This window comes from Simochromis diagramma, unplaced genomic scaffold (assembly GCF_900408965.1).
Source record: "Simochromis diagramma unplaced genomic scaffold, fSimDia1.1 OVJJ01000304.1, whole genome shotgun sequence".
NCBI lineage: Eukaryota > Metazoa > Chordata > Actinopteri > Cichliformes > Cichlidae > Simochromis > Simochromis diagramma.
In genome coordinates, this window is record NW_024387030.1 from 16,444,851 (window position 1) to 16,691,603 (window position 246,753).

The 246,753-nt window shown below is 40.7% G+C and overlaps 19 protein-coding genes and 3 long non-coding RNA genes across 30 annotated transcripts in view; 9 read left to right on the top strand and 13 right to left on the bottom strand.

Moving 5' to 3' along the window:
• The window catches only part of LOC120739799, a 2,530-nt gene extending 1,869 nt beyond the window's left edge, over positions 1-661 (bottom strand). Inside the window, exon 1 of the mRNA XM_040041690.1 lies at positions 502-661. Coding sequence (XP_039897624.1) covers positions 502-576 — 75 coding nt within the window. The 5' untranslated portion in view covers positions 577-661. The remainder of the gene's footprint in view (positions 1-501) is intronic.
• A 465-nt stretch (positions 662-1,126) lies between these two features.
• On the top strand, positions 1,127-3,252 carry LOC120739800 (cytosolic 5'-nucleotidase 1A-like). Its single transcript, XM_040041691.1, has 5 exons — positions 1,127-1,132; positions 1,255-1,378; positions 2,225-2,356; positions 2,460-2,632; positions 2,836-3,252. The coding sequence occupies exons 1-5, from the start codon at positions 1,127-1,129 to the stop codon at positions 3,148-3,150; spliced, it is 750 nt and encodes a 249-aa protein (XP_039897625.1). The 3' UTR covers positions 3,151-3,252.
• A 9,524-nt stretch (positions 3,253-12,776) lies between these two features.
• On the top strand, positions 12,777-19,773 carry LOC120740141 (cytosolic 5'-nucleotidase 1A-like). Of its 2 annotated transcripts, none has more exons than XM_040042280.1 (6): positions 12,777-12,908; positions 17,844-17,939; positions 18,118-18,241; positions 18,684-18,815; positions 18,919-19,100; positions 19,344-19,773. In XM_040042280.1, exons 2-6 carry the CDS (start codon positions 17,874-17,876, stop codon positions 19,665-19,667), a joined length of 828 nt encoding a protein of 275 aa, XP_039898214.1. In that variant the 5' UTR covers positions 12,777-12,908; positions 17,844-17,873; the 3' UTR covers positions 19,668-19,773. The 2 variants fall into 2 exon arrangements, with proteins under 2 accessions (XP_039898214.1, XP_039898213.1); XM_040042279.1 differs by having other exon boundaries at positions 12,777-12,904.
• On the bottom strand, positions 13,631-15,481 carry LOC120740142. The gene is made up of 2 exons (XR_005697324.1): positions 15,313-15,481; positions 13,631-15,048 (listed from the first exon to the last, which is right to left on the bottom strand). It is a non-coding gene; the product is annotated as an uncharacterized LOC120740142 (long non-coding RNA).
• Positions 19,774-28,571: 8,798 nt separating the features above from the next.
• Positions 28,572-29,699, top strand: LOC120739520 (interferon alpha-inducible protein 27-like protein 2A). The gene is made up of 4 exons (XM_040041294.1): positions 28,572-28,682; positions 28,793-28,816; positions 28,894-29,061; positions 29,384-29,699. Exons 1-4 carry the CDS (start codon positions 28,664-28,666, stop codon positions 29,497-29,499), a joined length of 327 nt encoding a protein of 108 aa, XP_039897228.1. The 5' UTR covers positions 28,572-28,663; the 3' UTR covers positions 29,500-29,699.
• Positions 29,700-45,011: 15,312 nt separating this feature from the next.
• Positions 45,012-46,253, bottom strand: LOC120740281 (interferon alpha-inducible protein 27-like protein 2A). Its single transcript, XM_040042527.1, has 4 exons — positions 46,129-46,253; positions 45,964-45,993; positions 45,676-45,837; positions 45,012-45,497 (listed from the first exon to the last, which is right to left on the bottom strand). The coding sequence occupies exons 1-4, from the start codon at positions 46,136-46,138 to the stop codon at positions 45,415-45,417; spliced, it is 285 nt and encodes a 94-aa protein (XP_039898461.1). The 5' UTR covers positions 46,139-46,253; the 3' UTR covers positions 45,012-45,414.
• A 3,688-nt stretch (positions 46,254-49,941) lies between these two features.
• On the top strand, positions 49,942-51,936 carry LOC120740279 (interferon alpha-inducible protein 27-like protein 2A). Its single transcript, XM_040042525.1, has 4 exons — positions 49,942-50,415; positions 50,524-50,542; positions 50,812-50,978; positions 51,174-51,936. Exons 1-4 carry the CDS (start codon positions 50,397-50,399, stop codon positions 51,275-51,277), a joined length of 309 nt encoding a protein of 102 aa, XP_039898459.1. The 5' UTR covers positions 49,942-50,396; the 3' UTR covers positions 51,278-51,936.
• A 381-nt stretch (positions 51,937-52,317) lies between these two features.
• LOC120740280 (interferon alpha-inducible protein 27-like protein 2A) lies at positions 52,318-55,664 on the bottom strand. Its single transcript, XM_040042526.1, has 4 exons — positions 55,533-55,664; positions 55,384-55,413; positions 53,946-54,107; positions 52,318-52,731 (listed from the first exon to the last, which is right to left on the bottom strand). Exons 1-4 carry the CDS (start codon positions 55,540-55,542, stop codon positions 52,631-52,633), a joined length of 303 nt encoding a protein of 100 aa, XP_039898460.1. The 5' UTR covers positions 55,543-55,664; the 3' UTR covers positions 52,318-52,630.
• A 515-nt stretch (positions 55,665-56,179) lies between these two features.
• On the bottom strand, positions 56,180-60,661 carry LOC120740278 (interferon alpha-inducible protein 27-like protein 2A). Of its 2 annotated transcripts, none has more exons than XM_040042523.1 (5): positions 60,547-60,661; positions 60,398-60,427; positions 58,914-59,075; positions 57,997-58,132; positions 56,180-57,874 (listed from the first exon to the last, which is right to left on the bottom strand). In XM_040042523.1, exons 1-5 carry the CDS (start codon positions 60,602-60,604, stop codon positions 57,793-57,795), a joined length of 468 nt encoding a protein of 155 aa, XP_039898457.1. In that variant the 5' UTR covers positions 60,605-60,661; the 3' UTR covers positions 56,180-57,792. The 2 variants fall into 2 exon arrangements, with proteins under 2 accessions (XP_039898457.1, XP_039898458.1); XM_040042524.1 differs by having other exon boundaries at positions 56,181-57,853; positions 60,547-60,653.
• A 5,859-nt stretch (positions 60,662-66,520) lies between these two features.
• LOC120740509 lies at positions 66,521-67,719 on the bottom strand. The gene is made up of 2 exons (XR_005697391.1): positions 67,584-67,719; positions 66,521-67,112 (listed from the first exon to the last, which is right to left on the bottom strand). It is a non-coding gene; the product is annotated as an uncharacterized LOC120740509 (long non-coding RNA).
• A 3,132-nt stretch (positions 67,720-70,851) lies between these two features.
• Positions 70,852-82,612, top strand: iars2 (isoleucyl-tRNA synthetase 2, mitochondrial). Its single transcript, XM_040042014.1, has 23 exons — positions 70,852-71,286; positions 71,774-71,896; positions 72,591-72,744; positions 72,837-72,985; positions 73,236-73,285; positions 73,364-73,473; positions 73,552-73,639; positions 73,915-74,030; positions 74,242-74,411; positions 74,844-74,934; positions 75,095-75,246; positions 75,379-75,539; positions 75,705-75,807; positions 76,549-76,642; positions 78,398-78,509; positions 78,599-78,701; positions 78,972-79,094; positions 79,177-79,308; positions 79,386-79,492; positions 79,569-79,714; positions 79,804-79,994; positions 81,147-81,291; positions 81,536-82,612. The coding sequence occupies exons 1-23, from the start codon at positions 71,008-71,010 to the stop codon at positions 81,679-81,681; spliced, it is 3,045 nt and encodes a 1,014-aa protein (XP_039897948.1). The 5' UTR covers positions 70,852-71,007; the 3' UTR covers positions 81,682-82,612.
• Positions 82,613-82,799: 187 nt separating this feature from the next.
• rab3gap2 (RAB3 GTPase activating protein subunit 2 (non-catalytic)) lies at positions 82,800-102,567 on the bottom strand. Of its 4 annotated transcripts, none has more exons than XM_040042011.1 (35): positions 102,199-102,567; positions 99,941-100,029; positions 99,127-99,244; positions 97,701-97,782; positions 97,192-97,239; positions 97,034-97,109; positions 96,649-96,750; positions 96,374-96,473; positions 94,961-95,059; positions 94,454-94,602; positions 94,272-94,351; positions 93,520-93,612; positions 93,274-93,413; positions 92,180-92,375; positions 91,937-92,080; positions 90,690-90,772; positions 90,532-90,596; positions 90,010-90,100; positions 89,776-89,897; positions 89,463-89,673; positions 89,277-89,374; positions 88,732-88,840; positions 88,315-88,475; positions 88,046-88,220; positions 87,536-87,712; positions 86,927-87,033; positions 86,473-86,539; positions 86,296-86,366; positions 86,162-86,197; positions 85,953-86,042; positions 85,209-85,424; positions 84,821-84,910; positions 84,519-84,725; positions 84,184-84,348; positions 82,800-83,351 (listed from the first exon to the last, which is right to left on the bottom strand). In XM_040042011.1, exons 1-35 carry the CDS (start codon positions 102,305-102,307, stop codon positions 83,199-83,201), a joined length of 4,119 nt encoding a protein of 1,372 aa, XP_039897945.1. In that variant the 5' UTR covers positions 102,308-102,567; the 3' UTR covers positions 82,800-83,198. The 4 variants fall into 4 exon arrangements, with proteins under 4 accessions (XP_039897945.1, XP_039897946.1, XP_039897944.1 ...); XM_040042012.1 differs by having other exon boundaries at positions 85,968-86,042; positions 99,941-100,032; positions 102,199-102,566; XM_040042010.1 differs by having other exon boundaries at positions 99,941-100,032; positions 102,199-102,566.
• A 1,881-nt stretch (positions 102,568-104,448) lies between these two features.
• On the top strand, positions 104,449-114,345 carry LOC120740158. The gene is made up of 18 exons (XM_040042302.1): positions 104,449-104,597; positions 104,858-104,910; positions 106,133-106,208; positions 107,726-107,865; positions 108,144-108,227; positions 108,321-108,377; positions 108,495-108,695; positions 108,894-109,088; positions 110,084-110,138; positions 110,235-110,325; positions 110,415-110,556; positions 110,971-111,075; positions 111,272-111,380; positions 111,646-111,874; positions 112,196-112,270; positions 112,450-112,552; positions 113,193-113,299; positions 113,576-114,345. The coding sequence occupies exons 1-18, from the start codon at positions 104,576-104,578 to the stop codon at positions 113,718-113,720; spliced, it is 1,989 nt and encodes a 662-aa protein (XP_039898236.1). The 5' UTR covers positions 104,449-104,575; the 3' UTR covers positions 113,721-114,345.
• A 24,192-nt stretch (positions 114,346-138,537) lies between these two features.
• LOC120740183 (nanos homolog 1-like) lies at positions 138,538-139,652 on the top strand. The gene has a single exon (XM_040042362.1). It carries the CDS (start codon positions 138,693-138,695, stop codon positions 139,377-139,379), a length of 687 nt encoding a protein of 228 aa, XP_039898296.1. The 5' UTR covers positions 138,538-138,692; the 3' UTR covers positions 139,380-139,652.
• A 3,673-nt stretch (positions 139,653-143,325) lies between these two features.
• si:dkey-33c12.3 (uncharacterized protein LOC335380 homolog) lies at positions 143,326-145,763 on the top strand. The gene is made up of 3 exons (XM_040042348.1): positions 143,326-144,493; positions 144,950-145,074; positions 145,230-145,763. Exons 1-3 carry the CDS (start codon positions 143,486-143,488, stop codon positions 145,288-145,290), a joined length of 1,194 nt encoding a protein of 397 aa, XP_039898282.1. The 5' UTR covers positions 143,326-143,485; the 3' UTR covers positions 145,291-145,763.
• Positions 145,764-145,928: 165 nt separating this feature from the next.
• On the bottom strand, positions 145,929-147,840 carry LOC120740194. The gene is made up of 2 exons (XR_005697334.1): positions 147,411-147,840; positions 145,929-146,980 (listed from the first exon to the last, which is right to left on the bottom strand). It is a non-coding gene; the product is annotated as an uncharacterized LOC120740194 (long non-coding RNA).
• Positions 147,841-147,895: 55 nt separating this feature from the next.
• mrps26 (mitochondrial ribosomal protein S26) lies at positions 147,896-149,892 on the top strand. Its single transcript, XM_040042363.1, has 4 exons — positions 147,896-148,257; positions 148,530-148,676; positions 148,789-148,912; positions 148,998-149,892. Exons 1-4 carry the CDS (start codon positions 148,037-148,039, stop codon positions 149,127-149,129), a joined length of 624 nt encoding a protein of 207 aa, XP_039898297.1. The 5' UTR covers positions 147,896-148,036; the 3' UTR covers positions 149,130-149,892.
• Positions 149,893-152,228: 2,336 nt separating this feature from the next.
• Positions 152,229-185,236, bottom strand: loxl3b (lysyl oxidase-like 3b). Of its 4 annotated transcripts, none has more exons than XM_040042338.1 (16): positions 184,936-185,236; positions 178,499-178,855; positions 177,392-177,555; positions 176,001-176,218; positions 166,709-166,774; positions 164,162-164,218; positions 163,041-163,248; positions 162,781-162,961; positions 159,778-159,932; positions 157,464-157,619; positions 156,345-156,504; positions 155,858-156,101; positions 154,703-154,818; positions 154,429-154,565; positions 153,107-153,218; positions 152,229-153,000 (listed from the first exon to the last, which is right to left on the bottom strand). In XM_040042338.1, the coding sequence occupies exons 2-16, from the start codon at positions 178,845-178,847 to the stop codon at positions 152,927-152,929; spliced, it is 2,397 nt and encodes a 798-aa protein (XP_039898272.1). In that variant the 5' UTR covers positions 178,848-178,855; positions 184,936-185,236; the 3' UTR covers positions 152,229-152,926. The 4 variants fall into 4 exon arrangements, with proteins under 4 accessions (XP_039898272.1, XP_039898270.1, XP_039898273.1 ...); XM_040042336.1 differs by lacking the exon at positions 157,464-157,619 and adding an exon at positions 158,865-159,035 and having other exon boundaries at positions 184,936-185,234; XM_040042339.1 differs by lacking the exons at positions 157,464-157,619; positions 164,162-164,218 and adding an exon at positions 158,865-159,035 and having other exon boundaries at positions 184,936-185,233.
• On the bottom strand, positions 169,359-175,992 carry LOC120740181. The gene is made up of 3 exons (XM_040042359.1): positions 174,675-175,992; positions 172,518-173,864; positions 169,359-169,672 (listed from the first exon to the last, which is right to left on the bottom strand). Exon 2 carries the CDS (start codon positions 173,497-173,499, stop codon positions 172,708-172,710), a length of 792 nt encoding a protein of 263 aa, XP_039898293.1. The 5' UTR covers positions 173,500-173,864; positions 174,675-175,992; the 3' UTR covers positions 169,359-169,672; positions 172,518-172,707.
• A 1,468-nt stretch (positions 185,237-186,704) lies between the features above and the next one.
• On the bottom strand, positions 186,705-192,846 carry pank2 (pantothenate kinase 2). The gene is made up of 7 exons (XM_040042347.1): positions 192,458-192,846; positions 191,577-191,929; positions 190,783-191,036; positions 189,816-189,992; positions 189,337-189,460; positions 188,638-188,763; positions 186,705-188,542 (listed from the first exon to the last, which is right to left on the bottom strand). The coding sequence occupies exons 1-7, from the start codon at positions 192,672-192,674 to the stop codon at positions 188,492-188,494; spliced, it is 1,302 nt and encodes a 433-aa protein (XP_039898281.1). The 5' UTR covers positions 192,675-192,846; the 3' UTR covers positions 186,705-188,491.
• A 2,322-nt stretch (positions 192,847-195,168) lies between these two features.
• Positions 195,169-202,769, bottom strand: mavs (mitochondrial antiviral signaling protein). Its single transcript, XM_040042343.1, has 5 exons — positions 202,661-202,769; positions 199,915-200,037; positions 199,212-199,392; positions 197,414-198,138; positions 195,169-196,423 (listed from the first exon to the last, which is right to left on the bottom strand). The coding sequence occupies exons 2-5, from the start codon at positions 200,035-200,037 to the stop codon at positions 195,803-195,805; spliced, it is 1,650 nt and encodes a 549-aa protein (XP_039898277.1). The 5' UTR covers positions 202,661-202,769; the 3' UTR covers positions 195,169-195,802.
• Positions 202,770-218,431: 15,662 nt separating this feature from the next.
• On the bottom strand, positions 218,432-219,478 carry LOC120739806 (G-protein coupled receptor 151). Its single transcript, XM_040041698.1, has one exon. It carries the CDS (start codon positions 219,476-219,478, stop codon positions 218,432-218,434), a length of 1,047 nt encoding a protein of 348 aa, XP_039897632.1.
• Between the last annotated feature and the right edge of the window lie 27,275 nt (positions 219,479-246,753).

Sequence of the window (246,753 nt, forward strand, 5' to 3'; positions counted from 1 at the left end):
AGTTACATGCACTACATTAGTTTGTGTTAGCTAACATGTTGTGAAGGGATCGTCAGTCGGCCACCGTCAGAACAACAACCGGGGCTGTGTCGGTGGCTGTGTATGAACGCCACCCATTTTTCTGAGTGAAATATCCGCATTAACATTCCTTACAGTTTCTCTCCTCCGCTGTACTAAGTGTAACTTACTTGTACACATCAAATATATCAGTGATATTGGCAGGCGGCTAGCATCTGTAACACAGCTCCGCTTAACTGCCTTGAAAAACTCTGAAATAGTAGAACAATAAAATAAAATGCAACGAACCCATCTGGGATGATCCTGCGATCAACAACAGTTAAAACGTCAATTCACCTAGTATACTGTAACATCGTGAAACACGTTCATTCCTATATAACATTATAAGCTAACAAGCATGCTAACAGCTAACCGTAACTGTACCGTAACTGTTTTCCTGTAAAAATAGGAGACACCAAACTATTTCTCTTTTTTGTTACTCACCTTCTGCTCTTCCATTAATAAAATAGCATCTTCGGGGACCCCTCGGCCACGCAAAAAGTCACTTATATCCACCATATTTAGTGAATTAGTTCTCCACCTGCCAAACTGGACACATCGCTGTCACCGAAGCTGGAAGCCTGCAGGTGCCCACCTCAAAATTCTGAGATTAAAGTCAGAATTCTGAGATTAAAGTCAGACTTCTGAGATTAAAGTCAGAATTCTGAGATTAAAGTCAGACTTCTGAGATTAAAGTCAGAATTCTGAGAAAAAAGTCAGAATTCTGAGATTAAAGTCAGAATTTTTTTTTGTTTTTTTTTCCAGTGGCCCTAATCCTCTTCCGTACCTTTAAACCTTCATTCACAACACTTGAGTCATAACATTTTTCAAAAGACTCTTGGATATAAACAAAGAAACAACAATGGAAAACAATGAGATGTTTCCAAGCTGGAGGTGAGATGTGGAGCTAACCAGCTGGTTTGAGTTGCAATAAAAATCAGCGTCGTCATGGTAAATCAGCCTGGATGCAAAGGCTCAGAAACAGAAACATATGAATTTTTCCATATTTAATTAGATTAATTTAACACTGATAAATTTTGAAACATTTGCATGCAGTGGTTAGATGTTAATGACTGTGGAAGATTATAATATACCACATAAGAAAAAGCACCACAGAAACCAGCACACAAATACTGCACTTACACAGTTACTCAACCTTAACTCAATTTTCATTTCGCTTCCTTGTCCTGCTCTCAGGCTCTGAAGGCAGTCAATGCTGAACTCAGAAACGATTACTCTGAGAATGAGGAGCTCTTTAAGGTCATACTAATCGATGACAGCTCATCATCAGACTTTCTCATGAATCAGATCCGTGAACATGGTGAGTTAATGATACCTCCAAACACACTTACTATTAATTCAAATACATGTGTCTTATGAGGAAACTTTTAAATTTTGAGAAAATGAATAAATGGAAACAATTAGACTGAGAAAATTTTTTCCTCTTCGAAGTGATTCTGATTAACTCTTGTTTACTCCACCACTCTTTCTAAATCATTCAGGCTTCATTTGTACAGCACCTTTCATGCACTTCAAAGTTTTGCATAGATTAATGACAGGCTTACAATAAGAAAACGAAACAACTAAAAACACAATCTAATAAAGGAGAATACTTTATTAGGGCAGCACGGTGGCACGGTGGTTAGCACTGTTGCCGCACAGCAAGAAGGTCCTGAGTTCAATTCCACCATCAGGCCGGGGTCTTTCTGTGTGGAGTTTGCATGTTCTCCCCGTGTCTGCGTGGGTTCCCTCCGGGTACTCCGGCTTCCTCCCACCGTCCAAAGACATGCAGCTTGTGGGGATAGGTTAATTGGATAATCCAAATTGCCACTAGGTGTGAATGCACGAGTGAATGTGAGTGCGAATGGTTGTCTGTCCCTGTGTGTTGGCCCTGCGACAGACTGGCGACCTGTCCAGGGTGTACCCCGCCTCTCGCCCTATGACAGCTGGGATAGGCTCCAGCGCCCCCCGCGACCCTGAAAAGGATAAGTGGAAGCGAATGGATGGATGGATGGACTTTATTAGTGTAAGGACTCTAAAAGCAAGTTATTAAAAAATAATAGATATAAGTAAGTAATAGTAACACTATTGCACTAATCCTGATAAGTCTAAACAGTTTTGGTAAATCCGATTGTCCAGCAGCCTTTTCATTCATTCTTGTTTGCAGGGCTGGATAGACTTATCACTCTGTTACCAGTGACTGAAGATCAGCTTGTGAGTGAGTTAAAAAGAAACAACACCCACCTGTACCTGTCTGATGAACCAAACAGGTTGAAGGTTCAGGAAGCTTTGAATGAAGGTAAAAGTGTTAAATGTGGTGCTAATTTTAAGACAAAGTGCAGTTTCTGCTGTTGTACTTTAATGACTCTGTGTGTTACTGTGAATTAATCTCCCTGTATCAGGTGTAGCAGCTGCTATCATGTTCACCCCAAAGACAGACATGCCAGTTTTTGAGGATCAGCTGCGTGTTGCCTTTGATGGTGACGCTGTCCTCTTCTCTAATGAGTTCCAGGGGGTTGGACTAAAAGCATTCTTGAAGAATGAGAAGCAAAATGTTGAAAAGCCAATGAAGAAGGTATGATTTGCCTTTTTTTTTTTTAAAACATTTTAAAACACCACATGCCATAAACAATATATATATTTAATCAAAGAAAAGAAAATCTTTGCTAATTACATTAAAATAAACTGATATCAGCTAAATTATCCAAATGCACTTTCCTGCTTTGACCAGATGGTCATGTGTTGAGTCTCTGCTCTTCTTCTCTTTTCTTTATTCAGGGACCATTCAAAGGATTCTTGGAGGTTTTAATAAAACTGCAGAAAAAGTTGCATAATAGAGGCCTGTACAAGAAGTGTCCCATTCATACCTACCTGGTGACATCTCGAGGGGCAGGCTGTGACGGCTACAGAGCTTTAAACACTCTGCGCACCTGGGGTCTGGAGCTTGATGAAGCTGTGTTTGTGGGAGGGGCTAACAAAGGTCCTACACTGCAGAGGATCAAGCCTCACATCTTCTTTGATGACCAGCAGTGTCACGTTGGTGCTGCATTGGAGGTTGGCACAGTGGCATGTCTAGTGCTCTCACCAAACTAACAATAAATAGCAATCTGTTGATTGGATTTTATAACTGCTGGAAATATGTGAACTTGAAAAGTATGTTTCCATAATGCTTCATAAATGCAAATAAATTAACAAACAAACATCTTTATCTCATCTGTGGTCTGTTGTGTTTTTTTCTGCAGTATCACTGTTTTTGTAAATTTTGAATTCTATCAAATGCTTCTTAGTAAATCAGCTGTTTGTGAAAATCAGCTGATGGTTTTCTTTTCACTGTTGAGTGAAAAACAAACCACTTCAACAACTGAATCAACAGATCAGAAGGGATGGCAGAAGTGATGAAAGCATTTTTTGTGGCATTATGTTCATAAAAAATATTTTATGTAAAAAAAAAAGTCTGTACTATGTGATAGAGCTGCAATAGCAGACTTGGATGTAAATGTAAATTAAAGTTTAAGATTTTTTTAAAAGTCCATCTATGAGCCCGTCTATTACAGTGGCTGTGATCAGAGTTACGTTACATCAAGTGAAATAGAGGTGAATTTGAAGTTAAGCTGATGATGCTTAGATTCCTTCACTGAATTCCACCTTCACACCAACTTTATAGTGTCTAGTATAAAGACATAAACAGGCATTAAAAGATACAAAGGCATTAACAGTATACTGAGTATAGAGGATGGAAATCGGCAATGACAACTCGTGAAAAATACAGAATGTCTGTACCTTTGCAACCTCTGAAGGTTTCTTGCTTTGATAAGACAGGCTGGATTGTTGATCTGCAGGACGGACACCTCTATACAGGAAGTCTGGTTCAGCTTTTTTATTGAAGTCCAAGTGTATCCCCTGCTTTCCCTCATATGATAAACCCTGAGAAGCACTATAGGTCAGATCTTATCAGTCACACCAGTTAGCAGCAGCTCCCCTCTTGATCATTGCACTTGTTCACCTGGGATGATTTAAGAGGCCTGGAAAGAAGGCACCAAGGGACTGTAACATTAGAAGGTGGAGTAGCCTGTATGAGCTTTTTAAACTAAAACTACTTAATACTCACATTTATCCCTTTACTCTTTCACAAAGGATTAAGTGTATTGAACACAGTTAGCTGTACTAATGATCAGAGATGGGCAGCGTTACTGTAATCTGATTACTTTTTTCATTGGAGGTCGGCACAGTAGCATGCCTGGTGCCTTACCAAACTAAAAATAAATAGCAATCTGTTGATTGGATATTATCACTGTTGGAAATATGTGAACTTGAAAAGTATGTTTCCATAATGCTTCAAAGATGCAAATAAATAAAGAAACAAACATCTTCATCTAGGGCATTATTGTATTTTTTTCTGAAGTATCAATGTTTTTGTAATTTTTTTTTTTTCTATCAAATGCTTTTTAGTAAATCAGCTTACTCCAACTCTGACATAGCATGTAATATATCACATTTTATCCTCAGTCAAAGGTCTTTGAGTTGTATTTCACAGGGAGAGAACAGAATGAGAGCTAACTTCACTCAGAGATGGGAAAAAAATATAAGAAAGGAGAGGAAGAGGATAAGGCAAAGACTGCTGAGTGGCAGTTGATGAACTGGAAATTTAAAGCTTACATGAAAGTCATTTTTATACTTTTTATTTAAGAACATTTTTATACAGCAAAAGGGAAAAAAGGGGAAACAAAAAACCCCAAAATATTATGAGGTCATGGGAAGACAAATATATGCACGCATATACATCTGCACATACATACATATACACATAAATACTATAGTATTGCAAGTTCTATGCATTAAATAATGCTGCCACAGTTTGTAAAGCCCAGCCATTTTCTCCAACGTCTCCTTCCCAAGTCCCTCTGAAATCGCAGGGTGAAAGCCATACATTCCACCAATCTGATGTTTTTCACTATAGAAATAAAAAGACTTACAGTGGGAGGATAGCCTTTTTCGCAGATGCCAAAAGAATTCTCAGGAGATAAACTTCATCTGTAACTAAATCTTCTGCAAAACATCCCAGATACATTGATGCGAATGTACAGCTCACATTGAATCCCGGTGCTTTTGGAATTTTTTTTAAAACTTCCAACCAGAAGGGTCGTATGGACCGGCAGGACCAGAATATGTGTCCATGGTCTGCCATGACTTCCCCACAGTTTCTCCAGCACAGTGCAGGTGTAGCACTGAATTTAGACTTTTGTTTAGGTAATATGGAAAAATGTATAATGTTCTTCCAACAAAAGTCCTGCCACGTGTTGGAGTTAGTTGTGGTGAACTGTGTTTCCCAAGTCCTTGTCCACTCGTCTTCTGTAATCTCAATGTCCATTTCTCTTTCCAATTTCTGTTTTATGTAAATTGTTGAGTCCTTTTTAGCTTAATCATACATTTGTACAGTTTACTTATCAGGGCTTTGTTGCTCCCGGAGTCATAAGCATCAATGAAGATGTTAACAATCGAGAAGTCTCCAAGGACACAGCTGTTTATTCTTTTACCAATATAGTCCCGAAATTGCAAGTATCAGAAGAAGTCTTGTTTCTCGAGGTCGTAAGTCTTACATAAGGTATCAAAAGCCATCATTTTTGATTTTGAGATAACTGTACAGCAGTAATACCATGCCATGCCGATTGTCTAAATTTGCTGTCATGGCAGGTAAAAATTCAGGGTCGTATGCTGGCCACCTCAGATGTTTTATCTCCTCTTCAAGTTGTGCCTGCTTGACCACTCCCCTCCATATTTTTAATGTCAAATTGACCCATTGGCTGGTTGTCAAAATATTGTCCAACTCAGAGGCTGCGTGGCCAAGCCTAGACTGGATCGGGGTGCCCGAGAGAGACATCTCAATCGCCTTCCACCTTGCACAATAAGATGGGTTACACCAACACACCAAAAATCTCAACTGAGCAGACAAGTAGTAATCCCTTAAAGAAGGTAGAGCCAAGCCGCCTTTTTCCCTCGGCAACTGCAAAGTAGAGAAGTTCACCCTTGCTCTTTTGTTGAGCCAAATTAATCTTGAAATGTGTTTATTCCATTCCTTGAATTGCTTCTCAGGAATCGGTATGGGTAAAGCAAGAAAGAGATACAGTAATTTAGGAAGAATGCTCAATTTAATTATTTGTATCCTGTTGCCGAAGTCAAGAGGGAGCAGGCTCCAAATGTTAAGGTGACTGTATATTTCTCTATTAGTATGACTGTAATTAACATCGCACAGTTGTGACAGCAAATCCAGCATGTCCAAATTAACACTGTCGGATTTGATTTCAACACTATTAAAGTGTCTATATGGGTCCACACCAGAGAGTGTTAATTTAACTCTTTTTGGAGAGTTGGTACGTTAACTCTGATTTAGTGTTAAACACCAAATCTGTCTGGAGTTGATAATTTAACACTTGGTGTTAAGAGTTTATATATTAACTCTCAAAGAGTATTTTAGTTTTACTACGTAAGAGTTATCTTCTAATTCATTCTAAAAAGCGGGAATTTTACTGTTCTGAACTTCTAGAAATTTCTTTTGGAAATAAACATTTACTAAAAAGACGCAATGGTTTTTGAAAAACATTTATTCTGAACTGTGCACCACAATTTCAAAACATTTTCTGAAAGATGTAACAGTATACATGTTCTCACTTTCATTAGAATTTTGTTTATCAAAAGGTCTGACATGGTAAATGCAAATAACAGCATTCTCATCACTTATTTCTTCAATACAATATGCATGTCCTTCATTCATCCCTTTGTGGAACTTCAACGCACTTCTGCTCTTCCCCATATTCTTCACAAGCATATCCTGTGCGGAGATTGAATAAAAATTAGTTGACACTAATTAATGGCACAAATAATCCAGTAAACAATTGCAGCACAGTAAAAAGAAAAAGAAAAAGAAGGAATCCTCTTTGAGCCATTACTTGTGTAAAGTATTTTCCCAAAAGACAAAGACACAGGCAACAGGTAATACTGAACTAAATGTAAAACCTCAACCTTTTTAATTTTTACCTAAACCGTGTCCACAAAACTCTGGAGGGATCTATGCTAACGTAGAACCCAGTCAGGACGCTACTGCTGTTTGCTCGTTTTTTTATGGGCGATCGTTTTCAGGCTTCAAGTAGCACCATTATACCAACATTTCACATTCTAGACATTGTTTTAGGTGTATTTGACCAAAGGTTTGACTGAAAATTCACATGCAAGCTTTTTTTCAAGGCTGTGGTACTTGCCCGCAAACAATACCTTTCAGAATATTATGAATATTATGCTATCAGCGAGCAACATGGCTAATGCCTTTCACACAGCTTTGTCTCAACTCCAAAGAGCCACAGAAGTAAAAGCTAATAATAATAATTGAAACAATCTTTGAAAAGATGACTTACCAAGCATGGCAAACAACTCAAATATGTAGAGCAAAATGTTCTGAAACGGCTTCACTTCAGCTTCGATTGGAGCCGTGCTGGGGGCGGAGTCTGTGAATTTACTCTATTGGTGTCATAGCCCCTGTAGGAGTTCAGAGTTAAGAGGTCAAGAGTTAATGTTTCCATTGTAACACCTCCAGATTTGACAGAGAAACACTCATTTTTAACACTCGATTTTAACTACTATCATTTTACACCTCAGAGTTACATTAAAAGAATGTGACTCTGCTTAGAGTAAAATTAACTCTACTTTTGCAAGGAGACTATTAACACCAAAAAATGTAACACTTTTGAATTTGCTGTGTAGAAACACTCCTATGTATTTAATAGTAGTTGCCTTCCATTTAAACTTGAATTTTGACAATAGTGTCTGATCTGGAGAAAAATTAAATGCCAGAACATGTGTTTTATTGACGTTAAGAACATAACCTAAATATAAGCCATATGTTTCTAACATCCTCATTAATACTGGTACACCTGAGCTGAGATCTGTGATTGTTACTAAGACATCGTCTGCGTATAGACGTACCTTATACTACTCCCCTCCTATTACAATCCCTTTTAATGATGTTTCCTGACCTATGGCCTGGGCTAAGGGTTCGATAAACAAATTAAAGAGATAAGGGCTTGCCGGGCACCCCTGCCTACATCCACATTCTAAAAATATGACATTGGAGAGACTATCGTTAATTTTAATTCTGGCAGTAGGAAAGTAATAGAGGGCTTGGAAACATTTTATAAATTCACTACGGAAACCAAATCTTTTCATTACTAGAAAGAGAAAGTCCCAATTCACCGAATCATAAGCTTTTTCAGCATCTAGGCTAAGAATAACTGATAGCTATTTTTCCTTTTATTAATGTGTTCAATGATATGTAAAGCTCTCCTAATATTATCCTAATATTATCGTGAGTTTGTCTATTTTTCAAAAAATTGTTTGGTCTTCATCGATTAATAAAGGCATTACAGCATCCATTCTTTTTACCAAAATAGTTGTGTATAGTTTGTAATCCGACCTGCTCCCCTCAGGCAGGAGGCTCCGGTCCATTCGCACCAGAACCTCTCGCCATAAGAACAGTTTCTTCCCCTCTGCTGTTGGACACATGAACAACAACCGTATGACTGTTCCCACCACTAACACATGACCCTACGCTGTGTTCACTGCATCATTCCATGTTTTGGCACTGATCACCACCTGCACTCATGTATATATCTTTCTACGTAGCACTTTTAATTCTTATTCTCATGTATATATCTCATGTATATCTCATACATATATCTTTCTACGTAGCACTTTTAATTCTTATTCTCATGTATATCTCATGTATATCTCATACATATATCTTTCTACGTAGCACTTTTAATTCTTATTCTCATGTATATATCTCATGTATATCTCATGCATATATCTTTCTACGTAGCACTTTTAATTCTTATTCTCATGTATATATCTCATGTATATCTCATGCATATATCTTTCTACGTAGCACTTTTAATTCTTATTCTTACTTTTATTTTTTCATGTCTATTTAACCGCAATTTATAACAGTATGTTTGCACTGAAGCACCGCAGCAATTTCCTAATGTTGTAAACCTGCTCAACATTTGGCAATAAAACCCCTTTCTGATTCTGATTTCTATTTCATGTCTTTGTTAAGAGCCTTGCAGCAGTTTTTCTAGACTGACTGGAGATGGTTAAGATTATTTTTGCTTAAACAAAGAAAAAGGCTGATACAACAGGTATAACAGTAGTGTAACAGGTCTGTATCAGGAAGAATCTTTTAGAGACCTGTTACACTAGTTTATTCCTGACTCCTCTAAACTGCTTGCAAAACATAGATCAGGAACTAATCCCAGTTACAGTCATAAGAAACAGGGTAGAGTAAAAAAAACGAGAACCCCCCACCCCCATACCTTTTATCCTATCAGCCACAAAAGGCTGAAGGGTATTGTCATCCCCCGGGTGTTGATGTGATAACTCGAGAATGAGGTGATGTTTGATACAATTGGTGTATCTACTTGGATGCTGAGGGGAAGCATTGGCAGCATATTTTTTTTCATTACCTTGGTCTCCCAGTAATTATGGAATATCATGATGATAATCTGTTAGGTGACATTAAAATGGCCAGTCTTCTTTTTAAATGTAAACCAAAACAGAGAAAAACTAAAGAGATGCCAGTTATGCTCAGTCCTGACTGCACCCTTAAACCTGACTATCAGTCATCCATCTTTAAGAACTTGTACACAAAATCATATCCTGTCCTTATAACTGTGTATTGATGGTTAAGAAGACAGTTATCATTTCTGCTTTTGCAACTCTTTAAATGTTTAACACCTTTTTTGTGAAAATGAAAAATGTCAAGAATTGTCCTAATTGATCTGATTAATTTTTGTTTTACTTTCAGTTCATAAGAAATGACTCTTGTTGTTATTCAGACACAATGTACTTGTCACACCACCATCAAACAATCAAAACAAATGGCATGGCAACAGGTTCCACAGGCTCCACAGGTTCTGCATTATGACGTAGCTTTTCTAGTCAAAATAAAAAGGAAGAACAGCAGTTTTGCAGTCAGCAAACAGAGGAAATTTAAACACTCCTATGTATTTAATAGTAGTTGCCTTCCATTTAAACTTGAATTTTGACAATAGTGTCTGATCTGGAGAAAAATTAAATGCCAGAACATGTGTTTTATTGACGTTAAGAACATAACCTAAATATAAGCCATATGTTTCTAACATCCTCATTAATACTGGTACACCTGAGCTGAGATCTGTGATTGTTACTAAGACATCGTCTGCGTATAGACGTACCTTATACTACTCCCCTCCTATTACAATCCCTTTTAATGATGTTTCCTGACCTATGGCCTGGGCTAAGGGTTCGATAAACAAATTAAAGAGATATGGGCTTGCCGGGCACCCCTGCCTACATCCACATTCTAAAAATATGACATTGGAGAGACTATCGTTAATTTTAATTCTGGCAGTAGGAAAGTAATAGAGGGCTTGGAAACATTTTATAAATTCACTACGGAAACCAAATCTTTTCATTACTAGAAAGAGAAAGTCCCAATTCACCGAATCATAAGCTTTTTCAGCATCTAGGCTAAGAATAACTGATAGCTATTTTTCCTTTTATTAATGTGTTCAATGATATGTAAAGCTCTCCTAATATTATCCTAATATTATCGTGAGTTTGTCTATTTTTCAAAAAATTGTTTGGTCTTCATCGATTAATAAAGGCATTACAGCATCCATTCTTTTTACCAAAATAGTTGTGTATAGTTTGTAATCCGACCTGCTCCCCTCAGGCAGGAGGCTCCGGTCCATTCGCACCAGAACCTCTCGCCATAAGAACAGTTTCTTCCCCTCTGCTGTTGGACACATGAACAATAACCGTATGACTGTTCCCACCACTAACACATGACCCTACGCTGTGTTCACTGCATCATTCCATGTTTTGGCACTGATCACCACCTGCACTCATGTATATATCTTTCTACGTAGCACTTTTAATTCTTATTCTCATGTATATATCTCATGTATATCTCATGCATATATCTTTCTACGTAGCACTTTTAATTCTTATTCTCATGTATATATCTCATGTATATCTCATACATATATCTTTCTACGTAGCACTTTTAATTCTTATTCTCATGTATATATCTCATGTATATCTCATGCATATATCTTTCTACGTAGCACTTTTAATTCTTATTCTCATGTATATATCTCATGTATATCTCATGCATATATCTTTCTACGTAGCACTTTTAATTCTTATTCTCATGTATATATCTCATGTATATCTCATGCATATATCTTTCTACGTAGCACTTTTAATTCTTATTCTCATGTATAATATCTCCTGTATATCTCATGCATATATCTTTCTACGTAGCACTTTTAATTCTTATTCTCATGTATATATCTCATGTATATCTCATGCATATATCTTTCTACGTAGCACTTTTAATTCTTATTCTCATGTATATATCTCATGTATATCTCATACATATATCTTTCTACGTAGCACTTTTAATTCTTATTCTCATGTATATATCTCATGTATATCTCATACATATATCTTTCTACGTAGCACTTTTAATTCTTATTCTCATGTATATATCTCATGTATATCTCATACATATATCTTTCTACGTAGCACTTTTAATTCTTATTCTCATGTATATATCTCATGTATATCTCATGCATATATCTTTCTACGTAGCACTTTTAATTCTTATTCTTACTTTTATTTTTTCATGTCTATTTAACCGCAATTTATAACAGTATGTTTGCACTGAAGCACCGCAGCAATTTCCTAATGTTGTAAACCTGCTCAACATTTGGCAATAAAACCCCTTTCTGATTCTGATTTCTATTTCATGTCTTTGTTAAGAGCCTTGCAGCAGTTTTTCTAGACTGACTGGAGATGGTTAAGATTATTTTTGCTTAAACAAAGAAAAAGGCTGATACAACAGGTATAACAGTAGTGTAACAGGTCTGTATCAGGAAGAATCTTTTAGAGACCTGTTACACTAGTTTATTCCTGACTCCTCTAAACTGCTTGCAAAACATAGATCAGGAACTAATCCCAGTTACAGTCATAAGAAACAGGGTAGAGTAAAAAAAACGAGAACCCCCCACCCCCATACCTTTTATCCTATCAGCCACAAAAGGCTGAAGGGTATTGTCATCCCCCGGGTGTTGATGTGATAACTCGAGAATGAGGTGATGTTTGATACAATTGGTGTATCTACTTGGATGCTGAGGGGAAGCATTGGCAGCATATTTTTTTTCATTACCTTGGTCTCCCAGTAATTATGGAATATCATGATGATAATCTGTTAGGTGACATTAAAATGGCCAGTCTTCTTTTTAAATGTAAACCAAAACAGAGAAAAACTAAAGAGATGCCAGTTATGCTCAGTCCTGACTGCACCCTTAAACCTGACTATCAGTCATCCATCTTTAAGAACTTGTACACAAAATCATATCCTGTCCTTATAACTGTGTATTGATGGTTAAGAAGACAGTTATCATTTCTGCTTTTGCAACTCTTTAAATGTTTAACACCTTTTTTGTGAAAATGAAAAATGTCAAGAATTGTCCTAATTGATCTGATTAATTTTTGTTTTACTTTCAGTTCATAAGAAATGACTCTTGTTGTTATTCAGACACAATGTACTTGTCACACCACCATCAAACAATCAAAACAAATGGCATGGCAACAGGTTCCACAGGCTCCACAGGTTCTGCATTATGACGTAGCTTTTCTAGTCAAAATAAAAAGGAAGAACAGCAGTTCTGCAGTCAGCAAACAGAGGAAATTCAAGTTTATTTCTATCTGTGTTCCTACTTTAAGAAGCACGATGAGTGAGGGCAGAACTACAGTAAGTCAGTTTTTAATGTATTAATATATGCTGGTGTGTGGCAATTAAGTAGTAGTTTTAACAACTTAGTGAAAGATATGCTCTGCTGGTGGATAATGGTGTGCCATCCTTTGTGATTTTCTTTTCACTATGCCAGAAAGCTGTGCACTATTAACAGTGTTGGGAAGGTTACTTTTAAAATGTATTCCATTACAAAATACAGAATACATGCCCCAAAATGTATTCTGTAACGTATTCCGTTACGTTACTCAATGACAGTAACATATTCTGAATACTTTGGATTACTTAATATATTATCATGCTTTTTACAACAACGTGAATGTACTATTGCTGTGTGATTTATTACTATTACTGAAGGTCCACGACTCCGAACTGTAGTAAAGGGACCTCTGACTAATACGGCGGGGTCCCTGTCGGCTCGTAGCCGAAAAATAGCTTTACTTTGTTGTGTGGGTCAATTTTTCTTGCGAGAGACAGAGAGAGGCGTTGAAAGGCTGCTCGAATGGAACTTATTGTTTCCGAGTTTGTGTGTTTTCCCGTCCGACCGGATGCAGCTTATTGCAGCATCTTTTAAACATGCTTATACTCTGTGGCGGGACGTGGCCTTTGATGTATGGCCGGCCCAAGCATGTCCCAATGCCAAAATCCTAAAATCAACACTGCAAAATTTGTTACACATCCCAATAAAAAAAATTTAAAAAAATTAGTACCAGTCAAAATTCATACTTTTTTTTTTTTCACAAAAAGGGATAGACTGAGTCATTTCCTAGATTTCTGGTTCCATACTACGCATATTGTTTTATTTGTGCCTCTGGACTAGCACTGCTATAAGTTTCCATACTATTCTTTACTTTATGACCAGCAAAGCTAGCTAGAATATGAATGCACATCATTCCTAAATTTGTATTCAGAGTAGCCTCACTTAGACTGTGTTTTTACTTCAGATGAGGTGTGCAACACTTAAGAACCCCCTTTAAAAACAAAGCATTGTCTGTTTGTGGTATGTCTTTGCACACCTCAGTCTATGTGACACTACACTGAAATTAAAACCTTAAGGGCGTCTGTGAAATACATAGCATGGAAATGGCTTCCATAATACATTCAACTATGTAACACATGTCAGTAAGTCTTTTTATTTACTGAACTTCCCTATTGATAAAATATTTGTGTGGGCAGAAGGGAATACATCATCACATTCACTTAGTAAGGGGTTTGGAGCAGGGTTTGTGAGATGTATTTGAGCTGGGGGCCTGTGCACACCTTCCCCGAAGCTTTCTTATTGTGTGCCTGCAAACATTCACGACCACAAAGCTAAGAACCCTAAACCAACTCATAACGTCTCCCCTGGGGGGAAAAAGGTGGAATAAAAACATCTATTCTTATATATATTTCAGTTGTATATGTATACAGCATTTTGTTATCATAACAAAGAACAGAAAGTAAATAATTCATGATTTTACTTTTTTCTCAGTTGTTGTTTCACTAAACGTTTTAATTGGTACAAAGAACCTTCATATACAAGCAATCTATCGAGAGGAAAAAGAACAAAACGTCAATTAGTTTTGAGAATACCATCAGAAACTGCATGAATGACACTTTGCATGATGGGGAAACAAAAGCATAGTGTCTAGTAAGCGGGTTTATTGATGGCTGCTCAAAAATAATAAAATTTAATATGATTCGCCTTTCCAAAAAAAAAAAAAAAAAAAAAAAAAAAAATGTCCGGAAAAAAAAAGTTATACATCTTGATCTGAGATAGCTGTATGATAATTACAGATAAATCTGCAGAATCACATTTTCCATTATGCAAACTGGCAAATACATCACCTTTTAAAAAGAAACATGATCAAAAAGAGCACTTTAGTACAATAGTAGCAGTAGTAGAAGTAGTAGCATTACTTAAGGATTGTTTTGAACAAACCAGTAAATGGAGTTTGGATGTATGCAAATGATTTTAACAATAGCATCATGTTGGTCAGTAGTATGCTCCCCTTGGTTGCCATCCTCTTATCAGACTCTACAGCACCCCATGTAGGCTCTGGTTAGATTTGCATCTGCTCTAGGTATTTGTAGGTGGGGTTTTCATAGCCGTGGTTCTGCATCTTGTTCAGGTGTCGTTCCTCTGGTGTCAGCATGGGGTCAACCTGCAAGATAGAGAGATAGATAGACAGATGCACTTTTTAAAAAAATAAGACCACTACAAAGGCCTACATATGACAACTCTTCATGCTGTGGCATACATAAATGCTGCAGGGGGACAATAATCTAATTTGCATTTCCATATCCAGCTCTATTCATATACATCCTGATAATTTAATAGCTAGCTGATATTTGGAATAAGAAGAGCCACAGTTCATTAGAGAGCTCTGCTGTGTGGTTATGCGCCCTCCAAAAAACAGGTGGCTTACCTCCACAATGCCGTGACTGATTGTGCCATATTGCCTTTTCCTCAAAAGCACCAGGCTGGTCACAATCACAGTTGCTATGGCCACCGCGATCACCAGCAAGCCAATCAGTGCACTGCTACCGAAGCTGAAGTCTTCTCCCAGAGGGTGGTAGGACTCCTAACAGGGAGAATGAGTCAGGGAAAGACAGGGAGACGAGTCAGGAGACAACAAATGCAAACACAGCAGACCACTGAAGCAATGAAAAGAAACAGCGAAGTTGTTTTTCTGCAATAATGAAGACACTGCATGTACGTACCAGCTACCTCATCCTACCTCGTTCTATTTAGTCATTCTGAACACAAGATTCCCCTGGACCTTTTTATGTTTAGGGTACAGAGGAATCTTGTAGTAGCTGCCACTTCTGTGATATGCATATAATGAGTGGAAACATGAATATGAACGTATCATTTGAAAGTAGATCTGCTATGCTGTGCAGTTTGCCTCCAAAGCTGCACAGATTCCCAAGGCACTACTGCCTTTGCTTACTCTCTGTCCCTTTAAAGAGAACTGTTGGCAGTGATCGTTTTTTGGGTAAGTTTTGTAGGTGGTTCACTGCTAAATCAATAAAATCAGATCAATTGCAACTGTGACATGAGGTGTAATTTGTTATCACGATCAATAGTCATAATGTAATTCATGTAAGAATTTCCCTTAAAAACCCAAGACAGTAAATTATTAAAAAGAGTGAACTGAAATGAGATTTCAGCCATTCTTTCAAAGTTGCTTTAAAATTAGAAAATAAATTAAGTGGAAAAGAGCCGACTCTTTAAGCTACGAAGAGAAAAAGAAAAAAGAGAAAAAAGAAAAAAAAAAGAAAAAAAAAGGAAAATATTAAAGCGACCGCACCACATTTTCTTGTTAGTAACTGTAACTAACAGAAGGTTGAATGCTAAATGAACAGTATAGAAACTTATACAAACTTGCAAACACTGGTATCAGAGCTCAAATAGAATTCACCTATGAACTTTGGGGCCTTTTATACACTGCAGCACACCTCCCCTGCAGCTGAGCCAGGAACCACACCTCCGCCACACACTCATCCGAGTTTGTGTGTTTTCCCGTCCGACCGGATGCAGCTTTTTGCAGCATCTTTTAAACATGCTTATACTCTGTGGTCTGTGGTGGTCTGTGGTGCCACTACAGGGGCGGCATACATCTGAGCGCCATCACAATCACACCTCGCCGACTTAAAAGCTGAACTAGGTCCTGCAGTGTTGTTGTTGTTGGTAATGTGTGTTTGTGAACGGCAAACGAGTGTTAACAACAAGATGCTGGAAGCACGAGCATGAAAGTATGCAGTGTGATGTTTACTTACTCATCACCACAATATATTTATGTGTTGAACAGAAATCATATCCTTCCTTGTCACTAAAAAACAATTCTGTAGGATGATTTTCACTAACTAACTCAGATTGATTGCTAGGAAAAATTGTGGGAAACAGAAGGTGGGAGAGTATAAAGAGTTATCACACCAGACCCAAGAGCAGAAGACAAAATTGAATGGCAGTAGTGGCAACTCGCTGCTCAGTGAATAAAAAGATCTGTCATGGTCCTGGGTCGTGCGACCCAGTGTTTTGTGTTTAGTCTATTTTGATGTTTATTGTTTGTTTAGGTTCATTAAGTTATTCCAGCTCATTTGTAATTATATTACCCTTGTATTAAGCCTCCCTTGCCCTTCATGTGTTTATGTCTGTGTGTCTTGTGTTGTCAAGTTCTTGTCTGTCGCTTCTGTCATCGTCCCCTGTACTCCGTCTCCCTGGTTTGTGCGTCTACCTGTCATGAGTCATGTCTGCATGGTTATGTTTAGTTCATGTCATGTCTAATCTCCATGTTTCCTGTTTTACTTTGAAAGTCTGTATTCAATGTCAGTGTATTCAGTTTCACCTCTCCTGTTCTGTCGTTAGGTTCATGTGTGTCAGCTGTGCTCCCATGTGTGGCCACTTCCCCTGATCATCCCTCATGTGTATTTAGTCTCTGTGTTTCATGTAGTCTGTGTAGCGTCGTCTGTGTTCTCACCTCCATGGTTCCCTGGTCAGTCTTTGCAGTGATCATCATAGTCTCTGAGTCTTCTTAGTTTGTCACAGTACTCGTTTTCCCAGTTTAGTTATAGTCTAGTTTAGTCACGCTATCCCTGCTTTGCTTGTACACTTTGTCTTCAGCCATAATAAAGGCTCGCTTTCTGTTAAGTTCACTCCCGTCTACTCACTTGTGTACGCACCTGGGTCCATTACACACACCACCGCACGGCCTGTCTCTGCAGACCGTGACAAGATCTTCTAGACAGAGAAAGATTTAAGGTTGAAAACTGATTCATAACAAGTTCCTACAAAAGTACAGATAAAGCATTAAATCAGCAAGCAAGAAGTGCAAATAGTGAGATAACATACTGTATGAGTGCAGAGGTCAAATAAGAAAATTGTTGACAATTTATTTTTAAACTATGCAAAAGAATGTCTTTATTGAATTGTGGGAAACATTTTTTTCTCCTTCAGTCTGAACCAGAGATCCCCGTCACCATTGCCATGTCTTCAGGACTCCTCTTCAAGCAAGAACAGCAGGGCTATGGCCCTGCCTTCAAATTTGTTGAGGTCATATATTATGAGGGGAAAACACACACACACACTCAATTGCATGCAGTGGTTATGTGAAAGATAAGAATATACCACATAAGAAAAAGCACCACAGAAACCAGCACACAAATACTGCACTCACACAGTTACTTAACATTCACTCAAATTTAATTTCTCTTCCTTGTCCTGCTCTCAGGCTCTGAAGGCAGTCAATGCTGAACTCACAAAGCATTACCCTGACAGTGAGGAGCTCTTTAAAGTCAAACTCATCGATGACAGCTCATCATCAGACTTTCTCAAGGATCGGATCTCTGAACATGGTGAGTTAATGATACCTCCAAACACACTTACTATTATTTCAAATACATGTGTCTTATGAGGAAACTTCTAAATTTTGAGAAAATGGATAAATGGAAACAATTAGACTGAGACTGAGACAATCTTTCCACTTCTAAGTGATTCTGATCAACTCTTGTTTACCCCAATACCCTTTCTAAATCATTCAGGCTTCATTTGTACAGCACTTTTCATGCCCTTCAAATTTTTACATAGATTAATGACAGGCTTACAATAAGACAACAAAAACACTAAAACAGAATCTTATAAAGTAGAATACACTTGAAAGTGTAAGTACTCTAAAATACAAAAATAATAGATATAAGTAAGTAATAGTAACACTATTGCTAACACTACTCTGATGAATCTAAACAGTTTTGGTAAAACAGATTGTCCAGCAGCCTTTTCATCCCTTCTTGTTTGCAGGGCTGGGAGAACTTATCACTCTGTTACCAGTGACTGAAGATCAACTTGTGAATGAGTTAAAAAGAAACAAAACCCACCTGTACCTGTCTGATGAACCAAACAGGTTGAAGGTTCAGGAAGCTTTGAATAAAGGTAAAAGTGTTAAATGTGGTGCTAATTTTAAGACAAAGTGCAGTTTCTGCTGTTGTACTTTAATGACTCTGTGTGTTACTGTGAATGAATGTCCCTGCATCAGGTGTAGCAGCTGCTATCATGTTCACCCCAACAAACATCATCACAGAGTCTGAGAATCAGCTGCGTGTTGCCTTTGATGGCGACGCTGTCCTCTTCTCTAATGAGTCAGAGCTCGTGTTCCAGAGTGGACTACATAATTACTTGAAGCATGAGGAGCAAAATGTCAAAATTCCAATGAAAGAGGTATAATAGAAACACATTTTAACTTCTTTAATGTTTAAAAAACACCTTATTTAACTCCGTGGTTATAGTTATGTTGGCCTTCTGCACTGTTATAAGCAATATATATTTAATAATAGAAAAGAAAATCTTTGCTAATTACATTCAAATAAACTGATATCAGCTAAATTATCCAAATGCACTTTCCTGCCTTGACCAGATTGTCATGTGTTGAGTCTCTGCTCTTCTTCTCTTTTCTTTATTCAGGGACCATTCAAAGGATTCTTGGAGGTTTTAATAAAACTGCAGAAAAAGTTGCATAATAGAGGCCTGTACAAGAAGTGTCCCATTCGTACCTACCTGGTGACATCTCGAGGGGCAGGCTGTGACGGCTACAGAGCTTTAAACACTCTGCGCACCTGGGGTCTGGAGATTGATGAAGCTGTGTTTGTGGGAGGGGCTAACAAAGGTCCTACACTGCAGAGGATCAAGCCTCACATCTTCTTTGATGACCAGCAGTGTCACGTTGGTGCTGCATTGGAGGTCGGCACAGTGGCATGCCTGGTGCCTTACCAAACTAACAATAAATAGCAATCTGTTGATTGGATTTTATAACTGCTGGAAATATGTGAACTTGAAAAGTATGTTTCCATAATGCTTCATAAATGCAAATAAATTAACCAACAAACATCTTTATCTCATCTGTGGTCTGTTGTGTTTTTTTCTACAGTATCACTGTTTTATAAATTTTGAATTCTATCAAATGCTTCTTAGTAAATCAGCTGTTTGTGAAAATCAGCTGATGGTTTTCTTTTCACTGTTGAGTGAAAAACAAACCACTTCAACAACTGAATCAACAGATCAGAAGGGATGGCAGAAGTGATGAAAGCATTTTTTGTGGCATTATGTTCATAAAAAATATTTTATGTAAAAAAAAAAAAGTCTGTACTATGTGATAGAGCTGCAATAGCAGACTTGGATTTCCTCACACAGAAACAATATTTCAGGATGAAGATGCAAAGTATTATTATTGAAATATGTGCTGTTAATCAAAAGAGAGTAAGTAAGGTTTATTTATTAAGCACTTTTCATAGACAAGCAGTCACAAAGCACTGTACAGAAAGGGCTTAAATAAACAGAACTTCAGGTACTCAGATAGACAATAAAGACAATACAAAAGGTCAAATGTAAATTAAAGTTTAAGATTTTTTTAAAAGTCCATCTATGAGCCCGTCTATTACAGTGGCTGTGATCAGAGTTACGTTACATCAAGTGAAATAGAGGTGAATTTGAAGTTAAGCTGATGATGCTTAGATTCCTTCACTGAATTCCACCTTCACACCAACTTTATAGTGTCTAGTATAAAGACATAAACAGGCATTAAAAGATACAAAGGCATTAACAGTATACTGAGTATAGAGGATGGAAATCGGCAATGACAACTCGTGAAAAATACAGAATGTCTGTACCTTTGCAACCTCTGAAGGTTTCTTGCTTTGATAAGACAGGCTGGATTGTTGATCTGCAGGACGGACACCTCTATACAGGAAGTCTGGTTCAGCTTTTTTATTGAAGTCCAAGTGTATCCCCTGCTTTCCCTCATATGATAAACCCTGAGAAGCACTATAGGTCAGATCTTATCAGTCACACCAGTTAGCAGCAGCTCCCCTCTTGATCATTGCACTTGTTCACCTGGGATGATTTAAGAGGCCTGGAAAGAAGGCACCAAGGGACTGTAACATTAGAAGGTGGAGTAGCCTGTATGAGCTTTTTAAACTAAAACTACTTAATACTCACATTTATCCCTTTACTCTTTCACAAAGGATTAAGTGTATTGAACACAGTTAGCTGTACTAATGATCAGAGATGGGCAGCGTTACTGTAATCTGATTACTTTTTTCAAGTAACGAGTAAAGTAAGGGATTACTATTGCAAAAACGGTAATTAGATTAATGTTACTTTCCCGTAGGAACGCTGCGTTACTGCGTTACTAAAACCGTGATTTTTTGCGAGAATGTCTCAGGACAGTGACGTAAGCGAGTGCGCCGTTAGTGACAACAGCTGTGTGCAGATCAACAATGGATCACATATCGATTGTGGGAGAGAGTATGAGCGTGCAGCGTTTAAAGCGTGGAAGTACTGACCTTACTTTGAGTTTGATTCCATAAAAAGTGACAAAAACATTAGTGTCCATTGTGCGTGGGAAGAAAACTTATTTTTACAGCGAAAAAAAAACCCTAAACTTCCAAGCAGGCACCGAGTGCGCAACGACGTAATGGGAAACTCACAGAGAAACTCGAGGATTCTTCAACTGACCGCGGCACACCTGCACCAGGGTAAACCTCCGCCTACCCCCAGTCCTGCTTTACAGGTGAAAATAGAGCAACAGGACCGCTAGTCTTTGACTTTATTTATTTTCTGCTGTGTTTTACTTGCATCTATTTGAAAGAGTGTAAACACAAAAAATATTTTATTTTATGTGCTGGAATGTGCAGAAAATAGGTTTAAATGTTAAACTAATTTATTCAAGTCAGAGAATGTTGCATATAATTAAATTTTTGCTTGATGCATAAAGTTAAAAGATTAAAACTAATAAAACAAGTTAAAAAAAGAGACTTTTCCATTTGATTACATTTTGTATGATGGATTATGTAGAAAAAGTAGAATTGGGCTGAAAGATCTATCGCTTTATCACCTCTTCAGGTTGTAAATCGTGTTTTTAAAAAGTAACTAAGTAACTAAGTAATTAATTACTTTTGAAAATAAGTAATCAGTAACTAATTACTGTTTACTTTTTTGGGGAAGTAATCAGTAATTAGTTACTGATTAGTTTTTTCAAGTAACTTGACCAACACTGCTAATGATACACACAAGCTTTGCACCATAATAGTTAATTTTAATATAAATGTATAAAAATTATCATCATGAAAACACAACACAATGATTAAAAACAATCTTGACAGAATAACAAGACTTCCAGTTTTGGCATAAAGCAAATATATGAGTTCTTCATGATTTTCAGCTGATGAAACTCACCAACCATCCCACTGCTGCTCCAGCACCAGCCACAGCAGCACCAGCAGTAGCTGACAGACCAGCTCCACCTGCAGCACCATGACACAAAGAAGCTGTCAAAAGCATACAACAGAGGCAATTATCTAATCTAAAATTATGATATTTTGATGAACTTTTTCTTTTTGCATGTTGTTGCAAGTTAAAATCCTAATGAAACATCTATTTATTAATTTACCTGCTGACTGTAAAGCACACTTCCAGCTGCCACTCCTCCTCCATTAGCAACTGCAGCAGACGACATCATGCCTGCAGCGTAGGAGCCTGCAGCTATTCCTGCTGAGGTGAAACCAGCAGCTCCCAGAAGGGATCAAAACAAGACATGACTCACCGGGGTCCATGTCTTTATCTGCCCTGTGTCTGCTCTGAAATGGCCTGATTTTTATAGCAAGCAAGGTTTCATTTCCTCGGAAACAAAACTTTATGTTCAGAGCTGAACAACAGAGGGCGACAGAGAGCAACACAAACTGGAGAGTGATTTCTGTTTTTTGTGTTTCTTATCTTTGCTTATATTGGTAAATGCGGTGGTGTTAGTAGTATTTACGAAAGGGTCACATGTATAAAATAAAGAAACCAGTATCTTTGTGGCTGTAGCTTCATGAGAGATTTGCGTCAGATTAAATGCCAGTTCGTCATTAACAACAGTTTTAATGTCGGAAATATTTATAACCAGATGGCAAGATATCACTTTCTTATCAGTAGATAAAATGCAGTGAAAAAAAATCTAAATAATTTATGCTTACAAGTAGAATTTGTATCATGTGCGACACTCAGTGTGTATGACTTTGTGTTTTCACTTCAAGCTTTGATGATCGCCTTATTTCTGCCAGTTATAAAAAGCAAGTATGTCAGCCTTGGTACTCAATTACATAAAAATAATGATCAATGTATTATTATTTTCAAATAACAGATAAATAAATAGAATAATAAAATATAAACAAAATAATAAAAATAACCAGAACACAACTTTAAAATGCTTTTCATTATTAGGGCTTTATTCAAAGTTGCACAATTTGACAGTGTTCATGTGTTTTCTAAAAAAAAAAACACAACAGCATTACCAGCACTCAGATTTCAGCCAAGCTTTACCCTGAGAACAGGAAGAAACACCTGGTTACTGATCATCAGGATGCTTCACAATGAATACATGTCTTGATATGTACGACTTCACCTATGAGTTTTAGAGATAAAAATAAATAAATAAGCAAATAGGTTTGTTACCTGCCCTGGCTGCGATGGCTAAGGCTGTCACTGAAACACAAGAAAGAAAACAAAGCATCTTATTACACCTCAGCTGAAAATATTTAGACATTTTCTGTACCATACCATACCAGCTTTATTTATAAAGCACTTTAACATAAAACCAGGGTTTACAAAGTACTGTACATATGCAAATAGCATAAGAAAAGTAAAATAAAATAAAAATAAATAAAATAAAATAAAACATGTTAAAACAACCTGAGTCAACTCCCTTAAACAGTGCCAAAGGCTTCAGCAAATAAATATGTTTTGAAATTAAAAGGGGGGTAATGTGCTTAGACTTTTTTGTTCCAGTTAAAAGACCTTCAAAACCTGCAGACACCTAATGGATGCATCACTAACCCCACAAGGCTAATTGCCTCAAATGAAAAAAGCTAGATCTTACAACATCTCTGACCTGGCTTTCAAGTTTAAGATGCCTCCATTTTAACTCCCAGATTAGTAATGACTGGTTTAACATACTGTGCCAGCTAACCAAGATCTATAGTAGTGGTCTCAGAAGTGCCACCAAAAACCATCACGTCTGTTTTCTGCTCATTAAAAGTTCAAAGCCATCCAGGCCCTTATTTCATCAAGGCATCTGAGCAGAGGGTCTTCTGAGAAGCCATTTATCTTTTTAAGAGGAAAATAAATCTGGATGTCATCAGCATAACAGTGGAAAGAAATCCCATGTTTCCTGAAAATAGAGCCAAGGGGTAGGAGATATAGGGAGAAAAGAAGCGGGCCTAAAACGGTACTCCTAACACCCACCAACTGCTCTAAACGGGAAATTAAAATGTTATGATCCACTGTATCAAAGGCAGCAGTTAAATCTAAAAGCATGATAATAACACGGTCACATGAGTCAGCTGCTAAAAACACATCGTTAAAAACTCTTAAAAGGGCAGATTTGGTACTATGTAAAGCTTTAAAAGCAGATTGGAAAACTTATAAAATACCATGTTCTTCTAAAAAGTACATTTATTGCTTGTAAACAACCTTTTCAAAAATGCTTGAGATAAAAGGCAGTTTGGAAATAGACCTGTAATATGCAAAAATATGAGGATCAAGAGCAGGTTTCTTGAGTAGAGGCTGAATCACTGCATGTTTAAGATTCACAGGTACAACACCAGAAGACAAACTACTATTTACAATGGATTGTACAAATGGTGCTATAGTGAGGAAAACCTTTTTGAAAAATCGAGGAGGGAGAGCGTCATAAGAGGAACCTTAGTGAAACTGAGACACAGCTCCTAAACTTTGAAGACAAACAGAAAAATTAGACAGCTTCTGAAAATGTTTAAAGTTGCTTCGGCCTGCTGAGCTGCAAATACAATAACAAACATGAAAAATTTGTGATTGAGTTAATTTTGGGATCTGGAAGTTTTGTTGTTTTTTTTCTAATACAGTGTTAAAATGGGTCAAAGTAAAGGATTTTTAAAATTATTTATCAGAAAAAATTGGCTTTTAGATATGAAAATTCTTTCATGAGTGAAGCTGATCAAAAGCTGATGGCACACCCAAATGTTCACATCACTGTTAAAACGTTATGAGCTGTCTTGCTGCAGAGAAAGTGGAGTCTGTCATCCTTGAAATGCTACCAAGACAGGCAGCTGGCAGGATTGAATGATGCTCTGCCTCTGTGGTCAAGTACAGACATGAGCTTTAAGCAACCATGAGCCACAGATAAGTGTGACAGATCAGTATTAATAAGAATGCAAAAGTTGATTTGTTAAACAGCTATGAGCCACTAATAAGAAAAAACAATGAGCATGCAATAAAGTGGACTTGTTAGGGAGAGATTTTCATCGGAGTTGAAATAGTTTGGCTCAATTTTTGTTAAAATACAGAGCTAAAAAGTTGTCTTTGTTTCAAAACCTTGATCAGCTACAGTTAGATACAAACATGCAATATACACTACTGCTCAAAAGTTTGTTTTCAGTTTGAAGAGTCCTTGTTTTTCATGATTAAAGTACATTCATTTGAATGTAATATTCCATGAAGCTTGTGCAAAATGTTTCCACAGATGTTTTTGAAACTAAATCAGTCCTCATAAATCACTTATAATGTTTAAGGAAATATCTACACAACCATACAAAGAACATTTTTAGTAACAATTACTCCTGCTGTAATTCTTTATTATCAGGATGTCCTAAAAACTCTATGAAAAGCCTTCAGTTCCTACAAAATATTGTAGGAAGAGTATTGACAGGCCAATGAAGGCTTCCCTTCCTTGGCTTCCTCTTAATACCAGAATTGAATCCAAACACCTCTTAATGACCTTATAGTACCATATCACCCTATTAGAGCACTTCGCTCTCACACTGCAGGCCTACTTGTTGTTCCCAGAGTATTTAAAAGTAGAATGGGAGGCAGAGCCTTCAGTTTTCAGGCCCCTCTACTGTGGAACCAGCTTCCAGTTTGGATTTAGGAGACAGACACTATCTCTACTTTTAAGATTAGGCTTCAAACTTTCCTTTTTGCGAAAGCATATAGTTAGGGCTGGATCAGGTGATCCTGAATACTCCCTTAGTTATGCTGCAATAGGTGTAGGCTGCTGGGGGATTCCCATGATGCATTGAGTTTTTCCTTTTCAGTTACTTTTCTCACTCAGCATGTGTTAATAGACCTCTGTGCTGAATCACACTTGTTATTAATCTCTGTCTCTCTTCCACACCATGTCTTATCCTGTTTTCCTTCTCTCACCCCAACCGGTCACAGCAGATGGCCCCGCCCCTCCCTGAGCCTGGCTCTGCCGGAGGTTTCTTCCTGTTAAAAGGGAGTTTTTCCTTCCCACCGTCGCCAAAGTGCTTGCTCATAGGGGGTCATATGATTGTTGGGTATTTCTCTCTATGTATTATTGTAGGATCGATTCTACAATATAAAGCGCCACGAGGCGACTGTTGTTGTGATTTGGCAGTATATAAATAAAATTGAATTGAATTGAATAGATGACCTAGGGTTTAACCTTTGCATTGTTTTAAATAATTTAAAATAAGACAATGAAGTAATGAACATTTTAAATGCATTTTTATTGAAGCTGGTATTATTTTTGTCGAAACAAACCACAAAACTTCTGGAACAATGTTGTTTGGACAGGCAAGACCAAAGTGTTTTTTTCTGTCATGGAACAGTTCATGGAGGTCTGAGCAGAAACTTCACTATTGCCTTACAAATTGCTTCCTAATACTTTTTTTTAAATATTAAAGCTTTTATGAATGTTTGACATGTAGCTATGTTTGTTATTGCTCTTGCTTATTTATTATTTATCCTACTTATTCTATTTACATTTGCACTTTTTAACTTCTGGTAGTTGTTCAGACATAATTGCGACATCACACGACTGCAGTGACAACAGCAATGGAATGTGATGAAGCCTCACTCATGAACAGTCCTCCTTTACATTCAGGAATCAGATGAATAAAGGATCAGGGCCTTTTCTTTCTTACTTCAAAACAAGTTCTGTACATTTAATTTGTCAGGGCAGGTTAGTTTGAATGACCTGTTTTTCCTTTTGTTGTATGTTCTGTTTGCTTAGGAGGAAACCTCTCCTTGCATTATTGTGAATCAGCACAGTGCTGTGTGCTGCAAGCTGTGGTGCTCTAACGTCCTCATCTGCAGACTTATATTAAACACAGTATGATTAAAATTAAAAACAAGATTAAAAATCCCACTAAAGGTCACTTTACTGTGCGTTCATTGTGATTTCACGTGTACTCCGGGGTCTTTCACCTGAAGTTGACTGCTGTGCCACAGTTCAGCTAAGAAAAAAACATCTTGTGTTGATGTTTACTGAGGATGTTTAGTTTCCCTACAAAACTTTGTACAATGTTTCACAGTTTTGCAAGCAGGGATGGAAGAATACTGTACTCTGAGGAGCTCGAGTTATTGCATGCTAAGCTACATCAGGTATGAAACACCTGTGAAGCACAAAATAAAGAAATGATAGATTGCTTGATAATAACAAACTGTCACTTTATTTTAGGCTGCTTAAAAGAGTCACTATCTGTAAATCTATAACTTTATCTATTTTCAAAAAATCCTTAAAAACAAACAATTATAATGTAATCTTAATTGTTCAAGTCTTTGGGGTGTGGGATGTAATACAGGAAAGACAGATGGTACCAACTAGTGTAAAATTTCTTCACATGCTTGAGTCATACCTTGATTCTGGTTTTAAGCCTGTTATGAATAATAGTGAGAAACAGAAACAGAAATAAAATGGGAGAGTATAAAAGGCTTATCACAACAAACATTAGAGCAGAAGGTGAAATGAGTTATAAGAACAACCATTGATTGAGGAGACAGGACAGGAGATCCTACGAAATGGCAGCACTGGAGATCATGACAGGACACAGTTTCATGAAAGTGTTATTATACTGCATTTAATCCTAATCATTTTCACCTAATCTGGAGTGATGAACTACAAGGATACTTGAGCATGAGAAGCAAAATGTTGAAAATCCAATGAAGGAGAAATGATAGGAGCACATTTCAACTTCTCATGTTTTAAAACTATCTAAAACTAAGCCTTTTTTTTAACATCTCTGAGATGCTCGATCATCACCGCAAATGACTTCATGTGGAACATTGTAAAGGGATATGTTTTTGTTTTTTTTATGTGGCAAAGACGTTTGTGCTTCCACAGCTATGAACCATACTTGATAACCATAATTATTTTATTTCTTTAAAAACTACATCCCTGTGCTGCTCCTCCTTTATCTGGTTTGTATTGTTCCTTTAGAAACGGGAGTGGCAGTTCTTGGATAAAAAGCAAAAGACATACATCAGGTATGTCTTTATATATGTGCAGCTGAGCTCTTGATTGTTATCTTTGAAAGCATGGACATGCAAGACATATGTGTGTATATATATATATATATATATATATATATATATATATATATATACACACACACACACACACATACTTCTCACGTGTACAGCACTTTGTGTTGGTCTTTCACTTGGAATTCCAGTAAAACTGATTCATGTTTGTGGATGTAATGTGACAAAATGTGGAAAAGTTCAAGGGAGCTGAATACTTTTGCAAGCCACTGTATATATACAGATAATAGTGTTCATGCTATTTTTAAAAAACAGCATCCTTATGCTGCTCCTCCTCTGTTCATATTTGCTGTCAGGGTGTGTTGTTTTCTAAGAAATGGGAGTGGCCATGCTTGGAAAAAGTAAAAAATCTGCATCAGGTTGAAACATATTTTAGTATCTGCAGTTGAGCTCTCTGTGTCATCTAAGTTATCTTTGAAAGCATAGACATGGACTGGGAAGAGACATGTGAGTCTATATTTTTAGTAATAGTTTTATTCCGTTATACAGTGTTTATGAATTGTTATTATTCACTTATTGCAAATTTTTCTTGATATCTTTTTGTATTTCATTGACAGGTAAGGCAATCGTTACGATTGCAGGTATGCCATCACATTAACCACATTAACCACAGCGTAATTTTGATATGAAAATCTTTAATCTAAACTTTTTTATCTAGGAGCTACTGGAGCTGTGATTCTGACTCCTGCCATTCTGACTACACTGGGGTTCACTTCAGCTGGAATAGCAGCAGGCTCCATCGCTGCCAAACTGATGTCATACTTGGCAATCACTGGTGGAGGTGGAGTTGCAGCAGGAGGTCTCGTAGCAATCTTGCAGTCATGGGGTAAACTGAATAATTTGTAATATATTTTCTCTCTCTCTCTCTCTCTCACTAGCTCCCTCTAAGTGCGTGTCAAACAAAACAAACAATAGACATATTTTATTATATTTTCCTAATAGTACCTAAGAGTACTGTTTTAGTCCACTTTGGCTGTTGATGTTTATCAAAGATATGAAACACTATTTGTGCATGCATCTGTATAAATAAAGGGTCATGAGTAAAATAGTGTATGTAAATCAGGGTGTGACAATGAAGAATAAAAGCTTTTCTCATGTTGCACAAGTATAACAAACAGCTAATAGTGTCTAATGTGATTTCACTGCAGGTGCAGCAGGTCTGTCATGGGTTGCCACTGCATTGTTTGGAAGTGTTGGTGGAGCAGCGGGTTGGATGATCTCAACTGTGTGTAACCTCAACGTGACTGTGAAATATGAAAATTAACACACTGAATAAACACAAACTGGCCTTCAAATGTTTCCTATTGTGCCAAATTAGACTGACTCAATAGCCTGAATTAAAATTTATTTTTTTATGTGTAAAGGACAGACACTCCGATTAAAGCATGATTTGAGGACCAAGTTACAAAAATGAGTGATAAAGCTTGCTGATGACTTTTACTCATCATTTTTTAAATAAAATATCATTGTAGAGGATGAAGATGGAAGATGTTTTATCTCACCCAAAGACTGATATGATGCATATATATATATATATATAAAACACCCAGCACGCCCCTGCGGGCGGTTTATCCTTCAAGCTCGGGTCCTCTACCAGAGGCCTGGGAGCTTGAGGGTCCTGCGCAGTATCTTAGCTGTTCCCAGGACTGCGCTCTTCTGGACAGAGATCTCCGATGTTGTTCCCGGGATCTGCTGGAGCCACTCGCCTAGCTTGGGAGTCACCGCACCTAGTGCTCCGATTACCACGGGGACCACCGTTACCTTCACCCTCCACATCCTCTCGAGCTCTTCTCTAAGCCCTTGGTATTTCTCCAGCTTCTCGTGTTCCTTCTTTCTGATGTTGCTGTCACATCGATCACTACGGCCGTCTTCTTCTGTTTGTCTACCACCACTATGTCCGGTTGGTTAGCCACCACCATTTTGTCTGTCTGTATCTGGAAGTCCCACAGGATCTTAGCTCGGTCATTCTCCACCACCCTTGGGGGCATCTCCCATTTTGACCTCGGAACTTCCAGGCCATATTCGGCACAGATGTTTCTGTATTCTATGCCGGCCACTTGGTTATGGCGTTCCATGTATGCCTTGCCTGCTAGCATCTTGCACCCTGCTGTTATGTGCTGAATTGTCTCAGGGGCATCTTTACACAGCCTGCACCTGGGGTCTTGCCTGGTGTGATAGACCCCAGCCTCTATGGATCTTGTACTCAGAGCTTGTTCTTGTGCTGCCATGATTAGTGCCTCTGTTCTGTCTTTCAGTCCAGCTTTGTCCAGCCACTGGTAGGATTTCTGGATATCAGCCACCTCCTCTATCTGCCGGTGGTACATACCGTGCAGGGGCCTGTCCTTCCATGATGGTTCCTCGTCTCCCTCCTCTTTCTTGGGTTTCTGCTGCCTGAGGTATTCACTGAGCACTCGGTCAGTTGGGGCCATCTTCCCAATGTATTCTTGGATGTTCGTTGTCTCATCCTGGACTGTGGTGCTGACACTCACCAGTCCCCGGCCCCCTTCCTTCCGCTTAGCGTACAGCCTCAGGGTGCTGGACTTGGGGTGAAACCCTACATGCATGGTAAGGAGCTTTCTTGTCTTTATGTCAGTGGCTTCTATCTCCTCCTTTGGCAAACTTATTATACCAGCTGGGTACCTGATCACGGGCAGGGCGTAGGTGTTGATAGCCCAGATCTTGTTCTTACCGTTCAGCTGACTCCTCAGGACTTGCCTGACCCTCTGCAGGTACTTGGTGGTTGCAGCTAGCGGCCTCTTCATGGTTCCCATTCGCCTGCGGGATCCCCAGGTACTTGTAACTGTCCTCTATGTCTGCAATGTTGCCTTCTGGTAGTTCAATCCCCTCAGTTCTGACTACCTTCCCTCTCTTTGTTATCATCCGACTACACTTCTCCAGCCCAAATGACATCCCGATGTCATAACTGTATATCCTGGTAGTGTGGATCAGTGAATCGATGTCTCGTTCACTCTTGGCATACAGCTTGATGTCATCCATGTACAGGAGGTGGCTGACAACTGCTCTATTCCGTAGTCGGTATCCGTAGCCAGTCTTGTTAATGATCTCACTGAGGGGGTTCAGGCCTATGCAGAACAGCAGTGGGGACAGAGCATCTCCTTGGTAGATCCCGCACTTGATGGTGACTTGTGCTATGGGCATGAGGTTGGCCTCCAGTGTTGTCCGCCACATCCCCATTGAGTTCCTGATGAAGGCTCTCAGGGTCTTGTTGATCTTATATAGTTCTAGGCATTCCAGGATCCAGGTGTGGGGCATTGAGTCATAGGCCTTCTTGTAATCAATCCAGGCAGTGCACAGGTTGGTCAGTCTGGTCCTGCAGTCTCGGCTGACTGCTTGGTCTGCCAGTAGCTGGTGTTTTGCTCTCATGTATTGACCCATGTGCCTGTTCATCTTAGCCGCTATGATGCCTGACAGGAGCTTCCACGTGGTGCTGAGGCAGGTTATTGGTCGGTAGTTGGATGGACCGGTCCTTTCTGGGGGTCCTTGAGGAACAGGACTGTCCGGCCTTCGGTTAGCCATTCTGGATGTCTCTCGTCAACTAGCAGCTGGTTCATTTGTGCTGCCAGACGCTCGTGGAGTGCAGTCAGCTTCTTCAGCCAGTAAGCGTGAACCATGTCAGGGCCTGGTTCTGTTCATCTCTTCATACTGGAGCCCCTTCTTGGATATCTGCCACTGTGATGGTTACTGGACCCTGTTCGGGGAGGTCGCTGTGGTCTGCCCTCAGATCCACTAGCCACTGAGCATTGCTGTTATGGGTTGCGTCCTTCTTTTCCTTCTCTTCCAGTATTACTCCGTCTCCAGCCTTGGTGGTGCTGTTCTCTTACTGTTCCCTTGCCACTGAGAGTACACCTTGGCTGGTTCTGTGGAGAACAGCTGGTTTATTCTCCTGCCTTTTATCTCTCTGGTGTACCGCCAAGACTGTGAGTCATTGCTTGGCAGTTTCCAAGGCCTCATGTATGGACAGCTTCCTGTACTTCTTAGGCACCTTCCTCAAAGGCGGAGTTGCGCCTTTCTGCAACTCCGATAGTTGGCTAACCTCCCTCCGTGCTACCTTGATCTTGCCCTCTAGCCTCCTTCTCCATGGAGGGTACTGCCCCTTGTGGCTGTTCAACTTGTAGCCAAGCATCTCACTGATCTGCCGTATTGTAGATCAGCTTGTTAGTGTCGGTAATCGTGGCTGTAGGTATCGTCCGTAGTGCTGCATTAACATCATCTTGTTTCATCTTGTTCTCTCTATAAACTCCACAAGATGCTCGGTTGAACTTTCCCTCCTCCGCGGTAAACTTTTATTAAACTCTTAGTAACCAGTCATGAGTCTCTACTTCTCACCTTCCGGTGTTACACTCTCTAGACTCCGGGTGGAACACACAGGTAAATGCAATTCCCATTGCTACATCCCTTTTCTTTTACAAAGACAATGAACTATTCATAAATTGAGAACTCAGTTTGCAACTGGAACAAAACTTAGACATGACATTTCTTTGTTGGACACAATTTTCTTCAAAAATAAAAAATTCTTTCTTCCACTTACTTTTTTAGCTTTCTTTCTATTTTCCTTTAGTATTACTTTTATTCTTTTTTTCCGTTTTGTTTCTCATTTCCTTATTTTTTTTTCCTTTTATTTATTTATTTTTTCCTTCCAAACAAGTAAACAAATCACAAAGCCATAACTCAAAATATTATCACAGATGTTTTGCTCTGTTCTCAAACCAGTAAACAAATCACAACATATAACTCAAAATGTCGTCACAGGTGTTTGTTTTTTTTCTTTTGTTTTTCCTCTGACAAGTAAACAAATCACAGTGTATAACTCACAGATTACCCCTTAATTGCATACATAGTCCTTCAGATATCCAGGTTGTTGTACTACCCGTCCTGACCTGGTAGTGCTGTTTTGTGTGTTCTCTTTGCTCTTTGTCGGCACAGTAATGTTCTGCCCCTCAGGCTGGAGATGTGCTGACATGTCTTTTTTGACCTCAACAGCTCGCCTCAGATGGCGACGATTCCTTCTGAGGACTCTGCCGTTGTCCAACTCCACATCATAGGATCTGTTTCGCAGAGTGTTACACACTCTACCCTTGGTCCATAAGTTGTGTGGTTCAAAAGGTTGGACTCGCACCAAGTCCCCTGGGTTTAATGTGTCCATGTCCTTCGCTGTCTTGTTGTAGTACTTTGTTTGTCTCTCTCTGTTTTTCATCAGTGCTAACTTGTTGTCAGTCACTTTGGGTTGCAACAATCTGTCTCCTATTGGGAGGAGTGTCCTCGTCCTCCTGCTTAACAGTCTCTGTGCAGGGCTGGTAGTTAAACCTTGTGTTGGGGTGTTTCTGTGGTCCAATAAGGCCAAATATGGATCCTGTCCAGCCAATTTCGCCTTTTTCATGAGTCGTTTGGCAGTTTTAACGGCAGACTCAGCTTTGCCGTTGCTCTGCGGATAGCCAGGTGATGAGGTAGGTGTCGAAATTCCCATTTCTGGCTGAAGTTGGCAAACTCTGTTGAGCTGTACTGGGGCCCATTGTCAGAAAAAACAATATTTGGGATTCCCTGACGTGTGAAATGAGTCTTTAGTTTCCTAATCACAGTACTCGACTTGGTATCAGGTACATAATCTATCTCCCAAAAGTTGGAGTAATAATCAACAGTTATTAGGTAGTCCCTACCCTCAAAGTTGAATAAATCTGTCCCAACTTTGGTCCATGGTCTAGTGGTCGGCTCAGAATCAGAATCAGAATCAGAATCAGAATCAGAAAGGGTTTTATTGCCAGATGTTGAGCAGGTTTACAACATTAGGAAATTGCTGCGGTGCTTCAGTGCAAACATACTGTCATAAAAATATAAAAATAAGAATAAGAATTAAAAGTGCTAAGTGGATAGATATATACATGATATATACATGAGTGCAGGTGGTGATCAGTGCCAAACATGGAATGATGCAGTGAACACAGCGTAGGGTCATGTGTTAGTGGTGGGAACAATCATATGGTTATTGTTCATGTGTCCGACAGCAGAGGGGAAGAAACTGTTCTTATGGCGAGAGGTTCTGGTGCGGATGGACCGGAGCCTCCTGCCTGAGGGGAGCAGGTCAAACAGACTGTGTCCAGGGTGAGAAGGGTCAGCTGAGATCCGAGCTGCACGCCGCAGTGTCCTGGAGGTGTACAGGTCCTGCAGAGATGGGAGTCTGCAGCCAATCACCTTCTCAGCAGAGCGCACAACACGCTGCAGTCTCTGTTTGTCCCTGATAGTGGCTCCAGCGTACCACACAGTGATGGAGGAGGTGAGGATGGACTCGATGATTGCAGTGTAGAATTGCATCATCGTCCATGTTGGCAGGTTGAATTTCTTCAGCTGCCTCAGGAAGTACATCCTCTGCTGGGCTTTCTTAATGACGGAAGTGATGGTGGGCTCCCACTTCAGGTCCTGGGTGATGGTGGTACCCAGGAAGCGGAACGAGTCCACAGAGGTGATGGGGGTGTCAGTCAGGATGATGGGGGGGAGTGGAGCTGTGTGCTTCCTGAAGTCCACAATAATCTCCACTGTCTTCTGGGCATTCAGCACCACGTTGTTGTGGCTGCACCAGGACACCAGACGTTCAACCTCCCTCCTGTAGGCAGACTCATCCCCGTCCGAGATGAGTCCGATAACGGTGGTGTCATCTGCAAACTTGATTAGCTTGACAGACTGGTGGGTGGAGGTGCAGCAGTTGGTGTACAGGGAGAAGAGCAGAGGAGAAAGAACACAGCCCTGAGGGGAGCCGGTGCTGATGGTCCGGGAGTCCGAGACATTCTTTCCCAGCCTCACATGCTGCTTCCTGTCCGTCAGGAAGTCAGTGATCCACCGGCAGATGGGATCAGGCACATTCATCTGGGAAAGCTTGTCTCGGAGATGGTCTGGAAGGATGGTGTTGAAGGCAGAGCTGAAGTCCACAAACAGGATCCTGGCGTAGGTTCCTGGGGAGTCCAGATGCTGCAGGATGAAGTGTAGGGCCATGTTGATGGCGTCATCTACAGACCTGTTGGCTCTGTATGCAAACTGCAGGGGGTCCAGGAGGGGGGCCGTGAGGGTCTTGAGATGGGAGAGAACTAGGCGCTCAAATGACTTCATGACCACAGATGTCAGAGCCACGGGTCTGTAGTCATTTAGTCCAGTGATCCTAGGTTTCTTGGGGACAGGGATTATGGTGGAGGACTTGAAGCAGGCAGGCACATGGCATGCCTGCAGTGAGGAGTTGAAAATGCCAGAAAACACTGGGGCCAGCTCGTTTGCACAGTGTCTGAGGGTGGCAGGAGACACACCGTCTGGGCCGGGAGCTTTTCGAGCATTCAGACTCTTAAACTGCTTCCTCACATCTGCTTCATGAATATGAAGAGTTGTGGTGGGAGGAGGTGGTGTGAAATCCTCTTTTGTGTGGGGTGAGGAGGGGGGTGTTGCAGGTGAAGTGATTGAAGGTGGTGATGGCTCTGTGGAGGGGGGAGAGGTGGGGGAATGAGTGTCCAAAGTGTCTCTATTGTTGGGGCCGTTGGAGGTGTGAAGGCTGCCTGATGGCTCGTCAAAACGGCAGTAGAAGTCGTTGAGGGTGTTGGCCAAGAGCAAGTCGTCAGTGGAGTGGGGGGTTTTAGGCTTGTAGTTGGTGATATTCCTAAAACCTTTCCACACAGAGGCCGAGTCATTCTCTGAGATCTGCTGCTGCATCTTCTCAGAGTGCTGATGTTTAGCAATGTCCACTTCTTTAGTGAACCTGTACTTGGCCTCTCTGTAGCAGTCCCTGTCTCCGCTTCTGAACGCCTTTCTCTTTTCCAGCCACAGCTTTTTGAGTTTAGGAGTAAACCAGGGTTTGTCATTGTTATAACTCACCCTGGTGCGTGATGGCACAATGCTGTCCTCACAGAAGTGGATATAGGAGGTGACAGTGTCCGTAAACTCGTCCAAGCTGTTAGAAGCAGCCTTCATTGTGTCCCAGTCTGTAGACTCCAAACACGTGCGAAGCTCCTCCACAGCCTCGTTGCTCCACAGTTTTTTAGTCCTCACGACAGGTTTGGAGAGCTTCAGCCTCTGTCTGTACGCGGGGATTAGGTGGATCATGACGTGGTCAGAAAGTCCGAGTGAAGCGCGCGGCACCGCACGATAGGCCCCGCTGATCGTACTGTAACAGTGGTCTAATGTCCTCTCCTCTCTGGTCGGGCATTTAATATACTGCTTGTATTTGGGAAGCTCATGGCTCAGATTGGCTTTGTTAAAGTCCCCAAGAGCAATGATGAGAGAGTCTGGGAATGTCCGCTCCATGTGCAGTATCTGCTCCGCGAGTGCGCACTGAGCTGCCTGCGCATCCGCATCTGGCGGGATGTAAACAGCGGCCAGGATGAATGAAGCAAACTCCCGCGGAGAATAAAACGGTTTGCAGTGAATGAAAAGGTATTCCAGAGAGGAAGAGCAGTGCTGAGCAATCACTGTTACATCTGTGCACCAGCCACTATTGATGTAGAAGCAGACACCTCCACCTTTGGTCTTACCAGAGAGAGAGGCCTGCCGGTCAGCGCGCAGCAGATGAAAGCCCTCCAGCTTGAGCGCGCTGTCCGGGATGTCCTCACAGAGGCACGTCTCCGTAAAACATAACACACAGGAGGAGGCAAAGTCTCTGTTCATGCTTCTCATCAGGGCCAGTTCGTCTGTCTTATTCCTGAGTGATCGTACATTGGAAAGGAAGATCCCAGGAAGAGCGGTTCGCAGTCCGCGTCTCCTCAAACGCACGAGTGCGCCGGCTCGCTTCCCTCTCTTTCGGCGTCTCGCTTTCCTGGTCAGAGTCAGCAGTAAATCTGCCGCAGATGCGACAAATATTGGAAATAAATCCACAGGCGTTGTAGTCCTGTAGTTAAGGAGCTCTTCTCTGGTGAACGAATATCCAGAGGAGTGCCCAGACACAGAAGAAATGCACAAAAACAAAACAAAAGTAACGCACTGAAGCACCAGGGCGACCATCCGCGGCGCCATCTTGGTGAGTATGTGGTTTTAGTGTCTCTTTCTGTTGTTTTGCATCCACAGACCGACATATGTCACATGTAGCGATGTACTTTTTGATGTGGTCGTTCATACCGTGCCAGTAGACGCAGTCTCTAGCTCTCCTGAGGCACCCTTCTGTGCCAATGTGTGTTGAGTGAATTCGCTGGGTTATATCTGCCTGCAGTGCTTCTGGAATCACCACTCTCTCCCTTGAAGACCAATCCATCCTGTGTGCTCAGTTCATCCTGCAAAGATTGGAACTGGGTTATTTCAACAGGTACATCTTTCTTACAGGCTGGCCACCCCTTTTGTATTGTTTTTATCAGCATTTGTAGTGTGTGGTCGGTTCTTGTCCCTGCTCGTATTCTGTGCATGCTTTCTCTTGAAACAGGTACATAGTCCACCATGTTGACACATTCTGTCTCCAACTCCGTCTGGCTTTTGATGCCATCCTGCAGGTAGGCCCTACTCAGCGTATCAGCAAGTAGCATGTCGCGGCCTGGAACATATGTTATGGTTATATCATATTTTTGCAGCCTTAATAACATCCTTTGCAGTCTCTTAGGTGCATGTAACAGTGGCTTTTTAATAATGTTCTCGAGTGGCTTGTGGTCTGATTGCACTCTCACTAGACGACCATATGTATATTGGTGGAATTTCTCCATCCCAAACACAATAGCTAAGCATTCCTTTTCAATTTGTGCATAACCTCTTTCAGTGAGCGTCAGTGCACGACTTGCAAATGCCACTGGTTTTCCATGTTGAGTCAGAGCTGCTCCCAGTCCTGTCTCGCTGGCATCACACTGCAGCGTCAGCTCTTCTTCAGGGCTGTAATATTTCAAAACTGGGACTTGTGTTAGTTTTTCTTTCAGTCTTTTAAATGCATCTTCCTGCACGTCTGTCCACTCCCATAGGCTGTCTCTGTGCGTCAGTTGTCTGAGAGGCTCACAGTCGTCTGACAGATGCTTGTAAAACTTTGATAAATAGTTGACCATTCCAACTAGTCTCTGCACCCCTTTTATGTCAGTTGGTGCTGGCATCTCTGTGATGGCCCGTACCTTCTCTGGGTCAGCTCTCAGCCCCTCTGCTGTGAGTAGATGTCCGATGTATGGTACTTCCTGTCTTCTAAGCTTGAGTTTTTCCACATTTAATTTGATGTTTCTCTCTCTGCAGCGTTCCAGGAAAAGTCTCAGGTTTCTGTCATGATCCATTTCTGGCAACTCAGTCGTCTCTCCTTTTCCAGTGATCAGGATGTCATCAGCAATGATGTATGTGCCTGGCAGGTTCTCTAACGCTTGCATCAGTTTGCGCTGAAAGACCTCTGGCGCTGGGCTGATCCCCATCGGCATTCTCAGCCAACGAAAGCGACCAAATGGTGTTGCGAATGTCGTGAGATGGCTTGACTCTTCTGTAAGCTTCACATGCCAAAAGCCATGTTTCACGTCACAAACTGTGAAAACTTTCGCTTTTGACACATCTGGCAAGATGTCATCTATTGTTGGTAACAGGAAGTGACTACGCTTCAAAGCTTTGTTGAGCGGTCTTGGGTCAATACATATCCTGGGTTTGCCATTTGGCTTCTGCACTGTCACCATCCCACTGATCCAATCAGTACTACCTTCCACTTGTGCTATTATTTGTCTGTCTGCAAGGCTCATCAGTTCCTCTTTCAGTGGTTTCATCATCGACACTGGGACTCTGCGTTTTGGCAGTTTGACGGGCTGCACTGTTGTGTCGATTTCCAGCTCATATTCACCTTGCAAACATCCATCTCCTGTAAACACATCCTGAAACTCTGTCTTTATCTCTTGCATCAACCATGCGTTTTTCTCTGATGGAGCTGTTGTCACTGAGCTGTCCAAAGCACAGATGTTATCATATTTAACTTGTATTAGCTTCATCGCTTCACTAGCTGTTCTCCCAAGTAGAGGTGTTTTACAGTCCTCCTCTACCACTTGGAACTCGACTCTGTACTTTTTGTTGTTTCTTGAGTTTGTCAGCTTGACCTTACACTTTCCTAATGGACACAGCCTTGATTTATTGTACATCACAAGAACCTTGTCTGTGTGCTCCATTTTGATGTTAGGGTTCAACAAGTTGATGGGAATAACGTTGCAGGTTGCACCACAGTCAACTTGAAACTTGACCAGGCTGTTGCCAATCATCATGCCTGCAAACAGCTGCTCTCGTTTTTTCATGTCCGATTCTTTGATCTGGTTCACTTCTACTGCAGTCTGTGTCATAGCTGTGACAGTCATTATGTCCTCACAGGAATCCGAGTCCTGCTCCGTCACTGTGTGGACCTTTTTTCCATTTTCACTCTGTCTGCTTTTACTCCTGCATGCTATAGCAAAATGATTTTCTTTGCCACATTTTTTGCATTTTTTTCCATATGCTGGGCATTTTGATCTGAGTCTTTCATGTGCTCTTCCACAAAATCTGCATGATATCTCTTTATCCAGTCTTTTTCTCTCTTTTTGTTTTACTGCATGCAGTTCCTCCACAGCCTGTCCCGCTATTGTTTTGTTGTATTCTCTTGAAATCTCCATTGCTCTACAAATATCTAGACATCTGTCTAATTTGAGGTTCTCTTCTCTGAGCAACCTTTCCCTCCAACTGGAGCTGTTCGTGCCACAGACTATCCTGTCTCTGATCAGTGAGTCTTTTAATTGTCCAAAGTTGCAGGTGCTCGCCAGCATTCTCAGGTCCGTAACATATTTATCAATATTTTCTCCAGGAGCCTGATTGCGTGCAAAAAATCTGTATCTCTCGACAGTCTCATTAACTTTGGGATTACAGTGTTCATCGATTTTTCTCATCAGCTCACTTACTGTTACTCTTGCCTCAGCTCCGATCAGCGTTCCACAGAGCTCCCTGCCCCGTTCCCCGATCAGATAGTAAAACAGCTTCACTCTCGCCTTTTCCTCAGCATCCGGCAGAGCTAGTTCTGTGTAGAGTGTAAACTCTTCTTTCCATGTTTTGCACGCTTTAGACAGGTTCACTGAATCCATACTCCACTGTGCGGGTGGCTTCAATCCATCCATCGTAGACGCCGCTGCGCTCTTCTCGTCAGCGTCTCACCTGCTGTCCTGAGCCGTTAGCACCTCCGAGGCTAACTAGCCTAGCTGGACGCGTCAATACCGTCCACTCAATCTGTTGTCTTCAAAGCGCGGTGTGGATCACTCTAGACCCCGCTGCCACCATGCTTCATCTTGTTCTCTCTATAAACTCCACAAGATGCTCGGTTGAACTTTCCCTCCTCCGAGGTAAACTTTTATTAAACTCTTAGTAACCAGTCATGAGCCTCTACTTCTCACCTTCCGGTGTTACACTCTCTAGACTCCGGGTGGAACACACAGGTAAATGCAATTCCCATTGCTACAATCTAGCAGACCTTCTGTGGGTACTTCACGTAATCTTGGTAACCGGCTACGGGGGATCCAGGTTTCAAGCTTGGCCATGATCCTATCTTTCAGGTCAGTTCCTCTTGCACTCAACGATCCTTCTCCTATCGCACTTGGGGCTTGGTACCCAATCTCGGGTGGGGGTGATGATATCTCCCCCCTGACCTGGCTCCCCCTTGCTGTAGCATTTATGTTGTACCTCGTCAATCTCTAGCTGTGAGAGCAGTCCCTTCTTTCGAATGTTGGAACACTGAGCTACTAGTTGTTTCGCCGTCATTGTGGATGTTGGGTATCGAAGAATCCATAGGTCCCTCATCCTATTCATGTAACCCTTACTTCCAGACACATACACACATAGACATTTGCGTACTAATTTGTCACGAAGTATTTTACGGCTACCTCTAAAACCAGTCTAAACACAGTTCCTTTTGGCGAACTGGTGGTTCGGATCGTCAGACTGAATCCCACCACCGTGGACCAGACCGCCCGGACTCAAGTCCACCTTCCGGGACTTTCCTCCTCGTCTAAGAGGGCTGTGCACAGACTTCGGTGCTGGCTCCCCACGGCGTCAGGAATCAGTCCGCCAGATCTTGGAACAGAGTCACGGATAACAGTTCTGATGTTTCTGCTCCGGCTACGAAGGACCAAAACAAATGTCAAAAGATGTATTCTAAGACACTTCTTCAGCTGAGAATCAGAGAGGAGAAACACACAGTTTTACTTGCATGCAAGGGCAGTACAGAGCACTTGCACTGAGAGTGAGAGCTCTGAGACTCGCGCTCTGCCACTGCCCTGGTCTTTATTTATACATCAGTGGGTGCGTTTGATCATTACATTGGAATATGGATGTTTAGGTGTGTGTGTGTGTGTGTGTGTGTGTGTGTGTGTGTGTGAGAGAGAGAGAGAGAGAGAGAGAGAGAGAGAGAGGTTAAGCTGTGACCCCGTGAAGACTTCCGTAAACCTGCTGGTCTGGAAATCCAGCAGTTCATTTAAATAAAAAGGGACTTAGACTAGCTACGTTTATCCTACCGTAAAATTGGAAAAGAAGGTATGACCTCTCCCAGTTCCCCAGGATGTGGGTGTGAATGCCAGTGCACTCTTGAATGCACACAAAGTTGTTACAGACCTCCTAGGATGAGACATTCTTTCAATATGCCACCAACTACAGTGGGGCAAAAAAGTATTTAGTCAGCCACCGATTGTGCAAGTTCCCCCACTTAAAATGATGACAGAGGTCAGTAATTTGCACCAGAGGTACACTTCAACTGTGAGAGACAGAATGTGAAAAAAAAATCCATGAATCCACATGGTAGGATTTGTAAAGAATTTATTCGTAAATTAGGGTGGAAAATAAGTATTTGGTCACCTCAAACAAGGAAAATCTCTGGCTCTCACAGACCTGTAACGTCTTCTGTAAGAAGCTTTTCTGTCCCCCACTCGTTACCTGTATGAATGGCACCTGTTTGAACTCATCATCTGTATAAAAGACACCTGTCCACAGCCTCAAACAGTCAGACTCCAAACTCCGCCATGGCCAAGACCAAAGAGCTTTCGAAGGACACCAGGAAAAGTATTGTAGACCTGCACCAGACTGGGAAGAGTGAATCTACAATAGGCAAGCAGCTTGGTGTGAAAAAATCAACTGTGGGAGCAATCATCAGAAAATGGAAGACATACAAGACCACTGATAATCTCCCTCGATCTGGGGCTCCACGCAAGATCTCATCCCGTGGGGTCAGAATGATCATGAGAACGGTGAGCAAAGATCCCAGAACCACACGGGGGGACCTGGTGAATGACCTGCAGAGAGCTGGGACCAAAGTAACAAAGGTCACCATCAGTAACACACTACAACGGCAGGGAATCAAATCCCGCAGTGCCAGACGTGTTCCGCTGCTGAAGCCAGTGCATGTCCAGGCCCGTCTGAAGTTTGCCAGAGAGCACATGGATGATACAGCAGAGGATTGGGAGAATGTCATGTGGTCAGATGAAACCAAAGTAGAACTTTTTGGTATAAACTCAACTCGTCGTGTTTGGAGGAAGAAGAATACTGAGTTGCATCCCAAGAACACCATACCTACTGTGAAGCATGGGGGTGGAAACATCATGCTATGGGGCTGTTTTTCTGCCAAGGGGACAGGACGACTGATCCGTGTTAAGGACAGAATGAATGGGGCCATGTATCGTGAGATTTTGAGCCAAAACCTCCTTCCATCAGTGAGAACTTTGAAGATGAAACGAGGCTGGGTCTTCCAACACGACAATGATCCAAAACACACCGCCCGGGCAACAAAGGAGTGGCTCCGTAAGAAGCATTTGAAAGTCCTGGAGTGGCCTAGCCAGTCTCCAGACCTCAACCCCATAGAAAATCTGTGGCGGGAGTTGAAAGTCCGTGTTGCTCGGCGACAGCCCCAAAACATCACTGCTCTCGAGAAGATCTGCATGGAGGAATGGGCCAAAATACCAGCTACTGTGTGTGCAAACCTGGTAAAGACCTATATTAAACGTTTGACCTCTGTTATTGCCAACAAAGGTTATGTTACAAAGTATTGAGTTGTATTTTTGTTATTGACCAAATACTTATTTTCCACCCTGATTTACGAATAAATTCTTTACAAATCCTACCATGTGGATTCATGGATTTTTTTTTTCACATTCTGTCTCTCACAGTTGAAGTGTACCTCTGGTGCAAATTACTGACCTCTGTCATCATTTTAGGTGGGGGAACTTGCACAATCGGTGGCTGACTAAATACTTTTTTGCCCCACTGTATATACTTCTAAACACAAATGATTACATGCAGTATTCTACCATAAAGAAACTTATATTATTAAAAGATTATACTGACTACTAAATATAATTTTATTGGCAGGTATAAAAAATGAAAGGTGGTGGATTAGCTGGCAGATGCTGGCAGATGTGTAAAAATAACTCTGATGTTTGGTGGTGGCTATGGCGGAGCTTCCACAGAGGCCAGCAGGTGGATGAGGGAAAGGGCAGGAAGGAGGAGGAGAGACCTGAGGCAGCCGCATTTCGTATTGAACTGAAAAGGAACGCAGTTTGTCCCGTACTTCAGCTAGAATGAAAAAAGACAAAAAGCTGGAGTTATTCTATGTCTTTACCCGCTGATGCCTCTTCTCTCATTCTCTCTCCCTCCTTCTCCTGTTGCTACCTCAATCATGAAACTGATCAATGATCAGCTGATCGGTTTTTCTGACGCAAGTCCCGTCTCTCTTGTTTGTTTATCTCCCGCTTTGCGCCAGAAAGAGGAAACCAGCGGATGTCGCGCTAAACAACAGCAGCACGTTTAAGCTTGATCAGCTGTTGTTAGAATTTATTTAATATTACTTGTATCAGCTGATTTTTTCTGCAGCCACGACCGTAAAGCTGCTGGTCATTACCTTTTAGGTGACATGAATAAGTTGAAGGGAAGTTATGAACCGTTTCTGAGAGACAAATAACACCAGGATCCTTTTTTTACGTAGCTGACAGCTGGTAACTGTGCAGAGGCGGATCTAGCACAGCTTTGCCAGGGGGTCAGGTAGGGCATTAATAGGGAAAGGGGGGCACAAAGAAATACTTTTCTTTCTTATTCTCATTTAAAATGTCTGGCTTTTAATAAATAATTATCTGGATCTTACAACTAAAGTTTTTATCTGATGTAAAATGTATAGAAATCATACATATACCATCAAGACAGACATCACGACAGACATCACTGTCACGACAGCGTTTGTTTTCATTCAAAGACTTTATGGCGTTTCCTATAATACCTGGTGGGCCGGTCTCTAGTCAAAATGCCCAGGCCAACTTTTGTCCCAGTCCAGCCCTGTATATATTTAAAAAAACAACTATATGTAAAATAATTAAAGATGTTTTTCTGTTATTTAAAAGAGGTAGTGGTTTATTGTATTGCAACCTGTAACCTATTGCAGATAACTTTTATTTGTTCAATTGCTTACAAAAGGTTTGAGGTGTGGAATAAATTGCAAAGGAGTATGAAAACTGGTTTTAGGATGTGTTTATGCGGGGGGACGATTTTCTTGTAAAACAAAGCGAGGTCCTAGCAAAACAAAATTGGTAACCACTGCTGTAACACAACATAAGAACACTGGGCCATAGCTCAACTGGTTTCTATCAAAGACGAATGGCTCACCGGGGTCCATGTCTTTATCTGCTCTGCGTCTGCTCTGAAACGGGCTGGTTTTTATAGCAAGCAAGGTTTCATTTCCTGAGAAACAAAACTTTATGTTCACAGCTGAACAACAGAGGGCGACAGAGAGCAACACAAACTGGAGCGTGGTTTTGACTGGAATGTTCTTTCTGGCACAAAACTGCTCAGATGTCATTAATGAGAGACATGTTTCAGATGTGTTTGACAGATTAAATGTCAGCATTTTATTTCCAACAGTTTATATAGCAGAAATCATTTTGGGCAGACCATCAACGTTTTTAACATGTCTGAGATGATAAGATATCACTTTGTTATCAGTGCATAATTATCCTGTGGAAAAGTAAAAAATAATTTGTATCATGTGTGAACACAACTTTAAAATGCTTTTCATTATTAGGGCTTTATTCTAAGTTGCACAATTTGACCGTGTTCATGTGTTTCGTAATAAAACACCACAGCATTACCAGCACTCACATTTCAGTCAAGCTTTACTGAAGCATGACGCTGATACTTTTGGCAACTGTTTCTAACAACAGTAATTATATTCTTTGTTATTATTATTTTTCTTTCTGATTATCATAATTTCCTGGTCTCAGATGAGAGTAGCCAAAAATCCCACAGCCCCTCCAACAGAGCCCACGGCTGCGGTGGCGGCCCCAGACAGACCTGCCATACCTGCAGAGAGAAAACAGGCTTCAGAACACCAGACAGCTGATCGAGCAGTTAGATGAAGTAACTGAGCTGCAGAGAAGAGAGGGAGGCTTTATCCTCACTGCAACACAGCGACATGTTATTGTTTATAAGGCCTGTCCGGTATATCATACTAAGGGTTTTTTTGTTTTTGTTTTTTTACCTGCTGACTGTAAAACAGCCACCACACTTCCTGCTGCCACTCCTCCTCCATTGGCCACAGCAGCTGCAGACATCATGCTTGCAGCATAGGAGCCTGCAGCTATTCCAGCTGAAGTGAAACCTACAGCCCCCAGGACAATAGGAGCAGACACCACTGCTCCACCTGACAACAGGAAGAAAAACCTGGTTACTGATCATCAGGATGCTTCGAAATGAATACGTGTATGATACGTGCAACTTCTACCAGCCTGTGATAATAAATAAATAAAAAAACAAACAGCTGTATTACCTGCCCCGGCTGCGATTGCTATAGCTGTTACTGGAACACAAAAAAAGAAAGAAAAAAACATCTTACCTCAGCTCAGCTGTAAATATTTTGACATTTTCTGTGATGCTACTATCACAAGCCTATATGATGTAGTTATAGATAATATAAAAAGGCAGCTGTACTCACATAGACCCATTATTCCACTCAGGATGAGGAGCCTAAGACTGGATTGTGCCTTATAAACAAGTGGGAGGGTCAGTTGTTATTCCTAGGAAACGAAATTCTTAGAGTGGGCGTCACTGGGTCTGTGAAGTAAACAACGCTTCCTCAGTCATTTTGGAACAAGTGATTCTGAGGTTGGATCTCAGAGGGTTTGACATATTTATTTTTATTTTACTTTTGTTATGCTTTTCATGTACAGTGAAGTATTTCAGGGAATTTGCAAGAGAGGAAGTTGCTTAGTCACCCTGCCTAAAATTAAAAAAACAAAAACAAGTCATTATGGAGAGCTTGTATGGACTTCACTTGGGTCATTGCAAATGTATTTCTGTGCTATTATGTATGGTAAGAAAAAATAAATACAAATAAATTGACAGTAATTACAGGGAGTGCAGAATTATTAGGCAAGTTGTATTTTTGAGGAATAATTTTATTATTGAACAACAACCATGTTCTCAATGAACCCAAAAAAACTCATTAATATCAAAGCTGAATGTTTTTGGAAGTAGTTTTTAGTTTGTTTTTAGTTTTAGCTATTTTAGGGGGATATCTGTGTGCGCAGGTGACTATTACTGTGCATAATTATTAGGCAACTTAACAAAAAACAAATATATACCCATTTCAATTATTTATTTTTACCAGTGAAACCAATATAACATCTCCACATTCACTAATATACATTTCTGACATTCAAAAACAAAACAAAAACAAATCAGCGACCAATATAGCCACCTTTCTCTGCAAGGACACTCAAAAGCCTGCCATCCATGGATTCTGTCAGTGTTTTGATCTGTTCACCATCAACATTGCGTGCAGCAGCAACCACAGCCTCCCAGACACTGTTCAGAGAGGTGTACTGTTTTCCCTCCTTGTAAATCTCACATTTGATGATGGACCACAGGTTCTCAATGGGGTTCAGATCAGGTGAACAAGGAGGCCATGTCATTAGTTTTTCTTCTTTTATACCCTTTCTTGCCAGCCACGCTGTGGAGTACTTGGACGCGTGTGATGGAGCATTGTCCTGCATGAAAATCATGTTTTTCTTGAAGGATGCAGACTTCTTCCTGTACCACTGCTTGAAGAAGGTGTCTTCCAGAAACTGGCAGTGGGACTGGGAGTTGAGCTTGACTCCATCCTCAACCCGAAAAGGCCCCACAAGCTCATCTTTGATGATACCAGCCCAAACCAGTACTCCACCTCCACCTTGCTGGCGTCTGAGTCGGACTGGAGCTCTCTGCCCTTTACCAATCCAGCCACGGTCCCATCCATCTGGCCCATCAAGACTCACTCTCATTTCATCAGTCCATAAAACCTTAGAAAAACCAGTCTTGAGATATTTCTTGGCCCAGTCTTGACGTTTCAGCTTGTGTGTCTTGTTCAGTGGTGGTCGTCTTTCAGCCTTTCTTACCTTGGCCATGTCTCTGAGTATTGCACACCTTGTGCTCTTGGGCACTCCAGTGATGTTGCAGCTCTGAAATATGGCCAAACTGGTGGCAAGTGGCATCTTGGCAGCTGCACGCTTGACTTTTCTCAGTTCATGGGCAGTTATTTTGCGCCTTGGTTTTTCCACACGCTTCTTGCGACCCTGTTGACTATTTTGAATGAAACGCTTGATTGTTCGATGATCACGCTTCAGAAGCTTTGCAATTTTGAGACTGTTGCATCCCTCTGCAAGATATCTCACTATTTTTGACTTTTCTGAGCCTGTCAAGTCCTTCTTTTGACCCATTTTGCCAAAGGAAAGGACGTTGCCTAATAATTATGCACACCTGATATAGGGTGTTGATGTCATTAGACCACACCCCTTCTCATTACAGAGATGCACATCACCTAATATGCTTAATTGGTAGTAGGCTTTCGAGCCTATACGGCTTGTAGTAAGACAACATGCATGAAGAGGATGATGTGGACAAAATACTCATTTGCCTAATAATTCTGCACTCCCAGTATACCCAAAATTACCACATTGCAGTATTGTATAAATACAATACTGCATGGGGTGGCTGTAGCTCAGGTGGCAGAGCAGGTCAGCCAATAATCAGGAGGTCGGTGGTTCGATCCCAGGCTGCCTCCTGGCTGCATGCCAAAATGTCCTTGGGCAAGATACTAACCCCGCGTTTGCCTACTGGTGGTGGTCAGAGGGTCCGGTGGCGCCAGTGTCCGGCAGCCTCGCCTCTGTCAGTGTGCCAGTGTGTGAATGTATGGGTGAATGACTGTAAAATGCTTTGGGATCCTTAGGGACTGAGTAAAGCGCTATACAAATGCAGGCCATTTACCATTTACCTAGGAGGTCACATGACATTATTAACCACATGATTCATTCATTTCATGTTTTTATGTCTCTTTGACCTCCGCGGGGACTGCAGATGGAAACTAGCTCTGACTCCTGTTGTGGCTGAACTGAGGTTCTTTTCAAGTGGAATAGCAGCAGGATCCAGTACTTCCAATACAGGAAGTCTGGATCAGCTCTTAGTTTAAATGTCTAGTCATTCATCCTTCGGGCCTTACCCAATACGCAGTGTAGAGCCTAGATGGAGCCGATGATGAAGGTAACTCACCCTGTTCTAACTGCCTCAAAAGCCCTCTAGTTGTCTACTCCATCCTGATTAAAAAACAACAACAAACAAATGGGTCCTGAGTAGCCTTCTGGACCAGTTTTACCAGTTATGGTCTGTTACTTTTAAATGACTTGAGTAACTTGTAAAAGTTATTTACACAAAGATTTCTACCTTTACTGTTTCACAAAGAATTAAAAGGGGGACATCCACAATTTAGACTTTGTGAATAAAGGATATTTTATCAAAGCAATTTAGCAGTGATGTATGATATCTACTATGACTTCTCCTATGAGCTTGAGTGATTAAAAAAACAAAAACAAAGTAAGGTTAAGTGTCTTACCTGCCCCAGCTGTGATCGCTAAAGCTGTCACTGAAACACAGGAAAGAAAGAAAAAAACATCTTACCTCAGCCCAGCTGGAATAATTTAGCCATTTTCTGTGACGCTATAATCATGAGCTTATATGATGTAGCTATAGACGATGTGAAAAAGGTAGCTGTACTCACTTAAATCCATTATCTCACACAGGATGAGGAGCCTAAGACTTGACTGTGCCTCATATACAAGTGTGAGGGTCAGCTGTTGTTTCTTGGGAAATGAAAGTGATTCTGAGGTTGGATCTCAGGGGGTTGACATCCATCCATCCATTTATTATGCTTTCACATATTAAGTGGTGTATTTCTGTGATTTTGCCTGAACTATAAATGAACAAAAGACAGGTTATTATGCAGAGCTTGTATGGACTTTATGGGCTATTCAAATGTATGTCTCTACTATTGTGTATGGTAGGAAAATACAAGTAACTAAATACTAATACAATGATAATATTTTTACCCAGAAGCAGCATAGTTGTTGTGGATTTTTTGAATGACGTGTATACTGCATATCTGCAATAAACATCATCAGATATTTGTTCGCATGTAGCAAAATCAACACCTGTCTGCAGTCAGAAGTAATGTCATAAGATTATGCTACTTGCTGATGTATGTTAATGTGTGACTTTTGACCATGATGTGACCAATTGTGATAAGGCAAAGCAAAGGGTTAATCAAAGGGTGCCCCTCTGCAGACGGCCCTTAGCCAGAATCCTGACTGGCCCCTGCCTGTATCTTGGTCGGTACCTGACCCTGCTCTGCTGTTTTTGGCTGGAGGACAAGTGTAAAGTTACCCAGCAGCAGGAGGTGGGGTTACTGGCCCATAAGAAGGGGACAGAAGAGTCATCAGGGCTTTTCCCTGCTGTCTGTCCATTGGGGTTGGTCCCAACCTGCATGCGCCTACGGCAAACACCCTAGGGGAGCTTTTGCTTTTCCTTCTTTTTGCTGAACTTCACTGTTGAATAAAACAGCTGGCATAGACCTCTGCTCTTCTCCTGTGATTTTTGTGGTTTTTGACTTTAATTGGAATTTGGGAGCTGAAATCAACCTTCTTCTAATCTGAGGAATTGCTCACACAACCTCTTGAAATTGCAACCCCACACAGTGCAGTGGTGTATTTTGTCCGGTGCTGCTGTTCACGTGTGGGCAGTTAGTATCATTTACTGAGAAATGAAAGTGAAACTTCTATCAATAATTATAAAAAAGGCAGGGGGGGATGCACTGGACAAAATATACCACTGCACTGTGGATATCTGGGCATAAATACGGATACACTCTCTGTATCATCTGAATGTGGACATATCATGGACTGGGAAGAAATATGTAAATCCTTCATATTTTACTGTTTATGTTATTAATTATTTTTCATGCAGTGTAATTTAATGAATTTCTTACTCCATGCGCGATTTTGTTCACTCTTTGTCTTTCAAGGGAGTCGTTATAGTCGGAGGTAAGCTGTCAGATGACGTGATTCACCGCTTTCACGCAACCCACAATGCAATGCAAGTCTTATGAACATAAACTTTATTTACAGTTGAACAACTAAAACATTTTACTATTTCAAGAAATGACATTAGCTCATTTTAAATTTCATGGCAGGACCACATCACTGTCTTCTGTTTTTATTTACATTTCACAATAAACTTTTTGTAACTAAGGTTGGTTCTTGTTACTTCTTATTTGAAAATCTTTCCAATATATATGTAAAATAATATTCAGGAGGTGCTGGCACTGTGGCTCTGGCTCCAGCCATTCTGGCTGCACTGGGTTCACTCCAGCTGGAATAGCAGCAGGCTCCATTGCTGCCAAACTGATGTCATATTTTGCAGTTTCTAATGGAGGAGGAGTTGCAGCAGGAGGTCTCATAGCAACCCTGCAATCCTGGGGTAAACCAGATATTTTGATTTAATTAGTAAATTATTTAAACAATATTATTTAGATGTTGCAAAGAAAATTGCTTACATATTTAAATATATAAAACAGATATAATGCAAATCATACAGAGAAGCATCAAAAAGAATAGCATAAAAGCTTTACACATGAATAACAAACAGTTGATGGCGTCTATAATCTCACTGTAGGTATGGGAGGTCTGACAGGAGCTGGCATTGGAGGTGTTGCTGGTGCTGGAGGAACAGTGGGTTGGATGCTCTCAACCATTTGTAACCAGACTGGAACACGTTAAGATTTACACTATGAACAAATACCAGATGTTCAGTCATGTGACAGATCTCAAATGAAGCATCATTTTAGAAACGTCAGACACTCAGCTTAAAGCAAAATTTGAAAATTAAGTTAAATATATGGTGGATTAAGATCACTGCTATTTTGAATGCATCATTTTTAGGTATCATTGTAGAGCATGAAGCTGTTTGATCTGAACCCAAGACTGATACGAAGAAATTTTCTGAATTTAATGTGAAAATAAAAATCCATGCAAAATAAAAGCATAATTGTTTTTATTTTAAACATCATAATGTAATGCAGAAATATCAACCACTCCATAAAAGTCCAGAAAATGTGCCAAAATTCTGACTGGGTTGTAGGGGATCAAATACCAGCTTCACCCAGTGCTATGCAAAAACGCAAAATACAAAACAGAGAAAGCAAAGAAAGTAGAATGAGTTATAGAGCCCACGAATGCCTCAGTTTCCAGAAAGTTTACAATAATCTCCACAGAAAGACTCCTCATAATACATGCACTGAGCTCATCTGCTGGTAAGATTATGGAAACGGGTGCAAGGCTTTAAGAAATCAAAACACGAGCACCTGAAAGCTAAAAAATAAATAAATCAGACTCACCTTAGTGAAGACAAAGGCATTAACACCATTCTGAAATTTAGAACTACAATTTCCTACAATAAAGTAATCAATTGATATGAAAATTTTAGTGTAGAACATTAAAAAAACATCTGCACATCCTTAAAAAAGGGGGGGGGGGGGAGATTGTGTTATTACAGTTTATTGTGTGAGGGTTAAATCTTTAAATAATCTTTTGTACCATTACAAATTTTAAAAACACTGGAGCCAGCAGAAACTTTGAAATGCATTTTAATTAAGTTAATTTCAGTTACTCTTATTTAGATCTTTCAACAAAGTAAAATATTGCTTAGAGAAGGAAGGAAAGGGTTTAGTGAGTTTCCATTCCTACACCTGAAATGATCAGTGGCAAAGCTGTAAGAACGACAAATGTACAGCACATCTTCAAAAATGACAACTCTTCACTCTGGTTTAATATCTTCCTTTATTTTGAACCTTGAATGAATAAACACTAGAACACTCTTTAGTTTAAACACTTCAGTAACGTGGTATGACCAAAAAATTTCGTTAAATCCTGAAATTTTTACAACACTCTGAATTTGTGGAATTACTCTTTGATGCACAGAAACACTGACTGCAGAAACACTTTCACTCATTCACTGAAACAGTTAAAAAATGTATCACTCATATTTATGACATCACAACAATGCTCATTAGTAGGAAGAGCAGTGGCAACAAAATATCATTAGAATTTGCCATGTGAGATTATTTACATTTTTTATTTCCGTATGACACCTGCCAGCAATTTCAGTCCTGCTCCTGCAGCAGCTCCAACACCGCCCACAGCTGCAGTGGCAGCCCCCGACAGCCCAGCTGCACCTTCAAGAGGGAGGAGGGAAAATATTCACAGCTTCAATATGTTGCATCAAGTCAAGCAGCTGAGTTTGCTTCTAACTTTATCAGGAATCAAAACAACTGACTGCCACCTAATAGTGGCATCACTGCCCCCTAGTGGTGTCAGATTTCATAAACTAAAAAAAAATGCCCTATGGCTTATACACCAATACCTCACTCATGTTGTAGGCACTAAAGTCATTTTAAGGGTCTGTTAAATGGCCTGCATTTGTATAGTGCTTTAGTTAGTCCCTATGGACCCCAAAGCACTTTACACTACATTCAGTCATCCACCCATTCACACACTGGTGATGGCAAGCTACATTGTAGCCACACATAGACACTGGCGCAACCGGGCCCTCTGACCACCAGTAGGCAATGGGTGAAGTGTCTTGCCCAAGGACACAACGACCAAGACTGTTGGAGCCGGGGCTCGAACTGGCAACCTTCTGATTACAAGACAAACTGCCAACTCTTGAGGCACGATCGCCCCACACCACAAGCTTAGTCCTGTAACACAACACAGGACACTAAGGCTGTGTGCTGTAACACAACACAGGTGTCCTGTAACACAACACAGGACACTAAGGCCATCCCCATTTAAGTCTGTAAATAGACTTTAAGTTGAATCAGTGTGTACATTTGTAAATGTGTTATCAGTCATTTGTATTGAATTATTCAGTCCCTGAGTATACATATACTGGTCACCACCAACAGGAGCAAGGGTCACCTTTGCTTTGGTTCCTACGGTGGCCCTGAGAGGCCAAACGGACTGCAACTTAAGAAAACACTAGCAATAAGAAAAACGCTACAAAAGCACACAAAACTAATACTGATGACGGATTTTTAGGCTAATAGTTAGGCTAACACACTTACCTCTAATCTTTTCTTTCCTTACAAAACTGAGAGATCCTCCACTTCTTTTAAGTGTCTCCCAGCCCAATTCTTAGTATATTTTTGGTTCCTGCAACTCGTCCGTCGGGTTATTGTCTCCTCAGAAACACTTCCCTTGTGCTTTCGGAAATCTGTTTTTTCCTATTTCCGTTGTGTTTTGTGTGCTTTTGCAGCGTTTTTCTTATTGCTGCTGTTTTCTTAAGTTGAGGTCCGTTTGGCCTCTCAGGGCCACTGTAGGTTCCTAATAAAGTGAATGTATACAGCACTATTGATGAAACCACAGTAAAGTCAGACAACAAGCCTACCTGCTGACTGTAAAACAGCCACCATGCCTCCAGCTAGCACTCCGCCTCCATTAGCCACCGCAGCAGCAGACATCATGCTTGCAGCGTAGGAGCCTGCAGCTATTCCAGCTGAGGTGAAACCTACGGCCCCCAGAGCAACAGGAGCCAAGGCCACTGCACCTACTGCACATGGACGAGAACACCAGCATCAGTGTGACTGTTACAAATGATATGCCATGTAAAAAGTTTTTATATAAGCAGAGGCCTGAGGTACGAGGCAGGATTACATCTTATCCTGGGCTCGCTTTACATGTTAAAGCAAGTTTAGCACATCCAGGGTATCTTTCAGTTATCTGGATTCACTTACCCAAACACTGGCAATCTGGATAAGTGGTCACATGAAGCTGTTATGAAACAAATTAAGTTAATCCAGGGTTCACCCTTCTCGCTCACGTAAAAGGGCTGGTGCTGTTGTGAAGTGTAAGTGTGAGAGGAAAAAGTACTTTACAGTAGTTTAGTATTAAAAGTGCTGTATGAATGTTTGTGCCTTCAAAGGACTTTGGACAGCATGACTGGAAAATACACATTATAGGAATAAACGTCTGGCCTATTTGAAGCCAGGAAAGCTGTGTAAGTTTATAGATTCAATATCACAGTTCTGTGTTTGAGGCACTGGAGAATGTGATGATTATAATTAAGGTCAGCAAGTACAAGTTTGTGTCCTGTTTCACAATCATGTATTATTGCTGGAGAACAAAGAAAATCTTGTAAAACATTTGCTTCCAACAGGAAAACGTAAAGTAATAAGGTTGTATCTAAAGATCTACATTTATCAATGACATCAGGGAAAAACGAAGACTTTACACAAAACATTAGATCCTCCTACTGTCCACACACAGAGGTCTGAGGGACTTTCTATGAACAGTGACCCTATTGTCTGGATGATGTATTGGTCAGTAGGTGGTGATTTCATGCATAATCTTTATATTTCATTTGAGAGCATTAGTTACAATGTAATGCATTCCACAGGGTTCAAGTTATGACTAATGAAACAACGCCTGCTGACTAATCGGTTTTCTGAAAATAACGTCACTATTCATAGAAGATCCCTCAGACCTCGGAGTGTACAGACAGTAGGACGGACTAAAGTTTTTCAAAAGACTCTAAAGTTTTGGTGCGTTCCCTGATGAGCATCAGTAATAAATCTATATTCTTACACTTCACTTTATTCCTTAACATTTTTCTTTTCCCTGTAGGTGTCAAATTGTTTACATGCTGCCAAAAACAATCCCTGTCAAGTGTCAGCCCCAATCAAGCCCTGGGTTAGCTTATCAAGCCGACACCCAGCTTTGTGTGACCGCTTCTCCTGACTGCGGTAAAGGGTAGTGGATCAACATAACAGAGAGATACCGTGGATAGGTTGAACCCCGGTGACCACACAGACCGTCCAAAGCCTTACCTGCTCCCCCTGCAACAGCAGCGATCGTCCCTGAAACACAACATCAAAGCTCACATCAGCACCGACATTAGCTATCATCATGGCGCCGTCACACCATTAAACACATGAATATAGTTATTTTAAAGTAATACGTGTATTAAAACACTCACCAACACGCATGTTTACGGAGTTCCACTTTCTATGTTTGCGTATCGTATAGATGCAGAACTGTCTCAACAATAGACTCTGCCACGGAGACACTTCCGGTATTTCTATGGTAACATGAAAATACAAACTTAACTCATTCACTGCCAATGTATTACCTGTAATACTCGTTATTAATTCGCGTTATTAATTCGCGTAATTCGCCGTTAATCAGGGAGTTACCTGATTTGAAAATGGCTGGCAGTGAATGAGTTAACATTTCCGTTTATGTATATTGCATGATTGTTCAGATGTTTTGCAATTCAGATTTGTTTTTAAATCACATATAAAAGATAAATTATTTAAAGATTTTCCCAGTGATTTTTGACATTTAAACAAAGCACAACAGATAATGGAAAATAAATATCATAGTCATTTCATTATAGTCATAATCTCATTTGAGAGCAGTGTTAATCAGAAACCTTACCTGAGTCAGGTGCTGTGATAAAGTGATAAAGCAGTTGTTTGTTTTTTTGGTACATTTGTTCGTCATTGGAAAATACTGAATAGAGCTGTGCTTTTGTTTCTAGTTTTATCAGCATGATTAGAATAATCTTATTGAGGAAGAATAAACCTTCCTGTCGAAAGCTAACACTAGCTTTGTGTGTACCTCTTCTTTGCCAAATGCCACTAAATATCTATTCAGATAAATTTTAATTATCTTAAGAGTGGGAAACGTTGTTTGTTGGAGAATTTGCAGAAGATTGGTAAATAAAATGCTTTGTGAAGAGAGTCTCGTGGTATTCTGTCAGGCCAAGCAAGGCAAACAATGTTTGTCCAGTTAAATGTAAAAAAAAACCAGACATCAGTTAAAGTATACCAAAGTAAAGCAATCACTCTTGTTTCAGCGCAAACAGCATTCTGTCATAAAGCTGTACTCATGACTGTCTGCGTCCATCCTTTACATCACTGCCATCCTATGGCCACAGTTGGCTATTGTCTCTGAAAGTAGACTTGACACTGCTTGATTATAGAGCTGCTGAAATCAATATATGGTAGGTGTCCTAATCAACATCTGTGCCCAGTTAATCGTGGCTGCATCTTGTCAAGCTAAGAGGACAGCAGCTTGTAGCTGATTGTTTGTGCATAAATCCATGTTGTGGAAATCCCTGAGATCAGTTACAAGTTGTGTATTGCGTGGAAACAAAGCTAGCATTAGCAAGTAAACAAGTAGGCTACCCTCATTTATCATCATAATTAGTTTTCTCTTCGTAAAGACCTGGACCAACACATGTGATATATGAACCTTTTTTTTAAACTTATTTAGCACATTAGTAATAAAAGCTGTGATGATGGAGAGGGGAACCCCTGTCATATATGACTTCATAAGGCAGGCAAGTTGAACAGCTGTAGCCTCCATCAGCACTTTCAGACCAACATCTCTGAGAAATCACTTGTACAAAATTTAACCAGCTTTTTGCTTAATTTTTCATTAATTTTTAATCTCATTGTAGACACTGATAGTTAACAATATCACCTGCAGCAGTAATACTGATCCATGTAACACCGATTACTGCAGAATAAATACTTTTATTTTTGATATATTACATAGAATTTGCCAAAAAATAAATGCAGTTTTATGTTTAATGAAGTGTTCGCAAAGTATTTTAAACATAAAACAATGATTCTAAAAAAAAAAAAAACTAAAAAAAACAAACCTCAACCACTTGTCATTTTGAGCTAATAATAAATAGTTAGCTAACTGTAGTGAGTAATAACATTTAACAATTCTACTGCCAGAAAGAAGTGCAGAGAGATGAAGATGTTTGAAACTGGTCAAAATTCTCTTGTTAAAAACTAAAGTAAATAAATGAAGAGTTTCTAGACAGTTTACAATATTTTCCAAAGACAGTTTTCTCATAGTTGATGCACTGAGCTGATCTGCAGGCAGGATTATGGAAATGGGTAGAAGGTTTTAGGAAATCCAAATAACTGAATGTTAAAAGAATTTAACCAGACTTTCTTACCAAAGTTTAGCTTCATCTTAGTGAGGACAGTGGCAACAACACCATTCAGAATTTTAGATGTAGGATTTCCTGCAAGTAGATCATTGATTGAGACACAAATTTTAGAAAATGTAGGAGAAAAAAAAATCCACACTTGCTTAAAAACAGTCATGCTTTTCAGTCATATGTAGTTCACTAATATTATACCAGCGTGCACAGAAAAAGTCACCCAGAGGCACAAAAGGAATGATCAGAATGACACCATCAGAATCCACAGCCTTCAGGCAAAGTGTGAGGACAGTTCAGGGAGCCTCGGGTATGGCGAGTTTCCATTCCTACACCTGAAATGATCAGTGGCAAAGCTGTAAGAGCGACAAATGTACAGCACATCTTTAAAAATGACAACTCTTCACTCTTGTTTAATATCTTGTGCCAACAAATATCATTAAAATTTTCCACGTGAGATCATTTAAATTTACTTTACTTCTTTTTGTCTTCATCGTCTTCATCGTCTTCTTCGTCCTTGAAAATGAGACCTCCTAGCCATTTCAGTCCTGCTCCTGCAGCAGCTCCAACACCGCCCACAGCCGCAGTGGCAGCTCCCGACAGCCCGGCTGCACCTTTGGGAGGAATGAGGAAAAATATTCCAAGTCAAGCAGCTGAGATTGCCTATAACTTTATCAGGAATCAAACTAACTGTACTGACTGCTACCTAATTGTGGCATCACTGCCCCCTCAGTGGTGTCAGATTTCATAAACTAAACAATGTCCTATGGCTTGTACACTAATACACAGTTCTTGATTCTCAAAACAGCCCCAGTTCTTTGCGGCATGGATTCAAAACTATTGGCAAACTTATCAGAACTGGGTCAGTGTTGACATAACTGCAACATGTCCTTTCTGTGGCTCTGCCAGCTGCACACTCATGTTCAAGTCCCTTTTAACCTCCTAAGACCCGAACTCTTTCATGGCATGCATTTTTCATTTTTCTTTGCTATTTGGGTTGATTGGGACCTGATGAATTTAAAAACAAAGAATTACCAGATTTTTTTTTTTTAAAACTACACTTTATAATAAAAGAGTTCAAAGTGTGGCAGGATTATAGTCCTTAGTCTAATCGCACCACAAGCTTAGTCCTGTAACACAACACAGGCTGGAACAATTAACTGATCTTATTGACACTAAGGCCATCTCCATTTAAGTCTGTAAATAGACTTTAAGCTGAATCATTTGTAAATATGTTATCAGTCATTTGTATTTCAGTCCCTGAGTAGCCAGAGTTTTACGAGCCATATACTGGTCAGCACCAACAGGAGCAAAGGTCACCTTTGCTTTGGTTCCTAATAAAGTGAATGTGTACAGCACTATTAATGAGACTACAGTAAAGTCAGACAAGCCTACCTGCTGACTGTAAAACAGCCACCATGCCTCCAGCTAGCACTCCGCCTCCATTAGCCACCGCAGCAGCAGACATCATGCTTGCAGCGTAGGAGCCTGCAGCTATTCCAGCTGAGGTGAAACCTACGGCCCCCAGAGCAACAGGAGCCAAGGCCACTGCACCTACTGCACATGGACGAGAACACCAGCATCAGTGTGACTGTTACAAATGATATGCCATGTAAAAGGTTTTTATATAAGCAGAGGCCTGAGGTACGAGGCAGGATTACATCTTATCCTGGGCTCACTTTACATGTTAAAATAAGGTTGCTGGTATCTTTCAGTTATCTGGATTTGATCCAGATAAGTGGTCACATGAAGCTGTTATCAACGAAACTGAGTGTATCCAGGGTTCACCCTGCTCGCTCACGTAAAAGGGCTGGTGCTGTTGGGAAGTGTAAGCGTGCTGGCAGCTCAAGGGCTGATTTTACAAAGAAAGAGAAAACTATACAAAAAATATGAAGAGGTTAAAAACATTATACAGATACTGAACACAGCAGAGTGTGAGAGTGTGTGAGAGGGGAAAAAGTACTTTACAGTAGTTTAGTATTAAAAGTGCTGTATGAATGTTTGTGCCCTCTAAGCTCTTTGGACAGCATGACTGGAAAATACACATTATATGAATAAAGTCTGGCCTATTTGAAGCCAGGAAAAGTTAAAAGATTCAATATCACAGTTCTGTCTGTGAGGCACAGGAGAACCTGATGATTATAATCAAGGTCAGCAAGTACAAGTTTCTGTCCTGTTTCACAATCATGTATTATTGCAACAATAATAATGTAATTTTTCCTGTTGGAAGCAATAAGGTTGTATCTAAAGATCTACATTTATTAATGACATCAGGGAAAAACGAACACAAAAACATTAGATCCTCCTACTGTCCACACACAGAGGTCTGAGGGACTTCCTATGAACAGTGACCCTATTGTCTGGATGATGTATTGGTCAGTAGGTGGTGATTTCATGCATACCGATCTCTACATTTCATTTGAGAGCATAAGTTATAATGGCGCACACAGGGTTCAAGTTATGATTAACGATCAGCAGGTATGAAACAACGCCTGCTAACTACTCAGTTTTCTGAAAATAGCGTCACTATTCATAGAAGATCCCCCAGACCTCGCAGTGCAGACAGTAGGACGGACTAAAGTTTTTCAAAACTCTAAAGTTTTGGTGCTTTCCCTGAGGAGCATCAGTAATAAATCTATATTCTTGCAGTTCACTTTATTCCTTAACATTTTTCTTTTCCCTGTTGGTGGCAAATTGTTTACATGCTGCCAAAATCCATCCTTGCGTCAGCCCCAATCAAGCCCTGGGTTAGCTTATCAAGCCGACAGCCAGCTTTGTGTGACCGCTTCTCCTGACTGCAGGGTAGTGGATCAACATAACAGAGAGATACCGTGGGTAGGTTGAACCCCGGTGACCACACAGACTGTCCAAAGCCTTACCTGCTCCCCCTGCAACAGCAACGATCGTCCCTGAAACACAACATCAAAGCTCACATCAGCACCAACATTTGCTATCATCATGGCACCGTCACACCATTAAACACATGAATATAGTTATTTTAAAGTAATACGTGTATTAAAATACTCACCGACATGCCTATTTACGGAGTTCCGCTTTCTCCGTTGCTCTTGTGGTACTGCTTCCATGACCCTAACACTGACACGGTCAGAGCGGCACACTTACTGTATTTATAGGTCACGAATGAAAAACGAAACTTAACATTTCCATTTCATCAAAGGACAAAACGAAAAGAAATCGACTAAAACATGGTGCAGTTTCCTCAAAATTAATATTTGAATATTATCCGTTTTGGATCATGATTGTTCAGATGTTTTACAATTTCAGATAAAACATCACAGCGATTTTAGCCCATTTTGGGGCTAAAATGAATCAAAGCACCCCCAAATATTTCTTACTTTTTTGACAATATTTGCTGTTTGTGTGACACACTACTAAAAATAAAAAAAAGCATACAGTACTTGGTTGAGACATAACATTTTAACAACAAAAGTATAGATAACCCCCCCTCCCAAAATGGTTTGTTCCAGCTCGCCTCTCCCCTACTCTGGCTCTAGCGCTCTTGCTGCCAGAGCGATGGTGGCTGAGACACAGCGGAGCGGAGGTGTTAGTGCCTGGCTTAAAACAGGATATATTAGCTGCATTTAACCTTCAGTTACTCTTTATATAGTTGGTAGGAGTCAGACCATGTTTCTTTTTAGCTGATTCACCCAGGTAACCTGCAGTGTTGGAAACGTGTTTTCCACGATGTTTTCTACCCTACAATCCGTCCTGCTCTGTAGTAAAATCAGCGACATTTGACCGCCCTGTTGCTCCCATTGAAATGTATACAGCCTATTTAAAATCTAAAACTTAAAATTGTCCGTAGCCTAAAGTTGTTACCACTGTCCTGTTTTAAATGAAATGAGAGAAGCTGGTTATTTTGTCATATGTGCCGACATTAAACCCAGGAGCCACATTCAGGTAAAAGTGTAAGAACAAATGATCCGTCAATAAAGGATAATGTTGGATCAGTGTTTCAATATTTATATCTTTTATTAGATGTACATGTGGTTTGGTTATTTGCCTTTTGGTTGAAAGTACACTGAGAGAGGATTTTTTTTATTAGTGATCTTAATAGTATTTTTTTTTTCATATTAATGTAATTTTTTCATCTAATTGAATACAATCTATTTGTGTATGATTGTCAGTCCAAAGAGGGAGAGAGGAAAGAGGGGAACGTGAGGAGAAAGGGCAAGGTCAGGAAGAACCAGGTAGGAAAACAGACAGGGAACAGTGATAGGCAAAACGAACTGTTAAACCGCTTGAGAGAGTTGACCACCAAAAACTGATAGACAGATTTGCCAACTTCAAGGTGAGGCAACATAGGTTAAAATAAAAGAAATAAATCTGCAGAGCCATAGTAGTATCTGCAGTAAAGATATTTTCATACATTGTACCATAGGCAAAGTTGCCTCCATTTTTATATTTTTTTAATCAATATTTTGTGCATTTCAATGACTCTATTTTTGGAGTGTATTTTTATATATCTGTATTGTATTATACATACACATTAAAAGTGAATCTCTGTCCAAAAAATGCACTCAGTTTACTTCTTACTCACTATTAAAATGTACAAAACAATGATGTCATGTTTTGTGACGAGGACCCAGGCACAGAGAGACTTGATGAATTCAAGAATCTTATGATTTAATAAAGAAATTTGCAGACTTGCATAGAGATGGTAAAATTATGATGACTGATAACGGAGATGAAGACAACAGACGATGAGGACAGGGAGGAACAGGGGTTTAAATGCACCAAGGAGACAGTCAGAGGGAACTTGGGGACAACTGGAGACATTTAAGGATGCAGGGACTGACAGAGACAGGGAAGAAGTCTCATTGTGACGAGTAAAGTTTATCTTGCCTGGCTGGGCAGTTCTCTGGGTGCTCAGCACCCCCAAAATCTCTGATCCTAGAATCACCCCTGCATCACAGCACGTCAGATAATGGGAAATAGAAAATAAATATTATAATCATTTCAATCTCATTTAAGTGCGGGGCTAAGACTAATTTAATAATTTCTTCAGTTTCTTCTGGCGAGACTTAACTTTGAGCAAACTGAGAACACGTGACTGTGTTGGTTAGTGTTGTTATCACGTGGTAGGATTTTGTACATTCACAGGAGAGTCACAAACAGGACCTCTTTCTTTGCACCTTATATATCACATTTATTATTATGATGATTAGACTTCAAAAATATGTGTAATCACAGTATAAGATAAGTTTCTACATCCTTTAATGAGGCAGAACTGGACATGGGATAGTGGAGATCAATATTAAACTTTAAATGATACTATAAACTGGAACTTCAAGTTTTCATTTCTGCTAATGTTTTACACTCTTAATTTGACCTGTCAGATTGTTTAGATGAGGTTCATGTATCCTAAAATGAAAATGTGAATAACAACACAAATAATGAAAACAATAGACTTAAAATAAGATCTTTAATCAACTTCAGGAATAAATTAGGAAATAGGGTTAGGGTTAGGGTTATTAAAAAAAATATACAAACAGGCACCCCTAAAGTTTGTATTGTGGGTATACTGCAGCGTAATCTCTTGCATCGTGTGAAAGCGATATTAAAAGGCATGCTGTATTTTGTTTAGTTTTGTTTTATAAAGCTCGCCACCACTAGAGGGCACGATGACACCATTAGTTGTTTTTAATCAGAAACCTTACCTGAGTCAAATGGTAAAGGCAAACCATTTTTGTGGTGTCATTGGAAAATACTGAATGGAGCTGTACTTTTGTTTCTAGTTTTATCCGTAAGATTAGAATGAGAATAATCGAATTAATTAAGTTAAATATTAAACCAAAGTTGACTTTTTTTTAAAAAAACAATTTTTTAACTATCATAAATTCTGGTCATTATACAGCAGTATTCCACATCCAGACACTAGAGGGTGTTTATAATGCTGCTGGGGGCTCAGAGGAAGAATAAATATAGCTTCATATGTGTACCTCTTCTGTTCTTTACCAAATGTCACTAATTATGCATAAAAATATATTTTAACCTTCTAAAGCGCGACAGAAAGCTTTTTTTTTAAAGTCTCATGCCCATTACGTGTGAAGTTCAATAGTCCAATAAGATGTGGCAGTCACTATTATGAATGAGTTGAAAGGGTGGTATCTTATTCTTACACATGGTCACAGGACCGCATTGTGTGTGAAGAAGGTAAGAATGTTTGGCCTAGTGTTTGCATAGTGTTTTATTGCTAAAGCAGTGGTTCTAAAAAAAATTATCCACCACTCGGCATTGTCTACTAATATAGGAAATATCTAACCAATTTTTCTTTTTAAAGACTGGAGAATATAAGGAACAGTTTATTTCATTTTATTATTTATTTACTTATTTGGTTGTGAGAGGAGGAAGCACTTGCTTGCCTGTCTGTAAATATCATCGCACACCGCTGTTAAATGGTGGTTTAAGGTTTTATGGCTACGGTTTTCGTGTAGTATGTTATTTTCTGGTTAATATTTGTAGTGAGGGGACATTTTTATAGGTCAATATCAAATTCAGAAATACAATATTGTAAGGTGGCTTGGTGAGTCACCAACAGACTGTATATAAAACATTGATTTAGCCACTGGGACGCCATCAATTGTTTTGTGGACTCACATTTTGAAGTCTCAATTTGCTGGGCTGCTGCCACGATTATTTCTTTCTTTATTAAGAGAGACGTGACCACATTTAGTATAATGAGTGGAAATCTAAGTTAACAGCTAGCACTATCTATTTTTTAAGTAAACTACATTTTTACACAATATGGGTGCATCACACAACCACTACATAATTTCCTCGGGGATTAATAAAGTATTCTTATTCTGAATTATTGCTATGTAACATCCAAATAAAATACTAGAATTTTATTTAGCAAAAAAAAACTTCTTGGTTTTGGATTAGTGCAATTAACTGCATAGCAAATCATACCATTATCCCTCTCCTGGTTTCTTTTTCAGGTGAAGAGCTGGGCCGGCTGTGTGGTTGCTCAAACTGTGGGTGAAGCCCTTCTGTTCCTGGGCTCTAGCTTTCATATCTGTTGCCACTTTTAAGGCCCAGCTTGAGGGGCTTTTCTCTGCCAGAATGCAGTTGTATCATGGTGTGAAATGCCTTGTTTAAAAGATGGTTGGAAAACCTACTTCCACAAGGAAGACTTTCACTCATTTTAACTACTTACCAGGCTGGTCACTTCTCAGAGTCCACCCAGAACAGAGTATGTGTATTTTTTAACATAATCACATTAACATTCCAGTTTTTAAAATGTGTTGCACAAAATTAAAAAAGTTTTGTGCAAAACCTATCTCATAGTGCTTCGTGGGGCAAAAGGATAATGACCCAAATCCTGCTGCAAAAGCAACCCAAGAGTTTCTCGGTACAAAGAAATGGGATATTCTTCAATGGCCAAGTCAGAAACCTGACATCCAACCAGTAGAGCGGGCTTTTGGTGAAACTGTGAATGTATGTGTGCTATCTTATATGACGTGTTTCCCCTCTTTGTCCAAGATAAATTTCTCCCAAGCGAGACAATAACTGCTGATCTGATCTGATCTTTTCAGTTACTCAATCACCTATTGCATGATTTTAAATCCAATGTGGAGGTATAAATGGGAAAAATGACAAAAATCGAGTCAATGTCCAAGTACTTACAGCCCTACATGTATCAATTTCACTTACTTTTAACAGTAAATCCATGCTTCAGAGAGCAGCCATCACACTGATGATATCATCTGCACTGTTTCACTTCCTGCTTTTCTTTGTCAGCCTGATGGTAACTCTTTTCCAGACCTTACCAACAATTGGTATTCAACACACAGCGTTAAACAAAAGATGCTTAAAGATACGTTACAAATTAATAATGTTAACATCATATATAACAAGCCAAAGACCAAAACCTTGTTTTTGTTCCAGGCTGTAAACATGTTTAATTCTGCTCTAAAATTGGACATTTAAACATGGGGGTTTATGGGAAAAGACTCACATTTGGAGCCGGTTGTTGAAGGAACAGCAGTACTTTGAGTCCTGACGCGTTTTTGTCATTTTTCAGCCTCAAAGGTTTCCATTTGTTTCATCATTCAAGTTTTGAGTGCATATTGCTGCTCAGAAAGAGCCTGGGAACAGGAGAAGTGGCTCAACTCTGAAACTTGTCCTTCACCTTTCCCCCCTCTCCCTTCTTTCATGTACCCTCACCCACCTTTCCCACAAGTGACCAAACACTTTACCTGAACTCAGGTTTCTGCTTTTGTTCCAGATGGTAAGAAATGGGAGGATGAGAGACTTAAGGGGTCACACCTCGGTGGCTAATGTGGCCTCTTTGGGTTTCGGATTATCAAGCAGGAAGATGAGAAAATGTGAAGATCAAGGAAAAATGCTTATGCAGTTGAAGCTGCAGCACCTGAAGTAGGTCCTGATCTGAGTTTAGCAGAGAATGAGCTGGACAATGCGGCCTTTGTCTCGTGATCAAAGGGGGAAATTCCCACACAAATCGGGGGGGGGGGGGGTCTCAGGTGAATTCCATCCAGCCACCGACCTTCACAGATAAGCAGGCGGCTCTTTTATGGCTAAGCCCCTGCAATAGGTGGAGGAAGGCCTTGGCAGCCCTTCATTTACTTGCTCTTGGTCAGTTATTAAAATGCCACCAATGTCTTGCTTTGTGAGACTGTTGCCAGATTGTGGTGGATGAAGAAAACCACTTCTGAAATGTCAGTACCCCACACACTCCAGATGTAATGTGTGCTTTAACCAAACCGAAATAAACTCGCAGCTAAAGCCAGTTGAGAATTAGGCCACACCCCTTCAGCGTATTCTTTCCCCTTCATCCAAAACCAAGTAAGAGCCTTGGAGTTTGAAGCAGAGCCAGAGCTGCATCAGTTGTGGACCCTTGATCTGATTCTCTTCATTCTCAGCCTCGCCAGCTTTATTCAGTTTTAATTTGATGGCTCTACAGTCTACCCTGAAAACTTTAAACACTCAAAGCAGGAAAGAGATGGTCAGTCATGTGGTCTCACAATTTAAAGCTTTATTTAATCTACATAAAAATAAACAGTTCAAGTCACACCCTGAAAGTACAGTGGTCACAATTTAGCTCATTTACAAATCACGTTCAGGCGAATGAAACCAGAATCAAAGACGGTCACTACACGAGTCTGAGGTGTTCTCCCACTGCACGCAGGAGTAAAAGGGCCGGTGTGGTGCCAAAGTAGTTTTCAGAGTCCTTGCAGAGCCAGTACAGAGGAGAGAAAGAGCAGAATGCTTGAAAGTGAGCGTCGCCTTTTAAGACAAGTTTTCCCACCCAGCACTTGAAATGTAATTCCAAAACGTGTTTTTGGCTGTTTTTGAGTGGGTGGGTGTGTGGATTGAGAGATTAGTGTATTTAGACTAAGCCAGCACTGGATCCACAGTGTAACCTGTGCTGGTTTTTGTGTCCAGCGCGGTCAGTCCACTCAATCAGGACCGGTGGAGGAGAAGAGCGGTCAGAGCCAGCGGGGGGAGCAGCACCATGAAGGCGGCGGTAGTCCCACAACAAGCCCCCGTGGAGCTCGGGGTGGTGATGTTTGTGTTGTCCGGATTCGTGGCGTTATTCGCCAGGGCCACCTGAAACACATTTGTATTTAATTAAGATGATTCACTCCGGGTGATTTCATTTTTAAACTAGGATTTAACGTGCGAGGGAGAAAGTTAATCAAAATTCAGACATTTCGTTTCCATTTTAATTTTGAAAAAAAAAAAAAAAAAAAAAATGATAAGCGCTTTAAAGCCTCTGTTCAAGACCTAGCCCGAAACTTCTAGAAGTTTGCCATTGTATCCTTATTGCCGCCGTCTGTTCTGCAGGGGACAAACTGATTTTTATATTCATGACTTTTCCCCCTAAAATGACGAGATCGTAGATTCACTCCCAGCATAACGTTTTAACCTCCCTAATTGAACATTTAGCTCATCTGCGCCATTACAGCGTTTCATGCGTAAACAAATTCCGTTGGCCACAGTTGATTCCCACCTTAACCTAAAAGGTTGGTGAAAGTATGAAGAAACAAAACAAAAAAAGGAGGTACGGATCAAACTGACCTGTGATGTGAGATGGAAAGCCAGCAGCAAAACTCCGACGACTGCGACGCACAGTTTCTTCATGATGGAGGGGATTCTGTTCTTCTTGGTAGAGAAAACGTGAATGGAACAGGAGACCAAGCCTTTGCTTTTTTTATACCTCCCAGTGACGTCATCAACCACGCCAAAACACCTGCCTTTATGTATCATTCTGCAACAAATGTTATTTACTTTTACTTAGCTACGAATTATGCATTTTGCGTTATAGTAAACCGGATAAGAAATAAAAACAAATGAATAGCAAAATTACTTAATGCATATTTAATAAATTAGAGATATAGCTGCCATGCTAATACTGCACTATTCCCTGTTTCCTATGTGGTCTTTGATGCATTGATCGTGATTTTACAGTGTTCTCGTTTTGAGTGGAGAGCGTTAGATGAAATAGCTCAGTAAAGCTTTCTCAATAGAGTGATTAAAACAAGGCTGTCCAGGCTCCCCATTTCTATCTTTGCAGGTCAAATTAAATTCCGTTTGAAGATGAATGACAAGAACCAATTTTTTTTGTCTCACTTCCAGACTCTAATTTATCCCTCACACATTATTTAGAGGTTATACCATTGTGTAAAGATGAAACATAAACACAAGATTATTATTTGAGCCAATCATTAACCAGATTATTAAAAGGTTCAGTGTGTTCAGCACCCGTGGAGATTCAGAATGAGAAAGAAAAACTTCCTTGTACTGCAGTAAAAGGAAGTTTTTCCTTCTCATTCTGAATCTTTAAGTTATGTGTCATAATTGTATCACTTATTGAATTTAATCTGGTAGAACAAACCTCATGTGGCCCAAGAAATCACAGCCAGTTGGCACCAGCAGGTCGTGCAGAGCTCCAACATAAATGCTTTGTACTTCAGAGCTGTTTAAATCTCTTCTGTGTGCTGTAGCTAAGGCACACTTTAGAAAAGGCAACAGGCAACACTCTGTGTTTTGCACATTCAGTTCATTTGCCAGTCAAGCTGTTGATGATGCATTGAGTCCTGCCAGGTTATAGTCTCACTGTGAAACATAAGCAAAAAATGAAGCCAGTTTGATGAAAACAAGTTTCTAAGGCCCTGACAGTAACATCAGGGAGTAATACAGTATGCAGACTGTCACTGAGGCTGAATCGTAATTCTGACAAAAAGTAACTTTCCTGTTTCTGGAGTCATTAGACTTGGTCATGTGTGTTTATTATAATTTATTTTGAAGAGATTCCCAGTTTCATAATTACTTTAGGTTCTTTAGGTTTTCAACCTGCCAACACGGACGATGATGCAATTCTACACTGCAATCATCGAGTACATCCTCACCTCCTCCATCACCGTGTGGTACGCTGGAGCCACTATCAGGGACAAACAGAGACTGCAGCGTGTTGTGCGCTCTGCTGAGAAGGTGACTGGCTGCAGACTCCCATCTCTGCAGGACCTGTACACCTCCAGGACATTGCGGCGTGCAGCTCGGATCTCAGCTGACCCTTCTCACCCTGGACACAGTCTGTTTGACCTGCTCCCCTCAGGCAGGAGGCTCCGGTCCATTCGCACCAGAACCTCTCGCCATAAGAACAGTTTCTTCCCCTCTGCTGTTGGACACATGAACAATAACCATATGACTGTCCCCGCCACTAACACATGACCCTACGCTGTGTTCACTGCATCATTCCATGTTTGGCACTGATCACCACCTGCACTCATGTATATATCTTTCAACGTAGCACTCTTAATTCTTATTCTCATGTATATATCTCATGTATATCTCATGCACATATCTTTCTACGTAGCACTTTTAATTCTTATCCCTACTTTTATTTTTTCATGTCTATTTAAGTGCTATTTATGACACTATGTTTGCACTGAAGCACCGCAGCAATTTCCTAATGTTGTAAACCTGCTCAACATTTGGCAATAAAACCCTTTCTGATTCTGATTCTGATTCTGATTGTAGGTAAAGTTTTCCCAAATTCTACTTGAATTTTTGAATGAGCAAATCCGAGGACCGCAAGTCTGAGAACTTTTGTATTCTTGCATGAAAAACACTTCACTCATCATGTCACACAAGCGCACACAAGGTACATTGTAAAGGTCAGTTTCTGCTTGGTTCCTTTTAAAGGGGGACTTTTGTTGTGTTTCCTTGTTTTCTCTCATGTACATAAATATATAATACTGCAATAATCAAAGCTCCTGTGAGAGGAAACAGCCCTAATATAGTCATCCCAGTCATCTAGCCTGATGTTCAAACCTTCTGTTTGCAAGGGGGAGTCAATCAATAGAAAGCTGGCGTAAAGGAAGTGTAGCTTTTAAAAGAGGAGTTAAAACGTCTTGGTTCAGCAGTGGATTTGCTGAGAGGCCACCCTCTAAAAAAAAAGACATTTTATGTAACGGAAAACAGACTATTTTTTAATCATAGTACTAAACTCAACTGGAAAAGGTGAATACGACACACAAATTATAATTACATCTATCTATCTATAAACAGATAGATCTATCCGGAGCCTATTCCAGCTGTCATAGGACGAGAGACAGAGTACACTCCGGACGGGTCGCCAGTTTTTCACAATGACTAACTTCTGGTCGACCATTGACATTTACACCTATAATCAATCTTAGAATCACCAATGAACCTAACCCCTTTAACTATATGTCTTTGCACTGTGAGAGGAAGCTGGATTACCACAAGAGAACCAGACATGGGGAGAACATGCAAACTCAACACAGAAAAGCCCCAGACTGAATTCAGTTCAATTCAATTTATATAGCACTAAATCACACCAACAGTTGCCTCAAGCTTTAATGTAAGTACCCTACAAAATACGAAAAAACAAACAAAGAAAAAACAACAATCAGATTACCCCTATAAACAAGCACTTTTGTGACAGTGGGAAGGAAAACACAAAGACTGCTGTGGAAACACTCAATGGATCATGGGAGTCCCCCATGATCTCTGCCTCTGCCTCCCATTCTACGTCTAAATATGCTATGGACCACAAGTAAACCAGCAGTCTGAGAGCAAAGTGCTTTGTTGGAGTAAAAAGTTACTATAAGGTCTTTAAGGGGCCTAAATATCGAGATTTGAACCCCAGTGAGGCATAAGTGATGAGCACCACTCCATATTCTATATACATGAAAAGTAATTTACGCGTAATAATTTATAGCAATGTCTTTCTTTCTGCTGTCATGGTTCAAAATAAACAGCGCCCCCGGCGGCATCTCGCTGTCACAAATGCGAAAGCTTCACCCATGACCCCGCTGGGTTTCCGTAGCTGTCCTCTCCTGTATTTCTTCCGAAGGAAACAGAGCACGCTAATACAGAAGGGCGGACTAAAACAACACGGAAACTTCACGCAGAAACAACAAAGCTGTCTGTTTTTGCGAGTTAGCAGCTCGGCCGCAGAGCTATTCGTCTGTCCATGCTGCGGCTGCTGTGCCGGAGTTCGGCGGGGAGCCAGACGCTAGTGCGATGGGCACGGAGGTCACAGCGGGGAGGCGGTCTCCTCCTGCACGGCGCTCGGTCTTGCACCTCCAGCCGCCGCTGTCACGGTACCGGTTCGGGTGAAGTTAATGGTCAGCCCGCAGAGAACGGCTCCGGTAACGCACTGTACCAGGATTCAGTGCTTTTGCCCAAGACCGAGTTCCCGATGAAACCGACCGGACAGAAGCTTCTGGACCGAGAACTCCAAATACAACAGGTACAGCAGGCTAACGAAATCTCATTCAAAAATGGTCAAATTCTATTTTTTTTTTTATGACGCTTACTAAGTGGTTTCGATAAAGTACAACACACGAATAGTTTACACTTTTGTTTAGCATTTAGTCTTTAATTCGGCATGACTGTTCAGGCTCACAGCTATATCATTGTTACTTTTAACTAGTCCTGATTTCAATTTTGAGCTGAAACATGCAGATCATTGCAACGACAAGGCAGTTTAAAGTGCTATTCATGAAATATTAAAAGGATTACTGTAACGTGATTAGCACAAGACAGTATAAGAAATTTTACAAAGAAAATAAAACTATTTTGACTTGAGAAAATTATAAATTAACACACGAGTAAAAGTTACAGGAATGGGATTACTAAGCCTGGTCACACGTGATAAAATACTTATATCATGCCTTCATACATATTGGAAATAGCTCACTCAAGATTTAATAGATATTAATTTTTGTTTTTTGCAGGAGTGTGGTTTTGCAGATTTGTACTCATGGCAGCGGGAGAGGAAGGCCAAGAATAAGTTCTGCCTTCATGATGGACCTCCGTATGCTAATGGAGACCCTCATGTTGGACACGCTCTCAATAAGGTAAAAGTGAAACCTTTCAGCTTTCTATCATCAAGTCCTCCTCCAATGAAAATTGGTTTGCAAATATAATGTTATACCACAAAACACGTGTAGAATAATGAGTGCATTTTACGAGGAAAACAAAAGCATCTTTGTACATAAGGTCACATCCATCCATTCATTTTCTTTCACTTATCCAATTCAGCATTGCAGTTGAGCTGGAGCCTACCCCAGCTGTCACACCCTGACAGATCACCTACCTGTTGCAGGGCTAACACCATCTGCCAACCAACCCTGACCCACCTTTAGCCTTTTTAAATCCAAAAATTGGGTCACTGTTCATTATAAAAGTTATACTAGTCCTTTAAACATCAACTGTTAAAGATAACATTTTGTACTCCAAGGTTTCTCCTGGATGTCTCTGCATAGTAAGAATCCTTTTTGATAATTGGTTTACAACAAAATACATCAAATTTATTCTGTTAAAGGAACTCTGTCTGAGCCCAGTTAAAAGGAAATGCATTCCAAAGGAATTTGAGACTGGGAAGGTTAGAGTAACATGGAAGTAGTATATTTCACCTACTCTTCCTCCTATAGTGAAAGTTTCCCCAAGTAACAAATAAGACGGAGCTTTTGGATGCGAACAACGGCGTATTTATTCCTGCCCTCATGATTTGTAAATATTTACTAGCTTCTCAATTATTATTCCATTCAGATCCTGAAGGACATCTGTAACCGTTTTGAGATGCTAAGAGGGCGGCAGGTGCACTACATCCCAGGGTGGGACTGCCACGGCCTCCCCATTGAGCTGAAGGCTCTGGGAGACCTGGGGACGAGCGGCCTTAGTCCTCTGCAGATCAGACAGAAAGGTGAGAAGAAGAAGGAGGAAGTAGAAAGAAGGCTTTTTCTGGTGACTTTTATTCAGATTTTATGCAGCTGCTGTTTGGTTTGTCTCATCCAGCGCGGGAGTTTGCAGAGGGAGCAATAGCCCGCCAGAAAGCTGCATTCCAGCGCTGGGGGGTGATGGCTGATTGGGATCAGTGCTACTACACTTTTGATGGCACCTACGAGGCTGCTCAGCTGAAAGTCTTCCAAGAGATGCACAGTAAGGTGGGTCTGATCTGATCTAAGCATCAGGCAGTGTCACAGTAGAGTGATGTATCTACAAAGCAGGTTCAGCATGACCAGGCTTTCTTTGTGTCAGCTGGATTAACAGACCCCCAAACTCCAGTCAGAGAACATTTTTTTAATTTATTTATTTATTTATTTATTTTTAATTTAAACATCAAAATGGGACTCACTGAGATATCTTTAGCTTCCAGTGTATGGTCTAATGTGGTTGTCCCTCTTTGTTCTTCAGGGGCTCATTTACCAGGACTACAAGCCTGTCTTCTGGTCTCCTTCATCCGGGTAATGCAGTTTATTGCAGTTATTACATCTTTGTAATAATTTCTTCCAATCTTGAATCTATTGCTGCAAATCTTACAGAACAGCTCTGGCAGAGGCGGAGCTGGAGTACAACCCCGAGCATGTGAGCAGAGCCATCTATGCCACATTCCCCCTCGTCACGCTTCCACCAAAGATCGCTTCACAAGAAGGTGAAGCACACATGTGGATAAAGCTTTTAGTCATTTTTCACCTGGTATGAAATCTCCTGACTGTGTGTGTCTGTGCAGGGATGGAAAGTGTCTCCGTGTTGGTGTGGACCACCCAGCCTTGGACCATTCCTGCTAACCAGGCTGTCTGCTACATGCCAAATGCCCAGTAAGGAACAGCACCACACACTGGAGACTCGTCCAGCTCGGTCTCATTGCAAAATGTGACAGCCGTGAAAAAAGCAAACGATTTGTTTCTGTTTATAAGATGTCATCATGACTTTATTATCTAAACCTAAGAGATGCGTTTCCATTTCATAACTATAGAGGGTATTTGTTTGTTTTAAACCAAACATTGTCTAACCCAGGCACTATTATTATGATGTCAGTAACGTGGATAGCGTGGTGGGGTTTTGAGTGAGTTGTTTTCTGTCTTGCTTGCAGGTATTCTGTGGTGAAGAGAGCGGACAACTCGGAGAAGTTTCTAGTAGCAACTGAGCGGACGGCCAGCATAGCAGCACTGCTGGGCACAGACCTGCAGACTGTAGGCACCTTCACAGGTAACACACAGTGTCTGAAGCATCACGTTACCAGGTGCAGACGTGATACTTCCTGCAGTAGAAATGAGCTTTTAACAAAAATAATCCAGGTTGAATTTTGGGGAAATGAAATTCTTCTCTGTATTTTTCCTTCTGTGTCCCATCAGTGGACCCTGCCCCAAAGTTTGAGAACATGACCAGAGTTGTTTCTCCATCTTTTTTCCTCTCCTAGGCTCCCTGCTTGAAGGTGGGATCTGCAAACATCCCACGATTCCTGACAAACAAGTGCCATTGCTGCCAGCTAATCACGTGACCATGGTGAAGGGAACTGGATTGGTTCACACGGCACCGGCGCATGGGATGGAGGACTACAGTGTGGCCTCGCAGTTTAAACTGCCTGTGGTGTGTTCTGTGTGTAAAAACTAAAAATCCCAACAGTCAAGAAAAAACTTGTGGGTATATGGAGGCCCCAATGAGCCAAAAGTAGGAAGAAATACAGAAAAAAAACATATTTCTGGGGAAATAACGAAGGTGAAAATACAGAAATATATAAAAAATCCAATTGGAAATGTATTTATTTTTTTAATAATTCTTTTTGTACACACAAACACACACAGACATAATTTCTTAGGTTTTGACTTTTGAAAGCTTTGTGAGTTGGCTGAAATCTGTGAAAAGCAAATAAAATACAAAAAGGGATTTTCATTAATCAGTATGGCCAATATGCATGCAAGGAGATTTTTATTTAACAGTGTGGACCATGTTTGATGAATAATGTGGCTACAGTATATGATAAAACCTGATGTATTTGTGCACATTATTCTTCTACCAAAGGAATGTATGGTGGATGAAGATGGGACATTCAATGAATTAGCTGGACCTGAACTACAGAAGCTTTCTGTAATGACAGAAGGAAACGATAAAGGTATAAAAACATGGAAAAGAGGGAAGAGCACGGGGTTTCTACAGGCTGCTAAAAAGAAATAATTTTTTAATAATATTGTTAATCAAGATAAAAAAAATGTTTTGAAAATGAGTTTGTTTCTTGTTTGATGATGGATGTATCTGATGCTTGCTTCACTCAGTGATTTCAATGCTGAAGCAGTGCAATGCTCTGCTGAAGGAGGAGCAGTGCGTCCATAGTTACCCGTATGACTGGAGGACAAAGCAACCTGTAGTCATCAGACCCAGCAAACAGTGGTTCATCAACACAGAGTCACTCAAAGACAAAGCAAAGGTAAAAGACATTCAGATGATTTGGACCAGATTAGTTTTTTCGTCTGTACCTGACACTTCATTTCTTCCAGTGAGCGGGAGTGCTTCACATTTCCAGTTTTGTCTAAAGAAGTATGTGCGTGGGATTTTGCAGGAGGCCCTGCAGAAGGTGCGTGTTTTGCCCGAGTCGGCCAGGAGCAGCCTGCTCACCATGCTGGACAGACGGACATACTGGTGCATCTCCAGGCAGCGCAGCTGGGGCGTCCCCATCCCCGTCTTCTACCATAAAGAAAGCGGAGAGGCTCTCATCAACAAGTAAAGCCAACAAACGCATTCATAATAAAACACACACACCAACAGCTGCGTGCACATATTTACTGTATGCTTGAAATTTCTCTTTTTGTTCTTTTTTTTTTTTTTTTTTTTTTTTAAACAGTATTTACAAACTGGCAAACATCTGTGATTCTTTGACCTTTACAGATACACTGTGTCCCACATCGCACAGCTCTTCAAAGAAAAGGGCAGCGACTGTTGGTGGGAGCTTCCCATTGAGACTCTGCTGCCTCCCGAGGTGCTCAAGAAGGTGCGTAAACTAATGTGTGGAAACCGCTAACAATCAGATATTACTGATAACAGGGTTCTCACTGTCATCCATCATTGATGTCATTGCCAGAGGCATCCCTTCCCATCCTCAAGCATTTTTAACTTTGCCGTCCCACTTTTTAGGCAACGGCATTTTGTAAAAACTACAACAACTGTAGGAAAAATGTGCAACAATGTTACAGCCCTTCTGGGTTCTATTTCTAAACCAGTGTACAAGCTTAGGAGCAAACCTACTGGTGCGTCAAACCCAGTGTGTGTCCACACAGGGGGCCGTAAATCAGATTTTTCTTGGATTAACAGGCCTCCGTGTCGGGACCCGTTTTTATTAATGACATTTGCAAGGACATCTAAGCAAAAATACACCTCTGTGCTGATGATGGTGTCATTCGTGCATATGCTTCTTATCTATATCTATAAACCAATATTGGGTAAATTTCCACTTTACCTCTACACCCTTCTGTCTCTACTCCGGTAAGTTACCAGCTACACTTCAAATGCTTTTCCCAGACTTCGATAAGTCTGGGAAAAGCATTTTCTTACGTGCTGTGGACAAGGAAAAACTGAAACTATATCAATTAATGATTTTAAAGGCATCATAGGGAGTCAAGGGCACATGGCTTTACATGTTTAGGGCAATGCTTTTTACATTTTTTTTCTCTAGAGAATATTTGAGATGTTTTTCTCTTATCACAGTTTTTCTGTAAATATACTTTTGTCTCAGAGTAAAGCAGGTGCAGCGAGTGATTACGTTCGTGGAGAAGACGTTCTGGACATTTGGTTTGACAGTGGAGCGTCGTGGGCAGCAGTGCTCGAAGGTACATTTGAAGTTTCTTCAGTTTGTCCTGTTATGCAGATCATGTAAAAGTATTAATGGATTTTGTTAATTTTGTAAAAACCTCTCCGAGGACATTGAAAATGATCGTCTCAGAGCAGCAGAACACGCCTGTGACTGAAGGTTTCAAAGTGCCTCTAATCAAACCTCCTGTTATTAGTTTTATTAGCGACAAAGCTACTTGAAGCTACTTTATGTAGTCCCACATGCCAGGTAAGCTGCTTTGCAAAGCATCATTAGTGAGAGTGGGCTAGTCGGAGTCCTGGATTAGCAAACGTCAGCACATCACAGATACCGGACAAGGTGATTGGATTTATTTATCTGTTTTTAGAACTGGAAGAAATTCCTGCTCACTGTCAGGGTCAGAAGTAGGAAAAAATGAAAACCGGTTAATAAGTATGACTAAAGGTTAAAACTGGTAATAGTATGGAAACAGTTAACTAGGTGTATATATGTTTGGATAAAGAAGTGAAATCGTTCACTAAACACACTGGGTTAAAAGTTGAAATAGCAGAAATTACACACTTTATTAGGTATACCTGTTAAACACAAATATCTGGGATAGGATCAGAATTTGATGAAATCAGGGGTCCATCCTGCCTCATGTCAATGGTTCAGGCTGCAGGTGGCGTAATGGGGTGGGGGATTATTATTCAGCACATTTTGGGTCAAAATTTGCCGAGGGGTGTGAGTGGAGTTAATGTTTTTTAATAGCAATTCAACCAATATTAGAGTTGAATCCTGCTCACTTTGAACTGTCTGCATTTTGAAGGTATTTTTGAACTACTACCACATGGCGCAGTAGCTTTGTTTTGCTCCAGGAGATTCAAATAGACACTTATTTGCTGAAGTATGAGAGTTTTTCCATCATCTGTGTGGTTGTGTTGTCATTTGTAGAGGAAATGGAGGAAAACTCTGAGCCTGAGTCACGTCTCAGATGGCTCCCAGCTGGGCTCCAGAAATCTCTGGTTACAGGTTGTTCGATCATTCAGCTACAGGGACAGGCACTCTAGTCTTTGTATTATAGTCATTTATTTTCTTTTTTGTCTCTTTCCATCTTCTCTTGTACTTTTTACCTCTTTTTACCTTTAAAATATTTTGGGATATTTGGTAAAGATGTGTTATCACTTACCAGCCAACCTATTTCTTCCTTCCACTCCATCGCAGTGCCTCAGTACTGCCAGTACTCAGTGATGTCTTTTGATGAACATGTTGTTCAGTTGGAAGATTGTAACTGATTAGCACAGCATGAATCTCAGCACCCTGCCTTTTATGACTCCCTTTCAAAAACATTCAGGACACTGAGAGTGTTGAAAGGTTCATTTGCTACATAACTGGATAAACAGTTGAAATAGTGCGAGAAGCTGTAAAAACTTGAAAATTTCCAGCTGTTATCTAAAAGTAGGGATAAAGAAATGAAATTATTAGCAAATAAATTGTTAACTAAACATGCTTCAGTCATTTAAAATGCGTAGTTAAAATTATCAATAAAGTCTGAAGTTATTAGCTTAAGTTTTTGTAGGAGTTGAAATTGCTAGCTAAACATACTAGATGACAATGTATTAGTCATTAAAAAATTCCATAATCATCTCATTGACCCATGGGAGATTAATTTGTAAAGGCTTTAAAGATGTATTAAGAATGTGTTATTGTTGTTAGCTTAAAATAGCTTGCAAATCATTAAATGCTGAACTCAGATTTTAAACAGTTTAGCTCAGAGCTCAGCTTTTTCTTGCAGCGGAGTCGGACTCTCGGGCTGACGTTTATGTGGAGGGAAAGGACCAGATTGGAGGCTGGTTTCAGTCATCGCTGCTCACCAGTGTGGCTGTCAGGAACAAGGCACCTTACAAGTGAGCGTGCCTTCCACTTGCTACACAGATGATAATGATACACGGAAAGAAAATTGATGAAAGTGTCTGAAAAATGAATATTGTTGCAGGTCTCTTGTGGTCCACGGCTTTGCAGTCAGTGAGAAAGGAGAGAAGATGTCCAAGTCGGTGGGCAACGTTGTGGATCCTGATGTGGTCATTAATGGAGGGAAGGTAAAACGGATGAAGACTTTTCAACCTGTTCTAGATTTAAAATTAAGATAAAGTTAAATTGTTCACTACAATCTACATGTTGTGTCAGAGCTACACTCTGCAAATATAGGACTTCACACATCAAAGATTTCCAATTGTGATTCTTTGATTTTACCATTTCCTTGTTTGCCACTTTAAAAAACACACAAAAAAGATTTTAAATGAAGCTGAAACTGAGAAGATAAATTTGCATTTCTGTGTAGAAACTTTCTAACCTGTCATCTTTGCCAGGGCCCCACTGAGCCGGCCTACGGGGCAGACGTGCTCCGCTGGTGGGTGGCAGAGTCGAACGTCTTCTCTGAGGTCCAGATTGGCCCCTCTGCGCTCAGCTCAGCCCGGGACAGTATCAGTAAGGTACTTTAAGGTGCAGTTTATCTGCTCGCCACGTTCATCTCACCTGCTGCACCTCCTCTCATGGCTGTTGTTTGCCTTCCAGCTGAGGAACACTCTGAAATTCCTGCTCGGAAACCTGCAGGGCTTCGACCCACGACTGCAGGCTGTGGATCCCAAACAGATGCACTACATCGACCAGTACATGCTGCACCTGCTGCGCGAGTACAGCATCAAGGTGTGTTTAAGGTGTAGTCCATCCAACTAATGAAACGAGCACATTTGTGCCCCCTGCTGACGTCTCTTTGTTCCCAGGTTACGGACGCCTACAGTGAGTTTGATGCTGGAAGGGTCATCCGTGTGCTGCAGGCCTTCATAACCAGAGAACTCTCCAGCTTCTACTTCAGTATCATCAAGGACAGGTAACATGTCAGAACATGTTAAAGATTCCTTTGCCTCCAGTAGCTTTGTTCATGTCTTTGTCTCTCCGTCGGTCAGACTGTACTGCGATGCAGAGGACTCGTTGGGTCGAAGATCCTGCCAGACGGTTTTAGAGGAAATTCTTGATGGCGTGACGAGATCCATCGCTCCGATCTTGCCACATATGGCTGAAGAGGTGTACCTGCACGCACCGGGACATGACAGTACGCGTCTTTCGATTTTCTGTGGTTACTCTTTTACTGTCGCATGCATTCTCCACCACAGCCTTTCTATGTTTTCTGTGTTTCAATAGAAGAGGAGACATTATTTAAAAGTGGCTGGATTAAAAGCAGCTCTGTGTGGCGGCGACCAGGATTAGAGGAGGCTGTGGAAGGAGCGTGTGCCATCAGGGACTCCTTCCTGTCTTCCATTCCTGGCAAAAACGCCGCCAGGTACGACCTCACTGTCGCCATCGAGCCAGGTCTCCTGTTCGAACTCATGGAGGTAAGCTGGCTCTTCATATAAACTGAACGGAAGTGTGTGCGACAGTGCAGAAGGATTGTGTGACAAACTCCCATGGGTTTGTTTTTGTGTTGGTTTTGTTAACATCAAAGAAATAGATATAGACTTTAAACTGACCTAGAGATGCTGTATTTGGGTCATCTGTTGTAGTGTACTGCACTAGTACTAGCCCTCTGGTGTAGGATAGTAGGTGTTAGTGAACAACCTGCTGAGCTCAGCAAGCTGTGAAAGAAGCCGGCTGCCGGAGTGAAGGGACGTCCATGATTACTCATTTCTTAATCAATTAAATTTAGACTAGTAAACTTGTTTTAAAGGAAGAAGACCCCCCCAGGTGAACATCCACACGCGCTGTAACTTTGTAAAATGTTACAAATAAATGCATCCATAAATTTAAGTTTATAAATATATACATCATAAATTAGTTAATCAGCTAATTTAGTTGCTTTAGTCTGATTACAGCTTAGTGTGAGAGTCTGCCAACGTCAAAACATTATTTATGATGATGCTAGTTTCTCCTCGTCTCATTCATATTCTCACCTTGCAGCAGAGAGAAGAGAAATAGTAATGAATTTGATAGGAAGATGTTGCATCACTCTAAGCATGATAAACGCTTCCCAATATACCCGTCTCAAGCACAACAGTGAGAAAATAAATTGTCTGAGTTTCTCACTCATCTTCATTCATTCTGAGCAGAGTTTGAAGTACTCACGAAACAACTTAGAATGGGAGAGCAAAGATTGGCCCATCATCACCAAAACCCCATCCAGCTTTTTTTTTTTTTTAAAGTCATAAACGGACTGAAATCCAATTTAAATATCAATTAATATCTGGCTGATTTTACAAGCTACCGTGCCACTTTGCTTAATTACAATTACAGACATTACCTTTACCGGGACAGCTGCTGTTGTGCACTGAAATTGAAAAACTTGTATTTCTGGTGCCTCATATTAGCACTCGTGCATTTTTTGATTTGTGAAACACTGTGCACTACTTTGTACTTGAAGTTTTTAACCCCTGGAGGGTCTTAAGGACATTTATTGTCGTTAAGCACAAAGGTGGATGCATTTTTAAGACGCCTCCAGGTGTTAATATATATAATATATATACTCCTGCCATCATCCACTTTACTTCCAGTCTCTCCAGGAGGAGCCCACCTCCACCACCTCCCAGCTGGCTGAGCTGATGATGGCAGCTCGGGTCAACCTGGCCACAAAGATGCCTCGAGACCTGGATCCGGAGGCTCTGCTGAACCATGGCACCTTCCTCATCAACCTGGAGGGTGAGGACCTTCAGCCTAAAACTCCCAGATAAGAGTAACAGCAGCTGATAGCTGTCACAGCAATGCCTTACCTTTTTTTTTTTAGTATGCAACCATAGTAATCTATACTTTGTCACATAAAGTAAGATTTTGGTGTTGAAATTACTTTTATTCAAACTGCTTTGACAGGTTTTTTGCATTTCTATACATTCACAGACCTGCAAATCTTCAAGTTTCACACCAGAATCTGTCTGTGTTTTATCAGGTGGTGTAATCCGCGAGGAGAGCGCCTACAGTATCGCAGTGACGCCCACCTCTGCTGCCTGTTGCCCACGGTGTCGCCGCTACACCGCCAACTCAGCGGATTGCCTCTGCCCGCGCTGCCAGAGCGTCGTCTCCCAGGCTCACTGATGACCTCTGGCTCGGTTTGAAGGGCTGACCAGAGACCAGGTTTTGCACGCCCATCGGAGGCTGTAAAAAGGACTAGAAACATCTGCTGTCGTGCTGTAGTTCTCTCTCAGAGGATGCTTATTGGAAGAAAAACGAAGCCTCAGCTCAGCACAGGAAGGCAACAAAGCATCTGGTCTCTGAAATGTGTTTTAACAAATGTAAAAAGATGGTCTATAGGTGGGGTTTCCATTCAGAGAGCTTACGTGTGTCTGTGTTCTTTTAAAAAAAATGTGCTACAGCCACATTTGACCCCAAAGGCAAATGTACACTCGTCACCTCTGGTTTGTAGCGTTTATTTCTCATTTTCTCCCCTAATCTAAACTATTTTTGGTATCAGTTGGCAAGTTTTGGAGCTTTAGAGATGTTTGTTGTCTCGTCTATTAATGAAACCTCGTAATTGTGTTAGAGACAAGTTTGGGTTGTGTGGTTTGCCTGAGTCTCCAGTTACACCTTAAAACAATCACTTTATCAGCACCTACAGGCTAATTTGTCAGAAGTGCATTTGGATGTAGCGCCCTCAGTTCTCCCTCCCTTGTGTAAAGCACCAAATAAAATGTGCCTCGGATACGTTGACAGTTCTGGTGTCAGCAAAGCCGTACAATCTTGAATGCACTTTGTCATTTAAAAATTTTGAATTTAGTAGATGGTGCTCCTGATATGAACGTCTTGGCCACCATATTTTTGAGATTTTAAAAGGTCCTAAAATGCACTGAATTATTCTAAATTGTAAGCTTGCAATGTTGCTGTAAATGTTGTTGTCTAGCTGCAAGCTTTTGTTGGTGATCATAAGGATTGTGGATATTTTCTTTTTCAAACATGTATTTCCCTGTTTAGATCTGTCATATTCTGGGGGAGGCAGATGATAAATCCAGGTGATTAAACAGCTCTACAAGCCAGAGGAGAAATGAGTATTTGATTTAGTTGCTCCTCTTTTACTTAGTTGCTCCTCTTTTACTTTATGGGAAAAGAATGCACTACAGAGTCACTGTGACAGCAAACTGATGCTGGTGGGTACTTCTTTGTATAATAGCTTGTGTTCCTTGTAAACATAAAGAACGGGTCTTCAGACTACTGTTCTCTAAGCTTTAAGAAGCATCTTTATTCTGCATGGGAGCAGCTGGTGTACAGGCACAGCTATTAAAGTTCAGTCTGCATATATAAATAAAAAAATCAGGTCCATTTTTCTTGCTAATACATTTCTGATCTGTGAAGAAGAGGAGTCGTCGTCTGACACGGCACACAGGGTGTCTGACTTTAACGTGAGTACTAACACAAATATTTAATCTCATTTGTTGTCACATGCAGGGAAATAAGATGGATTAAAAAAAAACAATTAAAAGCCTCTGAATCCATCGTGTTTAACACCACCTATGATTACTGAGCAGAACAACAAAACCTCCAAACGGGGGTGAGAAAGTTCTTTATCCTCTTCCTCTCTGACAGTCTCTCACATTCCAACTATCTGCAGCATCCTCCCCTCAGTCCTCCGTGGTGAGGACCTCTACGGCCTCCAGCAGGTGGAGGGCCAGACTGTACTGAGCGTGGTTCTCCGGCAGTATCTCGATCAGACGACCGACCAGCCGGCTGGTCTGGGGCAGCGGGATCAGGGGACACCGCAGCTCACGTGGGTCCTGCAAAATAAACCACACTTCCAGTTAAAAATGACCAGATGATTTATTTAAACTACATTACAGGTCCTGGCTGAGGGGCAGCACTTGCAGCAACCAGTTCCCCCCCCCCCTTCTAATTTATTACAGTCTCACCCATGATTTCAGTCAGTTTTTATATCTGTAAGTAATAATAAATCAGCCCATTCTCACTCCCAGGATTTTAATTTGTGCTGCTTTTATCTAATTCTAAATTCAGACAAAACTGACATCATTGCACCAGTTTCAGAAAGAGCAGCTCACAGGGCACGGTCTGCTCATTGGATGTCTCCAATCTTCTAGCGTCATTGTGAACTGACTCACTCTCAAACCACCAGTTCTTGCTCCCTAAACCAAACCAGCAGGAACTGGATATAACTGAACTGAAGTGTAACGTTTTTGAGATTTAAATTCTATTAAAAAGTTTTTTAATACGCCTTAAATTTAACCTATTGTGATTTTAATGGCTAATTATTCATATTGGACACTCATGACTGTACCAACTTGAGCAAAAGTTAAACAATTTCATGATATAACAGAGAATCTGTCACTGTGAACAGAACTCAGCAATAACTACATTTTAAAGAAACAAGAAGGAGAAACTGCGGTGCCAGATTCAGTTGAGCAATAGAAAAAATAAACAACACATTGGCTCTTTGGGGACACCAAAGGTTCCTATTTGTTTCTGAAAACACATAAATGTAGAGTTCAAAGACTCTTACCCTGTATGTACACTCAACTATGCACTTTAGTTCTCCAAGCACTACTTGCAAATAACCCTTTAGGAAAAGAGCAGGCTGTAGTGTTGGGATCTCACCATCGCCTTCAGCCACGTGCAGAGGGTGGGGGGCAGGCGGGCCAGCAGCTCCATGGCAGCCTGCGTCTGGTTCTGGCTGTGGAGAAGCGAGTAGCTCAGCCTCTGACCTGTCAGCACCAACAACTGGGAGCCCAAAACATCCTTATCTTCCACCTCCAACATCACCTGAGGACGGGGAGATTAATTGCTTTAAGATTTAAGTTTTTGTGATCTACGGTTTGTGGCTACAAATCTCTTCAGATAACCACACCTAACCAATACCTAAACCAAGTAGTCTTAGTGCCTAAAGTGAGTTTAAGCAAGTTTTCGTGATCTACAAGGAAACAGTTTCCAACCTCTTCTGCCCGAAGATCCAGTCCTTGGCTGTAGAGCTCGCAGACGAGATGCCGCCGCAGGATGTCTGGGTTGACCTGCAGCAGAGAGCCGAGCTCTAAACACAGCGAGGGCCACCACTCGGCTTTGGGTCCGCTTGAAGGAAGTGGAGCGGAGCTAGAGGGATCATCTATAGCCTGAACCCAACCGGTCAGCACCCGCAGGAGGAACTGAAACAGAGGACAAAGTGGAACAGCAGGAGATCAAGCGATGGGTGTGGAACATCATTGTCCGATTACTGTCTGCATTTTGTTCCACCTCTTACCTCCTGTCGCACAGAGACCAAACCTGGGTCCATGTCTCCGCTGGGCATCAGCTGGATGGTCGTCAGGTCTCTGAAGAAAGCATTCTTACCCTGCAAACACACATGTGACACAAATAGATAAAGATTAGAAATGTCGGCTGGTTTCATTTGTGATCTGTATCTGCCAGCACCGGAGTACCATCAACTGCATTTTTCCTAATGGCAATTTAAGACTGGCTACAAAACATGAATCGACCCTTACAGCCTGGATTTGGATTTACAGCAAGGTTATTTGTTTATATAACTCTGGTTTACATTGTATTAATGCTTAAACGTTTGCATCATTAAGGATGAGGCCGTTGGAACCACGTTTTTGTTCTAAACTTTGGCAGAGTGTCGATCTCCTCACCTTGCTATCAAAAAGGCTGAATGGTTTGACCTTGACACTGAAGGTCATAGCAGCATGTAGCAGGGATGCTAACAGGCAGTGGTGCTGGACCAGCGGGTAGTGAACACCTCTTTGCTCCAGGGCAAGTTCAGCAATGGAAGCTGGGCCCTCGGCTCCAGACCACGCCTCCTCGATGGACAACTCTGGGGCAGAAACCTCCTCCACCGCCGAGTCCGCCTGCACGGAAAAGGAAAATACGGCTAATGAGAGGATTCATTTTCCAATTTATGTTAAACACTATTATACATATTCATTAAGAAAAAAGAGATCTTGTAGAAAAACCAATGATATGATTTTATTTTATTCCTAATGCTTACTTTTCAAGCCATTTATTTGATATTTTCAGCAAGAGTGTTCTTCACTACTGCAAGAGTACAGCAGTCATGCAGCTTTTATGTGAATGGCAAGAACAGGAAGAAGTCCTTTTCACACATGCACAGAATAAATCAGGTCTCTGGTGCAGTGTGGGCAGTGAGGGTGGTATTAGTAGCTCTTTTGATCAGGCAGCAGGTGGGAAAAAAACTAACAACTAGAAATGCTTTCCCATTATATTAGACTAAAATCCCACTTCTATAAGCCTAAACAACTTCCTACTGTTGTCGTTCAGTGTTTCACTGCCATGCTAACCACTCTCCATGCTATCACTCTGCTGTCTCCTTTACTTACATAAAACTTCATAAAAGAAAAAAGGCACTGATTCCTAACCAACACTCCAGTCACCTCCATGAGGATATTCAGCAGCTGGACGCAGCAGCCCAGGAAGGACGTCATCGCTTTGTCTCCCATCCCGACATCCTGCACAAAAATTCACAGATCTTTAGTACATGCTTTAAATCTGAATGTTTGTATGGACTAATATATTTACAGGAAAATAAACATTTTGAATAGAATTGGTGCTGAAATGTAACTCTTACCCGTCGACACAAGCGATCTTTGGGTGCTTTCCCCACCTGTTTCAAAATAAATCAATAAAATAAGAGATTTAATTCTGTACAAAGTCCCGACACAGTGACAGAGCTCAGCTCGACTCGTTATGACCAGAACTTACTTTCTCCATGAGAAAGGTTGCTGCTGAGAGACGCTTGGCAATGAATGTGCTCCACATCATTGTACAAACACCTGTGAGGAGTTAAGACATGCTGACTACCGGGGAGGTACTGTCTTCTAAAGCATGCGTTGTATTATTGGATCAATAAAACAGACCGAAAGCCAGTGTGGTACTCACCTTGCTGAATATGAGGACTGGAGACCATCTTCAAATGTTCCACAGACCAGCAGAGATATCGACCCTCCTATGAAGAGAAGCAGGTGTGAGATCAGACTGCAGAACTCTTCAGGTCTTTATGAAAATCTGAAAGTTTCTACTATTAAATACAGTATGTGTTAGTTTGCGCACAGATAGAAGATTTACAATGTACCCATAAAAAAGTCAAAAACCTCAAGTAAATTTAGCTAATCTTCCCTTCAAGTCTGTCTGCTGCTGCTACATTTTCACCAGTGTTGGCTGTGAGTGATCTAAGCATAGCAGCAGGTTTTGAAATGGTGTAGAAGAGCACAAGGAGACGACCTTGGAAGAAACGTATGCTAATGCTAAATCTGGGAAAGCTTTTTCCTTCTTATGGGTGGAGACGTGTGACTTTTTGATAACGCGTTGTGTGCGTGCTTGTGTATTTGCACACCTCTGGGTCTTTGTTCCACTGCACCACATACTCCCAGCAGCAGTGGGCGAAGAGAAAATCAGGTGAGAGAGAGTGTGGGAACCGCTGGCATACCGCTAACAGCAACTCTGAAAAACACGGAAGAAAACAGAGGCTGATTTGGATTCAGGCTCCATGAAACAATGTGTACTGCAGAACAGGAAATATGACTAATTTGCCTGTCTTCAGCTTACTGTGATTATTTGATCATTCTGAATAAATACCATACAATGCTATTGTCTTCTGTTAGCCAAAGAGAACTGTCACACATAATTGGTTTGACTGTGGTCTATAGGTTGGATGCTTTTAGGTGACCAGACTAGCATTGAGAACAAGCTTACGTTTAATAAGAAAGTTCATAGAGTCATCTGCATAAAAACATATATTACTGATACAGAGGTCCAAAAATAGGCTAAGTAATCGATTTCCATTATTTTACTTTTTGTCTTTTTAAATTTGATTTTTTTTAAATCACCACAAACAACAACACAGCTGAAGCCACATTATTCTAGGATTTTCAAGTTAAACTATATCTCAAAATTGCCCAGAAAGACTAACATACCGAACGTGTGTTAATGTCTCAGTCCTCACCTGCTGTCCTGTCTGTGTCCTCTTGGCTTTTCTCCTTCTCATGTCTTTCTTCTTCGTCTCTCTGCTCCACATTGTCATCTGCTTCTTTATTTCCCCTTTTCTGGAGGATTTCCTTGAGCCGCTCTGGGGAAATGTCTTGTCTAAACACCCACTTAGAGACACTGTCGGCAATACCGCCTGAAACAGACAAAAGCAAACGGTGAATGTATTTGAAATTACTAACTAGGCTTTGGCCAGGCAGTGTATTTGAATGGGTTGTGGCAGTTGTTCCAGATTCCCACACTCCAAAGAAGAATGCAGCCATCAGGGGAAAACTATGGTCAATATCATCAAAACACTGAATTCATGGAGAGAAGTAAAAAAAAAAAAACAAGGAGTAACTGAGGAGAGAACAGCGATACAGTGCATTTGAATACATTTATGAAGTGAGGAAAAACCAAGAAAAGAAACATGACAAGTAAAAAATGAACTCATACAGCTTGAAGTCTCCCTGAACTTATTTTTCTCTACCTGTGCCTCCCTCCAACAATGTTTTAATAGAGCACTGAACTGTAGCGCCCCCCGTTGCTCCTGGTGGAGGAGGCACCAACAGCAGAGTCTGCAGCACCAGCACGTCTTCCAGCTGGCGAACACACACCACCCACTGCTCCAACTCCAGTGACACTGCCTCCCACTCTGACTGAAACTGACACACACACATTAGTGTTGGTTGATTTTAAAGGGGGTTATGTTCCTATTTTTTGCTTAAGACAGTCCTCAAATGCATGACGCTTCTCTACCTTGCTATCAGCTCGGCTTGTGATGCTAGCTTTAGCAGCACGGTGAGCAACCAGTGCAGCCAGCAGGGCAGCGGCAGCGTTGTGGGACTGAACACATGTAGTGCGGACTTGCTGCCACCAGGGGGAGATTGACTGTGTGTCCCATGACTCCTCGACTGCACCTAAACGGAGGGAGAGAAAAAGAAGAGGCCACTCTTATTCTACTTATTCTTCTTTTCCAGTCTGACGGTTACTTCTTGAGGTTCACATTTCTTTCGATTTCTTGTTGTCCAACTGAAGAAAACCACCAGAGCACCAACCAACATCAGCACATCTAACATCAGAAACATCAGATGAATTAGCCCTTCAACCATTAACATATAGAGTTGTATTATTTAGCCTCGCGAACTACACAGACACGACAAGCCTTACAGGTACCTTTCATATCGCTGAGGGCGACAAGTAGTCTGTGGAGGTTTCGAACATTTTCCTCTGGTTTCTGTAGCAACTCCTTCTCCCGATGCAACCACACACTCAACAGCAAAGACTGACAGAAACAGGAAGTATGAACTGAATTAATTACTGGTATTTGTTCAAAGACCTTTTTGGAGTATATTATACACCCTAATTTCATGTGAGAACATATCAGGCTCCAGACACGCTGGGTAGACTTACGCAGGCAGATAATGAAGTCTGTGTTCTTTCACTCATTAACAGTAAATACTGAATACTGACATCACAATATAAAGTGACCATTACTGAATAAATTACACACCAGTGGGTTGTGGTTCATCTCTGGCAAAGATTTAAAAAGCCTCATATCAGTATTATGTATGTATCATACAGTCAAAAATTAAAAAGCTATGCAATTCTACATAAAATTGTATGCACTATATAACATTTGTAAGATTTCTCTCAACAGCAGCTACACATCCTGTCACATCCTGATCCCAGCTTTCACCCATTCTTTCCCCCCAGCTTACCAGAAGCTGCTGTGGGCTGATGCCGGCCTGCTGTAGCGTGTAACAGACTTTATGGAGTGGACTTTTTCCACACAGACAACTCCAGAACAAGAAGTTTCCTGCAAATGACAAACAGGAAAAGTACTCAGTCTGAGTTTTGATTGAGTGTAACAGCATTAATGTGCTCACTTATGTTGCCTGCCTTACCCAACTGGTTCCATTCAGTTTCAGACCTACGGATCACCTTAACCTCCTCATCCTCTGTGCACTCCAACTGGGAGAGAAAAGCCTGAGCAGGCAGGGGGGAGTCAGGCGAATCCTGGGCAAACGAAACACTGGGTCTTGGTGTGAACTGGGCATAGCGCTGCAAGGTCGGTGCAACACGGGACAATTCCTCCTCTATGCCTTCAAGGGAGTCCTGCAAGGATGGAAGAAAGAAATACTGGAATAGCACCGAGGCTTTAGCTCACCACCTCTAAAGAAGCTCTTAATTTCTTTAAATCTGTGTGTGTGTTCTCACATTTTCAGCGGTTTCCTCGACATCTGCGGCAGAATGCAGTTGCTGGATGTCTGTGTAGAGCTGCAGTAGTTTGAGCTGTGATGAGCAGAGCTGAAGTAACTCAGCATCCACTTCCTCAGGCTCTGAAGTGCAGAAACAAAAGGAGAAACAAGCTCAGGGTAATTATGAGATACAAGTTCCTGACACTTTTTTCTTTCATATTACATTTCTTTCATCAGTAAACGTATACTTTACCTTGCCGTTTCAAAGTGTCATCTAAGGCACGTGTGATGTTAACAAGACAAGAGACAGGAGTGTTTTTATTTGACAGAAGAGACTCCAGTGCCTGAAAGAAAACGGAGACACTGAAATTACAACATCATATTCAACTGACAAGAAGAGTTTTAAGTGAATAATGGCAGCAGTGGTGTTCAGTTCGGTTGCAACCACAATTTAAAATCACCTGGAAAATAAAGGATATTTACATATAGGGTCAGTGTGCCCAAGGAGACTTGAACAGGGGCCCAGGATTGAGCTGCTGGACCAATCAGGGCTGTTCAAGTATTTGAAAAGATAAATTACTTGGGTTTCTGTCCCATGTGAAAGAAAAAGTAAAAGTTGCTTCATCATTCTTAGACTTAACGGACTTTTAATTTTAATCTCTTTTTCCATTTATATTTAGTTTTCAGTTGCAGGTTGGTTAGATTTAGGAGAAGTCTGTAATTAGAGTAAAACAGGGCCATTTAAAACAATAACCACATCAGATTTTGGTCGTACCTGCTTCTTAACTGCAGGGTGTTTGATATCTAGTACGATGCTTCTGGCTTCACTCTCCAATATATCTAAAAGAACACAGAGTCATTAATAATATAATACTGTATAACACATGAAATATATTTGAACATGAAACCTGACGTCTCTCGTCATGCACTTACCAAGCTCAATGTCTCGGCTCCTTAGTAGGGTAGTGAGTTTCTTTACCAGGTGCATATCTTTGGCTCGCTCGCTCTTCTTATCACTGAAGTGAAAAAGACAGAAAGATGGAGTTAGAGGGGACTTTTGCTGCCGTCGTGCAGTAGGTTTTTTGTTTGTGCCTTTTGGAGATTTTTTAAGGCAATTATCTGACAATAATAATAATAATAATAATAACTTTATAAACCTCCACAGAGCATGCCTGCCTAATATCTTGAGGGAGGTTGTTCCACAGAAACGGGGCAGGGAAAGAAAAGGCACGCTCTCCAATTGTCTTTTTTCTGGCTCTAGGAACCTTTAGAAGGCCAGAGTCCTGAGATCGTAGCGCACAGGATGGAACATAAAGGTGTAAAAGGTCAGAGAGGTATGAAGGTGCCGTTTAAAGCCTTGTAGGTGAGCAGCAGGACCTTAAAATCTGCTCGAACCTGACAAGGTAGCCAATGAAGAGATCTTAGTACAGGGGTGATGTGCTCAAATTTCCCAGATCTTGTTAAAATGCGAGCAGCTGCATTTTGCAGCTGTAGACCTCTAAAACTTTTCTTTGGTAGCCCAGAAAGAAGAGCATTACAATAATCAATACGTGAAGACACAAATGCACGGACAAGAACGTCTGCAGTGTTTCTTAACAAAACTTGTCTGATTCTGCTATGTTCCTCAAATGATAAAGGCGGTCTTTGTTATCTCTTTTACACGCGACTCGAAGGAGAGCACCATGTCGGACCACACGCCCATATTTCTCACCGTTTGGTTATGTGTACCAATAACCTGTCAAAGGAGTTTTTGCTGTGAGTAAAATTCACAGATTTTACCTGGATGTTACTTAACAATAATTAGCACGTATCCAAAGCCAGTCATTTACATAGCAAACATAGCCACACAACATATTCTGGGGTACCAAAACAAAACCAGCGCTCAGTTCAGAAAGTCCGTCTTTACAGCTGAAGCGTAAAGAATGATCATTCAACCTGTGGGAATCCTATGACAAGAACGGATTTTTTTTAACCTCACAGAACCAGGAAGTTGCAGCTCTTCAGATCCAACCTAATGTCAAATATTCATGACTCTTTGTGTCACATTTAAGAGTTTTTAAAGGTGGGGAAAATCTGACCTAAGAAAGTGGGCAAGACTCTGCAAAATTGATTTTTTCACTGCACCTGCATTCATTTTAAACACCTACATGACAGCCTGTCCTTTTAGTCTGCGTACAAACCTGAGAGCCAGGTGGAAGGGAATGTTCACGGTCCTCAGAACTCCTGTGATTGGATCAAGCAGACACACCTGCTGTGTGTGGAGCTGCCAACCCTGACTGGTCACACTGTTCACCCCCATCAGACGGTAACCAGCATACAGCAACCTGCAACACCGTACAAGCATATATTTTGTTATATTCCAACTTCAGGATCAAATGAGATTCTTCTTCAGTAAGAAAATGTGGGAGCTTCACGGTGTGTACCTGCAATGTTTGCCTACAGTGAAAGCTCCGACCCGAGGCCCCTGTTGCATTGCCCAAACCTCCAGGATCCCCCTACGAGGGGCGTAGATGACGAGGAACAGAGCGTGGCGTCTGGGGAGGGACGCCGAGGGGGATAAATCCCGCTCGCTACGCTCCTCTGGAACCTGCAGCCAACCCAACTGGGCATCTCTGTAACCTGGAGATAAATGTATGATTGGGACATTGTTAGGATTTTATTAATAATGACACAGGCCGAAGAAGGAATCATAGTAAAAATAAACATTACAGTGTTTAGGGCAACTCCTGCTACATTGGGAAGCTCTTTAATTAATTATTTTTAAAGTGGCCCCAGCTAGAAAAGCAGCATAAGATTAAAAATAAATCTATGAAAACAAAAAGGAAACACCTTCATCTGATCACCTGTACAAAGATTAGATTATCAGATTTTAAATTGGGCTGTGACATTTTTAATGTATAAAATACCTGATCTACAGACCTATTTTAATATCATACTGAAATTATAAATGCAATGAGATAGAGCTGCATTTCTAGCCCATCTAATGATGCTCAATTTCTCTGGCAACATTCAGATAGTAGGTTAAGAATTAGGTGTTGACAACATGAATGCATCGATCCATCCTGCCTTTTATCAAAGGTTCAGGCTGCTGGGGCTGGTGTATTGCTGTAGGGATGGTTTTTTGGCATAATTTGGGCTCCTTAGTACCAACTGGTCATCAACTGATTATTGTTGATGACCGTGTCCATTACATCCTTTATGACCACAGTGTACCCATCTTCTAATGGCTGCTGCAGCAGGAAGTGTCAAAGCTCAAATCATCATTTTAAACTGATTGCTTGAGCATGACAGTGAGTTCACTGTACTCAAATAGCCTCCACAGTGACCACATCTCAGTCCAAAAGAGCAACTTGGGCATGTGGTGGAACAAGAGGTTTGCATCATGGGTGCACAGGCCACACATCTGCAGTAAATGTGCGACACTATCCTGCGATTATGGAACAAATTTATGTATGTGTTTCTATTACATATGTGTGTCACTCACAACTAGTTGTTCTTCCACGTGTTTACACCTCACCTTTCCACATGCGAATGGCGATGCCCCTGGCCAAGTCCAGCAGTGTGACTCGGCCAAAGTCATCAGTCACTCCAGCCAGCGTGTTGCACGGGGACAGACATATCGACTCGCCATGCCGCCGAGAGTCTGGGAGACCAAATCTGCAAAGGAGAGCAGCAAGTGTGGTGAGGTCAGATTAGGTTTTCAGTCTCAACAGCACACAGTCGACGACGACTGGATTTGTGTTTTAGATGTCCCAGTTCGTACCTGATACTTAAAGGGGTGGCAGGCTCCACCTTGGGCTTCTGTTTCTGGGGAGCCTCCTCTTCGTTCTTGTTTTTGTTCCATCCCAACCACCCGCTGACAGGGAAATGACAAGTGACGACAGAAAAAACAGAAAGAGGAAAAAGAAAAAGTGAGTGAGAAACAGTAAGGAGGAAACTTCAAACACAGATCTTCCGTCTCCAGATGCTTTCCAGCACACTGACCCCTGACTTTGGCTTGGAAACAACTTCTCCACTGGATGAGGCATTTGTCTTTGCCGCCTGTGTGCTTATGCCCTGTGCTTTGATACAAGCCTCCAAAAACTATCCATTTGTCGGATCATTTTATTGGAGCCCAAAGACTCTGGACCGTTTTTGACTTAGTTGTGTCTAAGTATTTGTTTGCTTTTGGAACTTGAAGATAATTTGGTGCCCAAAACAGTGAATGACCACAGACTTTAAAAACAGATTTATTGAAACCACTTTGAAAGCCAGAGAAAAATTACAAGATTAATGAACTTGGATTTAAAGTTAATGAGCACAATGAAGAGTTTAAATTATATTTATGTCACAGCTTAAACATATAGCTGCATAGCAAATGTATAGCAGTGGAAATCATCACTGTATGATCTAGGAAAATAAAAATGTAAAAAAAAAAAATTAAAATAGGACAGAGAACCTAAGCCTGGGGAACACCATGTGATTGGGCTTCACACACACACACACACACACACACACACACACACACACACACACCTGGCAGCACTGAAGAGGGCTGAGGTGAGTTTACTGGCCACTGCCATAGCCACGTGGGACAGCAGAGGCTGAGAACTCCCCTATAAACAGTTAGGGACACAAGAAAAAGGCGATTTTTTGTTAATTTTTGAACTGCAGGCGATTATAGTCATGATACATACCCATTTTGAAAATATAATTACCTCTATAGCATAGTAAAAGCCCGTGTATGGCCCAGATCCTACAGTGACATACTGGCTCATGGCGGGGGGGCTGCCTTTGACTGAGGCGTTGAATCCTCCCAGGATAGATGCGTTCTTCATTTGATCAAAGACACACAGTGTCATGATGCCTAAAAGCAGAAGAGTTACTTACTGTCATCTGGATCAATCATAAAGATAAATCTTTAGACTCTCCATCTGAATTTATCACTTTAAGAGTAAATGTCTCAGTTGAAATATGTAAAGGTGAATAATATATCCGTCAGATGGATAGAGTCTTTTTTGACTAACACTGGTTAGTGTTATCTCTCCAGTTCTATTTGCTCTATTAAAATGAATGAAGGGCTAATTCATCTGATGTTGTAAATGTGAATGACACAGTCGCATCTGCAGATCCAAAACATTATGTTGTTTAATATCATAATATCCATTATTATGCAGCCAACCACCAGCATGAATTATCAGTGGAAAGCTCTCAAACACTCTTACCCACGCTGCTGTGGTCCACAATGGTGTCCATTTCCTGCAGACCCCACTTCTTATAGGCCAGAGGAGGAGGCTGGATCACATCATTACCTGCTGCTGCAGCTGATCACAAGGAGGCTAAGTTAGTAAGAAGCAACAACTTTAATAAAACAGTATTTTTTTTTAATTATCTATTAGTCAACTTTAACTCTACTAAGGTCTAAACAGGGTTTGTCTTGGGTCACACAGAGTATTCAGGGTTATTATAGGAACAGACAACAAACACACAGAGCACTAGATCAAATGCTGCTGAAGCTTGGCTCCCCAGATAGCAAACACATCTGGACCTGACCTGGGGCCACTTTTGGTTCTAGCAAATGTAGGCCCAGGCTTCACTGAAACGTCACCTGATATTTGGCCCATGAGAGGCAGACCTGTGGGTGTGTTTAAGCAGCCAAACAGACACTAAATCAAGGCCAAAAACGGCCCAAAGAAAACTGCAGATGTGGGCCACGTTTGGGCCAAACACTCATTGTTATCTGGGTACTACGCTCCAAACTGTTTATACTTCAGGTGATTGTGTTTGTGGGGTGTGTGGGGTTTGTGGGGTTGGGGTTCTGTATAAGTAGGTTGGTTTCACCTTAGTACCTGAATGCTTTGTGGCAAACACTTTCCAGCCAGCAAGCAAGTGAAAAACATCTTCTGTTAACACACTGCAAACAGTACTGAGAGATTATGCATGTTTTTTGTTTTTTCCAGCTCAGTTTTGGCTTTTGAGGGGTTAACTACAATTGTAAGCACGCTAATCCACATACAGTCAGGCTGACAAGTCTGTTGCCTCCCTGTTCAGGAAGGGAGAAAGTTTTCCTCATATGTGTTGCAACTTCTCATCAAAGTGTCTGACTTACTTAGGAGAGCCACTTTATATATTATATATTTGATACTGACTATATTAACAGTGGCCATATACATTTGGGGACTCACTGTGGCATGTAATTTTTTTATTTTTAAATCTATTTGCAAGTACGTTCAGTTTACTTGCTGAGCAATTTTGAAAGTTCAGGCACTGCTAACCAGCTAGCTCTGGTCCATCCTTTGATATCATTTTGTGGATCCCTCATCCTGTGATTGCCAATCTTTCTTCATCTCTGGTGGATCACTAACCAGAACCTGGAGAACCACCTTGTAGAAAGTGCAGAGCAGAAAAAGGACTACCAGCTGCAGTCCAAGATGATAAAGTTGGAAGATATCTGACTTTAGATGAGAGTATCTCCAAAGGGGCAGCTGAATATAATGTTCAGGGGGGCATGCTATATACCCTATTATAAATGCAAATAGATGTGGCCACTTTTTTGTGCACACACACTGCTGCCACAAACACAAACTAAATGTCTGACTGAACTTTCTTCCTACAAAGACATAGAGAAGCAGCCGTACCTCTTGCCGCCTGATTCCTGCAGGCCCGCAGAGACTGAAAGAGGCTGAATCCATCTATGGTGACCATTGCAGCAGAGTAGAGGATGCTCAGCTCCTCGTGCTGCAGACGGAAAAAAAAAAATCAACAATCAACATTAGCTCACAGATCAGGATTATAATCTTCATGCTCAATGATAATCACACAATTGAAACAGACTGTCACTTTGATTTTGAATATGAATATAATCCTCACACACACCTCTCTGAATTTGAAGAGTGCTTCAGGTGTGTGTTACCTGCTCAGTTACTCCAGGGTGGCGAGGGATCTCGTAAGTGCGACACTTGAGCCTCAGTACCGGGTCCTCATGTAGCAGCTGGGCAAGGAGCAGAACGCCGCTCTGACGGGACACAATTGATAGTCAGGGCTGGGTGAAAACACATCAACATTTAAAAAATATATCAATGTCATTCTAGCAGAAAATTAAACCATGCATGATTTTTTAAATCAATACAGATTGATTCTGCTTTACCTAAAACGTTTTAGTAAAGTAGTGCCAATGTTTGCAACTTTGCACTCTGATTTGAGCAAAACTGCTCTGCATGAAGGGAGAGACAGTCACATCACACTTTCTTGTCTATAATTCAAAGAATTATTGAAGACGTTATAGATTAAAAAGGTACCTCAGTGTAGAAACGGACATAACCAGATGTAAAACCCACGACTACACATGTCCAGTCAGGCCGCCCAGTGGAGCTCCTGAAAAATGTATTGAGACATGAAGTGAAGATACACACACAAGCACTTCCCCTCATTTAGTTCACAGATAAATAAATCTCACCTCTTCTGACTTGCCAAGGGAATACAAATGGTGCTGCTCACACACTCTCTATGAGGAAACAGAAATCAGACTTAGTCATATTTTGTCACATATATTTGATGTATTTACATTCTAGCTAAGGTTTTTAATTATCATAATTTTTAATGTATTAATTGTGTTTTGCCTTCTGATAAACTGTCAACTTCTTATTTAATTTCTTCTTGTAAAACAGCAACGTAGCCGGTCTGAAAAATTAGGTCAAAAACTGCAGTTCCTCTAACGGCCACTTGAGACTTTCATGTTTCAACCCAGTACAAAAAACTGTTTTGGTTTCTATAGCTGAATTTCTACATTCATCAAAACTGTAGGGGTGTTATTTTAGTAAAGGTCCACTTTTTAAACTGAACTAAGGATAACTGATCTGTCTCACTTCCATCCTCCAATTCAATCACCTGGATAATTCGTCAACAGGAGCCATTATCAACCTTTTCCACAATGACTGTGTGTAAGTTAACATATTGTTTTCTCACCCTTCCTCAGTGCTAAGAGTTCCAGTCCAAGATACTCCCAGAGTCATCTCTTCTCTGCCGCTGTCATCTGTGCGCCATTTAGCTGTAAGAATAAAGAAAGATGAGGCATACTTTATTTACTCAAAAGTTGGGAAGCTCCTTAATTTCACTGACAAAAATAAAATACGACAAGCAAGAAGAAAAAAGGTACATAAAGCAATCAGAACCACAAACAAAGCAACTGGTTACTAAATCTAAAACCCTTAGTTCTGTCCAGGTAAACCTGGATTTGCATAAATTGGACACAAAGTAAGCAGCTACTGCTGTTGCTCAGAGGTGAAAGGTGGCACATAGCCTTTGTGACAAAGTTTGGGTTAAGCCATATATTGACCTTTATATTATTACATTGCATTCATATTATTGTTATTATATTCAGGATCAACTACATGCTTAGCCCTATTGTTGGGTTGGCTAAAGCAAACAATAGGGGTGTCTTCAAGGACAACCTTAGACTAACTCAACCTATTCTAGCGGTTCAAAGAGGGAACAGGTAAAGCCAGTCAATACTGTGGCAAGATCCCACAATGGAGTGGCCTAGACGTGGGTAATTATACTGCACAGCCTTCGTGAAGCAGCACACCAGGGAATGCTGGCCTTAAACCAAAAAACCCCCAAAAACAAACGGCAGGCTGAAATGCCAAATACAACTTGATCGTTGAGAAGGCCTTCCCCTTTTCAATCAGGGCCAGAAGAAATCAAAGTCAGTGTTGCAAATCACTAAAGTATGATGGCACCTTTTTTCAAACAAATGCCACTTGTGCTGATATAGCATGCTGGTAGAGGATGCTCCAGCACACTGGACAGTGTCAATAACACTAAGAGGGAGTTCAGCTGTGCTCAGGTTGAACCACTCAGGGGCTAAGCAAACAGAGCTAGCCTTTCTTGGTGAGGGGTGCAACAGCTCCCCCTGTGCCTGAGACAGAAGGTCTCTGTGTAATGGAAGAGTCTCTGCATAGTGACAGAGACCTGATGAGAAACTAACAAGCGTATCAGTGGTAATGGGTAGCGCATCCTGATAGTTGTTCTACCGACACCTCATTAGCAATTTGTTTCTACTTTGCTTCGGGAAACACTTCTACTTCCAAGGGTAAAAGTATTACTACACCACACCACGACTAGCTAGAGGAAATTATTGGTGCTGCTCATGAGCTGCTCCTGCTTGAATTTGTGGACACTTTAGTGCCCAATAGTCTATTTGTCAACAGGCTTCTGTGAAAAAGGTATTAAATAGAAGGGTCCTAGGCCCTCCTGACATGAGGGTTAGTGGTGTCGTATGAGAGCATCTGATGAGGACACGGGATGCTTTTCCATAGTGAGACACAAAACGAACAGTATGAAAGAAAACTCCAGAGTCACAGATCAGGGTGTGCGTGTCTGAGAATCTGACCTGAGAGAAAGGCCGCCTTCTGTTCACGGGCCACCACCAGCAGGTCAGCGCAGGGCGACAGGGACACGACACAGTCCTGCAGCCACGGTTCACCCTGCCCGCCAGCATCATCCGCGACCTGCAGAGCAAAGGAGATTTTTAGACCTATGCCACCTTTAGAAGTGCACATTGAGCGCTTATATTCTAATATTATATGACATTGTAACAATAAAATGAGTGTTTGTCCTATGTCACAGCCAATGACAATATTATCAGTAGTTGATTCAAATGTAAAATAGGTCCTACTTTTGAATTGCTAAAGGCTTTTTTAACTGACAATGTCTGACCACACCAACCCAACACAGAAGTCCAACACAAACCCCACACATGGACTAAAAGAAAACTAACGCTGATGTGGCTTCAGACAGGATTTTGCAGCATCCATGCAGCATAGATGCATTACAGGTAGCAGGCTGACTGGATCTTGCTTGCTAACATTACTGCTAGCAAAATCACATCTGAGTGAAAATGCTTATTAGCTTCGCTGTCAAAGACTACTAATTTTAGCCATCAGTAAATTGTGTAATGGCACAAAACATTAATGTCTGTAATAGCAAAAGTGGTGGTGGTTATCCAGCTAGCTGTAACTTCATTAACGATATTATTATATGTCATTATACGACATGCATGACACATAGCGCAGGACACTGCGCAGGTCTCATCACTGCACACAGACAACTTTAAGAAAAATGACAGAATGACACATTCTTTCCTTGTAAATAAATAGACATCAACTTAAAACACCAATAATGTCACATTCCACAATGAGACAAACCTTTTTATCAGAGGTGGATTCCTCCTCTTTATTATCACCACCTTCCCATGCCGACTCCCAGTCAGAGGTGTCCCAAGACAGCTCATTATCTTCTGAGTAAGAGGCAGGAAACAAATAAATAAATAAATAAAATAAATTTTAAAAATGGGTCAAGTTTGTGATGCTTGTACGGTGGCTAAAACAGAGTGTAGAGAAGAGATGAATGCAGTGACTAAGATAAACTCAAAAGACTCGAAATGTGTGTTGGTTTTTTGAAGCCACATGATGGAACTCCAAGTTATCAGCTAGCTAAGCTAGCAAGCTGCATTCATAGGTACCAGCTATTTAATAGCAAGTGCCAAACAAAGTATTCGAGTATGAGCTGGAGCGCAGATTTTTTTGACAGTCTGTTTGCACAATTAACTGCACAGCAAGCAAAATAATTTCTCAGGTAATTGGGCACCAAACGGACAAACATACTAAAGAGGTCCAGTCTAGGGAGTCCAATTAGCTGAGGTGAACCCTGGCAGACAGTTAGTAGCTACAGCCGCCTGAGTTAGCTTCTTTGACATGTCAAAAAAGCAAACTTTAAGCATTAATCAGAATCAGAATACTTTAATAATCCCTAAGAAATTTTTAACAAAATTTAAACATGTGAGTTATATAAATATTTATCCCTTGTATCAATGTTATGAAAGAGAAAATTAGCTATAAAAAAATCAAACCTGTTATATGCAGCAGGATGTTAACATGTTAAGTTCTGCTATACAGTTGAAAGAACTGTAAAGAAGGGGTGCGGAAGTCATATAACTACATAACTGTGGCAGCTAAAGTTGAGCAGTCAGAAGCTCTGTGCCAAAGGGAAATGAACTAATAATATAGCAACAGCGTAAAGCTCAGAAATCAGGAGGAAATCCTGCTGCTTTACGCCTTGGCACTTCAGTGTCCCCATGACGACAGTGCGTGTGTGTCTGCAGGCATCAGTATGAAATGACGCATGAATGCAACACATCCAAGCACCCTTTCTATCTGTCCTTTCTGCTGAGCATCCTGCAGTGACACCCTCAGGGACCTCATGTGCAATGACTCACACTTAAAAAGACCTGCAGATTTCTCCTCCTCCGACTGATGGATGCAAACAACAACCTAATACCAGCAATATTTGGTGGATTAGTGAACTTGGGATAGTTGACATATAACTGTTTGCTACCTGGCGTCTAGCTACAGATTTATTGTTTGGCCAAAATAAACACATTAATCACACCGAAGATTTAGAATGATGTGATCGGCCAAAAGAACATCTCAGATGAGGCCATCCGTGCTATGAGGAAGTCTTGATACTGAGCTTAATGACCATGCTGTAATCGGCCCATGGTTCTTTTCTCAAACGCTGAAATATTCTGTGTCAAAGTTATGTGTCTTGCAAATTGGTGCACAACATTTCAAATTCACTTAAACTTCACATGGTTGATAAAACACCTCCCCCAAAGTCATGACAGGAAACGAGATGTTCTATACTGTGACATACTCCTAACACTTTCACCACATCCATCTTCAGTATGGTCAGAAAGTCCTTCAGTTAAGGGACCCTCACACTTGACAATCGTGAGGTAGGCCCACCCCAAATCATGTCCTGTTTTTCCTTCTAGTAGTACTAAAATGTACTAACCAGACATAAAACTAACGACTGAGCCTATAAACATATCGGTAAAGTGCTTACTGAGGTCACAGATCAAATGAGCAATAGGCTCATTTTCTCATGGACATCTATACGATCAGACTTCTTTTAAAATAGAAGAGTCGCCCCCTGCTGACCATGTGGAAATAATGCAGGTTTAAGACGTTTCCTTTTCAAATTTGGAAGCTACATTCATCTTTCATATACACCCCATATGTTTGACATCAACAGGTTGTAATATAGTAGCATTTCTGTATTGACTTCCACATAGCGGAAAAACGAAATGATGCATATAACATTGCGTGCAAAACGAGTCCAGGCCTGAATACAACCATACAAGGATTCACCTGCAAACAGCTGCAAGCTGCTTTTGATTCTGGACTCACAAAAGGCACATTAAGGCGGTGAACATTTCATTTATTCCGTTGTAACATGATAAAACTAATCAACTAACCAAAACTAGTTATGCACACTTTATCCGCATTTTCAAACCACTTTACAGCACCGAGGTCACTTTTCTAATGCTGCGAGCTGCTATCTGAGCTACTGTCACTTCAGTTTGAAGCTGCAGAAGACCCCTATCCTCCTCCTGTATCGTTACCTGTTTGACTCTTCTCTTCGACTGGCTCGCTTTTCTCGTTCCGAAACAAGAAGTGCCGGACCGTTTTGAACTCTTGAAGCCGACAGAACTCAAATAAGCTGCAGGACATCCCTCTTCCGTCCCGTCCGGACCCAAGAAGACGAGAAACAGCCTGTTAGCTTTGCTGCTAACAGTCCAGTTATGGAAGAAATGCGCCCAGTATTACACTCCTGCTATCGCGACAACTTTATGACAGCGCTGTCACAAAGAAAGGATTTTCTAAATGTCCTATACTACCCCCTAGACAAGTACAAACCACTGCCCGCCGCTCTTATTTTTCCCTAAACTTCCCACCCTCAGTCCTGATGACACATCATTAGCATAATAACACTCCACTGCTTCCGGGTTAAAGTTCCGTCACCGATTTCAGGATAAAAACAAAATAACAAAAGCTCATTTAACAAATGAGAACTCAAATATCATCACTAAAAACTCTATAATCATTAAAAGCACAAAATATTACCACAAAAATACAATAATATCATTTTTTTAAAAAAATTTTGTATTTGTATTTTAAAAATACAAACTAAATTATTTACAGTACTGCTCAAAAGTCTTGAACCCCCATTTTGTTTCAGAATAGCACGTTATTATTATACTTGACCATTTTCTGAGAAAAAGTTTGTTGTTTATTTGTTTATTAAGCCACTTAACAGTGCCCTGTGAATCATTCAAGGCACCTAACTCAAGAGATGAACTCAAGAGATGAACCAGTGTTGTGTCTACACATAACAGAACTAATTTTATATCATATCTTTATCTCTATCATTTGCTACCAGGATCATGTCACAAAAACACAACATTTGTTCCTATTTCTTTAATCAAGTATACAAAATCTGACTAGAAAGCTTATCTAAGAGTTCAGGTTGCATTGAAGAATAAAGGCGGTCATCCAAGAGACTGACTTTCAAGCTCATTAGAATTGGCCTGGCTTTGCACAGAAATACAATGATTTACATTTTCAGTAAATCACTGTATTTCCCATTTTCCTAGCAAAATATGAAGAAATCAGGGGTAGCTCAAGAATTTTGCACAGCACTGAATATAGTGCTGTGAAAACGTAGTTCCTCCTTAATTGTTTCTTATTTTGTTGCATATTTGTCATATTTCACAGGATCAAACAAATGTTCATATAAGGCAAATGATAACCTATTATTAAATAATGATTTCATTTATTAAGGGAAATAAATTATTGAAACCAGTATGAAAAAGTCATTTAAAAACTGACTGTACTATAAAGAATTTTGCCACAAGTGGCAATGAATCTCTCACATTACTGTGGAGGAATTTTGGCTCACTCTTCTTTGCAAAAATATTTTTGATTCAACTTTTCAGTTTGAACGGTCTGTTTAAGGTCACGCCAAAGCATTTCAATTGCATTTGAGTCCTAAATGTGATTAGGCACTCAAAAGCCTTTATTCTGTTTTTGTTTTGCCCTAGTTTGAGTTCATCAGAGGTGGAATTGTCCTGCTGCATAACACATGTGTTCTTGGAGTTCAAGACATGGAGTGATGGCCAGACATTCTTCCTCAGGATTTTCTGGTAGAGAGCAGACTTCATGGTTTCATCAATTATAGCAAGTAACCTTGAAGCAGCAAATCAGCTCCAAGGTCATTACACTATCATTACCAAGTTTGGTAGGTAGATTTTTATAATGGTTTTTTTTTTTAACTGAATAAATGATATCCACATTTACAAATTACCTTTTGTGTTTATTCAGGTAATCTATACCCTGAAGCTGGTTATACAGCGAGACAATGATCCAAAAACACACCAGCAACTCCACATCATAGAAATTAATAGATAAATAATACATGAAAAAGAAAAGCATGTTTCCCATGGAGACAACAAAGAACAACAATAAACATTGCAAGTGATGCATTTTTCTTACAAATCCTTATAAAGGTTGAAATAAACTACTAAATGAACACACATCTCACCTGAAGAAGAATATCCTGAATCATGAGTTTGTGTTTGCGTCTTTCGAGGCTTGTGACGTCGTGAGCTCTCTAATATTATTTAGTGTCACAGTTAAACAGCACACACACACACACACACACACACACACACACACACACACACACACACACACACACACACACACACACACACACACAAATCCACTACCACAAGATGGCAGTAATACAACATTAATGATTAAAGCTTTCCGCAAAACGTCAAAGAAGAAGCGCAGGTGGCTAAATGAGCAGCAGAAGAAGAAATCCGACGCCACAAGCAGAAAGCAGGAAGCAGGGATCACTGTACTGTAGAATTTGCTTATCCAACGATATATATATATAAACACAGCTTCTGGACGACACTTCACAGAAATAATAACATGCCTAGAAAGATTGTGAAAGGTAAGAATAAAGCAGTGATAGTTATTTCTTATTAGGGAGGCCTGACCATCAGTTTCATTTACCAAGAAATTGACTTGTTTGAGCTTATGTCGCTGTTTAGCTTACCAGCTAACGACGTATTATTGTGGCTTTCAGAGAGCGCGAAGGTGACGCTGCTGTGTTTTTACCACCTTTAATGTTAACGCTCCGACGTTACATGCTAGTCCTTGAGTATTTAAATATATGTTTGAAGTTTATTTTTCCATTTCTCTACCTGCCAGGTGGGACAGCCATGCCCAGAATTCGAGAAAACTCGAGACTAATGCACACACACGTGAGTATGACTAAAGCCATAAAACTGCTGTGTTGTTATTACAGTGTTATCACAGATGTAGAAAAACAGGTTATTATGATGTTAGGTGTGGTCATGGTGGCTCGTCAGCGTGTAATAAAGCAGACGTCTTGCTTGCAGTCTTACAGCGAACGCTGTTTATTCGGAGTTACTTTATTTCTTTAACAAGCTGCTTTTTGTTCCATTCTTTGTCACAATGATCCCACACTGCTCCATAAATGTTGAGGTCCAGACTGTGGACTGATAGTGTTTGTTTGAAACACACTGGCAATGTCATCCTTACGACGTTGCTAGTGAGACTCTTTCCAGAAGGTATTTGCATGGTAGAGCAAAATGTGAGGGTAGTTTTCTGTCTTCATAATTCCATCAATTTTGACATAATCCCAGCGCCGTTCTCTGAAATTTAGCCCCAAAACAAATAGAGGCACTGCTGAAGAAACTCCTGTTATACTTTTTATGATTTTTCTGTCCCGTTTCATGTAATTTGGTATACTTCAGCCACAGCTCGTTTCTGGTTAGTTGAGTTAGGTGTCTCTTTTTTATATTTTTATGTAAACGAACAAAAATATTGGTACAAGAGGGGAAAAGAGTGGTAAATAAGCCAATGTTTTAAAAAAAAAAAGACCCTTCAGAAAGCCTGAAGAACTGATATAAAGAAAGGAAGGGTGGCTTAAGACTTTTGTATTGTGCTTTGTGTCCCAGGCTGGTGAAGATAAGATGTGCTAATGAAAAAGAAGCTGGGGTAGTAAACTCATAATGACATAAAACAAAGGAACGCTGGAAGTCATCATATTTGAGACATGACTTGTTTAATCATTATCAATTAGTCAGTCAACAGGAGAATGAATATCCTAATTCTAGAGACAAATTAGTATCAAAGGAAATTATTCATATAATGTCACAGTAATTTAATAACTCTCTACTCACAATTCCACCTGTTAGCATTTTCTGAACTTCTGACCCCCTTCATGTATAAAAGGATGAAAGATATTCATGTGATAACAACAGAGGAATCCAAGCAGCAAACATTTGATTGCAAGAAGCAAGAACCTGTGAAATGCAGGCTGCAGTTCTGCTTTAAAAATACTGAAACTATTAATTACAAACCAAACCAGTTGTAGTTTATTTTACAGCAGATTCATTCTTTAAACATGTAAATATGTTGGATGCTAACTATTTGTTTCTTTGTTTTCTTTCTTTATAGGAATCAATGGTAGATTACCTGAGTGGACGAGATCCTTCTGGCAATTTCCTGAATGCTATCCGGCCTGGCTTTTTTGGTAAGGCATTCTCTGAAACTGCTGTTACAAGTTATGTTAAAGAGGAAATCAAGCTTGAAATCAAGCTTTAGTATAGGCTTGTAGTTTTAAGCATTGCTGCTCAGCTGTTGTTGTTTTTTTCCTTTTTATATAAACTGAGATTGGTCTGCTTTGATGCAAGCGCAGTGTTGAATAATCTAAGGTTAAATAGAGGAGGGAGGAAACACTGAGCATACATTTGGAAGAGTAAGGAAACAGAAGGAATGGGAAGGGATATCAGACATACATCTTCTTGAGCCATTTGCCTACCATAATACCAGTATAAATTTTTACGTGATATAAAATTGTCATATCACAAATTTGTTGATATAGCAACGCCATCTGTTTAGTGGACAACAATGAGACGAGCACGGTTATGCCTGAGAGGCAGAGCTGTGGATCAGACTCCTACGAGGATTTAGCAGCTTAAAAGGGAGCTACTTCAGTGTGCTCCATTAAAGCACAAGACTTAATATACAGAAAAAATGCTCCTGCTAAAGGTGGAAACAACAAACTTGTTTCACCACTTCAGTCAAACTCCCAACATTGATAACCAGGTTATGAAGGAGGAGGTGCTGGCAGTGATGTGTGGCCCAAATGTAAGAAAATGAGCCCACCAAGCTTGGTTGGAGCAATTGCTAGTTGTGCTCCATGTGACAGGAAGAGCAATTGTTGGATGGAAATTGCTGACATGGCTACATGGTGGTAAAGCAGGGTTTTAAGCAGCTGTTTACATCCCAGGTAGGAATTGTTTTTGAGTTTGTTTGGTTTTTTTAACTTGTGTTCTGTGCAATTGTGCAGGCTGCTCAAGAGCTGAAAGTGTTGAGCAGTTATTTTATACTTAATTTGTAGGGAAATTAAGTATAAGGCTACATTTGCACTTGCATCAGAATTATGCTGTGTCACTGTTATTGCATCATAATGCTGCTGGCACCCGTGGGACCTTATTTCAGTAGATTCGGTTCAAATTAGGATGCATGTCATCAGTGACAGTTGCTCATTAGAAAAGACTGATGGAAATTTACCTATATTTACACTTATTGTGTCCAAGCTGCAAGCATCAGCAAAACGGTGTTAACAGATAACAGATATTTCCCACAACAGCCAAAATCTAATTATTGCAAATGTTCTTGAAATGTTGTTATTTAATTCTAAAGCTGCTGTATATCCCCCACCTCTGTTATAGCCACAAGAAATCCAACTAAACTGATAACACTTATTTCATGTATGTATTGAGTGTAACAAGTAGATGCTTATGACACTTTTGTAACAGTGAGGAGGAACTTTCTTTAAAAAGCTGTAGTAGTTGATTTGATTTAGTTCATTTACTTAAAAATGTTGTTATTTACTTGTTCCCAGGTGGTGTGTTTTTTTTTTTTTTTTTTGTGGTTCTTTTCACCACTTTTGTGATTAAACAGCAGGGAATTTGGTGTGATCTTTGCATTGTGTTATCGTGGAGTGACGATCACGTGTTTGTATTTGTCTTTTATAACTTGCAGGTTTAAATTTTTTAAATCCTTTGGAGGAAGATATCGTTTATTCAGATGATGACGACGACGACGACGATCGTTATTATCAACGCAGGGCCGCTAACAGGACTTTAGAACCACATCCGCAAATAAAACAGCTCACTGATGAGGTATTGCCCTTTTATTGCACTTGTTGGGAAATGAAACAAGGAACGATCTCTTTAATATTTGTGTCTGGTTTGTAATAGGACATATCTTTCTCTCTGACTCACGTACTCTGTGGGGAATAAACCAAAGCATTGAAAAAACTTTAAGCAGTATTATATTTATCTTTTAAAATGGTAATTTTATCCAAAGCAATTTATCTTGTTTGCACTCTGTCAGATTTTAATCTTTTTTGGGAATTTATTGGAACGTTAGTTGACACTACCTTTTTTTTTTTCACCAGGAAGCTGATAGAATTGCAAAGGAGTTAATAGAAGAAGAGGAAAGGCGTAAGGAGAAAACTAAGAAGAACAAGCGTAAAAAAATGGTCTGCATATGCATACTTATTAGGATTTAACGTTCTAGCAATGCTGGCGTTTTGCTTTTTTTTTTGACCAGAATTTTCTGTCTTTTGTTGCAGCGTAAAAAAGAAAAGAAGCGGCTAGAAAAGGAGAGTGCAGTTAAAGACGGTTCACCTGTGAGTCTATTTTTATCCTTGTTGTGTGTACATGCAAGTGTCAGAGTGGAAAATCCAGACAGAAAGGTATTTTTAAAGCTGCTCTGATTGTTTGTAATGCTGTTTATGTTATTTCAGGAGGAAGAACAAGGCAAGTCAGATTCCTCTGAAAAAGAAGATGATGAGACTATAATTGAAAGTAATGCAGAAACAACTGGATCCTCACGAAGCGATAAAACTCAAAAGGCAACTGAGGCAGCCAGATGTGATAAGACTGGTGCTGATACTGCAGAAAAAAATCTTGTGAAGATGAATGAGAACGAGGAAGAGGAGCAAAAGGTCTGTCAGAGTTGTAAATTTCAGTTTTTTGGAACAGAAAGGCAACCTTTTCTTTTAAGTGGTAGAGCTTTAACAGTATCAGATTATATGTAAATATGCAACACTATTTTTCGTGCGTATTTTAAATGACAGTCTTTTCACAAGAGCACCTTTCGGATGATTATCCCCAAAACAACCACCTTGTTTTATCCTCCGTAGGATTTGGATTTCAATAATTCATATGCTGCTTCTGCTGAATCGGCGCCTGAGGAGACGTGGATTCAGAAACAGAAAAAAGGAGGAAAAAAGGCGGAAAGTAAATTATCTGCAGTTCAACAGCCTGAAGTGGAAAATCCAAATATCACTGAGGAACCTGAAGTTAGAAAGAAAGAGAAAGCTGAAACCAGTAAAGAGGTGGGAATCTTGAAAACATATTCTTATAGGTCAAGACTAAAGTCTGTTGCTCCCAAATTGCTGAATGTTTTGACACTTTACCTGGAGACTGGTTGGTGCCCCCTGGCAACATAAATGTATATTCCCCAACTGGTTGACAAATGTTTGCTTGTATGCAAACAAGTCAGCATCTCACATGCAAACATGAGGTTATTAATGTCATAACCTCTGTTCTCCGATAACTCAAGTATGTCACTATGGGTAACATTTCCTCTGTGTTGTCCTCAGAAGCTTCTGTTGTTACTCTGTTGTTAGCCAGTATTGGCTGGCAGTTGTAATGCTTGTGTCAAACAGTGGCCGTTGACATAGCTCCAAGCTCATGTGGAAAAACTGTCTCAGTTCCCGTATATTTTAAGTACAGGGGAGGAGAAAGTTGGGGGAGTGGAAAGAGAGCATTGGAAAGTTTGTTTGCTTCATTGGCTTGCCTGTGCACACGGTTGCACTTCTCCATAACTACTTGACAGTCACCAAGGGGTCACTGACCGGTCTCTAGGCCTGCTTGAGTGGGACTTTAGCAGTCAATCTTAGGACTGCCAGTAGTGTTGTGTTCAAAGTTTTTTTTAGAAGGAAAGTACAGGAGAAATATCTGTCGTTTTAAAGGATTTAATTTGCTTTGGCTCCTTTTTCCTGGAATCACAAAGACAGACACAAAAACACCCCCTGCCTAGCCTTGATCATTTTAATATTACTGATTGTAGTTTGGGACATTCTGTTCGGACTCCGTTTGACCCAGAGAATATCCCTCTAACCATTATCTAATGTGATGTGTAAGCATGCTGCAAAACCCTCTGCGCTCCTACCTCAACCCTCAGTATTTCAGCTCAGTCATACTGCTGGATGAGGCTTTTGTTAGATTTTACTAGCAACCACAACGCAAATGTGTTTTTCAATTCAAAGTACGACTTTGAAAATATTATTCATCAACCAGACTTTTTTGGGGGGGGGTTTCTATACAGAAATCAATGGATCCCATATTAGAGGAGTATGCAAAGAAAAGCATTGAGTTTGCCAGTAAGTGACATTTTCCATCCATCATCATTGAGAGCCTTATGTTAAAAAAAAGTCAAAATACAAACAGGACACAACAGTTTTTTTTCTCTTTTCCAGACATGGGGAATCGTTTGGCTGCCTCTGGGCAGTACGAGAAGGCAGTAAAATGTTTTACTGAGGCTATTAAATTCAACCCAAAGGAATTTAAGTAAGAACATTGACTTAAATTGACATCATTAGAACTACCAGGAGCTGTTAACTGCTAATGGCCATAAATGTTTGTTCGCTGTGTTTCAGGTTATTTGGAAATCGGTCCCTCTGTTTTGAAAGACTACAGCAGTATGAAAGTGCTCTCACGGATGCTGACGTTGCACTCTCCATGGAACCAAACTGGATAAAAGGTTTATTTAGGAAAGGGAAAGCTCTCTGTGGTCTTAAGGTAAGGTATCCAGTTGACACAGCTTATATTTTGCTGGGGTTTTTTTGCTGTAGCTGTAAATATGATTTAGATGGGCATTTTGACACTGAGATCTCTGGGGATTAACATACTTCTGTGGAACAATAGAGGAACTGCAGATACTTGCTTGTGCTGCATTGCATCATACTCGGGTGTTTTCTGTTATTTAGCATTCCCTCATTACCAGCATAACAGGAGTCCCTGTGTGAAGAGCCCGGTGCTATTAGACAGTAACAGACTGCATCCTCCAAAATGCCGTGTGGCGCAATCAGAACCTCTTTAAGCATGCTCGTTTAAAAACAGAAGACTTGGCGGTTTTGTATGTGTAATAACGCAATCCTACAACTTGTTGTAAATTCCCCAACTAATTTCAAATCCTAACATTGATTCTCCCAGAGATACTACGAAGCCTCACTGATTTACAAAGAGGTCCTGAGGCTGGAAAGTACAAGTGCTGAAGCCGCACAGGAGCTGAAACGAGCACAGACGCTGCACCTCATGGTAGGAGACGCTTTGCAAAAATGGAAATGAGACAAAACAAAAGTCTGATTCATTGGTTTCCCTCCCACAGATTCATATGAAAAGCTCTTTTTGGGATACGTGTGTGTGTGTGTGTGTGTGTGTGTGTGTGTGTGTGTGTTGGGCTAATAAAGTAATCATTTGTGGCTTTAATGTCTGTATGTTTGTATGATTTCAGGAAATGGGCTTCAGCTGGGCAGTGAGCTCTGAAGCCCTGAAAACTCACGGTGCACTAGAGGAAGCTGTGGAAGCTCTGTTTGCCAGTGAGAGTAACACAGGTCCTGGAGGTAAATAAAATGTTGTAACAACAACAGCGTCCTGGTATATAAAGACTGCACTACAACAGTCGGCACTGTTAAGACTACATTCTTTGCCATGATTGAGTAGGGTTAGTCGATTTGTGAAAATTGCTTTTGTGTTAAAAAAAAAAAAAAAGAGCAAATCTACACCTCATCTAAAAGAACAGTGTTGTCACCACTTGTGATTTTGTGTTAAATCATAAAAATATATAAATTCCAGTCAAGTGTGAACATGACTGTACTGTTTGTTCAGTCTGCACAGCTCCTGCCACCAGCAAAGAGACAGCAGACCCACCAGCAGGGCTGAAAGATGATGACAGTGATAATGACGATGATGATGATGATGATGACGATGTGGGAGAGTGGACTGTCCTACAACCAAGCCGCCCACGAATGCAGCAGATGAGAGAGTCTGACGCGTTTGGCCAAAACAGATCAAAGTCTCAGTCGCCGACCCCTCGCTCCAGGAATGGTCCAAAACCGTAAGTCCTCATTAATATGTACGCGAAAATTCAAACAAAGGGGTGTTTATGAAATTATAGTTTTCTTTTTGCAATATTTTAAGGGCTTTTTTGGGGGGGGGGTTGATAATCACTCTGCAGGTCTCCGACTGATTTGTCTCACCTTGGATGTGCTGTGTATAAGTTTGTGTATGTAGTTGGAGTATTTTAATGTGACTGTAAGTTTGATGTTGAGAGGAAGTGGGCTCAGATTTCCTTTCAAGCTTTTAACGTTATTTGCTTAATCATAGAGCATATCAATTTAAAACTGAATGTTTTTATTCTTGCCGTTTTGTTTTAAAGAGAACTTTTCCCTGTTTGGACTGGATTATTGGCGCCTACTGTCACCTATGTAAAACTCCACGAGCTCTTTAGCAGGTGAGCTATGGCAATGCTATTGTTGTGTGAGGATCTTCCTCAGCACTCTCATGTTGTAGGCTTGAAATTAGAAAAGAAAAACCAAAATATGATCTGAGCAGTTGCTGGGTCTTTTTTTTTTGTCAGTTAAGTAGTGAGTTCATCGATCATTTCAACACTCGCTCCTTTCTCCCTCTCAGAGCTGGGGCCATCTACAGCATCAAGATGCTCCTGGAGCAACAGTGTGCCTTTGTGAATTACACCAGAAAGGAAGATTGTGATAAAGCCATCCAGTGTATTAATGTATGTATCCATTTGCCATTTGCAGTGAGTTATATCTAGTTACATTCAGGGACAAAACCCGTGTGTCAAACGTAGCCATGGGTGCAGCACATGTGTAGTGTAGAGCAGCATGAGTCACAGGCAAGACAAGACAGTGAACTTTAGTCTTTGGATTGTGATGCACATTTAGATTTTTTTTCCTTCGACTCAGCACTGTGATATGAAACCTAAGGTTTGTATAGTGTGAGTAAAGTCTGACTGTAAGTCCAGTGTTGTAGGTTTTTGAGTCTGTGGGTTTCCAAGAGTCTGCTTATGCTCTTTGTTACACTGCAGTGCAGCTGGCCAGTAAATGCAGAGGCAGCAGACATCTCTGGTAAACTGGTATTTAATGGAAGACAAATATAAGCACATAAAGTAATAAGACTAACCCGTTCTGTCTCCACGGCAGCTACCTGCCATCTACACACTGCACTCACGCCTGTTGGTGTAGTCTTCTTTATTTATTGTTACAGTAGTGGCCCCACTAACGGTGATCATAGGTCACGTAAACTCTTAGTGCATCTGTGTTGCACCAACCCGAATGATAAATCATTGATAAATTACACTCAAGAAAACCACGGTCACAGTAATCGATGATTAACAAGGTCTGTTCACTCTCCAGGGAATGATTTTCGAGGGGGCTCCGCTGACGGTGCGATACCCCTACAAAGTCCACCCTGAACTCGGTGGGTCCAAATTAGCTGCTACTGACCGCTGCCCTCGCCCAAGGTAAGGACATTCTTCCTTTTATTGAGAAAAGCACTGATTCACTTTGTCACAAGATTAGATTTTATTCTCCTTTGATGAATTGAGACAAATAAGACCTGATAACGTTATATTGTATTACATCAGGGCCTGTAGTTCCAGATTTGTGATGAGATTATTTCTGTGATTTTTGGCCTTTTTAAAGAACAATGAATGTATTTTCTTTTTAACTTAAATTTTATCATTCATCACCAGAACTGAATTTTTAAAATGATTTATCACTTGTTTTTCATATTGTAGCACATACAAGAAGGAGTGCTTTTTCTGGAGGACGACAGGATGCACGAGGGACGACTGCACCTTCAGACACGTCCCGGAGCACAAGAACATCGATAGGGAAAAATTCACCAGCAGGCTGGGATTGCATGCAGCAATTCAAAAATGATCACGCCAATGAGAAGATATGAGAAGCACGTGGCGTTTCCTTTGAGTTGACGCCGTGATCATGGCACCCTGTTTTTTTTTGTTTTTTTGTTTTTTGTTTTTTTTTTGTCATTGTTCTGGTTCACAACACAAAAAGTTTCTTTGAATTGTTTATTATTAGATTTTGGTAAATCTGTGCATCGCCATCACTGTATGTGTGCAAAGAAGACCTGGATCGACATAGTACTACATTAATATTATAATTATTCATGTGCCTTCTTAGAGTGGCATATATATGCTGTAAGTGCTAAGCAATCTTTGGCAATGGTTGGCTTTCAGGAATTCCTGATTCCATTTTGTTATAGATTCGATTTTAGTTTTATTATTTAAATTAGATTTAACAGATTTTTTTCTGTTGATTTGAACACTAGGTGGCAGCATTATATCTAGCCTTGAACTTCAGGGCTGCAAAGTCTTTGCTTTCGTTTTAAAGGCTGTGATTCCTGTTTGGGTATTTTATTTGCACATTTATTGTGCAGTGTTTCATTTTGTGTCATCTTGATGCTGGGCAGCGGTTTGTTAATGTGTGAAAAGCTCAACGGTTGGATTCTGTTGGTATGAACATTAAAGGTTTCTAATGCCCCATCTGTTGTCTGTGTGTTTCAGTGTGGTTATGTTTGTATAGGAGCTTTTTGCAAAAACTGAACATAAAAACAATATATACAAAAAGATAAAGAACTATACAAAATGATAAAGGAGAAAAATGATAAAGGAGTACACTGAATAGAAACCAAAAAGCTTTTATAAGATTTGGCTTATTTTAGCTTAGAGTTCCAGTTTTGTCACCAAATGAAACAACAAAAACAATGATGATCATTCCTCAGTTTGGGGTGTGTTTACTAACTTATTTCTGATTATTGATTGGGTTTTATTCTCTTTTTGAACTTTCCTTGAACAAATTATACAGCCTCATTACTATTCCACAAGTCTTCCCCTTTTCCAGATTTTTTTTTTAATATTGGCCCTGCCTCTTATTTCCTCTGAGTTCATTCTGTAACTGAAACTTCAAACAACCATTTAATTTGTTTTGAAAGTAAAACATATTTACATTTTTATACATTATCAGTGTAATGTATGGCTATCTATATCTATATAGATATATAGATATAGATATAGATAGATATCTATATAGATATATGTGTTGCCGTGTTCCCTAATCTATGTGTTGCCGTGTTCCTGGGTACGCTAATGCACCAAAATTGTACCAAATGCACCCCTCGATGTTTGTGGGATAGTCAGAAGGATCTTAAATGACACAGAATAAAACACTGTATGAATAAACAAAAGTGTCTTTAACTCTTTGTGCTCATGTTCAGTAGAAAAGCTATGTGTAAGTACTAGTCTATTTGGATGGAATGATATAGACACATTATATGAGACCTACCATACCAAAATTGAATAAACTTGGTGAAGCTGAGCATGGGTAAAAGGAAGAACTTGTTACATTTTGGTCCAGATTACTTTTTTTTTTAACTGTGGCATGGAGCCGTGGTTTGACTACTAGTTTTGGAAATGAGAAAGGAAAAAATCCATGAGTAGAAGATCAGAATCTGCTAAAGAATCATGCATTTCAATTCCAGCCACAGCAGCTGTGCATCCTGTTGCATTTTTATTGAGTTAGAAGTCCTTCTCAGTCACCTTAGGCCAGAGCCGAAGTTGCCGAGTTTCAGTGAAATGATAAGTAACAATTGCCCTTGAGATTTTATCAAAAGCAAGATTCCTCTAAGCTTAAAATACCTCACTTCAATCTGCCTGAGCTGTTAATGTGGGTGGGATTTGTGTAGATCCCCGCTTTGCTAAGACCCAGTATGTTTGTTATTTGACTCAAGGTCATTTTAGTGATGCCTGTTACACAATGTTTGGGGTGTGAATTACAAAACCTTCCCAATGTTCTCAAAGACCTGAGGAGTTGCCTAAAGACTCTAAAAGTTCGGGGAAAATAGTTATTTCACTGTTTTAAAAAAACACAAGTGCTTGATCTGGACCTTGCAGGCAGAACAGCTGTACTCGTGGGCATTAATTGGCTGATGGTGGCATACCTCATGAAGCCCCTTTGATCTGTGTGAGATTTGAGAGCATGAAAGGCCTGAAATACTAATAACATGAACTCTGGTTGAACCCATAAACAGCTCTCTGACATGCGGTTGATACATTAACAACTTGCAAAATGGGTCTATATTTAATCTTACTGGTCCGCTTGCCTTTGGGCCCGTGAGAAATCTGTTTAAATGGTGATAAAGTCTGATAAGAGGTTAGGGTTCACAAACCGGCTGGAATCAACATCCCGCCACTCTGAGTCCGGACAAAGCCAATCCCTTACTTAACTAAAGCAAACACCAGGAAGATTAAGTGCATCTTGTTAAGCTAGCGTGGTTTGTAGAGCTTTTAACAGAAATTCCCCCTCCCATCCAATAGGAGGAAAAGGGAACAAAAAAACACGGTAACAGACGGAACCAGCAGACACGACACGCTGCTCTCCCTCTACTCTACTTTTTGATATATGGCTATGCAGTAAAAATTCTTCCTCACTCCCCCTCAGGAGAGGTTTCAGTTGCACTAATTGAATGCATTGCTTTTAGCATAGGGACACAAAATCTATTTTTTATTCTAATTCTGTGGTTTCTTGCTGCTTGTAAATAAACTATTGATGTGACATGCAGAAGGAGATGACTCATCTTTTGTATCAACGGTGTGATTTGCTTCACAGGCACCCAGAATAAATGCTCCAATGCAGCATTGCAGCCAGCCGGTTTACCAACCTCTGCTTGAACCTTGTAACCTTCCCAGCAGGGCTGCTGCTGCTGTGTGCTTGTCCTCTTTAAAGGAGCGAAACTACAAACACATCAGTGTGTGGACTTTGGAGCAACCCACCAAAGTCCAAATCCTACTTTTCCTCACTGCATTTTTCACATCAAATTCTTGCAGTTACCTCAGTCAGCCTCTTACTGCACAGTCAATAAGAAGCTACAGTGCCACAAAATATAGATTTTTATGTTTTCGCATAAGTTTCTTGATTTACTTCTTTCTTTATGCTCCTTTCACTGGCTTAAGGCTCTGTTGGAAATGCCTTGCATGTCTGTGCAACAACCAAGACTTTGCAACAATATGAATTAAACTCTGACAGTTGAAGGGGTTAAACTACATGCTGCCAAGTGTTAACACAATACGCCCACACAGTCCTAAAAAAGATTACGAACTGTTCCTTTTTATTGGTTCAGCAAGATATACACTATGTTACACCTGTTCAGCTGCTCATTAAAGCAAATAGCTAATCAGCTAATCACATGGCAGCAACTCAGGTATTCAGACATAGTCAAGATGACCTGCTGAAGTTTAAACCGAGCATTGGAACAGGAAGAAAGTTCACATAAGTGACTCTGAACGTGGCGTGGTTGTTGGTGCCAGACAGGCTGGTCTGTGCATTTCAAAAACTGCTGATCTGCAGGGATTTTTGCACACAACAGAGAATGGACAAAAAAGAGAAAGTATCCAGTGAGCAGCAGTTCTCTATGTAAAGATGTCTACAGGAGAGTGGTCAGACCTCTTTGAGCCTGATAGGAAGACGATGGTAACTCAAATAACCACTTATTACAACCAAGGTATGTAGATGAATGCACAACACATTAAACTTTGAAGTAGATGGGCTCCAGAAAAACACTACGCAAGAACAGGAAACACTTACATGGTTCCACCAAAACTGGTGAAATAAAATATTGGAAAGAAGTTTTTCCAGCAACATTTAGATGGTGGGGTCAGAATTTCAGATAGAGAAGAAGAAGGTATGGATCCATCGTGCCTTGCATCAACGTTTCAGCCTGCAGGCGCCTTACTGCCACCAGAGCATCGTTCAAATGCTGCAGCATACCTGAGAGTTGCTTTCGACCATCCCCCCACAGTTTAACAGTCTTCTGATGGCTTCTGATAATGGACAATGTCACAAAACTGTCTGTCTTTTCTCAAATCATCTCAAATAATTAGTGCAATACTTATTTACTTGGTATCAATCTGATACCAAGTAAATACAGTGATGCTGATACCATTACTTTTACAGATAGTTTTAACTTATAAAAGCAGCATATGTCGGGAAGAGCACTGTGTTGTGATTTATGAGTTGAATCATCATCAATTGGCAACTTCCTTACACATTTTAATGACCTCTACATCACTGTGATTTTTACTTTCCACAATATTACCGGTAAGTGAATCCAAGTGGAGAAAAGAGCAGAATAAAGACAGTATTCATCTTCTGAGGTAAGTCATTAGGATATCCTCAATCTTTCAGCTTTTCATGTACTTTGAAACTGAGTTTTATGGAGACCTGAAATGGAAATGTTCCTGCCTCTAAAGCACTTTAGAGGCAGCCTTAAGGTGACAAAGACTAGAAATAAAATTGACTTCACAGTCAACATAAAGAGGTTCAGGCATTTTTGTCATTTCCAAAATAATTTATTTAACTCAACTGAGTGGGCTACATACTGGACTAGAGGACAGAAACAAAGTATCAATCGTATTGTTCTAGCATTGAACCAATACCAGCTTTAATACCGAACACCACAGATGTGGTGGAAAGGGAGAGTTACATTACTGATGTGCAGCTAACAAATCTGCAGCAATAGAATGATGCTATCATGTCAAAATCTGAGGCATGCTTCCAGCACCTTCTTGAATCTATGCTACAAAGAATTAAGGTTCTGAAGTCAAAAGGAGGCTAGCAAGGCTAAAAACGTGTCCGGTGAGTGCATACTGTTATAGAGACAGACGTTTTTGTCTTACCTCTACCTTTATGTCATAGTAAGACATTTCAAAACACTGAAAAGCATTTTAAGAAAATACTAAAATGACTTGTTATTTTAAAAAAGAAGACGCTTAACATGCTTTAATCAAAACAATGACAACACGGGCATTTGGACAAAGCCATTGTTTCACTCCTTAATAAACATGATTCCTGAGATCAACATAATGTTGTGATGGTAGCTGCACACCGTGGAGAGCCATCTGGTTGAGTGCAGTCTTTTTCCAACCCTTGGTGGATTCCTGTGAAATGAATACAGTAACTGCCACAATGAGAAATTGACCTTCCCTTTAATCTAGACAGAGGCCCCCTTAACAAGTTGAAATAGTGCAAACCCAATTAGGGAATTGATTGCTTGCTTTCATTTCCCTCATTTGCATCAGGGTCATATAGGGAAGATAAATTAATGCCTGGTCTTTTGTCCACACTGTCGTTGCTGCTTGAGAACTATTTATTGCTAAGAAATGAGCAGGGGGGAAAGTCTTTTGTCTCCCCTTGACAAACTCATCGGTGATAATCTTCAGTTAAACACCAAAAGAAGGAAAGACCTGCTGAAGCCTGAAGGTCCTCACAAGTTTTAATGTTGGGACTATTTGATGGATCATTTAAAGGACAATATGAGCCTTTGTGATTGTTTTAAAAGCTTATCCACAACCATTAATCACAAGACTATTCAAAAGAGGTTTATAGGTAGCAGAGGCTTAAAGAGAACTCTTTCTTTCTGCCACAAAAACAACACATTCGTCCATTTTTTCCACTCTCTTCTACTTCTTTTGTCTGTCTTTTGCACTCGGCTTCTAGCCCATTAGCTCCCATAAATTATGTAAACCTTTGGATAAGGCTTTAATTTAAAAAAGGCAGCTATTTCCTAAAGCAGCAGGGCCACTGTAGATTTTACACTTGCACACACAAAAGTAAAGAATGCATTTGTTTGTTTTGCTGTGGCTCAATGCACATTGAGTACCCTGTTAGTATTAATAGCTACAGCAGGTAAGTCTATGTTGGACTGAATCAAAATAAACTATAGAGCTTTGCCCTGTGGTAGGTTACTGTTGTAGTAAAGGTGGCTGACTCTTTAGGTTTTGGACACCAGTGGAGCTGAATGTTATAGAGACAACTGTTGCTTTTTGGCTTTTTCATGGGAACTCTTCACCATAAGAGAAATGTAAACCCTATCTGACATCATGTGCATATTATCTGTAGGCTTATTTGTGGTTCTCACAGGTTCAAAAAGTTGAATAGGAGACAGACCCTTTAGCACCTTCTTTACTTTTAAAGTGAGACTTCAAACCTTTTTGATACAGTTAGAGCAGAATCGGGGAATTGTAACAATCCCTCAGTTATGCTATGACACACTCAGGATCCTGGGAGTCTCCCCATGATACACTGACGACTTCCCCTCTTCCTCTTTTCACTCTCAATGTGTTTATATCTTACTAACCTTTGTCTTCTCTCCCTCCCATACTTTGTTTTGTCCATCTTTGGTTTCCTTTTTTCTCTTCTTTTTCCCCTCACCACCCCACCCAAGTCTGGTGCTACCGGAGGGCTCTTGATAGAGGGGTGCCAAGCGCTCACTTATGGGGGGGAACATGTGATTCTGGAGGTTTTCTCTCTAATACTGTAGTCTTTACCTTCCAATGTAAAACACCTTGATGTGACTGTCGTTGTGAGCCCTTCTTGCTGTGAGGCAGCAGTGCTAAGCACGTTGTAATGACTTTGTTCTATCTGAATAAAAACTAATTGGAATTCCTTTTTTTTTTTTCAGGAATTGCCTGGATTGTTAGAAAAAGCCTCTAACAGTGTCTCTAAATGATATCCAGTAATATAGAGCTTCTAACGCATGCTGATAATGGGTAATATAAAAAAAAAACTGTGACATGGCTTTTATAGCACCCAAGTTTTTATGTTTCTGCATTCACATCTGTAATGCCCACTCCTGTTTTATTCATCTAAATAAATTATTCAAGTGTGCAGGCTTCTTTGTGTATATGTGCATAATCTGTATGTTTACACACACACACACACATGCAGACTACAGGCTGCCAGGGAGGATAATGCCACTGACTTCCTTTGTTGTCCCCTGCTGATAAATGACAGTTTAAAGGTTGAATCTCACATCTCTCTCATCCCTTCCAGACGTGCGCAGGCACAAATTCTGAGCTCGTCACTGTGTTTTGGTCTTTGTCGATGTGATCGATTGAGAGATGGCAGGTATGGGGAGCGGGGCGGCATTAATACGATTAGAGGCTTGTAAACAAAGAAGGCCGCCGGGTTTTTCAAGGCCCCGCCGCTCACAGCGTGATGTAAAGCTGGGCATGCCTTCACCTGCGTTCCCTTCAAGTATTTACGTGACTTAACAGGAGCAGAAATATGTGGCTTCTGTGGAATCATTCAAACATGCAGTCGGGTTGTATTTCATCCAGCAATCGACCTGCATATCCGGAGGTAGCATGTTCAAGGCCATGAAAAATGTCACGGCCTGTAAATCCTCCCATTGTGGCCTGAAGGAGTTTGACTGCCAATAATTGATGCCCACTTCCATACATCACCAGTTCTCAGACCTGTAAAACACGAACGCTTCAAGTCTCACACGGACCTCGTCCAGTGGCTGTCTCCTGTTTTTTGTCAAAGACCAGAGATTAACGTGTACAACGGCGAGCAAAATAACGTCACCATTCATTTGCGGGTTATTCCTTGGACAGTGATTTATAACAGGAGACACTTGTAATAAAATGTAGCCCTCCAGGTTCCTATTTTTTCTTTTTTTTAACCAAACTGCATGCATCCTGTGCAAATGAAACCTGTTTCCTTTGATATAGATAATCCTGAGTGGCATGTCAGATCAGTTAAAGGCTTTCATTAACGAGAGCTGGTGTTTATAAAACCTGCACAGAACAGTAATTTCCTTCTGATGTTTTTCTCACTCATTCCTCTAAGACATCAATCTAGCCAAACCTATCCCGCCACCACACTAAGCTTTATTGTTTAAACACCTTGTGCGAGCAAGAAAAGTCAAACAAGGCAATTTGCTGTGTAATGTTTACCGCCCAGTTAAGAAGCACTGAGGAGGCTTGTTTATCTCTCTTTTGGTTGTAGAGCCTGTGTAGCAACCAGGATGTCTGGGACGATTTAAGACTTCCTCCTGCCCGCCTGCTCGCTTTGCCTGGTTGAAAATGCTGCAGAGGTTCCATCTATTTCTCCCGTTGTAATGAACCTCCCTGGGGGCCCCGGGCGCACCATGTGAAGACGCCTTAGTACCAGAGCGATTCATTACCTTGGAAATGTGAGCTTTTGTTCCGTTTTCAGCAGAGCCCCATTAATCTTGGGCTGCCTCCTGGCATGCAGGCCAGGTACTGCTTAGGTAATTACAGTTAATCATCATTCAGACGTGCACATGGACCATGGGATCCTCAGCGGACTCAGCGAAGGAGCACGTGTCACCCTCCCCCTCGCTCCGTTGTTTACCTCTAACTGTAACCCTACATCTCAGCTCCTTCTGTAACCAAATTGCCAGAGTTTTGATAATTGTGTCCAGTAAGATTTGGCTTTGCGCAACACTAAACATCCCAATCTCCGCTTTCCCACCCCCCACCTCAAACATATACGCTACCCAGCTGTCACTGCTGCACAGTTACCGAAGCCTACTGTTCACCTGCCGTTTGTGATTGTGATTAATGGACAGATTACAAGAAGGATGATTTTTCAGGAGCAACAAGCAGAAAGAGGCCATCTGTATTTTGGCTTCCTGCAGCCGAAGGACGTGCAGACGACTTCATCACTCAACATTATCGCTGTCTCTGAAAACTGCAAGAACCGTGGTAGATAAAATGTGCTTTTATGTAGGGTGGGAGGCTGATATGTATATTACTCAAAAAGCTGATTTGCACATAATCCAGCTGGCCATTGGATTCAAACCCAGGATATGTTATCAGTTTCTCTGATGATCATCACATCAAAATTTGTCCAACACTTTGGTATTTGATCATACACTTGGCCATTATTAGAAACATCTTTGGGTCATGGTCTAATTGTTTGGTTGCTTAAATGTTTTCACTTCCAACCTGAAATATCGTGGTTGAAATTTTAATCATTAATCCTGTTTATGCGACTTGATCTTGATGATGAAAGATTCATTCATCACATCACAAAACAACATAATAGGTTTCCTGTGCTGCTGTGAGTCATTTTCTACAAATAAGTGTTGCATTTTTACAAAAGGTTACTATTTTATTATTTTACAACAACAAAAAAACACTTTATATGGTGCTCATTCCCAAAAGAATATCCATTCAAAGGCTTAAAAAAAACCCTCTGAAGAATCTTTATCAGCTCACTGTCACATATTCCTCTAAAGAGCAGCCACAAACTCTCAGGGTATTGATTAACATTTTAGATGTGAGCTAAGAAGAGAAGCAGTGTGTGCTGTTCTGCCAGTAAAACATGCCCCAAATGGTTTGTTGTTTGAAATTTGAATGAAGATAAACTTGGCGATTAAAAGGCTTCAGCAGCAGAATGAGATTGTTCTATAGACTGGCTGACCTCCTTCAAGGGAACAAAAACAAGCCTAGACTAATTCAAAGAAGACGGTGATGTTGTTTGCTTTGCTTGATTGAAAATGTTTTTAAAAAGTAAACAAACATATGAGCAAAAAATAAAACCCCAAAGAAACAACAAGCAAAAATACCAACCCCACCCGTTCAAGATTACAATGATCACAAAGTAGGCTGAGGACATTCAGGTCCCGTCTGCTGGAAATGAGAAATGAAAGAGGGCAGGGCCCCGTTATAAGATGTCAAAGGAGACGGGGGAAAAAAGCTTTTGTCAGGGTTGTTTCACACCTGTTGGGTTCTGTGTAGCGTATGCAAAGGAGGAAGACGCTGAAGATTTCCTAACAGTGTGTGTCTCTCCCATAGAGCCACAAACCTTGTTGGATCCGGGTCAGATCAGATAGCGCAGAAGGAAAACAATTTGGCAGACGATGCCATTGAAAGGTAAGTATTCTAAACATCTTTTTTGTCTAGGTGCTGAGTCCAAACTCTGTTTGATATCAGCCACTGTCCCTTTAAACCTTCTTGTTCATAACAGTAAAAAGCCAAAGAAATGGCTCTTAGCCAGGTACAAAGATACTGATACTCGAGATGCACCGATTATATCAGAATAACAATTTGGCTTAAACATTTCCCCCCTTGTGCTTGCAAACAAAAGTCTTTATGAAGTCTTTCAGCTATTCAGCATTTAGTCATAGCCAGATTAATGTGTCAGACTATGAATGCTAGCGGTATCCAACTACCCACTGCACTAAATGACATGCTCTTTCATTTCCTCTCCACCAGGGATGTCAAACCCATTTTTGATCTAAAGTGTGCCGGACCAGTGAAACTACATGATATCCATCCATGATAACCATTCACACTCTTCTTCACAAATGAGAATTACTGTGTGTCTGCGTAGTGAACTCACTGCAAAATCTAATTTCTATAGGTCGATAGTGTCATTTAATTGTTTAACTATTACTTAATTACTGTTGTAATTAGTGGTATGTCTTTATCAATAGGAAAACATGCAACACTTTTGAAAATAAAATGAGAAGTTTAAAATCTATGCACTCCAGATCTGTCTATGTGAGCAGGATTGGAGTCTTTGCTGGGCTAATTCCAGCCCCCGGGCCTTTTGTTTGACACCCTGCTCTACACCCTTATGAGCTTACTAAATTCATTATAAGTCACTATTCCAGAGTTTCAAAATGTTCCCAATAAAGTGTTTAATTCTGCATGAGCAACACAGTAAATAACTGGACACCATATTTGTGCCCCATTCCTAAACTTGGTTTAAAAAACTCTTAAGGGGCTTCCTGCTTTTGGATGTTTTGTGGGATTTATTCAGCGGGAATGATAAGGAATAACACGAGCCCAGATCAGTAAAAATGTAAAGTATATAGAATAAGAATAACATAGAATAAAGACATTATCTTTGGTATTAGTTAGAGCGATGATTATGTAACGCTGTTTCAGCTTCTTTGACAGATTTCAGGGTTGAACGTTACAGGAAGGACAAGTTAAGATAACACCTTTCTCAGTGAGGCCTCGCCGGCTGTTTACCTTTGTGTCCTCGCCCCTGCCGCCTACAACCGCGAGACACCTGTCCCTTTGTGTGGCACTTTACACACACACACGGTGTGCACACATATCCACTGAAACCTATGGGGGTTTCTGCCCAGTCATTTGGCACATTTTTGATGTTGAATCAAAAAAAAAAAAAAAAAGGCAAAATGAGCGAACGAGTAGGGAGAGGAGGGAGAGGGAGCAATCTAGGCTTTCCACTCCAGTGAAAGGCACTCTTTGTTGAGCACCCCCACGCACACACACACTCACACAACCATCCCTCCATTTCCACCTTTCAACCCCTCCCCTCTCTCCCCTCCAAAGCCTGGGTGGATTTTTCATTAAATGCTATCAGAAATGTGACTGGTCCTATTCATGGGCAGATGGAGGGCTGGCTGTGCGGCTGGAGACCAATGCCTTCACTGGAGAATGACAGGAATCTGGCCTGTAGGTGAAGATCCGGGCAGACTTTAAAGGACCCGATAAAGGAAGAATAAACAGCAGGAAGCTGCTCTTGTTTGCTTTTTATTTCCTCCTCACATTGCTATTTCCACTGTTATTTTTCTCTGTGTACGCAAGAGGTCCTTTTCCCAGTGCTTAATATGTTTGAAATATTCCTTCAGACTGACGTGTTCTCTCTCCGATTTTCTCCACTAAGTCCTCTTTTGTTTGCAGAGACAAGACAAACAACCTCACCTCTTTTACATTAAGTGGCAGGTCAGTGTTTTACTTGGCTCCTCCAAGTAAGACCTCCTCGTCCTCGCTTTCTTTTTTTCTCCTTTTAACGCTACTTAAGATTTAAGAGCACTCTCCCTAAACAAAACAACATATTGTCCCACTGTCGGCTCAGACAAACAAGGTGACTCGATCCATCCGCTGTTCATTTCTCACCAGAGGAAGCAGATGAACCTCTCATTATTGTTAGAGAGCGCTCGATTATGTCACATGACAATGGGAGGCAGCGGGTTGGAAGAAAACACAAACAATGATTTCCGCAACAGCAATTTAATCCTCCGCCGTTAAAACCTGACACAAAGTGGACAAAGGCGAAGAGGCTGGCACGAATAAACCCCAAATCTGAAGATTAAGAGGGGAAAAAAGGGGGGAATCTTTTGTGTAAAAAGGCCCTTTATCTGCTTTTGAAGTCGGTGAGACCTGCCAGCCCGTCCTCAGCTCCTCTTTGTAACCGGCCCCCATGTCCCACAGCAAACCACCGCCTCGCTTTCATCTGCCCGTCATCTTAGGGGGCAATTAATGCCATTCAGGTCTACACGCAGAGGGGAGAGAGAGAGAGCGAGGAAGAGGGTGGGAAAGATCATCTACTTGTTGAAGCAGGAACTTGACAACAGTTTAGTCTAGCCTAATTCGCTGCATATGAAGGAAGGCAAGGGAAGTTTCATGATCTGATCGAATTGCGCTCCCCTCTCCTCTCTCCTGTTTTTATCTATATTTGATTGGGGCTTCTGTTTACAGTGAAGCAGCGTGGAAGTCAGCCAGGCTGTTGCTTAATGAATATTTCACTGCCTCCACACAATAAGCCTCCCATGATAGCCCCGTGAATAAGGTCCCGCTCGGCTCTGCAATTCTGCCATGCAGTGTGCAATAACTCCGACTCGCGCTTGATGAAGCTGCGCGTGAGGAGAAGCCTCGGGTTTTACTGTTGACCTTTCTCGCTCTCTGCTGTAGTTCCTTTACTCTGGGGACTCCCACTGTTTCTCCTTTTGCTGCTCTAATGCAGTGGCCTGGGCCCCGGCGTCTCCGAGAGGCAGGGGAAATAAAGCCTCCATTTGCATTACGTAATTTCATGCATTATTCAGAGCTTCAGAGAATCATTTCACCTAGACAACTCCTCAGAGGGCAGTGAGGAGATAACTGTTAGTGACAGGACTGGCTCATGAAATGCAGTGGCTTAACCATGCAATCTGCAGATATTACCCTGCCCTCGATTGGAAATAGACACCGACACGCTTGCACAGATGCGCTCTTAGAGAAATACACACTGGCTCAGTTTCTCTTTCTTTCTTTGTTTTTTTTTAATCGCCGAGGAGGAACAAGTGATATCAGATGCACATTTTCCTGCTATAGCTGTTTTATGGTGTTGTTGATGTTTCAAGGGGATTTCAAAAACCATGGAAAACTACAAAAGAGATAAGCAGTGCTATCTTTTTCTTCTTCTTCATGAAAAGAAAGCACAAAAGAGGGAAGGATTTTGAATACTGTTAGATAATGATGTTCTATTTCTGCTCGGTGCAGCTCTTCTGCAGCCTATTATGCGGTAGCCTTGTCAAAACGGGGTGCATGTAAAGATTTTATTGTCGTAATCTGTCTTTTTTTAATAGGCCGCATTAGTTTGAAAGTGAAGCTCACAGCAGCAGTGAGTCCATCACGAGGCAAAAAAAGAGTGGAGACAAGCCAATTAGTGCAATCAAACAGCCACTGGAGCTCGCAGAGCAGGCTGGATAGCGGGGCTGCTCAGAGAAACTGGACATTGTTTCTTTATTGTGCGACGCTCACAACAGCACTGAACAGAGCCGCAGAAAGAGCTCGTAGCTCTGCAGTTATCACAGGCAGAAAACACTGCAGCACAACGCTGCTGAGACATAAAGCCTTCCCCTTCTAATCATAGACAATAGAGTGTATTTCATTAAGCCAGATAATGGTGTGTGCATTTCATTACCATAGATAACTAGGAATATTTAGATGAGGGATGAGGTGCTCATAAAGCGCCAGTTGGTAGCCATGGTAACCTGGATCTTGGCAAACAAAAGAGTCGGGTAGAAATGTTTGCTAGGGGAAGGAAAGAAAAGGGGAGAAAAGAGGGAAGGAGGCAGACAGCGAGGAACCTCGGAGCTAAACACGGTCCCAGGCCAAAGCAACCAAGCCGAACGCTTCCATGTTGTTTTTCCTTCCTCCTCTCTGAAAGAGACTCAGGTGACCGCCGTGATCCTCCCTTTGTTCTCAAAAGTTAAATATTCTTCTCTCTGTAGGATACCCTGGATAATTACATGCTAATGTAGCCGCGGGCCAAATAATAAACTTAATCACCCAAATGTGGAAATCAATGTGCGGTAAGAAAACCTACCCATCCATCGAGCTCCGCTTCTGTGGTTATTACAACCCCCACGTGCCCCGTTCGCACTGACAGTCAAACCTGACTTTATTTCGAGTGAATTTCAAATGGAGATGCTTTCAGACAATAAGAAGGGCCTTGGAGCCTAAATCAGTCCAAACCATGACCTTGACCTTGGGAGATGGTTTTTCATTCATCCTGTTTCAGGGCTGTCAGCTTGAGAACAAAAACCAGGATGGTTTATATTACTGTGGATGATGCTAAGGCAATAGAAATTCATTTCTTTTTGGCAGCGTGCAACATTAAGCTCTGCTCCACAGATGCGAGTCTATCATTGTTAATGTAGAAACATCATTTGGCAGCTCGAAAATTAAAGGTTGGAGTAAATGACAGCTCAATGCAGCTGATTTGGCACCGGCAAAATAAAACATTGATTACAGCCGCTCACATTTTTCATCATAAATTGCCCAGTCGAGCTTCTATACACTATAATTACAAGCTAAGTCACCACTGTTTCGAATAATTGAACAGATTAAAACATTCATTTTACGCCATCCTCTCACATATTCCTAAATGAACTTTTTTTTAAAATGTGGCATCAGAAAACACGTACAGGAAAACTGCTTTAGTTCTAGTTGTTTTGCCATTTTTAGTTACTGCTTTCATTTACAGTACTGTGCAAAAGTCTTGAGCCAAATCTCATTTCAATATTTCTTCCAATTAAATGTAAAAACAAACAATCTTGAGCAGTAGTTCTCCAGGTTCTCTGCACAAACAAAAGAAGTCGTCTCAGCTCCAAAAAGCAATCTACAGCAGATGAACAGCATCTGAAAGTCATGCACTTAAGAAACAGGAAAACATCCAGCAAAAACCAAGAGATTCATCTGAACTGCCTTCTACATCAAAGCCACATTGCAAATTGTCATACCACAGGACTTACACTGATACACTGTGATATTTTAGCACTTCTTCTCCACTCACCACTTTTCACTCCCCATGTATTTATACAGCATGTTGTATGGGACTAAAGTCACTAAAAGTCCAGGTCTAAGAAATACTGACTGTATATCAGTCTGAACCTGACACTCCTGTGACCAGAAACACTACAACAGATGATGCAGAAAAGAGAAAATAACTACACACCAGCTACACATGGAATTCAGCCATTAGGTGAAAGCAGATAGGACTCCATATGGTGGGCGATCATTTTCTTGTTACCCCAGCACTCCACATTGGCAGGAATGTAGCACCGCTGTCAGACCTAAAAAAAAAATCAGCTTTTTAAACATTTATTTATCCTGGGAGATCTTTTGGAGAGCATACTGAGTATGATTTCTCTAACACCCTGCCTCACATTCAGCTGCACTCATCCATATTTGGGGAGCCTGACTGCAACCTTGATCTGAAAAGCTTGAAGAGCAAATTCAGTTTTTGAGCTGCTATCTCTATTAACATTTTAAGATCTCATAAAAAAAAAGGATTTGCATTCTAAGTAGCCTCATCAGGATTATGCATGATTTTAAATTGTATTTAATATAAGACTGGAAATTAGTTTAGACTGAATATGAGTTTCCAGATATGACGCTATGTCATCAAAACTCACTTTATAAATAATATTCACTACTAGCCTTGAAAAACCCATCTGAAAATATGGGCTGTATGATGCACCAGCTTGCACAAGGAGTATTCCCCCATTGTGAAAAAGCAGGGAGGAACCATTGTGCTGAGATGAGAAAACGATTTTCTCAGATAAACATGGGAAACCAACATGAAGTCTGATATTTCCAGTTAAAACAGGAATGAAACCACAGGTGAAAACACACACACAAACCAAAATGAAGCCAGCCTGTGATAGTCAGTCATGATAATGTCGATTCCCCTGATGAAGTATGTGTGGGTGTGTTTGTAGCACCACACTCCAGTCTTGGCCCAGAGTAATAAGATCAGCCTGTTTGGGCCTGACAGGCTGAGCCTCTCTCAGGGTGGCCCATCTGGCCAGCGCCCAAGCCTCGGCGCCAGCCACCGGCTCTACTGTGCAGGGACCCATCTGTGGTCCTGTGTGGTATCGACCACAACACCACCAGGCCTGTTCTCATCTGCACATGGGTCCACCAGTCTGCATATACATGTGAGCTGCAGATGGGATCGTAGGTAAACTAACAGCAGCAAATTGCTCTTAGTGATTGTTTTAACCTGAGGTTTGATAAGTACAGCAGAAGAAGAAGAGGAAAAGAACAGTGAAAGGAAATTGGTAAATTTGAACCTCGAACTAGCATTAAGGTCACTAAAACATTTAAAGGTACATGCAGAAAGTCCAGCCTGCCATAGGTTTGAAGAACATGAGAAAGTATTCAAGATTACAAATTACAAGCTCCCACAACCCAAAGAACCCTAAAATGTCTGTGTACCTGACACCACAACAACACCACGCCCAGATGGATGATTCTGTAGATGTACCTACAGACAGGTGGATTTAATGTTGTGGTATATTTCCATACCATGAATAACTGTTTTCACATTTTATTTGAGTTGAGTTAAACAAGGGGTTTGTACCTCTTTAACTACTGAGATAAGCAAACTTTAGTAAAGTTAGTAGATAGAACTATTTTTGTTAAACAGCTGCTGACTGTGGCTTTATGTTCAACAGACAAAAAAAGAAGTTCTCTTTTGATCTTAGTTAAAGCAAGTAACTAAAAACGGTGTATTTGATGGTGTATTTTTTATTATTGGTGTCAAAACAACCAACCTGTTGGCATATCTGTACCACCTATAATGAAATCTGACATCAGGAAAAATCAGGTATTGATGTCAACTCCAAAACAACTTATTTTTGGATACATAATTTCACTCTTTGATATGTACAAAGGACCACTATTATGAACACAAAGACTAAATAAAAAAAAAAATACAAAGCTTCATCGAATTATATTCCCCTGCTTATGAATAGACAGCAAGAGAATAAACATGACTGGAGGTGTAGACAGACTGCATTCACAAACAATAAAAAAATATGTTAAAAACAAAACAACATCCTACTTTCTGTCTTTTTTATTTCATCAGACCACCTCCATCAGGTCCCAAACCTCCACCTCAATATAAAAGCTAGATCAAATGTGACTATGAAGTATCACATGATAGATGTACAAACCGAGAATGACTTTCCCATTCAGCTATTTAAGCCACAAACCCAAATGAACCCAAAGCTGTTCCCTTTAAGTTTACAGTTTCTTTGTAATTCAGTTTCAGGAAACCAAATGCAAGATGAGAGAGAGAGAGAGCCCTGACATGACAGCAGCTGCATAGCTGAAAGATCACAAGAGACAGCCGAGCGTGTGCTGATACGGCCAAGACACATCTGCCTCAGAGATCTAATGGTCTGGAGGTAGGAGGGTTTGAGTTCACTGCATTTTAGAGCTAAGCTAAAGGGTTTAAGCACGGAGCAAACAAAGGACAACACTTAACTTGCAATAAGCAGATAATCTCACAACTTCATACACAGTGCACTGAACTCACTTTTACTTTAACACTGTAGATGCATGCATATGGCATTGTTAGCGGTGTAACCAAATTTATGGATGTAATGGGAATATCACCAAAATACTGGACTAGCTAAACAGAATGATAGCGCTAAATGCCTGAAATAGTTTTGTATATCACCCCCCAGCTGTCAGTTCACTACACTGAGTGGGCAGCTTGAAACAGTCTGTGTTCACCATATGTCAAGATTTTGAAACTGGTAAAGGAAAACTCTGACCTGCTAGTTGTCCTAGGTAGGGAAATTTCTAGCATATTAATAGCAATACGCTGCAGACTATGATGGAAGTTTGTATGAAATTTCACAAAAAGCTATGCAAAAGCTCCTGAGGGTTTCTAGCCTGAACCAAAATGATAGACTTGGCTAACCAACTGCTTTTGCCACTGGCCAGTACACCAATTCAATTCAATTTTTCAGTTTAATTTATATAACACCACCCACAACATGAGTTACCTCAAGTGCTTTGTACTGTAAGGTAAAGACCCTTGAAAACCTCAACAATCAGACCACCCCTTGTGACCAAGCACTTGGCGACAGTGGGGAAAAAACAGGGGGCAGTTATCTGTTATCTCTGTGACCGGTTGGGGGTGAGGTGAGGGAAACAGGGCAAAACACATGCCATGGAAGAGAGACAGAGATTAATAATAATTAATGATTAAATGCAGATTGGTGTATAAACACTTAGGTGTCAACCATCATCAGCAAGGAAAGTGCAACACAGACAAGACTTATTATTGACTCTAGTTCAACTCTTTCTGAGGCATCAGTTATTCATTTTTTTTATTATCATGACTGTTTTAAAAGCTTTTTCTGAAAATTAATCTATGAGAAAAGTGTGAAACCAATATCTGTGCAGCTACTTTTTAAGTTTTAGGTCAATTGCGCTGACAATTTCTCTGCAGATCACCTCTGCAACTGAGGAATTCATTACTAAGACTTCAATCTCCACAGCACTGGAACCACAGGATATTAAACCTTTTACCTTTACAGTCTCACCATCTTATAGTGCTTTGTTACAAACCATTAAACTCAAGACGACTGCATTTATTTAAAGCATCGGTGGCCACAATGGCAATTAAAGCCCAGGCATTATGCTCCAACCATAAAATAGATGTAGATATCAGCATTGTTTTAGCGGAGGCTCTTTCTAGCCTGGCTAAAACGCTACAAACGGACTTCAATCACCACGCAGCCCACTCGCCTGGCTGCACAGTTTAAAAGCTTGACATGATGTGTGGGACAATGGTGGCTCTCGAATGCATTGTGAAAATCAGGGCCAATGGAATTTTCCCTGCATCATTAAAAAGGGATTGGCCTGCTCACTGCGTCCATGGAAGTGCCGTTAGTTAACCCAACAAAGGTGCTCTGGCTGGACCCTCAGAGATGAAGGGCATCGCAGGGGCTCAGTGAATCCACTTCTAATCCCCTCTGCCCCATTGTACCGATACACTCTAAGCCCTTTGACCACTTCCCGCTCTAATCTGCAGATTTGGGTGAGTTAAACAAGTTTCTGATCCATGCCCCACAACGTCCCTTCTTCTCTTCCTCTGCTCTCCTTGTGGTGACATGTTTCGTTACAGCCAGTGACCTCAGCAATGGTCCCTTATTTATATTTATATATATATATATATATATATATATATATATATATATATATATATTTAGGCAACTTTAAAATGGTAAATGGCCTCTATTTGTATAGCACTTTACTTAGTCCCTATGGACCCCAAAGCACTTTACACTACATTCACACACAGGTGATGGCAAACACAGCTGCCCTGGGGCACACCAACAGAGGCTGCCGGACACTGGCGCCACCTTGCCCTCTGACCACCAGTAGGCAACGGGTGAAGCGTCTTGCCCAAGGACACAACAACCGAGACTGTCCAAGCCAGGGCTCGAACTGGCAACCTTCCGATTACAAGACAAACTGCCAACTCTTGAGCCACCATCGCCCCATCATGGAAGGTACTTTGCAAAGCAGGCACAAAATGAAAAAGCTTCATCTGCCATTTTATATCATATTGTTGTTTTTACTTCATCTGCCTTTGTTTTTTATGTGGTGACATAGTAACACACTTTTGGCTTTTGGTCAGACAAAATTAGCCAACTGTAGGCTACACAATAGGGTTAAGCAAGCTATGATATGTTGCCAAACAAACCCTTAATTTCAATTCAATTTCAATTCAGTTTCATTTATACACCGTCAAATCCCAACAACAAGGTGCTTTATATTGTAAGGTAGACCCAACAATGATACATACAGAGAAAAACCTAACAATCATATGACCCCCCCCAATGAGCAAGCACTTTGGCGTCAGTGGGAAGGAAAAAGTCCCCTTTAATAGGAAGAAAACTCCAGCAGAACCAGGCTCAGAAAGAGGCGGCCATCTACAGAAATGACCTGGAATTAGCAATAATCCCAGCCTTTCTTTGAAGATGTGTAAAGTAAAAGAAGAAGAAAATTTGCTGATCTGCTGACTGTTTTATAATTTATCAATGAATCATTTTGCAATATCTGTATATAAAACAAAGAAACTGCCAAACTCCATTGGGATAAGGTGGAACCGTTGTAGGTTTGAGGTGTATGCCAGAGATATCGTTAATTTTAAAACACAATACATGGAACTGCTGATTAATTAGTCCAGCTCTCAATTTTAAGGAATGGATTTTAAAAAGTGTATCATGGACTCAGCTTTAAATAAAAAAAATGTCCACCAATCTCAAGGTGTACATGCAGATGAACAGTGCTTTCAGTCATACCACTTCAGCCATGTTGAGAGGGTATTAAGTACATGTGTGTGAATACGTGAATGCGTGCTGTTGAGGGGAATGGGTGGAGTCTTGGGGTAAGTAATAGCAGGCGGCATTCAGCGAGTTGGTGGTCGTGACAAAGCACTTGACAGGGCGAAAGACACCCCCTAATTTCAGGTTGACCTTGGCTTGTTTAGCGCTCCCTATTGCTGCTGGCGACATTGACACGTGTCTGGGGTTGGGCTGAATCTAGGAGCTGGGGGTCTTGGGGGTGTGTGCAGATGGATGACCATTAGGGGCGCAGGCTTATATTCCCACGAGAGGAGGCAGAGGTCAGGGATCAAAGCCCCAACTGATTCCCTACCCTAGTCTGTGTCTGGGGACAGACAGAGATTGGGAATGAAATGAAGCTCAGGCTGGCCACATTATGCAGTTTATGTAATTAATGCAGCGGCAGGAATGGCAGGGGTCGGCAGGAGCGGTGGGTGTTTGTGTGCATGTGTATGTTAGCATTGAAGGGAGTGTTGTGTGTGTCTCTTGTGCCAGGCTGCTGTAGCTTGCACAATGAAGCAGTGCAGCTGGCACGAGTTACACACACACCACCACACACATTCACACACACACAAACACACTAGAGTCTAGAGAGGTCTTTTAATTAACGGATTTGTTAATTTTCTATTCAACTTGACAGTGATGAATGGGGATGGAGCGGCTGCCCATCTCTACCTCGGCTGTAGAGCAGACAGAGCTGCCTGGGAGGCCTCTGGGTACCGTCATCTCACTCTGGAGCCGTATTTATGCATGAAGATTTTTTTTAACCCATTGCAAGCCAGAGTCCCTGCATTTATTGTAGCTTTATCTGTGTAAAACAAAGAAAAAAAAAACACTAGCTGTGGCTCGCACTCCGCAATGAGCCTGTGTGGAGGCCAAACAGGGCTGTGAAGTAAACACAGTTAAACAATGGCCACGTTTTATGTGAACAAAGCAACATTTGTTACTGCTGGTTGGCTACAATGGAAGTAGTGATTACTTATTGTTATCTTGGCCAGTTACCAGTTTAAGCTTATCATTCATTGTTTTCAAGTGACTCTTATTGCTTAAAATGTAAATGACACATTGAAACCTAGTAATTTACCACAGCATATTTCTTATCAATGACGTCCATTTAAACGCAAAATATAGCAGTAACAAAGGCAACGCCCCTTTGTGTTTTCCTTAGGAGCATATTGCATGTAAGAAAATCACATGTGCACAATGTTCGTTAATACGATAGGATATATCAGAGGTGACGATAACGTTTGATCGTATTACTTCTGCTCTGAAGTTGCACTTTACACTCACGTTCAAAGGTTTTTACTCCAAAAAACATAAATCAAGTACCGTAGGTTTATTCCATCTTTCAGAGAGCAGACCAGCACTGGGCTGCAACTATATTAAAGCTGCAGTAGATGACTACCAGTGATTTAAAATATGTTAGCTTCTCCTAAAGACGTAACATTTAAATCAACAATAAGAGCCACCTTGTTTTCTTTTGTCTTTGTGTGTGGGGTTTGCATGGCTTCACTGTGCCTGCTAGTGAAGCTGCTTCCTCCCACAGTAAAAGACATGCTCTGTGGTTAATTGGTGATTTCAAACTGGCTGTAGGTTTGGATGTGAGTGTGTGTGCTTGTCTCACTTTCTGTGTTGGCCCCATGACAGCTGGGATAGATTCTGGCAGCCCCGTAAGCTTAAGCTAAGAAAATGGATGCAGTTAACTGCACCATGACTTACTAACTAATCAAACATTTCTCTTCTTTACTGCTTTACTGTGTAAAGCACCTGTGAGCTGACCTGTCTTTTAAAAGGCTTTTTATAAATGAACTTGCCTATTCTCCTCTCATGCCAGAAACCTTTCTGCTGTTGCCATGCTTTCGAGTAGTGTGAGTCTGAAATGAAATCTTCTAATGTAAAAATAAATACATTTCATATTCATTATCAATACTTCCTTTGTTGCTGCCAAACACGTTTTGCATTAAGAATAATAAAGGGTAGGCCCAAAGCAGCAGAGCCACATGTCATATTGGCCCCCGTGCAATTTATCCATTGTGATATGGCAGCCATTCATCTTTTAAATGCTCTCTCATGATTTCCTTTGTGCATGCAGAGCTGGAGGTGACCTTGAAAAGAGACCATGTGGTGTATTCTGATGATAATTTATTCTCACATACAAGAAACTGTCTCGCTAACATGATTTTCTTCATGCTTTTGCGCCGTCTTACACTCACTGGAAACTTTTGCAGCAGCAGCGAATGTAATCGCTTTTAAAAGAAGCCTTCCCAGGATTTATAGGCCCGTGCAAATTTTGGATGCACGCATATTTTCTTGAAGATTTTGGCATGATTTAGAATGAAACTCACCCCCCCCCCCTTTTGTGACCCAAATACAGGTCTTATTCCACAATATATATTCCCAGCGGCTGAACATGAACCTATAAACAAGCACATTTATAAGGCGCACCAAAGTGGCTTACAAAACGACGCCGTTTCTGTTTTCCTGTAAACGAATCGCAGAATCATATCCACAGACTAAGTCTTAATCTGCAGCAGACCGTTACGGGTTTTATTTCATCAATGAAAACCACAGTCAGAAAATTAATCTGAGCTCCAATTTGAAAATATAAGACATGCAAATGACTTCTGTCTCAATTTTCACTGTCCTTAATATTTCACTTGAGGGTGTGACAAAAATAGTAACACTGTCATTGTCCCAGCAGTCGGGCCAGTTATCAAGCTCTTTTTTTGGGCGCCCTCCTTACAGGGCTTTGACTGACACACACACACACGCGCGCACACACACACACACAGATGTGGCACACTCCTTTTTAATGCATATTAATGAAGTTAAACGGCCTGCTACAGGGACGAGACAATGGAGCAGAGGAGGACTGGTTGTGAGCACCAAGCCGTGGGCTCAGGGGAAGCAGAACATGTGCAGCTTCATGCAGAAGTGACAGGTTCATCATCGGTGAAGGATGGAATCTGCTACAGTCGTCAAGCACAAGATGTTTTTTGTGTGTGCGCGCTTAAAGGTCACTGCTTCTTGAGGCGTTACATGACTATGTCCTACACTTTTTGAATTTTCCTAGTTCCACTATGTGGCACTCTTTTATTTTTTGTCTCTTCAGCTACTGATGTATCCCCAACTCATTCAAACTAGAAAGTTATTGTCATTAAAGTTGTATAAGGCACTGCAAAAAACAAACTTTTGGGACTTTTAGTCTAAGGAACAAGCATTAAATCAATTCCCATATGCCCATATGCACAAAAGAGGTTTTGGTTGCTGTAGCGATTCCTCTATCCATATTGGTTATAAGACTCATTCATAATGTGATTCCAGTATGAGATATGGTAGGACAAAGTCTAATATGACCTATTCTTTAAGACACATCATAATCTATTGTTCAGGGCTTGTGACCTCCCTCCCTCCCTAAATCAAAGAGTTCCTACTTGTGACACCTTGTGACAGTTTTGGCATCTTTGTGACTTTTGCTTTTCAGGCTACGTTATATTGATATTAACAAGCCTCGATTCACAAGATGAAGATTAAAAAAGAAGCTAAACAAATATCTTATTTAATGTAATCAAAAGTGCAATAGAGCGCAGATGGAAAATTCAACCCTCCTGCCACGGTTCTGTGGCTGTGGAGACAAATCTGAGAAAATAAGTCAAGTCTGCTGTGCTGAATTGAGTCTTTAAGAATGAAAATATAAGCATGTATCATTCAAATGTAAGGCGGTTTGTCGATTGGTGTGACACAAACAAGGCAAGATTATTCTTATGACTCTTGTGTTGTCCTCGGGATTCCCATATACTTGTTTGCCATTCACCCAGGGGTCATTTTTTGACCCGAGGACAACACAAGGGTTAAATATGATGCTGGTCTGAGCAGCACTGTTATTAAAAACCAACCAACTACACAAATCCAGTTTGACAAATATCACAATATCTGCATGGATAACAACTTCACCAGGCTGCACTGTAAATCTTTGATCAGAAAGACCATTCACACTGTTTAGAACCACAATCTGTACTCTCGGTGTGAACTGCTACCATCGGGAGGATGATACAGAATTCTGCAGAGCAGAATGATTTTTTAAGAACTCCTTTGACCCTCTATCACGTAAAATTTTAAAAAGCAGCTTAGAAAAAGTTGAGGAAACAAAAAATACACTGGAAGACAGGTCAAATCCACTCTGATCTATCTATCTATCTATCTATCTATACTAAAAAGCGAAGGGGGGAAAGTAAATTGACAATATGTCATAAAACCAGTCACATCTTGAGTTCAACAGAGTAACAGCTGATTTCTTTCAAACCCAACCAACAGGGTAGCTTACTTTCTTTTAACACAAAGAGATTTCGGTGCTAATCGTCATATTATGGGAGGGGAAATGAGTTCCTAGCTCAGTCACTCCCTGCTCTGTAGACCCTCCTATGGGGCCACAGAGAAAATCAACTTGAACCAAACCACGCCCCCGTGTTTTATTCTGGGCAACTTAACAGCGCCTGCATGCTCAATGTTCTGCAAAGTAGACCCAGCAGGAGCAGAGAGAGGAACCCTCCACTGGATCCTCATGCTGACAGCCATCCAATCCAAAACGCCTATTCACTAGTGTGGACGTTAAACTGTGCGGCTCTGACAGGATGGATTTCTTAGACCGCGGTTACCTGGACGCGCGGTCTCCTTATGATTACACCTTTAATTTTTGGAACGACTACCTCGGGCTGTCGACACTTGTCGCCAAAAATAAGATCAACAGTCCGCCCTTCAGCCCTAACTCTATAACCGAGTCTCTTAAAGCGACTTTGGGACTGGAGGACGATTCCCCGGTTTGCTCCTGCGTAATTGGGCACGGCAGGGACACCAACGACGGACCCTTGGACTGCTACTGCGCGGCCCCGAGCTCCCCGCCAATCTCCATCTATGATCTCAAAGAGCGCATCTCGCTTCTCAGGCCATACGAACACCTCGCTAGTGATTCGCAGCTGGGGGACAGAGATTCCCCCTCGTACAAGGGAAGCTTCTCTGGCTTCGACCTGCTCGCCATGGACCGAAGACGCAAACAGGCTCAGAGGGGCAAACCGGAGCCCAAAGTGTGCGTCTTCTGTCGGAATAACGGCGCACCAGAGGAAGTTTACGGCACCCATATCCTGAAGACAGTGGACGGCAGAGTGCTTTGCCCCATCCTCCGGGCGTACACCTGCCCCCTCTGCAGTGCCAACGGTGACAATGCGCACACCATCAAGTACTGCCCGCTTTCTAAAGACCAACCGAGCCAGAGAGTGGCAAAGGGGGGCAGAGCGATTGGCAAACGGCTGAAAATCTTCTGAGCGAGCAGATGAAGTTAATGACGTTTGAGTGGCACTGGCTGAAATTACTAATGTCTGTGGCAGTAAAATCGCTCCATTTGACGCACAAGACAAGTCTGGAAAAAGAAAGAAACGATCTGAAGAAATAAGATTTCTATTCTTTTTTTTCTTTTTGTACATGTAACAGCTTCATTTCCAATGTTTCTGTCTATACTGTAACTGTGGGCACATAGTTTACACTTGGACGCACTGCGCGTAATATAACCCCCAGCACTCTTTAAAGACTTGGTGATTTAAAAAAATGAACCAAAGTACTGTACAGATCGACCTGTGAATGATCGCCTTCATGCTATAATCAGAAGTTGCTGTGTTTCAAGTAACGCAGTGCCAGTGCAAACAGCCCAGCAGTCAGCGGGCTGCTCTTGCCAACATAAATGAATATGCAGCACTCCTGATATGAGGTGAATGTTTAGTCCCACAGCCCATTGGCCCCATGGATGTAAGAAGTGTGTCAGGCCGTGCAAGAGATGCAAGAGCTACTTCTTTATGTCCTGCACATGTTTTTTCTCCCTTCCTTGAGATCTATGTTTTCTACCAAAGGAATACACTTTTTGTATTGCAACTTAGCCTAAAGGTAAATTTCTGTAGTTTATACGTCGCTCATGTCTGATATTCTTTATGTGATTTCGTGTAAATAGGTATCTTACACATTTCAAGTGAATGTAAAACACTGGAGGTGAGATCTGACTTTCATTTCTGTCATATAGTTCAAGTACACACACTGACTTGTTTTTGTTTTGTTTCTTTAAACGTGGAAATGTGCACCTGCAATTCTTGTAAACGTACAAACGATTTTAGCAATGAAAAGCCTGACATTCCAAAGTCTATCTGTCAACTAAAATGTTTTATGTACTTATTTTTACCTTATGTACCACTGGGAAATATATTCGCTGTAAATGACCTCTGAATAAACATGGGATTTGCAGATTTCTTTGACTGTACGAGACTCGCTGACACGATCATGATTATGGTAGCTGTAGGCAGAGCCTGCAGCAGGTGATGACAGCATCTTAAGTTGAGCGTATGCTGTCAAAGGTAAGTGGGGAAATACATTTATTCACAAAACTATTTCATCTGGAACCATCTACAGCTGCCACACTGGCATGCAGTGCAACTGCGCCACCTAGTGCTCAAAGCCTTGAACGCTTGAATGCAGATATCACTAAAAACGTCTTTAGACAAAACTTTAAGTCATTCTTTCTCTTTTTATTTTTTGAATTTAGGGTCTATGTGTCTCTTTTAAAGTCCGCTCTGGTTGATAACATTTTTTTAAGCGCTGATCTTATTACAGAAACCCCCTAAAATCTTCATTCAGATGAGTATGTTATTGTTTTCACATCCGCCAAGTAGGTCATGTGACCGGCTCAGTTTTCTGCCTGAGCATCTTTTTATTCATAGAAATTGTAAAAAAACAAAACAAAAAACAAAATAATAAAATAAAAAATAAAATCGGAGTTTCAAGTTTTGATCCAGGAATTTTTTAAGGGATTTATTATCGTCATGAGATGAGGTAAAATTATATATTATCTTATATGTACATGTAATATCGTCACAAATACATTAAATTAAAAAAAAACCCCAAAAAACTGAAAGACGTTGTCTTGATGTTCTCAAGAAAATATTCCCAGCTCATCTGGATCCAGATATCCTACTGAATAAGGACTGGATCTAAGTTCATGTGTGGTGTGGAGGAATGCACTCTAGGACTGGTCTTTATTGCTTAAGTGATAACTTTAGTTCAGGTGTGGAAGGGTGAATTCCATATTTAAAGTGATAACTTTAAATATGGAATTCACCCTTCCACACCTGGGGGCGCATGTGATATCATGTCATGGTTGAGGAAGCAGATAATATCACTTCACCCTCCACTGGTCACGGCAGATGGTTGGACGTCCCTGAGCCTGGTTCTGCTTGAGGTGTCTTCCTGTTAAATAAGAGATTTTCCTTCCCACTGTTGCCAAGTGTTTGCTCGTTTGATTATTATGTTTTCTTCTTTCTAGCTCTTTACCTTACAAAAACACTTAGAGGCGACTGTTGTTGTGACAACTGAATTATATAATATCCTTAATGGCTGTGTTCAAACATCTCAGTGAGACATGACAGGACACAGAAACAAAAGCAGCATAAGGAGTCTGTTATTAAATGGTTTACATTTTAAAGCCTTATGTTTTCTTCTAAATCAAGACTATATTTTGTTCAGGATTATTCACAGACCCTTTTAGCCGAGAGCATTTTCATTGCAAAGAATTACAGCTGGTATTTGGCAGAAACTCCTAAATAAAACTTGTGCAGTAAAAGTCTATAGATTTCTGTAATAACTGTCACATATTTTATGAAAGATATTGGCAGTAACATTTTTGATATATAATGTTGTTTTTACGAATCAATTTGAATTGAGCTAACGCACTGACCACAGCAGAGACTTAGAAATTTAACACATTTTGCTTCTCTCTAATATAATAACACTTATGCATTTCACACAGAAATATGTAAAACAACAATCCAATAGCCTCTATTAGGGACTACAGTAAACTACAACGTTACCAATAATGTTACTTCCATGCGGTCTAAAGGCCGAATGCTGCCACCTAGTGGCACCGTGTAGCTTATCAGTGTTTTTTAAGGTTTAAGTTAAAATGTGATGTTTAAAATACTCATAAAAGCACCAAAAAAAAAAAATAGTTTTTCTGCCTAATAAAAAAAAAAACCTTTAATATAAGCAATAAAGTATGGCACTTCATTCTCAAAATGTTTTGTGAGTATCTTGCCTTTCACAGGACGCTGGATGGATTCTCAAAGTTGTAACAGAGTTGTCTTTTTTTTTAAATGTTTTGCAGACCTTGCTGACATCTGTAGAAACATTTGCTGTGAAAAACAGAGTAAAGTGTTTTCTTTAATGGCCAATAAACATGAGCAGGAATTGTAACCATTCGCTAGATCAGCCTGATGCCTCTTTTTAAGTAAATACTAGGGCTGATTAGGCATAAACTCTGACTCATCTCTGAGTGTTAAACAGCCGGAGGGTTTCTGTGTGTCAGCACATACAGATACTGTAGCACTTTCTTCTTCAGTGGTGTCTCCCACACACACTGTCAGAGTCAGGACAGCTGAAGAACATCCCTGACTCATCAGTTTGCATTAATTAGATCAAACAGATATGTCTAAAGACACTCTGGAAATAAAAGCAGTATAAGGGTAATTGTAGGAGGGTGTATATCTACCAAAGAGCTTTCACAGCAACAGCACAGATGGCAGTTAAGAAAGACGACAATCTAGAGGAAACGTGAATAAGTAATTGTTTGTTAAATATCTCAAAAAGCAATAAACCAACAATGAACCATGTGTTCAGTTCCTATTATTATTATTTTTTTAAATGTAGTACACGTCGACCACAAATCCATCTGATGTCATCTATGTATTCATCTCTGTAGTAATGATTAAATATTGTTCCCTGGAGCATTAAATGCTTTAAATGCCTGTCTGTTCCTTATGGTATATGCCCTTATTCTGTCTATTACTAGTACTATTGATTTTCTCTGACTGGGTTGGGGAGAAGTCTTTGTTTCAAGTCATTTTCATATGTTCTATCCCAGGTTTCTTTTATATTTAATCTAAGCAAGTACCCTGCTTGATAATGCAATTGAGCCTGTGCTGAGTGTATAAAGTAAAATACCACCTTTGGGAATTTATAGAGGGATAACAATGATTGATTTCAATGCTATTTTGGAGCACATTAAATAAAAATCTGCCCTACTGCACATTCACTGCCTGCTGTGGCTGAAAGTGAATCTCCAAACCAAGCTGCTCTCGCTTCACTGCAGCAGCCTGCTATTGGCCTGGTGAATGCTGACAGCGCTGATGTTTCTCTGTGTTGGAGGGGGGGAGCAACGTGACTCTATAAAAGCTCAGGATCTGCAGCATCACTGAACTGGTGCAGTGCAAAAGCGCTCACTCATCCACACCGATGGTGTGCAGAACAAGGGGGACATAAAAAAAAAAACCTTCTGAAACATACATTTCCTTTTCTTAAACAAACAAACAAAAAAAATCCACAACAAAACTTCATCATGAGCTACGATTCCTTCTTCTCCACCCGCCGCCCTTGGGACAGCTACAAAGGCTCCCGAACCACCACCAAATCCTCCGTGTCTTCATCTCTCTACCCTTCTTCACGAGCTCCTCCATCTGGTAAGAGAATCCTAAGGACCTCCTCCTCTTCCTTTCCAGATGGATCTCAGAGGATGAACCTGGCTCAAGCCAGCTCTCTAAACACAGAGCTGCTGGGCCTGCGCTCCCAGGAGAGGGCACAGCTTGTGGACCTGAATGATCGATTCGCCACCTACATTGAGAAGGTGAGGCACCTCGAGCTGCAGAACCGAGCCCTACTGGCTGAACTAGATGCGCTGAGGAGGCGGCAGAACGATCCGTCCCGTCTGCAGGCGCTCTATGAAGGTGAGGCACGGAGTTTGAGGGCCATGATTGACTCAGAGAATGGGGAGAAGATGAGGATGGAGGCAGAGAAGGACTACCTGCGCGATGTGTATGAGCAGATGAAGGAGCGCTATGAGGAGGAGGCACAGCGGCGCATGGATGCCGAGGAGGCCCTGCAGAGGGCCAAAGAGGAGGCGAGCAGGGCCGTTGTCTACAACTGTGATGCAGAAGCCACTGTGGCCTCCCTGTGCGATGAGATGGTGTTCCTGAAGAAAGTCTTTGCAGAGGAGCAAGCAGAGCTGCAGGCCCAGCTGCAGGTGGCCAACATCAGCATAGACATGGAGGTGTCCCGGCCTGATCTGTCCACCGCGCTGCGAGACATCAGGGCTCAGTACGAGCGGCTGGCGCACAAGAACATGCAGGCCGCCGAGGAGTGGTACCAGAGCAAGTTTGCAAGCGTGGCAGAGATGGCCAGCAAAAACAACGAGGCCGTGCACGCCATCCGGGAGGAGACCATGGAGTACCGGAGACTGCTCCAGTCCCGCTCCTCGGAGATCGAGGCACTCCGGAATGTCATCGACTCCCTGAATAAGCAACTGGAAGATCTGGAAGAAACACAGGCGAAGGAGGTGGAAAAGTACCAGGTGAGGCAAAGAACCAGGGAAATTAGAGCCTGCATAGGGAGAATGGAGCTCAGCCTTATTCTCCAACATGCATTTTAGTTTCAGACTTACAGCCTTCTTCCTTTGGCTATTTTTAGAGTCTTTCTTCTGAAATAGTGCTGCAGAGAACTGAAAAGATGGTGTTTACATGGTTAACCAGCACAGCTCAGAAAGCAGCAAGAAGAAATAAAGTTTCTTTCATCTACAGGATGACATGTAGATATATTCTCTGCAGCAGCTAACCCTCCCCGTGCTCTACTGCACAGCAGGAAATAATGACAGGCTCACAGTGCAGGTGAACGTCTGCAAAGTTAAAGTCGAAACAAACTGGGAGAGCACACCAAAGCAGCTACTCTTGCTTACCATTGCCCTGCTTGAAGCAGACTGTTGCTAACTGTGACACTTAAACTGAGCTGAAGTGGTTTTTTACTTTTACAGATGAGGATAAGTGAGCTGGAGCGCAATATTGCTGAAGCTAAGCAGGAGATGGCGCGCTACCTGAGAGAGTACCAAGACCTTCTCAATGTGAAGATGGCCCTTGACATTGAAATAGCAGCATACAGGTGACACACACCCTTCTTCCTGCTCATCTACACCAACAGTGTTTGTTTTCAGTAAATTTTCATGATCTTTTTTCTTACTTTATCTTAATTTGTCTTACTTCAGCTATATATGAAGACATAAACAGTAAACAATCTGTTTTCCTTTACTTTCACAGGAAACTCCTGGAGGGGGAGGAGATTCGTCTGGCGTACCCTTCCCTTCCTGCTCTAAATTAAAACCCTAAATGCCACCGACCCTGGCATAAATCGAGTATATCTTCTTACCCGTTCATCTTTAAGCTGAACATCCTGAGAATTCCTCCCTAACATGACCTCTCTCCCTCTTTCATGCTCTTCCCTTCGCTTTCCCCGCAAAATTTATTTCATCTTTACCCAAAAAATCCCAAACTACAAATCAAAGCTCACCTTTCTCAAGACCGCTGTGCCCTTGTGCTAAACAAGAGGTCCACCAGAAGTCCCCCTTCTTCTACACACATTCTGACACTACACATCAAGTAGAAGGCAAACTGCGAAGGGCAGAGTGGCTGCACTGCATTAGTTACACGTCTGCGTTGGACAGCAGCGTTGTTTTGGTGGAGTTCCTCTCAGTCAGACACGTATGACATTCAAGACAACAGTAGAGTAAACCATCTGACCTTTCCGAACCCTCGTTGTGCAAACACCTGACCAATTGTTTGTTAACGAGGATGTAAAAAACCCAACCTATAACTCTCAGTGCTTGGATTTTATATGTGTTTGAGCTGATTTTCCTCAAGGAACTCTTCCAATCAATGAATGTCCTGCATCCCTGGTTTTGTAGTAGTAGTAGTTGTATTAGTAGTCAGTGAACCAGTAACCTTAAAATTTTCTTTTCATTATGTTATCGACTCATTTGTGTCCTTTTTAGTTTGTCTTCCTCTGCATTGACGTCTACACAAAAGCTGTAAGCAACAAATCAGAGTGAATTTGGGCCTTCCTACTTTTCAGCAAAAACCAATCTGGACATTTAAATGCTGCAGAAGACTAATTGTTACTGGTTCCACCTTATGATCATGTACTGTGTCTTTGAGTCTAACTACACTAGATTTGTTTTGTCCTGTAAGTTCATTCCCAGCTAACCAGTGAAGCCGAAAGATAACTGCAGGAGCTCCTTGTTGTTCGTCTGCTGATCGTAGATCTATGTGGTGCTTTACATCTGTGAAAGTAATACAAAGTCTGCACCTGTAACTGGTGTACCTGTAACAGCCGGCAACAAGCTGAATAAACATATAACTCACCTGCAGCACGTGTCATATTTTTTAGTTTCATTTCACACCTTTAAAGATGTTTAGGAGACAAAAAGCTAAAGCACACACCCTGACATCAATGCAGCCTAATTTTAGCTTCAGATGCAAGTTAATAAACTTACCTGTTAGCAGTTGAATGACACCTTCTAATGTCCAAAATACATATTAAAGGTAAAAAACTTTTAATCACCAATTTACAAAGCTCAACATCATGCCTTAGTAACACAAATGTGTCCAAAATAATGTCTCATTCAATCATATTTGGGGTTTTGTCAAATATTAAAGACATTCTGGGAAATTAGAAAATAAAATGTGCAGGAATGATAAAATAATTGCAACTACCATTTGATACCTGAGACCAGGTTTGTTTTTTTTATTTGTGTTTAAGGCTGCTGTAAATATCCTACTTGAAAATCCCATATAACAGTAACAATGGTGCCATTTTGCTGTTTAAGATTGCATTCCCACACAGTTTCTTTTTACTTACAGCGCTCAATGTCACCGACCGACACACAGCGGCACTGCACCATTTCCCATCATTCCATGCTGCTGGTAAGGCGTCTCTACCTGTAATGTGTTGATATATTGCCTCAGCAGGATCATCAGTCACCGGTCTGACATCAGGCGTCAAGCTGCTCAACCTTGAAAGAAAGAAGAAGAATCACGAAGACAACAAATGTATACATACAGCTATATTTCCTCTTAAGTGGGCTGAACTAATGAAGCTATTGCCTAAAAAGCTTTCAAAATACACATCAAAATTTGTTTCTTTCAATGTAAAGAAGCTTAACTACACATTTAATCTCTCAGATCTTTTTAAAGGTGTAAATTCAATAATACTTCCTGCAGTAAATTAAAGAAACATGTCAGCTGGGCTTACACTTTAAAGGAAATAAAGAAATGTAGGACAATTATTTGTGAATTCACAGAAACAATTCCATTACTTTTTAACAACTAGGAATTTCCATTGTAAATAGTGAACAGGAAGGAACGTTTCTGTTATTAAAATGAATACCACGAACAGAAAAACTAATTTTCCTGTAATTAACCTTTATCCAGTAGTCTACTTACTCTGGTGTATGACAGGTCATAAGTTATCTCTTCTTCAGTAAAAACACTAAAACCAAAAATTTAAAATACAGTTTAAAGTTCACCATAAATGGCCTCCTCCTCTGAAAGTTCCACATTTTCCACAGAGCTATCCACGGGCCGGACTGGACCCTTTTTGTCCATTTGACACCCCCTCTGATTTATAATTATTCACAATTCTTAATTGAAATACTCCACAAACGTGAAATTATTATCCCACTGAAAATGTCAATCCGACAGATATCAATAAAATAATATAAAATATTTTTCGTAGAAATGGCTTTACTCTTGTGTCTCACGTTTAATATATTTAGAAAACAGCGTGTATTAAGCTGTTTAACCTAGTTTGTTATCTTGATAACTATTGATAGCTTATTCTGTATCTAACTAACCTTTGCTAACCTCCAGGAGGCAGTCAAGCATGCGCAGCTCGTTCTTTGCTAATCACTTCCGCTGGTCAGAGGGCAGCAAAATGGCTGCCGTGTTAGGTCGATAACATTTGTACCCTAATGTTAACCTAGACCGCAGATTTCAAACTCAAATGCTCTCATTAAGCGTTACATTTAGCATCTAGGAATCGGCACCTGTTACCACATTTAGACGCTGACATGTTCCAGGTAATCGGCGGGAGGAGCGTGCAGGCGGCGCGGCTCTTAGCGCCCAGGAGTGCCGTGCTCGTGGAAGCTGTCCGGGGCCGAAAGTCTCGCACCGACCCGGTAGCCAAGTCCAAAGAAGGGCGAATTAAAGTGCCTCCCCCCGTCGATCCGGTGGAGATGGTAGTTCTCAAAGAGAGATACACGGAATACAAGCTGATCATGAGGGCGCTCCGGTACGTTTAAATGACAGTATGTCAAAATCAGTTTCCCGTGACAAATAGTCACTCCAACTTAGTGAGCTCCCCGTCAGTCTTAAAGATATTCTGTGTTGCTTTAAAAAAGCTGAACTCGAACACGACTTCGTAAACAATTTCTCGAACCTCTTACACACAAATCTGTGACTAAGAGTGTCTCAGAAACATGAAACGATACATGCTTGGTGTACTTTAAGATTTGGAGTAAAGACAGTGTGATTGGAGTATTTAGTTTTCTTCATGTGTGTCAGTTTGGAGTTTAAGGAGGAGGTGCTACGAAAGAAGTACGAGGAGGAGACGGGCTCCCAGGCGGAGGAGAGGGCGAGGCAGGAGGCGGAGGAGCACCGAGCCCTGATGGGCTGGAACAACGAGGAGAACCTGCGCATGCTGAAAGCCAGGTGAACAGAAAAGATGATGACATGAATACACTCTTTGTGTCTTTCTTCCACTTCCAGAATGGAAACTGTCTCATTCTAAAAGTGATGTTTTTTGGGGGGGAAATCATTTCAGAATTCTGAGGGTCCAGAAAGAAGCAGAGGAAGCTGAGCGCAAGAAGATTGAAGCTGCCATTCAGCGGGAACAGGAACAGCAAGAATTCATCAAAGAAAAAGAGAGGGAGATTTTGCAGCTGCAGGTAGGGGTTGTTTCTGCATCCAAACTATGCAAGTAGAGCAAAGGGAACATAGTGATAAACTGACAAAACTTTCATTTTCTTTCAGGAGGAAGTAAAGAACTTCATCACCACGGAGAACTTGGATCAACGAATCGAGGAGGCACTGGACAATCCAAAGAATTACAACTTTGCCGTTAACAAAGAAGGGAAAGTCATCAAACAGACAGTCCTGCAGTGAAACGACTGGATGCACAGACATGACTCTGTTGTGGTCCGGACTAATCCGGCAGTTCAGTGATCCAACTCCCTCTGGAGGAGCATTTCAAAACCTTTAAGCTGGAAAAAAAATCTTCTTTTAAAAAACATTTCCGACGTGGCATCATCCGCTCACAGCTGGACCTAGTAGTTTCACCTCAAGGTCACACAGCCTTTATTTTCCCCATGTGTCTGCTTTATATAGTCCCTTATTTAAGTCATGCGTCACCACAACATGTAATCATTGCTGGCATTTGTCATGAGTTTTAGGGTAAATTAATGTAAACAGCATTGAAACGGCTGCTGAAGAACGGGACTTCATTTTTCTGCTTCATTTTGGAGGCTAAGGACCATTACACACCTACGTGGTCAGGATCTGTTTATATTGACTTCATGATGATAACTGGTCTTTATGTCTAACCATGGTATTAAAATGCATTTTCTTACCTTGATTGCACATGAAATTTAATCTGATTTCAATATGCACAAAACTTAGGCGGGTCTCTCCCTAAAGGTTCAAAACCCCGATCTGTGCAAGTACAATCTGAGGTTCAATGTTAGCTCTACATTTCCTGTGTCAGGGATTATAGTCCAGTGAAATAATTAGCACGACTCAACAATGGTGCATTCTGCATGCTGAGTAGGATATTGAGTCGTATTATATACATGCATGCATCCTCTGGTAACACTGAGCAAGAGGTCTCATCCCATGTACCGCCATTCTGAGACAATGTTACCTGAGAGAACTTAGATTAAATCGGCTCAAAAGTAAAGCTCAGTCGCACAAGTAAAAATAGGACAGCAGCTTCCATGTAGCTACACAAACTATAAATGAATACATTAGTGGCTTGCGGTGACTAAATGTTTGTTCACGATCCGACTGAGCAAACATTCGGATCTGTCAGTGACAGCAACTCCAGGGGTTTCGACTCAACTGGCTACCAGCTGATTGTATTCTGGTTATGTTCCTATACAAGAGGAAGGTTGCTGAGTGGAAAAGTAATCGTTACATGTGAATTTCTGTCTATACAGACATCAAAAATATTGGATTTTCGATAATTTTTCAGTTATTTGCTTTACTATCACAAACAGATTGCATGTAATTGCCAAATTGTTTGCCAATAAAAGCCTGATTCCATCTTACAACAACATTCATGGCAGTTTTGGTGACAATCTTATTTGCCATCCAAAATAAACCCCCCCAAAACTGAAGTGAGATAACGTTATGTCACTGGATAAAACAGATTCTGACTAAATTTAACCGAGGACATAATTTAAAGTTGAAATAAGGTGATAAATCATAATATATTTATTGCAATACTCAGCACATTGCAAAATGTTGAAATTTGCAAAAATATATTGTGAGGTATCTGGTGAGTCCCACCTCTAAATGTTAAATCTGAACAAATTTTCAGATGGGGAGGTGTGTAAAAGTATCCCCAGTGACGCTCAGGCTTCAGGCTGCTTTTTAAAGGCTCACTTTCAGCTTTTCAGCTTCCTTTTTCCTGCTTTTGGCTCCTTGTGATGTCAGTGAGAGTCCATATCCTCTCTTCTCAAACACAGCAGCCTCACCTACCTGCTGTTTACCCTTAAAGAGAGCGATGAGCTAGTATGGCTTGTTTCAGATAGACGACAGACCGAGGGGCTGCTCCAATAAGGATTAGTTTGAACTGTGAATCATGTAGAGCTACCCTAGTAAACCTTAGAGGGGGGAAAGAGATTGAGGCATCCACTTGGAGTGGATCCACTTCTAGCTGCAGCCCTCTGGGTGGCGCCCATCTCTCTGCATGGGCCTGTCTGATTACTCAGTAGAACATTAGCCAGCTTATGTGTGTGACACCGCTCTGCTGAAGCGGCGTAATCCTCTTCTGTTAGGCCAGGTGTGCAGGCTGATGAGATGATGATGACAGGCAAAAACCTCAAGAGAAACCCAAGCAGCCAGCAGCAGCTGAAGCAAGAAAAGGCCACCAATAACATTACATATAAACACAGAGTGTTCCTTTATTGTTTAGTAAACCTGGAGGATTTTCCTTGTTATTTCTTTTCATTTTTGGTCCTCATGCTGCATTGATAGAGTGCACAAAATGATTAGGAAATTCTGCATTTATCCTGTTATTCCCAAATAGCTTCATTTTCAAACCACGTTTCCATGATATCATACATATTAACCTGCTCTAATATGTAAGCAGAAACTTTCTATGGTTCCACATTCTTCAGTGGATCCCGTACATTTGTGTTTCATATATTATGTATCACTGTACATTAAACATTTCTGTTATTAAGCAATTTCAAAGTGTTAGGAAGCTGCGATGGCCTTTTTTGTGTGTGTTTTCTTAGACTATAGACACAATTAAGTGATTAATAATCACATTCAGACTTCTTACAAACAGGTGCATACCAGCTCTGCTGCTGAGCCGCTGCAATGATGCGCACACGGTTGATGTGATTAGTAAAGGAGGTTAACAGGATTGTTCCACCGCGGGCAGTGAAGACTGAGATTAACAGTGGATTGATTTGAACTCTGGGCTTAGAAGCACACAGCTGACAACTGGTTTGAGAGCTCTGTCTTAGTCAGCCCACCTGATTTTCTTTTAATTTAACTGAGCAATCAGCCCTGCAGACCTCTTTGTTTGTCTGCCAGATGGGTTGGAGGATTCCTGCCTGTCTTTATAAAATAGGCTTAGGTTAACAGATCATCTTTTGAAAAACTCATATATCTATCATACTTTAAATCAAAATAATCTTTGACCATAATCTGACTCTTTACTGCTGCAGTAGGTCATTGTTGGATTTGTGCAGTCAGCTGCTGGCTCGGTGCGAGGAACCAAAACAAAAGTGCTATTGTTCTGTAGGAGCATACCGTTGGAGCAGTGGTCCACATGACCACAAAATAATTGTGGGAAAAGTAAAATACCAGCATGATACAATACCAGAGACCAGGTTTTTTTGTAACACCAAAGTATGCTGCTTTTTTTCCACCGGTGTGGCTGGTATATCTGTAGCAGACTGTGTTTACAGGCACTGAAAACAGCTGCTTTACAGCTTCAGTATTGTTGCAGTGAATCATTCCCGGTCAAACGAGTCTCAGGAGGTTTTTCTCTGTTTTATTTGGTGCAGCAGGTGTGATTACATCAGAGTAAATACAACAAATCTAACTGTAACTGTAGCTTTCTTTGGCCTTTGCCCATTAATCTCTCAAAGATTATTAAAGTACGTGTGTGCACTAAAGCTAACGATGGCTTCAAACTGGTCCAAATACTGCTGTTGACCCAGAATGATTCTTTAGTGCCTCCATGTTGGCAATAAATACATTCACAAAATACTGTAAACACGAAGGCAGATGTTATTACTTAAACAAGCGGTTTAAAAGCATCTCTGTATATATATATATATATATATCTGCAAAACATTGAAGCTTTTCTCTTTATGGTGATTAAAAAAATGTAAAAAACCCAGTCATAACTCATAAACAGAACAGAATATAAAAGGTCGATCATACACAGGAGACTGTCTCACTGACTTTATAAAATTTTAATTTGCAGTAAAAATATAGCACGCACTCACCTCAGACTACACGAAAAATTACCACTTGAATATTCAAGTAAAATAATTCACACGTAGAGCACACGCTCGCTGCTTCAGTGACTACAAATCTAGAGATATGTGGCGGGGATCCGTTTTAGCACCTGAAGACAAAAGGTTTGTGTCTTTCTTTCTGAGTTAGTGAGGTGTATCTTTATTCCCGCTTTGGTTTCTAAGTTGCTGGGAAGTTACTGGCGATTAAGAAATCTTGTTATTCAGCTGTCCGGGATATTTCTCAAATCTCCTCTCTGCCTCCTCGCTCAATGCATCCCCTGCAGGGAGATCAAATAATCAGTAAAGGTGGTCAGAGATGCCAATAAGAGTACATTTTATTATCATTATCATTATCTGGTAGTCTTACTGCTTTCCAGTGCTTACCAATGTGGCAGTTGTGGAACCAGATCCGATGTCCGTCGTACTTGCAGTTGCACTTCATGGCGTTGTTGGTGAAGTCGCTCTCAGCCACTTCATAGTTTGGATTGATTACAACCTGAACAGAGGAGAAGTATTAAATAAACTATTCTTACTCTGTTGGTTTTATGATCAGACAAGCTGTATGACCCAAACTAAGTATACTAAGCACACGAAAATGCAGAATATATGCAGAATTGAGTATAAGAGAAGTTAAAGAGAAGAGTTCCCCATAGAAAAAGAGCGATGAAGCTGTTCACACTAAACTAAACTAAGATAAACTAAACTAAAATTCACACTAAACACTGCTGTATCCACCTTATCACAGTGAAGATGAGTGATGATGTACTTTATTCCCTGGACCTGAAAACAGGACTTTCAAAGAAATAAAAAAAGAAAACTATGGAGATCAACTTTCTTAATCTGCCCTGTAGGTGTTATTATGTGTGGAGCTCTTTAAAAAATTAAGTACTTTTTTATTTCCTGCAGAGAAACACTGAGATTCAGTCCTGCGAAAAACAAAGGTAAGAAGCTAAGTATACCCCATGATTCAGTAGCTTGTAGAAACCATTTAGCAACAATAACATGAAGCAATAATCTGTGACTTTATCAGCCTCTCACGTCGTCGTGGAGGCATTTTGGCCCACTCTTCTCTGCAGCATTGTTTCGGTTTATTGAATCGCATGCACAGCACTCTTAAGGTGACACCACAGCATCTCAGTCAGGTTGAAGTGTTCACTTCTTTTCTTTGTCAACCATTCTGCTGTAGATTTGCTGCTGTGCTTGCGATCATTGTTCCATGACTCAGTTTTGGCCAAGTGTTAAGTTGTTGAACAGATGGCCTCACATTTGGCTCAAGATAGGCAAAGAGTCAAAACATCTCCATTTATAGAGATTGTCACACTTTGTTCAATCAACTCTTTGTACTACAATTAAATTCTGAAGAAGACATAGCCGTGTTGCCATGGCAATGTTTTGTTGTTGATTATGGCAATTTGTTTCTAACAGGTGTAAGTGCAGTGGTAATAGATCTGCTGGCTTACTGAAGCTCCAGCATTAGCACGATAAACTGAAAGACAGCAGCTGAAGTACAATCAATCAAAGCATCATCTATCCTTGTTTGCCTTTACTAGCACTGAAATATATATATGAATCTGCCAAAGAGCTCTGAAACTGGCCTCATGTGGGTAAAACCAATCTGAACGTCACCATTTTTGGGGTTCTGTGCTTTGAATTTCCACTATAACTCTCTCAAATAGGTTTCTACACACTGAGTCCCACAGTCTCACCTGCATAATGTAATTTCCAGGTTTGATGTCTGTGATGTCAATCCACTGGCAGTCAATGTCATGACGGTACAAATCCCAGCAGCCCACGGTGATGCCCTGATCGCCAAAATTGGCACACTCGTATCGTTTAGAAATGCCTTAATGTCCCAGAAGAAGAGACAGATTCAGTGAGATATGTTTGAAAGACTAGCAGCAATGCAAAAAGGTCATTAGGGAATTTTCTGGTCATGTTTATTTGATAATAAATTCATTAAAAGGAAATCATCATTCTGACCTTCTTGACAGTCTGTGTCCTCCAGACAGAAACTGGCTTTGTGTCCCTCTGCCACTTTGGTACCGTTGGCATTCAGCAAATCATAGTGGGTAAATATATCCATACTGTGGTAGTGGCTGTATTTAATATAAAAAGAAGTAAATGTTATCTTTTATATCCTGTATTTCTCTTTTGATGACTGACCACACACTGATGTCCGTGATGGTATTTGCTTATATCTGGAATCTACATGGTGATAACAGGATGACTTTACAGGAATTTCTGACATGTTGTATATTTGACAAAATGATAAAAACCAAAGATAACACAGGAAGTGCATTAGGTTGATGCTCATTCTAACAATGCAATACTAGGAGATGTTTTTAATAGATATACTAACGCCTCAAATATATGACCTGTGAACACTTATCCCCAAAGTCTAAACACTCAGTCAGTTCATACCAGTCATGTTACTGGATAAACACAATTGGTCCTCTGCTGTTATCTGAATAGCAGACATAAGCAGCCCTTCCTACTTTCTTTCCGCCAGTCTGAGCACATTTTTTGTTTCTCACAGACTAAACAAAAACACACATAGACTGGAGTTATACTAGACTCTAGTCCTTTTTAAATGAAATAATAATAAACATAGTTATCTCCTATGTTCATTTGGTCATTTTATTCATACCTACTTTTCTGCTTCAATGGTGAATTTTGTTTTAACACGATTTTGGGAACAGGAAGATACTCCCAAAACTGATTTACCAGTATGTGTGGATCACCTACCGTGTTATAAATATTTTTTCTTTTCTTTTTTCAAATAAATCCAGATCAACTTAAGCAATTTGATTTTAATCCCAGACCTTAAAATAAGTAGGGAAAAGCCCAACAACACATGATCTCATATGAGTGAGAAATTGGCGACTGTGAGGAGGAAGAACTCCCTTTTAACAGGATGAGACCTTAACAACGTGAACCTAAACAAAAGTTTCTTCCTTTGTCTTTCCACTGAGACTTTGAGAGTCAGAGACCTTCTGAAATTTTTGCTATAATAAAAAAAATTAAACTTCCACAAACTTATTTTGATTGAAATGCAAATCACTATTCTGGGTTTAACCTTTAATTCTTTAATCACATATTGAGGTTATTGTTTTCATAATAGACCTGGTTTCTTACCCGTGACAGGCGTGCCACACCCACGAGTGCCGTCCAGCTTTTGGCTTGAAGTCAGCGCGGCCGATGTTGTGGATCTGAGAGGAGAAGCGGAGCAAGCGGCGGTGTCCGTATGGCCAGTTGGCCTTCGCAGCTGATTTAGACAGGCAGTCCTCCTCTGCAGCGCAGTAGAGCATGTGCAGAGGGCGATCCTCGATATAAACTGTCTGCTCAACCAGAGAGGCATTCAGGACGAGGTCAGAGGCCGCTGGATAGAGAAGGAGGGTTAGGATTGAGATATGGTCCTCATTCTTTTTGTGGTAATACACGTGGTCTTTAAAGCACATCAAAGTCTTTCTCTTAATTTGAAAGTGTTATTCTTTCTTTTCTCTGCAGTTTGATGATTGCATTAAGGCTACTGAGTTTCATGAGGTCAGCAGAAGTTTAATCTTGCTGCAGATTTACATAAATATGAACAATCAAAGCTTTTGTTTGTCTCCGTGTCACTCACTCTCTGAGCAGATTACTCCCGCTGCAAACTTTGCTGCCGCTCTCTGGCAGCTGACAGTTTTGTGGTACTGGCACTGACTCAGAGCCATCTCATTTCCCATGCACTTCACACCGCTCATCACCATGTCTGTCACATTACTGCTGTCCCAGTACCAGGTTTCCTTAAAGAGATATAACAAAACAGGCACACGTGCAAAGACAAAAAAAACAAAAAACACGGTGCGTCGATCAGGACAAAATCATTCACAGACTGCCGCAGAGAGTTCAGTGCGCTATTACGTTCTGAAAAACAGATGTTCATGACTCATTTTTGGCTCCTGAATGAGGACACAGTGTAATGCTGACTTTATGACCACTTTGTTCAGATGCTAAGAGACTCGATAGTCTTTCTGCAAGGCTTCTCAACCTCACGCAACAATAGCCTAATCGAACCCTTAAATATAACGTGCAACAGTCACTCTCTAGTGATCAAAGTAGAAATCTGCCTCATTAGCTGTAGTGGAAAATTCAATAGCACATCCTTGTAATTGTGCACATCCTTATCCGCTCTAGCCATTTTTTATACTTTAGCCAGTGAAGTTGCACATCTGCACATTTTGCTTGGTTTTCTGCTTGGCTTCAAAATATCAGCAATGAACTGGGATTCAAATTCTGTTGCACCAATAACTATGATCTACCTAGAATAACATTTTTAAGCAATATTGTTTACAAAAATTGGATTCTGCAAAGTTCAATTTTGAACTTCTACGTATTTCTTACAAATAGTTTTTTGTATGTTTGAAATGTTCACTTTATATCAGTCACTGTGACAAATATGAGGGTCTGAAAAGCTTCACTAGCTTTTAGAATTTTCTAAATGCTGTCAGTTAAATTCAGCAATTTGGGTTTTTTTTGGTCAGTTTTCCTGTGAGCTTTCCTCAGTTTTTACAGAAAAAAAGACAAAAGTTTATAGTAAGAAATCTAAAACACAACATACTTGTAATTCAAATCTATGTTTCTTCAACTTAATAGTGCTTCTACTGCAATCCTGAATATCACATCAGCGATATCACAGTCTGTGCTATCATTACTTCTGTGCATGTTTTGTTCATGTGTGATTTAAGTCTTCATTCCTACTTACAGTGATGGCATGCATGGAGTAGCCGAGCCCTAGCTGCCTGCAAACCACCATGGCTTCCTTTGTGGTCCAGCCTGTGCTGCACACTGTGCCCCACTTGGACCCAACCTGAACCTCCACCCGGCCCTCATAACTGCTCCGGCCGCCCACTATCCGGATCTGCAGAGTTTTCCTGCTGGGAGTCAGTGAGGGGACACACTTCCTGTCCTGTCTCTGAACTGTCTAAGCTAAACCTGTCAATGTTCATATCCAGTCCTCCCGCAGTAGAAAGTGTGTTGTCGAAGCAGCAGTTTGGTTAGTCTTTTCTAGGCGACGAAAACATCGACATGGTTTCCACATGAGGTCACCACATCACTTTGGTGGCGAGCGGTTTTGGGTCAGATTAGAAGCTTCACTTGCACGAAAGTGGGTTGTTTTTTTTCCCCCCAGACAGAGAAAGAAACATCTACCCATATGTAAATTATAATATGCTGTCACATGTTCATGAATGCATGCTCAAATATAATCTTAAAACATATACTGCAACAATTTAAGTCTACGTTAGTCATTACTAAAAACGTTATATATTTGAGCATTTATGCACCAAAAGAAAAAAAGCTGCACACTCAGTGGCCGTTTCATTTATTGCACTCTGTGGTGCGTGTGCCTGTGATGAGCTGAGTGCTTCATGATTACGTGCCGGTAAACATGCCCCTGCAGCTACTGCCAGAGAAGCTGGATTCAGCATCTCAGAAACAGAAAAACAGCTGCAACTTTTTTGAGGATGTCGGCATCTGGAGTTTACTACACTACTGTCTTTAAGGCGACAGAGTATTGGTGCCCGGAAGAAAATGGAAAGTCTCCTGTCCTCTTAGGCAACATGACCTACACAGCTAAAACTTAGAGTTTCATCAGAACGTAAGAAGGCAATGGAAAACTACCACATGATTTTTTCTATGTATCCATCCTGACTGATTCAAGCAGTTAAGGATGATTTTGGTGATACAATTACAAAAATAATGGACTAGTACTTAAATGACAGCAACCATAGATCAGGAGTCCATTAGAAGACTGATTGTATGATTTCAAATCTAAATCTGCTACCACAGAATCCACCATTGCAGACCACATTTTAAATGCACCAGGCTCATGTGAGGCAAAATCTATGGCGTGAACACTACCCAGTCTTAGATTCTGTCTATTTGAGTACACTGTTGCCTTGAATACAGTCAACTGCAGATACAGTCGTCTAAACAAGGAGTTTCTTCACTTTTAACAACACTGAAGCCTTAAAAACAAACTAAAATGAAAGGCCATTGGGTGTACATGACAGTATATTATATTTCCATATGATATATATGTACCAAAAAAGACAACGGTTTACTCTGTTGCAGAATGTTGTCCTTGGTGGTGTTAATAACCTACTTGCAGGCCCTGGTTAGCGTAGCCCAAGCCCAGTTGCCTACAGGCCACCATGGCCTCCTTGGTGCTCCAGTTTTCACCACAGATCAGACCCCAGCTCTGTGTCCCATTAGGGTCCGAGGTCAGCACCTCGACACGGCCCTCATAGCGGGTTCGTCCTCCTGTGATTCGGATCTGTGCGGGACCAAGGGGTTAGGAACCACAAAGCAAAGTGTAGATGCACAAAGAGACGGGTTTTCTCTTGTGAACAACCTCTAATTATGTCAAAAATATTACAGGCTACTTCATGAAAAATCGATACATGTTTTACTACAGATGATAATTAATGAGATTACATTTTCTGAAGGTTTATTTTGATGATAGTGTCTAATTTCAGGAGGTTTTAGCCCGCCGTCTGTGTGTATCTACACAAGGAGAAGTGTAACCAGAAATACTCGGGTTTCAGAAGAGGTCACTGCTGTCAGAAAAAGCTTTAGATTTTTTTAAAACATTTTGATTTGCTTTTTCAGCAACTCAACAAGGAAACTCATTCAAAGCAGACAAATGTGAAACTCAAACTGAGGATTTGGCCAATGAGCTTTTTTGTGACAACAGTACCGAAGGATTATTGGTTGAGAACAGATGTGAGATTGTTCTTACTGTTAGCTCTAAATCTCACATTTTTGTGCACAAAGACGACTAAAGCAGCTTCTACTGAAGGCCAGAAAAGATACTAAAATAAACAGTGTGAAATAAGACAATATTTAACTTCTTTCCTATCCCCCCTGTAGAAGATAGAAACAATCTAAACATTCGAATCATTCAGCCTGTTTAGAAAAGTAAGTCTATTTGCTATGAATTCCATATAAAACAACAAGAATTTCTCAAATGAACAACTTTTAAATGAAACATTTTAGTGAGAAAGTTCAGGTCTGACCGAGGTCTCGAGGCCCATGTAAGGCACGTTGCAGCGAACAGCCGCGTCCTCCGAGTGCTGGCAGTTCTCTGATGTGATGTTTTTAACGGGGCAGTCCCAGATGGACCTCTCCTGCCCGAGGCACTTCACCTCATTCATGTAGATCGGACCCATTCCTGGACAAGCAGACAGACAGATGCACTGACAACTTTGAAGTTACTTTTGATAGTCTTTCAAGGCAAAATGATGAGACACATCCTACAGTATTTAAGAGCTTGGAAACACAACACATTTAGAGCTTCTGACGTAATAGATTTCAGTTATGGATGTTGTAGTTAATTATGGGGAAACCTTATCTGAAAACATTTTTTGACAAAAACTGAGGGTTTCACAAAAGTTTTAAATGGTACAAGATCTTTAAGCTGTATGTGGCAGCAACTGCAGCAATCACTGAGCCCCAAGGCAGTTAATTAGGAGTTTAAACCGATTTAGTACAATCCAGGTCACGACTGCTTTTTGGACCTTTCAAAAGGCTCAATCTGGTTTTGAGAAGCTCAGCCAATAAAGATGAAGAAGCACCCCAAACTAGCAGTACTGAAATTGTAGTCTTTGGATTTTATGGTGGTTATTATAATATACTTGATATGCTACAATATGCAGAATTAAAAGGTCTCTTTTTGCATGGCTTCCAAACTGTTTGCAGTACTGAAACAAATACCGAGCTCACTTTTTAACATCGGTCAGCACCACCCTGCTTCATATTTACTCTCTAAACTCTCAGTCTGTCTCTGCAAGTCATGGCACCATGAGGTGATTGTGATGCGTAATTTCTGTGAAAGGAATTCCTTCGGCCGCACTCGTTTCCGACTTCAGTGACGTTCAGGAATGTTTCTTGGACTCGCTGAGCCAGGTGGTGGTCGGACAGGAGTCTGAACACACAGCAGAGGTCTGTTCCAGGAAGCATGACTGACAATCTCCGAGTGTAACCCCGCTCTGGATCCACAGCAGCTGATCGGAATGAATTTAATGAAAGAAGTGGCATAAAATATATTTGGAAGGTGCTTATCCCACAGCAGTTTTGCCATTTGAAGCCTCTATATAGACCCCAAGTAGGCCAGCCTGTGTTTGGCCCATCACAATTTTGCCTTTTTGCTAAGAGGGAACCTTACTGTGGATGTAAGAGCCAAATTATGTGGATATTTGGTATCCACTTTATTGTGTAATATTTTATTTGATTGTATTTGATGGTTTGGGCCCCATGAAGACTAGCAACCACTGTTGTGGAAGCTAATGTGGTTCCTTATAAATAAACAAATAAACATTAATCATGTAAAGGACACCCTGTGTCTTAAAAGCTGAAAACTAAACTCAAGGCATGTTAAGGAACACGTGCCAGTGAGAAGAGCAAGATTTCAGAAATGAACCCAGAGTTTGTGTTGCTTTTCTGTCTGGAGTGGAAAATCCAGAGTTTATCGCATCTCAGGGTTAATGAATTCAAGGTTTTGACTAAACCTGCTTTCTGGAAGACAGCCCAGGTACAAAAAAACTATCTGACGAGCCTCCTTCGCCAACTTCTTCTGTGGTAGATGTCATAATGTACACAAACTACAGCAGACATCCCCACCCAGCATTTCTGAGAGTGGGTGTGACGGGTGTGTTCTTTATGAAGCTGCAAGAAACTAATTGTATTATCTATGTGCAGCTGTGGTGTGTGTGTGGATTGGTTTTAGAAAATTATTCGAAATTCAGCACCTTAAACGACCTAACAAAGGCGCAATTTGTTCACAAGGACATGCATTTCCTCACACACATACACAAAAAACTGCTTCATTCAGGATTCCCAACCTGCCTGCTCTAAGCCTTCAGTGAGGCTTTTGGAAGCAGATCAGCTTTTCAGCCACATTTCAACAACTTTAATATTTTTCCTACAAGCCAAGGAAATGGACAAAGTGCAGACCAGGGAGTTTAGCTAAAAAATGATTACAATTGTTATTTAACAACACAACTCACCATAATCTATGCATATATTGTCATAGATTACATTTCCATATGTCTTCAGTGTACACACATCTTTGACTTATGCAATGTCTTCTACACCTTGGCAGAAAAAGTCATTCTTGTTGCTCATGTGGAGCCCAGGTGGCTCAGACTCATGCTGGCCTTATAAAACTGACTGCCTCGTCGTCACATGAAATGATCCATAGCCCAGCTGGAAAAAAAATACTTTTCTACTCTAAAAGTGCCTGACCACCACTTAGGAATCACAAACACATAAAAAAAAAAGCTATTTAATGAATGGGGCACTCAGTAGGAGAATTAATGGATAAAACACACTATGAAAGGCCCATTATTGTAATGACTTCATCAGAAAATGCACAATACATTTACAGCTCTGTCTCTCATGTCCTCCATTCCTTCAGTTTTATCTTTCTACAAGTGTAGCATTCCTTTACTTTTTCAAAAAGCTTCAAATGAGGAATCCTTGTAGAAATGTTAAAGGCAGATTATCAGTTCTGCAGGTTGAAGCGATGACCTGAGAGATTAGAAGGCCAGAGACGGACAGCTGGTGACTGAAGTCCTCTCTAAAGACAGTTATAAACACATCCTGGCTTCAAAGAGATTTAATGCAAAAAAAAACCCTCAAACAGAATCCACTCAATGATCAAAGTCTTATAAAATAATTTTTTGAATCTGTACAAACATTTCTCTATAAATAACCTCTTCAGTTGAGTTAGATATCTATATGTGGAACCAGATCAGTTAACTTTTAGATATGCACTGGTACTTTTCTATTAAATTTGAGCCCTCTAAAGCACTTTCTTACTACAAGCCTCATTCACCCAGTCACACACACAGGCACTTTTTACTATGCCAAAGTACTTGAAACCTAACATTCACACACTCACACTCTGATGAATGCATAGGGGGCAGCTTGGGTCTCAGTATCCCACTCAAGGATACTCTGATATGCAGATTGGAGGAGCCAAAGATCACCATTGTACAAACTTTTTAATTATTCCTGACCTTGACCCATGCGGGCACCGGTGAGAGCCTCCTTGGCGCTGCCAAAGCCGAGCTCCCTGCAGACAACGCTGGCCGACAGCAGATTCCAGCGATCGTCGCACACAGTCCCCCACGCGTTGTCTTTCAGCACCTCGACCCGACCCTCGCCTACCTTGGCACCTCCCTTCAGCCTCACATTGGTCTAAACAACAAAGAGACACTTCACGTTATTCAACTATGCCAGCACATATCTGTGACCACTTCACAAAAAAGTACTTTACCGAAATTTTCAGTTTCTTTTTCAAACCGCTGTTTTGCATGAACAGCGGCCCCGGCATGCAGCTAATGACAGCCGGCATGCCCCCTGCGCAGGAGGATGTGGCGTTTGGCTTGTTGAATTCCAGCGGACAGGCGGCCAGATGGACCTCTGTACCCGTACATGCCACAGAGTGAAGATGGAAGTTGTTCTTCTGACGTTCCAAATACAACCTGGAGGGAGCAGAAGCACGGGCAGGGACTGTGGTGAGTGAAATACTGAGCGAATCAATACCCTGATTGTATTTATGGTACACAGAAAAATATATATATGATATATATATATATATCTCACACACACACACACACACACACACACGCAATAATAAGAAATGTTGGTGTGGTTTGTTTTAAACACACAAATAAAGATTATGATTATCACTTGGGTTAACAAAGATGTCACATTTTGGAAAATATTCATTACTCTGTCCTGCTGAACATTTTACAAGAGGATGTATAATCCATATACAATATATAGCTGTAGTTGGTTAGTGTAGCAACAAAGACCACCAACAGGAAACTTAACCGTGCACAAACTTAAATAAAATCTTGGCAAAGGTCTCTGCTTGGCTGAGAAAAAAAGTCAGGTAACCTTTTATAAAATAGCAAATGGTTTTTACATTTGCATTTTTCTACTGATTCACTCGATTCAGAGCACAGAGAACAGATCAGAGCCTGCTATTTTTTAGTCTTTGTGCTAAGCTACGCAGACTACATGACTCTATGTGACAAAAGCTATTTCATCAGTTTTTCAACACCAAAATGCTCTTTATAAAAACAAATCTTTGGACATTCAACAACACAATCACATATATGGTACGCACACACATCTATGACAATTTCAATATTCAAAATTTTGTTGATTCTACTTCATTTTAGAGTTATTCTCTATAAGTATTCACATGCATGGGACAGGTTGTCATACTGGAGAGAATGAATCTGGTTTAGACAGTTTTTCTATTTTTGAAGAGGGGAAAATTCAATATTTTGGCTGCTTTTAGGCTAATCTGGCTGACTTCATTAGCATGTGTGTTGGTCTTTGCAGACAGGTTGAATTTCCCCACTTCGTTGTTCATTCTCAGATTACCTTTTGCCAGGGCTGCTCTGTTTAGACTTATTGATAGCTTTAGCTTTGGGTGTCTGCCTGCAAGGTAAAGATGGGTTAGAGTGCACAGTTTGGTGAAGAAAGTGATGTGACAAAGTGAAAAATCATCGTAACAAAGACTGCGTAGTGCATTATAGGGTGTTAGTACAGATACACTCTTCAAAAGGATGTGCCATATTCAACATAGAGGCTAAGCAACTGTCGTTACACAGTTATAAAACACTGTTTTACTGATGTAATGCAGAGTAAAAATGCACAAAAAGCCCACAGGCTAGTTGAACCAAGCACATCCTTCTTAGGTGAATTACAACAAAATTTCAACAAAAATAGACTGAAAACAAAACACAACAACATACAATGTTGGCCATTAGGGCAGAGACCCGACAGGTTTAATTAGCATTGACATAAGTAGATACACTTTATGGACAAAAGCATACTCAGATTTCTCCTTTCCTTTGTATACAGTTGGTGTGACGATGGTGGCCAGGAACAGAATAAATAGTGATACAGTTGGTATGTCCATATGCTTTGGGCCATAAAGTGTATCACATGTTTAACACGATCACTGACACATTGTTAGTACAAACTAAGCTACTGTGATTGATGTACTTTTATGTCAGTGTGAACTTTAAGGGGTTTTTTTTTATATATGGTATGGCATTGCTTTATGTGGGGATGGGCTGCAAACAAAAAGCAGATGTGTCAGTTTCCTGCAGGTCTAATGGTTAAAGGTCACATGACAGTCCATACAGGGTCTGTGGGTAAGGGTGATCTGTGCTTTGTGTTGATGGATTTTTCTTTTAAATGTCAAAGAGTTTCTTACTTATCCCCAAAACTTCAAATGTCAAGAACTGAATCAAATAGAATCTGCAAATTGTAAATGTATTGCTTTAACCAGAAAAAAAGAGTATTTCAATGTTGCTCGATTGCCAAACTAATAAGAGCACCCTCACTGCTTCAATGTGAAATAAGAGTACGCAGCTTCCAGGTGGTGCTAATCAAAGGTACTTGATTAACTGATAGTCAGCGAGTATAAAAGTCTCTATAAAAGCAGAAGCTGGGGCAGGTTGCTAGTCCTTTGGACAGATCAGACCACAGTGGAAATGTCTGGCCACGATGCGCCATGTTTGGCAAAAACCAACCACAGCATATCAGCACAAGCGTCTCATACCTACTGTCAAGCACAGTGGTGAAGGTGATGATTTGGACTTTTTTGCAGCCACAGGACCCGAGCAGTCATTAGGTTCATGAGATCCTCTGTATACCAACGTATTATAAAGTCAGTTAAAGGTTGGCCAAAACGGGGTCATGTGTTGGGACAACAATCCCAAAAAATCTACAACACAATGACTGGAAAAAAAAAAATCTATTTCAAGCTTTGGCATTGAAAACCACAAACTGGAAAAGGACAAATTTATTTATTCTGATCGTTTTGAGGGATTAGCTGACTTGAAGAAAAAAACCAGCATGGTCATTTAAGGTCCCCAACGCCCGGGCCACGGAGTCGTTTGGTTCCGGGCCACGAGAGTTGAGGCTCGGGTGTGAAATTTATGGTTTTGAGGGTTTTTAATCAGTTTTTCGTGTTATTTTTTTTATCGTTTTTATCATTAACTCAGTTTCCCTGGGTCTTTTCCCGTGTGTTATGAGTAAATCTTCTTTTTTTTGGTACCGGTACCGGTTTTATTTTGTTGTATTTATCCACGACACCTTAAAGGTTGGGGACTGCTGATTTAAGGTATATTCCTTCACACCACATTTATCTGTTAAGCTTAGCTATTCACTGTAATAATTCATTTTCCTCAGGAGCAAAAATTTAACCTCAGGACACCAAAAAGTATCATGTAACACATCCAAAAACATCTGTGGTGCGACTTCCTAATACTCACATACCAGGATGAACTGGATAAAACAAACACTGTAAATTATTTGCAGATTCTACCAGATGCAGGTCACTTTCGGTTATATGAACTCTGCAGTCAAATGTCTGCGACTGCTTCAGTGTAAGAACCCAGGATGAAAAGTTGCTGACCTCCTCCAAAAAGCATGCCATAATGAAGAATGGGATTTCCAGCTGTTGCATTAGATTAGAAGGACTAATGCATTAAAACAAACAGGCCTCTGACACTGCACAGATTAACAACATCTGTATCATCAAAAGATTCATTATGTGTTTTGTTATTAATACTGTGGAATGCTAAGAATTTTAGTAAGACTGGGTTTGTGCTGATGATATAAATATATAAAATTTAAGTAATATGCTTTGACTTAGGTATCATTCTCAATCTGTGCTGTCAGCAGTCATGTTAAAAGACAGAAATGGGAAGAAAAGTACCTTAGCACAATGTACCACAACCCCTTCATATGCTCCACACAACATAATAATATGAGATTAGAGAGGGGAAGGGACAACTAGCTAAAAAGCAGGCACTGAGTGGTTATTTTCTACTCCAACTGGAAACCCACTACCAAAACTACAGTAAACAAGAGTGCAGACAGACATGGACAGTGGATTTTCCCATGACAGTGTACCTTCCACCGGCTGAAACATTAACCTTTGGCCTGGAGACCTTCTCAGCTGCTCGCTTTTTCAGACGTCTGTAACAGTGAGACAGCCAAATTCCATCACATGCAGGAGAGAAACGACATCCAAGCACACAATTCAACTGGCCGCACACATTCACACTAACGCATACACAGGCTGTCTTTGGTCAATACACACATTTAGTTAAGCTAGTGAAGAGACAGTGGTGAGTAACAGTTCTAGCATTCTGTAAGTACACATACATACACAATAGGCACATGTGTGATAACAGCTGAGAGCAACTCTAACCGTTGAGAATTCATTAGTGCAATGGACATCCTCAGTAAGCATTTATCAACACAGTATTGGTTATTGACTAATATAGCGCAGTTATATTTCATAGTTTGAGTGATAAAACAGCCTTGGCCTGTCACAGATGTGTTACTCTACATGTGACCGTACGAAAAGATAATGCAGGGGGAAAAAGCTCGAGGTTGTGGTTATTTAGCTTGTCCAGCAGAGCGTTGCTGACTGCACTTTTTGCAATACTTAGCACCATGTGCAGCACGTGTGGCAGAGCATGCATGCCAGCTGTGTGGCTGCTGTAACGCAGAGGCTTTACAATAAGTAATAAAATGAGTTTGTGAATTGCATAATGTAATTTATGTTTGTTTCTTTAGGTTTTTTTACTCCCTATAAATCAAAATCAGCGCCGGCTCCAAAAATCCATTTTAGTAAGGATTACCACTGAGAAAGGAATTTATTAGTTACTAGTGATTGCAGTTATTTATATTTGATGGTAATCTCCTGTATTTTGACTTCCACATGCTTCCACACTCATGGCCAGGAACCAACCAGTGCAGAGGCTTTGGAGATGTCCTTGCATGCAGGGCCTCAAAACAGCGCGTAGCCTGATGTGGCAAGTCTAATACTAATCAGTTTAAAATTTGGCTTAAACAGGAAATGGAGTCACAGCAAAGTTCACCACAAGGGGAAGAGCAGGGTTTGTTTTTTTTACAGTTACAGCTGCAACATATAGAGACTGGTTTGCAAAGCTCTGCACAGCATATAAAGACTACTGGGTACTTGAATAGCTTGCAGACTGCCTGAGCAAAACAGATCAGGTATCAGTGACATCACACGTAGCACTGATTAGGTCAGCATGAAAGGAGGAGTTTGAGATTTTCCAATTGGAAATGTAGAAAGGTGGTAGCTAAGCCAACAGTTAATGTGAGTTGGACCAGCTGTTATTAGTTTGGACCGGAGGCTGAGTTTTACTTTGCTGATCTAATCTAACGCTCACTTATCGCCTCAGCTTTGTTGCCACATTGTTTATGACTACACACAACTCAAGGTATTTTTAAGTAGTGAAGTATGACTACTGGAAGCTCTTTGTTCTATAAAATATCACCAAAAAGATGAACATTGTGACTCATTTCATGTCCTGGTAGTCTGTTCATTATCTTACCCAGACCCCCTTTCTATGACTCCAAACCTCCCCCCAAAGCCTCAGCCTTCACACGTGTCTGAGAGAAAACACACATTTCCCCTCGTACTACTGTGAACCGTCTGCAGGGGACGAATAAAACGTCCTTGAATGGAGTGGAGCCAGGAATGTCTGCAGTCGCTCTGGAGGGAATCACTGTTCTCATATAACACAGCAGGGTCTGCTCTATCCAGTCTACATAGTTTTAAAACAAAAAGAAAGGCCTGAAATTTGGCTTGATATATGACGTTGGAAGCAAAACATAAAAATCATAAGATGGGTTATGTTTTTTATTGCAATCATAAGACATCAACACTCCAGGTGAAATCTTAACTGGTAATTGTTGTGATAACACAAATCGGACTGTGGTTTCCCGTCATGCACACAGTTAACAGTCACGTCAACTTCCTTTGCAAAGTACTGAGTACAGCCCAAGAGGTTTTTCAGCTTTGCAGTCTATCCAAAGAACAACAAAAACATCCTCTGAATGAAGAAATAGGAACCAGAAGAGAACAATCAGACGCTCGTACAAAATGCTGAAGCTTTCCTCACACGAGCTGTGCTGCAGACAGCACATGCAGCGTTGGCAGGCGAAGTCTACACGCATTCCCTGTCACAGCCACAGTAAACAGCAGTCACTATAATGTCTGCTCTTTACTGTACACAGATTAAGATCTCGCTTGAGGTTTGGTCAAACTGTTGCCACTTTGGTTTACACACTAAAAGTGTGGGAATAATGTCAGAGAGGCTGCAGCAAATATCCCAAGTGAATGAGGGAAAGAGCAAGTTAGAGCCGCTGTTTACAAGCAGCCGGATTCCCACTGCTGGCACTGAGAAATAAACTTGGAAAAAGAAAGTCCGCTATAACTGAATACATTTTTATAGGCTGTGCAATTGGTTTCTCTTTCCTATAAATTTAAAAGAAGAGTTTGGTATTTTAAGAAGTATACGTCTTCTTATTTTAGGGGGTTTGAAATTCATACAGTGGGGGAAATAATTATTTGATCCCCTGTTGAATTTGTGACATTGTTCACTTGAAAATGAGCAATCTCTCATTTTTATGGTAGTTTCCTTTTAATGGAGAGAGGCAGAATATCAACCAAAAGTCCAGAAAAAACACATTAAATAAAGGTCGTAATGTGGAGGTATGTAATAACGACAGGAGAGGCCTCTGTGTCTCACTCCAACTTTATTAACTGACTCTCAGAACTTCACATATATTGAGCGCCAAAATCTCCACCCCAACACTTCCCTTCAACTTGGGTGTGAGTGGAGCCACCTGGTGGTCCGCCACACATACCCCCCCCCCTGAACACACAGTTAGGTCTCTATTCAGTCCAGGACCCTGGGTCTAAGCAAACGACCCGAACAACTGAACCTGGGAGGGAGAGAACAGGCAGAGGAAGGTCCATCCCGTGAACGAGGCTGGTGAAGGCGAGCAGGAAAGGCAGGAGGAGGCTCAAACGCCGGTGGTCCGGGGGTAGTCCTGGGGGGAAAACCAGAATCTGTCAACCCCATTGAAGGAGGGCAGCCACGGCGAGGGGCCTGGGCCGGCACTACATTACTGTCCGGAAGAACATGTGCAGGTTTAAGTCTGTCAACACACACAGTCTCCCTTCGACCCCCAAAATCCAAAACAAAATGTTTCTGGCCCGGTTCAATAACCCTGAATGGGCCGTCATACAGCGGCCGCAGCGGTGTCTTGTGGGCATCGTGCCTGACAAAAACAAACTTAGCAGTCTCTAAAGTCTTTGGAACAAAGGTGTCAGGCACGCAATGGTGCACCGGACCAGGAACCCGAAGCGAGTGCAAAAGCGGGTTGAGAGATAGCACCGATGGATCGAAGCAGGGAGGAGGATTTTCGGGCAAGAATTCTCCAGGCACGCGGAGGGGCTGACCAAACACTAGCTCAGCTGGGGAAGCGCTGAGATCCTCCTTAACCGCAGAGCGCAGCCCAAGCAAAACCCACGGGAGGCGGTCAACCCAATTGCCATCCTTTAAGGAGGCGCGAAAAGCAGCCTTAAGCTACCGGTGGAACCGTTCACACATCCCATTAGCTTGCGGGTTGTATGCGGTTGTGCGGTGGACTTTAGCCCCCAGTCCATCAGCCATGGCCGACCAAAGCTCGGAAATGAACTGGGGGCCTCTGTCTGACGTAATGTCCGCGGGTGGGCCGAAACGCGAGACCCAGGTTGACAAAAACGCCTTGGCCACCACTGCTGCGGTAGTGGACGCCAGGGGGACCGCCTCCGGCCACCTGGTGGTCCGGTCAACAACAGTCAAAAGGTGCGTAAAACCTTGTGACTGTGGCAGAGGACCCACCAGATCGACATGCACATGATCGAAACGTTTGCCGGGTATGAAGAACGGCTCCAGGGGCGCCTTGGTGTGTTTATGAACCTTCGCACGCTGGCAGGGAATGCACGCCGACGCCCATTCCTTAACAGATTTGCGAAGGCCTGGCCAAACAAATTTAGAGCTGACCAGTTTAACAGAGGCCCGGACCCCTGGATGAGAGAGAGCATGTACCGAGTCAAAAACTTGACGACGCCAGGAAGCGGGAACCACTGGGCGAGGGCGGCCGGTGGAAACGTCACAGACGAGGAGGGGACCACCGTCCTGCACGGGTCTGTCCTCTAGTATGAGGCCCGTCTGGGTGGATTTAAGCGCGAGGATGTCCGGGTCACCGCTCTGATCGGCAGCCATGGCGGAGTAGTCTATGCCGAGAAAGACGGGAGAAACCAGCGCACGGGACAAACAGTCAGCCACATGATTGGATTTACCAGCCACGTGCCGAATGTCCGTGGTAAACTCAGAAATGGCTGCCAACTGGCGCTGCTGGCGTGCACTCCATGGATCAGAAACCTTGGACATGGCAAACGTCAAGGGTTTGTGGTCCACGTATGCGGTAAAGTGACGACCCTCAAGAAAAAACCGGAAATGACGAGTCGCCAGGTGGAGCGCCAGTAGCTCCCTGTCAAAAACGCTGTAATTGCGTTCGCTGTCACGTAGCGTACGGCTGAAAAAGGCAAGCGGTTGCCAGACACCCGAGATTCGCTGTTCCAGCACCGCACCCACCGCTATGTCCGACGCATCGGTGGTCAACGCAATCGGCGCTGAGGGGGATGGGTGGGCCAGAAGGGCAGCATTAGCTAACGCTGACTTAGCATCAGAAAACGCTTGGATGCTTTCCGGAAACCAGTCAACGGAGTCATTAGCTTTCTTACCTTTTAACGCCCCATAAAGGGGCTTCAGCAGATGTGCCGCTCTGGGGAGAAAACGGTTGTAAAAATTCACCATCCCCAAAAATTCCTGCAGTGCCTTAACATTCGTGGGACGCGGAAATTCCGAAACAGCTCGGACTTTGTCAGGCAACGGAACCGCGCCCTCGGCGGAAATACGGTGCCCAAGAAAATCGAGAACGGGCAACCCAAACTGGCATTTAGACGGATTAATAATCAGTCCATGCTCCGCCAAACGCTGAAAAACCTGCCGCAGATGGAACATGTGCTGCTCCTTCGAGCTGCTGGCCACCAGTATATCATCAAGATATACAAAAACAAAGGGCAGCCCGCGCAAGACCGAGTCCATCAACCGCTGGAAGGTTTGGGCGGCACCTTTCAGGCCAAATGGCATGCGCAGAAACTCGAAAAGGCCGAAAGGTGTAATTATGGCGGTTTTGGGGACATCCTCCGCGCGCACGGGAACCTGGTGATATCCCCGTACCAAATCGATCTTCGAAAAAACCGAGGTCCCCGCAAGATGGGCGGAAAAATCTTGGATGTGGGGAATGGGATAACGATCGTTCTCTGTGACATTATTAAGACGGCGGAAATCCCCACAAGGTCGCCACCGACCATCAGATTTAGGCACCATGTGTAACGGAGAAGCCCAGGCACTGTTCGAACGCTGCACGATGCCCAGACGCTCCATGGTGGCAAATTCTTCCCGAGCGACAGCCAGTTTGGCAGGGTCGAGGCGGCGCGCGCGCGCGCGCGAACACCAGGGGCCCTACTGTAGTTATGTAATGCTCCACCCCATGCTTCGTCACAGTGCTCGAGAAAGTGGGGACAGAGAGTGAGGGAAACTCAGAAAGCAAACCCTGAAAAACGTCACGCGAATCTACTGAGTTAGCATGCACCACGGGCTGAGCACCCCGAGTCAAACAGGGTAATGAGGAAAATGACACAGCATCAATTAAACGTCTGTTAGCAACATCAACCAGCAGTCCGTGAGCACAAAGAAAATCAGCGTCAATTATAGGCACAGAGCTAGCAGCAACAACAAAGTTCCACTGAAAGTCACGGTCATGAAAGCAAACAGTCACCAACCTTTCACCGAAGGTTTTGATGGGAGAGCCATTAGCCGCTGTTAGCAATGGCCCGCAGCCCTCAGCTAGCCTGTCCGAGCCAGCCGGGGGAAGAAGGCTCTTCTGTGAGCCGGAGTCCACCAGGAAACGCCTCCCCGAGCGTGAGTCCTCTAAGAAAAGCAGCCTTTCCTTGTTGCCAGCGGTCGCGGCTGCTACAGAGCGCTGACATGCCCGTTTCCCTGGGTCTGGAAACTGCAAGGCGGGAGACAGCGCCGTGCCTTCGCTCCAAAACGCTGGTGATAAAAACAAAGCCCCTTTCCGCGGTGCCGCCGTGCAGCGATTCCGGCCACCGTGGACGAGTCGGAGGGCCCCTGGAGCATCGGTGAGGGGGCGGGGGAAAACGCTGGTGAGTCCTGAACAATCGCCTGGACGCCGAAAGTCCTGGTAGCCAGGAGGATGCGATCCGCCTCTTCCGCAAGGGAGCGGTAATCCTTCGTGGCCAATAGCGGGGAGTTGGCAAGGCCAGCGCGCACTGGAGCCGGCAGCTGTCGAAGAAAGAGGTGGGTGAAGAGAAATCCTCTGTCATCCGCGCCCAGCAAGGACAGCATGCTCTCCATGAGCTCGAGAGCGGTGCCGTCGCCCAGGCCTGCGAGGGAAAAGAGTTTCTCGGCCCGCTCAGCATCAGAGAGGGAGTAACGCCGCAGCAGCAGCGCCTTGAGGGCGGTGTACTTGCCTTGGGCTGGGGGGTCCCGGTGGAGAGTCATCACGCGGCGGGTTGACAGCGGGTCAAGTGAGGCCACCACATGGTGGTATTTAGTATCGTCGGCTGAAACTCCACGAAGAGCAAACTGAGCTTCTACGTGCACGAACCATGAAGGAGGATCGTGAAGCCAAAAATCCAGCAATTTAAGCGCCACAGCAAACGCAGCCATCGGCGGAGGTGAAAGTCCGGCGGCAGCCGATGCTTCCAGGCCGGAGCTGGCTTCGTCGTCGAGCCTTAGCATGTTCGCTACAGGGGTCACCAATGTGGAGGTATGTAATAACGACAGGAGAGGTCTCTGTGTCTCACTCCAACTTTATTAACTGACTCTCAGAACTTCACATATATTGAGCGCCAAAATCTCCACCCCAACACTTCCCTTCAACTTGGGTGTGAGTGGAGCCACCTGGTGGTCCACCACAGTAAAATGATTTGAAACAAGAATTTGATTCCCAAGCAAAACATCACTTAGTACATGGTCGGGTAGCCTTTGTTGGTAAGAACAGCAATCTCATGAGGGATTTTGTCCCAGTCCTTTTCACAGAAACTCTCTAAATCCTTTAGGTTTCAGATTTTCTATAGGACTGAGGTCTTGAGACATTCTATGACCTTGTGAAGTAGTCAGACTCGAACGTCAAGGAAGGTGGTAGGGAAGCAGACTATGCAGACATTTTAGGTTTCCAAGGTGAGCAATTTATTTACAGTGAACTTAATTTAATGTATAACTTAACAAAACTCAACATAACATGGCTCTGGTGACACAGCTCACCTCTCCTCTCTCCTGCATCTGGTAGAGACTGGCTTTAAATAGGGCCATCAATTTCCCTCCAATTGCCCAGCCAGTACCACTCACTCAACTGAGGGATCTAAAACTCTACACAGATTATCTAAAAACACAAAACCTCTACACACTTCTAATATGCACATTTACACAACTAAATGGCAGTATTAACAAAAGGAAAAACATTCAACAAATCCCTTTAAACATTAACACAGACAAAAGGAAGCATCTCTCTGGAAAAAGAAACCCCTCCACATGGTTTGACCTGATGATGTCATGTGTGACATGATCAGGTCTTTAAAATGAGGAAATGCCAGGCGGGCGTTTCCCCACACCTGACACTCATGATGACTGAAAAGACAAACAGAGTAAGTATGAACAAATGACTTAATCTGTAACATAATAAAGTATAAAGAAACATAACTTAGTATTTGTCTTAATTTGCAGAATGTTTGATTTGCCGGCAACAAAACGCTTACACAAACAAACCCGGGATAGTGAGTGAAGCAATGTTACTTGACAAATAGCAAATCATAGCAAATACCTAGAAACAGAATGTGTACAATGTGCAAAAAAAAGGTAAACACATATGGGACAAATGGAGAGAATTGCAACTGCTTCTCCACTTTGTCACAGACCTCAATGTGGTTCTTCTTTATTTTGGGTCACTGTCATGCTGGAAAACCCATCCACTACCTATCTTTAGGGTTCTGGCTGAGGGAAGGAGGTTCTCATCCAAGATATTACAGTACATATCTCCATCCACTGATCCCTCAATGCACTGAAGTCATCCTGAATCAACCCCAAAAGCATGTTTGCACCTCCATGCTTGACTGTGAGGATGGTGTTCTTTGGGTTATACTCGGCATTTCTCTTCCTCCAAACATGGAAGGCTGAGTTGTTGCCCAAGGGATCAGTTTTGTTTTCTTCTGTTAGCAGCACTTTCTCCCAAGCCTTGTCTGAATCATTTAGATGTTCTCTGGCAAGCTTAAGATAGGCCTCTGCATGTGCCTTCTTGAGCAGGTGAACCTTGCGGTCAGGCCAAGATTTCAATTATTACAACACAGCGTGTTACCAATGGTGTTCTCAGTGACTGTGAGAACACCAATGCCTCCTCTCTTGGTGGTGAAGAGGGTGGAATTGAAGGAACTGGTGGACAGGTGCTTCATACATATGCCAAGTTCAGATCTGTAATTCAATGATTGATTGATTGAAATCTATGTGCTGCATGGGCACAAAGACAATCTATGAGAGAAAGAATTTTGGCTGCTTGAAGAGGATCAAATACTTATTTCACTCAATAACCTAAACATGTATGACTTTTATGTAATGTATTTTTTCTGGATTTGTGGTTGATATCCTGCCTCTCTCTGTTAAAATGAAAATACCGTCAAAATAGAGCCTGTTCATTTCATTGGTAGTGAGCAAACTTACAAATTCAGCAGAAAATCAAACGATTATTTCCCCTACTCTGTCTTGGTCTTAAACATGAAGCTACTGCCAGCAGCCTTTAACATAAAGACCGAAAGTAGATGAAAGTAACAAAGGTGGAAGAACTGAAACAAGCGTCTAGGTCAAGCTTCACATTTACTATACAGACATGTGATCGTCTCATCTGAGTCTTGGCAACAAAACAAATGTCTTTCTCGAGATTAGTTGAAGATTATTATCAATAAATGGGGGATTTGCTTGTGTTTTCGCTGGTTTTTCTCAGGATCTTGGGTTTCTCCCACTATTAAAAAAACATGCTAGTTTAAAATGGCCTATCTTGGCCTAAGACTCTCTCTCTCAAAAGACACCCTTTGTCTCCAGAGTTTCACTTTCTTGCTAAATAAAGGTTCCAAAAGCAACCAAAAGAAAAACACAAACTTGAGATACATGCTTTCCCTTTTAAAGTAGTGTGGGGTCTCTCTTGCTGAAATGATATACACAAACAGCCTCATAACCTGATGCAATTCACTTACCTGTAGAAGTTTTTGTTGACCTTCCTCTCATGAGGGAACCCCAGCATGCCACAGACCACGCGGGTGTTTTTGGCTGTCCAGCCTACATCGCAGATCTGTGCCCAGCCATCTTTGTATTTCACCTCTACCACACCTTCCGTGATGGGCAGCTTCTTTTTGGCCACGCCAACCACTGGCCTGAGTCGCACCTCCTCGACTTTGTTCTCATCAACTTGTGCCTTGCAGAACAGGAATAAATAACAAATATATTTATTTATACAGGATCACAAGTTGCTCTTGGAGCTAAATTATATGGATGAAAGCTAAACTATTTATGAAACTTGTCCTGCATGAGAGGACCAGACTACACACTGACTCACGTCTGTACTGGACAGTATTTTTCAGGTCTCGTGCTCTCACTAACAGCTCACGAGTGGTAAACGTGACTCCGATTGCCAGCGATGCACTGACTCACTTCCGCTGCTGTTTATTTGGAAAAGAAAAATCTGGCTCTGGTCGTAGATTAAAGTCTGGATGCCACATTTAAGCAACCCTCACTCACAGCAACAAAGAAAAAGAGGGAAGATGGTCATGTATCTGAAAATCCACTCACTTATTCCTATGAAGCTTTTTGTATTTAATGCAATCTTCCTGTGTCATCTGCTCATTCAGTCTGTGAAGACGAGTCACCAGAATAACCTTGTTCACCTGGGACCATTCAGTTATGCAAACAACATCAAAGACAGAGACCGACTGGAAAAAAATCTCAGCCAGCAACCCACCTATGTGTGTGTCCTGAGAGGCTCTGAGTTGCACATCTTTATTTATTAAATGAGGGCATGGTTTAACTTTGAGCTTGACATTCATGTATTCTGCATAACGTAAGCCGAGGTGTTAGACGCAGAAGTCCTGCCTCAAGTACAGAAACTCATAAATGAACTGGTGACATCCATTTTTTCAAAATGCACATGAGTTTCACTGGCAATTGGTACAAAACACTTTTAAAACTACAAAACTACAGAGACCTAGATGAATGGTCAAATTAAACTACTTTACCTTCAAGCCTACGAAAGCATCATAGCCAGGAATTTACTGGATCAACAACAAAACAAGTGTTTTGCCCGGCTATAACTGACTGTAGCTGCTAAGTTTATTACAATTTTACCTCAGGAGTTTACACTTGGAGAAGCTTTTGCTTTCAGCAGGTTAGACACGTTATAGAAAAAGAGCTAATCAGCACCATGTGCACTAGCCACAGGTGGAGCTGCACAGAGGCGTTAGATTTCTTCCATGTGTGTAGTCCTTATATATCAAGTCTATAAACTGTGAAGAAAAAAGATTGTTTATGAACAAGCGACGGCTTCTTAATCGACTCTAACTTAATCTCTCTTAAATATGTTTCGGCAACTTACATCAATAACATTCGAGTCCACGAAGCCGGGTATCCTCTCATCTTTGCAGACAACTCCGGCATCTTCATCGTGAGTGCAGTCGCTGTTGCCCCAGCCACGGGACTTGCAGAATTCGATGCTCTTCTCACCTCCGTGACACTGCACGTTGTCCAGCCAGATTTTTCCTACGCAGGCGACAGACTGTTAGGGAAACTCCACCACACTCCCAGGAGGGAGAAAGCAATAAACCCAAACCTGGAAGTAGCACTTGTTTGCAACACTGGTGGTCTAGGAAAAAACGTTTGCAGCTGCACTTACGATTTCGGTGGTTATAGTTTTATTAAAATCACTACAAGACTCTACAAGACTTTTTAAGGCTAGACACGGCGGCTTTCTAAGGTCGATCTAAATGCTAACATTGACATCATTACTTACACACAAAGGCAATGCTAACATGTTCATGGAATGTTAGCATGGCAACTTAATTAGTTCCAAAAACAGCTAGAGGTGATGGGAATGTTATTATTTTACAAATATTTATTCATAAATATCTGGAAACATACTGTTTTTTTATTGTGTAGGACCACAAAAAATTGTCCTAATGCACTTCCTAAAAAGTAAAGGCGTTTCACAGTTACTACAATTTAGGTAGTAGTCACTGAGGTGAACAAAAATACAACCCCAATTCAAAAAAAGTTGGGAAGCCGTGCAAATGGTAATAAAAACGATTCTACTCAATCATTTTCAACACATTACACAAAAAGCTAAAGACATCAATCTCATGCTTAATAGTCTGGATCACCAGTCAGTACGGGTAACGTGGAGGACGATGACCCAGTCCAACCCTGTGGTTCCTGAGATACTTTCTGCTTGAGCAAGAATTATTTCACTAAATATTAATAGCATAATACTGGGTTTAACCTTATATGTAAGTATTATCTTCAAGTGCTTCACACTGGGGAGTCTAGACAAACTAAATTTTATGTTGGCACATAATGTTGTTGGAAACAACTACTTTTCTGAACACCCTTATGTCTGTTACATCATGTAAAACACAAATGGATGATCACACAGTATATTTAACTGAATTCTGAAATTCGACACACTCATGGCTGAAGCCACCCTTACCTTGGCCTTTGCCATATTTAGCACTGTGGGTCCATCCTGTGGCTGAGACGAAGCCCAGATGGTGGCAAAGTACGTGGGCGTTAGCTATCGTGAAGTCGTCATCACAGATGGTTCCCCACTCTCCCTTGTAGAACAGCTCTATCCGTCCCTCGTTGTGTTTTCGAGGATATCCAGACAGTCTGACCTTTAGTCTTTCGGGCTGGGGGGATGGGGATGGGGATGGTGTCGGTGTCGTTGTGGGCTTTGACGTGGCGGTGTTTGACGGTGTAGTTTGAGTTAAACAGTAAGGCAACCACAACCCAAGCAGGAGGCTGAACGCTAACTGCTGCTTGCATCTTGATTTATCCATTATTTCAGCTGCATATAAAGGAAGGTGCAAGAAAGTTATTATATACTTCACATTTAAGAAAACACAGAGAGAAAACACAACACAGATATCAGAGTTGTACTGATTTCTACAACTCGTTTTTCACTGGGAAAAAAGTCTGTTTGTGCTGTAATTACCAAATATTCCTTTACGTCAATTCAGACAGAGATTTAACTCTTTGAAGTATTTTTTTGAAAAAGTCGACCCCTCTTTCTTAGTTAGATCAGCTCCCACTCTAATATGGTTTCATTGACTGGTATAAAAAGGTGACCCCAGAATTTTAACCCTGATTCCTTGAAGAGTCTCTGGGTGCCCCAATGCAGTGTAATGAAAAAGTACTACCCCTCTCCAGGATTTCTTAGTTCTTTTTCCATATTTCTCACATTTTCACCCCTTTTTAAATCATGATTTAACTGAGAGTAACCACTATCCTCACACTGGTCTCTTTATACCAGACCTGATGAATCCAAAACTCCCTGAAAAGAACTTGTCTGACAAAGTGATGTAGCTTAAAAGATCTCAAAAAAAGCAAAACATTATGCCACGAACTGAAGAAACAGCTGAGAAACCGAGTCATTGACATCTGTTAATCAGTGGAAAGGGTTACAAAACAATTTCAAATCTTTTGAGAAACCACAATGAGAGTCCTTATTTACAAATTGAGAAAACTTGGAAAAGTGGTGAACCTCCCCAGGAGTGGCTGGCCTTACAACTTTACTCCAAAAGCACATCAACGACTCTTTCAGGAGAAGTTCACAAAAGAACCCAGAACGACATCTAAAGAACTGCAGGCCTTTACTCTGTTAAGATCAGTGCTCATGGTTCAACAATATGAAAGAAACTGGGCGAAAATGGCGTCCAATACAAAAACCACTGCTGACCAAAAAGAACACAAAGGCTCGTCTCACATTTCCCCAAAAAACATCTTGATGATCTCAAAGACTTTTGGGGAGGTATTCTGTGGACTGATGAAAAAGAAGTTGATCATTTTGGAAGGTTTGAGTCCTGCTACATCTGACATAAAACGAACGCAGTATTTCATAAAAACAGCCAAACATGGTGGTGGTAGTGTGATGGTCTGGGGCTGCTTTGCTGCTCTGTAGCTTCAGGACGTGGACTTGCTGTAATTGATGGGACAATGAATTCTACTGTCAAACAGAAAATAATGAAGGAGAATTTTTGGCAGTGACTTCCTGCCCTGAAGCTCAAGCACACTTGATACCAGCAAGTCCACCTCTGATTGGCTCAAAAAACAAAACAAAATGAAGGTTTTGGAAAAGTCCAGATTAAACCAGATTGAGATTCTCTAGCTTGTGTGACCTTACACGTTCATGCTCGAAAACCAAATAGTCCCCCATAGCAACTTAAAAGATCGTGACTAGACATAAGAAATGCATGATTGCACTTCTTGCTGGAAAAAGTGACACAACGAGCTATTATGGTTAATGGTCATTTACCCTTTTTGCATAGGGCCACATAGGTCATATATATAACTTTTAAATAACTTTAAAATAAATGAAATCCTGATTTTTACAACTATATTCTGTATTTACTCAGGTTATTTCTGTCTAACATTAAATTTGTTTGATGAGCTGAAACGCACAAGTTTGACAAACATGCAAAAAAATTAGGAAATCAGAAGGGGCGCAAATACAGTAATTGCAACAGTATTTTCAGCACATCGCGCACAACACACAAACTGCTCGCCCTCAGTGTATTTTCTAAATAGCTGCAACTGCTGCTGAAAAAAGCGCCTCAAATATGCTCAACACATGGAAGGATTGATGTTAAGGGTGTAGAGTTGCTCCAGCAGTCTGATTCAAACCAGCTGGTTAATACTTGATTCTGATGTGTGTGGGGGTGGGAGGAGATCTTTTAAAAAGCACAGGCTTTAATGACCCCATGATCTGGCTGAATTTAAAGGCCACATGAATGTTTATATCTATTAAATTAATTAAAGTGTCCTTGTAGCTTTCTGTTCAACCTTTTTCAATTTGTGCGTGCTAATGTTTCACAATGCCGAACAGACAGTACTCTGGGTTAATAATTAATAAATTATTAATAAATGTTTTTTTCTATGAAATACCAAAAGTCTGATTTTTCTCAGAAAACCTCATTCTGCTCTTTTCGGCATAGGCCTGCTATTGATAACCTGACAGCCACGCTCCTTTTGAGCTTTTAGCGAGTGGACGTCTGTCCCTCCAGAGACACAAATGCAGCAGTGTGGTGTGTTTGTACAGAAACCACAAACTTAAGTTAACCTTTCCAAAACATGATCTAAGGCTGAGTACATCATCTGAGTCCAATTTCACGCCGAATGGAAGGACACACACATTCACAGTTGGTCAGAAGAGGCTTTTAACGGCATAGCCAGCACGTCTGAAGCTGCTTATTTGTGTGTTCTGTGTCTTGAATCGTTCTCAAAAATATTTTTTAAGAAGAAAATCAAATGAAAACACTGTTTCCTTACATTCGGGTAGTTAGCAGAGCATATCGCTGCAAATGTTTCCCTTACAGAATAATAAACTGACGTTTACACACTTCCTTGCAGACATTTGTTGTTTTAGAATTTGTCTTCTTATTCTGTCAGACACACAACTTGAAAGTTGTTTCGCTTCTTGACTATGGTCTGTGAGACCCAGTGAGGCTTGTAAGGATGTGTGTGATGAGCAGATGGAAGCTGGAAACTAAGAAGGACTGAACGAGTTTGATTCATGAGTTTGGCTACAATGAATGAGTTTGATGAGACACACCAAAGCCAGAAGAGTTACTGACTCTCTGCATATTTTCATTAAATATTTTTAGTGGGTGACAAACTTGGACTACATAATTGTCTCCTTTACTGCAGAATGATGCTGTTATAATATGTGCATATAGGTTGAGCATGGCCTTCCTTGGAATGGATGCTATTTAGGTGGAAGTATTTGTTTATATTATATGTCCTTTAGCATTAATGATGTCTTTACAGGTGCACAAGTTATTCACGCCTTGTGAGGTAATGAACTGTTAAAGGTTCATGGATGCTGGCTTTTGAAATATGAGGTGCTAACAAGCCAGATGCTCTTCAGCACCAGAGGATGTGGTATCAACTATTTACAGATTTTCATTTTCTTATCATAGAGCAGACATGAGAGCTGAGAATCTTTTGCCCATGTCAGTTGTACACAGGAAGCCCTAAATTCTCTGTAATTTCAAGCTAAGAAATATTTTTGTTCAGAACCATTTTCCCATCCTGACTATGACTTTGGAGAACTCAGGATCTCTGGAATGCTTCCCCCCCTCTCCCCAACCATTTTACTGGCCTGATTCTAATCAACTTCATTGTTAGCGTGTTAGTTTCTTTAGTTAGCATCACACAGTTTCACATAGTTTCAACATAGGATACATTTTTGACTTTACTTTTTGCATTTTGCATTAAATGATTTGCTTCATTGTATTTTGTTCCCCGTTTTTTTTGGGTTTCTTTTGTAGATTATTATAGAGTAAAGGTTGTAAACAAGGTAAGTTTTGCTAAAATATGTGGCAGACCAACACTAACATTTTAACTCTGTTGTAAACATCCATCAGAGTTTACAGACAGCTTCCTGTTTTTAGACATACACATAATTTTTGTGTGTAAAGACCTATTATTATCACCATTTCAAATGTGCTAACTTTTGTCAGTAGTTTAAACCATTTACAACCCGCTGTGTGTCTTTGCCTTTACTATTGCAAAAATCACCATGTTTTCAGATGTCAGGCAGTACTTTGGTCAGTATAGAGTTATCATAGTTGACAGACATGACACCCAACAAAAATAATGACCTCCAGGTTACGTGACATAGAATCATCCCATATGGAAGCAAGGATACAGAACCATGCAAAGGTATTAGGCCACCCTTAATTTCTTTATGTCTTTGAAGGAAAATGAGAACTAGGTGCTGGGACTTATTAAAAGCTGTGTAAAGATAAATACAAACATAATATATAAGGCAAACAAAGACTTTGTACAATTATAACAAGCCTGAAAAGCAATATTTGACTGTCTACAACTTAGCCTGAACTCTCTTAGACAAGCTTTCCTTAAGTAGTCTCCAGGAATAGTTCTCCGGGCTTCTCAAAGGCCATTCAAAGCACTTTGGATGTTGGCTGCCTTTTGTTGTGTTCCCTGTCAAAGATGATCCCACACTGCTTCAATAACACTGAGGTCTGCACTCGGGGGAAGCCAATCTTTTTCTATTCAGGTATGTTTTAGTGGGCTGACAGTGTCTTTGGGATCATTGTCATGGAGATAAATTAAGCAGTTGCCAATCAGATGCTTTCCAGATTTTACCACATGGAAGATCAGATCTGATGATGTTTTTCTGTTTATAATTCCATCAGTTTCGATGAGACCTCCAACTCCACAGGTTGAATTCCAGCCCCAAACCATGACAGAGCCTCCACTGTGTTTTACAGATGGCTGTAAAACACTGTTGTACTTTTTTCCTGATCACCTCTGTACATGTTGACAATGGTTTGAACCAAACATTTCCAACTTGGATTCCTGACTTCATATTACTGATTTGTCTCTGATTTTCAGTGTAGTTTTCATATAATTTGGTATACCTTAACCTTTTCTGTTATTGATTAAGGATGCAAAACGTAGCTACTGGTCATCTACTTTAGATAGCTTTATTTTAGGCCACTTTTGCATTTGTCCTCCACTTTCCTCAATTTTTTAAAGAACACACTGCATATCATGCCACGTTTTCAGCCAACAGCTATTTGGGAAGATACTATTTTATGCCAGCCAAACTGTGTTGTCTTTGAGAAATAAACAAATTATGTGTTTTTGCAACAGCAAGAAAATATCTAAAGATACCATTTAAAACCAGTTATTTGGTAAACTGTCTGTCATGTATAGACACAAAATAGATTCATCCATTGAGCTGGGTGGAAGACCTCCAGAAAGCCTGAAGAACTAGTGGAGTACAAACAATAACTAGTTATTTTCTGGTTTCTGTAGCCTTTGTTAAAAAAAAGAACCTCGATACAAAGTCTGAATCTGATGTTTCTGATCCAATCACCCATTTTCTCATCCTAATGTTTCTATTTCTATCATCAAAGCAGCCACTCTCCATACCAATGTGCTCATGGATCATGTCTTGTGAAAGGCTCAAATCAACCGGGCAGCAGTTCACCAAATCAGCACAGCTCTGACTCACCCACATACACAACACTCTTGGCCATTATAAAGTCTTACCCTGCACAACATCATGCCCACATTCCCACCAAAAGCCACACATATCTCATTCTTAATCTCTAAATACTTGCAGAAATCTGTACTGTGCTGTACTTTCACAGACTGAAAATAAACTAGCAGTTTGAGCTCTATGGGCTAAAAAAAAGATTTCCCTGCCTTTTTGCAACATGCTATTGACTTTTGGGGTACTTTGTGAAACTTTATACTAAGAATAGTCCAGATGAGCCACAAGGAGTTGGATGGATGGAGGACAAAACTGACCCATAAGCCCGTTTCAATAAAGCAGCACAACATGGAAATCTGTGGTGGCTAAACATTTCCTGGACATTTTGACACAGTGCAGTTTAAGTATGTTGGCATTCTGGTTCATCTAAGTGCTAAGCAAGGAGTTGGACTATTTAATCTGGATGATTAACTGGCTGTTAAAAGCATCTGAGCACAAATCAATTTACCAATATCTTAATATAAAAAGGATTTACAGTATTATTATTATTTTTATTTTTATTTTTTTAAATCTCAGTAAATGTTCTTCAAATCCAGATCCACATCAGCACCTCACACCACGCAGGAAGTTTCTTGTGAATGGACAGACGGATTTTTCCGAAGTCACTGTTTGTCTTTCCTGTCGCAACATTCCTCACATGTTTGATTCTGCATCCCAAAAAACTGCTCAGAGAAACAGCCTGTTTTACCACTCTGCGTACTGGGAGACCATACCTACGGCGCAGACGGTAAGGCAGCTTCACGGCTTTCAAATAATACAGTATAGTTTTTGTTTTAAATCCAGACTATGACTTGTGTAAAAAATTGCATCAAATAATCTGACTAATCATGAAGTAGTCTTACCTTATAATGCCACGGCGGAAAGGTTACAGCGGGTCTAATGGAGAGAGGGAGATGTGTCCTGAAGTTTATTAACTGAACCCAAAGTCAGAGGAAGCATAAAATCCCAGTTCTTGTGCTAAATCGCCCCCTCCATCAGACACAGGTTTCATTTGTAGGGCAGTGGTCCACCTTCTTCAAACGTTGTTGTCCGTAAATTGGCAGCTGCCCTCACCCGAGGAGGAGGAGGAGGAGGGTACGGGACTGAAGGGGGCTGGATTTTTTTTTCCCCCTGGAAAGACACAGACTCTTTCATGGATGGTTCTGTAACAGACTGTCTTGCCTTTCGTAACTTCAAAAAAAAAAAAAAAGAAAAGAAAAAAATCACTTCGCCAATTTCACTCAGAGCCTACGTGTCTGTTAAAGCGCACAACGTGTCAGCGGCAGATTTACAACCGGGGTTAAAAATGTGCGACCACATCGACAGTTCCAGCTGTAATGCCTCTGCTAATGGTTTTTGCAATCCACTTGATGTTACCAGTAGTGCTGGCCAAGTAATACTTGGTACATTAAATCCTCCTCCGATTATATCTTGAAAAGAAACTGACCAAACTGCATACACTGTCTGTGCCAAATGGAATAAAGATACACTTTAAGATTTTATATCAACCAAGATGAGACAGACATTTCTGTCAAGTTAAAGGAGGCGGATGCGTTTTGGTAGGTTTAAACCAGCAAAGACAAAAATAAATAAATAAACAAAATAAAAGCGGGAATTATGTAATAAATATTTTCAGTGGTAAATCACTAAAATACTGGAATTTGTTCCGTTGGAAATTTTGGTCTCGATCCCCAGTATTGCTGATACCAACACTGACAGTTTTAACCTTTAAAAACAGCGTATGTAGTAGAGATTAGTAAGTCATGATTTATATGGTGAATCAGCATAAATTCACACATTTTGGACACATTTTAATGACCACAAAATTATCAGTGTGATTCTTTTTATTTTTACACAGCTTTCAGCTTTTCATGTATTTTGAACCTGGCATTTTTGGAGACCTGGAAAGTTGGTTAAATGTGCTATAAGATATACATAAAATAGCCGTGACAGTCAAGACAACAAATGTTCAGACATTTTTCAAAGTGCTTGTTTGAGGTGCATTTTTATTAGCAATCCCATACCAATGCGATCACTGGTATCGATTCTATCAATATTTTGATCGATCTGCCCAGCTCCATAAAACATGCATTCACTTACCTGAGGCGAAGTTGTTCCTTAGTGCCACGCCAGTGACTCTTTAAAATTTTCTACACTTATTGTATCCCACTATTTGGCACTTGTCAGGTTAAGTAATAGAAAAACAAAACATCCCACAAACGCAACTTATGCAAAGTCCCAGAAACAGCTAGAAGACCAACTAGCTTATAGAGCAACTAGATGTAGCTTATTGTTAGCTTAGCATGAACAGTAGAAAGCAAAAACCTGGCTATGGCCAAGCATGAAATTTACCCACAACCTCATTAGTTTTTAAGCTGTGCAACACACTATAGCATAATATACTGCAGTATAACAAGTGCCATTTTAAAGAGTAGCTGTTTAGTAGCCGAGCTAATCTGTAAGCACATAATTTCCTTAAAGTAACCTGATTTTCATTATTCTGAAGTGGCTGGTTGAACCTTTTAGCTTAGCTACAAACTCAGCCATCTCCAAGTAAAAATAAATTTTAAAAACGAACAACTTGTCATTTAAACATCCCCAAATGATATGTCCACGTGTAGTTAGAAACATGAAGAGTTTGCCAAGTTGGTATTTAATAGGGAAATTCAATAAGAAACGTGACATTATTCTATTACAAAAAAAGTACAAAGTTTTCTTTGTATAAGCAAAAGGAGAGAGAGCTTGAAAAACACAAGTTTTAATTTTAAAAATCGCATGGCTGAATACTATACTGTATTTGGTACAAAAACATGTGAGGCACTTCATTTAAAATCAGCTTAGTGTATCTACAACTTGCTCATAGATCTCTAATAACTGACACCTGAAAAACCATGTCTGCAGCTATTTACCAAGTTGTCTCTTCACTGCTTAGATTAACTTTATAGACCCATAATCGATGGATGGACTCGTTACTAAACAGAAAACAATAAAACCGGACAGATAATGAAATTCTAACAGTGTTTCAGTTTTCTCAGTTCAACATTGATATAACCTTAATAATGAACGATCGTCACAGCAAGTAGTAAATTCACTCAATATCTGAGTGCTTACTGAATAAGAAAAACCTAAACTGGGATCACAGCGTTTAAACACCTCTGTTGTTGGGAATCAATCAAGTTTTTGCTTTAAAATGCCCGTTTTATTTATGTGGGGAAATACAGGAGAATGATGCCACGACTATTACCTGTACTTCACATGCTCATTCATCAATATTTGTCTAATCAATTGCTCTGATTTCTCTGTAGGAATAGACTGGTTCAAGAACAGTTGACACCCAGCAGTGCAGATATCCTAATACACAACACAGTTTTTACTGTGTTACCAGCACTGAAATCTCAACTGGGAAGAGCATTTTAAGAGTGCTATATCACTCTTCACTGAGGCAGAAATCATATAGAAATGTTATATAATCTATAACAGTAACAGATCTGCTTAAAATAGTGGCCTGAAATGTATTTTTCTTTTCTGTTAAATATTTTCATTTCAAATCCAACAGTGACATTGAAATGTTACATAATAAAACAGACAGAAAAGAAAAAACAAAAACAAACAGTAAATGGTTGTAATTTTTTTGCAGTGTTAAAGCTTATCAAGGCCACCAGGTGGATGGGAGTTCCATCAGGTTAATAACAGAAACACTAAACTCAATTCATTATGAATTCATCATTTATTACATTACAGTTTTAGAGAGCAGTTACTAACTCCTAAGGTAAAGCTGATACTTTCTTTTTCCAAGAATAACCAGCAGTTGTTTCCATTCAAAACTGTAAAAAAGCTCAATTTTTCTAATGCCAGAGAAAGCATTTAAAATACATTGTTTGTGTCTGAAATTAAGTTGGTGATTTTATAGTCATTTTCTAAAATTTAAGCCACATCACACTGACGAATTATACTTTCATTACTTCTTCCATCCACCTGGTCCCACCTTGGGTAACATACAGTTAAAAATGATAGCAAATATTTGGACAAGAACCTGATACCCACTGAGGGGTAAAGAAAGTCAACATGACAGGACTGCCTGCGGAAAAGTACTTTTTAAATGAAGTGTTTCAGGCAACCCCGGTGAATTTCTTTGAGGTGCTTCAGACTGAACGTGGCTCATTTCTGCAGAGTCCTGCATACAATAACTGTCAGCTTTGCTGTGTACAACTTCATGGCAGGAAGTTGTATTTCATCTACTGACCAAAATAGCAGATGTGTAGAAAAACCTAGAAGTGAATTTCACCACTTAACAAACTTTACAAGATTTACCAGCAACTGGTTGGTGGCTGGAATAACATCTCACACTGGAACTAATTGGTAACAGTCTAAAGTGCTAATGGTCTTTGCAGCAGATTGACAGGTACTTCTTTGGGTGGATTAGGACGGATGCAGAAGCTCTAACAGGGCTCCAACTGCACCAAAGTAACCCTAAAAACAGCAACAAATGGCACAAGGTGGCAGTTAGAAGTTAGAAGATACTATACATGTGGTCTTTGATGGGAGTAAGGGGTAAACTTACTAACCTCATGGCGAAGGAAGAGTGCCTTGAGCTGACCTTTAGACCAGTAGTCCATGGCATAAGCCAACAGCTTCATAGAGAGGGTGTTCACTCTTAGGAAGTTCCCAACAAACAACACAGTCTCGATGTTCTTTACAAAAAAAAAAACAAAACAAGAATAGGGATGGAAACTATTAGTGCCTAAACAACTGATGAGAGACACCAGAGTTTTAGAATAACTGATATCACACTAGAAAAACAAGGGAAATAATGTAACTCATTCATAGCTCAAGGAAAGAAGATCCACAATGCAGTTTACCTCCTCTACGCCTTCATAGCCCTGTACAATGCTGCTTGATCAAGACGGCACAAGGCAGCACCGTAAAGAGGCTGAACGCAAAGAGGAAACAGACAGTAGGAACTGCAGGGGGCAGACTGTTCAACAGAGGAAGACAAAAAAACCTCCTCAAACCTTTTTATAGTTGTGCAACTGGGAACACAAATCCTAATTCCTTGCAGTCTCTGAATGAACAATGAGGTAGATGGTAGCATATATACTCTGTAAGTGTAGCTGATTTGATCATTTAGAGGCTACACAGCATCCTCCATCTAGGTGGCTCACCTCACAGCTTTACATCATATATATCTGCAATCGCGGCATTAGACTCACAGTGCAACAAATGCACACTTAAGGTGTGGCTGTTACATTGTCATCACTACTAACCTCATTCAGAGCACACATTCTGGTGATGGAGCCGATGTTATTGGTGATGGTGACCAGTGTTGCCCTGGCCAGGTCCTCTTTAGAAACAGACTCCCTCTTTTCTTTAGACATCATGTTGCCGAAACTGCCAAAGCAAGACAAGATTTATGTTTGGAAGGTTGCTCAATTTTAGAAGCTGAGCAATTATAATTCTGCCTTTGACGTACAGCAATACTGAACATCTTATAAACAACACCAAAGCGGACAGAATACGTCAAAGTACATTCGTTTTTAAGACAGATATAGCTAAACATTGAAAGCTGCAGTGATGGATCTGTAATTTAGAGCTTACTTTTTTTTACTAAATTTCAATTGTGAGATTCAAAATTAAGTAAACTTAGCACAGTCCTGGTTCCTTGAATCATCTACTTATGCTGGAACATATCACAAACAGGGTTGTGATATAAAGAATGAACAAAGGCAGCAGCTTTAAAACGCACCTTGAGGCCACAGCCCAGCCTGGCAGCCCAAACCTCTCATAGTCCCCTCCATAGATGTCTCGCACCAGCTTGTCCACACGCGTGCTCTCCCCCTGAGAAGCCATTTCTAAGGCTTCCTCAAATGTAGAGCAGCCGGTCAGCAGGCAACACAGGCCAAGGAAGGTCCCACCACCAAGGCTGTGAACACATGCAAAGTGACATGTAAGGCGTACGTAAATCAAGACATCTTAGAGTAAAATAAAGTGTTTAGGTTCTGAAATTACAGGGGAAAGACACGTCTATGCATTAAAGACTGCTCATTCAAATACATGAGTTCTTTCCCAGTACAGAGGACAGAGGGCCATTATGTGGAGAAAGAAACAAGCATTCATGAGTCCCTTTCAAAGCCAGCAGACAGAAAAACCACACGTGAAAACAAACTAGAGGGCAGACTACAAAGGATTTTTTTTCTCCCTCTACCTAAAGAAAAAAAAATGACTATAATTGACCATTTTAAATGTACGGACTAAATCCAAAACAAATGAATTATTTTTTGTCAAGAAAGCAGTTTGTAATGAAAGTGAAAGGTAACGGGAACGTCACACAAAGGCACCGACTCGACTCGACTGCACCTTCCTGAATCACATTAATCTGGTGTCACGTAGTTTACCCTTTGCTAGTGTCACAATGCTCTTCTCTAATTCATCTTCCTCTCTTAGGACCAAGGGCTGAAACTAAAAAAAGGATGAAAGGTAGGAAAACCCAGCCGGTGCCCATGCTAGTCATGGCCTTTTAGACCTCAAAAGTTGCACTTCACCTAACCTGTAATATCCAAACGTAACCCAAGATTATCAAATTACATTTAATACACAAGTTCGCTTTAAGGTTACTAAATGTAGGCGAATGCTATTTTCCACTTCACTCCTACTCACTTCCCAATAGCACAGAACCTGTTAAGCATCTCATCTGCCATCCAGCTCATCATTACCTGGTCCCAGTGACTCGTTTGTAGTTGTTCTCAGAGTAGACTGCCAGGATACTGACCCCAGACCCTATATTGACCAGCAGCAGAGGATAAGGATTCTCCAGTGTACATGGCTTCTGGACACAGTGGTCTGGGTCTGCAGGATTTTCAAAGTAGTAACACTCTGAGGGACCGCTAGACATCACCGAGTCGAGGTACAGCACCCCCCGAATCAAACAGTCCAGCTCATCCAGCTTGTGAAGCTCCAGGTCAGCCATCTTTGTTTTTCCCCCGAAAGGAGAGAGGGAAAAAAAAGAAGTGTGAGAAGGAGCAGAGATAACATCAGAAAAGTGATGTGGTCTGGAGAATACAGAAGCAGGAAAGTGGATGATGGGGAGGGGATAGGGACAAAGATCAGTGAGCAGGCATTTTTATTATAATATAATAAAAATAATTTAATTTGTCCAATTAAATCAGTTCATTGGAAAGTGAGTATATGTGTGTACATGTTTGCTCAACTTCCAACACATTTGTGCTTAGATGAAGCCAAAAACAGTGCTACAATTCATGGCTCATCTCATGATCTTTACTGACCCTAGATGGCCAGCCCCACCCAGCAGAAGTAGCATGTTCTTGGTCTCACTAATCTCTCCAGTGTTTCCAATGGATATTGTTTGCTCCGTCTCTATGCTCATCTCATTTGCCTGCCCCCCACCCCTCCTGATCGACCAAGGCAAATAGCTTTTATTCCAATCTATACCCAACGCCCTACAAGATAACCCCCCACCCCCCAAAACAGAGCACAACAGCAGACCCACCATACGGAAATCAGACTCAAACTTGTACGCCCCCCCTCCGGTGGCGCACAGGGTGGTGTGAAGGCTGGAGAAGTGCTTGTCGCGGCCCATCTGCAGGAAGGCTGGGAGGTCGTGCGTGGGAAAGCGAATAAAGTGCAGGTTGCCCTTCCTGCCGCACAGCGTCAGGTCCTGCAGCTCCAGGTGAACGTCCCTGATGCCAGTCTTGCCATAGGCGGTGTTGGAGGTCAGGTAGCGCCGGATGCTCTTCAGATTCTCCACCTCTTCTTGCTCCTCTTCCGCTGTGATGTCTTTGGGCTCAAAGTAAACGAGCTTCACCAGAGTGCCTCCGATGTCCATCCCAAACCAGGGGAATGCTACATTATGTGAGATAACACATGCAAAACTGATGTTCACCCTCGTTTTTGTAAATAAAAATATTTTGCACAGTGATGAAAAATACATCTACAAATATAAAATATTTATGGTAAATGGCACATATAAAGCTGAGTTTTCAGCGTTCACCCAGATGATGGCAAAGCTGCTTCATCCATAGATGCAACAGTACAGTGTGTACCGCTAACGCCATCTTGTTGCAAAAAGGAAAAAAAAAAAAGATTCTGGCTATGTGCTGCCACTACAGCCCACCAATAATAAATACATCGGATGCCAAATTAGTCACACATTTGCTATAAACCAAGTACAGTGGAAGGCCAGTGCAAATATACATTTTTTTTAATTTATGTGACCAACTGCGGGGTTTTCTTGCCAAACCTATATTATCAACAGCGACTGTCTTTAATGGGGAACGCCTCTGATTTTTTTTTATTTTTTATTGTAGACATACAGCAGCCCCCTTTTCCCAGTAAATACACCAAGCCCACGCTGCCAACATTAACACATACGCGGCCTCGTTTTCTTCACAGAGTCGTGTCGATGCCTCGTCGCCGACTGGGAAGTCCGCCGGTCGGATGTGGCCCTTCCTGCGGTAGTGGCACTCTCACTGTTGGGCTCGTTTCTGAAATGAACGGGCATCTCCTTGTCGGACCGCGGCTGCTTCGAGGGCGTTTCGTTTTCGTCAATAATATCATCGTCGTCTCGCTGGTGGCCATTGAACGCCATTGAAATGACTAATTAGCTACATATAGGCTGACTGCTCGGTCAAATGAAACCAAATGATTTATGAGGACAATGAATTTTGAAGCTCAACGAGGTAGCTAATTAGGTAGCTAAGTAGCTAACAGTCCTTTGAAAAGGCTGGGCTACATGTCCTTTTTGTGTTCGCTGTCAAGACAGAGGTGGGCGGGGCTAACGTGTTAGTGAAGGACGCAACGACCAATCAAACGGCGACATTGACAGTCGGGAAAACGGTTTATAAAAAGAGGCTGATGTCACTTTTTTTCTTCATAGTATGAAAAACGTGATGTCTGGGAGTAGAAAATAGGTTAAATATACACAAGTCAAACTTTGTATTGTTATGTTGTCTCTTATTCAAAACTCTTATTTAAATAGCGCAAATAAAAAAAATAGGAAAAAATAAACTTGAACTTTGAAAACTAAAGTAATATATAGAACAAATAACCGTAGTTTTAGTATTCAGTTATATTATAAAACTAAGACGAAACTAATAAAAAAAATAAACTAAAACATTTAAACAACAGACTGAAAAAAGCAAACCAACTGAAACTAAGATGAAATAAAAACAAAGTCAAAACGAAAGGGAAAAAATTACAAATTACATAACTATCTTATATTACAGACACATTGACAGATAGACAGAAGCATAGTTTTAGAGGCATTACTAGTAACACAATTTCATGAAATACAGTAAATATAATGAGAATCTGAATTTTATTTCATGGCCTATTATGCCTGATTATATGCAACTATTTCCTAAAGAAATTCAGTGGTTACAGTTTAAAAAAAAAAAAAAAAAAAAAAAAAAAAAACCATACATCTTTTCAGAAATTCAAGTTTATTGATGTGAATGATGAAGTGCAAAGCCAAATCAGTGCATATAAATTTTAGGAACTTTTACATTTTTACAGATTACATAACCACATGAACTGTAATTATGTCATCACCTCAGCAGCTCAAAAAGGCTCTTAAAAAGTGCAAAAGATTTTCCTTAAAATTTCATTATTGACATAACTATGTACAATAAAACCTCTCAACTTACAGAACAAACCTAAACAGGTTTTTATTTAAAGGAGAAAAATCATCTATTGACGACTTAAATGTTGAATCAAACATTTGCACCATATAAGACAACCTTAGGCTTAAATTGTGCCAATTGTTGCAAAAGTAGGTGCCAGTTGCAAAATATAGTTATTGACATTTTCTAACCGTAAAATAACATTGATTAAATTTAAACACGCATTTAGATACATGAAAGTAGAAGAGGACACGTGTCAAACGCCATAGACAAACACCCAGGTTATGATACAATGATCACTGCCATGATGAGAAAACACTTACCTGCTGTTTAAAATAAAAAAAATAAAAAAAAAAAAAAATTATGCAGGGATTAGCTGACTGACTGCTTGATTGCTGAGTGTTTGTTTTTTTATGTTAACAGCACATCAATCTTTCTGAAAATAAGTAATTAGGTATCTATATAGGACTTCAACCGTGTCCCTCGGGGTGTCCTGTGGGAGGTGCTGCGGGAGTATGGGGTGTCTGGCCCATTGCTACGGGCCATTCGATCCCTGTACAACCGTTGCAGGAGCTTGGTTCGCAATGCCAGCAGTAAGTCTGACTCGTTCCCGGTGGGTGATGGGCTCCGCCAGGGCTGCCCTTTGTCACCGATTCTGTTCATAATTTTTATGGACAGGATTTCTAGGCGCAGCCAAGTGGCGGAGGGCTTTCACTTTGGTGGCCTCAGAATCTCATCTCTGCTTTTCACGGATGATGTGGTTCTGTTGGCTTCATCGGGTGAAGGCCTACAGCTCGAACTGGAATGAGGATCAGCACCTCCAAATCTGAGGCCATGGTTCTCAGCCGGAAAAGGGTGGAGTGCCCACTCCAGGTCGGGGACGAGTTCCTGCCCCAAGTGGAGGAGTTCAAGTATCTCGGGGTCTTGTTCGCGAGTGATGGGAGAAGGGAGCCGGAGATCGACAGACGGATTGGTGCTGCGGCTGCAGTGATGCGGGCGCTGCACCGGTCCGTCGTGGTGAAGAGGGAGCTGAGTGTAAAAGCGAAGCTCTCAATTTACCGGTCGATCTACGTCCCTACCCTCACTTATGGCCACGAGCTGTGGGTAGTGACCGAAAGAACGAGATCGCGGATACAAGCGGCAGAAATGAGCTTCCTCCGAAGGGTGGCAGGCCTCTCCCTTAGAGATAGGGTGAGAAGTTCGGCCATCCGGGAGGGGCTCAGAGTAGAGCAGCTGCTGCTCCACATCGAAAGGAGCCAGCTGAGGTGGTTCGGGCATCTGACAAGGATGCCTCCTGGGTGAGGTGTTCCGGGCGTGTCCCACCGGGAGGAGGCCCCGGGGCAGACCCAGGACACACTGGAGAGATATCTCTCGGCTGGCCTGGGAACGCCTTGGTGTTCCCCCGGATAAACTGGAGGAGGTGGCTGGGGAGAGGGAGGTCTGGGCCTCTCTGCTTAGGCTGCTGCCCCCACGACCCGGCCTCGGATAAAGCGGATGAAGATGGATGGTATCTATATAGCACATATATATATATATATATATAAATATTTACAAATAAATACATTTAAAGCCATATTTCCCCACTATGAATAGGGGAAAACAAAGAATTTACACTGTGGTGAACTACTGGTACTCCTGCCTCCACAGTCCCCAACAAGCCAAACTCAGGTCCTTGATTCATTAACTCATGCTGGATGACAGCCAACAGTCTTATCTAGCTTGTCAGAGAACATGCAAACAATGATTAATACACGCCTTTAAAAAACACACATTTGCATCGCACAAGTGCATAAATAACCTGAGATTGTAACCCAGTTCTTTGAAGTGACCCAACTAGAATAGTAAGGGTAGACTTGGTTTTTGTTCCCTATAGTCAACCTCACTCAATAATAAAGACATAAAATGTCAAACTTAAGAGCAGAATGGTCATTAGTGACGTGATCAAAGGTCTGCAGAGCCAGCTGTAATTACTGTAGGTAATTATTAAACTGCTGCCTCATGCCAACCCATGGCAGTGATTTCATTAAGGCACCTAAAATCCTTTTCAAAAGCCTCAAAGTCTAATCTTCTCTTTCATTCCAGGTATTATATCCCCTTATTTGTTAAACCTCCACACCATCAGCATTGCACAGGCACCCACTCCTGCAGCGGCCAGAATGTACTTTGCGTTAGGTGATTGGCTGAGATGGGTCCACGGAGCTGAAGTATCTGCTGGCTCTTCTCCTGCTTTGAAGGTGGTGTTTAAACTCCCAGAATCAGCAGCAGCATGTGGGAATGACGGTGGTGCCGAGGAGATTTCTTTGGCCGTTTCACCATTGACGTCTAGGTTAGGGATAGATGGCTCACCGGACGCATGTATCACCAGCTCCTGTGTTTCAAAGCTTTGACACGGCGACTCAAACTGGTTCTCCTCAGGTTCGTTATGGTTGAGATTAGCGAAGCCTGTCTCCTGGCATGGCAGTGGCGTGACTGTAGTAACTGCGGAGTCGAAAGAGGACACGTCATCCGGTGGAGCTTCACTTATTTCCAGACGCTCAGTGTTGCCCGAGTAGGGCTGCGGCTCTGAGCTGGACGCGAGGATAGTAGGACTGGGTTGATTTTGCGGTTGGATGCTGACGAGTTGCCCTGGCTTGCTCAGACAAACATCATCATTAAGAGAGGCCTCCATCACCGGAGTACCAGGCCTGGGGGAGGCTTCAGCTGCAGTTTCAACAATCTGTGGGGGAAATTCATAACAGAGGTCAATTTTATTGCCAAACTGCAATTTTTCAATGTCCTAACTTTCAGGTATGTGTAAAAGCTTATAGGTTCGTTAAAAGCACCTATATGGAGGTCTGGTAATAACACTAATACATACTACTGTCAAAAATGCTAACTTAAGTTTCCATTAAATATATTACATGTCATACAGGAGAACTTTTATACCGGATTTTCTCACTTGTACACGTTTAATTGTATTCTAGAGTATTTTCCTCTCTGACATTTTGAATGAAATCATCATTACCAAAAGTTTACAAATAAATGTGCAGGATGGGTTTTATGAAAAGATGCCTTGTGAAAGACTAGGCCTATAAGACTGCTAGAAATTGTTTTTGTGTGTGTGCCTTCCAGTTTTTTTGTATACCCTGCAGTAATGTGAGCATGTGGCTTAATGGCACACGTCCAGTGGTGTTATGCCCTTCCAGTGACTGTCAGCTGGAGACTTTTACTCGCCAGAAAATACAGTAATGTCCCAACAAAGGTCGAACTAGCAAGGCCCTTTAAAAAATTACACATTTTTCAACATACTTTTTAGGGTTCAAGGATATACACAATATAGTTGGATCATTAAAAAAAAGTTACTTAAAAAAAGAAGAAGAAGAAAAGGCTACAATCGTACTGCAATACTATTAGCAAAGGTTATTTTTGTATGTATTTGGAAACAATTGTAGCAACCCTTTGCATGTTCTCTGTCCACAGATTACTGTTCTTAGTATAAATAATTTAATGTAACTTTATATTTATAGAAATGAAATTTCTCTAGAAAAGAGAAAAAAAAATGCCGAGTATACCACCCAAAGAAACCACAGAGGTAAAGCTTCTCATTTTGAACGAAATGCTGCCTAAGGTGGTTTAAGCACCAAGCTAAGTTAAGTGAATATCAGACAGCACTGTTGCAGGAGGTGCCATTATTCAAGTCTTAAAATGATCATATTTTAGTATTCACCTGTGTAGAAGGAGGCCCAGAAATCTCTTCAGGCTGTGAGACAGCATCAGGATTTTTGTTCAATGGAGGAGTGCTGTCCTGGACCGGAGGCTTCTCTGGGGTCCTTGTGTAGAAAGAGGGTCCATCAGTCACATCAGAGTTGATCTGGGCTTCAGGTGGACTCTCTGGCTCCTTGTTCTTTTTGGTAATCCTGCTTCTGAGAGGATCGGCTTCATGGTGTTCAGTTGGATGTGGTGGTGGAGGAGTGGTTTCCCTGTTGACAGAAATGGCACCATCTCCAGAGCCCACCTGAGCTCCAGCAGCAATATTTTGGATATCTGATTCAGAGTTTTCCTCTGGCTCCTTGCGAAAATTAATCTCTCTCTCTGTGGATGTCACCCGAATGTGTGTGGTCTTGGGGGAAGCAGGAGGTGTTGATGGAGGATGTGCCACTTCAATCTGTGTTGACTTTGGAGGCTCAGGGACAGGCTCAGGTGGGGAAACAACTTTGGGACCTGGGTCTGCAGCACTCTGGGGGGTTTGTGGCAGTGTTGGAATTTTCGGAGAGGGTGGGGCCTGGATAGCTGGCTCTGGGGGAGCTGGAGGAGCTGAAGGAGCTACAGCTGGCAGAGCTAGAGCATCCCGACTGTTATCACCACTCTCTGGAATGGGCAGATGACCGGCAGATGGTGCCGGGTGGACGTGTGCCGTGACAACAGACGTTGGAGAGGAGCTGGGGTTGGAATCTAGGGCAAAGGAAACAGTTCTGCTATTTAAATCTCTCATGACATCCTATCAGTAAATCTCTGTGAAATCCTGAAGGACTACCTAAATGTGAAACTATACAGAAATGAATTTGTCATGAACTCTGCGATGCTGCATATACACATATATATACATTTTCATTTTAAAAATGAAAATGTATATATTTATTCTATATGCAACACGCTCTGCATAGTGTTCTTCAAAAAGGAATCCATTTAAATTGTAACAGTTTTCCAAGCAGTGTTTACAAATGATGAATCCAATATACTTTAGTCTTGGATCTAAACAAACAGAGTAATGTTTGTTGTATAATAATGTATATATAATCACTTTTCTGAGCGACTGTAAACACGTTTGGGTTGAAACATATTTGCATTATCTGCACAAGCTGTTTATGTTTCGGAGAAGGTTGAGTTCAAACTGTCATTTCCAGCACGCTGAGTAATCCAACAAACCAGGACATAAAAAAATAATAATAATCTGGTCTAGATTAGCAAAAACACAGGATGTATTACAGCATGTCATTACTTATTTGATAAAAATGGTGCCAACAATGGAGAAATTGCTTGTGAAAACATTTTGCAGAAATAACTTCTATTATTTTCTGTATGACTATCAGTCTCTCACATCGTTCTTCCACCCTTCTTCACAGCGTCACTTCAGTTTACTGCGGTTTGCAGGCATTCAACTTTTCAGTTTTCTACTTGTCAATAGGTGTTTTCACTGAAGAACTTCAGAAATGACTTTGAACCGTTCCCATACTGTTGGACAGGAACAGGATCATTGCTGATGTCTTTCCTCTGGGGAACTGGTTACATACCTGAATGCTTCAGATTTAAAAATGGACTTTATCAACTGCTTTTGTAGAGGTTTTCACACTTGCTACTTAGTAATTCACACATTACTTCTGCTCTATAGCTTAGTTTTTGTTATATAAATAATGACAAGTGTGCTTTGTCATGTCAAAAGTGTGTACCAAGACTGTATCCGTTACTGCTTGCATAAACTTCAACACTATCATGTACGGTGCTGGGTAAATTATTTGGCAACTTACTGTTAACATCTGTTAGAGCGTTGTATTCTGCTCTGATGTCCGCTGCAATGGTTCTCTTCTCACATGCCTCAAGTGCCTCAATGAACTGCTCGGGCCAGTTTTCTCTTCTTTTCAGGCAGTCCAAAAGAAGCATCATGCCTTGATAATTCCCACTTGTCTCAGTTTTTGCCTCAATGACGTCCTAAGATTTGTTAAAAAATAGATCAAGTGAGAAAACAAACTCAGTTTAATAGATAACAGACAAATCATCAGTAGTTTAGTCTTTAAAATATGCCTTTACCAGTGCTAATGCCCTTTACTGTTCGGTTATCAATAAACAACCAACCAATCAACCACAAAAGCTAATTTAATCAGTGACACTAGTGTGTTTACCAAAACAACAAATGTAATTTTTACAGTGAGAGTCGTGCAAGGAATAGCAAAATAGTTTGAGGCCTTTTTTGGGGTTGCCTAACTAACAAAGCTTGTACTGCTCAATGTGTTTCCATAGGAGCATTAAATAGTCATTAAAGACAGCAAATAATTGGTTGGTTTAAATGAACACTTTCTGATTTAAATAAAGAAATGCAGGCTACTGTATTTAAACACAGTTCACATGTGGCTATACAACATGGTAATATACAGAAAAGAAGGACTGAGTATACTTGGGGTGCATCAAAACAGAACAACAAAATTCTTAGTCTGAGAGCTTTCTGAAACATACCCTGTCGTAAGCAGTCAGGCAAGGCAGATGCATCATTATTTCTCTCGGTTTCACCTTGGAAACGATGATTGCCATATTCCGCCGTATGTATCCATTGTACAGTTTGTCACCGGCGAACGACATCTGGAAAAGTCAAAGGGCAAAAATATTACAAATGTTTACTTTTGTTATCAACTCTCAGATTCTACAGCTATTTACAGCTGCACACCCAGATAAACACTTTACTACATTTCAAAATGTCAGATAACACCATTTTATATTTTATTTTTTTAGCCTCACTACAAATGATGTGTGAAAGTACCCTAAAAGTGAAACCATGAAACCGGATTGAAAAGCACAGTGAGGGGATTCTTTTCCAATGAAAGTGAAAGTGAAAGAGAAAATGCAAGCAAAGGGCAGCAAAGGAGGGAAAGTGCTTTTCTTTCATTTAGAAACCTCTTTTTTTCCTTTTAGTCTTGACAAAGCCAAAAATCCCCTCCCAAAGGGAATAATACACTCGTTGTATCAAGGTTGCAGCCGCCTGGAGTAAGAAGAAAGAAAGCAGGCTCCACTAATCACTGATTAATCATCTCCAGGATTTAATACCTGACTTTCCAATGTGCAGTATTAAGCCGCTGTTCTAAAACACGGTTGCATATTTTTAGGGTCAAATGAAGGCTTGGGATCACTTATTTGTGTTGAATACACTTTAAGCCCTTTCATTTGTTTTTACCTAAACAGCTAGATTAGCATTTGCTATGAGGGGGGAATCATTTTCACAGAATATCAGTGTCACTGCCAGAGATGGGCAGTAACGCGTTACTTGTAACGCGTTACTGCCGTTTTTTCAAGTAACGAGTAAAGTAAGGGATTACTATTGCAAAAACAGTAATTAGATTACCGTTACTTTCCCGTAGGAACGCTGCGTTACTGCGTTACTAAAACCCTGATTTTTTGCAAGAATGTCTCACGACAGTGACATAAGCGAGTGCTCAGTTAGTGACAACAGCTGTGTGCAGATCAACAATGGATCATATATCGATTGTGGGAGAGAGTATGAGCGTGCAGCGTTTAAAGCGTGGAAGTACTGACCTTACTTTGAGTTTGATTCCATAAAAAGTGACAAAAACATTAGTGTCCATCGTGCGTAGGAAGAAAACTTCTTTTTACAGCGAAAAAAAAACCCCTAAACTTCCAAGCTAGCACCGAGTGTGCTACCACGTAATGGCAAACTCACAGAGAAACTCGCGGATTCTTCAACTGACCGCGGCACACCTGCACCAGGGTAAACCTCCGCCTACCGCAGTCCTGCTTTACAGGTGAAAATAGAGCAACAGGACCGCTAGTCTTTGACTTTATTTATTTTCTGCTGTTTTACTTGCATCTATTTGAAAGAGTGAGTGTAAACACAAAAAATATTTTATTTTATGTGCTGGAATGTGTAGAAAATAGGTTTAAATGTTAAACTAATTTATTCAACTCAGAGAATGTTGCATATAATTAAATTTTTGCTTGATCCATAAAGTTAAAAGATTAAAACTGATAAAACAAGTTAAAAAAGAGACTTTTCCATTTGATTACATTCTGTATGATGGATTATGCAGAAAAAGTAGAATTGGGCTGAAAGATCTATCGCTTTATCACCTATTCAGGTTGTAAATCGTGTTTTTAAAAAGTAACTAAGTAACTAAGTAATTAATTACTTTTGAAAATAAGTAATCAGTAAAGTAACGGGATTACTTTTTGTGGTTTTTTTCAAGTAACTTGACCAACACTGGTCACTGCTAGCTTTAAAAAAAAAAAAAAAAAAAAAAAAAAAGAAAAGATATGGGACTCTAAAGTTCTGAATAAATGTGGGACATCAGCAAAAGCAGTCTGCCTGTGACTCAAAACGGAAGTGATGTCAGGGGGAGCAAACAAAGAGCAAAGTCTTCCTGGCTGTCTTAATAGCCCACAGAGGACATAGTTTACCTGACAGGTAGACAAAGTGTTGAACCTTAAGATTAACAGGAAGAAGTTTTGAGAGTGTGCATTATTTCCAAGCTGGCGTCTAAGTATAAAGCGAGGAAAGATTGTAGATTAACAAGACAAGGAAGGACACAAAAATGCACCTTGACACAAGGACAGTTTCTGAACAGCTGAGCCCAATGAATGACCTCTAATGTGGCAGGTCATTTCTTGCCAATATCCTTGGCTTTCCAAGTCTCAGGATCAAGTTTCATAGAGACGTCTGGTCCAGTAAGATAATACCACCGCAGCTATTTTAGTCCAATAAAAACTCTCAAGACAAAAAGAGGTCACAAGAAAGAAAGAAAGACACTGAGACGTTTGTTGGGTAATAACTGCTCCAACCCGTTTTGGAGGAAAACACCCAAAGAAGGTCAGGAAGGAGGAAATAGGGTGCACACAAACTACACGTACGACCGCGTGTCAGTTACTGCAATATCACGTTAAACTTTCAAATCTACTTTGGGGGTCAAACAATTCGCGACACGAAGTTTGCAAATAAATTTAAAAAGGCTACACAGCCACATCACACAGAAAAGGACTGACACCTGCCTGTAAATGATCGAAACCTGTCTGAAATAACCGAGTATGTGCTAACTAAATGGAAATAACAGTCAACTGCTGCCAACAAGAAATTAGATAGACACGACACTCTCCAGCTAAAATGAATTGCTAACATTAGAGCTAAAACATCGATTCTGTTGAGCAGCACGGTTAATTTAGCTTCATAAATCGTAATGTTACATAATGTAGTGCTCACCTTTACTTTTTCGTGTCCCTGCAGCTCGTCACTCCCTTTCTACAGCGATTCCTGCACTCAGTAAAAACCTGCGTCCTCTTCGTCTTCTCACACACACATCTGCTCAGCGGTTCCCCCCCACGAGGGCTCCCTCCTGCTCTCCTATTGGAAAACAGCGCCATCAATCAAATATTGGGCCAATAGAAACTGCAATGAAGACGTAATGAAGGCGTGGCTTGTTTATACTTGACCCTAACTCTGACCTTTCTTCTGCTGTGATGGACGGCAGCCGTATTACATTGGATCTCGATTTCTGGTTTACATCTGTCCCTAATCCCTGATCCTAATCTGTGCACTCACTCACACACACACGCGCGCGCGCGCACACACGCTGCTGTTTTCAATAGCATTTTAAAGCTGCTGCTGAATAGGGTCCAGCGTGTGGCAAGAAGAAAGCCATTGTTAACAGAAAACCATAAGAAGCCCCGTTTGCAGTTTGCCACAAGCCATGTGGAAGAAGCTGCTCTGGTCAGATGAGACCAAAATGGAACTTTTTGGCCATAATGCAAACGCTATGTGTGGCAGAAAACTAACACTGCACATCACTCTGAACACACCATCCTCACTGTCAAATATGGTGGTGGCAGCATCATGCTCTGGGGGTGCTTCTCTTCAGCAGGGACAGGGAAGCTGGTCAGAGTTGATGGGAAGATGGATGGAGCCAAATACAGGGCAATCTTGGAAGAAAACCTCTTGGAGTCTGCAAAAGACTTGAGACTGGGGCGGAGGTTCACCTTCCAGCAGGACAACGACCCTAAACATAAAGCCAGGGCAACAATGGGATGGTTTAAAACAAAACATATCCATGTGTTAGAACGGCCCAGTCAAAGTCCAGATCTAAATCCAATCGAGAATCTGTGGCAAGATCTGAAAACTGCTGTTCACAAACGCTGTCCATCTAATCTGACTGAGCTGGAGCTGTTTTGCAAAGAAGAATGAGCAAAGATTTCAGTCTGTAGATGTGCAAAGCTGGTAGAGACAGACCCTAAAAGACTGGCAGCTGGAATTACAGCAAAAGGTGGTTCTACAAAGTATTGACTCAGGGGGCTGAATAATTACGCACACCCCACTTTTCAGTTATTTATTTGTAAAAAATGTTTGGAATCATGTATGATTTTGGTTCCACTTCTCACGTGTACACCACTTTGTGTTGGTCTTTCACGTGGAATTCCAATAAAATGGATTCATGTTTGTGGCTGTAATGTGACAAAATGTGGAAAAGCTCAAGGGGGCCGAATACTTTTGCAAGCCACTGTACATATCAGAAATGGTCTCAGTGGAAGGGTGGCCTTCAAAAAGCCATTTTTAAGGTAAGAAAACAGGGAGAGGCAGAGTTATTACAAATTACACAAGAACTGGACTGAAATTCAGTGGCAACAGATTTATGGAATGAATCAATATTGGATTTTTTAAAATTCAAATCATTGTCAGTGTGTATGCAGGAGGTTGGAGAGTGGTACAACAGCCAGCATTGTACCATGTAAAACATGCTGGCGACTCTGTTATAGTTTGGGGCGGTATTTTAGTCAGTGGTGTTGGGGATCTTGCCAAAATTAATGGCATTTAATTACCACTGGATTTGGATCCACATACAATACTATCTTGAAAACATCCAACTGGCAACAGTTTAATAAAAGCATACGATACAATAAAAACACAAGAGCATGAACCTCAGCATTACTGAAGCAGTGTGGGATCCTCTTGACAGAGAACAGAACAAAAGCAGCCAAAATCCAATGAAGAGCTTTGAATGCCCTTTAAGAAGCCCAGAGAACCATTTCTAAACACTCAAGCTCGTTAGAATTGCACAAACTCTGCTTTTGTCCTATTTTTCTAGAGGCTAAAGCTAAAGCTGATAGAAAGCTTTCACTTGTTTTGCTACATGCAGGGCAATGAACTGCTGAAAGAGCTGCAGTTGCAATAATCCATTTTCTTGAGTGAGTTTGAAGTCCATTGTTGCACCTATACCTGCAGTTGTATAGTTATATCTCAGCTAAATAAACTGTAGTTCTCACACTATTTTCACACCAAACTTAAGTTTGTCAAAGGGTAATAAGAAAGTGAAAGCAGCAAACAGGTTTGTTAGAGTCATAAAAAATAAAACAGTTTTATAGCACAGAAGAAGCAAAATCAAAGCAAGTCAAACTTAAAGCTTGGCATATGCTTATTTTAAACCAGAAGGTGGAGCTAGTTGCTCACTCTCAGAGGCTTACTGCTTATTTAAGGGATGTCTTTAAAGATAAGGTCGCCCTTAGCGTGACAGTATCGTGTCATGAACATGTTTCTCTGTGTTAAAAACATTAAAAGTGGTACAAATTACCAGAGGGATTTGAACATTTGTAACATTAACTAGTTTATAAGACACTTACTGCACTACAACAAAGGTTTTATAGTATAAATGTTTTAAAACTGCAGTAAGTGAAAGTACATTCCACAGATGATGCTTCATTGTAACTGCGCTCGCAGCTTTGAGTTGATATCTCTCAAAGTACGTGAGGAAAAAAAAACGTTTCGTTGTCTTGGCCCATTCATTTCCTGCAAACATATATTAACTTTTTTTCAATTTTCCTTATTAAACTGCAACTACAGGAACTCCAGCTTTCTAATTTCACACATTACGATTAGTTTTCTCTCCACAGGGGGAATCATTACTCTGCCTGTGAAACACTATTCTATTGTCTTCCACTACTCTCAGGGGAACTTTGTCAAGTCTGGAGTCACAAATGTAATTTTTCTCAGCATGGGGTCGGAGGTCACACATTTATTTTAAAACCTGGAATAACAGTTTTTTGTTGTTCTTTTTGTATCCACTCGGGGGCAGTCGAAATAAACTGTGAACACGAGACAAGAAAAAGACTGAAAATATCTGCTTGTTACAATCAGAAGAATGAGAAATGTGTGTATAAAGAACCTTGAAGCTGCAATGACACATTTCACATTATCATTAGAAAATGGATTTCCTTCTGTTGTTTCTTCCGCCTCATTTACACTATATATAACCCAGGGTTATGGGTGGAAATATTCAATAAGTCAAATTCAAGTCAAATGTACAGATCATTCATTTCAGGAAAAAAGGCACTCCAAGCAGAAAAATATAAAATTACAGTTTTGGAAAGTCCAGCTGACAAAGCAATTACTTTTTTCTTTTGCAGAAACATTTGCAGATGTTCGTGGGTTCACTGTCCTGTTGCATGGCCTCACATTTGACTCTAGAAGATGAGATTCTTGTTTTGTACTAATCACTGTATGATTTGTGTAGCATCAGTGGGTGGAGCCAGCCTGTGATGTCTTTCAGTACATTCCTTTTAGATGTTTCTGCAAATGTGGTGGCGCTCTTTGTCTGCTCATCGCTATTTAAAGTGTTCGTTTTGAACTACTGGACTGTGAATGAAAAAACAGGTCACAGCCAGGCAATCCCAGGAGAGACAAGGAGAGGCTGAAACACAGTTGTGTTCAATCAGCTGGAGCATGAAGAAATCCAGATGTGTTGTATGAAATTGAGACAGGTTATTATTATAATTAGACAATACTCCTCACATTACTCACTTTGGGCCTAGAGAGCATGGTTTAGCATGAAAAATATCTATGAAAGCAAATTGGATGTTTCATTCCTTTGTAATCCTTTTAATCCTCTGTTAATGACTCAAAAATAATCTAAAGTGGTGAAAATCACCTCCTTAAAAGCCTAACTGTTTGGTAACATGTAGGATTATAATTGTGAAAAATCTGGTATTTACTGTAAGAAATTTACTGTTTTATTGGACAAACCCTCCGTAGCAGGAGGAGGACACAGAAAGGCAAATAAAGCCACAGTATGAGCCCAAGGCAACATCACCAGCCCATCACAGTTGAATAGGGGGGCAGCATGTACATCTAAATAAAAGAGAAGGACTGTACTCTTGTCACAGCCCCTTGGCTGTTAAAAAAACCCCCACAAAGTACAGCATCTTGCATGACAGGCATGTTGAAAAGAATGGCTATGTCAGACTTCAGTCATTGAGACTGAAAAATGAAGCTAAAGCGAATGAAGCTGCAAATGACAACTTACTGCTCCAGCATGTTAACAATGAAGGTTCAAAATGTGTCATCAGAGACCAGTGGGTGAAATCACAGTGGCTCTGTCCATTAGACATGAAATATATGATTCCATGTAAAAAAAAAAAAAATAAATAAAAAATGGGGGCAATATACCCCCCACAAAAAAGCCCAAGAAGACAAAAATTCAGTCATAAGGTTAAAGGTTTCACAGAATTAACCTTTAAGGACCATTCCTGACTTCCTAAGCCTTGGAGATGATGAACCTGGGGTGAACCCTTGTGGCTCTGTGGAGCCATAATTAGACAACTGAAGGATTAGCCCCACATGGAAAAGAGCCAAGAAATCTGTGAACCAGGTTAATGACTACAGTTTCTTTTTTGTTCAAATACAGCTGCATCCTTCAGAGGGGACAAGGAAACAGGAAGGAGGCAGACGTGGCTTTTTGCTGAGAACTCCAACCTGATTATCCACTAAGTGGTTAGAGATTATGAATGCCTTAACCGTATGTGCTTCTGATCTGCATCCTGAAAAGCTCAGACATGCACTTACATCACCAGGGTCATAAGTTGGATCTCTGCTATAAAAGAGAGACATAAAGGCAAATTGTTACATAAACAAAAATGGTTATGCAGTTAGTTGGGGCAGAAAATGCCCCGGTGAAAAACTGATCCCCCCTTAATAAAGCCACATGGACATTAAATCCTAGCCAAATCAACAATAGGAAAAAAAAGAAGCATAATGCGATCAGCAGATTTGTTAGCATTAGATAAATGTAATGTTGTAAAGGCCAAACTGTAGCCCTGCATGAAATGATTGGCTATGAGTCAGCGGACTAAAATCGTCATTACCTGGATCGTTAGGTTGAGTTCTGCTGACTGTAGGGAGCGCTGCAATCGCAACTGAAATGTTTAATCAAACAAGCATGAAGGAATATAAAAGTAACTTAAAATGTAAAAACTGTCAAATAAACTCTAATTTTTATGTTCTTTTTTTGTCCCTTTACAAACTGTTTTCTAAATGACTCCTGTTGGCCCAAATAATGAGCCATAAATCGTAGCTGTAATGAAAAAAAAAATGTTTGGTTTTTTTCCATTTCTTAGGGTCTGGGGAGCATTACAGTGAACTTTACCACCCTGCTGCTTGTTTACTAAAATATAAATGTCCTGGGCAGTGTTTTTATTCTAGGATTAAATGAAAATCTGCTATTACCCTCAGAGATGTTGGAACTGCCTGCCAGATGTGATGCAACACTAGCCTCTTTTTAAAAGAGTTCTGTAAAGCCACTGATAAGGCTGATAAGGCTCTCTCTCCTTCTCTTTTTCAGATCGATAGATAGATCAAGGGTGTCAAACCTAAGGCCCGGGGGCCAGAACTGGTTCGGCAAAGACTCCAATCCAGCCCAACTGGTTCAAAATATGATAGGGGGACTTTGGACTTTCAACTGTATTTTCATAGGTTTTGCAGCTTTTCCTACTAAAAAAGACCTGTCCAATCATATTCATATTACACCAAATTAATTTAGTAATAAATAATTGGTTAAATGATAAAAAACATAGGTAAAAAAAAGGTAAAAGAAAAGAAGGAAAGCAAGCAAGAAACTTTCTGTGAATTAGAAAAGAAGTTTCTGGCCAGTAAGCCATCACATGTTTTTCTGTAATCATACACATTTATTCAATTCTTTATCATGTAGGAAAACTGTAATGAACAGTGCATCCTGTAACTATTCACAGCATTGTACTTGTTCCATATTTTGTCATGTCACAGCCTTTTTGGATTAAATTCATTTTTCACCTAAACATTCTATACACAGTACCCCATAATAACAAAGTGCAAAACGTTTACTTGAAATTCTCAAAAATGTATTAAAATTAAACTGACTAGAGTGATTGGACATGATTTGCAAAAGCACTCACATGTCTATATAAGGCACCATAGTTGACAATGCGTGTTAGAGCACAAACCCAGCCATGAGGTCCAAGGAATGCTCTTTAGACCTCAGAGACAGGAATGCACTGAGAAACAGATCTGGGGGAAAACTTCTGCTGCACTGAAGATCCAATAATGACCTCGTTGGCCTCCATGATCTGCAAATGGAAGACATTTACAACCACCTGGACTCTTACTTGGCAGCCTGAGCAACCTGGGGAATCAGGGTAGAATCAGGCTTCAATCAGTCCACCAATCAGGCTTGTTTGGTAATACAATGCCCTTTGTATGGATTGATAACATCCGAAGCGGGTGGGCAAAGGACACCTGAAAGCCTCTGAGACCACGGGAAACAAAATTCTCTGGGGTGATGAAACAAAGATTTACGTTTTTTTGCTTGAATGCCAAGTGTCACGTCTGGAGTAAACCAGCCAGTTCTCATAACCTGTAACCGGTCTGTTATTTGGTTTAGTATCCTAGGATGTTGAAAACCCCTAAAAATAAAGTGAATATAAAACCAAATGACCCAGGGGCAGACATTAGGAGACATGGTCTACTGCCAATGAATAAATTATGTGCAAGAGCACAATCATACTGAAGAGCTTTAGAGGCTCATTTTTTTTCCTCTTCAACCTGTAACCTTTCTTTTCACTCAGGCAGACTAAAATGTCAAATTTGCCGGGGCGTTGGAGCCACAGGCGGCCTCTGCTTTACTGGTAAACACACAGATGACTAAAAGCAGGTTTCTTTTCACAACCACTCAAAGGTTAGACTGTTGACGCAACTGATGTGGGTTAATGGTGGTGCTGGTGACCACCTGACTATCTACATCCATCTCTACTAAGCTGTAATAATCTGTCAAGAAATTATAATTGTTATTTAAATATAAAAAGCATATATATACATCCTTGCATTTGAGTTTTGAAACTGTTTTTATTGTGCCACATTTTTATTTATTTGTTCTTTATCTTTTGCAATTCTCTATTTAGTCTTATTTAGTTTTGGCACAAGGGTTTAAATTTTTGTGTTGGACAGCTGCAAGGCCAGACTGTCTTCTTTCCCTTCAGATGCTCATATGGCTCAGCATCAGTGGCAGATGGTAGGATGGTAGCAAAATGGGGAGAGAGAGGGAGCTCTGGCATCAGGCAGTACCAACTCTTGGTCTAAGAGCTTGAACTGATACAGCTCAGGTCCATGATACTCCTCCGCTACCATAATTACTGCTTCAGGGGATACTACAGGAGAAGAGCAGAGACCTCAAAAGATGTGACAGAAGTTCCGTCTGATTATTTCTCTGGCCTGAGGATTGCTGAGCAATTTGTGCCTCTACATTTAGATCTCTTCTCATACCCCCTAAAAGTCACCATTTCATTGAATAACCAGAAACTACTTTGTAGCCAAAAGGATTTACACCCTAATGAACTTGACCGACCCTCCGTTTTTAATCCATAGGGTTTAATGTGATGTTGGTCAAACATTTGCAGCTATAAAGGCTTCAACTCTTTTGGAAAGGCTTTCCACAAGGTTAAGGAGCGTTTATGGTATTTTTTGACCATTCTTCCAGAAATGCATTTGTGAGGACAGAGACTGATATTGGATGAGAAGATGTGATTCACAGTCTCCACTATAATCCATTCTAAATGTGTTCTACAGCTCTCTCCACAACAGCACAGATACAGGTCGGTTCTTTGAAGCAGGTGTTTATTGCTCGAGTCTTTCTCTGATACTTCTGTACTACAAAACACATTAGGAACATCACACAGTTCTTAGCACGTATGCACATGAAATAAAGCACAAGACAGTTGTACCCAAAAAATAGCAAAATGCTTCATTCCCGCTTGATTTGCAAAGAGGCCATTAAACTTTGTCTGACTGAAAATGTAAACCTTTAATACAACGTAGCAGAGCCGACCTGCAGTCCATGAGGAGTGTCACGGTCCGCGGAGACCGAGTGAAGGTGTGTGTGGACCCAGGCGTGGACACAGGCAAGGAGACGGAAATAACTTTAAACAAGGGCGAGCCTTTTATTATGGCTGAATAACAGAAAAGAAAGCAAGGCAGTAAGGACAGGGGAGAAACTTAAACTGGAACCTAAACTGGGGAAACTAAAAACTGTGACGACTGTGAACAAGACTGTGCATGAACATGAAAGAACTATGAAACACATAGAAGAACAAGCAACATGACCATGACCTGCATAGTCTTGAAACCTGACATTACATGAGGGGTGGAACACAGACGACGCAACACTGACAAAGAGAAACACGGGACTTAAATACACTGAGGGATAACGGGGGGAATGAGACACAGAAGGAAAGCACACCTGAGAGTAATCTGACAAGACCAAGAGGAAGCAAAACTTACAATATTTTACTACTGACATAGGACACAGACTTTCAAAGTAAAACAGGAAACAGAACAGAGGCAGACTTGACTAGGGGATACAGCTGACAGGGGAGACAGCGACCATGGAACAGAAAACAGAAACCAAAAGACTAGAAAAGATAAACTATGACAAAATCAAATTCAATAATGATACAAAACTCAAAACACTGGGTCACCCAGGACCGTGACAGGGGAGGTCTCCTACTTCCACTAACTGCCAGTTCATTCTTGTGAGAAATATTAACCTACTTCTTAAAGTTCCTTAATGGTGACAGAACTGTAACACATGAATTTACAGTATATTCGTACAGCTTTTTGGGATGAGAGAAGAAAATGTCATTCCTGCATTGCTGTTCGCTGCATCGTTGTTTACAGATGCTTTGCCTAAGACTTTCTGCATGATCCTGATATGACAGTATTAGGTAAGGACATGGTTTGCTGTTTTTTAAGACATAATGTAGTATTTGATGATGAGTCTAAATCTGACGTCGGTCATATGGTCTAGATGTCATGGTGCCTGGGTCATTAACCCAGTGTATTGAGTTTGTATGGGTTTACGATGTATTTCTGACATTTTAACTTGGTATTATTTCCCTGTGCGCCTTAGTTTAGTTATCCATGTTTCTAGCTCTTAGTTCCTTGTCTGATTTAGTTAGTTCCCTTTCATGTCCAGTCTGTCTCATCTGTGTCTATGTGTGTATGTTGTAGTGTTCGTCTCTGTCGCTTCTGTTTTGTTAGTCTCAGGCTCGTCTGCATTAAGCTCAATTTTGCTTCGTCTTTCTTGTCAAGCCTAATTTGTTCCTTCTGTGTTCCCCAGCTGTTTCCACTCTTACCACCCTACAGTGTATATATGTCTCAGTCTCCCATTGTCCATTGTCGTGATCTCCCTCTGTGTCTCCTGTTGGTTTGGAAGTTTCTGCTTTATTTTCTTGGTTAGTGTTTCCAACAATCTTCTCAGTACAGTCTTTGTATTTCAGTTCTTTGTGCTCTAAGGTTAGTCTTTTCTCAGAGTCCTGCACCTTGGGTCCTCACTCTGTTTGACTCACACAACTTACTATGACACTAGAATTAATTTCCATCAAGAACAATTAAGCTATCTATAAATAAATCAGTGGCCTGTAACACTTAGCCCCATTTTGAGACGTGGTTTCACCCTTTGGTTTACTTCACCATTTAAAAGCTGATTACTCATAATGCATCTTCAATGAAGAAGGTAAGAAAAGTGTTGTCATGACCACTGGTGGTTGACCAGGTTTTGTAAAGAAAATAAAAAGATCCATTAGCTGTTCGCCCACCTGCTCCTAAACAAGACAAACCTGTGGTTTGTCATCTATGCCAAACAGTTCCAGAGGAAACCATTTAGGACGAGTAAAATGGAAATTTTTGGTTAATGCACTTTAGAAGAAGTGGCAAATGCTAAGAAATAGCTGCTCTAACCAACTTATTTTTTTATAGAGGGGCTTTTTATCTTCAGTTTATACTCAAAAGATAAGAGAGGAAGCTCAATACAAGTGTCTTCTTCAGGAGGTGTCCTTTATGTTCCCAGCTGGAGGGCTGGAACCATGCCTTTTCTGTGCTGGAGGATTTAATCTGTATCTTCACCTTACTCAAGGCTTTCATTTACGAAATACCAAAGCCTGGTATCCAAGGTTGGCAGACCTGTACAGCCATTTCCAAGACTTCCATTTTTTTTTTTAAATGCACAAAATATGATGGCATGTTATTGTGTCTGCAGCGTTTCTCTGATTGAACTCATTTAGAAGCAGCTGTTGGATAAAAATGGGACACTTTCAGAGAAAAATGTCTAACATTCTGCTTATGCTGTGAGTCTGCAGCAGGAAGCGGCAGATGAGTGGGAAACAAGAGGAGGAAGGCTTTGCCCTTTAAAGAAATAAACAGGACAAACAGAACTTAATGATAGATCTATGGTCGCCATGGTGTCGTGGCGCTCATAGCAGGTAGTTAATTGGTGGCTGTTCTGTGTTGGCTGGGAGCTCGTGTCTTGGCTGTGGAAGCAGAGTTGGACAAAGCTCAGAAGGACACTGCACAGCTGGAAGACAGGAATATCCATCTGCTTTCTGATCTCAAGCAGAAAGTGAAAATCAGCTTGTGGACTCTTTAATGCATTTATCTCATTAAAATGTGTTCAGACAGCAAATTAAAAATACAATCATATCATTATACAAGGCTGTACACATATTTTTCTCCCAACAATAAGGATAGAGGAGAAATGCAAACAAAGTATATTCTAGCCCGGAACAAACCATCAAAGGTATGTAAAGAAATGCTTCAAACTGATTCCTAAACCCACCTAAACTGAGAATGAGTGGGTTTTACTTCAAAGGTAAAACTTCCCAGTTAACCTTGATGTTACATCAGGTATATAGAAGCTACTTCCAGATCCTCCTTTACTCACAAAGGGTTGCCATTGCTGGTAGCGCTGCATATTTGATTTGGCAGATTATCTTGACCTTCCTGATACAACCACACAGGGATTTATATCTCCTCCTGATCTCTATCCAGGGACCTTTTGCAAACCACTACAATATGGAGCCAAATGTTCAAGTCAATTGACTATGGAGCCACTGCAGTAGTGACAGAAACCAAAGCCTGCGAAGAATCGCTATGAGACACGCTCAAAAGAAGCGAAGGATTCATCTAAGAGAAAAAAAGATGCAAGGTAATGTGTGTTTTAATCCAATGACTCTTATAAAACTGTAGATTTGTGCTAGCTATTAGCCATTTACAGTTAGCTTGTTGCTTTGCTGGTGGTTCGTCATGTTATTGTGTTTTATGAGGCATTTTTTGAGCTTTTGCAGTTTTTTTATTTTTCTGTTCTATTGTTATTAAACTTCCACTGTGTTTTGTGTGCTGTTGAAGCATTTGTCTATTTGCTAGCATTTCCAAAGTTGCAGTGCACCTCATGTCTCAGGGTCACCTGTTATGAATGGAGACTTTTCACCCAGGAAGCCATTCCCTGGGCATAACAGCAAAGGGAAATCTACACCTTGTTGTGTGTCTTTCCAGAGTGGAAATGCTCCATCAGAAACAAAGATGTTAAGCTAGGTTCCTTGGTAGTTAGCTCATGGTAGCGGAAGATGAGCAAGCAATTGTATTGAGGTTGACTGAACGGCTAAAAGCTGAATTGCTATTCTGGATTTGACCATCATTAGCAGGAGAACTAAAGTGAAAAAGTCCTTGTTAATGTAGAATCACTATGGAAACCAGAGTATAGGAGCTTTGAGAACAATATGTGTACTATCCATGGACTATCCTACAGTCGCCTTGAGAGGTCAAAACACCAGTCATTAGGAAATTTGTATTGTGTACTTTCTACATCCTTTGTGTTTTATTCAACTTCTCTTGTGTTTTGTGTGCTTTTGCACTGTTTTTTTCTTTTTTATTTGCTGGTGTTTTCTTAGGTGGCAGAGCATTTGAGCTCTCAGATAATGAAAAAAAAGTAAAGCAAAAAGCATAAATACAATAAAATGACACTTTTTTAAATAATTAAATATGACAAATTTTCTTTGAGACACATAACATTGTTGAACATTTAATCATCTTGTTACCAAGAGGATTTTTACGGGTGTGTCTGTTTGTGACAGGCACCCTAATCAGACTTGACACAACAATTATGAAACTGACACTTGCCAGAGACAGATGGACAGGTGCTCTGCAGCTGAGACTGTAGTTGCTGTCTAACTGTGAAATTCTGCCACAGATCTTAGCCAACAGGTCATCAGAGCGGGGCCTCAAGTAACGCTCTCTCATGACAGTCATGTCGACACAGTTGCTGCAGAAACATCCTGTGCCTCTGGATGATACTATAAAGCCACACACAGCAGTGCTTCCAGCATAACTGGAACTTTCACAACAGGTGCCAGGCAGCAACTCCGTAAACAAATTTCTGGACATGATCCTGTACAAAAGGAAAATTAGACTTCAGTCATTTAGATGCATTTTGCCAAGATGCTGCTAAACAGTGTTCACATTCAAAACACATCACACAGGTCTAGTTTGGTATTTTTGGAATTAATGTACATTTCAAATGTCACTAAAGCTACATTACCTTAAGAATATTTAGCAAAGTAGCAAGCAACACTTTATTATTACTTTATTATTATGTCAATTAATCCTTCTTTTATAAAACTCATTCAGTCTCTTATATACAAATTCTTATTTTTTACTTTTTGTAATTTGTCAGAAGTTTCAATAAATACTACACTTTAAAACAAATGTATTTCAATTATTTCATAGTTCAGGCTTTAAAGCAGGGGTGGGCAACTCCAGGCCTCGAGAGCCGGTGTCCCTGCAGGTTTTAGATGTGTCCTTGAACCAACACAGCTGATTTAAATGGCTAAATTAGCTCCTCAACATGTCCTGAAGTTCTCCAGAGGCCTGGTAATGAACGAATCATGTGATTCAGGTGTGTTGACCCAAGGTGAGATCTAAAACCTGCAGGACAAGACCTGGAGTTGCCCACCCCTGCTTTAAAGGGATATTCCAACTTGTTAGACTAAGAAAATAGTCTGTTTTGTGTCAGACTGCTCCCTCCTACTATTGCTTTTCTGTGCAGTGTTCACCTGCTGCATCACTGAGTGTGCTTGGTCCTCTGTATCAGCCCATCATAGCAGCTGTGCCATCAGTTGCAAGCCAATAGCACAAAAACAATAACATTTTTTTCCTGAGATGTCCTGCATAACCATGCTTTCTCACAGCATCACAACTCTGAAGCATGATGCTAAAAAAACATTTAGTGGAGCGAATAATTTTCCCCCCACTGGGGATATAAAAATAATTCAGCAGAGGCAAAGATATCTAGATCAGAGGGCGGGAAAAAGGTTTGATGTTGGTTTGTTTAGTCTCATCTTGAGTGGGCACTCCACTCAGGTTATCCTGTTCTAGGTGTTCAAACAAGCAGCAACTGATGGTGTCTGCAGTTAAGACCTAGCAGAGCATCTCAAGATACTGTGTTACTTTGTCCAGTTATTTTTTAACATCTGAAAATGGGGCACTATGTATCGATTCCAAATGCAATACTGTGGTTAAACCCCTTAAATAAAAGCACAAAGTCTGCACTTCAATCCCATCTTGAATAATATAAAATCATTGAAGATGGGATTGAAGTGCAGAGAAAATGACAAATAATGCACCTAACTGTATTTTAAACTGGGTTGAAAATAATTGTTAATGACACTAATGACACTGTCTGTGTCATTGTTGTTTACTCCCAGTTGTTTGCTGTTCAAGCCTATAATTTTCAACCAAATAGAATTCGACACATGAATAGCGTATCAGGCACGGGTGCTGACATCCATGCTTTCCTGTGACAGATTGGCTAGTTCACTGAGCCACAGGGAAAAAATAAAACATGCACAATGGCCCCGGAGCTGCAGGTGAATTATTCATCCTATGCATGTGTCACACTTGTCAGTACTTTTACAATATTTTCAGGCCACTTATGCAAAAGGTTGCAAATTAGAACAAAAGAATTAAATAGGTCCATAGTGACCGATGTCAGGAATCGTATTTCAGAGGTTAAAAAATCTGGTAATAATCAACCTACCAATATTTATTTAGTCACCTTTTAGATGTAAACACATAACCTGTAAATGACTTATTAAAGCAGGCTTCAAGAAGTGTAATGACTATGTGTGGTAGTTTCTTTGTGATAACCAAGAATCAGAGCTGCAAAAATGGAGTAGAAATCAGTGTGAAAAAGTGTTTCTGATTTCCTGTTTTTTTTTTTGTATGTTTGTCACACTAGAATGTTTCAAATGATCAAACAAATTTAAATAACACAAGTAAACATAAAATGCAGTTTCTACATGTAGATGTTTATTATCAAGGGGGAAAATACATGGCCCTGTGTGAAAAAGTGATTGTCCCTAAACCTAATAACATGTTGGTCCACGCTTAGCTGCAACAACTGCAATCAAGCTTTTGTGATAACTGGCAATGAGGTTTTTTCAACTGTGTGGAGGAATTTTGTCACCCTCATCTTTGCATAATTGTTGTAATTCATCCACATTGGAGAGTACTGCTGTATTGAGGTCATGCCACAGCATCTCAATCAGATTCAGGTCAGGAGCCTTTGACTAAGCCACTCCAAAGTCTTCATTTTGTTTTTCTTAAGCCATTCAGAGGTGGACTTGCTTGTATGTTTTGGATCATTGTCCTGCTGCAGAACCCAAGTGTGCTTTAGCTTGAGGCCACGCAAATTCTCCTTCATGTTTTAGTAGATGCAGAATTCATGGTTCCATGTGCCACAGCAAGTCTATCAGGTCCTGAGGCAGTAAAACAAACAAAGAGTATCACACTACCACCATCATATTTTACTGTTAGTATGATGTTCCTTTCCTAAAATGCTGTGTTACTTTCAAACACACCTTACAAAAAGTTCAACTTTAACAGGCTCATCAAAACACAAAATGAGGGAACATATTTTGAATGGTGCTTCATTCCCACTGTAGAGATCCAGAGACTTGGAGTATCACTACCAAAGTACACTGAACCTGTTCTGGTGGCATGTAGTGCCAGAAGACCTTACAGAGATGCTTCATGTTGGCTTTCCTTTCATTTAAAATGTGCTTGTTTGTCTTTTTTTTCCTTTTAGAAATAAATGTAAAAAAAAAGAGTTGGGTATAATTTTGACATATATTTATTTATGTGATCAGCCATTTTTAGCTACTTTACACTCAAACGGGGGATTATTGCATTTTTTCTTTATCACTTTGTTGATTCATAAAGGTGAAAAAAGGGTCATTGAGTGTCCAGCTTATGCACTACTACTTTCTAAAAGTGAATGCTGCTTTCAGTGAAATATCATTATTCACTTGACCCAAATTATGCAGCTGGATTAGTTGTGAATTTAATATGGAGGAATGATCTATTTGTACAGAGCATGGCATGTCAAAACCTTTTGAATTAAATGGAGCGATTTGATGGTCGAATTGTATTTTTATCAGTGATTAAGGTCGGGTGGGTGTTTCAGGGGGAAAAACGAAACAGAGCGATTCGTATTTGAGAAGGTTTTAATATCGATGATATGCATCACATGTACACAATCACAATTTGAATGTTCTGAGTATTTACACCGGCTTCTTATCTGTACAAATCTCCTCTGCTACATATTAAACATGTCCTAAGTGACGGCGTATCAAAACTGCGGGCAAATAAAAGAAATATTCAGATCAAAAGAACAGAAATATGCGCAACACCGAAACATACTGTTTGAGTTTATTTTACATCTAGTCAAGCTTAAGATAGCAAACAGGCCACTACAGACTTTCAGCCAGGGTCTGCGTTGTGGGTCAAAAAACTAGCAACCAGTCCAGAACAAGCAGAAATATTCTGCTAAAAGGGAAAAAAAAAATACTCTGATTACAACATTTTCTCTTCTCTCTCCCATGGAACCGGGTCCTGGTCCTCTTCCACGTGTGTGTTTCTGCGCCCTGTCCAAAAGTGCTCCACATCTGGGAACGTCTTCTCGTTCCCTGGCGAGATCGCGTTGGTGACGGCGTTTGCCCCGACCTCTGCTCCGTTCCCCTCCGTTTTTGGACATTTTTTTCGGGGAACGCGCTTCTTGCTTCTGCAGGTCCCGATGAACCAGATGCTGATCAGTCCCTGACGCACATCGTCGTACATGGTCATCAAGATGACCGGGGACAAAGAGCTGCATGCGTAAAGGAGGACTTGCGCGAACATCATTAAACCCACGGGAGGCCTGGAGTAGCCGAGTCTGATCCAGGTGAATGTCCCCCACTCCGGCAGTAGCATGAGCCCGAGGGCGCCGCTCAGACACAACAAAACCAGGATAACTTTGCTCTGGTGCTGCGGTCTCGGTGCGTGGTTCACCGCAGTGTGGAGCGTTTTAGTGTAGTAGGCCACTGTGTAGATGACTGGCACAAGAAAGGTTGCAGTCGGATAAATTTTGTAGAACAAACTCATGAAGTCAGACGCGCACGCTGGCATTTCGGAGACGCAAATATTGTCGCGGCCATACGGCAGCATGGAAGCAAACAGCATCTGAGGGATGGGAAACATCATGGACACTATCCAAATGAACGCCAGGGCTCCGTGAATCCACGTCGGGTTGTGCAGACCCCCCGTGGCGTTGCTGGGAATCAAAGTGTGTTTGGCTCTGGTGGTGAATGCGAGGATTAAAGTTTTTGCAACCACACACGAGTGCTGGAACCAGTCTGTGGTGCTGCACACAAAACTCCCCAAGGTCCAGGTCTGCTTATAGTAGGTGATGGCGCGCACGGGCGCGCACAATAACAGGATCACCAAATCCGTAGAAGCTAAAGAAGCGAGAAGTGCTTTTACCTCAGAGCCCTTTCCGTTCCTGAAGTCACGGATGAAAATTAGCAAAACGAGCAAATTCCCAACCGCTCCGGACACGCAGACACCGATCAAGAGGACAGGCATGGCTGTCCGGGTGTTCTCCCCTTGAAGAAGTTGAACTCCTCCAATGAAATCAAAAAAGGAGACATTTGATGGTCTTTCAGTATTCATCTCTCCCACCGTGACTTGAAAGTTTGCCTTCGTTAAAGTAACAAAACGTATTCAGCAAACTGTCCCGCAGACTCAAATCCTGGAAGCAGAGCAGTCGGAGGAGCTGTCCGGGGCAACGCAGTGCTGAAGCGCTTCTGACGGGGTCGTGAGCGCATCAGCGAGTGGGTGAGCGGGCAGGCAGGTAGGCTATTTCAAATGCTTCCATTTGGTATCGTCAAGCACTCACGTCACTTTAACAGTGTCGCTCCGGGCTGCAGCCAACCCAAAATGTGAGCGCAGCGGGACATGGTTTACATCCACAACCTCACAAACGTAGTCATGCAAGAGTAATCGTGCCATAATAAGCCTGCGCTACCGTAAACCCACCAATATATGCCTCAAATTTTCGAATTTTGCCAAGTGATATAAATATAGTTCAGTTTTAGGGGAGGGAAACTTGGGTCAACGTGGGGACCAAATTCGCAATTTTAAGACTTTAAAATTATATATAGTTTCACATTTTAATGTTATAGTTTATTTAGTGTAAAGGTAAGATTACAATAATAATAAAAATAAGTAAAAGCAAGATTGTGTGACTTTTGACATCAAATCACATAGTGAAGGCAGGCTAAGGCATCTGTGAACTGTTGGCCAAAAATGCCAACTTTAAAATTGTAAATTCTTCTTTTCTTCTTCCACTAATGCATTTATAATGTATGAACCCTATCTATCTATCTATCTATCTATCTATCTATCTATCTATCTATCTATCTATCTATCTATCTATCTATCTATCTATCTATCTATCTATCTATCTATCTATCTATCTATCTATCTATCTATCTATCTATCTATCTATCTATCTATCTATGAAAAACAGCATGAAACCAAAGAAAGAAAGTTTTTACATTCTGACATCCCATCACAACGGCTTGGAAGCAAACAGCATCTGAGAGATGGGAAACATCATGGACACTATCCAAATGAACGCCAGGGCTCCGTGAATCCACCAACCCGTCTTGGTTCATGGTGATTCATGATGGTAGCAGAGTTCACTGTCTAACATAACAGCCCAAAAGCTCTTGTGCGGATCCAACTGAGTTTTGGCTCATATTGTTTTCATACCCATCAAATACCCACTTCACTGTCGTCCCTCACAGCATAATAAATCCACCTTTAGGTAAAAGATTTTTTGGCTAGTTTTATTGTCATCACACTGTTCAAACTTTAAAATATCAATAATTGTCTAAATCTCTGTGGTGTAGCTGGCACATCATGGAAAGTCCATCTGCAGTATTGTCACTTTAGATCTGTTTAGTTCACATAAACGCAGCGTTCTCCAATCAGCTGTTTCTATATGCAAAGTCCATAACATCAACTTTTAACACAGTAGAGTTTGAACATTTGTACATTTGCTTGGTGAATCATTTGAAAGTAACAATCCAGTAAGAATCTCTTATTTAATTAGCATGTTCCTGAAACTAATCAGATGTCACTCTTTCTAACTAAAATCCCTCCTTATAACTGAGCAGTTTTATTGATGTCCTTAGTTATGCTAAAAACTCCTATCAGTGACTGTGTGACATTTCCTGTATTTAATGATCACATCATGGCCCATACACTTGCCTAACTCATTAGATAAGGCTAGTGTCAGGCCCACTTATAGTCTAGCCTGTAATATTTAAGCATCCCTAAAAGAAAGGGTAAACATCACACCTGATTTATTTTTTTGTAACCCATTCAAGTGTTAATAAATCATTCAAGAAGTATTAATAAGTTATTAAGTAGCAGTCTACTGTATATATAGATAAAAACACAACCGCCTTTAAAGCAAATAGAGTCAAATATATTATGTCCTGTTTAACCAGAGGCACCCATGTGGTGGTTCAATGATCCAACTATGAATGGAAGTGTAGCATTGAACTCATTATTCAGTGATGTTATCATTCTAATACGGTGAACTTCATGCACAAGTGCACTCGGCACACTGCGCCACAGAGTGAGGTCTGTTTACTTGACTTGAAGAGCATCCGGTTGGTGGAGAGAAGGGAGAGGGTGTTGGAGGTGTTGGAGGGGAGGAGCGGGGGGTGAATGTGTAGAGGTGAGGGTGCCCACTCAAATGCTGTCACCTCCTCTGAGAGGACCGGTTGCTAGGAGACCGGCACCACCATCACAGTATGGGGTTAGGAAGATGTAAGGCATCACGAAGTAGTGCGAGATGGATAGAGAGGCTTTAAAGCCACTCTGGAGCTTCAGATCTAATGAATGAATAGTTACAGCGGTGTAATTGCAGTGGGGGAAAAGGCTCCTGTGGTATTTAAAGGGATTATATAATAGCATGAGCAGGGGTGCAGCCCTCAAGGTGTGCAGTAATCAGGGATAATTGATATGTTATGGTGTGTGCAAGGCTGTGAATGCAAACAGATTTCAGCGCCCACTTGTTTCACCTCTGACAAACTGGAGCGGAACCACAGATAGTAGCACTGAGCAAAATAAATAAATAAAAATGGGAAAATAATACAGGTAGCACGCCAATGTTTGCAGTGGATATGACCTCAATTTTATTTCATATGCATGCTAAAATGAGCAACTTTGCACAAGTTTGTCAGAGGTTGACGGGAAAGTCAGCAGTTTTGAAGTTTCATTGTATTTGTCCATAAAGTGAGGAAGTACAGAATGTATTCAAAGGCAGAGAAAAAGTGGAATAAGTAGAAAGATAACAAAAGCAGACAAGAGTACTTTGAGGCTTGGTGCACGAGAGAGGTGGAAAAGGGAACGGTAAAGACATGAAGCTGGACACTAAGTTAAAAAGACTTGTTCTGATCGGCTGAAGAGAGATTGAGCTGGAGATGTGCAGCAGGTTAGGGTGATTAAGAACAGAGCCTGTAATTTACCAGCAAGTGAAGAGAGTGCAGGGAATATAGATGGAGTATTTTGAGGAGCTGATGAATGAAGAAAGTAAGAGGATGAATGGAGGACAGTTAGTGAACCATGAAGGTCAGGAGGATGTGAGAGCGTCTACAAAGAGTGGAAAGACAGCTGGTCAGGATACCATAGGGAGATGTCCATGAGAGAGGGCAGTAAACTTTTTGACCAGATTGTTTAACAGGATACCTGAGGAATGGAGACGAAGTGTACTGTTACTGATTTTCAACAAAGCTGATGTGCAGAGTTGTAGTACAGAGTGATAAAGTTTGATGAGCCATGCAATGAAGATATGGCAGGATTGACGCTGGCTTCATGCTGAGAAAGAGCACTTGAGATGGGATGCTTGCTTTGAAAGAGTTGATGGAGGAGTAAGTAGAAAGAATATATGGAACGAGTTGCACTGTGTCTTTGTGTATCTATAAAAAATATATGATAGTGGTGCTGTATGAGGAAGTCAGGAGAGGCAGAGAAGCATGTGAGGTTGTTGCAGGAGGACAGTGGTTGACTCACATCAGGGTTGAACTTATGACCTTCTTTCTGTGAGGCAACAGTACTACCAACTGCACCACCGTACATAGCAAACAACTGCATTTACTTACATGGAAGTCAGACCAAGTGTTATTATCAGCTGGATTATTGTCTGACTATCTCCAGACCTGAGGCACTCACTTCTTTCATGGGTCTGCCATCAAAGGCACAAAGCCTGTCCCACGGTACACTTTGAATACATCTGTTTACATGATAAAGAAGTGAATGCAGAAATACTAAGTAAAGAAGAAGAAAAGAAGTAAATCCATTTATAAATTATGAAATCATAATTCATCATCTTAATGAAACTAAAAATTAAATAGCAAAGTCTGAAGTAGTAATCTGTGTCCTACTTTTATAATGAATTAAGGCCCTTTCTCTTATTATTTTTGATGCATTTAGTCCCATAGTCATTTATGTCGTTTATTTTGGCAGCGTTGGTCCTCCAAAATTAAAAAAGGTGATGAATGTAAACATTGTAGCCTCTGGACCTTGGGCTCTAATTATGATCACTTTGAGCCAATAGTATTACTCTGACTGACTATAGACTCAGAAAACGGCAAAAATAAGTCATCATTGCTGTTGTTCGTTTAGAATATTAATTTCATTTTTTCTTTCTTTCTGTTTTTCTGCTGAGGTCATAAAATAGGATACAATTTTATCCTATTTTATGGACAGTCAAGTAAACCTTTCTTTTATTTCTTTTTTTTGGGGAAGGGTGGAAACCAGCTGAAGCTGAGATGCAAACAGAAAATTCCCAGTTTGCACCCACGACTCAGCCTAAATAGAATGTATTGTGTGAGGCTCAGATCTCTCAGCGTCCCCATGGATGAGCCGGAGACGGGCAGAATAAGAGTAAAAGGGAAGAGGAAAGAGAGGAGGGGGTGTACCTGAACAAAAACCCAGAGCCTAAATGAGCTCCAGTAATGTTCCCTTTGGAGATATTCCCGAGAAAAAACAAACGTGAAGTACTTTTTTGACCGCAGGGATAATCTTTTCTAAAAAGCAAACCTTTCAATGACAACTGTCGGTTTGCAGATCCCTTGATGCAGAAAAGCTTTTACAGTATAAAAGAGAGCAAGTGCAGGTTTTTGTTATTGGTGTCATTCAGAAAGATCAAGGGTCTCCCTGGCAACGTAATTGATGTTATTACTCAGAAGTGGAGAAGCGAGTCGCAATTTGTTGTTAATCTTGCAACTGTTTTACATGAAAACTGACTCCTTTCAAGTCCCCCTCTTCCACCCCCCTCGCCCCCCAGCCATCAAACGGAGCGGATGGCTGCTGGCATCAGGTTGCTACTATATGGTGCCAAAATGGGGAGTTACCACGACAACCTGTAGATGGAAACCCCTTGACTTGCAAAGGTGAGAGTTGTCACGCTCTTTATCACTTTTAATTTGTCTGTATTAGCTGTATTAGCACAGGAAACAGCATCACCTTCATTACAGTTTTGTTCATTTGAAATCAGGTATAATTCCAAAGGGGGGTAAATGACTCCCTTTAGCAAAAGGGCAGCCTCCTGCCTGCAAAACAGCAAATAATTAATGTCAGGCTTTTTTATAATGTGTGTGAGAGGGTGGGGGAGCGGATGGAGATGCAACCCACCCCCCGCACTCATAACCTGCTTTGCTTTTCTTTTTCTTTCCTCTTTAATCACAAGCACATTAAAAAAAAGCCAAAACACTGCTACGTAAATGCCTTGGAAACATGGCATTAACAGGTGCTGTGTACATTATGGGTTTGGTTGTTTGCATCAATTACCAACTTATGAAATATGTATCGTCTTCTTTTTTTAGTGCTTTTTAACCACCTGCTGTGGTTTCCTGCTGTCTGCTGCTACAACCGTTCGAGTGGCAGCTTATTAGAAAGCTCCACCGAACATAGGTGAACCAGTATATATATATATATATATATATATATATTGTTTTCTAAATTTATGAATGAGTAGAGTGCAAACCTTTGTTTATTTGTGCCTATTTTCACCCCTCTTTTATGTTTATTTGTAATCATTTTGGGCTATAAGAGTTCCCATAATTGTCAAATTACTGTAAACGATGCCTTCTTAGTTCCAGTTACGTGAATCAGGAATTCTATGATAATGCACTTATCATAGAATTCCTTAGCTTCACCAGCCTCAGCATCCTTCAACAACCCATAATAGAAGCTCAAACACTTGTTGTGCCTCACGACAATCTACTGTTGTGATACTAATGGGTTTAATAGGCTTCTTAGTGATAAATAAGATAGCAGGAGAAATACTGATGGGAGAATGCCACCATGTGGCAGAGGGAGGAAAACATTTTAAACATAGAATCAATGCCAGATATGTTGTTCAAGAAGTTATTTATTTTCAGTACATTGTAAGTTTTATTATTTGGTGTCTTGAAAGAATTGCAAAGATAAGGAATGTCTTCATGTGTAATTCTTCTTCTTCTTCTGTAACACTTTTAATAAAAGCAACACTTTAATTTAAATTGTTCACACGCTTTGTGCTTATTTAAAGATCTTGTTTCAGTCTCAAACTGCCAGTACCTGATATCAACGATAGATGGCAGCAGAGGATATTGTTTAAAAATCCACAGAAAAGCATTAAAGCCTCTGAGCCAATAGATGGAGGCTTCAGTGTGTAGGTTTTTTAAAGAGGGGCCGTGATTCAATTCCATCTGTTTCAATAGTGTCCAGGTGCTGCTTGTCGAATTAATTTAATGAATTCATCATGAGTAAGTGCACCGCCCCTAAAAATACAGAAGCTTTGGCAATTTGCTGGTCCGGGCCCTTCAGGTGTGTATTAACACAATGAATAGGAGGAAAGAGATTACCAGTGAACTCAGAGAACCAATCAGTGCTCTGTTTTAATCTGGGAAGATTTCCATTTCAAAACAATCTGAAGTCCATCATTCTACAGTAAGAAAGATTATTCACGAGTGAAAACATTTAAGAGAGTTGTTTGAGGGTGACTCTGCAAATTCTGTTGGTCAAAGTTCAGCTCATGTAGTGCTTAAAGAATCTGCAATAATAATAATAATAATAATAATAATAATAATAATAATAATAATAATAGTAGTAGTAGTAGTAATAAAAGACTGGTTAACATGTAAAATGTTAAAGTTCATGTCAGTACAACAAGAAAAAGACTGCACAAGTAGTCAAAGTCAAACTAAACTTTATTGTCATCTCTGCTACATACAGTAAAGTACATAGAGAGACAAGACGACGAGGCTCCAGTTACATTCAGTGCAAAAGCAACAATAAATATAAGAAGAGTAACAAATAAATATACACTTTGAGACTAAGGTAAAAGGAATAAATGTACACTCAAGGTAAAAAGGATCAATAACAGTATGAGTGTTTTGGAAGAAACAGAAGAACATGGCAGCACAGCTTAGGTTTGCAAAGTCCCACCTGAACAACAACAAAAAGACTTCTGGAACAATGAACAGATGAGACCTAAGTGGAGATATTTGGCCATAATGACCAGTACCACATTTGATGAAAACCAAACGACACATCAACACAAACACTCAATAACAACTGTCAAGCACAGTGCTGAGTTGATTGTGAATTATTATTTTTAGGGTCAAATATGAGGCCATCTGGGTATGCAACAGGAAGATGACCCTAAGCACACCAGCAAATCTACAGCAGACGGTCTGAGAAACATACGCACATGAAGTGTTCACACTGTTTTGCTGGGCAAGATGTTCTCTGGTTTATTTGGACTCAAACCCTCAAACATAACTCTATTTTTAGAAATAAAACACCAAATATATATTAATCTGCACTGTAGAGTTTATTTGTAGACAGGCAAAAACAAGAGCACACTGCTGTCAGTGCATTGCATTTCCTCTTGGTGAGAAGAGCCACAAAGAAGACTTACAATTTTACTTACAGTAACACCAAAATACACCCAGGCAGACTTTTATGTACATAACTAGAGACAATCTTGCAGCTGGGATTGCTGTTAATGTACTGATGTTCTGACCCGTGAAAACTCAGTAGTACTAGATTATTACCAGGTGGAGAAACTGCAGCTGGTACTGCTTTCACTTTGTCACTTACCGACACCTTGGAACTCATTGGTGTTACTATCTTGAGTATTCGTCGTTCATAAATCCGTATTCATGGTTTGGCCTGTTTGAGCTTAACTAAAGACTTGCTATTGCATTATTGCAGTGGTAAAGTTTGTCCAGAGACAGAGAAATACACACTCAAAAATACATAAACAATAATAATAATGAAATTTATATATTTGTAAGTAATGTGATCACATGTACATTTTCCATCAAATCTAATGGAATCTGGTCAAATGAAATCTACTTGATTGGTTTACATTCAGATTTACACTAAGCACATTTTCCTTAATAATTAATTATTTGAATTTAAAAAAAACTTTTATACATTTCATTTACATATTAGTCAAAATCGTTGCTTCATATTTATAAGGACCAAGAATCTTTTTTTTTAGCGCAGAAACACATACACACCTGCTTCCATTACATCTGTTTCATGAGTTGGCTGATTAATAATTGGTTTCAATGTGTAATTTCAGCATGTTTTATGAAACATTTTAAAAAGAACGAAGGCCTGCATGTCAGAAAGTGTATGATATTAACATGCAGACGAAAACACACACACAGTCAGTCTGTTTAAAGTTAAAGTTTTTAATGCACGCAATAAGAAACCAAATGTGTTTTGCTTTTGGATCTCTGCTCGCTTTATTTAATCTAGATGACTTGTATGTTCTTGCCTTTATGCACACAAGGCCCCGCTAATCTTGTTCTCCATCGGCCCCTGTGCATAATGAAAAGGGGCTTATCGTGATGCTGGCCTCGGGGTGACGTCGACTTTCTCCATTTCCGCCACGAATAAGGTGAATGCCACTTAAACCACGTGACTGGCGGAAATCTCCCAGGACCCATAGGTGCCATTGCGGGCTGGAATGGGAACAATAACTCAGAGAGAATAAAATGAAGAGTTCAATTGGGAAGCGATTAAAATGAATAGAAGCTCTGACTAGATAAGACACATACCATTTCCTCATCTATTTAACATTCATTGAATTGAATAATCCGGTCTTATTATCGTAAATAGTCTGCATATTTACCCTGAATATGCTAATTTATGTTTGCTGCAAGCGCTCAGCGACTTAATAATTTTTTCATCAATATATGCATATCTCTGTCTTTCTCCTATAGCTATTTCTAAAGAGGAGTGGAGAGAGAAAGAGAGGGAGAGAGTCAGAGAGACCTAGAGACACAGCTCTATAGTGCTTGTTGTTTCTGTAACTTTTTTTTTTTGCTCTTTGCCCAGGGCCAACCCAGTTACATTTCAATCAAAAGATTCATTGTAAAGTCATTATCCCAAACTAGGCCCCAATAATTGGCTGTCATTTTGCATAGTGGTGGCACTCTGGCTTTAGGGCAAATGAGTGCAGTCTTATCTTTCACTTTTAAGGAAAAATAATAGACAATTTATCATTAATCTTTTCCCGGAAATAATAACAAGTTAAATGTCATTCCCTGTGTCATGCCTTACAAATAAAATTATGTTGCTCTGGGCCTGGGCTGATCACTGACTGACCTATCCCCTTCACTGTGAAGGCAGCGTTGAAGTTCAGCATATGCACAGAAAACATCACCACAAATCCTCTGCAGGTAAATATACGTTCAATGTTGACAATAAACGGCATTTTTCTTGTTTTAGGCATCAAAGTGGGAACATGGCACTTACATATTAGCTGTTTTGAAGTTGCTTTCTTCTTAAAGGTACCATATTTAAATAAAACATAAATTTCTCTCACAGTCAGTTGTTGACTGAATGCTTTTTTGGCGACAGTGGGAAGGAAAAACTCCCTTTTTAACAGGAAGAAACCTCCAGCAGAACCAGGCTCATCTGCTACACTGGGACTCTTTTACTACAAACATGTGGAACGTGCAGAATGTGGTTTAGCATTTAAAGCACTCATAAAAACTCACAGCATCTGTGTGGAAGCATATGTTGTTTCAAGGCCTGTATTCAACATCCAGCATCAATGGTGCCTTCACAGATGTGCGAGCTATCCCCGGCATGTGCGCTAATGAACCCACCCATGCATCATTAATGCTGGCCTTTCAGCCATGCATCAGTAATAAGCTGGCCTGTCGCTCCCGTCTTTAGCTTTAAAAATGCACATTTTGCTTAATCATACTGTTTTTGTTTTCCCATTGTGCCTCAGTCCATCTCAAATGAACTCAAGCCCAGAGAAGGAGGTGGCATCAGTGGATCTTATGTTTTATATGTATATAACCAAAGTTCAAAGCAAAAAGGGTGGATTAACAGACACTGGTGATTAAATATGTTTCTGTATCATCAGCAGTGATATAACATTTGAAAGATTTGTAATGACAGGATCATGTTATGCATTTGCCTTAATGGATCATGTAATGGAATGAGTTTTGAGATCAGATTACTTAATCATGATTTGTATTCACTGCTGTTTTGATTATTGTGCTTTTCCCCATAGTAAAGGCTCAAAGCTGCAGGCCTCTGTGAGTGACCCTGTCCTCGGTCACCATCACCGGGGCCTCATCAGCAAACAATCTGAGATAAATGGCAGAGTGAAAGGTTGACATCAGCAGAGGACGTCACTCATTCCCATTCGTTTATCGGATTAGGCTGCTGTGGGAGGACGGGGGAGAATGACTCGTTTGGCATTCAGAGGCAACTGTGGCCCAAAGAAAGCCTGTTTGAACAGAGATCAATTATCAATCAGTCTACCGTCGAGGACCGGAGATTACCAGAGCTACACGAGCCATGTTGACAAATAACCTCGGAGATCTTGTCAATGAATGCAAACGGACAAACGTCTTTGGCTTTGACACTGGCCACTGCTGAAATTCAGATTAGAGTCCATCTCATCAGCAGATTGGAGCTCGTTATGTCTGCCCGATCCTCACGCATTATTTCGATTGTCATGCAGCATTAACGCCGCGACTGGATCCTGCACAGGCAATCATGTCCTCGAAAGCTTACGGGTAACTTTCGCTTTGTCAGTAAATCACATTTTAAGTTAAAAACCATTAAGTGCATCCATATTTTTTCTAATTATGTCATCATCGCACTAAAATAAGGAAAACAATCTCACTTAAAATGTGGCTTCTGCAGTAGTTGTACACTAAACTAGGCTAAAATAAACATGTTTTTGTGGTTCAGAGTGTGAGAGACTGGGAGTCAGATAACATAAATCAGATAATGCGAGTAATAACTAAACTCGTATATTAGTGTTTGTTTTGCACTTATGGAAATATAAATCATTTACTAGCTACAGATAGTGTGACGGAATTTGGTTGGTACAGATTTTTATTGTTTGTTTATTGAACGGTTCGGTGAACAGAGCCATCCCGCCTTAACATCAACCCAATTTTTTCCCCCCAGTGCAATTAGTGCTCACCTAAGTATAATTCAGCAAGTGCCAGAAACAGAATCTACAGTTGTGCACACTGTGAACACAAATTAAGGAGCAGCGGTTGCTACGGCATCGGTATCGTTACTGTCACTTTTACCTGGATACTCTTTATAATGATACACCAATGAGGCCTAACATTATGAGCACCTGACAAAACAGCCCTGACTCACTGAGGCATGGACTCGATCCCTCAAGGTTTGCTGTGGTATTTGGTGCCAAGATGTTAACAACAGATCCTTTGACTCCATGTTGAGCCTCCATGGTTCGTCCATCACGTCCCACAGACGCTTGATTCAACTGAGATGTGGGGAATGTGGAGGTCAAGTCAACAGCTCAAAGTCGTTGTTGTGCTTCTCAAACCGTTCCTGAACCATTTTTGCTTTGTGGCAGGGAACATTATCCTGGTGGAGGCCACAGACACCATAAAATGGTGTACATGGTCTACAACAATGCTCATCTAGGTCGTACGTGTCAAAGTAACATCCACATGGATAGCAGGGCCCAAAGCATCACACTGCGTACCCCAACTAGCCATTGTACATCTTGGTGCCAGGTGTTCCACAGGTAAGTGACACACATGCACCCGGCCATACACATGATTAGGGATGGGTATCGAAAACCGGTTCTTGTTGAGAACCGGTTCCCACTGTTTCAATTCCTTGGAATTGTTTGCCATTTTTGCAAACGATTCCCTTATCGATTCCAGACGCCTCGAATGACGTCACCACGTTGCGGAGCGTCATTTACCTGGCAAACGCTAAAAAGTTTGATTACACTTTACGAGAACGGATGACAACAGGGCAACTTGCAATACTTGCAAAGTAGATATTTCATTTAAGGGAGGAAACACTACGAATATGCAAAAGCATTTGCTCACAAAACACACGATAAACTTAAATGAATGTCGTGTTTTTAATTCCGCTCCGGACTCGTGAATCTCAACCCAGCAGCAGCGGTAACGTTTGCACGCCCTCTCCCGTTAATGCGGCAGGTAAATAATCAACTAACAGTGCATATTATGTTAGCGCGATCTGCCTTATTACAAAACCTGCCATTACTGTGCATTTAGGTGACCATGATGAGAGAGACAGAGTCTGGCTCAGATGCTGGCAGTTCTCGCTGCAGTCTACCGGTAGCGTCTCCTTTCAGGCCAGGATAGACGAATGTCACCGAGCAGTGACTAAGTTTGTGGTAAAAGGCTTGCACCCATTTGCCACAGCAGATGATTTTCAGTAAGTGAATGTGTTTAATTGTAGTCAGGGACATTACTGGATATTCTTGTGTAATTGCTACAGAAAAATATTTATTTTATTATTTTACATTTACAATTTTTTTTCCTGGGGACCCTGTGACACCCCATTGAAGAGCCGTAGGCTGTGGGTCTCTTAAGATCTCACTGTTGGGTTTGTAAGGCCATGTTACTCCTAAATATCTATCTTGTTCAAAGAGAAGATATAAAACAAAGTTCTAAGCTAATCGACCTTAGTGTTCTCCTTTTTTTTAAAAAAAGAATCGATAAGAGAATCGATAAAGAATCGAATCGTTAAACAGAATCGAAAATGGAATCAGAATCGTGAAAATCTTATTAATACCCATCCCTACACATGATGTAAAAGAAATGTGATTCAACAGATCAGGTCACCTTCTTTTATTGCTCCGTGATCCAGGGAGTGGACAGCGGTTAGCATGGGCACCCTGAGTGATCTGTGGCTTTCCTGCCCCTTGAGCAGCAAACTGTGATGCATTGTATAATCTGATGTTTTTCTATTAACGTCAGATTATAACAATTAGAACCACCATTAACATTTTCACAATGCACGCTAGAGTAGCTTGCGTGTTGTATTGAGCCACAAGGGCCAGCCTTCGCTCCCGACATTCAGTGAGTCTTGGCAGTCCATGAAACTGTCTCTGGTTCACTACTGTTCCTTCTTTACACCACTTTTCATAGATACTGACCACTGCAGACCAGGAACACCAGTCGTCTAGCCATCCGAATTTGGCCCTTTTCAAACTCATTAAAATCCTTACGCTTGCCCATTTTCCCTTCCTCTTAACACATCAACTTTCTGGATAAAATGTACACTTTCCCACTCACTAACAGGCACCGCGATGAAGAGATAATCATGTTATTCACTAGTGGCAGTGGTCATAATGTTATGCCTGAGCGATATATTTTAGACTGGTCTGTAAGGTTGAACTCGTCTTAACTAGTCTGGTGCAACGGGCTGTTTCAGAGAAATAAAGATGGATTAATTTAAGCCAAAAAACTCAGACGCCTTACCTTCCGACTAACTCAGCCCTGGGTCTGATGTTACTATGGTAACAATAATTGACAAGCGAAGCAACAACAACAACAAAATGGTAAATGAGGCTCAGAAAGTCTTTCAGTGATTACAGTCACTGGCAGAGATGGGCAGTAACGCATTACTTGTAACGTGTTACTGTAATCCGATTACTTTTTTCAAGTAACGAGTAAAGTAAGGGATTACTATTGCAAAAACTGTAATTAGATTACCGTTACTTTCCCGTAGGAACGCTGCGTTACTGCGTTACTAAAACCGTGATTTTTTGCGAGAATGTCTCACGACAGTGACGTAAGCCAGTGCGCCGTTAGTGACAACAGCTGTGTGCAGATCAACAATGGATCACATATCGATTGTGGGAGAGAGTATGAGCGTGCAGCGTTTAAAGCGTGGAAGTACTGACCTTACTTTGAGTTTGATTCCATAAAAAGTGACAAAAACATTAGTGTCCGTTGTGCGTGGGAGGAAAACTTCTTTTTACAGCGAAAAAAACCCCTAAACTTCCAAGCAAGCGCCGAGTGTGCTATGACGTAATGGGAAACTCACAGAGAAAGTCGCGGATTCTTCAACTGACCGCGGCACACCTGCACCAGGGTAAACCTCCGCCTACCGCAGTCCTGCTTTACAGGTGAAAATAGAGCAACAGGACCGCTGAGTCTTTGACTTTATTTATTTTCTGCTGTGTTTTACTTGCATCTATTTGAAAGAGTGAGTGTAAACACAAAAAATATTTTATTTTATGTGCTGGAATGTGTAGAAAATAGGTTTAAATGTTAAACTAATTTATTCAACTCAGAGAATGTTGCATATAATTAAATTTTTGCTTGATGCATAAAGTTAAAAGATTAAAACTGATAAAACAAGTTAAAAAAAAGAGACTTTTCCATTTGATTACATTTTGTACGATGGATTATGTAGAAAAAGTAATATTGGGCTGAAAGATCTATCGCTTTATCACCTATTCAGGTTGTAAATCGTGTTTTTAAAAAGTAACTAAGTAACTAAGTAATTAATTACTTTTGAAAATAAGTAATCAGTAAAGTAACGGGATTACTTTTTTGTGGAAGTAATCAGTAATTAGTTACTGATTACTTTTTTCAAGTAACTTGACCAACACTGGTCACTGGAAAGGTGTCAGTGAGGACATTGTTAGTCATTGTTCTTTGCCCATGAGAGCCATCTTGAGTATGACTGAAGAGTTAACAGTAGTAAAGCTTACCACACTAACAAACAAACAAACAAACAAACAAACAAACAAAAAAACAAAAAAACATTGGTAAGCTCTACATCCTAATAAATCAGCTCCTTTAGCTGCAAAGGATTTAGTTTCAAATACATGAATTTCAACAACTGCAGGAAGTAAACATCAATAACAAAGAACATGCTTCACTTTTAAATTCATCAGATGCACGTCTGAAGCAGCCAATGTGTCATTTTCTCCTCTTTAACTATGAATGAGAACCTTCCTCAGCTTTATTGTGAAAGATTTCATCAGATTAGGTTAATTTGACCAAATGCTGCTGTTTGCTGATGCTAATGCTAATACCACGAATCAACTTCTCCGGCCCTTCTGTGATGAAAGAGGGATTTGACATTGCTCCGAGTGCTGCTGTGCTTCACGGCTGCATCAATACCAGCAGTCAGTGTGTCTGTTTGGAGGGCAGGTTGAAGGTTACATGGGGCCCCAGAGAGCAAACGGGCCCCTGTAATCCTGACCTTCCTTGTCTCCCACAGCAGTCAGGAGTTGACCGTGACAGCTAAGAACCACGATGACTCCACGGGCACGTCTGGACGCCCTCAGAGACAAACTGCAGGACACGGGGAAGGCTCGCTCAAGCTCACAGACTTGTTGTGAATGAAACTGAATGTATACCAGTCGAATAAATTTTGACCAGTTTCTGTTACATATATGTTTTAAATGATCCTTATTTAACAAAATTACATGAAAATTTGACATCTAATTATATTGGTTAAAGTCAGTATTTTGGGCACAATTTGTTTTTAAGTGGTGCAAGTGGACCCAGTAAAGTCAAGATGTAGACTATTTTAAGGTCTGTGCTGAGAAGTTGAGGAAACAGGAAAGAATAGGATTTATAACCTAAATATGAAGTTCCCTCCAACTTACAAACAATATTTAATTACATAAAATTACTCACTATACCTGCCCAGAAATAGGCACAGCTTCTGTGACAAATCTTCTTTACTCAGGATTCCATGAATGAAGGAGTCAGTGGAGTACTTTAGTGAAAGTACACCTCATGATTCAACAGCTCATAGAACCTTTCGCAGACATACATCATGTAATTATCTTTATCAGTCTCTCATATCACTGTGGAGGAATTTATGCACAGCTCTCTTGAGGTCTTAAGGTTGGATTCTTTTCTTTGTGACCCATTCTGCTGAATTGTTGGACCTGTGCCTGGGTCCTGTGGCTAGAAAACAAGACCAAATCATTACCTCTCCACCACCATGCTTGACATTTAATATAAGGTTTGTGCTGTTATGCTGTGCTTGGTTTTTGGTCAAATGTGGCACTGTGCATTACAACAAAACATCTTCACTTTGGACCTGACCAGGAGGCGTTGTTCCAGAAGTCTTGTGGTTTCCTTAGATACAGTATTGCAAATCTAAGCTGTGCTGGCATGTTTTTTTTTAGAGTGGAGAGGCTTTTTCCTGGCAATCCTTCGATACTACTTTCTAATTGCATTTCCCAAAGTTTAACATTTAGCATACTAACTGAGGCTTGTAGAGTCTGAGATGTGACCATTGTGTTAAAAGACACCTGCATGCTGTAGACCAGCAAACTGCCAAAATCTCTCATGTAATAGAGCTGCTCACACGTGTTGATGATCAGTTAATCATGTGCATTTTGTTAAGAGCACCTGGCTGCTCCATACCCTCTTAACTCTTAAGATGCACTGCATGTTTGTTGAGTAAGAATTGAAGCATCCTGGGCCAAGGCAGTATTACCTTAGCATGTTTTAGATGAAAAAAGAAACCAGTGCTTCCAGAAAAAAACAATGGAAAACTTAAAAACATGCAAACTTCTGAACATCGACCCCTACGGACCTGTGGTAAGTGCCATATCTGGGTTTCAGTTCATGAAGTTGTGTCCTTGTGTGGCCAAAATAAAAAATAAAAATTATTTATAAATTTTAAATTATTTATAAATAAATAAATACACCATATTTTTTTCTTACCTGATTCAGGTTTGATACATTTTTCCTGAAAAAAAAGCAAGTAAAGCTAATTGCTTTGTGTAGCTGTTTTTAACCTGAGGAAAAACCACCAAGATAAAAACCATTTCTTCACTTTTTATGGCTCCAAGGTGAGAAAGCCAAAGATTTTTCTTTTAAACGTTCCTAAAGCAATCATTATTCCATAATCACAAAGAGTTCCCCGAAATCATCCTCTCTCTCCAAACATTTATCTCATACATACACACGTTCATGTTAAGTCCTCAGGAGGGTCACGCTGCTCTTCAGCCATCGTGACCTGCGGGGGGTCAACAAGAGCAGCTTTACAAATCGTGACTTCATAAAAACACTGGGAGAAGGTCCTCATGGGAATTAACCCTACCCGGGCAACCCCAAACAGTAAATTACGGGGGGCTTACATGATTTCTGCATTCCCCGGGGACATCAAACAGTGAAACGGACTCCATTAAAATAACCCTGCTCACTCCACTTTAGATCTGCTCCTCTCTTTTGTTCCACTGTATTAGTTCAGTGTCTTAAAGACTGCAGGGAGGCTGCTCTGTGTCTGCTCCCTTTCTTTACACTCTCCTTCCTTCTTCTTCTCTTTAGAAAACTCTTGGAAAGATCTTGCCTGACTCGCTTGATAGGAAAGGTTAGAAACTGCATCACTCGCAAACAAGGCCTTGTTTAGTTGTTTATGTGATTCACAAGCAATTTTCCGACAAAATGACAGAACAAAAGGTCCAATAGCTGCATATCTGAGCCTTCTGTAGCTTTGTTTTAATTTTTGTAATGTCCAAACTTCATATTTCCACCATGCAAACCGCTTGTTTGGTAAATTAGAGAGAACTCCCCCGTGCAATATAGGCTTAAATTTCGAATGATTAAAAATGGTATAGCCTCTCAGTAATTGTTTTGCCTGTGAACAATCAAGAAAGACTAGCATGGAAATATCAGCTCCAAATTGGAAATTCGGTGAAACAAAAACAAAACTAGAAGAAGAAAAAAACCAGGTCTGATTATGAGACTTCATAAAAATGGAAAAGAGAGAGGACGGGAAGATCGGTGACCGTGACAGCTGCAGTAGCAATCAGGAGGAACAGGACGGGTTATAATATTACTAATATGAGGCACAGTGATATCCTCCTAAAATGACAGTGTGCTACTCGCACAGTGAACAGCAGATGGGTAAGTGCTTTAGATTTGGCAGAGGAACTGTCAGTAGTTCCTGTGACAGATCAGGCAGTGTGACGCATTGTATAACATCAACATCTATGGATGGCATCCAATAATGAAAAAGCCGTTTGTACTCTCTGGCACCAAACTGTAAGATTAAACTAAAGAATATGACCAAGAAGACTAGTTGATCTCAGGATCAACTAGTCTTTGGTTAGATGAGACCAGGATATCTGTTTGGCTCGAGTCCACATTAAAACACCTCTGAGATGTTTTAAAGAGAAAGACAAAACTGTCTGCTCACTGATCTCTGCAGAGATTGGTACAACACAACACAAATCCTCCACAGGTTTGACTCTGTCTTTAAATTATAAAATCAAAAAATTAAGCTAGAGGAGTTGGTTGGTACATTTAGATGCTTCTGTGTTTCCCAAGGAGTGCGTGAATGTGCATATTTGATTTGGCAGAGTTTTTACAGTGAATCCCTTCCCTGGTGCAACCCTTCGGTTTGTCCAGGCCTGGAAGCAGCACATGGAGCACACTAACCTGTGACTTCATGAGGCTGGGTTTGTCTCCTCGCAGTCTCCAGCAGGGGCCTTTTGCACATAAGGCAAATGTGTTAACCACCAAAGCAGAAAAAGTACTAAAAAATTGGGATCTCAGATTTATTGCATGGGCCCTGCGTTCATCGGGTCCCTCCATTTCAAAAATATTAATCTTAACTGCCTTTTGACTGTCATAATGATTTACTGTGTGATTTGCACTGTTTGTTTCTACTTTTTAAATCCTTTCACAATCACGTAATGTAGCAGCTCTAAAAACTTAAAATGAGTTCAAACAGCATGACAATGAAAATGAGCTCTGAAATATAATATTAAAATATAAATGACCAAATAAAATCCAAACTACAAACTAGAATCATACTCTGCACTCTAATGTACACACAGGAGCCCCTGACACAATTACAACAGTGGTTATTGTGCAAGTCTACATACTGTATATAGTGTGTTATTAATATGAGAGGTTTTATTAGAATTTATGTTTTTTAATAGTAACAAGTACCTGTAACTGGATCTGTGCAGCGTCATTAAATAAAGCTCATTATTACATCTACAGATTTTCAGAACATGATGATGAAGTTTATTAAGTAAGATTAAACATGCAGGTCTACGTATATAAGTGGTTACCCACTGCTGACGTAAAAAGGGCGGCTGGCCCGTATTGACTTGGGAACAATAGCTTGTATGTCTGAGCATTTCTTTCTCAGCTCCTCATTGGAAGGAGCCCCCGCTGGGAGCAGATTAGCCCCTTCATGGGGGTTGTGATGCCCAGAGAGGAAGTATCAAAGGAGGACAAACACAAGGGCAAATCGTCCGACCGACACTTAATATTCACCACAGACAAGCAGAAAGCAGGAGAGGGATTCCTTCAAGCTGGAGGCTGAGATTTCCATGTCTGCTCGTCTTTGTTTCCCTCATTTTGAGCTCTGTTAGCTGCGACTGAGATGATTACTGGTTGCCTTTGGAGGCAGAAATGTATCAAGTAATAGTAAAAAAAGAGGAAAAATAACCATAACTTGTAAAATATGATTTATGTTATGTTACTGATCACACAATTTATGTCTGTGTCTGTGCCTGCCTCTGAAGGATATATATATATATATATATATATATATATATATATATATATATATATATATATATATAGATAGATAGATAGATAGATAGATATATAGATATAGCTTAGCCATAAAAATCATGAGACTTTAATAGCTAAGATATTATATATAGCCATATCATTAATATAAAGTGAATATAAAACAAAGTTTTACAAAAATGAAGTAACCAAATATATTTATTTTTTTAATTTCTAGTTTATTTTAATAGCTTTTAGGGAAAAATATCAGTAACACAGTACTTCTGTATGTATTTCTTTATTTTGCGTGTTGTGGATGGATTTCATCACCAACAGATGGCGTCAAATCCAAACACATTTCGATAGAAGTGAAGTCTCTTCACGTTACATCTACACATTTGACCTTTTTGTGCTGATTTGAACATTGTCTGCATTGAACGCCTCACATGTTTTAAACATATAAACTATTTTAATTTCATATATCTGTAGATTTATATGAAAAGTATATTTTTAGAAGTCTGAAAAACATACATTTAAAAGGGCTGTATTAACATTTATGTCCCTTTGTCAGCACATCCACTTCTATGTGTATAAATACATATAAGTATATAGTATAAATAAGTCCGTGATATGAATAATATGAATATGTGTGTGTGGTTCCTCTGACCTCCTCCTCAGTGCTGGGTGATTGACAGCTGCTGAGGTCAGTCCTCGGTTCTTTCCCACATGGCCCTCAGCCGCAGTTTAGCAGATAATTAAAATATAAATCGGACAAAGACCACTAAGTCTCTGGGTAAGCGTTACAAAGGGAGAGCCCACATCCCCAGAGCTGGTAAACCAACACCTTATTGCTGAGCCCACAAAGAAAAACACGCCGCTCTCCGCCAGCTGTTCACCGCAAGTGGTGTGCTGTGTTCACGGTCCAATCGTCCACAGGCAGCCGGAACCACGCTGCGTTCAGTCCGATGGGAAATATTACACATACTTCCTAATTTACATGATTTAAGAAAAACAAATCGCTGACAGTGACAGGATTTCTTGTTTTCCGGTTTAATTTAGCTTAGATTTTTCTAGTAAATATTGTTGTTTTTGTTTTTAATCTTAATCGTGATTGGTCCAAATCCTGTAATAACAGTACGTAAAATAACATTATATAAAAATGAAAAATGAAAATGTTTTTGCGTGTTATTTGAATGGAGAAAAGGTATTTAAACTGAAATTTAAACTAAAGTCAAATCAGTTCAGCTAAAGATTCACTGGCTATGAATACTATGAACACTATGAATGCCTATGTGTATGCATCTTTACATTGTGTGCATCTGAGACACTAACGGGCCACTAAAATATTTGATTCAGCAACTCAAAGAATTATAAAATCACGTCTTTATGCATTTTTTGTGATTCTTAAAAGTAAAAAAAAAAAAAAAGCAACTTAAAAACTTAATTTTAAAGTGGGTGAAAATATACCACATCATTCAAAGTTTTTTTAATTTGAAATTTTTTATCAAAATGTAAGATTTCAATAATGCGTGTGAGAGCGAGCACATGTCTTTTCTAAAAGATAACACTGAAATATGGACATTTAAAATATGAAAATGATGTTTTGTTTTTAAAATGAAGCAATTTAAAGTGCTTATTGGTGTATAGTTTTTATCTGCCATAAGGAAAGATTTATATATTTGAACACATCTTGTATTATTACAGTTTTGCTTTACTATATTACTGTTTGTGTATAGCAATGAACTGCTGGCAATATATAAATGTTTTACACTAAGCCTTTCTAGTAGCCTAACAGTCTTTCTAAGGACAGTTAAGATCTAATTTGAGCCTTTCTGCAATAAAAAGATATTTCAATTAAAAAACAAACAAACAGCTAACAGTAAAGTGTGCATAACTCACGGAAGGTCATTAAAGCTGACCTACTGCTTGTCTAAGGTCCTTTAACAAATTTAATGCATGGCTTCTAACTTTAAAAGATGGGCTTTCAAACATTGTGCTGTTTCAACTGAGACTTGATTTTATGAATTATCAACTAAATTATTGAAAATTAGCATTTATAGAAAAAAAAATGAAAGGACTGATAATATTAAGAGGATTAACACTAAGGGTATAAATCTTGTATTTAAATGTAAAGTTAAAATGAATTCATTTTTATAAATCTTGCAGGTTTCCTGTTATTTAATGAACTCCTGACTGAGCATAATGCAACGTGATAAGCATTTACAGGCAGTCACAGCTGTTTTGAGCCTTGTGTATATGGGTCAGTTCTAGGGTCACGTATGAGGACAGGAGTGCGGCATTTCATTACGTTTATGAGGGGTGAGAAAGTGAGCCCTGATTAGGTTTCTAATTACTCACTTAAACTCTAAGTAGGCCATTTGCACTCTGGTGCTTGAACTGGATCCATCTCAGAGCTCGTCTATCTGTTTCTCTTGGCTCCACAGAAAGTACGTGTGTGTGTGTGTGTGTGTGTGTGTGTGTGTGTGTGTGTGTGTGTGTGTGTGTGTGTGTGTGTGTGTGTGTGTGTGTGGCAGCTGCTCACACTTATTGTCTTCTAGAGTGTGTGTTTATATGTGTGCGCGCATTCAATCCCAGCGTTTTACACATGGATTAGTGGTGGTTATGTAACAGCTGTCGGTGTCAGGATCTGATATGAATCTGTGAGCCTGATCAGGGGATGATTGACAGCTCAGCTCCCAGAATAGATGAAGAATCTCTCTTTGATGAGGCCCTAAACTCAGAGTTGATCTCTTCACGGGGGCTTTTTAGAAAATCTCTGCCTCGTCTGTATGATTGGCAGGGATAACACCTTAATTAGCCAGATGACTTTGTCAAAGCATTTTAGAGACTGTGCAATTCTGACTCTCATTTCAACATTTTATTTAAAAATAACAGATAATGATGATTTTTGTTGTTCCACAAGGTCTATCTTGTAGATTTTCTGCACTTTTGGATCATATCACAGTATTTTTACGAGCAGATGAAGTATGCACATCTATGCCATGTTTAATATTTAATCTTTATAACTTTCCTTCCATGTAACACGGGCACTGCAAACAGATGAAAGATTTTTTATCATTAACTAGTTGTTCAAGTCATATTTGCAGTGAAAGTGGGACACAGGAGTGCGCATTTGCAATGTGAAACATTGATTTTGTTTCAAATGTTAGCCATTTTATTTTTTATTTTGTTGTAAATCATCAAAAAATAATTATAATTAACATCCATGACATGCAGTGAGGGTCAAACATGGCAGTGGAGTCTCAATGATCAGCCTCGGTCAGCACGTGCAAGTAGGACTCTGATATCCTTCTTCATATATGTGTATTATTGATCAGAAACCTTTGACAACAATGTGTGGGAGTGTCACTATCATGAGATAGACTGGGAATATGTCAAGCTCCAATGTTGGCAGGATCTTAGCTGCTTGGTTTTCCGAAATAAACAATGCCCTGCCTTCTAATGTCCCTTGATTGTGCAGCCATATTGTAGGAAATATAACTTAACAATGCCTGAACCATTTTAGTAACGCATGAATCTCTGCGGTGTGCATTTTTGTGCATGTCTGATTGATCACATGCATCCCTGGGTGGATGACTTGATGTCCAACTAGGCCCACGTTCCTATAAAACAGGAGCATTAAGTCAAATTTCTTTCCAAATGAAGCCCCATAGAGGGCGCCATAGGATCCTATCTAAAACTCATCCTCACTGTTACCAAAGGTAAAGAGTAGTGTTTAAATATTAGAAAAACTTAAATAGAAATAGAAACTTTAATAGAAAATGAACACTTGCCACTCGAATGAACTTATGTAGCAAAATAGACTGAAAAAAATCAAAAGTAAAGTGGCCACAATGCAAACTTATGTTTCCTGCGTGTCATATATTTGGACTATTATTTGTGATTGATGTTACATATGTGATGCATGGTGAATTAAGTTATTTATAGTGGACGTATTTGCATATCAAATTTGAATCTGTAACGCATCTACAGCTGTGAAGATAACAGCGCAGAGCTGGAGAACACTACTTGAATAAATGTGGAGATGCATTCGCTGAAGTGGGAGTTGAGCAGATGAGGAAGATGGGAAGATAAGATGCTTGAGTTATTAGATTTTTGTTTTTTTAATCACATTTCCAAATTGTTCATCAAAAGTTTCAGCCATGTGGGTGAAATTTCAGCGAGCCCTCAGAACTCATGCAAAGCGTGTCAGCCATTTCTGGTCATCCCCCGAGTTTTGATTTGCATGAATACAGGAAAAAGGATTTCACTCTTTTAATAGAGGTCATAGTAAGGTCGGATGTTTTTGCATGTTAGGAATTTTTAACATTTTAAGTAAAGACCCATTTAAACTACAGCAACCCGAACAGGTTTTAACCCACAGCATTAAGGCTGGTTTTCAGATGATGCTGTTGATTCTGAGTCTGCCCTCATTGGCTGTCGGACACACTAACAGAAATCTGGACTTTTACCAATCAAACCTGCTTTGTTACTCTGCCAGCATCACATCTTTCCACAGCCAACAGTCCATTTTGGCAATGCTGAAATAGTTCTGAGACTTCCTCCAGAAAACTGCAATTTGCAAATTGTACCATTTATCAGAACTGTGTTTGCTCCATGTGTCATTTCTGTGGAGCAAAACGGGCGAAACTCTGAAACTATCATCTTCTAGTTACCCTAAAACGAATTCATTCCCAAATCTCATTAAAACCGCGGCTGATGAATTTGTATAAAACATCGCTGACACATTTCTGGTATCTAAAATAATGGGAACACAGTGGACAAAGCTATTTTTTTTATGGCAATGACAAAGTGTGAGAGTCAAATCATTGTTTATATTTATTCATCACTCTGTTACATTTTTACATAAAGGCTAAGTGTTGGGAAAGTTTTGACAATTAAAGATAAGGAAGGGGGTAAGAGATTTTTGGCCAGAGGAAAGTGTTATCATGAAGTGGCCACCCCACAGCCTTTTGAACTTCTCCTTCTACTTCAGATTTCATGGTTACAAAGCTTTAAGTGGCCTGTGATCCCCTCCTCCCCCCCACTGGTCACCACTTGACAACCAGCCTGTTTACTCAGGCTTTTTACCTGAGTGGAAAATTTCAAGTGCTTCTGTCAAAATACCACCAACAAATCTCGTCAGCAAAAGCAACATGTTACTGTGAGATGGCACATGCAGTAATATTTCATAACTGGGCAGCAGAAGACCAAAGGTTTTAACTAAAACCTGGATTCTGACTGGAAGACAAACTTCAAATTTGAGTTGAAAGTTTTTTCTTTTTGCTTTAAACACAAGATTGATACCATATCTAATCAAATATTAAGCTCATGTCCAGTCATTCTCTATTGGTTGCCCTCCAGTGACATCCAACCAAAATCTGTCAAGCATAATTTCAGTTTAGATTTTTTTTTTTAACTCAAACGAGCTCTAACAGGTCCTAGCAAAAAGATCATGACCACCAGACAGATCCTGACAAACTGTTTGCAGTCATTCTGCGATCATCATAGTCTACATTTACTTTTTCAAGTGGCACTAAAAAATAGGCTGTAACACCTAAAGTTTTGTCTTCTTGCTGCCTGATCTGACTGAATTGGTGCTGAGGTACTTCAGTCTTAAGCTTACCTTGTAAAACACAATCTATCTTAACCCTGCAACAGCAATCAGGGTATAACAATCAGACACATGCAGCACTACTGTGAGCAGTAAATTTGCAAAAAGATGCTGGCTGTAGAAAAAAATGATGCAATTCAATTCAATTAAAATCAATTGATTATATATTCATATGTTTATGTACTTAATGTTGCATCATCCGTCATGTGCTAATCCCTACATTAGGTGAAATAGATCTTTTTGTAGGATGTGTCATACCTCCATATTTGAGCTTACTCATCATAATAGTGTCTCTAGGTCACAACTCCTGCACATTCATTCATATGACACCAGCCAGTTTTACATACTGTAGGAATGATCTCATACTGATCTATATGAGCTCTGAACCAGTGTCAATCTCAAAGGTGGCGAGGGTGAAATTGAGAGAGCTTCTTCTTCTATACAGTCCTGGACTTGTTTGTGGGATTACATAAAACTAAGAACCCAGATGCACTGTACATAAACAGATGATGGTTATGGAAGAAAAACTTTAAATTTACTTTGAGGATGAGCTTTTAGTGTGAAAATTGGAAGCTGGGGGCGATGTTAGGAAAAGACCACTTCTGACTGAGTTTGTGTTTATGGCAGAAAGAAAAAAAAATTGCAAATGATCGGTAACTGGCACACGAGTCCTGCACAGCAAATTCCACTCCTGTACTTGTGGCACACGCAGAAGAAAGAAAGACAGTAAGAGATGTGATGCTCCTCCCACTGTCTTGCAGGTTGTTCTGGCCTGTGCTTTCTAACACTTGCCTGGGAGGGTCATGAATTGGCTCACCTGGGCATTCCAAGCTATATGAGCTGGCCAAGATGTGCAATGTTGTGTTCTCAATTTCGTTCGACTTGGCATCAATCAACCTTGGCGTTTGTGTTTTGCTGGTTTATTTTTAGATAAATTATATTGGATTGACACTTACTTTGAGCCAGTCTGAGCTAGGAAGCAGAGGAGGCAGAAATAGTATAAAATGTTTAAGATAATTACTCTTAATTAAAATAAATGAACCTTTTGACTTCATCAGTAAAAAGATGTGATTGGCAGTAGATATTTCTAGACTTTCTTACATGCAAGTTATGGGCACTTCAGCACTACAGCATTAATGGGCATCAGCCACTCTCAGTCTCACATGTGACCCAGGGTCACATGGCGTTTTTCTCCACTGCAGGTCAAGTCAGTTCAGATGGACTGAAGCAGGCGAGTCAACAGGGAACAAGTCTTCTTCACAGTGACAGCTGCTAAGAGGCAAACGGGGGTCTGACTGGTGAGGAGAAAAGTGTGGAGGACGGGTAAGAGGACCACAAGTCTGCACAGGACAAAAGAAAACAGAACGAACTGGCATAAATGTGAAGCCGTAAACAGCAAACAGCCTGACAAATGACATGAGCAACCACAAACGGTTAAAACATGCCGTAAACATGAGGCAAGCTCTGACTGGGGACTCAGTAAGGGACGGTGCATCTCCTGTTACAGAGAGAAAGAATATGCTGACATTTATGCCAAACTGTGTAATTAGAAAAAACAGCCTTCAAGAAGTGATAATCTGCGGTTGTGTTCTGGAAACATTAAATACGGTGAAACCATCATGTGACACAGGATGTGCCAATAATATCCGTGTAGTCACCTACATGCCAGTTATTGTTGACTTAATGTCATGACCTTTGGCACTTTTGATGGGGGAAATCCTGCCTGCAGGACTGATTAAAACAACGTGGCTTTTATATTTTTTATCATTACAGATACCCAAAGGTCTTCTGTTCAAGTACACAATGCTAATAGAAACACAATGTTACACTCTGTTTGTGAAAAACTAACCAAAGGTCTTCAGAAAACACTTGAACTCATAAGCTTGCCAGCTGATGTGTGAAGCTAAGTGTTAGCATACTGCTAACACAGTGGATGATCGGGAAGGCATGTAATTCTGCAGTTATTCGATCCAAATTCAGACAAAGACAAAGTATTTGTAAATCATCATAAATGACTGACAATCTGCCCATTGTATGGATCAGTGATGGAAAACCAACCAGCGTGGATAAAGACACAGTCTGCTAAAAACAATATAGCATAGAAGTGAATTACACTGAGATAAAAGTGATGAAAAGTGGTCAAACAACAGTCAGCAAACTGATCTGTAAACCCTGAATGAAATTATTGGTCTCTACATCAATAATTTTTAACACTAAATGGGAGGCTTAAGTATCCACGACACAATCTGCTGAAAGATCTGATATTTAGGACTAATCCACTTCATTGTATTCTATTGATAATAGAGCGACGTGATTGGTTGTAGGTCTCCTTAAAACTCAAAATACATGAACAACTGAAAGATGCTTTGTTGTATTAACAAATT

What these genes read in the sequence shown, in the direction of transcription:
- LOC120739800 (XM_040041691.1), top strand. An exon ending in TCAGGAAGCTTTGAATGAAG is followed by an intron (nt 2,357 to 2,459) that starts GTAAAAGTGTTA and finishes TCCCTGTATCAG; the next exon opens with GTGTAGCAGCTGCTATCATG. An exon ending in TTGAAAAGCCAATGAAGAAG is followed by an intron (nt 2,633 to 2,835) that starts GTATGATTTGCC and finishes TTCTTTATTCAG; the next exon opens with GGACCATTCAAAGGATTCTT.
- LOC120740141 (XM_040042279.1), top strand. Translation starts at nt 12,884, where the DNA reads ATGAGTGAGGGCAGAACTACA. An exon ending in CTGCCTTCAAATTTGTTGAG is followed by an intron (nt 17,940 to 18,117) that starts GTCATATATTAT and finishes TCCTGCTCTCAG; the next exon opens with GCTCTGAAGGCAGTCAATGC. An exon ending in GGATCGGATCTCTGAACATG is followed by an intron (nt 18,242 to 18,683) that starts GTGAGTTAATGA and finishes TCTTGTTTGCAG; the next exon opens with GGCTGGGAGAACTTATCACT.
- LOC120739520 (XM_040041294.1), top strand. An exon ending in GGCAATCGTTACGATTGCAG is followed by an intron (nt 28,817 to 28,893) that starts GTATGCCATCAC and finishes TTTTTTATCTAG; the next exon opens with GAGCTACTGGAGCTGTGATT. An exon ending in AGCAATCTTGCAGTCATGGG is followed by an intron (nt 29,062 to 29,383) that starts GTAAACTGAATA and finishes ATTTCACTGCAG; the next exon opens with GTGCAGCAGGTCTGTCATGG.
- LOC120740281 (XM_040042527.1), bottom strand. An exon ending in AGCAATCGCAGCCGGGGCAG is followed by an intron (nt 45,838 to 45,963) that starts GTAATACAGCTG and finishes TCCTGTTGTCAG; the next exon opens with GTGGAGCAGTGGTGTCTGCT. An exon ending in GGCTGTTTTACAGTCAGCAG is followed by an intron (nt 45,498 to 45,675) that starts GTAAAAAAACAA and finishes TTCTCTCTGCAG; the next exon opens with GTATGGCAGGTCTGTCTGGG.
- LOC120740279 (XM_040042525.1), top strand. An exon ending in AGCAACCCTGCAATCCTGGG is followed by an intron (nt 50,979 to 51,173) that starts GTAAACCAGATA and finishes ATCTCACTGTAG; the next exon opens with GTATGGGAGGTCTGACAGGA.
- LOC120740280 (XM_040042526.1), bottom strand. An exon ending in TGCTGTTGCAGGGGGAGCAG is followed by an intron (nt 54,108 to 55,383) that starts GTAAGGCTTTGG and finishes GTCCATGTGCAG; the next exon opens with TAGGTGCAGTGGCCTTGGCT. An exon ending in GGCTGTTTTACAGTCAGCAG is followed by an intron (nt 52,732 to 53,945) that starts GTAGGCTTGTTG and finishes TCCCTCTTGAAG; the next exon opens with GTGCAGCTGGGCTGTCGGGG.
- LOC120740278 (XM_040042523.1), bottom strand. Translation starts at nt 60,604, where the DNA reads ATGGAAGCAGTACCACAAGAGCAACGGAGAAAGCGGAACTCCGTAAAT. An exon ending in GGCTGTTTTACAGTCAGCAG is followed by an intron (nt 58,133 to 58,913) that starts GTAGGCTTGTCT and finishes TTCCTCCCAAAG; the next exon opens with GTGCAGCCGGGCTGTCGGGA. An exon ending in GACGATGAAGACAAAAAGAA is followed by an intron (nt 57,875 to 57,996) that starts GTAAAGTAAATT and finishes TCGCTCTTACAG; the next exon opens with CTTTGCCACTGATCATTTCA.
- iars2 (XM_040042014.1), top strand. Translation starts at nt 71,008, where the DNA reads ATGCTGCGGCTGCTGTGCCGGAGTTCGGCGGGGAGCCAGACGCTAGTG. An exon ending in GAGAACTCCAAATACAACAG is followed by an intron (nt 71,287 to 71,773) that starts GTACAGCAGGCT and finishes TGTTTTTTGCAG; the next exon opens with GAGTGTGGTTTTGCAGATTT. An exon ending in GTGGGCAGCAGTGCTCGAAG is followed by an intron (nt 76,643 to 78,397) that starts GTACATTTGAAG and finishes TTTTTCTTGCAG; the next exon opens with CGGAGTCGGACTCTCGGGCT.
- rab3gap2 (XM_040042010.1), bottom strand. Translation starts at nt 102,307, where the DNA reads ATGTCCTGCAGCTTATTTGAGTTCTGTCGGCTTCAAGAGTTCAAAACG. An exon ending in ACCCTGCAGTTAAGAAGCAG is followed by an intron (nt 90,101 to 90,531) that starts GTACGACCAAAA and finishes GTTTTCTTTCAG; the next exon opens with GCACTGGAGTCTCTTCTGTC. An exon ending in AGTGGAACAAAGACCCAGAG is followed by an intron (nt 86,540 to 86,926) that starts GTGTGCAAATAC and finishes TTCTCTTCATAG; the next exon opens with GAGGGTCGATATCTCTGCTG.
- LOC120740158 (XM_040042302.1), top strand. Translation starts at nt 104,576, where the DNA reads ATGCCTAGAAAGATTGTGAAAG. An exon ending in GAAAAGCATTGAGTTTGCCA is followed by an intron (nt 110,139 to 110,234) that starts GTAAGTGACATT and finishes TCTCTTTTCCAG; the next exon opens with ACATGGGGAATCGTTTGGCT. An exon ending in AAGCCATCCAGTGTATTAAT is followed by an intron (nt 112,553 to 113,192) that starts GTATGTATCCAT and finishes TTCACTCTCCAG; the next exon opens with GGAATGATTTTCGAGGGGGC.
- LOC120740183 (XM_040042362.1), top strand. Translation starts at nt 138,693, where the DNA reads ATGGATTTCTTAGACCGCGGTTACCTGGACGCGCGGTCTCCTTATGAT.
- si:dkey-33c12.3 (XM_040042348.1), top strand. Translation starts at nt 143,486, where the DNA reads ATGAGCTACGATTCCTTCTTCTCCACCCGCCGCCCTTGGGACAGCTAC. An exon ending in AGGAGGTGGAAAAGTACCAG is followed by an intron (nt 144,494 to 144,949) that starts GTGAGGCAAAGA and finishes TTACTTTTACAG; the next exon opens with ATGAGGATAAGTGAGCTGGA. An exon ending in ATTGAAATAGCAGCATACAG is followed by an intron (nt 145,075 to 145,229) that starts GTGACACACACC and finishes TTACTTTCACAG; the next exon opens with GAAACTCCTGGAGGGGGAGG.
- mrps26 (XM_040042363.1), top strand. Translation starts at nt 148,037, where the DNA reads ATGTTCCAGGTAATCGGCGGGAGGAGCGTGCAGGCGGCGCGGCTCTTA. An exon ending in CTGCGCATGCTGAAAGCCAG is followed by an intron (nt 148,677 to 148,788) that starts GTGAACAGAAAA and finishes AAATCATTTCAG; the next exon opens with AATTCTGAGGGTCCAGAAAG. An exon ending in GGGAGATTTTGCAGCTGCAG is followed by an intron (nt 148,913 to 148,997) that starts GTAGGGGTTGTT and finishes ATTTTCTTTCAG; the next exon opens with GAGGAAGTAAAGAACTTCAT.
- LOC120740181 (XM_040042359.1), bottom strand. Translation starts at nt 173,499, where the DNA reads ATGCTAAGGCTCGACGACGAAGCCAGCTCCGGCCTGGAAGCATCGGCT.
- loxl3b (XM_040042336.1), bottom strand. Translation starts at nt 178,847, where the DNA reads ATGGATAAATCAAGATGCAAGCAGCAGTTAGCGTTCAGCCTCCTGCTT. An exon ending in TAAATATGGCAAAGGCCAAG is followed by an intron (nt 177,556 to 178,498) that starts GTAAGGGTGGCT and finishes TCGCCTGCGTAG; the next exon opens with GAAAAATCTGGCTGGACAAC. An exon ending in AATGTTTCAGCCGGTGGAAG is followed by an intron (nt 164,219 to 166,708) that starts GTACACTGTCAT and finishes TTTACCTTGCAG; the next exon opens with GCAGACACCCAAAGCTAAAG.
- pank2 (XM_040042347.1), bottom strand. Translation starts at nt 192,674, where the DNA reads ATGGCGTTCAATGGCCACCAGCGAGACGACGATGATATTATTGACGAA. An exon ending in GAATGTGTGCTCTGAATGAG is followed by an intron (nt 188,764 to 189,336) that starts GTTAGTAGTGAT and finishes TTTTTTGTAAAG; the next exon opens with AACATCGAGACTGTGTTGTT. An exon ending in CACTCTTCCTTCGCCATGAG is followed by an intron (nt 188,543 to 188,637) that starts GTTAGTAAGTTT and finishes TGCTGTTTTTAG; the next exon opens with GGTTACTTTGGTGCAGTTGG.
- mavs (XM_040042343.1), bottom strand. Translation starts at nt 200,037, where the DNA reads ATGTCGTTCGCCGGTGACAAACTGTACAATGGATACATACGGCGGAAT. An exon ending in CGCTCTAACAGATGTTAACA is followed by an intron (nt 198,139 to 199,211) that starts GTAAGTTGCCAA and finishes CCTTTGCCCTAG; the next exon opens with ATTCCAACCCCAGCTCCTCT. An exon ending in CTGGGCCTCCTTCTACACAG is followed by an intron (nt 196,424 to 197,413) that starts GTGAATACTAAA and finishes TTTCCCCCACAG; the next exon opens with ATTGTTGAAACTGCAGCTGA.
- LOC120739806 (XM_040041698.1), bottom strand. Translation starts at nt 219,478, where the DNA reads ATGCCTGTCCTCTTGATCGGTGTCTGCGTGTCCGGAGCGGTTGGGAAT.